Raw genomic sequence first — 204,403 nt, 5'->3', positions numbered from 1 at the left:
AGAGAGAGAGAGAGAGAGAGAGAGAGAGAGAGAGAATATCCCAAGCAGTCTCTGCACTGCCAGTGTGGAGCCTCATGAACTCATGAACTGTGAGAATATGTCCTGAGCCAAAACCCAAAGTCAGATGTTTAACCCACTGAGCCACCCAAGCGCCCCAATATGTTGTATTTTGATTTTCATTTGGTTTAATGTATTTTTTATTTCCTTTAAGACTTACTCTTTTACCTATGGATTTTTAGAAGTGTTTAATTTTCAAGCATTGAAAAATTTTCCTGCCATCTTTCCGTGTTTCTACTTTGATTCCATTGTGGTCAAAGAGGGCACTGTGTGTGATATCAAATTGTGTAAAATTGTTGAGGTTTGCTTTATGGTCCAAGATATGTTATATATTAGTATATGTTTTGTGAATACTTGAATAGAATGTTTATTCTGTATTTGGGTGGACTATTCTATAAATGTTGAATGGACATTTGTATTTGGCAGGATTATTGGGTTCTTCTATATTCTATTGATTTTCTGTCTAGTTCTATCAATTGTTGAGAGAAGTGTGTTGAGCTCTTCAATTATAATTGTGGATTTGTTTGTTTTTTTCAGTTCTATCAGCTTTTGCTTTACACATTTTGCAGCTCTGGGGTTGGTGCATAAACAATTAGGATTGCCATATGTCTTTCTGGTGAATTGACCCATTTATCATTTTTATTGTTTTTCTACTCTGATGTGAGATTCTGGATCTTATTTAAACCTTCTATATTTTTAATGGACTTTATGTTTTAGAGCAGTTTTTAGATTTACATAAAAATACAGTATACAGATACCCTCTTCCCCCTGCCCAGTTTTCCCTATTATTAATATCTTGTATTAGCATGGTGCATTTGATACCACTTGATGAGCCAAAGTTAATATATTTTATTATTAACGAAGTCCTTAGTTTACATTAGGATTCACTCCTTTTGTTGTATAGTCTATGTGTTTGGCAAATATACAATGACATTTATCTGCCATTAAAGTACCATGAAGAATATTTTCACTGCCCTAATAATTATCTGTGTTGAACTTCTTGATCTCTCCCTCACAACCTGAAACCCTGGTAATGATTGGTCCTTTTACTGTCTCCATAGTTTTGCCTTTTTTCAGGATGTCCTATGGTTGTAATCATATAGTAGGTAGCCTTATCAGAGTAGCTTCTTTCTCTTAGCAATATGCACGTAAGTTTCCTCCATGTCTTTTTATGATTTGATAGCTCATTTATTTTTGTCCCTAAATAATATTCCATTATCTGGATGTACTACAGTTTATTTATTCATCTGTTAAAGGTCATTTTGGTTGCTTTCAAGCTTTGGCAATTATGAATAAACCTGCTATAGACATTTGTGTGCAGAGTGTTATGTGAACATAAGTTTTCAACTCATTTAGGTAAATACCAAGTAGTGCAATTGCTGGATTGTATGGTAAGAACATGTTCAGTTTTGTACACTGCCTTCCACAGTGGCTGTACCATTTTGCATTTCTATCAACAATGAAAGTGTTTCTGTTCCTCCAGTCTTCACTAGTTTTTTTTATTTAGGCATTCTAGTTAGGTATATAGTAGTATCTTGTTTTAATTTGCTGTTCCCTAATGACCTATGATGTTGGGCATCTTTTTTTATAGTCTTATTTGCCATCTGGTTCTCTTCTTTGGTGAAATGTTCAGATATTTTCCTCATTTTTTAAATTGTGTTTTTCTTCTTTATTGTTGAGTTTGAAGAGGTCTTGGTATATTTTGGAAGGTAGTTTTTTATAGATATTGGTTTTGCAAAAGTTTTCTCACAATGTGTAGTTTGCTTTTTCATTCTTTTAACCGTGTCTTTTATAGAGCAGGGGTTTTAATTTCAATGAAGTCCAATTTATCAATTATTTCTTTCATGGATTGTGCCTTTTCTTAAAAATGTTACCACCAGGGGTGCCTGGTGGCTTAGTCGGTTGAGCATCTGAATTCGGCTTTGATCATGATCTCGTGGTTCATGGGTTTGAGCCCCGTGTCACACTCTGTGCTGACAGCTCAGAGCCTGGAGCCTGCTTCAGATTCTGTCTGTCTGTCTGTCTCTCTCTGCCCCTTCCCACCTCATGCTCTGTTTTTCTCTGTCTCTCAAAAATAAATAAACTTACATTTTTTTTTTTAAAACGTTACCACCAAACCCAAGCTCTTTTAGGTTTTCTCCTGTTTTATTTCCTAGGAATTTACAATATTGCATTCCACATTTGGGTCTATAATCTATTTTGAGTTAATTTTTGTGAAGGGTATAAGGTCTGTGTCTAAACTCATTTTTTGTCATGTGGATGTCCAGTTGTTCCGCACCATTTGTTGAAAAGACTATCTTTGCTTCATCAAATTGCCTTTGTTCATTTTTCAAAGATCAATTGACTCTATTTGTGTGGACCTATTTCTGGGTTCTCTATTCCATTCAATTGATCATTGTCTATTCTTTCACCAATACTACACGGTCTCAATTACTATACCTTTCTGGTAATGTAGCATTAATCTGATTCTTGTCTTCAGTGTTGTGTTGGGAATTCTGAATGTTTTGCCTTCCACATTTACTTTAGAATTCGTTTGTCAGTATCTACAAAATTACTAAACCTTCTGTTTTACTTATTTTCTCTGATACCATCCTATCACCTTTTTACTACCTAGTGGATATAGAAGTCCAGGCTTGTCACTAGAGCTTTATTGACACCTGCAGTTTGGTCTTTTTGTTACTGCTAGTTGCGGGTGAGAGCTTTGTTCTTCATTTGGTCTCCACTGGTACCGTTTTGGTATGTGACCTGGCTTCCAAGTTAGCTTCCTTTGACCCCATCCTGGCAGGAGTGCTAAGGTACCTTATTATAGCCTCATGAATTTGGAAGTATAAGCTCTCCATTCAGTCTTTGCTGGCATTGAAGAGGGTGGGGCCACACTTTTTTTCTGTGTTATTTGGCTGGGATAGCAGTACAGTTATTGTCTGGACATTTTTGCCTTTTGTAGGTTGACTTTTCCAATCAGGCTTTTCTTGGGGAATTTTTCCTCCTATGACTGCAGGAGTTTTCAGGTTTCTGGTTTATTGAGCTGTGAGTGTGGGCTTTATGAGGCGAAAAGAAATCAGGGGACCTTGCCACCATGTTGTTCCTTGAGTCCTGGGGTGCCTAGGTAGGCTCTTTCTTCTTTCTACCTTTCAGGGTCTTCTTATGTTTTACGTGTGATATCCAGGGTTTTTCTTCATACTTAGTGGGAGGAATAAGGAAATGTATGTCTATTCCATGTTCTCTTATAAATGGAATTCTCTCCCCCTGTATGTTCAAAATGCTACGTGATCATCAGTTGGCAGACAAAGATGAGCTACATTGTGGGGGGGTTGTATGTCATGGAGTTTCAAATAAATTGAAAATTAATAGAATAAAAAATTAATAGAATCCAATGTAGAATTTGGAAAGGAGAACTGATGTGGCCAAGCGGTATTTTGTAACTTTTTTGAGCTGCCATATTTAGTCCGTAGGGGCCCTAATGGGAAACCAGAAGGTCAGTTAAAGAGCTTTCAGAGTAACCAGTTCATGTAGACTTAAATTAGGATAGTGGAGGTGATAAAAAGGAGGGGAAAGTGAGCTCAAGTAATATTTTATCATTAATGACATCAACAAGCATGTATCATACATCTGTTATGACCAAGGTAATGATAGACATAATGGACATGAAAAGAAGAAGGCAGGGAGGTTTTTTGTTTTTTTTTTTTTTTCCAAAGAATTTTAAACTAGTAGAGAAAATATGTATGTAAGAATAATGGACACCTTGGTGATAGGTCAATAGATTGAATTGTGAGGTAAAAGAAAAAAAGGAAAAGTGATGCCAAGGGGAAAAAAAGAAGAATTATGGTGAAAGAGTAGTTTTTGAGAGAGAAATCAAGTTTTGGATATGTTGAGTTTGATGTCATGTGAGATATCCAAGTGGAGATACTCTGAAAGCAGCTACTTGATAAAAGCCTGAAATTTAAGTTAGATGTGATTATTAGAATTAAAGTATAGTTTTAATAAAATATTTTTTCCCTAAAAGCCGATTCTGTATAAGCCCTTGGTGTAAGAATTTTAAAATAGCCTAGATCTACACCATGATTCACTGGAACTTTAAACAGAGCCCTTCATGGGGTAGAAAGAACATGAATTTTGTAGCCAGAATCAACTTTTATTTAGACCTCAAGCATGACTCTAACCAACCTAAATTCATCTTAGAGCCTAAATTTTACCTGTCAAATGGGATTCCAATACTAAGTAATTAATGTTATACAGTTACCAATGTATTAAAATGCCTGACACATAGAAAGGACTTACAAATATTGATTCTCTCTCCATTTATTAACCTGAAATTTATACTGAGAGTAAATGCCATACTCAAAATTTGTGCTGTGCTTTTATGTGTTCTTCGATGCAGTTCCTGTTTTTTTGGCCCTTAATTGTAGTTTCAGACAAAGGCAAGAGTGGAAGATCTATTGGCTGTTCTTGATCTATGAATGCTCATTATGTGAAAATCCCAAAGTATAATTTAACAGTATCAATATTAAATAAATACTTTATTTTAAAAGTTAATTGAAAGCAATCTACACAGTATGCAGATATTTTTGGTCCATTTTGTTCAAATATTATGTGATTGGCATATAATACAGTCAACTTTTTGTCAAGGCTCCTGTTGGTTGGTAAAATACTGTGTACAACAAACGGAGAGATGGACTGGAGCTTGAGGAGGACCTGGGATCAAGGAGGGCTTTTATGAGATGAAGGGTGTTTGCACTGCCTTTATTCTCTTGAATTTGTCACCTCGCAATTCTCTTCAGTGCAGTGAATCAGGTTTTTATTCTTTGGTTCTTTGTGTTTGCCAAATGCTCTTGTTCTCTTATATTTCTGAACTTCCTTGGCAATGTAATTGGATTATGGCTAATGTGTATGCAAGTTATGAAAACAACACAAACTCCAGATCTTTAAAAATATACTATATCACCTCTTTCTCTCTTCCTCTTCTGTGATAACCTTGCAAGCCATTTGTTTAAAATGGCATTATATAAGATGAATGAGGGCCTCCAAACTGGAAAAGGGCCCAATCAGTGATTGATCCCTGAACATTGTTTATTTAATGAATAAGCCTTTACTGGGCTAAGCCACTGATATTTGAGGGTTTGCTTGTTACTGCACCTTATCCTAACTGTCCTTCACCAATACATAACCTCATGAACCCACTGCTATAGCTCTTGCCAAAATCACCACGGCTCTTCATTGCTCCTTTGTCTTCATCTTTCTTAATTTCTCAGGATTCGATATAGTTATCTACTCCCTCCCTGAACCATTTTTTTTCTCTTGATTTTCATGACGCCATACTTTCTAGTGTTTCCCCTCTCTCACTGGTATTCCTTCTCAGCTTCCATTGCCACCTTCTCCTTTTGTGATAGACCTGTTAACGTTGGAGCATCTCCAGGCTTGGTCCTCTGTTCTCTCTCCTTACATCATTATCCATCCCATGGCTTTAAATAGCAGCTATATGTCTATGACATTTACATTTATATGTTCTTTACCTCTGATTTATACCTTTTATGAGCTCTAGACTGGTATATTCAACTTCCTACTTGAGATCTCTATTTGGATATCTAATACGTATCTCAAAGTTAATATTGCAGAGTAAATCTCTGATGCCTATCTTCACAATTCGTTTCTTCTTAGTTTTTCCCACCTCAGGCAATGGCTGTACTATCCACTCATTTACCCAGACCAGAAACCTAGGGGTCATTAAGTTTTTTCCTTCCTCACATCACTTTACAGTCTAGGTCTCCACGCATTCCCATGTGTCTGACCACATCTGCTACTATCACTCTGTTACAGTCACCATTTTTTCTTACCTGGGATGATATGCTTCCTCCAAACTACTCTCATTGTTCCTTGTACTGGTTTATTTTTTTTTATTAAAAATTTTTTATAACATTTGTTTATTTTTGAGAAACAGAGAGAGAGCATGAGCAGGGGAGGAACAGAGAGAGAGGGAGACACAGAATCCAAAGCAGGTTCCAGGCTCCAGGATCTGAGCTGTCAGCACAGAGCCTGACACAGGGCTTGAACTCGCGAACCATGAGATCATGACCTGAACTAAAGTCAGACACTTAAGTGGCTGAGCCACCCAGGCGCCCCATCCTTTGACTGGTTTATAATCCATTTTTCATTCTGTAGCCAGACTACTCTTGTTTAAAGTATAAGTCAAATCATGCCAGTCTCTTATGATTCTACATTTATATCCTACTGTATTTAAAATATCATTTCCTTATGATTTTCAGGTCTCTGACCATTTGCTTCCTACTTACCTTTCCCACTTCATCTCCGATATAATTCCTTTACCCTCTATACTCCAACCACACATGTGGTCTTTTTTCTCAAACACACTCGGCTAGTGTTTCCTGTGCCTGGATTTCTTTTTTTAAGTTTATTTTTTTATTTTGAGAGTGACAGAGACAGCATGAGTGGGGGAGGAACAGACAGAGAGAGGGAGAGAGATAATCCCAAGCAGGCTCTGTGCTGCCCACACAGGGCCCGAAACAGGGCTCAGACCCACAAAACTGTGAGATCGTGACCTTAGCCGAAACCAAGAGTCAGATGCTTAAAGGAGCGAGCCAGGAGCCCCTGTGCCTGAATTTCTTTCATTCATCATCTCCCTGTGTGAGGCTCCTTGTGACTACTCATGTTTCGTGTTTCAGGCCCAAATTTCACCTTCTCAGAAACTATTCCCAGACTCATTCTTACTATGTTTTATAGTCTTCACAAGGCTTAGAGCTATCTGAAAAATTATCTTGTTCACTTAGCTATCAATAAATTTACTTTACCTATTTCGCCTTCCTGCCTTCCAAAGATATATAAGGTACATTGAGGGCAGGAAGTTTGCCTGCTTTTTTCACTCACGTACCTGAGTCCCTGGAATAGTGCTGGACACACACCTGGTACTCAATAAATTGATGAATTGATGAATAAGTGAAGGAAAGTTTGAATGAATGAATGAATGAATAAATGAGTGAATGAATAAATGTCATTATCCTTTGCAGAATGAGTTATCATTTTAACCTACGTGGTTCTGTGGGCTATATTTGGAGGCTTTGAGTCCTTGAAACTACTTTAAAATAATTGTTTTTCACTTATACATGCAATATTGTTGTTCCAGGAACACTGCATCAGGTTCTTAATAGCCTGCAAAAATATGGGGGGAAAGGGAAGCCTGGGCGGCTCTGTCGGTGAAGTGTCGTGATCTCGCGGTTTGTGAGTACGAGCCTGGCGTCGGGCTCTGGGCTGACAGCTCAGAGCCCGGAGCCCGTTTCCGATTCTGTGTCTCCCCTCTTTCTGTCCTTCCCATGCTCATGCTCTGTCTCTGTCTCTCAATAATAAATAAACGTCAATTTTTTTTTAATATGGAGAAAAAGAAGTACTTTCCTTCTTTGTGTCTTCTTTAATTTTCGGGCTGTGGTATCACCAGTTTTCTGACATTAGAAATCTCAGGGAATCTTATCTCTTAGCTCCTTACCAGCAGGGACCATTTGTCAGTACAACGCAAAGGGAGATGCTCTGTAACAGGCATAAGAGCCTTGTTCTCCTCAGGAGACTAATTTCTGAATTGTGCATGAAAGAATGTGAAATCACTCCAAACAAAGGAATACTGTTTACCTACAAATCTGTGGGCCCACAATTAAAGCTTCTTTTTAAGGGTTCTCCCCCTATGTGATTTTTATCCAATATTTACTAAAAACACAACAGTGCTTGGAAAATGAAAAGAAATCTGAATGGTTTTTCCCTTTTTCATAAGAAAATAGATCCTTATCATTTTGCCATTTCTTTGCAGAACCTTTTTTACTTTGAGAATGAAATACTCGGTGAGAGATGAAAAAGCTTAATAGAAATTGGGAAAAGGAAGTAAAACATTTTCTGGGATGAGTGATTTTATTGCTTCTATACACGATCATTTTTAGAATAATTTATACATTCCACTCCTCTGGACAGAATGCAGTGCTTTGACTCATACATATATATTTTTAAGTCTCTCTCTCTAACAAATGGCTTTGTTTGTTTGATGACCTTTGCTGAGAGCCTTTGATAATAAGGCTGAGAATTAAGACATCGCCAGACAGTGGTGCACAGATGGGCTTCAGCTGATACTCTAGAAAAATAATATCTTCATCCTCCAGCTATTTCCCCATAAATCTAGCCACCGTACTGTTTCACAAAAAGGAAAAAAAAACATGCTTTTTAATGCTACTGCTACTTTTTGCCATGATTAAAAGTTGTCTTACTCTTTCTGTCCTCCAAGTAACTGTATAAATAGAAAGCACAAAGTGGAAGTAACTGAAATCTCATAAAAAGGGCAATACTTTGTCCAGATCAAACATGCTGACATTTTTGAGGGTCACTTTACGTTTCTGGAAAGCTTCTTTCCGTTGTGTTGCCACAGGTCCAAAAATGAATTAGTGGCTGCATTGAGTCTCCTCAGGAAATTAAGTTTCTGTGTTTGTGCTATCTCTGGGGTCTGAGCAATAGGTTTCATTTTAGTTGGAAGGAAACTCTACTACCAGAAATAAGGTTCTGCCTACCATTTTTTCCTGGAGCTATTTCAGGTGATCAAAAATAACTAATAAACTAGGGAAGAAAATAAAACTATCTCAATTGCTCAAGGCTCTAAAGAAATTAGGGGAAATCTTGGAAAATCAGTCAGTAGGATTGAAAACAAATGTTTGGAGGTGTCTGCATAGCTCAGAGGTGTTGAGCATCTGACTCTTGATTTTGACTCAGGGCATGATCCCTGGGTCATGGGGTTGAACCATGTGTCAGGTTCTGCACTGAGTGTGGAGCCTGCTTAAGATATTCTCTCTCTCTCTCTCCCTCTCCCTCTCCCTCTCCCTCTCTCTCCCTCTCTCCCCCTCTCTCCCCCTCTCCTCCTCTCCCCCTCTCTGCCTCTCTCCCTCCTCCCCCGAAATAAATTTTAGGGGCACCTGGGTGACTTAGTGGGCTAAGCTTCCGACTTCAGCTCAGGTCATGATTTCACAACTCATGAATTTGAGCCCCGCTTGGGGAATCCCCAAATGGTGATCTCTATGATTGAGTGCAGAAGTTCTAGGAAAGACCCTTCTCCCCTTTTTCCAAATCCCCTCTACCTACCTACACCCTGAGTTCTGACACCTTTGTAACACGTGACAAGGCTTTTAATTCTGCTCTTAGATTTCAGGATTAAAATGTAAAACCATATTGACTTGGGTTCAAGTAAGGGTATAAAATAGTCTATGCTGATATCCAAGGAGATCAAAAGGGTAATGGATTTCACATATGTTTTGTGGCAAGTATATCATGGACATGTCAACATTCATTATCTCCCTGAAGATCTAAAATAACTGTGAATTAGCTAGCATTGCCTTATTTCCTCTGAGGATATTAAGACGAGAGGTTAAGTAACTTTTCTAAGATCACAGAGAGTCAGAATTGATGAAAAAAGAAATCAAAGTGGCTCCATCTGACTACAATGGCCCTAGCTCCTCAGCCTGTTGCCCTGTTGAGCATAGTTAGAAAATCAGGAATAGCTAGGGGAAGGGAAAGAGGAAAATCTGCTGAATTTAAGGGCTGCTTGGTATGCTTCGTAATGTTAAATAAAGGTGTATATTCACTGAAGCTCTATTTATATATGATAAGCAAATATGGAAGTATTTTGGAGTCTCAGAAACTGTGGGTTTGTGTTCCATTAATGAGTTACAGTTTATAAATTTTATCCATCTCTCAGGTTTTAGTACAACTTGTTACACAAAAGTTGGTTCCAAACATATTTTGACTTTTTATTTCTAGAAGAGTATAGTTCATGGTGTTAAACATTGTAAGTCCTTGATTTTTTTTACACCAATTGCTATTCTTACATTTGCATATGTTATTTCAGTATGTAATGTGTTTATATACATATATGTGTATATATATGTGTGTGCATACATACATGCATACACATATTTCTATTCTCTAAGTAATCAAAATAGAATGTTGTGGCATGTTTCTCTACTGGTATGTGTATCTCTGATCTCATAGACAAGGTTTCTACCTTTTGGCTCTATGCTTCTATACTTCTCTGTTCCCTTTGTGATCTCATCACATGTGTCCTTACTGGTTTAACATCAGTCCTCTGCAAAAATGTTATTTCGATGAACGCAAGGCCGAGACTATCTTGTTCACTGTCATATCATCAGCCCCTAGCGAAATGACTAAGTATATAGTAAGAGCTTAAGAAGTATTTAATGAATTGAATTGAAATTGAAATTCCGTATTCCCTTTGTAAAAGGCAACTGTCCTTGAAATGAGCAACACGCTAAACCATGTTATACTAAAACTATATATTCTCAGGCAAAATCCTAGAAGGCAATGTTGGACAAGAAAGTTATGTACAAATGGTATAAAGAGGCTTCAAACAGTAAGTTGCTGAAATTCTAGTTTTGCTTAGAGCTAGCTCCTATTTGTAATATTATCCATTCTCTTAGAAAATATTTTTGTTAGGCATTCTGTTCCATGTTAAAGATTGAAAGACAAATAGAATAGACTAATTAAGGGAATTAATTCTTAAGAAGGTCAGAAGGACTTTATGAAAATGCATATTAAGCCAGAGGTCTTAAAATTTTTGCTGATGTACCCTCAATGAGTATTTTGAAAAAAGTGTGCGTTCCTTTACATGTTTTAAAATCAGTATAAAAAATTCATTATATGTTTAAAAAGAAGTAAAGAGTGTAATTTCTGGCTTCTTTTAAATATTGTAATTTTAAAAATTAAAAATGCTACATAAATCTTTTACACTTTACATTTCAGTAGAATCTAAATACCATAGCACTTTAATATCCACAACCAGACATTTAATAATTTCATTATCAAGCTTTTCTTTAATCCTTAGAAACTTGATGTCCTATCTTTTATTCTTTAACCTTATTTACATTTCATTTTCCCTAGAGAATTTTATCCTAAAATAATATATTTCTAAACCCATATCTCCTTTACTAATTACTAAAGCATCTCATACTTCTCTGTAAGAAAACTCTGCTTATAAATTAAACATGTATTTTTATTTTCCACAACTCTAAGATTTTAAAAATAAATGTTTTTCCTGGAGGCACCTGAGTGGCTCAGTTGGTTAAGCATCCGATTTTGGCTCAGGTTGATCTAACAGTTCGGGACGTGGAACCCCACATCTGGCTGTGCGCTGTGCAGAGCCTGCTTCAGATCCTCTGTTTCCCTCTCTCTCTCTCTCTCTCTCTCTCTCAAAAATAAATAAACATTAAAAAATATATATTTCTCCTGGAAGTAGTTAGATTTGGAATTACTATTAGTAGACAATGTTTTATATCCTTTTGCTTTGATCAAAGCAACAAAAATATATAAAACATTTGACAAGTAATTATTAAGTGTATAGAGAAAAAATTTATTATAAATGCTCCTATTAATAAAAAAGGGACTACATGTTTCACATAGTTCATATGTCCAAAAATGATTCTTCCTCATTCTTATAATAACAGCGTCCAAAAACAATTTTATTTCTGTTTTCATTGATGGTAACACTGAGAAGTATTGTCTACATATTAGGAATTTTATCATAGACATGTCACATATTTTCTTAAACTTCTAAATTTCACATATTTTCTTAAACTTCTAAATTTTCAGCTAAAGATTGTTGTTTTATCATTACTTTTGATGCTATATCAGCTGATGATTCAGTTAGGTCTTACATATTTGATGAGAGGAAAGACGAGCCATTTGACTTTCAAAGGAAACCCTTTGAAACCCTTTCAGGAAACCCTGAATCATCCGCTTCCTCAATTTCTGGAAAGTATATCAAAAGAATTCATCAAAAATTATCAGCACCTTAATTTACATTTTATTCCTTAACTTAGGAATACCTTGTCTAACCTGACATACTCAGAAAAGGTTGGAAAATCCAAATATTATTAACTTCAGCATAATTTTGCTAATATAATATTTTTGTAAAATATTTTATCTTACAATTTTTGAATATGTTATTTTCAAAAGCCAGTTCTCATTGCCAAATTAATCAGATTAGAATTATTTCTTATAGAAGTGTGACTTCATTTTTTACTCTATATAAATACAGTAATGTGTTTCCTTGATTCAATGGTCTTGCTTCTGAATTCTAAGATAAACATCTGGATAAGGCCCGAACTTTGTCTTGAGCAGGTTGTACTCTACATGATATAAGGCCCTGTTGCTTTTAATATGTTTTACCAATGCTCCTTTTGTTTTTCATAGACCAGATTCTCCCACAGGGAAAATGCATGTAAAAGATTAGAAAGGGGAAATTTAAATGACAACCTAATGTTAGTGTTTTCCAAGCAGATTGATTATTTTTTTGTATTTATTTAAAAATTTTTTAATGTTTTTATTTATTTTTGAGACAGAGAGAGACAGAGCATGGGCAGGGGAGGGACAGAGAGAGAGGGAGACGCAGAATCCAACAGGTTCCAGGCTCTGAGCTGACAGCACAGAGCCTGACGCAGGGCTCAAACTCACAGACTGTGAGATCATGACCCGAGCTGAAGTCGGCCGCTCAACCGACTGAGCCACCCAGGCACCCCAGCAGATTGATTTTTACAAAAGGGAATATGAACTTAGAAATCTGAAGATTAGTTGTCCTAAAATTTGTTTACCCTTTACTCCTTGGAGAGTTTTCATGTAATTGTGTTTGCATCATTCTAGGTTAAATGACTTGCATAAAGTTACACAACTTAAAAGTGAATGAGTTGAGATTAGAACCCAGGTCTAACCCAGAAATTCAGGAACTGAGCTATTTTGCTCTACATTATGTTTTATGATCTCACAGAAAGAAATGAATGGTGTCTGTAGAGAAATCTGGGATGTAAGATTAGGAGATACTTTTCTCTCTCTCTACGCCCCTTTCCTATTTCTACTTTTTCTTTCTTCCTTCCCATCCCTACCATAAAGTGGAGGAAGGACCAGTGTAAAAGAGGAGTTTAAAAAATAGACACGGCATAAAGCCTAACTTCAAAGTCTTTTTCATACATATTAGTTTTAGGAAATAGCTTCTGAATTTGCATCAGTTCAAATTGTCTATATGCCTGAGTACAAGCCTTCTTGCATTTCTAGGACTGTGCATGACCTAGACGGAACATTATTGATCTAAGAGAAGAAGCAATGCTTGAGACCAAGTAAGATGTCAGCCACAGTCTTTTCTCTTTAGTCTATTAGGGCAAAGTTGGTTCAGAGGGTAGACTGTCCTCACTTTGGAGAGACCAATTCTGAGGGATGGTGGGTAAATTTTGATAGAAGGAGCAGAGATGGTAGTTGGGAGGGAGGGGACTCATGATTATTACACGATCAGACCTTAATAATTGGGAATATCAGAGAGGCACAGTCTGAAAAAGGAAGGATTAAATGGAATCCACAGTGGGACCTTGGAAACCAATACAAATGTACTGAACTAGAAAATGTCGTCGTAACCAGCTACATAGTGTATGGGACATCATGTGCCAAATTTTCTAGCCCATGCAAAACTGAGTGAAGCCTCCTAGTTAGATTTTAATTGTAATGTAAATGTGTTCATGGGGGAAGAAAGTGAAAGAAAACACAGCTAAGAAAATGTGGAAATGAAAAACTTCACCTTTATTAATCAAAAAATTTTATTTTGATCAACTTCCTGCCCTTAAAATTGGCTATTTCACCCCCTCCCCACCCACACTTTGGCATTATTTCCGGGGCTGATCAGTCAGCTACAGTTGCAAAGTGTCTACACTGTGTTATGTGCAAGCTGTTGTGCTTCCTGGTGTTTGGCCTCTAACTTCAAGCATTGAAGAAAGAAAGAGTACCTTCATCTTCTTCAGTATGTGACTGGAACAAGTTAGCCATCCTGCTTTTCATTACATAAGTCCTTAATTTCCTAAACAAACAAACCCCTCAACGTCTCCAGAAGTAACAGAGATGGTATTCATATGTCACTTACAAGTCCCATCACATCACCATCTCTCCCAAATCTCTTTCCAAAGCTGACTTTTTTCTGAATCCCATGCAAAGGAAAAAAGCCATAGGTAACAGAGGCATGTTGTTACTTTCATTTGTGTGCTTCGACATAGGTATGGTTTTGATAAATATCTAAATGAAAAGGTAGGAGGGATGATGTCATGAAAAGCTTATGCTTATGCCCATTGAGCATGTGACTTGGCTTGGGACTCTTGTCCTGCAGATTTCTGAGCAGAGTAGCACAAGAATATCTTCTATTTCTATTGCAACTTGGACAGCTGGAAAGGAAGCTAACAAAAGGATCCATCAGAACATGATTCTCAGTTTCACTTATTCAGAATTAAAAGTAAGTTGGGCAGTGGATTAGGAAAACAGCCTGTAATCAGATCAGTGACCCCGTGAGACCCTGTCATTAAAACTTTAGTGTTGAGCCTGCAAGCCTCTGTTCCTCTGATTAGGCAATTTACTCTATTTCCGCTCTTCTGTCTGCCAAAACATTTAGTCGCAAAATGCTTTCTAATTCTCTAGACTCATAAAATGGTGTTCTGAGGAAAAGGAAAGGAGAATGGATTATCTTATTTAGCTACCTATCATGATGCAATCAGAAAACAGGAGAGATTTATAGATAATATTATAAAGAGACAAAAGCAGCAGATTTCATTTAGATGTCCAGAAGGGCACAGAGTCCTGCTGAGTCCTGACAGCCCGACATGAGTGCCTTTGCTCCTCTTGTGTGTGGATCACAGGGATTACTTCCATCAGTTAGCAACATGGTGGAGGGGACAAACTGGGGCTGCATTTTCACTCAGTTGATTGTTGCTGAAGATCACATGCATGACGACATGCAGTGACTCAGTTTCCATATCTGCGTGGTATGAATAACAGTTCTTTCCATTATCTTACAAGTTTATTTTGATGCAGTAATTGCTGGGGAAGTGTTTTAAAATGTTTTATATGAATAAAAGATAGTTATCTAACTTATAAATTCTGACTTTGATCTTTAATTCAGGTCTAATTCTATTGGGGGTTATTATTAAATATGGTCATTATGTATTTATTTTATTTCTTATTTAAGGATGATACTGATTTAAAAATTACAGGGCAACATCTAATGGAGTCATTGAGGTATTTCTATTTATATCTTTTGTGAACATTCCAAGAGATTACAGCCTACTTCCCCTAGGGACGATTGGAGACACCAGAAAAGACTTTACTGTGCATCTCATCTCATTTCTAAATCAAGGTGGGAAGCCACAAATAGAAACACCAAACTATTATGGGCTATCGAATTTCTCAGATATGTTTCCTTCTCATCTGATTTAGATGTATAGCCAGGGTTCTGACCCCAGCTTGCTCCTAGTTCGAGCCTTAAGTGTAATAGATTTCCCAATCATTTGTCTTAATAATGCAAGTAAAACCCACTAACATCCTACTTGTTAATCTGATTAGATGCCAAGCCTTAGCTCCTCAGAGATGTCCCACTGCCTGTGAAGACTGAATACTAGCAAAAGAGATGAGGCCAGCTTGTAGAACACAGAGAACATCAATAAGGAGCAGGGGAGAAACACGGTTGAGAGATGACAAAGGAATCACTGTGTACAACACGTTTTCCTTTCCTCAGACTAAGGGCATTCTAAATTGTGTTGTATAAGCCTTAACCTTTCCCACAAAGGCGTCTGTAAGAATAAGTGTTTTTGCAACCCCATTCGTGGTGATTCTGTAAATCAAGAAAATATCTTCAACAACGGAAATGTCACATCTGCTTATGAACCATGTTTAACGGAGTTTGTTTTTCTTGCTTTTTAAATCAAAGAATTGGCTGCTGTCTCCCTTCACTTCAGACCCTGAATGCAACATTACAAGGTGAAATGTTAGGGATGTCAGTGGTAGCAACAGTGTTACTTTTTTAAAGTACAATGGAATATTTAATGTTTTGTGGCTGGCTCTGTGGGGTGAAGTTGTAACATGAACTAAAATGCCAACATAATGTGTTTTAAACTGAATACTGCATTATCATGGACATTTTAAGAATGTAATTGTTTTAACCAAGTCATAAATTGGGTTGCCACCAATTACTTCAAAAAAGATCAATGGGGGCAGGGGGATGAGAAGACAAGTGTGTGTCCTTAACAGTTTACCTAATGTGCTCTTGAATTTTGGGTAAAAATGGCATATCCCTCCAGTGCCATATTTTCTGTATTTGAGGAGGAAAATGTACTTGTAGACTTTCTCTTTTCATACAGCATATACGCTATGGAAGAAATGCTTACGATGTGAATATAGACACCAAAGTGATGACTTCCTTTTTAGTCCTGCTTATCTTTCTCCAGTACTAATAAGCCCACCCCCCCCAACATACACTCAGATGTTGTGAGAAGAAAATTATGAAGGAGAGAAAAAGAAAAGTATAAAATAGCTATGTTGAGGGGGCAGCATTACAATATATACAGATATATAGACAAAAGAAAAAAATGAGAAAATTTGGGGTAAGATATATCAGCAGTGGTATAGATTTGGGAACCCCCCCAACACCAGCCATTAAAAATAAAACAAAAAAACAGGACTAGCCTGACAACTTTATTTATCTTTTTTAAAACGTTTTATTCATTCATTTGGAGAGAGCACACGTGTAAGCAGGGGAAGGGGCAGAGAGAGGAGAGAGAGAATCCCAAGCAGGGTCTGTGATGTCAGCGCAGAGCCTGATGTGGGGTTCCATCTCACGAACAGGAAGACAATGACCTGAGCCAAAATCAAAAGTCGGACGCTTAACTGATTGAGCCACCCAGGTGCCCCCAGCCTAACAATTTTAAAAGCACATATTAAGTATCCACAAAAAAACATAATAGCAAGAATCCAAACTATAACTCTGTAGGCCAACTCACCAGGAGCAGTAAGTCACATTTGGTATTAGCAGCTGTGTACAAGGAAGAAGAGGAAATAAAAGTAACTTCTGATGACCTTTATAGCAGGAGAAGCTATGCATCTAACAAAATGAAATGCAGCTCAGAGTCCCAGTTAGCTGGGAAGTTCAGCGGGTCACATTCAGAAAAGTAGCCTAAACTAAGGGGGCAGGGTTCTCAGGCTTCATTTCAGAAATGAACATGGAAGGACTACAGAAAGGTTCGTTGGTATGGGTCAGACTAGATAAGTAAGCTCCCAAACTAACCAGCTGATGCTTTTTCCCAGTACTAAGCTCTACAATACAGAAATGCTGCTGAACTAGAATATGACCTGAGAAAGATAGGAGCAAAGGAAAGAAAATGTCCAGAAAAGATGCGGTAAGAGAGCAAAGGAGGCAGATCTCAAAAATACTCAAGACCATATTTTTGAATTTTTTACTATACTAATAAGAGTACAAAATCATAAATATTGGAAAGCTGTTCTTGTCTACCTTCTTCTATTATTAGTTAGGAAAACCTCTCTTGGTAAAATATAAGCAACATAAAAAGATTATAATAAAATTCCACCCCAAATTTAGAAAGGTAACAATGAGGGGCGCCTAGGTGGCTCATTAAGTTAAGCGTCCGACTTCGGCTCAGGTCATGATCTCGCGGTTTGTGAGTTTGAGCCCCACGTCGGGCTCTATGCTGACAGCTCAGAGCCTGGAGCCTGCTTCGGATTCTGTGTCTTCCTCTCTCTCTGCCCCTCCCCACTCATGCTCTCTCTCTCTCTCTCTCTCTCTCTCTCTCTCTCTCTGAAAAATAAACATTCAAAAATTTTAAAAAATGTGGTTATTAGAAAGGTAACAATGATCAGAATAAAACTCATACAAATATGCAGTGAGTTAAAATAATTTAAGAAGACAATGACGGCTATTAAAAGAATAAATCAACCAGATTCAGATAAACACAGAAAAGAGAAAAAGAGATATTTGAAGACAGGGAAGATTTCTAAAGTAAGTTGACATAACTCAGGAAAGAATTAAAAATATAAAGTCATTTAGGAGATAAGTTCAAAGTAGAACTCAAAAAGGAGCAAATACCTTGGATAATGCTCTGAAATAAATACAAAATGTAATATATAAGAATTTTAAAATAGGTGAAAAAATATTAATGAGTAAGTGTTATATATGGAAATTTGGTAAGAACATAAAACATGCATTACGTGACTCCTCCTATAAGAACCCCAACATTGGACAGAACTAAAAATTCCGTGAAACATTGAAGCCTTTCTATTGAAAAAAATGTACAATGTACTTAGGGAAAGCAATAACAACATAATTTGAGATATAATCTCAAAAAAATACATTGGCAGTCAGGCAAAATGCCCAAATCATTTGTAAGAGAAAGATAAGCATTTATCAGACATTTTGATATCATGTTGTGATGGAAGAAAATGGCAAACCATTTTTAAGATCATCAAAGGAAGGAAAATGGAAGCTAAGAATTGTATATCTGGCCAAACTAGCCTTCATATATAAAAACAACAGCTGATAAAAGAATTTAGGAAATACATGTCGATTCCATAAGACCTACCTTTAAAATCTAGACAATGAACTTCAGACTACCAAAGTGACTGGAAAGCATGTACATAAATTGTGATGGTGAGAGCCGAGTATATAATAACCTGTAAAACTAAGATATGGCTATAAGGGAGTCAGTATAGAATATAAAGGTACATGCAGTAAAAATATAGTCAACTATTAAAAATGAGAATAGGAACAGTACATAGAAAGTAGAATAGGCTCACTTATTGCTTTATAGAAATTAACAAAGTAAAAGGATATTGCTACAAATTAAATGCTTGAAAGAAGGGTTCCCAGTTAAATTTCAAATGGCTTAGACTAGTGAACCAATAAGAATACTAAAATAGAAGGGACTAAGGGTATTATATAAAGTCACATAACATTTGGAAGAAAATAGAAAACCTTTCTAGAATAATAAAAAATATCCTCCTTCCCCCTAAAAAGACAGCAAATAAAACAAATCACAAAGAAATACAACAAGACAGGATAGGACAAGTTGTCAGCAAACATAAAAGAGTCAAATAGGTATATTTATTTTTGAGAGAGAGAAAGAGAGAGAGAGAGAACGCATGAGTGAGGGAGACGCAGAGAGAGAGACACACAGAATCCAAAGCAGGTTCCAGGCTCCGAGCTGTCAGCACAGAGCCCAATGCAGGGCTTGAACCCACCAACTGTGAAATCATGACCTGAGCCAAAGTCAGATGCCCAACCCACTGAGCCACCCACGTGCCCCAAAAAACTGGTATATTCTGATACCAGATGAAGTATGTTTCAAACAGGGGCACAACCAAACACAAAAAGGCACATAATGATTACATAATGATAAAGGATTCAACTTATCAAAGAGACACAGTAATCCAAAATGCTTGTACACTAATAACAGTTTGAAAATATGTGATGGAGGAACACCAAATATCCCTCAGTGGACAAATACATATTTATCATAACTGCCATAGGCCATGTCAATACTTCTCTCCTAGTAACTGATAAGACAAGCAGAGTTTTAAAAGCCTACAGAAGACTTCAACATGCTCTTGACCAAATTGACCTAGTGCACCAATAGTGGAGATAAAAATAGATTATTGAAGTAGTCAATCCAAAAGACAAGAAATGAGAAAGAAATAAAGGACAGATGTGACAAAACCTGTAACAATCTGGTTGAGTCAAAACTAACCATATCAATAATATATTAAATGAAAATCTAAACACAGATTTATATGTTCAAGATTTGAAGACTGGATATAAAGCAAACTTCAACTTTACAATGTCTTTAAGAAAAACACTGTGAAGACATAGAATGGCTTAAATAAAATTGTGAGAAATATATACAATGCAAACACTAACCATAAGAAAGCTGGAGTGGCTGTATTAATTTGAGATAAAACATATTTCAAAACCAAGAATATTATAGAAGATACAGTGGGCCATTACAAGTTGATAAAAATGCCAGATTAAGATATTGATGTTTTTTAGATCTTCAATATTCTTCTGGAAATATATGTATGCATATACACATATTATATTCACACTTATATAGAGAAAATATGAATAATTTCCAATTCAATATTCAAAAATGTCCAAGAGTAGACACTGCACAAAAATAGATACAAAAATGGCCACTATTCATGTGAAAAGATGCTCACTCATCAGCGAAATGCAAATTACAATCATGAGTTAGCATTTCTCACTCTCTAGAATAGCTAAAATGTAAAGATTGATAGATTGTGCAGGTGAGAAATCTCACACGTTGCTGTTGGTAGTACAAAAGGCAAAACCATGCTGGAAAAAAAGGTTGTTCACTTTTGTAAGTTACAAATTCTCTTCGTTTGACCTAGCAATTCCCAGTTACTTGCTTAAGAGAAATGAAGACATATGTTTGTAAAAAAGACATGTGCTTCATTTTTCATAACAGAATTTTTCATCATAGTAAAACCAGAACCATCAATTGCATTGTCAAACTGGAGCCATCAGAGTGTCCATCAACAAGTGATAGAATATATAAATTGCTTTATATCCGTACGATGAAATAAACCTCTGCACTGAAAACGAAGTGAACTACTGATGTACTCAACAAATTGGATGGGTATCCTAGATATTCTTGTGAGTGGAAACAACCAGACATAAAAGATTATACTTTCATGTAATTTTTAAATCTTAAAAAATGTTTGTCTATTTTTGAGAGACACAGAGCTTGAGTGGGGGAGGGACAGAGAGAGAAGAAGACACAGAATCTGAAGCAGACTCCAGGCTCCGAGCTGTCCGCTCAAAGCAAGACACAGGACTTGAACTCACTAACCGCGAGATCATGACCTGAGCTGAAGTTGGAAGCTTAACTGACTGAGTCACCCAAACGCCCCTACTTTATAATTTCATTTAAATGAAATTCTTAAGCTAGCAAAATAAAACTAGTGTGTTATGTCACCAGAACTCAAGTGTCAACATGATAGAGGCTTTTTATTAGGCAAAAATGGACCCTGAGGATAATAACTGCTGTTACTTGGAAACACAGCAAATATGTTTATATACAAGAGTTTATAATATCAAAGATTATTTTGCTTATGATTTGGAGATTGCTAAGGAATAAACTTGTGAATTTTTGTGAAAAGAGAATCAAGCATTTATTCTGCCTTTCGATACCATCTGCACCAAGCAGTTGATAAGAGGAAGCTCCTTTTCATAGAAATATTCTCAAAAAAAAAAGGAAAAAGTTGTAGAATTAGAAAAACAATTACCATTTTGCAGCCCTTGCAGAAATAACAGATCTTGACGTTGAGCATCGATGACTGCTAGTATTGCATACAAGCAAACAGAAGACAGCCAGACATCATGTGCCTCATAGGGGACATGGACGCTGACGCATATGAAGTGTACTTGATAAAAATTATAAACCTAGATCTGTGTGACTTCTGTATCTAACTATACATTAAAAAATATAGATAACAGGGGCGCCTGGGTGGCGCAGTCGGTTAAGCGTCCGACTTCAGCCAGGTCACGATCTCACGGTCCGTGAGTTCGAGCCCCGCGTCAGGCTCTGGGCTGACGGCTCAGAGCCTGGAGCCTGTTTCAGATTCTGTGTCTCCCTCTCTCTCTGGCCCTCCCCCGCTCATGCTCTGTCTCTCTCTGTCCCAAAAATAAATAAACGTTGGAAAAAAAAAATTTAAAAAAAAAAAAAGACGGAATCTGAATCGCCAGGAAGGCTTACTAAAATACCATTTGGAAAAAAAATAAATAAAAATAAAAAATAAAAAATATAGATAACAGAGGAATAGTTAGCTGGTACTGCAGGAATGCTATCACCAAAGTTCAGCTTCTGGAAAAAAAATTTTATTTCATCCACATATAATTTGTAAGGATTCAGGGGCGGTAGGAAGAACCTATAAACTAAAATAGACTTTAGAGGCATTCTGATTAATTGCAGTGTATGGACTTTATTTGGATTCTGATTTGAACAAATATTTGTTAAAATTCTGTGAGACTATCAGGACCATCAGGAAATATAAACAGTGTGTGTTTGTTCATATTAAGGAATCTTATCAAATGTGTAATTATTCTAATGGTATTATGCTTATATTTTTGAAAGAGTTCTTATGTTTTACAGGAAAATACTGAAATAGTTATAGATGTAATATTTGGGATATGCTCCAGAGTTATCTGGTCAGTATGGTGTTGGATCTAGATGAAACCAGGTTGGCCATCAGCTGCTAATTATTGAAGCCTTGTTAACGGATAATTTGGGGGTATTTTTATATAACTTTATACAACTTCTGGATGTGGCTGAAACCTCCCACAGAAGCATATTTAAAAAAGAAAAACACAGTGTCACTCTATCCCCAAAATCAGGTGTGAATTTTAGTTAGTGAATCACTGAGCAGCCTGAAAGCAAAATGGTGGCCGATAATAGATTACACTATTATATATTGCGATCTAAGTGAACTGTACAATGGATACTTGATTTTATTCACTGAATTTCCTGGACTTTTAGCACTGACACAATTTACATTCTGTAGTTCTTATCTCCGGTTTATCATCCAGGGAGACCTGATCTTAATTTTTAAAATTGCCTTTGCACTTGCTGCTATTTCAGTGATCACAAAGGGCATCACATATGCCAAACTTAATTACTTCCTCACAGTAATCAATCTAGTAAATTTTGAACATCCTTTTCTTCTTGAAAGAATATCTTCTCCATTTTGTAAGAAGCTGTTCAATCTAACTTAATAGCTTCTCTTCTTTGTTGAACCTTGAAATATAAGCATTATCTGAGAGTTTACACAGGAGTACCACAGACTAAGCACTGCAAGACAATGGAAGCTAACCGAAGAAGTAGTTATAAAAAAGGGTAGTTGTAAAAATTCAAGATGACAAACCATCTATGTGGTTTTTACTTTTGGACCAGGAGGAAGGAGGTTTTGAGGAGTGCAGCGGGTTCTCACCACTGAGGTCCAAAATTTTTCAGACATTGAATGAATGTGGAATGAAAAGATAAAAAACAAAATAATTGGGGCACTGGGTGGCTCAGTCAGTTAAGCATCCATGTCTTAATTTAGGCTCAGGTCATGTCCTTACAATTTGTGAGATTGAGCCCCACATCGTCAAGCCCTGCATCATCAGGCTCTGTGCTGTTAGCTTGTGATTCTCTCTCTCTCCCTCTGCCCCTCTCCCACGCTCATGCCTGTGCACACTCTCTCTCTGTCTCTCAAAATAAACTTTAAAAATACAAAATAATTGGGGCGCCTGGGTGGCGCAGTCGGTTAAGTGTCCGACTTCAGCCAGGTCACGATCTCGCCGTCCGTGAGTTCGAGCCCCGCGTCGGGCTCTGGGCTGATGGCTCGGAGCCTGGAGCCTGTTTCTGATTCTGTGTCTCCCTCTCTCTCTGCCCCTCCCCCGTTCATGCTGTCTCTCTCTGTCCCAAAAATAAATAAACGTTGAAAAAAAAAATTTAAAAAAAAAATAAAAAAAAAAATAAAAAATAATTAATAGTACCATAGGTTGAAGAGTTATATAAATAGGAATACCCACTGGACTTTTTGTTGAGATGGGCCTCAAGTGGTTGAATAAATATCTGTTGAAATGAGTTGAACTACCATACCAAGATCACTATGAGTAGGATTGTGGGAATGGAGAGGTGATCACATTGGATTGAGGAATGATCAGGGGTGAAGAAGACACATTCAGCCAGTAGAGCGTGCAACTCTTGATCTCAGCACATTGTATGTGGAGCCTGCTTTCAATTATATATGACTAAAGCTGGAAAAAATGTTTAATGGAGCATCTAAGAAAGCATACTTTGTTCCTCCTCCTGCTTGGGCTGTAGGTGTGATGGTTGGAGCTCTAAAACCATCTTATAACTGTGAGGTAAACTTAAGATAGAAGCCAGCCACAAAGAATGGAGGATTATTTTATGTAAGAGAAAAATGAGCACCATCAGGTTTAAGTTACTATGTTGAGGGGTCTCTTTCACTATCAGTTGAGTGTAATTCCTGGTTAATACACCCACCACATTCTAAAGATTTTCTAAATCTTTTTTTTTTCCCCCTTAGACTGATTTCTTTCAGTTATTTAAACCTTTATGAGTAATTTACTGGCAATCAGCACTCCTAAGACTCTTCTCAGAAAGTCTTTGAATTTCTTGTTTTGTCTAATATAGAGTGACATAAAACTATTCATAAGTCTGTAACATAGGAAAAAGTAAGTAAAAGTATATGATGAGAATTTTTTTCATTATCATGGTATGGATAGTTATGTTATTTGCTACCCAGAAATACAAGAAACATTGTGTAACCCATAAAGACTAAGGGAAAAACTAATGCAACATTATTTAAGGCAATGGCATAAAAGTGTGCAATTTCACTAAACATATATTGAGTCTTGGAGACTGAATGGAGGCAGCATGAATTTGGTTCATGGTTATAAATCTTGTATTATTTCCTCTTAACTGAGGAGACCAGAATTGGAGGCAGATGTTCCTAAATATCTCTCCTCACTAAGCATTCAGAAAGATTTTTGCATGTGTAGATGTTGTTGTTTTGTTGTACTTTGAAGTTAATTAGTTTTTTTCTGTACTGAAGAGTAATAAAACTGCATTCTGAAAATACATAATTCAGATTTTTTTCATTAACTCAGACTAGCCAGCTCATGGATTAGATGGCATTTAAGATGTTTTATAAAATAAACTATTAGTTTTTACCCAAAAAATGAAAGAGAAAATGAAATGTAGAAGGATAGAGAGAAAGCAAGAAATCCCTAGGCACTAGAGATAATAAATATACATTTAGAAAAGAGTCTGTTTTATCAGTGGTAATGCCTGTTCAAAATTAGATCTGCCTCTTTGGGTTCAAACCACTTTTATAGGGTCATTGAGAAGTCAATGAACTCTGCTAATGATTTTCATGTCTTTAACAAGGATGACATGGCTCTATTTCTATTAGTGGTCATGCTTTTGGATTTGTATATTAAACATATGTTAATATCCCACTTGATGTAGGTCACTTAGGCTTCATTCTTTTAATTTGCGAGACAGTTCTCAAATAATCCTTTTAAACCTGGCTCAGCCAACGATTTTCTGAGAATTTTTTTGCTCTCTGGTAGGCAGCGTTGATGATGTTAGCATTCCCACGGAAGTGTCTTTTATTTTCCTGAAATTGAAAGGTTAAGATCTTTGGAAGGAAATCAGATGTATAAAGTAAGAGTTGAGTTGACAGCCAGAAAGTTGCAGTGGGGGAGAGGGGTTCAAATCTGCCTGAAAATTTGACAGGGAAGGGTTCTCCTAGAGAGTAAATATAGATAGACTTATTTTTTTCTTGCACCTTGTTTTTTGTTTCCACTTTCCTAAGTGGGAAGTTCTGTGTTTTTTTAGTTGCAAAGAATTGGGCTACAAAACTGAAGACTTATAGGTTAAAGTACATGATTGTGGTGTTTAGCTTTATTCTTTTTTAAATTAAAAAAAGTTTTTTCAACTGATTTTACTTATTTTGAGAGAAAGCACAGGAGGGGCAGAGAGAGAGGGAGAGAATCCCAAGCGGGCTCCACACTGTCAGCACGGAGCCCCCTGTGGGGCTCAAACTCACAAACCATGAGATCATAACCTGGGCCAAAATCAGGAGTCAGATGCTTAACCGACTGAGCTGCCCAGGAGCCTCCATTTAGCTTTATTCTTAATGGTCTGCATTTTGCAACATAGATTGTATGATCCAAATTTGCTTACTCAAGTTTTCTCAAGTATTGTGTCATGACTTGAACATTTACCACAGGGAAAGGCACGTAGCTTCAGCTGCCTTTCCCTAGCTTTCATGTAGCAATTTTTCAACAGCTGTTATCAGCAATGCAGCTTCTCAGATGCACATCTGAGTTTACAATTTAGGGACAAATCAGAAAGAGTTCTGAGGTATTTATCCTTAAGATGATGTGGTTAGTTATGCTTCCCTAGAGTCAAATTAAGCCTGAAAATAATCACTAAGCATAAAATACTCCCTTGAATCTGATATATTCCATCAAATAAACCCAAGTTGTTTTTGTCCGTCTCTGTATCAAGTAGGGGGAAAGCTGTGAGGAAGTCTAGATTTGGAGCTTTGGGTCCTGGATTCAAGTTCCTACTCTGCAAGTTGCCACTTGTATAACCATTGGAAAGCCATTCAAATCTCATGTTGTTCAAATTTCTTCATCCATACAAAAGGCTAATAATTACAATTACAATTCTTGGGTGTTTGTTGTGTGCCAGGCATTATGCACATTACATGGATTATTCAGTTAATTCTTTTTTTTTTTTTAATTTATTATTTTCTTTTTATTTATATATGAAATTTATTGTCAAATTGGTTTCCATACAACACCCAGTGCTCATCCCAAAAGGTGCCCTCCTCAATACCCATCACCCACCCTCTCCTCCCTCCCACCCCCCATCAACCCTCAGTTTGCTCTCAGTTCTCAACAGTCTCTTATGCTTTGGTTAATTCTCTTAACTGCCCTTTGAAGTAGACACTGTAATAATTTCCATTGCAAGTCAAGAAGGCTGTGACTAACAAGAGTTAAGGTAACTTCCCCTGAATCACAAAGATTGCAAGGGCTGGAGCTGGAATATGTCCCTGGGAGTTTATCCAATTTGTTTCCAGAAACAATGCTTGCTTTTAACTTATGTATCATGATGTAATTTGTTAAGATTTAAAGGCTATAGAAATGTAAAGTGGTAGCATTTTTATTATAAAAACTTGAACTGTGTAACTGTGAATTGTTTAGTAATGGAGATTGCTTGATATTGGCAGGAAGACCATGAACTGGGAGGCCTTTTGGGTATTCAATCTGTTTATATTCCTCATTTAGGAGGCCTGAGGCACAAAGATTGGATTAGTGCCCTATAGCTGACTCCACCCTGCAGTCTCTTATTCTTGAGAGTATCTTGTGGAATGTACAAAATTTGATCAAAACGTATGAAGTAGGCCTTTTTCTCAGCATAATTCCTATCTGAAAGGGAAAGATAGAATGATCAGATAAAGAGCATACTTCCTATATTCTTACTGTCCAAAAGACAGTTTGTAAATTGCTACTAAGAATATTAAGTTTTGTGTAACATTAACTTGAAAATTTAAAAATTGCTTTCTGAGTTACATCTTAAGCTTTGACTGCACATGCATTACAGTGATCTAATATCTATGTGCTAATTTTGTCATTAATTAGTATGCCCTTGGCATCTGGTACCATATGCTGCAATGTTCCAAAAAAGTTACCATAGCATAGCTTTATTACTGCAAATCATAACATTGGTGATGCATGATTTAGTAAGCACAGTGATATTTGACAGAGGCTTCAAATAATTATTATGGCATATTTAATATGCACTCATCAAAGCCTTCTGAATAGTCTCAGATATGGTAACCAATATAGATGTACAAAAAGGACATTAGAACCACAACAAATATTATCAATAATTTCAGTGAATAAGTATTTTCTATGTGATTTTTGAAGTTTATATCTGTATTTTCATAGAGCCTTATTAAAATGATGCCCTCAGAAATATAAGATCACTCCCAATCACAGAAATAAATGAAATATACGTTTCTAAAACCATTTAATTCCAATTTGGTACATCAATTACTTAGCATGTATTTAAACACATTTCATAAAAACATGTCAGGATATTAATTTCTTTTCCTCAAATACTCATTAGGCTTTTTGTTACACATATGTGTTTCCGTATGCCTTTGAGAGATAGCCACCCCTATATTCTTGTTTTTTCAGGTATGGATGTCTTCGGTTGAGATTAACTGGATATGGTTTCTCATTACAAAGTTAAAACGTTGTGAAGAGGCAAGAGTGAATGACGGCATTACATCACTAACCACCAACCACCATCTTTTGGACTGGTAAGTCATTTTGGTGCCTTGTTTCAGTGACTTGAACCTATTCCCTAACAGAGGTCACAAACCTACTGAATTTCTATATGTTGTACTTTATCCATCTTTTTAAATTTTCTGTTAGAATATGAACGTTGGCTTCTTTTGTGTGTTTCTGTAATCTAAGCAGAAGTAGAGCACACTATTCAATAACTTTTAAACATAAAATCTTTGAAACATATATATATATATTTATGTGTGTGTGTGTGTAAATGGTCTTAGGAAATATAATTGACCTTGATAACTTTATCATAGAAATGAATGAAATCCATTGAATCAATGAAGTCATGTTATACACCTCAGAATGACAAATTTGGGAACTGAATCTGGATCTGCTCTAATGGTACTCTTTGGACTGTGTCAAAGTTTTATGGTTCACTAAGGAGGGACGGGGAGCAGATAAAGATTATGGGAATAATTTTTTTTTTTTTTAGTGGCTAAGGGAACCAAAGTGTCTGAGATGATATCTCTTCGCTTACTGTCTGTCATTGGAACTCACTCTTTGAATATAAAGAATGGGAATAAGTTACCTCTGGCTCTTTATCAATAAATTGGGGTAGTCACCTGCCTTTCCTGCTACACACTAGTTTGTGGGAATCATAAAGGTTCAGTGTAATATCAACAAAAATTCTATTCTAATTCTATCAACAAAAATTTCTATCAACAAAAATTCTGTTTCTATAAATTTGTACATTGACTAAATGTACATGAAAATTATAAAATAATATCTATATATCATATATAGGTGCTACACACACACAACACAACACACACACAACAGTGACCCTTGATTTATGATAGAGACGTAACTGCAAAAGAGTGAGGATGGTTTATCTCAGGGAATAGTGCTATGCAAGTGTATATGAAAAAAGGCAAGGAGGAAATCCTCAATCCACTACTTGGAAACAATTAAGTGAAGTTCTAATTGTGAATTACATGTCTAAGTATGAATGGTAAACAATAAAGCTTCTTGAAGATAATAGAGGATTTTAAATGAAAGTTTATAAAATAGTATCTGAACATCATTAAAAATAAGCTATTAGTAATATTTCATTAAAATTAAAAAATTCTGTTTATCAAAAGACACTTTTAAGAGAGTGAAAAGTCAAGCCATTGAGTAGGGGAATATATTTGCATACATAAGAGTTGAAAACTTTATGTCCAATGTACATAAAGATCTAAAAATAAATAAAAGTGAGACAGATGGTCCAAAACAGAAAATGTATGAGAGGATTGGGCTACCTCTTCACAAAATAAGATCTATAAATAGCCAAAAAATGAAGATGCTCAACCTTATTATTCAGCAGGGAAATGTCACCTAAATATAATATCTACACATTAACCATAATGCTAAATTTAAAAATACTGATAATATCAAGACCTCACAATGGGACTATAAATTATTTAATAATTTTGAAATACTACTTTGTAGTGTTTACCCCATAACCTAAGAATTCCATTCCTAAGTATATTCCCAACGGAAATATGTGCATATGTACACCACAAAGCATGTATAAAAATATTGAGGGTTCAGAATGAAAACCTCCCAAATGCCCGTCAATAGTAGAATTGATGAAGTATGATATATTCATAACTTAGGATATTATATAACAATAAATATGAAATAATCAATGGTAAAGCAATAGTATAGATGAATTAAACAAATATTTTTGGGTGAAAGAAACAGCCAAAAATATGTATTGTATGCTTCCATTTATTTGAAGTTCAAAAATAGGCAAACTTAATCAAGACTATTAGAATTCAGGGTGCTGGTTATCTTTTGGGAGGAAGTAAGGGTAGCAATTGTAGAGTGGCATGAGGGAAGCTTCTGGTGTAGTATTAATGGTATTTTTCTTTACTTTTGTGGTAATTGCACTTGTATGTTCATTTTGTGATACTCCTTGAATTCTGCACATGTGATTTGGACATAATTCTGTGTATATTCTACTGTTTATTATAAACAATTATTTTTAATTTGTTTAAAGTTTTATTTGAATTCCAGTTAGTTGACATATAGTGTAATATTAGTTTCAAGAGTGCAATATAGTGATTCAACACTTCATATAACACTCTGTGCTCATCACAGCAAGTGCATTCCTTAATCCCCATCACCTATATCACCCCTCCCCCATCCACCTCTCTTATAGAGTTTGTTCTCTGTAGTTAGGAGTCTATTTCTTGTTTTTTTTTCCCCCTTTGCTTATTTGTTTTGTTTCTTAAATTCCATATATGAGTGAAATCAGACGACATTTGTCCTTGTTTGACTGACTTATTTCACTTAGCATTATACTCAGTAGCTCCATCCATGTAATTGCACATGGCAAGACTTCATTCTTTTTTATGTCTGAGTAATATTCCTGTGTGTGTGTGTGTGTGTGTGTGTGTGTGTGTGTGTGTGTGTGTACACATCACATCTTCTTTATCCATTCATCAGTCAGTGGACACTTGGGTTGTTTACATAATTTGGTGATTGTAGGTATTGCCACCACAAACATCAGGATGAATGTATTCTTTGAATTACTATTTTTGTATTCTTTGGGTAAATACCTGGTAGTGCAACTGCTGTATAGTAGGGTAGTTCTATTTCTAACTTTTTGAGAAACCTGTATACTGTTTTCCAGAGTGGATGCATGAGTTTGCTTCCCCACCAACAGTGCAAGAGGGTTCCCGTTTCTCCACATCCTCACCAACAGTTGTTTCTTGTGTTGATTTTAGCTATGCTGACAGTCATGAGGTGATACCTCATTGTGGTTTTTATTTAAATTTCCCTGATGAGTGATATTGAGCACCTTCCCATGTATCTGTTGGCCATTTGTATGTCTTCTTTGGAGAAATGTCTATTCATGTCTTTTGCCCATTTCTAATTGGGTTATTCATAAGGCTTATCAAGAGAAGAAGACTTGGGTACTATTTTCACAGACTACTCATAAACTCTTCGGCTTACGACCTTTTCTTGTTTTATATAATTTTCAACTAAGTCAAACTTTGATTTCTGTCTACATATTTCATAACCATGCCTTATATGAAATTAACCCTGTTGCTAGTATTTACTACTATCAGCCAATTCATGGAATCTCTGATATTTGTGACATAGAGAAGAAAGTAGATTTTCAAGGTTTCCTAGGAGGATTTTTGTTTAGCTGTATTTACGTGGCTTAGAGAAGAATATCATTTCTCTACTAAATCATCTACATGAGGTAATTGAGGTTCTAAATGCAATTAACCAGATTGCTAGATTTTTCAGTCCCAGAAATCCAATATACTTGGAGATTTGAGAGTGAGTTGAGAGCCTTATTTCTAAAAGCTTTATTAATTATGAGACTCATTCTTATGGGCTTGGCTGACTAGTTGGTATTGGGAAAGTGGCTGAAGGAAATGGCTTTTATTTACTTCTGATCCATCTATCCCTGAAATAGAATTAAGATATTTATATCTCCAGGCATCTGGAAATGATTTCTCTGAAGTAGCACCCAGGCAAAAATAAAATAAATGCTCTTTCTTTAACTTTTCCCTCTCACGTAAACAATCCAAATGCATACAGTTTATTGAAGGAGACTAAAGACAATATTTAAGTCATCAATTAATATATGGATAAATTTTGAATACCTGCAGCAACTATTTCTAGGCAAAATAAGATATATTGGTATATATTCCTAATGATCTGGTTAGAGATTTCTAATTTTACTTGGAAGAGTTTCAGGGTAAGTGATACTTTTTCACTTTTTTTAATATTCCACATTTGCTTCTAAGGCTGAGTGCAATTTTATATTTGCTGGATTTGTGGCAAGTACAGAAGTAATTATTAACTTAATATAGTTTGTGTAGCCCCCATTTTTGCTGCTTTATATTTCACCCTTCAATTCATTCCAGCTGCTAATTCATACTTTATATATTTCTTCACTCTGTGTTCTTTACCACAAAAGTGATATTTTTGAACAAAGAAATACAATGGCACACAATCCAGCTAGTGTACAATAATCTATGTTTCAGTGCTATATTAGAAATACATTCTTGTAAAAGTAGGGGCAGTGTCCTATTCTTAGTTAAAAAATGGAAACTCTCAGTATGTATACTTGTAAATATCTATTCAAGGACATGGGTTGAGCAAATTTTTGAATACTGCATTTGGAAGTTTTATTAAATAACAAGTTAGTATTGGTATGTGATACACATAGAAATAAAATATATGTAAATTATTATGGAAAAATATTTGATGAGGTCTTAGGAATATAAATGCAATTAATGAAGTTATATCACATTCCTGAAATAATTTTTTATTCAGTCATCTGACATATTGTCAATTATAAAGTATATGTAAAACAATGACTAAAGAAGATAAGATGTATGTTATAGGCCAATTCAACCGGGCTCTTTCCACCGCAATGATGATAATATTATAGTCTTAGTCCAGTGTTTGAATTTTTTAGCAAAAGTCTGGATAGGTTCTGTATCTTCAACTTATGACTCCTATTACTTGAAGGGATTTTAATCATTGCATAGATAAAAACATAACTTAAGGAAAAAAAGCAAAATCATGACTCTCAGGTAAATATAAAATAAACATGTCAAAGACTTTATTTAACTCATTAATTAGTGAAGGGAACTGGTAAGATGTTATGACTCGTTCAAAGAGCACTTAAGAAATTAAGGTATTATTAGGCAATTTATCAAAGAAAATTTAGGGTAAGATTGTTGAGTTGGGTAAAATACTCTCTGATGTCTAATAGGTCATAAATCTTTGGAGTTACATATTCTTGCAGAGAGAAATTATTTTCATTGTTATTGGATAGAAAATCTACAAATTAACAAGTAACTTCAATAAATTTTGGATTTTTAATTAATAATAAACAATGCAATGACCTGAGCACATTCTTGTAGACAATCCTTGGATGGTTTTGCCCCCTCAATATTGAAAGGATGTGTGTTTTAACTTATTTGCCTTCTATCCAAGTTTTGGACAATTTTTCTGACACAATATAGATATGCAACTTATGTTCATATAAAATGCAATTTGAAATTGACAAATAGTTTTCCCTACTTAAAACCATATTGCCAGAAGGGGCAAAATTATCCCCTAATTCAAGTGCCAGGCTACAGGTTATTAAATACCAAGAAGGAAGAAATGTGCTCACGAGAGGTGCAAAGAACTGTGGGTGTTTATACTTCAAGTAATGCGATGAAATTGACTGTAACTAATAGAGTGTGAAATAGTCTCCCAAGGAACATAATGAAGTCCTAAAGAAAATAGCTTAAAACAGGAGTGGACAGAGGTCTCGAAAATACAAGCAAGAAGGAAAATCACTGCTGCACTGGAAAGTGATTTTTAAGTCATTACAAAGTGTTGTGCCTCTAATTTTGTTATTTTTATTCATGACTGGTCGTGTGTCATTTTAGCATTGATTTACCTAATTTATATATACTCCAGAAAACAAAATAGAATCAGAGATTCCATTGCTTTTATTTTTTTTTTATTTTATTTATTTATTTTTAAAAAAAAAATTTTTTTTTTCAACGTTTATTTATTTTTGGTACAGAGAGAGACAGAGCATGAACGGGGGAGGGTCAGAGAGAGGGAGACACAGAATCGGAAACAGGCTCCAGGCTCTGAGCCATCAGCCCAGAGCCCAACGCGGGGCTCGAACTCACGGACCGCGAGATCGTGACCTGGCTGAAGTCGGACGCTTAACCGACTGTGCCACCCAGGCGCCCCTCCATTGCTTTTAAATATCAGTAAGGTACAGCAAATATTTGCTCCATAGATAGGTAGTGCTGTCTGGAAGTACGCATTATGGGGAAAGTTGCTAAGCTGGTTTCCTTAACAGATCCCAACACTGATTCTGCACATCATTGATATTCTAGTCAAGTTTCTTATTAAAATACTGGATGGCATAATGGTTTTGTGGTCTGGACAATTACTCCTGAGGGTCTTCACAAGAGCCTAAACTATCTCAGTAACCAACAAAGTTAGGTATAGGCTTATAAGCTTAATATTAGTGAAAATAGATGAACAGTGAATCATAGTTATAATAAATAGACATTCCCAAGGATTTAAGAGAGGGAGGAAAAGCATAAGATATATTTTTTTAACTTTTATTTTAGATAGAGTGAACTGGAGAGAGGCACAGAGGGAAAGAGAAACAATCTTAAGCAGGCTCTATCCTCAGTGCTGGGACATGGGCTCTGAGGCCACCACCCTGGTCATGACCTGAGCCTATATCAAGAGTGGGTTGCTCAACCAACTGAGCCACCCAGGCACCAAGAGATTCTTAACTATAGAGAATAAACTGAGGGCTGCTGGAGGGGAGGTGGGCTAAATGGGTGATGGGTATTAAGGAGGGCACTTGTGATACGCACTAGGTATTATATGTAAGCGATGAATTCTACTCCTAAAAGTAACGTTACACCATATGTTAACTAACTTGAATTTTAAATAACTCCTGGAAGAAAAAATGGCAAATTTCATATTTAGAGGTACATTTCTTTATGTTAATTATGTTTATTATTAGCACTTCACCAATATTCTCCTAAAAGGATGATTTCTGTCATACATCATTATTTTTTAAAAAATAAATGTAATCATCAGACCATTTCTTCATGCTAAAATTTAAGGACTCTTTTTCATTTTTACTAGCTTATCTCCCAACGTGGGTTTGATGGATATGAGCTATAATTTTTCTTACTTAGAATGATTAAAACATCAAAAGTTGAATGCAAACATCAGTAGTATCAATATTTTTATAGTCAGTGAATTTTCTGAGATTGTCTACATTTAATTCTATTTGACCACTGATGTTGCAATTTTGTAGTAATTTCAAGAAAGCTGGTTTTTATTGTTTTGGTTTCCATGTTTGATTTAGGCTGCTATTAACAGAAAAGTGTAGGCATTCCAATTTAAATGGTATTTAACCTCACTCATTTTTTTGTAGGTTTATTTATTTAATTTGAGAGAGATAGAGACAGAGTGAGCAGGGGAGGGGCAGAGAGAGGGAGGGAGAGAGAATCCCAAGCAGGCTCAGCACTGTCAGCACAGAGCCTGAAGCAAGGCTCGAACCCACGAACTGTGAGCTCATGACCTGAGCCAAACAAAATCAAGAGTTGAACACTTAACTGACTGAGCCACCCACATTCCCCAACCCCACTCATTTTTATTTAAGGGAATTTTTTTTTTATGCTACAAAGAAACCATTTGGGGAGGCACCTCTGTAACACATATTCCACTAATATTAGCATTCAGGACATATGGAAGTACTGTTTAGATTTTTTTTACTGTATAAGAAGAAGGATCCACTCTAAGAATATTTTGTTCCTAAAAATAATTATCATTTTAAAATAAAAACTAAAACAGTTACCTTGTTGTAATTTTTAAAGTTTGTGTTCAACAGAGATAAGCAGATGCTATTTACATTTTATGTGTCTATACAAACATTGACATTCCATGTGTTTATTTTTATTTTATTTGTTAAAGTATGAAATTCAATGTTTTAAGATTATGAAAAACAGGTGTGCTATTAACATTTACTAGTTTTTTCTATTTTCAACATACTTATAACTTACTATAATGACAAAACTATAGCTAAGCAACCTCGAAAATGTGTAATTATCACTAAGTGAAATATGACTAATTTCAGATGACTCACCAAAGAGATAAATAAATTGAGCCTGTCATGATGTCATATGTCTGTTAAAAGTGTTCTAAACTTGGCTGCATATACATTTTAACCAATTTCCAGGAAATTTTTATAATGAATGTTTGTGCATGTGTGTGCATGTGTCTGTGTGCAGATACTGGTTTTTCCAGGGAGCTGTTTGTGAAACATTTATGATTACAGGCATAGACCTTACTCTTGGCCATGAGAGGAAAAGCAGATTCTCAGCGATCCTTCTCTCCACAGCTCTTACTTGAGCGAGACGTGTTCATCTCTGGAATTTTTTCCCCAAGACCACCGTTGTTCTCTGGTGACTTCAATATTTCCCTCACTCATCTTTCTTCTTCTTACTTTCGTTTCCATTATCCACACAGCAGCAAGAGTGATAATTATAAAACACAAAGCATGCTGTGTAATTTTTCTAATTAAATCTTTCAAGGGCTTCTCACTGCACCAAGAACAGTCCCATAAATATTTACCACAGCCTCCTAAACTCCCAAACCATGATCTCTTCACACTCAGCTTTCTCTAACCTTCTCCCTCTTGTTCACTGTGCTCCAGACACACTGGCCACCTGCTGTTTATGGAATAATGGAATAAATAACGCCCTTTCCCACCGCAGTTTCTTTTTGGGCTGCCTCTGCCCCAAATGCTATTTCTGGCTTTCCAAAGTGGCTTCTCCTTATCCTTCCGACATCTCAAATATCATTTGTTCAAAGGCGCCTTCCCTGATCACCCTAACCGAGGTTGAGCTCTACCACTTATGCTCTATCACCTTATTTCATCTTCTTTATTTCTTTCATAGAACTTTCCCCAGCCTGTAAGTACTTTACTTATATCTGTTTACTTGCTTATTGTCTGTATCCCACAGTTGGACGTAAGTTTCGTGAGTGCAGGCACGCTGTGTCTCTTTTTTATTGCTAGAATCTCATTCCACTGAGGGTGGATGCTGTTTGTTGTAAGCAAAAAAGGGCTAGGAAAGAAGAGAGGAAGAAAGGAAGGAAGAGAAGAAGGAAGGTAGGTTCAGGCAGAAGAGAATAACTGGTGTTACTATTAGCTGTACTCTTTTAATTTTCAAATCAAGTTCAGTAAATCAGATAATTTCTTTCATTGGGTCAGGCTGAGTACTGTAAAAGTATTTTTTTTTATTTAGTGGTACATTTGGAGTCACAATATTCTTCTGTTCTAAATGTTAATTTTCTGAACACTAATACGTAGCTTGCCTTTATTTGGAGGCAAAGAAGTATCTATAGAGGGGGAAAATATCTCAGAACAGAGAGTGAATCTGCTTTATTTTTTAATGTGAATCCACAAATTTAAGTAATCACAAATAGAACTTTAAGAAACACCTTTGACAGACATAGATAATTAGTGACTATTAAATTTTACAGGGTTAATAGAAGTAGAGGTTGACATTCCCAGAGAGAGTTAGGGGTATGGCTTGGGGATGAAGTGGGTGGTCCAGGCCTCCTTGGCAGTGGTAGCTAGATGAGTAATGAACCCCAGCAACTAAGTAATCATCATTCCCTATAAAAACTATTGAAACAGATAAATTAGTTTTCATTTTCTACTCTCCTAAGATAGCATAGTTATTTTTTTAAATATGTAATATTGACAACCTTTTGGGCAAAGGGAAATATATGTTAGCCCTTTTTCCACTAGTGCTTTTCCAACCAAGACCTTTCACTTTACATATGCCCAGAGTTGAACGCAGATGTTTACACCATCATCCACTTGTTTGCTGTCTGTTTCCTATGGATGGGCAGAAAAGTCCCTTCAGTTTGGTTAGAGCTATTAATTCCAAGAAGGAGGAATTGGTATCCCGGTCATATCCTCTCTCCGTACAGAGGAACTTGCATGTGTGAAGGGGATCATAGCTGGGGTAATCGTTCCTTAGGCATCTAAGGATAATTTTTTTTAAAACTTCTTTGAAAGCCTAAATTTATTTACTTTATGCTCATGGATAGAAAATCAAACACACCTAGTATTTCAGATCTTCCTCGACTCATGATGGAGCTTATGTCCCTGTGAACCCATCATAAGTTGAAAATTTCCTTAGGTGAGAATACACTTAATACACCTCACCTACCAAACATCAGAGCTTAGCCAGCCTACTTCAAATGTGCACAGAATACTTACGTGAGCCTACAGTTGGGCACAATCACCTAACACAGAGTCTATTTTATAGAAGTGTTGAATATCTCATATGATTTACTGAATATTATATTGAAAGTGAAAAACAGAATGGTTGTCTGAGTAAGGGATGGTTGTAAGTGTACCATTTACGTTCATGATAGTGTGGTTGACTAGAGGCTGGGGCTTATTGCCACTGTCCAGCATCATGGGAGAGTACTGTACCACATATTGTGTATGGCTAGCCCGGGAAAAGGTAAAAATTCAAAGTACAGTTTCTACTGAATTTGTATTGCTTTCACACAATTGTAATGTTGAAAATTTCTAAGTCAAACCATCATAAGTTGGGGACTGTCTGTACTTGGATGACAAGTAATTTCTGAGCAATATTTTATCTAAATATCATGTGAATGCCGTATTTGGGGGATCTAGTTTAGTTAATCAAAATTGTAAAGTTATCATGTCTTCCTGAGCCACTAGAGAGATCTCTGTGTTACGCTTGTTAAAGTGATTCAGTAAACACCAAAAGTACTTTTCCTTTTTATTATATTAAGTCTTAAAATGCTCAATACATCTTTCTCCAACACAGTTAACTTCTTAGGAAAATATTCAACATGTGTAAACTATAGAAAGCAGAAAAGAGTGGCGGGTCTCTGCTTTTTTAGAATTTTTCTGCTTATTAAACTTTTGTCTAGAAGGAAGCTGTTTAGTGCTATTTGAAGAACTTTAGCAGTAATACATACCCTCTAAACTTCTAAAGCAAAGACATCCATGAGAAGAATAGGAGAAGCAATCCGATTTCATGTTTGGAGTGCTTTTAATATACCTAAGTTCTAGAGTCATCTTCTAATTGCAAGAAGTAGTATATTATCTGCCATGATTTGGCCAGCTAGTTGCCTAAGAGTTTATCATTAAGAAGCTGGGATGGTGTCACAATGTGTTAATAAGTAACATGTTTTGAGGCACCTGGGTGGCTCAGTCAGTTGTGTCTGACTCTTCATTTCAGCTCAGGTCATGATCTCAGAGTTTGTGGGATCGAGCCCTGCATAGGGCTCTGTGCTGACAGCATGGAGCCTGCTTGGGATTCTCTCTCTCCCTCTTTCTCTCTGCCCCTCCCTGGCTCATGCTCACTCTCTCAAAATTAATAAATAAGCTTAAAAATCAGTAGTATATTTCAGCTTGTTGACATCCAAGGAGTTCATTGATACTATTTTTCAATGTGTTATTTAGTCATAATTAGGTGAAGTTATCAGAACACTGATTCAGGAATCAAAAGATCCAACTCTGACACAAACTATACAATTTTAAACAAACCACCTTTCTGTGTCTCAGTTTTTTAATCTGAAAAATTAAAAACCTGGAGTTAACAGTCACTTAAGACATTCCCTTTCAGCTTTAAAAGAGAAATATTTCATTCATCTCTAACTACTCTCCTGAAATAGCCTTTACCTCATGAGCTATATACTGAAGCATTTAGGGTAAGGTATTATGATGTTAGCAACTAACTTGGCAATGATTCAAGAGAAGTGTGTGTGTGTGTGTGTGTGTGTGTGTCCATCATCCCATCCATCCATCCATCCATCCATCCATCCATCCATCCATCCAGAGACAAACAGAAACAAGCAAAAGCAAGTGAGGCAAAATATTAACAATTGGTGAACGTAAGTGGAGGGTACGCAAATGCATAATATCCTTGGAACTTTTTTAAAAGTTTGAAACTTTTCGAGAGAAAAAGCATGAGAAAAAATAACCCTGTTACAAACACAAGAAGCAGTAGCAAAACAGCATAAAAAAATGAAAATGCTTTGTTTGGGGATTAGTGCCAAATACTTCTCAATGCATGATCTGCTAAACCTTGAAAGGATGTGCATCTCTCTGCCTATGAGATCATGTCTATATGGTGAGTCTTACTCCCCTATGGCTATTTATATATGTGGTAGGGAAGAAAGAGGGCTAAGCATGAGAAAAAAGCCTGCTGGTGGCATGCCTGCCTTGTGCAGACAATATTTTGGCCAAAGAGTAGAGGGGACCAGCGTATGTGCTCTTGACTTTTAAATAAAGCATGGCTTCATTTGTAAACACAGCCCAACTAATGTTGTACAACCATATTAGCATCATCACTTCTTGAGAAGGTGTGAGAAAGAAGATAGGAATAAGAGAGCAGAGATCACCTTCTCATTGCATAGACTCAGGATGGGTGAAAAATCTTTTATGTTAGTGCAAAAGCAAGTGTATAGGTCTGATGGATATGCAGTGTATGTGAATATAACTGGAACATTGCTTAACTTAAATACTTTGTGGGGGGAGCACCTGGGTGGCTTAGTTGGTTAAGCATCTGACTTTGCCTCAGGTCATGATCTTATGGTTCATGGTTTCCAGCCCCGCAGCAGGCTCTGCACTGATGGCTCAGAGCCTGGAGCCTGCTTCAGATTCTGTCTCCCTCTCTCTCTGCCCCTCCCCTGCTTGCTCTGTGTGTGTCTCTCTCTCAAAAATAAATAAACACGGGTGCCTGGGTGGCTCTATCGGTTAAGCGTCTGACTTGGGCTCAGGTCATGATCTCATAGTTCCTGAGTTCAAGCACCACATCAGGCTCTGTGCTGTCAGCTCAGAGCCTGGAGTCTGCTTCAGATTCCGTGTCTCCCTCTCTCTCTGCTCCTTCCCCACTCACGCTCTGTCTCCCTCTGTCTCTCAAAAATGAATAAACGTTTAAAAAATAAATAAATAAACATTGAAAAAAACTTTGGGAATTTTCTACTTTCTACCCTAGCCTATTAGTTTATACTTTTAGTATAAAGTCAACTTTAAGTTTATATTTTTTGACTCAAGCTACTTCATAAGTGAAATTCCCATACTAGGTGACCCTTTGTCTTTTATCCTCATCTCTAGCTTCTTAATATATCAGATTAAAAATTGTTTCTAAAATACATTTCTCTGAAGTTCTGAGGATTTCTGTTTTTCTGCCTTTGTAAAATTTTGGGGAAAGGCTATTTTTCCCTCTGCTTTAATTCTGTTTGAAAAAAAGTCATTAGAAACAACTTTAACTGCACATTTTTTAATGAAGTCTCTTTGAAAGTATGTTGTTACTGAGATGGATAGACCAGTTACAGATTATAAATGGTTGATTACAAAAGTTCTATATTTCTAAAACTAGATAATATATAGGTCAAATATACAATTTTAACTACCCCAAACAAATTTTCAGAGGCAGTTTCTTATATCTTACTATAATGAAATCGTTAGTATTTTTGACTTCTCAAAGGAACCTTCCAGAAGTATTTAGGTTTCCCTAAATATGGAAAGATATCCAACACAGGGTGCAGGAAACTGTGATATGCTCTGGGTATGGTTAGCAGAGAGGTACTTAACATGTTGATGTTTCTGCAGTGAATTTTTCTGTATTTAAATATTGTGCCCTTAAGTTAATATTTCAAGAACTGAAAGAGAGGAAATAAATTATAACCAATACTAGGTCAGATATTGGTTCAAAAATCTGAATTTTCTGTATATAATGTGTTGAGGAATATTGTCAGCCAAAGTCTAAAAAGGGCACCAGAATAAAAACGATGACTTTTTTTTTTAAGAGCTGGAACATAATTCCAACAGTGGGAGATTCTACATTTGGGAAAGAATAATAATCAGGGACATAACCATCTAAAAGTATATGTTAGGGGCACCTGGGTGGCTCAGTCGGTTAAGCATCCGACTTCGGCTCAGGTCATGATCTTGCGGTCCATGAGTTCGAGCCCCACATTGGGCTCTGTGCGGACAGCTCAGAGCCTGGAGCCTGCTTCAGACTCTGTGTCTCCCTCTCTCTCTTTGCCCCTCCTGTGCTCACACTCTTTCTGTCTCTGCGAAATGGATAAACCTTAAAAAAAATTTAAAAATATTAAAAGTATATGTTAAAAACAATCTATGTTGAGGGGCACAATTATAGAATCAATGGACTAAGTTGTTATGAGTGTAGCTTGATAATGACCAACATAGAAATACATGCAAAATTTCATGCGTATGGGAGGCCCACTAAAGCTGCTGGTAGGATCTTTCAATGTGCAGGGTTAGAGAGGGACTGGCATTGGCTTCCTTAGTCTTAAACAGTACCAATCTGAGATGTTCTCTGAGATCTCTGAACCATGGGAAATCATAATGACCAAGGTAAATAATAGTCCAGGTGGATGATATTTTTTAACACATGATCTTGTTGTATATCCAACCGGTAACATTTGGAAGCAAGTTTTATTAGCTCAGTCTTTCATATAAGGACATTCAGACTCGGAGATGTTAAGATACTTATCCAAATTTATACATTAAGAAGGTATCAGGCCTAAAGTTCAGACCTACAGCTTCTAAGTCCAATTTCTGTGCTCTTCCTACTACATCAGGAGGGAGAATTACTACCCTACAGGTGTTTCATAGCACATGTGTTTTAGTTTTCAATTAGCTAGAACACTAAATTATCTAGAATGCTTCATTCCTTAATAATTCTGTTTGGTAATGATATTTTTTTTTCTTTGTAGCTAGTCAACTTTTGTTTGAAGGACATCATTTTAAGATATTATATTTGAAAATACTGAATATTTAACAGTGTTACATAAATGTTCTCCCAAGTCCAGCCATCTGAGGCACTGTCTACTAGGTGTGGAGGGGGAAAAAACTCAAAAGTTGGTGACAAGGGGTACCTCAATGGCTCAGTTGGTTAAGTGTCAACTCTTGATTTTGGCACAGGTCATGATCTAACAGTTCGTGAGATTGAGCCCCACATCAGGATCTAAGCTGACAGTGTGGAGCCTGCTTGGGATTCTCTGTCACCCTCTCTCTGCCTCTCCACTCCACTCTTTCTCTCTCTGCCTCTCCAAATAAATAAATAAACATTAAAAAAATTTTAAGTTGGTGACGAAAGAATTCAGTTGTACTTAGGAAACCATTCTATAACTTCTCTTTACCACTTTATTTCCCATTCCTATTCTGAAGAACTTTAATTCTGTTTTAGTTTTAATTTAAACCAATGTGTAAGAACTTCTTATACATTACTCCATATTCTCTTGGATGCACCTCTTACTATAGCCACTGCTGTGGTTCACAGTTCTTTGAAGATGTACTGTAACCTCACACAGGTCAAATCTGACAGTGTTTCACCTTGGGCAAGAGCTTCCTCTAGCTTCCTGCTACAAGGCTTTTTTGAGAACCCAGCTTAGAACTCCTGGAGGGATTTTAGGGACACTTATGGATGGACATCTGGGGGTGGGGTGTCAATGTCTGTGGGCTACACCTGATCAGTAGGGACAGAAGTTAATGGAAAAATAATCTCTCCTATTCTCTTCTGGGCTACAGGTTCTGACATTTCATAAACCTACTCAGAATGTCCTGCAAGATCAAATACCGGCATCCCAGCCTGGTCAGTAATGAAATAATGCCTCTTTTGATTCGTTGTTCTTGTTTTCCTGTTAAATTCTCCTCACCTCCAACTTCTTGGGATCAGCTTAGTTGCTCTGCAAGTCTTTGTGACTCTGCCTTTGAGGAAACTCAGGCTAATGAGACAAACATATAGAAAAATAGCTCAGTTTTCTCCAAATCTAGTGCACTATTTCAATTGTGCTGAATAGGAATCTAAAGAATTGGGAGACTGGGGCTAGTAATGAACCTTTAATGAGCCCTGGCACTCATTAGACATGGAATCCCAAGAAGAACTGGCTAAAGTTTCTGCCCAATAGGATCACAAGTTGGCAAGTTTCCTGGCCCAGTGGTAAGCATCTAGAGGGCAATAGAATGTGGATCAGAACTCTGTATTCCCTCCTGTCCCCCAGGCACCTGCTCCCTCCTTTGCCCCAAGCCTTCGAAGATTGAATTGTCTGACTCTGAATTTAATGGAAAACTCTGCCCTTGGAACTGCATCTCAGAGCCAAAAGCAAAGCTAGTAATGAGCCCCAGGTGGTATGTCTATTTGCTATTCTGCTTCTCAAGTTAACTATGGCCAAAGAATTTTATCTTGTGCTTTCATGACGTAGTGTTTTAAAACATAGATTTACTCTACAAATAAACTCTATATTTTTCTTCTAATTTTTCCTATGGTGTATTTAGATATAAAACTACTTACTTTTCCTATAAAGAATCCTAATGCAGTTCCAAACTTCCACTCTAATTACCAAAGTAATGTTCAAATTTCATTAAAAGCAGCAATTACAGTACATGCACTAAGGGATTATGCTCAATTCAGTTTTCAGATTTGCTTTAATTTTTACCTTTGCAAAGTATAATTCCCTTTATCAGAGATGATAATGACTGTTTCCAGTGTTCAGGTTGTTAGTAAAATATCAAATAGCAAATATTGAAAACAGTATTTTTTAAAAAGTTTTTTATTTAATCTAGATGTTTACTGGTAATGAAGATAAAATCTGGGTCATTAAGAAAAAGATTTTCTATAGTTAGTGATAAATGGCGAAGTGCATTATCAAACTAGTGTCATTTTAATGGACCAAATGACATATCTTTAAGAATATTTTAATATTCAAGCCTTTCCTACTCTTCAGGTGGACCTATGTGAGGTAGGTAAGAGTTACTTCAGAGTAAAATTGCTGATGAATCTATTTTTCATTTTTTCTGAGGGTTAAAACATCTAGAAGGTAGACTCTTTGATATACATTCCATATCTAGTTGAAAACTGGGCTTTATATGCTGGCCTTCGAAACAGAGAATAGAAATTTGCTAACTAATTCATTGGTAGCTTAATTGCATTTTCAATGTCACAAGCCTTAAAAATATAAGTATTTCTTTGATGATATATGCATACTTAAATTGCATGTGGATTTGTTTATTATCAGTAAGGACAAACAATAAATTGAAATATTTTAATATCTAGGATTATATTGTAATTTTTTTTGCACACTACATTTTTGCAGCCTGTCCTTAGGCTAAGTCAGCACTTTATTATCTTATCACTTGTCGATTTATCATTTTACTTACCCTAAATATTTTTGGGTTTCTAAATAGACATAGTCTTTGAATTTTCTTCATGGATTTTCTCATAGTGCTTCTTCCATGTTCACGTCCGCTATCCTTTGATCATTTTCTGTTCAGATCCATATATATTAAATAGACTTTAAGCCTAAGGGATGCATAATGTTAAACCACACAATATTTAAATTCTTATGGAAATTGCTCTCAAGTTCTTTAGATTTTACTGAACACAACACAACTAGCCCTTGATTCCATACTTATTACCCTAATATAATTTCAGTGATAGTTACATAGAGTGCTTATGAAACTAATATCACATATTCAATTTCCGAGTGGTCTCCTCACACAGAGAAAGGCACTAATCCACAGCTATCAGCTGCACCTGCAGGTGTGAAAAACACATTGCTTATAAAGTATATTGCTAAATCGAAAAGATTGTGTTCTGTAATCTAACTTATAGAGAAATAAAGAAAGTAGCATGGTCAGAGGCAGTATGCTCATCAACTGTTTCACTTTTCCCTTTAAATTTTCCAGTCCTTGAAGGTAGAACACTGTCAGTAGTAATAGTCAATGGGCTACGACCAGAAGTTATGCAAGTCATAGACAATCCTATAGTACAACTCAGATGGTGGAAACTCAGCCTGAGTGGACTTCAGGAGGACAGTTTTACTATAGAGTGGCTTGGAGAACCACCAAATTTTGTGTGAGAGGGAATTAACTTTTGATATAAATGTATAAACTTTTTATAGTTTTGTTATAAATTCCCCACTAAGTTTGGGAGTTGTTAGCTCAGAATAATCAAGCCTGTCCTGACAGATGCTGATATCGGAACCAAAGAGAGAGCTTTCTTAACAAAAACTTAAAATAGGGGGCAGCATGAAACTGATATCAAAACCCAAAAGAGATGGTGATCTTTACAATAGTAAAATATTTGGCAAAATGCACACCTGCAGGGTTTGAGGAAGCAGATGATATACCTAAATGCAAAGTAAACTGAAACACCGCCACCAATAATAACAACAAAAATGTGTGGCTTTAAGGAAAAAGAGGTTAAAATTTTTAGAATTTTGAGTAGTTGTACAGGGTTGTGTTTGGCAAGATATTACAAGGAGGTAATAGTTCAGGTTGACTGATCTCTAAGCAAAAATGAATGTGAATAAGTATAGTGCTCAAAATCTGGGTCTCTTGGGATTAAAGAGTCCACTGTTTCTGTGATAAAAATAAGATGAATAAGCCTTTGAGGAATAAATTCCAGTAAAATCTTTAAACTGGTTTAATTATCTCAGAGGAAAAAAAAAATCAGATTAAGGGCATGGAGCCAGTAAATACTTTCAATTAAATAAAATGACTTAGGGCAAAAATATGATTGGGGTCCACAAAAGCACACAGCCTCAAAATGTCCTTATTTAAACTCACAGAAATGTATGGGGACAAGAAAACAAAAATTGTAGTGAATCTAAAACTTATATTGGAAACACCAAGATTAGTTGTGGGGAGGTATCACATCTTAGAGCAAAAACATTGAGGCTAAAACTAAAAATCACTTAGTTTCTTTTTTTTCTTTTTAAAGTTTATTTCTTTTGAGAGAGAGAGAGTGTGCACAAGCAGAGGAGGGGCAGAGAGAGAGAGATGGAGAGAGAGAATCCCAAGCAAGCTCTATGCTGACAGCACAGAGACCAATACCGGGCTCAGTCTCATGAACCGTGAGATTGTGACCTGAACGGAAATCCAGAGTCAGATGCTTACCTGACTGAGCCACCCAGGTGCTCCTCACTCTTAGTTTCTTAACATTTTAAATTAAGGTGATGATTTGATTTACCCCCTCAGCCACTAAAATGACATAGTCTCCAACAGAGACTCCACATGTTCTCCACAGAGAACAATGGATCATAGTTGCTCTTTCTATTGATCATGATCAAAGACTAATTCTGGACTATTTTCTACTCTCATGACTTGGGGTGCCTTACAGTGCCATCTCAGTGGGGTTGCAGAATGCATATGAGATGTGCATATGTATGTGTGGAAAATGTAAAGGAACAAATGGAATAGTTGGTGAACATTACTGCCTCATACAGTATTACATTCCCAATTTATCAACAAATCAAATAGACTACATGACTGTCCCCCATTCTTCCTTCTTCTAATAAATAGTGATTTCCACACTTATTCTGTACAAGCTTTATTATTACATTGGAATATGGCAGGGTGTTAACTTGAACTTTTAGTTCAAAGATCTCCAAACCAAGCAAAGCCATACCTTGACCTGATATATTCACTAATGAATATGACTCAGAGATAAACCTTTGAATTGGATATACTGATAGGATAGAACATTAGGTTATCTCCCTTGAGGAGGGATTCCATGTGATTTGGCAAACAGAAGGGCAGACTAAGGCAGAGATAAAATGGCCACTGAATAAACCATTTCTTTCTCTCATTACCCATCCCACTCGCAGTGAGGCAGGGCCATAGGAATAATGTTAATCAAATGAGCTGAGAGCAGAAGTGACATGTGTCACTGAAAAACTGATCTCATAGGCAGGTCTAATCCTTTATTTTCTCTTTCACTGATCAAAGAGCTATATATTCAGATTCTCTGTCAGTCCACATTACTAAGAGGCCACATGGAAGGTGACTGCTGCCCAGATGCAAGGAGGACATTAGGAGACTAGAAATAAGAGGCAACTATTTGTTACTGCAAATTACCAGGCCTTTCTTGATTGAAACATGGATGATTGATTAATCACCCTAAACTAATATAAGAATGGCTAGAAGAACTGTGTTTTGTTGCATTATAGTTTTATCTTCCCCTTGAGATTTTTAGAAACAAATACAAGACCTTTAGAAGTACATTTTAAAGGCATGGAGTGTCTTTTAGAGATATATTCATCATCACTGCATTTAGTTCAGTCTAAATAACCTAATTCACATAAGCATTTTAAGTGTCCACAGTGTGAAAAAGAATTATTTTTCAAAGAACAAAAATTCCCCTTGATAGTAAAAACTGTAAGCATTTGTATAGCATTTAGAACATCACAGGCATTTTGAAAGCCTGTGATATAGGCTACATATAACTATTTGGGTATTCAAAATTCTATGAGTAGCTACTAGGTAAGTATCTTCATTTTACAGGTGAGAAATTGAATATACAGAGAGTCTAGGTAACTTGCCCAAGCTCACACAACTAGGCTTGGAACAGGCAGCTGTAGTCCATACTCTGTTTTAACCACTATGTACTACTGCCTCAAGCCAATATTGAGTCTCAGCTAATTGGAATGGAGGCATAAAACTTTTAAACTATTGACACACAGGTTAGTGCCTCTTTGAAACTAATTATTCAAAAAATATAATTTAAAAAAATCATCTAAAAGTGATGATTGGTTTATATTACAAAACATATTTTTAAAGAGAAAGATCCTCTTGCATCATTTAAAATGTGATTTCATTTATAGAAAATTCATACTTGAGATCAGGAAGAGAGGTCTTCCTGCATACCTGTGTGGAACATAGACATCACATTTATCACAGGGGATCAATGGGCTATGATCAATGGAGGTGATGATGAAAAGTAATATCATTGGCTATCTCATCTCTTTTTTTATTTTGCCAAGAATAGAAGTACAGTTTGGTATATTTATGTACAAAGATGATAATTTGTAATGATTGGGTATCTTTTCATTTTCATCTATAGATTATTCACCTGTGTTTTGTGGTCAACATTTGTGTTTAAAAATTGTGTTTTGAGGACATTAGTTAATTCATCATATTAATCCATGTGGCTATTTATATTTATGTAATGCTCTGAATTCTTTCTTTATATTTTTGGCACATGCACCTATGAAAAATTAGAGAAAATGTAGCTTGACAAAATATTCTAGGAATGATTTAAGATATAGATTTCTTAAAGATAATAGTTTACTGAGTAAACTTTGTTTTTCAAGGGCAAATGGAAGTAAACACAGTGTTGATCATTGTCATCATAAAGTATTGTCAAAGCAAAAGTTGCGCCAAAGTCCAACAGGCAAGGAAGACTTTATTCAAGGCTATTGTAATAGATTAGGGAAGCCAGGGCTCAGTCGAAGCTCAACTGGAGTTTTTAGGAGCTGATGTGGGGTGAGGGATCTGAGGCCATCTGTGTTTGCTAACTGGCTTCTGAATTAGAGAATCATTTGTATTTCCAAGAAAGGGGTCTGTGCAGATCACTGATTTAATAAGTGTTATCTTTTCACAGATTTTTGTGGAGAGGAAATATTCCTGGGGAAGAGAGGAATTAGAAAGTATCATAGAGGAGGTGTAAATGGGGAGAAAGAGATGACTAACGCAGATATGGTTATATTTTTTTCCCCATGCGATAATGCAAAGTCTAAACCAGCGTATAATCTTCAATATTCCTGTTGTATACCTACCCAGAAAAAGAAAGGATGGTTGCACTGTACTCTAGCATACTATGCTATAAGAATGATTTTCTTTAGGGAAGATCAAGAATGTAGATTTGAATATAGATTGTTGGCACTTGTGTCAACTTTTTATGATACGGATGTTTATTTTTTTTTATTTTTATTTTTTTTAATTTTTTTTCAACGTTTTTTATTTTATTTTTGGGACAGAGAGAGACAGAGCATGAACGGGGGAGGGGCAGAGAGAGAGGGAGACACAGAATCGGAAACAGGCTCCAGGCTCTGAGCCATCAGCCCAGAGCCTGACGCGGGGCTCGAACTCACGGACCGCGAGATCGTGACCTGGCTGAAGTCGGACGCTTAACCGACTGCGCCACCCAGGCGCCCCTATGATAGGGATGTTTAAACTCTCCTCTTTCTACTCGTTGAATAGAAATGACTGATATGCCTGAGCCTTCAAAATACTTCAACTATTGTATGCATTACAATGCAAATTTTATATAAAAATCCTACCTTCTTTCTAGGAAGCCTTTCTATTTTGCTAAAATGATCCCAACGGATTCTCTGTTGGGGCACTGGTTTTTATGGATTAGATTTAACAGAATATCTGTGCCAAAAAACCTTCATAGCTTCTTTGCCTGCCTTAGGAATCTTCCCTACCATATATAGAGAAGGACTAGGTATTTTCTTCCTAAGACCGGACCAACACAGGGATGTCCATTTTCACCACTTCTATTCAACATTGTACTAAAGGTTCTAGCCAGAACAATTAAGGAAAAAATAAGAAAAAGAAACAAGCATCCAGATTGAAAAGGAAAAAGAAACTATCTCCAGTCACTGACAACATACTCTTGAATTTGGAAATCCTAAGGAATCTACACCCCACCAACACTGTCAGAAATAATAAGTGAGTTAAACAAATTTGCAAGATATAAGATCAATACAAAAAATAAGTTATATTTCTATACAGTGACTATGAGCAATCAGAATATGAAATTAAGAAAACAATTCTATTTACAAAAATGTCAATAAGAATGATATCAAAACCAGATAGTCTCCCCTAAACAAGAGAATTATAAGCCAATATTCCTGATGGGCATGGATACGAAAATTCTCAATAAAATACTAGCAAACAGAATCCAGCAATATATTAAAAATTATTCACTATGATCAAGTGCAATCTCTTCCTGGGTTGCAAGGTGGTTTAAATGTTTGAAATCAATCAATATGATACACCACATTAATTAAAGGACAAGAACCATATGATCCTTTCAATAGATGCAGAAAAAGCATTTGACAAAGTACAATATCCATTCATGATTAAAATTGTAAACAAAGTAGGTTTGGAGGGAACATACCTCAACATAATAAATGTCATAGATGAAAATCCCACAACTAATTTCATCTTCAATTGAGGAAAAACTGAGAGCTTGTCCTCTGTGGTTAGAAATAAGACAAGGATGTTCACTTTTACCACCGTCATTTCACATAGTACTGGAAGTCCTAGCCACAGCAATCAGACAACAAAAAGAAATAAAAGGCATCCAAATTGGTAAAGAAGGAGTTAAACTTTCACTATTTGCAGATGATATGATCCTCTATATAGAAAGCCCAAAAGACTCTGCCAAAAAGTTGTTAGAACTGATATATGAATATAATAAAGTTGCAGGATAAAATATCAACATACAGATATCTGTTGCATTTCTATACACCAATAATGAAGCAGCAGAACGAGAAATTAAGGAATCAATCTCATTTAAAATTACACCAAAAAACCCCCAATAAGATGCCCATGAATAAACCTAACCAGAGGGGTAAAAGACCTGTACTCTGAAAACTATAAAACACCAATGAAAGAGATTGAAGAGGACACAAAAGAAATGGAGAGACATTCCATGTTCATGGATTTGAAGAACAAATATTGTTGAAACCTCTATACTACCCAAAGCAATCTATACATTTAATGCAATCCCTATCGGGGCGCCTGGGTGGCGCAGTTGGTTAAGCGTCCGACTTCAGCCAGGTCACGATCTTGCGGTCCGTGAGTTCGAGCCCCGCATCAGGCTCTGGGCTGATGGCTCAGAGCCTGGAGCCTGTTTCCGATTCTGTGTCTCCCTCTCTCTCTGCTCCTCCCCCGTTCATGCTCTGTCTCTCTCTGTCCCAAAAATAAATAAACATTGAAAAAAAAATTTAATGCAATCCCTATCAAAATACCAACAGCATTTTTCACAGAGCTAGAATTTCACAGAGCTAAAATTTTTATGGAACCACAAAGGCTTTGAATAGCCAGAGCAACCTTGAAAAAGAAAAGCAAAGCTGGAGACATCACAATTCTACACTTTTCAGTTGTATTACAAAGCTTTAGTGATCAAAACAGTCTGTACTGGCATAAAAATATAGATCAATGGAACAGAATAGAAAACCCATAAATGGACCCACAACTATATTGCCAACTAATCTTTGACCAGGCAGGAAAGAATATCCACTGGAAAAAGAAGACAGTTGCTTCAACAAGTGGTATTGGGAAAACTGTACCACTTTTATAAACCATGCACAAAAATAAATTCAAAATGGATCAAAGACCTAAATGTGAGACCTAAAACATAAAATCCTGAAGAAAAACCCATGCAGTAACCTCTTTGACATCAGACCTAGCAACTTCTTTACAGATATGTCTCCTGAGAAACAAAAGCAAAAATAAACTATTGGGACTTTATCAAAATAAAAAGCTTCTGTACCATGAAGGAAATAATCAACAAAATTAAAAGACTAAAAGAATGAGAGAAGATATCTGGTAAAGGGTTAGTTGCCAAAAAATATAAAGAACTTACAAAATTCAACATCCCAAAAATGAATAATCTAATTTAAAAAGGGGCAGAAGACATGAATAAACATTTTTCCAAAGAAGACATCCAGATGGCCAACAGACACATTAAAAGATGTTCAACATCAGTGATAATCAGGGAAATGCAAATTGAAACTACAGAGATATCACCTCACGCCTGTCAAAATGGCTCAAATCAACAACACAAAAACATGTGTTGGCAAGGATGTGGAGAGAGGAGAACCCTCTTACACTTTTGGTGGGAATGTAAACTGTGTGCAACCACACTGGAAAACAGTATGGATGTTACTCAGAAAGTTAAAAATAGAACTACCCTGAGGCATCTGGGTAGCTCAGTGAGTTAAGCATCTGACTTCTGATTTTAGCTCAGGTCATGATCTCAAGGTTCATGAGATCAAGCGTGAAACCTTCTTGGGATTCTCCCTCCATTTCTCTTTCTGCCCCTCCTCACTCACTCACTCTCAAAATAAATAAATAAACTTAAAAAAAATAGAACTACCCAATGATCCAGCAATTGCACTATTAGGTACTTATCTAAATGATACGAAAACACAGATTTGAAGGGATACATGTACCCAAATGTTTACAGCAGCATTATCTATGATAGCCAAATTATAGAAACAGCACACGTGTCCATTAACTGATGATTGGATTAAGAAGATGGTGTGTGTGTGTGTGTGTGTGTGTACACACACACACACACACACACACACACAAAATGGAACATTATTCATCCATAAAAAAGAATGAGATCTTGCCATTTGCAATGACAAGGAGCTAGAGAATATTATGTTAAGTGAAATAAGTCAGAGAAAGACAAATACCATATGATTTCGCTCATATTTAAGAAATAAAACAAATGATGGGGCGCCTGGGTGGCTCAGTCGGTTAAGTGCCTGACTTACACTCAGGTCATGATCTCACGGTTTGAGTTGGAACCCCGCATTGGGTTCTGTGCTGACAGCTGAGAGCCTGGAGCCTGCTTCAGATTCTGTCTCCTTCTCTCTCTGCCCCTCCCCTGCTTGCTCTCTCTTTCTCTCTCTCTCAAAAAAAGTGAATAAACATTTTTAAAAATTTAAAAAAAAAGAAATAAAACAAATGAGCAAAGGGAAAAAGAGAGAGAAGTAAACCAAGAAACAGACTCTTAACTATAGAGAACAAACTGATGGTTACCAGGGGGGAGGTGGATGAAATAGGGGATGGGGATTAAGGATTGCAGTTGTGATGAGCCCAGGGTGTTGTATGGAATTGTTTAATCTATGTTGTACACCTGATATTCATATTACACTTTATGTTAACTAACTGGAATTTTAATATAGACTTGAAAAATACTTAAAAATGGCTTTTACAAAAAGAATAAAATACTGAGGAATAAATTTAATAATAGTAGTAGAAAATGCACATTGAAAACTAGAAAATGTTGAAATTAAAGAGGTTCCAGATAAGTGGAAAGACACCCCATATTCATTGATAAGAAGACTTAGTATTATCAAAATGGCAATTCTAATTTGATCTGTAGGTTGAACATGTTCCCTATGAGAATTCTAGCCAACTTCTCTGCAGAAATTGACCAGTTAATCATCAAATTTGTATGAAAATGCAAATCATCAAGAAAAGGCAAAACAAACATACCATTAAATTCACCTGTTTTTATTTTGTCTCTGTAAAGATTTTTTTTTTTAATATAAGGAGCTAGTTTGTGCTAACCATCGTTAGGCATTTTGAAGTTTAGTACTTTTGAGTGACTTAACCAACAAAGTTAATTAAACATATTTTTAAGACATATTAAGTGTGTGTTTTACTAGCAACATAGTGGTAAGAAAGAAAATTGAACCAATTGACAGTTAATGCTAAGATACTCAGTAGTATTAACAACTGTTTTTAGTCCTTGTGGTGGGGAACACTGAAGTTGTATATGTAAAATTTGCATTCGTTATTATTTCTTTCTATAATGAATTGTGCATTTCATTGAATGTTCTTTTTTTTGTAAACTGGCATCTCCAAACAGATTATTTACTTTTTTTTAATGCTTATTTATTTTTGAGAGAGAGAGAGACAGAGCATGAGTGGGGGCAGGGGGGCAGAGAGAGAAGGAGACACAGAATCCTAAGCAGGCTCCAGGCTCTGAGCTGTCAGCATAGAGCTGGACGCGGGCTCCAACTCACAAACTGAGGTCATGACCTGACCCGAAGTCAGATGCTGAACCAACTGAGGTGCCCCAACCAAACATAATAATTTCACTGTCTGTTTTGTTCTTTATACCCGGGGATGAAAAAAGCAGGGGGCTTCTACAGAAATCAGTTAGAAATGTAAAATTACATGAACATGGATAGAATATTTTAGCAAATGAAAATTAAAAAAATATTTTTGCCATTAATATGTCATTATTTCACTGGATGCTAACAGATCTTAATGATTAACTCATAAAAAATAAGGAAATAGAATAGCTCAATCCATGTAACAAATATTTGTTTATTATCAGTCTATGTGGAAAGTGCTGACCTAGTAAATGTAAGAGGAAGAAAAGTCTCCATTGTTACTTCCAAGGAAATACTATTTAATCTGAGGAGACAGAAGACACACACATAAATAAGATGAAAATTTGACTGTATTTGGCAAGTGCCAAGTATATAATGACACTCTGACAGTTAAGAAAAGAGATGGATTACTAAGAATAGAAGTAGTTTACAAAATCTTCAAAGAGGTGAGGGTTTGAGCAAAATCTTGAAAGACAATATTGTTCATTTCTGTATATCAAAACTGAGGCTCACAGGGTTAAATGACTCACCTTAAACTCTAGTAAATGACAAATCTATATTTAGTACGAAGTTTGCAAACTCTGAGTCTGGCATAATCCTCTCTGATTTCCTACTGGCTGGAATTTTTGGCCAGTAGCTCATTAATGCATGTTCATGCACAATAAATAGCATTAAGCCAGAGGCTGTTGAAATACTATATTTGATCTGAAAGGAGAGACACTACCGCTAGGAGCTTATGCTAAAGCAAGATGAACCCTTTAGAGTGGAAGGCAGAATCCCAGCTAAAACCATGCTTCCCTACCTAATGCCAAGAAAAAACTTGGCATAGGCTTGAAGCTCCTTGCCTAGAGGACGTTTCTTCTGGGAACTCTATCTCTACTTTCCACAGGTAACTATAATTCTAAAGTGACATCAACATCTCCTAAACACACTATGCAGGAGCTATGGGTGATGGCTGTCTATGGGATTTTGGTGGGAACAAATCTCAGCCTTGTCAATCATTTGGAAATGTATACTGGAGACAGCTGCAGTGGTAGCAGAGGCTGTGAGAAGTCAATAACTATAAAATTTTACTGAGCGCCATAAAAGAAGACTGGACTAAAGAGACATTGCATGTTTCTTGATGGAAATGGGATCTTGTAAATATCCAAGTTAATCCCCCCACACACACAAATTAATTTATGAGTTAAAGACAATTGCAAATACAATGTCTTTTGGCATTTTTTTTTAATTTGGAAAAAAATTCTTTAAAATCCCAAGGAATAAAAGAATAGTGAAAATAACTACCAGCATTTAGAGAAAGGAGAATGAGAGATCCTTGTCTACTGGATATTAAAATATATATCAGTGCCATAGTAATTAAATCAGTATCATACTGCTCCCCAAATGAGAATAGTCCATAGGATATTGTTTGAATGAAAACACAAATTACAAAGCAGTGTGTGTGTGTGTGTGTGTTTAGCATATAAGCAGATTTTAAAGATTGATAACCACTGTGTTATTTCTGATCACCTCTGGGTAGTCAACTTTCAAGTGTTTTTTTTTTTCTTGTTTATACTTTTCTGTAATTTGTGAAATATTACAATAAACATGTATTATAAATAAAATATACCCTGTTTTCATTAAATTATAGACAAACAATTAAAGGAAAATACAAGCAAATATACATATAATTTTCCAGTAGGAAAAGTCTATGTTTGCATGACCCTATTATTCAAATAAGTTAAAATATGATAGAACTACAGCATTAAAAATTATTTATTATAAACCAAGTTAAAAGGCAAATCACAAATTAGAAAATATTTTGAACATATGTAACAAAGCATTAATATTAATACCCAGAGAGTACTTTTGTATATTTTAAAATTAGGAATACCAAGAAAAACAGGCAGAAAACATGGACAAAGAAGAAGAAATAGAAGAAATAGAAATGACCAATAAGGATATGAAAGGTGTATTTAACTTCACTAAATTTTAAAAATGCATACTATAGCAACAATGAAACACTATATTTCTAAGTATAGCATCCATTTTAATTAAAAGGAATGAAGATATCTAATAAATGGATACTTTACTGCTTATTGAAGGTGAATTTTTAAAAAATTCTGTATCATTGTTTGACAATAAATATCAAAACTTAAAAATGTGCTCATTCTTTAATCAAGCCATTTCACTTCTAACATTATATCCAAAATATATAGTGAGGAAAGATTTGTATATATAAATGTACACCATAGTATTATTTAATATTCTTACAATTTAGGAATGAACTAATGCACAACTACATGGGGTTATATAATAATATTAGACATGGGATGCCTGGTGGCTCAGTTGGTTAAAGGTGACTATCGGTTTTGGCTCAGGTCATGATCTCATAGTTTGCGAGTTTGAGCCCTGAAGTGGGCTCTGCACTGTCAGTGTGGAGTCTGCTTAGGATTCTGTCTCTGCCTCTCTCTCTCCCTCTCCCACTTTCTCTAACTCAAAATAAATAAATAAACTTTAAAAAAAATTTAAAAATTTAAAAAAAACATTATACTCATCCACATAAAAAATGTTATGCAACAAATAAAAATGATGCTGTAAATCAGAGATACTTATTTTAGCTTCTCTAGGAGTCACTGGATGGGCTTCAAAGGATTTGTGAATTCCACGATAGTTGATTTCAAGTTTGTATGTAGAAGTATATGTGTAGTTTTGGAGGTATAGGGCCATAGGGTCGGTTGCCTTTTCAAAACATTTTTTCAAACAGTTCTGTGGCCCATAGTTCAAGGAGCACTGGATGCAGTGTTCATAATTTATTGTCAATTAATGGCAGCAGTTTGTCATTATGTCATAGTTTTGTGTATGACATGCTTATATATGTATTCTCCTTTATACATTAAATGTTGTTGGTGGCTTATGATTTTTCATTTTGCTTATATATATTGCCTAATTTTTCCATAAAATACTATATTACTTTTTTCACAAATATTAGTATCAAAAAAATACTGTTACAAACTTTCATAAAAAGCTTTGATGTGCAAGATGACTAAGTGAACTGTTTTACTGTGGAGATAGGTCCCTTCCCCTAAATATTTCCTTGCCTTTGCATTAGCATATAAAGTTTAAAAATTTACATATGGCATTTCATACAGCCTTGACTAGAATTTGGTGATATTAGAAAGGCTTGTAAATGTCCTGTTCCAAATGATCTTTTGCTAGTTTCCATTTTTTTAATTTTTTAATTTTTTTAATATTTATTTGTTCTTGAGAGAGAGAGAGACAGAGTGCGAGCAGGGGAGAGATAGAGAGGGAGGGAGACAGGGAATCTGAAGCAGGCCCCGGGCTCTGAGCTGTCAGCACAGGGCCTGATGCGGGTATCGAACTCACAGTGAGATCAGGACGTTAGCCAAAGTCTGATGCTTAACTGACTGAGCCACCCAGGCGCCCCTGCTAGTCTCCATTTGTAACTGAAATTCCACTAGAATGATATTTTGATTAATGAGTTATTTCCAAAATCCCTTATTAAAATGCATATTATGAGGGAGGAAAGCAAGGGTTTCCACTATAACATTTGCATGAATCAGAGCCCATTTGCTCAGACTTTAAGGTGAACTTGAACACACCTCTATGAACAGGAAGGACCACCAAGCTATTGAAAGTCCTTTAAGTCACATGATCAGAATTTCCTAAAATTTTATTTATATTTTCTAAGGATATTGATATTAATGCTTTTCTAAAAATCAAAACAATATATATCCTTGCTTTTAAATAATAAACTTCAAATTCCTCCATGAAAAAGAGCTGTGTAATTTTATATGTTTGGTCCCTATGTTGATTTCCACATAATTTATATACTCCAAACTTCTATTAAGATTTATTGCCCTTATGCATCCAATTTTTCCAAATGCTTTTTTTACAAGGTTATGTTATCATCTGAAATGGACATTAATTTTACTATTTAAGCCCCTAGTGATCCACAAGAAGAAAAATCTATTGTTATAAGGCTCTGGTTGCTAGGGGAAAGATTTTTACCTTTTCTATTTAGTTGGCAACACTGGAATTTATTTAAAGTTGAGTCGTGATTTTCTTTTCACTTTCCCTTTTTTTCACTTGTTATTCTTTTATTCACTTGTTATTCTTTTATTTTAAAATAGAAAATTATCAGGGTGCCTGGGTGGTTCAGTTGGCTGAGTGTCAGATTCTTGATTTTAGCTCAGGTCATGATCTCACAGTTTGTGAGATCGATCCCCATGGCAGGCTTCGAGCTCACAGTCCAGAGCCTGCTTGGGATTCTCTCTCCCCGCCACACCACCCCCCTCTGCCTTCCCCTCCTCCATGTGTTCACTCTCTTTCTCACTCTCCCTCTCAAAAATAAACTAAAAACATAGGGAATTATCTGGTAGTGATATTTCTCTTCTTCATGCTCTAGAAGGAAGGCTGAATTTAGGAAAGGTCTACACTGAGTTCTGCAATAAAACAAAAATATTTTCATCAAGTATATACTTTATATTAAATTCTCAAATTTTAAAAATTTAGTTAATATTATTAGGAATAAACTTTTTAAGGTGTTTCCAGATTAATTTTGCTTTAAGAGAACTCTACATCCTACACCTGAAAAAAAATTAGCATGGTATATTAAACATAACAAATAACAACAAACCAAAACTTCCCCTGGGCCTCAAGGTTCATAGCTATATGAGAGGGTGGATAAGTCAGGAGTTGTAATATTCTCCCTCCACTTTTTTTTTTGGCACAGCTACCTTGGAGGATCTGATGAAAGTTATAGATCATTAAATACATAAGGGATTTCATGTACAAATAACCAAGACCAGCTTCATGGTGTGCAGCTTATGGAGTCCTATAGGACCCATGCGTTTGCTTTGCTTTTCTACTGTTACTGTCTTGAAATTCTTAATTTTTAAATACATGGCTCTACATTTTCATTGTGTCCTGGATCCCAGAAATTATGTAACTGATGCTTCTTGAATCTCTTGAATCTGGTTATGAAGCTTTGGTTTAGATGCTCTCTTTAAAAAAGAAAAAAAGAAACCCTCTTTAAGATGTGGCACTACTTCTAATATACTGTAAATCCTTATTGATGTCCATGATTGCTCGTGACCTGTGGAAAGAAGAGAACTGAATCTTTTTTAACCCTGTATGTGACTGTATGAAGGCATTTGGTCCATGACTCAAAGAAAGGCATTATGAAGACGGCTGGCTTCAGTTTAGACACTTCTATTTGATAATGATAATCTTTCAATTACTTTTATTGGTTTTCAATTAGAATTTCCCACATAGAATGCTACACTTCATGATAATTTATGTAGATAGCTGTCACTAAAATTAAAATAAGACTTATTTTTTCATAGAGCAAATTTAGATGATTAGCTATCCCTAAAACGATGTCGTTTCATTAATGCTAAGAATCAAATCCTAAGAAAGCATATTCTTTTTTTAAAAAAGAATAGTCTTGTGCTGTTTATGATTAAATGAACAATTTCCATTTTAAACATTTTTCTACTTACTTCCCACCATATGTGTCAACCTCAGAAAACTTGAAAAGGTATAGAAGTGTGATATGAAAGCAACTCTTTATTCAGAAATGTACTCCCTGATTGCAAATGGGATGTCAAAGCAAACTTTCTTTAAATTCTGCAAGAATGGGTGTTCAAAAGTGTGTAATTAATGTACCTGTGGTTTGAAGGGGTTTTTTATTTTAATTTTTTAACTTCTAAACCCCAGCTGAGTTAGTAATAGAATACAGAATTGCATACAAGAAATTGAATGCCAGTAATCTATTTGGTTAATAAAAATCTTTTGGGCGTAGCTGGGAAAAAAGAGCACAGGGTTGGCAAGTTTAGAAGGAGATCAGAGGGGTATGTTTCTGTTTGTCACTCTGTTGTGTTATGTGGGGCATTTAAATGAGCCTTAAGAAAAGATTTATATTCACAGTTTGATACCTAAACTGGAGTGGCTGTATTACTGGGGCTTGGCACTGTTGATATGGAAAGTGGTCTGACTATTGATGTTTTAGGAATAAGAGAAATTTTGAGTTTTTTTTTTTATCTTTCAGAAATCTGTTTCCTTGAAGTGTTTAATGTTTTGGAGTCATGTTTATCATGACAACATGGGAATTTTTAAATAGAAGAGTTATCTAAACTCCACGGTCCTAATTTTTTTCTTTTTTGTATTTTACTTTTTTAAAATTTAAACTTCAGCGATCTTTCATATTTCTACTTCCCCAGTGAACCCTCATTCTTGAATAAATGGCTTTCCAAACTTAAAAAGTTGTTTCTAAGACAACTAGGTAAACTAATTAAGTTAGTTTGTTATTTAGTTAACTTAAGCCTAATCCAAAACAGATATTTGACCTAGTTGTCCAACTCATGACAAAAACATCAGTGACAATAGCTATTTTAATGAAATGACAGTTCAAGTAAACTTACTAAACAAAATGATCATTTTAGTAGCCTGCATTAAGACAGTCTTAAGCTCAATGCATTGGCCTGCTAACAGGTCAGTTTAGCATCAAATTTTATTTTTTGATCTTCATACTAGGACTGAGATAAACTTGAGAACACCCTTGAGTTATATCTGTATTTTCACATATGAATAGATACTGTATCAATAGATAACTTTTAATGATTGACCATTTAACTCCATTCTGATAAAAATTCAGTTTTTACTGTTAAAGGGATTCTATGAACTCCCCTCCCCTGAGGCAGAATTAATAGACTTGCGATATTGTAATTCAGAAACACTAATGCTCACCACTTAGAGGGTTAGATTGTCTTATAATAGAAACCCATTATGGAAAATACTCCTAACTACCTTCAATTGTCTCTTTTTTGTTTAAGCAGAAGGATATAATTAAATGCAATATTTAAAAGTGTAAATATGCTGTGATTAGAGTACTCATTGTTCTCTATTTTCATCAGGTAAAAAGATAAATTATAGAAAATATTCTCACTTTTGAAGCATTGGCTTTCTCTAGTATATACATTTAGAGACACTGTGGCTTTAATATTTAATCCAGTTCTCCAAAAATATAAAGAGCTGGAAAATGGAGCTATTAGGTACAGTTGTGCAGCCTGTATACTACACAACTCAAATGATCATCATTCATGTAGCCCATGCTATAAATATGTTTCCATTGTGCAGTAAATAACCTGAAAAATATGCATAAACCTTGATTATATATACACCTTTTCTTGTCTTAGGTAGGAACATTTTCACTTTAAATTTTTTCATTAATAATTTAGTGTTTATTACAGTATTACATTGAGGGACTTTCCTTATGGAATTGGCTTATAAATGAACTTTTTAGCTTCAAACACTAAACCTATTCAGAGAGAGTTAAAACAGTGTCTCTCTATACTTCTTCTGGTGTAGGCAGTAGATAGCAGAGCTCAACCTCAATTTCAGATGACTTGATATCAAAGTTAGGGCATTAGGGCCCAAGCATATTACAGGGAAAAGGACTCAGGTTAAGTGGGATCCAATGGATAGATGCTGGACTGGGACTCAGATGTGGGCAGATTCAAGAACATATTCTATTGACGCAAGCAGTGAACACAGTAGAGGATTACAAGAAGGTGATAACTAAAGGGGAAAAGCTTTGAGGTAAATTGTTTACCACATAGTTTCAAAATAAAATTGATTTGGAAGCTTCAGGGTTCACCATATATCCTGTGCCACACACTCTACCGTACTTTTCATAAATTATCTCATTTAATTGGAATACTCACAAAAATGGTCTGATTGTCAGAAAACTTAAGGACTTGCCAAAGATAGTTAAAATACCAGATGAATCAGACCTTAAAGTATGTTATTTTCCCACTTTGACATAGTGCTAAATAAGACAGAGACTTCAAGCTCATAAAAAGCTCCAGGCATAGTTCAAGGATGATTAGCAAATGTTCATGATTGGTCTGTAATCACTTATGAACCCCTAGAGTTTGTATTAAAATGTTGGAACTAATCTTTCAAAATTAATTTATTTTTTATTTGTAGATCCATACTGTCCACTTGTAGAATAAAATTCTGGCAAGGTTTAGATCTTATCAGTGCACACTCATTCTTTTACCCAAAAAGTATTAATGATGTCTTAAATGATTGCTTTTCAGAGAAAATTTGGAGATTGTTAACATACAGCACAGTTAGTCTATTAAAATCTGTGGTACAATCAAAACACTATAAATTCAGAGGACTGATGTGAATCTCAGTGGCTCCATCCTCTCTCACCTTTGGGAAACTTCTAAAATTTGCTGATTTCACTCTGTTTGAAAGAAAGCAGTCTGATTTTGTAGGGTTAAATTTGATAAATTATTCTAACTTACTTAAGACTGAATTATATTATACAAGCTTGCTAATAATTCCAAATAGAGTAAAATGAAATAAGTAGAGATGTTAGAACTATAAACAAAAGATGCCAGGAGGGCTAATCAGAAAAGCAATATATCTATCATTTTTTATGGTATATGGTTACTGTTAGTACTGGCCTAATAATTTAGGAATATTTAGTTTACAGATATTAAAGTCCTGAAGCCATTTTCTTCACATCTCAGAAGCAGAACAGCTTATCTTATTGCTACATTTTGAAATACTTCTTTTTAGAATTCAACAGAAGGATGAGAATCTTTCATTGTTTTCCAAGTGCTTTTCCTATAGTAATAGACCTTGTTCATTCCTTAGTTATACCATTTATTCAACAAATATTTATCATTTATAAGTCATTGTGCAGTAGGATGTGGAATTCTCAAAACAACCTGGTAGACCCAGAAAAATCAAAATGATTTTGAAGAACAAAGTTGGAAAACTCACACTTTCCAACTTTAAAACTTAGTGCTAAACAACAGTAGTCAAGAGAGTTTGCTACTGCCATACGGATAGACATGTATCAATGGAATAGAAGTATGATTCCAGAAATAAACCCATATATCTTTGGGTTAAGTTATTTTTACTAAGATGCCAAGAGCATTCATCAATAAATTATAAATGGTGCTGGGACAGTGGATATTCACATGCAAAATGTAGTTGAATTCCTACCTCACACCATATAAAAAGATTAACTCAAAATGGAGCAAAACCTAAATTTAAGAATAGAACCTATAGAATTCTTAGAAGAAAGCATAGGAGTAAATCTTCATGACATTGTATAAGGCAATGGTTCCCAACATCTATTACCAAAAGCACAGATGACAAAACAAAAATAGGTAAGTTGGACTTTATCAAAATTAGAAATATTTGTGCTTCAAAGGATACTACCAAAAAAGTGGAAAACAATCCACAGATGGGAAAAAGATTTATAATTCATATATCTGACAAGGTAACTGTATCTAGAATATATAAAGAATGCTTATAACTCAGTAAGAGGACAAATAACTCACTTAAAAATTAGGCAAGGGATCTGGATAAATATTTCTCCAAAGAAGATACCCAAATAGCCAATAAACACATGAAAGGATGCTCATCATTTATCATTAGGGAAATGCAAATGAAAACCACAGTAAGATATTACTTAACCATTAGGATGGCTATGATCAAAAAGATATACACTATCTAGAATTCACAAAGATATAGAGAAATTGGAACCCTCATTCTTTGCTGGTAGAAAAGTAAAATGGCACAGCTACTTTGGAAAACAGTTGAACAGTTCTTCAAAATGTTAAACACAGAGTTGCAATATGACCCAGAAATTCCTCTTCTATGTATATACGAGAGAAATTAAAACATATGTTCATACAAAAATTTGTACACAAATGTTTTTAGCTTCTTCATAGTAGTAAAAGTGGAAACAATACTAGTATATATCCATTCACCATTGATAGGCATATACATATAAAATATAAGTGGGTGTATGTATGTATACACATATATATTAGACAGGCCTGTGCATATAAAAACATATATATGTGTATATACACACTTACAGCTATACTTTTAAAAGGTGAATTTTATGGTGTGTGGATTTTTTCTCACTAAATATGTTATATAGTATATGCACACACACATACATCTCAGTGAAGATATATGTGGGTGTGTGCATGTGTGTATGTACAGTTGCCCTGGCTGATGTTTGAGGGAAGAATAAAGAAGCTGAAGGAAGGAAGCACTCTTGAATCCATGTGTTATACTCAGTAAGATGACCCAATGACCCATAAGAAGATTATGTTCTTAACACCTACCAGAGGCCATACCGTTTACCAAGGTCATCATAAAAATAGTGGTGAGAGGGATACCAACATAACTAAGTTCAGTGGTGCCATTTTCCACAAGCCAGCTGGTAAGGATGACAAAAAAGATAGCTACAAACCTGGTCTTATTTACATCTGAGAACAATGGGGTCCTAACAACAGAGGCCAAGTGGTGGCTGCATCTTGAATTCCATAGCACACACCAAAAGGAGGCACAGCATGTGGTAAGCCACTTTGGTTCAGAAGACAACACATTCCATATCTAGGAATACTGTTCTGGCCCATTTATTGAGTGGCAGGGAGGGCTTCCAGCTTTGAGAGGTGACCAGAGCCAGAAAGTTTGCTGCATCAGATCCAGGTCACGGTGCAATCTGCCCTACCACTTGGGTCTTACCACCTGGCAGACATATGGTGTTGGAGCGTCAGTGGTTGGAAGAGATGAAATTAAGTATATGGCAAGCTGCAGTGGAATGACAACACAGGCCCTTTGGATTCTGTAGCAAAGCCACACCATCTGCAATAGATAATTACACACTCTTTCTGAAATAGCTTTTGGTGTGTTACTGGGTCCTGGTAGAGATGGAAAAATTGGTCATGGGACAGCAACTCATTATGCCTATTATGGGATGGGTTCTGTCAGATCTTTCAAGTTAAAATATTGTACAGGCCTTGCAACTATCCACTGTAAGATGGGAATGGCATATCCAGAAACAAGCTTACACAGGACCAAAGGGTATGAATAAGCCTCCCAGCAGATAACTCAGACCCTCAAATCTCTCTCAAATCTCACACCAGTCCATTTCTCCATCTGCATCTATTCCTATACGTGGTTTTGCAAGACAAATTGAAAGAAGAGAAAAAAGCCTGAGCCTGGTTTATAGATAGATCAGTTTAGTGCATAGGTAAGTGCAAGCCAAAAATGGATGGCAGTTGTTAGATTACTAACACTTTCAGAATTGACCCTGAAGGACAATGGAAACGGAAATATGCATTCCTGGCTATTGGCCAGTGGCCTAGATGTCTATTCAGAGATCTGGAAAAGAAAGGGCTGTGGGATTGGAGACAAGGAATTCTGGGGTAGAGACATACGATGTAAATGGACATAATAAGGTGGGGTTTTATATCACATATTAAGCCCATAAAAAAACATTTACCATGGAAGAGGCACTGAACAACCAAATAGACAAAATGACCCTGTCCTCATCATCAGCCATTTCAGACATAACACAATGAGTATATGAATGGAGTGGCTAGTACGGCAGAGATGGAGACCATATACGAATCTGACAGCATTGTCTCCCATGTGTTACTAACAATCTACCTACTTCTGCCACTAAATATACAATTCGAAGTAATACGGTCCAACACTAATGCTCCAGTATTATACTATTCCCTAGGCTGTCTAACTCAACAACTTGGGGGCAAATTGACTACACAATCTTCCTTCCATCCTTAAAGGGCTAGCAGTTTATCCTTTCAAGGATAGATACCTATTCTAGGTATGGGTGTATTTTTCCTGCCACAGTAGCATTGATAAGCCCCTGCCACAGGGGCTTATGGAATACCTGATATACAGGCATAGAATCCTATAAAATCATAGTATCCAAAAACGGGACCCATTTTACAGCAAAGGTGCAGAAATGAGCCTTAACTATCGCACCTGCCAATCAAACTGAACTTGTCAATTCAGAATTTGAATTTATCAAATAGTAAAAGCAACTATTTCTGGTAAGATTTTTCCCTTCATTTTATAGGTGACTCCAGAGAGTTTCTGGGGTCATTTAACTAGTTGAATTGGATTTGAATCCAGCTATTTCACATCAACGTTGATGATTTTTATACAATACCATATATGAGGTTCTCTCACAGTTATTGCCAAACACACTCATGTTAGTAAACTCTAATAGAAAAATATACTCTTAAGCAGGTGAAGATAGCCTAGGGATTCAGGTTAAAAAATACATGAATGACAAAGTTGAAACTCAATTTGCTATTTGTCGTTTTTAGCAGGCACATTCATAGTCCTACATCTTCTGTTCTTTGAGATATTTTTGTTGGTCTAATTTCCAAGTAGTTTATAAAGTTCCCTCTGAAATAATTACTGAATAGTTTTCCACGTTGTGGTGGTGTTGGTGAAGAACAGTTTATACCACTGCCTTTTAATAGAATCAAATGAATGACACGTGTAAGCAGTGAGTAATCCTAGCACATAGCACTCAAATGGTGTGCAGGCTGAGAAAAATATGTAGCTGAAACTAGTCTTAAAGGACTCCACAGCTAGGAAAAAAACATTCAGAATATTTGAGGTTGCACAGAATTTTCTGTTCAGGTTGGTTATTGGGTATTTAAGAACAGTTATTTAACAGATGTGAAAACAAAGTGTTGATGAGTAGAAGCTACTGTAGAAGAAAATGTATTAAAATGAAAGTTGTAGACGTTGTGAAAAATTAAATGATTTAAAGTCTTGCATATTTGCTATAGCTAGTGTTGTTATAATTACAACAATGAAGTTTGATGATCTGGAATTCTCTTCAAGTACAACTAGGATATTACATTAGATATATGGATGTTGCAACCTGCCAACTGGTTATCAGAAACATTGTTTGGCATGACAAACTCAACTTGACAGGCCATAAGTAGGCTGAATAGTCTCTCATTTTTCATAGTTCCCACTAAGTGGGGCATGTTTCATTTGTTCATTAATATTCTGTAACTCATCCATGAATTCATTTGAGTTTGCTTAGTTCAGTAATCTCTGGCATTTCAATGTGTTGTCATTTTAGTTTCTCTGATTTCTCTACCATTCAGTAGAAACAAATATATTCCATGAAACTAATGCATGATGTAAGCAGAACATTCTCTAAATTTGTAGTCTTTTCAATTAACACATTTTTGAACTGGGTAAGACAATTGCAGTAAATGTTTAATAACCTCCCAGTGTGGATATAAACACTTTGGTACACTCACTTAATGATGTACTTTTTTTTTCTTTTATTTTTTAAATTCCAGTATAATTAATGTGCATTGTTATATTAGTTTCATGGGTCCAATATAGTGATTCAACAATTCTATGCATTACTTAGTGCTCATCATGATAAGTGTACTCTTATTTCGCTTCACCTATTTCACCCATCCCCCTACCACCTTTGCTCTGCTAACCACCAATTTGTTTGGCACAGTTAAGAGTCTGTTATTTGGTTTGCCTCTTTTCATTGTTGTTTATTTGTTTCTTAAATTCCACATATGAGTAAAATCATATGGTATTTGTCTTTCTCTGACTGATTTTTTTCACTTAGCATTATACCCTGTAGATCCATCTATATTGTTGAATATGGTAAGATTTCATTCTTTTTTATGGCTGAATAATATTCTCTCTCTCTCTCTCTCTCTCTCTCTCTCTCTCTCTCTCTCACACACACACACACACACACACACACACACACTTCTTTATCCACTCATCAACTGATGGACATTGGGCTGCTTCCATATCTTGGCTATTGTAAATAATGCTACTATAAATGTAGGGCTGCATGTATCCCTTTTAATTAGCGTTTTTGTATTTTTTGGGTAAATACCTAGTACTTTTTGTATTTTTGGGGTATGATTGCTGGATCATAGGGTAATTCTAATTGTAACCTTTTGGGGAACCTCCATACCATTTTTCACAGTGGCTGCACCATTGTACATTCCCACCAACAGTACATGAGGGTTTCTTTTTCTCCACATCCTTGCCAACACTTGTTGTTTCCTGTATTTTTATTTTAGCCATTCTGACACGTGTAAGGTGAAATCTCATTGTGGCTTTGATTTGCATTTCCCTAATGATGAGTGATGTTAAGCATCTTTTTATGTGTCTGTTGGCTATCTGTATGTCTTCTTTGGAACAATGTCTGTTCATGTCTTCTGCTCATTTTTAATTGGATTATTTGTGGGTTTTTTGGTGTAGAGTTATAGAAATTTTTATGTATTTTAATATTAAACCCTTATTGAATATATCATTTGCAAATATCTTCCATTCAGTAGGCCATCATTTATTTATTTTTATTGCTTCTTTGCTGTGCAAAAGCTTTTTATTTTGATGTAGTCCCAATAGTTTATTTTTGCTTTTACTTCCCTTGCCTCAGGAGACATATTTAGAAAAACGTTTTATTGTGCCAGTACCATATTGTTTGATTGACTACAGCTTTGTAGTATATCTCAAAATCTGGGATTGTGGTACCTCCAGTTTCTCTCATTTTCAAAATTGTTTTGGCTATTTGGGGTCTTTTGTGTTTCCAGAAACTTTTAAGATTTTTTTTAGATCTGTGATAAATGTTGTTGGTATTTTGATAAGGGATTGCATTAAACCTGTAGATTTCTTTAGGCATTAAAGAATTTTAACGATAGACATTTTAACAATATTGGTTCCTCTAACACTTGAGCATGGAATATCTTTGTATTCACTTATTTCAATTTCTTTTAGAGTACAGGTCTTTCACCCCCTTGGTTAAGTTAGTTCCTGGGTATTTTATTATTTTTGATGCAATTGTAAATGGGATTATTTTCTTAATTTCTCTTTCTGCTGCTTCATTATTGTTTTATTGAAATGCAACAGATTTCTGTACACTGATTTTGTATCCTAAGACTCTACTGAGTACATTTATCAGTTCTAGCAGTTTTGGTGGAGTCTTTGGGGGTTTTCTATAAATAGTATCATGTCATCTGCAATTAGTGAAATTTTTATTTATTCCTTACCAGTTTGGATGTTCTTTATTTCTTTTTCTGGTCTTACTGCTGTGGCTAGAGAATCTAGTACTGTGTTGAATACAAGTGGCAAAAGTGGACATCCTTGACATTTTTCTGACCTTAGAGGAAAAGCTCTCAGTTTTTCCCCACTAAGTATGATATTCAGTGCGTGTTTTTCATCTATGCCCTTTATTATGTTAAGGTATGTTCTCTCTAAAACTACATTATTGAGGGTTTTTATCATGAATGGATGTTGTACTTTGTCAAATGCTTTTTTTTTTAATTTAATTTTTTATTAAAAAATTTTTTTAATGTTTATTCAGTTTTGAGAGACAGAAAGCATGAGCAGGAAAGGGGCAGAGAGAGGGAGACACAGAATCCAAAGCAGGCTCCAGGCTCTGAGCTGTCAGCACAGAGCCCGATGTGGGGCTTGACTGAGCCCCCAGTCGACTGAGCCGACTGAGCCACCCAGATGCCCCCTTTGTCAAATGCTTTTTTATACCTGTAGGGAAATGATCATATTATTTTTATCCTTTCTCTATTGATACAGTGTCTCACACTGATTAATTTGTGAATATTGAACCACTCTTGTATCCTAGGAATAAATCTCACTTGATTGTAGTGAATGATGTTTTTAATGTAGTGTTGAATTCAGTTTGCTAGTAATTTGTGGATTTTTACATTTATGTTCATCAGAGATATTGGCCTGTAGTTCTCTTTTTTTTTTGTGATGTCTTTATCTGACTTTAGTATCAGGGCAATACTGGCTTCATAGAATAAATTTAGAAGTTTTCCTTCTTTTTCTACTCTTTGGAATGTTTGGTAGAATTCACCTGTGAAGCCATCTGGTCCTAAACTTTTATTTGTTGACAACTTTTTTTTTTTATTTAAATAACTAGTTCAATGTCATTACTTGTAACTAGTATGTTCAAACTTTTATTTCTTCCTGATTCAGTTTTGGAAGGTTATGTATTTCTGGAATTTTACCCATTTCTTCTAGATTGTCCAATTTGTTGACATATAATTTTTAATGGTATTCTCTTATTACCCTCTGCCCTTTGTATTTCTGAGGTGTTAACTGTTATTTCTCCTCTTTCATTTCTGACTTTGTTAATTCAAGACTTTTTTTTAATGTGTCTGCTTGAAGGTTTATCAATTTTGTTGATCTTTTCAAAAACCAATTCCTGGTATCATTGATCTGTTCTATTATTTTTTTTACTGTCTATTTCATTTATTTATGCTTTAATTATTTCCTTCTTTTTACTGGGTTTAGGTTCTGTTTGCTCTTCTTTCTCTAGATCCTATAGGTGTAAGTTTAGGTTGTTTAGTTGGGATTTTTCTTGCTTCTTGATGTAGACCTGTACTGCTATAAACTTTCCTCTTTGAACAGCTTTTGCTGCATCCCAAAGATTTTGAACCATTGTGTTTTCATTTTCATTTTTCTCCTTATATTTTTTATTTCCTCTTTGATACATTTATTGTTTAGTAGCATGTTATTTAACCTCCATGTAATTGTGTTATTTTCATATTTTTTCTTGTGGCTATTTTTTAGTTTCATAGTGTTGTGGTTAAAGTAGAAGTATAATATGACTTCAGTCTTTTTGAATTTGTTGAGACTTGTTTTGTGGCCTTATTTGTGATCTGTTCTGGAGAATGTTTCATGTATTTTTTTTCTCTCTCTCTCTTCTTCTGGGATCCCTATAATGTGAATGATATTATGTTGATGGTGTCATTGAGTTTCCTAAGTCTATTCTTGTTTGTTTTTCTTTATCCTTCTCCTGTTCAACTAGATTCCTTTCCATTACTCTGTATTCCAGGTTGCTGATCTGTTCTTCTGTTTCCTCTATTCTTCTATTTATTTTCTCTAGTGTATTTTTAATTTCAGTTATTAGTTCTTCATCTATGATTGGTTCTTTTTTATATTTTCTATCTCTTTGTTGGGGGTCTCATTGCAATTCTCCACTCTTTTCTCAAGTCCAATGAGTATCTTTATGACTATTATTTTACATTTTCTATCAGGCATATTGCTTATCTCCATTTCATTTAGCTGTCTTGCTGTGATTTTGTCCTGTTCTTTCATTTGGGACACATTCCACTCTCTCTTCATTTTGTCTAACTTTTTATGTCTCTTCTATGTGTTAATAAAGTCAGCTACATTTCCTGCTCTTGAAAGTAGTGGCCTTATGAAAGAGAGGCTCTGGAGTGCCCTGCAGTGCAATATCCCCTGTTCACCAGAAACTGGTGCTTCAGGGATATCTCTTATGTGTGTTGCATGTACCCTATTTTGTGACTGAGCTGCCTTTGCCTTCAGTTCAGTTGTCTACAATGGCTGTTTGCCTATTTGTGGCAAGGTTTGGTCCCTGTGTTATTAATGGTCCCAGTGTTCTTAATAGTCTAGGGCCACCTTGGGCTTTAGTTTAGTCAGACCAGGTGTTTGCTAGGGATGCAGAAGCATCAAACTGCAGAGCACACAACCCCTGTGTTGTCTGCTGAGAGACTTTTGTAGGTGGGTGGGGCCTGTAGTCAGACCAGATGTCTGCCCCCAGTCCACAGCTGGGGCCACAGTGGAGCAAGTAGGTATGGTTATCTTTCTCCATCCCCAGTGCAGGAATCACTTTGGAATGGCCTTGGCCACTGTCAGGGATGCTTTCATAATGCTGTGCTTCTGTTGCTCATTTGGATGGACTCCTGCTGAGGGCAGGTGTGATGGGACAGGTCCACAGGAGAACACAGGAGCAGGCATGTGGTGTTAGCAAGGTTTGGGTTGGTCTGATGTGGGAGGGGACCTGTAGCAGTGTTAGAGAAATTCTGATGGTGGGTTTGAGGGGGCAGGTTTGTAGAGGAGCATGGGAGTGGGGCATACTGTTAGCAAGCTAGGTGGTGAATGTTTGCATTGGCTCATTCCCACAGGTGTCCCTGTATCTAGGCTGGGGAGTGGGGGGAGGGAAGTGGTGCCTGCCAGCTCTTTAGTCCTTGGACAACTCTGAACAAGTCTCCTAAAGATTCCTGCCCCTCCAGCACATGTTCTGAGATTAATACATAGATCTACCCATGCATCCCAAGCATTTTTCAAACTGCTGCTTGTATGTTGTATCTCAGCAGGGTTGTTTGTTGTTCTGCTTCTTTAAGGTCAGCGACTCAGTTTCCTGATGCCTTCCTGCTCTCTGAGAGTAGAGCCTCCTGATTTTTAAAGTTGTTTTGTGTTCAGACACACTGGTTGTAAAAACTCATGAGGGTAAGCCCCTGTGATTTGCAAAGCCAAATGTTGTGGGGATTCATCTTCCCAGTGCAGATCCCTGTGCCTGGGGTGCCTGGTATGCCTGATGTAGGGTCTACTCCTCTCTCTTCTCTGGGCTTGGGGTGGCCCTCCCTCCTGTGGTCAGTCTTGTGAGTCACTTGACTCCTGACTTCATCTCCACCCTTCCTACTGTTTATAATATGGCCTTTCTCTACAATCAATCATGGTGAGTCTGTTGTCAGTCTTTGGGAGGTTTTCTGGGTTATTTACACTAATGGGTATGTTATGTAGGTGCACCCTTGGGATAAGGTGAGTTTATAATCTTCTTACTCCACCCATTTTCCTGGAAGTCTGATACGCTTTTGAATTGAGTGTTTATAGAAAATTCAAATAATGTTACACAGAAAAATAAGCAGAATACAAAATTGTAGATACAATAATTTTTTTTCAGAAAAAAATAAAATTATTAGCAGGAAATACATTAAAATGTCAATAGTGGTTAATTTATTATTGCTGTATTTCTGCACTTGCCTGATATCTTTGGAGACCATGTACAGTTAATAAAGATAATTTTGCATAAACAAATACAGAAGTATTCATTCCAGAAAAATATAGAACGGAGGTAGTATCAATAGAAAAATTCTTTAATATGTCAAAAATATAACAAACTTCTAGTTAATTAAACAAAGCAGAGAGAAGCTATAACATATATATTATTTCTATGGCTACTCGACTTGCAAATAGTAAAGATTATTTATGCCTATTATGGGGAATAGATCAAACATTGAGCTATGAGGATTGCTCAGTCATATAGAGCATTGATTTAGAGGAAATTTACTTTTCAGTGGCACTATTACTTCTGATTCTGAACCCTGCCTCTTTGGGGCTAAACTGTAAGCAACAAATAGTTTTTCTATAATCTTGTGGGAGAGGAAAAGGAATTTTCCCTCTACCCTTCTAGGTTCTTGGCTGAGACAAACACTGTAGTAAAAAGATTAACAGGAGAAAAACAAACCAAAGTTTAATAACATGCATACTTCTTATACACATGGGAGATACCTAGAAAAACTGAGTAATTCCCTGAAATGGCCCAGGCCACCACATTAGATACCCTTTACAGCCAAAGAGAAAAGATATTGTGTGGAGGGGCAGTTATAGTAGGTTGTCAGGAAAAGCGCTGTAAACAAGGGTATGTGGTCATGATGCAGATTTAAGTTGCTACCTTCTCTATTGATAAGACTTTCTACAGATACAGAGTCTTATATCTAGATCTAGATATATAGAGTCTTCTTCCTGGTACGGAGAAGGAGACATACTTATTTGCCTTATTAATGTAAATGTTTCTTACAAAATGGTAACTTCTACTTACTTTTTAGAGCTTCTCCTGTGTATTCTATTTCTTAAAAATAGCGGAAGATAATCCTTATGCCAAAGAGGCATATTTTGAGGTGATGTATTCTGCTTCTCAACAACCTCATTCTAAAATCATTGGCATGCAGAATATTATGCAATGTTTTAATACCCCTCTTTGTGAAAGGACATAATAAACTAGAGGAAAAGACAATGACTAATTAGGACAAAAAGATATTCGAATATTTTAACATCTCATAAATGATACAGTTATCAACATTTCTATTGAATACATATAGGGTATGTTATAAAGCAAGTAGAATCCTTCCCCCCCCCCCCAGAATTATTTAAACCTTTACATTTCTTCCTACTCTGAGATGCAAATTGAAGACAATTATTATTCTGATGACTACAATAAATTACATCATATACTCCTTAATGTATGAATTCAAATAAAATGCATAAATATCTTTTGATGACACAATGTGGGAAGACAAATGATACACTTAATCCAACAGAAATAAAGTGCACCCCAAAACCTAATGAATGCTTTTGCTTTCTCAGCCATTAGTGAAAATAATTAGTGAGCAGGAAAATATACCGTCTTTCTCCTTGGGTTGGCTTTCAGATCCTCATAAAAGACTGAAGTCTCCCCAGGGTGATCAGACTCACAGTTTGAAGAACTCTGTCCCAGTTAGATAGAAAATCAGATAATTGCAAGAACAATTTGCAATCTCCAGGTGATTGAGAAAACAGAAGTAAACTGCAAGCTATATTATTATGTAAAGTGACAAAATATAATTACTGCATAGGAGGTCTTTGTTTCTTGAAACTGCATTCTTTAAAAAAGAAAAGGGTGAAGTGAATCACTCTCAGTTTGCTTTCAAATCTCTGCTCCTATATTTGGGTTTACCCTCTGTGATCAGACTGAAGTTGAGAAATAATGTTCACTTTTATGATCTAAATCAGGAGACACACTGAAAACATACATCAACACTTTGAATCAGTCAATCTGTTGGAAATTTGTATTCTACACTAGCAGGAGGACTTTGTATGTTGCTAGTAATTTTAATGAAAATTAAACATGGTCATGTTGGGGAGGAAGAATTTTCTATGCTCTTCAAGGTCCTGGCTGAACTAAGAATCAAATTGACATGAGACAGATTAACAGGAGAAAATAAAATTCAGCTTCATATGTAAAGGGAATCCAAACAGACATGAAATTCCAAAGGCAGGCAATCTGAGGCTTACCTAACATCCTGAGCTAAGGAGACGGTAGGGGTCTAAGGATTCAAAGGGGGAAGAAGACCATTAGCAGAAAGGTGAGAGAAAGCATCTGGAAAGCAAAGGTTGCCCTGTTATGTACATACATTTCTTAGGTAAGGAGGAATCTCTGTTGGTAGCTCTCCTTCTGGTATAGGCAGGCAGTTGAGGGAGAGATAGAATTTTTCCTGAATCTGCTGGGTTTTGATTGCTTTTAACTCAAAATAATTTCAATGCCAAAGTGGCCCATCTTGGGGTAGCCTACCCAACAGCCCCTATAGTTATCATGTAAACTGATCACATGAATTTTTGTAATACTTCTCGAGTATTCAATAACAAGTGGGTTAATCATAACGTTGAGTATTCTGACTCAAAATTTCACTTTTAGTTTGGAAATAAGCTGTTTTAGAACTAGGTTGTTCTGGTTCAGCTTGTCTTGTTACTTATTTAACTATTCCTGCCTTGTAGCTTTGGCCTAGATATTTTTACATATAAAAGAAGTTTGTATTGTATATGGAATTGAGTAATGACTTCCAAGAGGAATCTGAAGGAGACACCATTGGTGTTTTAGACTTGATATTTCCAAGTTTGTGTAATTACTATATTTGAATTTTGATTTGGAGCCCCACCACTGAAGTTTGTTTGCTGGGATCCAAAATGGCATATGTGACTTGAGGACTTTTGAAGTACATTGTTTAGGTTTGGTATGATAAGATTTTAGTCTTATCTAATTTCTTATCTCCTCTTACCTACTCTAAGAGGCACAGTTCATTAGCAAATGCAATTCCACTATTTGAAATTTTTAGTAATTTAACTAGAAAATAAAATGCGTTGTTTTAGAGGGTAACCTACAATACTTGTGGTAGAGTAATACTTTTCATTGAATAAATGATTTCTATACCTATATTCAGTGTGACTACTTAGGTGCAAAGTTAACAAACAAGCATTCCAATAAAATATAGACCTTCATCTTTAAACTGAGCAAATGCACAAAATATAATAATAGGTGGAGTGGGATGGCAAAAGAATACAGAATTGTAGAATTAAGTAATTCAAATAAAATGTAATGCTACCAGGTTGAAGTAAATAAGAAAAAATAATTTTCATGTTTTTTTTTTAAATTTTTTTTTCAACGTTTATTTATTTTTGGGACAGAGAGAGACAGAGCATGAACGGGGGAGGGGCAGAGAGAGAGGGAGACACAGAATTGGAAACAGGCTCCAGGCTCTGAGCCATCAGCCCAGAGCCCGACACGGGGCTCGAACTCACGGACCGCGAGATCGTGACCTGGCTGAAGTCGGACGCTTAACCGACTGCGCCACCCAGGCGCCCCTACACATGTGCATAATTTAAAGAATTAAAAGGCCCTGTAAGTCCTAAAACCACAAAGCTGCATTCACCCTGTGCCTCTCCTCACCCCAGGTTCCTGTGTAATGCCTGAAGTTCCGAAACCTCCCACAAAAGTCCACCAGAGTCGTAAGTCAAAGCCAAGCGGCAAGGGTCGTTTATTGCAGGTTCAAACCTGGTCCTCTGCGCACTCGTCGCCGGTGACTCAAGAGGCCTCGATCAGGGTTGGTACAGCGTTTTTATAGACAGAGACAAATAGCACAGGGGAGGTTTCAAATTATGAGGGGCCTGATTGGTTGATTTTAAAGTAAGGACATTTGTTGTTCTCTGATTGGGCGTCCTTTGTCTGTCCTTTGGCGGGAAGGCTTTGTCTGTTACTTGTGGCGGAGGAAAAAGGGGGAAGGGGGAAGGGGGTAGGGTAGGTGAGGAATGTGCTAAGCAAGCAAGTTTACAGAAGCGAGAAATGCCGGTTAGTTTATGTACAATCACTCATTCCATTACATATCAGACTACATTTAGGAAGGTTTACAACCCATTCTACTACACAGCGGGTTACATTCAGGAAAGGCCTCAACAATGCTCGTAGCAAACAGCAAGCAAAACAGACTTCTCAGCAATTGTATTTCTTATCAAAGATCCATAATAAGCAGAAAAGAGAACCTAGCTTTAAACTAAGGCAGGGCTGTCATTTGGATTGTTCCTTTCACCTGCTCTGCAGAGCCTGACATCTTTAACTGTATCTTTTTGTATTTACTTCTTTACACATAAATGAAATAGTTATGCTGCTATTTCTTGATTTTTCAAATGTAGGCAATATGCAATTTTAGTTGGAAGATGAGGATTTCTTTTTCTTGTATCTGAATCTCCCCCCGCTCTCCTTCCTTGTCTCCCAGTATAGTTATATTACAACTATTTGTCAAACCAATGTTTCCTGCTTACATTATTGTGACTTTGTAGATATTGTTCACATAAACCCTATAATATACTTTGATTACCTTTTCTTTCTTGTATAATTCTTTGCTTTTCTTAGTGTTAATGAATTCTTTTCCAACTGCCTACTTGTCTTTTAGAAGCTTTAGAGGCTTTTCTCAAATTTTGGGTGATTTGCTACTTGTTTATAATTAAGAGTAGGGCACTCAAATGGTAACTGGAAACCTTGTACAGAACCCAGTGCTTGCTAAGTTTCACATAAGGTGATGAGATATATCACCATATGTTTAGTTGGAAATGTATATTGGCTAAAGCATGGCTAGCTTCTGTAACAAATAGACTTTAAAATGTGTTAAGCCTCAAATGCAATTTTTTAAATTCACCTTTCTGGTTAATGGGTGATTTTTCTCTATATAGAGATTCAGAAACACAGACTCTCTTTATCTTGTGATACTATTCATCCCACAGTCTTGAAGTACCCAGATGGCAGAAAGGGAAAGAGAACTTTAGAGAGAGCACATTACTTTTTAAATCCTTGGCCTGGAAGTGATACTCATCATATCTACTCAAATTAGAGTAGCCAGAACTAGATCAATGCAAAGCAGGCTCTGTAGGGGCCCAGGGAAAGTTGCCCCAAGATGGGTCACTTTGTCATAAAGATGGTTTTGAGCTGCAAGCAATCAAGACCCTGCAGTCTCAAGAGAAGCTTTTGCCCCTCCCTCAACTACATAGAAGAATCTAAATTGGGGGTCTTTTCCAGAGTAAGGGTTATTGTCAGAGATAAATTTTATCTGAGTGACCCATCTGTATGGTAGGGCAAACATCTGATTACCAAATATCTTCTCTCTTTCTTATTGCCCTGTGGATTTCATTCCTTCCCTCTGAAGTCACAGACCCCTATCCCCTTCTTCTTTGTTCAGGATGACATACATACCTCATTTTGCCTGTCTTTGAAATTTCATGTCTGTGTAGATTCTCCATACATGTATTATTAAGTTTGATTTTCTCCTGTTAATCTGTGTCATGTTAATTTGATTCTTAATTCAGCCAAAGATCTTAAAAGGGGACAGGATGTTCTTGCTCCCTGGAAGCTTGGAAATCTAGTCTCAGGCTTGGCAACTGCTTCCGGATGACAAATCTAGGCTATAGGAAAAGCAGTATTTTTTTGTTTGTTTTAATTTTTCTTAAAGCTTACTTATTTTTGAGAGAGAGACAGAGCACAAGTGGGGGAGGGGCAGAGAGAGAGGGAGACAGAATCTGAAACAGACTCCAGGCTCTGGGCTGTCAGCACAGAGCCCTATGTGGGGCTTGAACCCACGGACTGTGAGATGGTGACTTGAGCCAAAGTTGGACGCTTAACCGACTGAGCCACCCAGGTGCCCCTAGAGGAGCAGAAGTATTACTTTTTTTTATTCAAAAATTTTTAATGTTTATTTATTTTTGAGAGAGGGAAAGAGTGTGAGCAGGGGAGGGCCAGAGAGAGAGGGAGACCAGAATCCAAAGCAGGTTTCAGGCTCTGAGCTGTCAGCAGAGAGTCCGACACGGGGCTTGAACTCACAAACTGTGAGATCACGACCTGAGCCAAAGTCAGGCACTTAACTGACTGAGCCACCCAGGTGCCCCAGAAGTGTTAATTTTGATGGCTACAGTTATCTCTGCCACAGAAACGTCCCTGAAAAATCAGTGTTAGAAATGTTTGCTCTAGGGCTTGCCTCGTGAATATAAACTAGGATTGCCACATTCTTTTAATTAATACCATAAAATATTGCTTCTTGAACTTTAAATGTGTATAAATACATGGCAAAATATAGATTCTGATTCCACAGGTACAGTGTAGGATCTCAGTTCCTGAATTTCTATCAGAATCCCAAATGATATCAATCCTGTGAGCCCATGGATCATACTTGGAGTAGCAAGGACAGAAAGTTGCAACACTCAGCCTCTGTCTATTCTGTTCATTTCTTAGTCCAGAGCCTTTTTTGATTCAGTTTCTCCAGAGAATGAACATCCTTTCTGATGCTAGTGTGTATAAGAATAATTTCCTTGTAGAAAGAGATGAGGAAGGGTCTCTAGTCATCTACTTGTTTTCTGTGCAGTTGTTCCTAGTGAATTTAACATCGCTACAAATTCAAAAGAGGTAGGTTGGTTTTGAAGAGTAATAGTGACTCAGGTATCAAATCTTCAAGGAATGAAAAAAAGTTACTCAAGTCATTTACACTGTGGGTCCTTAGAGAGGAAGAGAAGAGACTCTCTATGCAATCAGAACAAGCATATCTACCACATGTCTGGTTCCAGTGGTTAGAGAAGGTAAGGAGACAAACACCATTTGAACTAGCTGTGTGGGAAGGCTGGTTAGAACAAGAAAGTGATGGCAATACTCAGAGAAGAAAGTGAGGATATAGTAATTTCTACAGACCAAAGCAAAAAAAAAAAAAAAAAAAAAGTTTTAGTTATTGTGAAAGGGGAAAAGGTAGATAGAAAAGGGGTCTATAGAGCATTCTAAGAATTGAAATCTGGGGAATGAGGAATAACCTGGAGACCTGAGCTTCTGGTGATTGATATAAAAAGAGATGAATATTACAATTAGCTTAGTCCTGATGATTCCAAACAGATAGTAGTGGAGTTCAGGAAAAGGGGGGAAAGGGTTAGAGGTTGGGTCACATCAGGGCAAGTTCAAGTCCTCCTGACTGCCCCCCATTGATGAAGGTCTACAGAGGGAAGGTATAACTTTGTGTGTGTCAAGGAAGTTTACCAAGGGAAAATAAAATAACATACCTGGCAGGGAAGGAGAATTTAAGTAGGTATACAATACAGAAACAGCCCATTTTGTACTTTTACTGTACAAAGTATACATCTTTTGGCTTCTGCTTGATATATTTTCTGTACTCTAAACGTGGCTAATTGTTTTACGTAATACTGGTGAATGATTTTGAAAATAGCGTGACATTTATAAGAGATCTGTAATCCTGTATACAATATAAGCCGCGAGTCTTCCACAACTTAAATCATAGCTGATCCATCAGTGTATACTGTGAGTTGGTTATTAAAAAATAAATAAATCATAAATTCTGTGAGCAAAGTTAATAACAAACATAAAGGCTGTGGCAGGAGCCAGACCAGCCTCTCTTCTGATTAACTGAAGGAGATTGATTTAAAATTTATACTATCAAGCAAAAGGCAATTTCTGTATTATCCCCGGGCAGTTACACATTGGTGAGAAACACAGCCGTGTACCAAGTCTCTCCATTATACACACTTGCTTTCAAATTGTTAGTTCATTTCATCATCAATCATCCACTCTTTCATTCAGGAAACATGAGCTAGCAGCGCAGTTCATTTATGGAACACTATTTTCATACTTAGCAATGTGTGAAACTGAATTCTTCACGTTGTTAAATTCAGCCTTATTTAGCACATGGGAATTGTAGACACTTGTAGGGACAGACACCAAAGTGCTGAACAGGCAGGCAGAGGATGAATATAGAAATTACTCTTTAGAATCTTCTCTAAACACAAAGCTCTGAAATGATGATTTTTAACTGTTAACTGTCTTTTTGTTTTCTCCTAATGTAAATCTAGCTAAGATCAGAGTCCCTCAGCATTTAAGATATTGAAGTTGAGATATTGCCAAAGAAGTAATCTCTCCTTTCCTTTTTGTCATTGGTAACTACTTCTAAATTCAGTTTTCTAACAGGGGCTTCCAAAGCACACAGATAAATAAAATGAGAGTTTATGTAAATTCTGGAACCCTTAATATCTTGGGTAAAGGTAGACTATTTTAATTATGTAAATAGTTTCCATCATTTAGGGGCTCAACTCCTTCTAGGCAGCTTTTTAATCAAATGGCCCTAGCTTTTAAAACATTCCAAATAATTTGTGTACTTGTAAATTTAATCACTAGTGTGACAGAATTTGAAAATAAATATATTCAAGTCAAACTCGGTTATGTGCGGGGATGTTTCCAAAGAACCAACTGAGAGGATTTTTTTTTTCTTTTTAACAATCGCTTATGTTGAAGTTCTTTCCTGTGTTGCAATTTCTTTTCTTTGCACTGCTGATCTAATTGTCTGCTGACATATCCATTATCTTTTATAGTCATTTCAAATAGCAAAAGAATTAGTTGCATATGATTTTTACCACTTCTCTTGGACTTGCAACCAGTTCTCCCTGATTGCTTCATTTTAATAGCCTACATAATGCAATTCAAAAGCTCTAACACCACTTTGGGTGTAAGATGGCTGTGACCAATGGAAAAGGCAAGCTAAAAGACCTTGAAAGTGATGTTGTATATACAAAACAATAACAACAGCAAAACTTAATTTCCTTGGGAGAAAAAAAAGGAAAAAACAACAAAACCACCATGTCCAGAATATAGGAAGGCATTCTAAAAAGGGAAAAAAAAAAAAAAAAGCAAGAGATTTTTTTGGTTTCGTTCGGTTTTTATCGAGACTTATGCAGTTATTACAAAACGTCCAGTGTTCCTCTGTCAGTTATATAGGTGAGATTTTCAAATATTTTCAAGGGCCGAAAAATATTTTTATTAGTATGTCTTTCTATTTAAATAGAATTTTGTATCTGTAGTCATACCTTCTGTGATTCTAGTTGTAGAATCTAGAGACACTTCTCAGGTTACTAATCATATTTACCTAATCCTGCAACCTTTTTTTAAAAAATAGAGCAACCTCAATGGAATATGTCTTCCTGAAGCTGAAACAAATGTTTTTACTCTTTTTTTTAAATTTTTAAAATGCTTACTTATTTTTGAGAAAGAGAGAGACAGGGCGCAAGTGGGAGAGGGGCAGAGAGAGAGGGAGACACAGAATCAGAAGCAGGCTCCAGGCTCTGAGCTGTCAGCGCAGAGCCCAGGCAGGGTTCCAACTCTGGAACTGCGAGGTCATGACCTGAGCTGAAGTCTGAGGCTTAGCCGACTGAGTCACCCATGTGCCCCACAATATGATCTATTCTTGAAACAAGACTAGAAAATTTTCAGCCTGGATGACCAGGGGAAATGTAAGAAGAGTGTATTTTGGGGAGGAAAAGAAAGAGAATGAAAAAAAATCTGAAGAAATAATGTAGGAGAAAAGGTAAATGATTTTTTTCAGTATCATGATGAGTGGATGACAAAAAGTATCATGATGGGACATGGACGAAAGGCACTGATAGCACCTCATGCATTTCTCTAGGAGAGCAGTCCATCCACTCACATTTATTGTGAAACTAGTATTTGGCTACCTCTTTGTATCAATAGCAAGAGCTTCATTTCTAGGCTTTTCAGCTATTGCTTGGTGAAACAAAAAAAAAACATACAAACAAAATTCCTGAGGTAGGCAAGAGCAGAGCTTAATAATGCTGAAAATACAAAGATAGCAATGACTGGAGATCTAATTTAGGATGAGTTAATAAAAACACAACTAGGGGTTATTCAAATCAAAATCTAAAATGTAACCAGCAAAGAGGAGAGAAGATGAACTCTGAGAAGACCCATGAAATGAAAAAGAACACTTTAAGCTGTGTGACTTCTTAGAACAGAGCAGGATTAGCATGGGAAGTCTGTTGTCAAAGTTGAAATTCATCACTCATGTTCCACCAGCTAGGAATTCTTACAAGAAATTAAAGAACTTGACAGAAATAAAAAAGATTTAATGATAAGAAAGTGAAGGATTCATTGGACATTCTGATAACATCTAATGGCTTAATTAAGTAATTGGAAAAAGGGAACCTTCACTTCCCTGACAATCAATGAATTACCTGATATACTTAGGAAAAAAGTGGCAAATCTCTTCTAAGTCCACCTAAGAAACTCTTTTCAATTCCAACATCATTTTTAAGTCACAATAAGAATTTTTAATATGGTGGAATAGTATAATTTACCAGAAAACAAAACTTAGAAGCAACCTAAACCAGTTTATCAATCCAGTATTAATTAAATATCTGCTATATAACCAACTCTTTCCTTGGAATTATAAGATAACTAGATTATTTTTGGACGTTCCAAGAAAGTAGCAGAAGATCTATAATTTACTATAAAAGTGAGTGGAATATTTTGAAAGCTTTCCTCTGAAACAATCTTTTGGTTAAATATTAAATCTCAAAACTCAAAATGTAATTCTTTTTTTAAATAATTTTTAAAAATTTATTTGCTTATTTTGAGATAGAGAACACAAGCTGGGAGAGGGTCTGAGAGAGAGGGAGAGAGAATCCAAAGCAGGCTCTGAACTGTCAGCACAGAGCCTGATGCAGTGATCAAACTCACAAACTATGTGGTTATGACTTGAGCTGAAATTAAAAGTCAGATGCTTAACCAACTGAGCCACCCAGGTGCCCCTCAAATGTAATTCTTGAAAATCATTAAAAAGTCATATATAAAAATCATCATATTGAATCATTTCAGATAAATGTTATCATAGTTAAAGCCCTTACTATACTCATTGATTTTGTTGTGTGACACAAGTTCTAAAGAACTAAGAACTGATATTAGTAATAAATAGAAGCCCCATATATATCTTGAAAAAAGGTATTACATACAGTGGGCAATGTGATGATGCTGTCATTTAATGCCAGTGTTTAGAGACAGTTTTAGAGACCATACATTTAGGCGGTTGTCCTAATTAGAAAACTTTGAAAATAGTTCTGTCCAACACTCAATATTTCCCCTGTACAGTTGTAGGTAATCTACAATTTACCAAGTTGAAGAATATGGTGTTTAAATGTGCAGTCTGTGCTGTAATAATTTTACCTGGAATCCCAGTTTGCTCTTTTTTGTTTTCTCATTTGTTTCATTTATAGTATATGAATCACAAGAGAACTTTCCCCACAGTCTTATCATGATCACTAAATGAATAAAGTCTGTAGTTGAATGGTGAACCAAAAAAGCTCCGAGTAAACATTTAAATCTTATTATGTGAAGTAGGAAAGCCATGCTATACAGGTAAAGCGAATTTTGCAAAATTCCATATTGGCACTTGTAAATTCTTTGTAACGTGAAAAATAAGAGTTTTGAGTCTTCTCTGATTATCTGTCTTAGAATCCTGAGACTTCTGGTATACACTTCTTTGAATTTAGTCTTAAGACACCGCTGTGATCTCAGGTTCTTCTTCCATTGCCATCAAAGCAATGAAGAATTAAGTTACCATTTCCTACTCCACTTCCTTGTTCATCCTGTAATACTCAAGACAGTAGCACTGTCACTTGGGGGTGATTTAAACTTCAGGCCATTCAATCCCATGAGAATAAACATTTTTAGAACATTTAACTATCTCCTGTTAACAAATGTTCTTGAGAAAACACAGTGTCACATTTGAATAATTTGCATATATCAGGAAGGTGCCAAGTTAAAAAAAATTAAGCTGTTATTTTAAGCAAATAACAGCTGATGTGGGTCTTCGTCATATCCTCTACCCAAATACTTAACTGAATTGTTAAATTTTGTCAGTGATTCTGTTCATACGTGTGTTCAAATGCTATAGCAACTTCCATATATCCACTCACAAGCCATAATTCTTGTAAGACTATTTAGAAAGACTAAAATTAATCCATAATGACTGATTAGTCAACCTGGATCCTTATCTCTCCATTAAAAGTTGATAGGAATCTTTTATGTGATATTTGTAATGTTTCTTTTTTTTTTTGAAAGGCACAGTGAAGAAAAACAGAGTCCTTGCTAAACACAACAAGCTTATAAAAAAAGAACTTTTGTTTAACAAGCATGCTGTCACGTGTTGACTTGTAGTTTTGATAAATAAGAATCACCTATAATGAGAAGTTTCTATGTTGTCTGAAACCTGTTTGATGTTAGATTGAAGCTATATAAATCCCCTCTAAAATGCCCATAATGCATTGTAAAACAGTGTCACTCAAACATCTTAGCGTTTGCTAACATCAGGCAAACTTAGATTGGGGGGATTGTTTTAGCACAGAAAGTGCTTAGTTACAGAAAGTAACCCCAAAAATCAAATTTTAATTTACACATAATTAATTTGTACCTTAATGATAAGTAATATAGCATGGCATCAGCTGTTTCAGCAGTGTACTGGCTTAGTCTCATGACTATCATTAGACATTTAATAATGCTATATGTCTATGCATATAAAATCGAATCCCAATTTTTAATTTTTACTTGGTTTTACAAACTGGCTGTTCAGATACTTCTGTTCTCTTAGTTTACTTCTATCTGAGTCCACTCATCTAAAAGATCCAGTTGACCAGCTGGGCAAAGGAGAAAAACCTGAGGTTTATTCCTTTCGGTAATTTTGAAGACTTAACACAGTGGTTGTCAACATGTACTGTGCAGATCAGTCAACTGAGAATGCTTGTTAAGAATGTTAAAGATGCTTCCCATGTTCTTCAAGTGGGGCTTAGGAGTCTGCATATTAACACTCACCTATCAGGATGTTTTGATGCAGGCAGTTCCTGTGTGAACATGATGACACCAAGAGTGATTTGAGCTGGAGAGGGGAGTATAGGTACTTTGCACGGTGAACTGTCAACTAAGAGCAGAAAGCAGCTGTAGAGGCCAGAGACCGAGAGGAGACCTAAACTGTCTGAACTGGAGAAGACAACAGCCGGTAGACTCTGATCCAGACGGAAGCCAAGAGGAGGACCAGTGACCAGCAGAAGATGAAGAGGGAACCCGTTTCAAAAGAGGAGAAGTAAAAGGGCTGCTGAAGGAAACCTTAGCTGGGAAGGCAGGGCTTAAGAATGACAGGACAGTATTCACCAGCATTCCAGCATTTTATTTTTTCAGTCCTTAGAGTGGCGGGCAATTTTGGACATTGAATGTCCATCGCCTCCCCAAAAAGCAATGTTTTGTGTAAAATTTCATAGTTGATTTGTCTCTAAATTCTAACTGAATCAGGCTATTTCTCACAAGTAAATTATTCTATGTCTTTAACTTCATTTTTTCCTCCTCCTTTGTCTTTTACTTTTCCTCCCTCTGGGTGATTTCTTTGAGTATCCTTTCCAAAGGAGCTCCTGTTAGAACAGTCTTCAGCCACCTCCTTTATTGGTCAAATTTAGAGAAGGGGTCTTAGGCCCGGTCTTTCACACTGCTTCCCTCACGCTAGAGGTGCTTTGTGCCCCACTTGGCATCAGAGAGAGTACCGGTGAAGGACTGAGCCCCTCCCTGAACTGCTGTAATGTCTGAGCCATCCCTGCTCTCAGGGTATCATGAGCTTCTTGCTGGCTCTCAGTAGAGCTTCAAGTGAGCTCTTGTTCTATGTTTCACAAAGTGCATGTTGGCTCAGTTCTAGTTACTGGCAAGTACAACCTCACCTCTGACATGGTGTGCTTGATAACCATTCCTGAACAAGTCACAATGACATTTCCTCTAGAAACATATTGCTTTCACATCAGTAATGTATTCTTTAGACTAACCTTGTACAACAATTGCTGAAAGAACAGTTGCCAAATGAATTCTTTTCCTCTGAGTTCTTCTGAGGGGACCCTTTCAAATAACAGTATACAAGGAAATCATGTTTTACAACTCATGCTAGGGGGGCACCCGGGTGGCTCAGTCGGTTAAGCATCCGGCTTTTGATTTCTGCTCAGGTCATGATCTCACAGTTTGTGAGATTGAGCCCCACAGAGAGGACTCTGCACTGATAGTGTGGAGCCTGCTAGGGGTTTTCTCTCTCACCCTCTCCCTCCCCAACTCACCCTTGCTCTCTCACTCTCTTTCAAAATAAATTTAAAGAAAAGAAAAGAAAAGAATAAAATAAAACTCATCCTAATGTGGAATTCAGAGTAAGATAGACCCGTCTAGATCCTCACACACACAAAATTTTACTGAAATGTCAAAATAATCTCATTATATGTTTCTCCTATATGAAGTCCCCCCTGACAGATTACACAGGGCATTGCATTCCAGAGTGTCCATTACTCTGCTGCAGCTCGTTTGTTGATTGCACCAACTATGTGAGAGCACCAAATTATTTGTATCTGTGATTTATGTGGATTGATAGGAATCCAAAATACAAGCAAAGTGAGACTCAACGTCACAATGAGGTCAACATCAAAAAATAAAAGCGATTGTTCTCAGTTTGAGGAAAGTTATTTATAAATCTTTGCTGAATAGTGAAATACTTGGGTCATATTGTGAAGCATTAGCAGTGAAAATCTGTAACTGAACTATATAAATTACAAATTGATTTAGATGCACTAGGTCTAGCTCTAATGTCCAGCACACATGATGTGCTGAAGGTATGTAATGACCTATGCTCAGGTGCCATAGAGGGGGAATTTCACAAAACTGGCATTTGCTTTTATTAGATCTCACAGGGTCACAAAGCACTCATCTGATGTGTGCTCTTTTTTTTTTTTTCTGGTGTGGTAAATCTCTTTGGATTTATAATGGCTCATCGGAGAACATAGCAGCCTCTAAAATTTTGCTGCAAGGTGAGAAAATACCAGGCAGAGACAAGTTATTAAAAAGAAAGAATACATCACTTTGAACTTTAAACACTTGTTCTTAACACCTGATGCCTCTTATAGCAACAAATAACATGACAGATGTATGTGATTTATAATTTTTGTTTGTTCAGAAAAACAAAGTGATAAAATTGAGTTGATGGATAGAGTAGCCGTGAGACAGAGTCATTCTGTGTCTATGTAAGCTGTATATAATAAAAACTCTAAAATAATGTCCTCTATTTCTAAAACTCAGTTGCTGATGCTATTTATATTATTCAGTCATCTGGCAAGAAAATCTCTCAATACTCTGAAAACCTAAATCATTACAGTTGATGTTCAGGAAATTGAGAAATATGATTGCTGACTCAAAGAAATGTTTCAATTATATTTTTTTGGAATGTGAACAAAAGGGTGCTGTGGTAGATAGAAAAATGACCCTCCAAAGATATCCATGTCCTAATCCCTGGAACCTGCTAATAAGTTACCTTACACGGCAAAAGGGACTTTGCAGATAGGATAGTTAAGGATCTTGAGATGGGGAGATTATCCTTATTTATCTGAGTGTTCCTAGTGTGATCATAAGGGTCATTGTAAAGAAATGCGGGAGAGGCAGAATCAGACAAGATGTGACAACTGAACCTGAGGTTGGAGTGATTTTAATTGCTGGCTTTTTTGAAGATAGAGGGGGTCATAAGACAAAGAATGGAGGCAGCCTCCAGAAGCTTGAAAAGGCTGGGAAACTATTACTCCCCTACAGCCTCCAGAAAGAATTCAGCCTGGCTGATGCCTTAATCTTAGTCATTTCTATAAAAGCCATTTCAGACTTCTGAACTATAAAATAATTATTTTTGCACATTTTATTTTTATTGTTGTTGTTTGTTTTCATGATAAGTGTACTCTTTGATCCCTATCACCTATTTAACCCATTTTCCCACTCACCTCCCCTCTGGTAACCATCAGCTTGTTCTCTATAGTTAAGAGTCTGTTTCTTGGTTTGTCTCTCTCTCTCTCTCTCTCTCTCTCTCTCTCTCTCTCTCTCTCCTTTGCTCTTTTGTTTTGTTTCTTAAATTGTACATATGAGTGAAATTATATGGTATTTGTCTTTCTCTGACTAACTCATTTCATTTAACATTATACCCTCTAGCTCCATCTATGTTGTTGCAATTGGCAAGATTCCATTCTTTTATGTGGCTGTATACACTCACATGAGCGCGCGCGCACACACACACACACACATCCTACTTCTTTATCCATTCATCAATTGATGGACACTTGGTGTGCTTCCATAATTTGGCTATTGTAAATAATACTGCCTTAAACATAGGTGTGCATGTGTCCCTTTGAATTAGTGTTTTGTGTTTTTTGAGTAAATACCCAGTATGTAATTCATGGATCATAGGGTACTTCTACTTTTAACTATTTAAGGAAACTCCATACTGCTTTCCACAGTGGCTGCACCGATTTTCATTCACACTAACAGTGCACAAGGGTTCCTTTTTTCTCCACATTCTTGCTGACACTTGTTTCTTGTAGTGTTGATTTTAGTGATTCTGACAGGTGTGAGGTGATATCTCATTGTACTTTTTATTTGCATTTCCCTCCCTCATGATGACATGTTGATCATTTCTTCATGTGCCTGGTGGCCATTTGTATGTCTTCTTTGGAGAAATATTTATTCATCTCTTCTCCCATTTTTTAATTGGATTATTTATTTTTTGGGTATTGAGTTGTAAAACTTTTTTTTCAATATATGAAGTTTATTGTCAAATTGGTTTCCATACAACACCCAGTGCTCATCCCAAAAGGTGCCCTCCTCAATACCCATCACCCACCCTCTCCTCCCTCCCACCCCCCATCAGCCCTCAGTTTGTTCTCAGTTTTTCAGAGTCTCTTATGTTTTGGCTCTCTCCCACTCTAACCTCTTTTTTTTTTCCTTCCCCTCCCCCATGGGTTTCTGTTAAGTTTCTCAGGATCCACCTAACAGTGAACACATATGGTATCTGTCTTTCTATGTATGGCTTATTTCACCCAGCATAACACTCTCCATTTGCGTCCATGTTGCTACAAAGGGTCATACTTCATTCTTTCTGATTGACACGTAGTACTCCATTGTGTATATAAACCACAATTTCTTTATCCATTCATCAGTGGATGGACATTTAGGCTCTTTCCATAATTTGGCTATTGTTGAGAGTGCTGCTATAAACATTGGGGTACAAGTGTCCCTATGCATCAGTACTCCCGTATCCCTTGGGTAAATTCCTAGCAGTGCTATTGATGGGTCATAGGTAGGTCTATTTTTAATTTTTTGAGGAACCTCCACACTGTTTTCCAGAGTGGCTGCACCAATTTGCATTCCCACAAACAGTGCAAGAAGGTTCCCGTTTCTCCACATCCTCGCCAGCATCTATAGTCTCCTGATTTGTTCATTTTGGCCACTCTGACTGGCGTGAGGTGATACCTGAGTGTGGTTTTGATTTGTATTTCCCTTATGAGGAGCGACGTTGAGCATCTTTTCATGTGCCTGTTGGCCATCCGGATGTCTTCTTTAGAGAAGTGTCTATTCATGTTTTCTGCCCATTTCTTCACTGGCTTATTTGTTTTTTGGGTGTGGAGTTTGGTGAGTTCTTTATAGATTTTGGATACTAGCCCTTTGTCCGATATGTCATTTGCAAATATCTTTTCCCATTCCGTTGGTTGCCTTTTAGTTTTGTTGGTTGTTTCCTTTGCTGTGCAGAAGCTTTTTATCCTCATAAGGTCCCAGTAGTTCATTTTTGCTTTCAATTCCCTTGCCTTTGGGGATGTGTCAAGTAAGAAATTGCTACGGCTGAGGTCAGAGAGGTCTTTTCCTGCTTTCTCCTCTAGGGTTTTGATGGTTTCCTGTCTCGCATTCAGGTCCTTTATCCATTTTGAGTTTATTTTTGTGAATGGTGTGAGAAAGTGGTCTAGTTTCAACCTTCTGCATGTTGCTGTCCAGTTCTCCAAGCACCATTTGTTAAAGAGACTGTCTTTTTTCCATTGGATGTTCTTTCCTGCTTTGTCAAAGATTAGTTGGCCATACGTTTGTGGGTCTAGTTCTGGGGTTTCTATTCTATTCCATTGGTCTATGTGTCTGTTTTTGTGCCAATACCATGCTGTCCTGATGATTACAGCTTTGTAGTAGAGGCTAAAGTCTGGGATTGTGATGCCTCCTGCTATGGTCTTCTTCTTCAAAATTACTTTGGCTATTCGGGCCTTTTGTGGTTCCATATGAATTTTAGGATTGCTTGTTCTAGTTTCGAGAAGAATGCTGGTGCAATTTTGATTGGGATTGCATTGAATGTGTAGATAGCTTTGGGTAGTATTGACATTTTGACAATATTTATTCTTCCAATCCTTGAGCACGGAATGTTTTTCCATTTCTTTATATCTTCTTCAATTTCCTTCATAAGCTTTCTATAGTTTTCAGCATACAGATCTTTTACATCTTTGGTTAGATTTATTCCTAGGTATTTTATGCTCCTTGGTGCAATTGTGAAGGGCATCCGTTTCTTTATTTGTCTTTCTGTTGCTTCATTATTAGTGTAAGAATGCAACTGATTTCTGTACATTGATTTTGTATCCTGCAACTTTGCTAAATTCATGTATCAGTTCTAGCGGACTTCTGGTGGAATCTATCGGATTTTCCATGTATAATATCATGTCATCTGCAAAAAGGGAAAGCCTGGCTTCATCTTTGCCAATTTTGATGCCTTTGATTTCCTTTTGTTGTCTGACTGCTGATGCTAGAACTCCAACACTGTGTTAAATAACAGCGGTGAGAGTGGGCATCCCTGTTGTCTTCCTGATCTCAGGGAAAAAGCTCTCAGTTTTTCCCCATTGAGGATGATGTTAGCTGTGGGCTTTTCATAAATGGCTTTTATGATGTTTAAGTATGTTCCTTCTATCCTGACTTTCTCGATAGGCCTGGATTGCAATGTATTTTCCTCTCAGGACTGCCTTCGCTGCGTCCCAAAGCATTTGGATTGTTGTATTTTCATTTTCGTTTGTTTCCATACATTTTTTAATTACTTCCCTAATTGCCTGGTTGACCCATTCATTCTTTAGTAGGGTGTTCTTTAACCTCCATGCTTTTGGAGGTTTTCCAGACTTTTCCTGTGGTTGATTTCAAGCTTCATAGCATTGTGGTCTGAAAGTATGCATGGTATGATCTCAATTCTTGTATACTTATGAAGGGCTGTTTTGTGGCCCAGTATGTGATCTATCTTAGAGAATGTTCCATGTGCACTCGAGAAGAAAGTATATCTGTTGAGTTCTAAATATATCTGTCAAGTCCATCTGATCCAATGTATCATTCAGGGCCCTTGTGTCTTTATTGACCGTGTATCTAGATGATCTATCCATTTCTGTAAGTGGAGTGTAAAAGTCCCCTGCAATTACCACATTCTTATCAATAAGGTTGCTTATGTTTGTAAGTAATTGTTTTATATATTTGGGGGCTTCCGTATTCGGTGCGTAGACATTTATAATTGTTAGCTCTTCCTGATGGATAGACCCTTGATTCTTATATAATGCCCTTCTTCATCTCTTGTTACAGCCTTTAATTTAAAGTCTAGTTTGTCTGATATAAGTATGGCTACTCCAGCTTTCTTTTGACTTCCAGTGGCATGATAAATAGTTCTCCATCCCCTCACTCTCAATCTGAAGGTGTCCTCAAGTCTAAAATGAGTCTCTTGTAGACAGCAAATAGATGGGTCTTGTTTTTTTTTTATCCATTCTGGTACCCTATGTCTTTTGGTTGGCGCATTTAGTCCATTTACATTCAGTGTTATTATAGAAAGATATGGGTTTGGAGTCATTGTGATGTCCGTAGGTTTCATGCTTGTAGGGATGTCTCTGGTACTTTGTCTCACAGGATCCCCCTTAGGATCTCTTGTAGGGCTGGTTTAGTGGTGACGAATTCCTTCAGTTTTTGTTTGCTTGGGAAGACCTTTATCTCTCCTTCTATTCTAAATGACAGACTTGCTGGATAAAGAATTCTCGGCTGCATTTTTTTTTCTCTTCATCACATTGAAGATCTCCTGCCATTCCTTTCTGGCCTGCCAAGTTTCAGTAGAGAGATCAGTCACGAGTCTTATAGGTCTCCCTTTATATGTTAGAGCATGTTTATCTCTAGCTGCTTCAAAATTTTCTCTTTATCCTTGTATTTTGCCAGTTTCACTATGATATGTCATGCAGAAGATCAATTCAAGTTATTTCTGAAGGGAGTTCTCTGTGCCTCTTGGATATCAGTTCCTTTTTCCTTCCCCAGATCAGGAAAGTTCTCAGCTATGATTTCTTCAAGTACACCTTCAGCACCTTTCTCTCTCTCTTCCTCCTCTGGAATACCAATTATGCATAGATTATTTCTCTTTAGTGCATTACTTAGTTCTCTAATTTTCCCCTCATACTCCTGGATTTTTTTATCTCTCTTTTTCTCAGCTTCTTCTTTTTCCATAATTTTATCTTCTAGTTCACCTATTCTGTCCTCTGCCTCTTCAATCCGAACCGTAGTTGTCTCCATTTTATTTTGCAGCTCGTTGATAGCATTTTTTAGCTCCTCCTGGCTGTTCCTTAGTCTCTTGATCTCTGTAGCAAGAGATTTTCTGCTGTCCTTTATACTGTTTTCAAGCCCAGCAATTGATTTTATGACTATTATTCTAAATTCACTTTCTGTTATATTATTTAAATCCTTTTTGATCAGTTCGTTAGCTGTTGTTATTTCCTGGACGTTTTTCTGAGGGGAATTCTTCCGTTTGGATAGTCCCTGGTGTGGTGTGGGACTGGGGGGCACTTCCCCTGTGCTGTCTTGAATAACTTGCATTGGTGGGTGGGGCCGCAGTCAGACCTGATGTCTGCCCCCAGCCCCGCGCTGGGGCCACAGTCAGACTGGTGTGTGCCTTCTCTTCTCCTCTCGTAGGGGCGGGATTCACTGTGGGGTGGCGTGGCCCATCTGGGCTACTTGCACACTGCCAGGCTTGTGGTGCTGGGGATCTGGCGTATTAGCTGGGGTGGGTAGGCAAGGTGCACAGGGGCGGGAGGGGCAGGCTCAGCTAGCTTTTCCTTTGGAGATCCGCACTTGGAGGAGCCCTGTGGCACCTGGAGGGAGTCAGACCAGCCAGAGAGACAGATCCGCAGAAGCACAGCCTTGGGTGTTTGCGTGGTGCAAGCAAGTTCCCTGGGAGGAACTGGTTCCCTTTGGGATTTTGGCTGGGGGATGGGCGAGGAGATTGCGCTGGCGAGCGCCTTTGTTCCCCGCCAAACTGACCTCTGTCGTCCCGGGGCTCAGCAACTCTCCCTCCCTTTGTCCTCTATCCTTCCAGCTTTCTGAGCAGAGCTGTTAACTTGTGACCTCCCAGATGCTAAGTCCCGCTTGCTGTCGGAACACACTCCGTCCGACCCCTCCGCTTTTGCAAGCCAGACTCAGGGGCTCTGCGGTCGGTGGGCCCGCCCACCGGTGGGCCTCTGCCCCGGCTCCCTCCCGCCAGTCCGTGGAGTGCACACTGCCTCTCCGCCCTTCCTACCCTCTTCCGTGGGCCTCTCATCTGCGCTTGGCTCCGGAGACTCCGTTCTGCTAATCCTCTGGCGGTTTTCTGGGTTATTTAGGCAGGTGTAGGTGGAATCTAAGTGATCAGTAGGACGCACGGTGAGCCCAGTGTCCTCTTATGCCGCCATCTTCCCAGGATCCCTCTAAAACTTTTTTATATATTTTGTATACCAACCTTTTATTGCTTATGTAATTTGTAAATATCCTCTCCCATTCTGTAGGTTGCCTTTTAATTTTGTTAATTGTTTCCTTCACTGTACAGAAGCTTTTTATTTTGATGTAGTCCCAATAGATTATTTTTGCTTTTATTTCCCTTGCCTCAGTAGACATATCTAGAGAAATGTGGCTATGGCTGACACCAGAGAAATTATTGCCTATGTTCTCTTCTAGGATTTTTATGGTTTCAGTCTCACGTTCAGGTGTTTAATCCATTTTGAATTTGTTTTTGTTTATAGTGTAAGAAAGTGGGCTGCTTTCATTCTTTTGAATGCAATTGTTCAGGTTTCCAAGCACCATTTGTTGGATATTCTTTCCTCTTTTGTCAAAGATGAACTGACCACACAATTGTGAGTTTGGTTCTGAGTTTTCTGTTCTGTTCTATTGACTGTATGTGTGGGTTTTTTTGTGCCAGTACCATACTGTTTTGACCATTACAGCTTAGTAATATGATTTGTAGTCGGGGATTGTGACACCTCCCATTTTGTTTTTCTTTTTCAATATTGCTTGATTCCATACAAAATTTGTTTTGGTTCCATACAAATATTAGGATTATTTTTTCTAGCTCTGTGAAAAATGCTGATGATGTTTTGATAGGGATTGCATTACATCTGTAGATTGCTTTGTTGAATCCTAAATATAGACATTTAAACAATATTTGTTCTTCCTACCCATGAGCATGGAATGTCTGTCCATTTCTTTGTGTCATCTTCAACTTCTTTCATCTGTGTTTTATAGTTTTCAGAGCACATGTCTTTTACCTCTATGTTAAGTTTATTCCTAGGATTTTATTATTTTGGTGCAATTATAAATGGGATTTATTTTTTAATTTTGTCTTTTGCTGCTTCATTAATAGTGTATAGATGTAACGGATTTTTGCACATTAATTTTGTATCCTGAGACATACTGAATTCATTCATCAGTTCTAGTAGCTTTTTGGAAGAGGTTTTAGGGTTTCTATATATATTATCATGTCATTTGCAAGTAGTAAAAGTTTTACTTCTCTCTTGCTGATTTGGATGCCTTTTATTTTTGTTCTCTTATTGTTGGGCCTAGGATTTCCAGTAGTATGTTGAATACAAGTGGTGTGAGTGGACATCCTTGTCTTGTTCCTGACCTAAGGGGAAAAGCTCCCAGTTTTTCCTCATTGAGTATAATGTTTGCTATAGGTTTTTCATGTAATGCTTTTATTATGTTGAGGTAGGTCCCCTCTAAACCTACTTTGTTGAGGTTTTTATCATGAATGGATATTGTACTTTATCAAATGCTTTTTATGCATCTATGGAAATGATCATATGATTTTTATTCTTTCTCTTATTGATGTGATATATCATGTTGATTGATTTGTGAATATTGAACTATCTTGCATCCTGGGAATGAACTCCACTTGATTGTGGTGAATAGTTTTTTTAAATGTATTGTGGGATTCGGTTTGCTAGCATTTTGTTGAGTATTTTTGCATCTGTGTTCATCAGAAATATTGGCCTATTGGCCTGTGGGGTGTGTGTGTGTGTGTGTGTGTGTGTGTGTGTGTGTGTGTGCGCACGTGTGTGCATGTGCATGTGTGTGTGTGATATTTTTATCTGGCTTTATTATCAGGGTAATGCTGACCTCCTAGAATAAATTTGGAAGTCTTCCTACCTTTTGTATTTGTGGAATAATTTGAGAGGAGTAGGTATTAACTCTTCTTGAAATGTTTGGTAGGATTCATCTGTGAAGCCATCTGGTCCTAGACCATTGTTAGTTGGGAGTTTTTAAATTATTGATTCAATTTCACAGCTAGTAATCAGTCTGTTAAAATTTTCTGTTTCTTCCTGTTTGAGTTTTGGGAGATTACAACTTTCTAGGAATTTATCCATTTCTTCTAGGCTGTCCAGTTTGTTGGCATATAGTTTTCATAATCTCTTTCAAATGTTTGTATTTATGTGGTTTCAGTTGTTATTTCTCTTCTTTCATTTGTGGTTTTATTTATTTTAGTCCTCTCTCTCTTTTTTTTTTTTTTTTTTGGTATTATTAGAGGCTTATCAATTTTGTTGATCTTTTTAAATAACAAGCTTCTGGTTTCATTGATCTATTTTTGTTTATTTGTTTCTATTTTGTTTACCTATGCTCTAGTCTTTACTATTTTCTTCCTTCCACTGATTTGGGGTTTTGTTTGTTCTTTTTCTAGTTCGTTTAGGTGTAAGGTTAGGTTGTTTATTTGATATTTTTTGCTTCTTGAAGTGGACCTGTATTGCTATATATTTCCCTCTTTGAACAGCTTTTGCTGCATCCCAAAGATTTTTGGACTTTTCAGTTTTCATTTTTATTTGTCTCCATGTAATTTTTCATTTCCTCTTTGATTTCTTGGTTGACCCATTCATTGTTTAGTATTATTTTACTTAACCTCCATGTTTTTGTGTTCTTTCCAGGTTTTTTTCTTGTGGTTGATTTTTAGTTTCATAGCATTGTGGTCAGAAAAGATGTATGACTTTGATTCTTTTGAATTTGTTGAGACTTGTTTTGTGGCCTAGTGAGTGGTCTACTCTGGACAGTGTTTCATGTGCACTTGTAAAGAATGTTAATTCTGTTCTTTCTGGGTGGAATGTTCTGAATATATCTGTTAAATCCATCTGGTCCAGTGTGTCATTTAAAGCCACTGTTTCCTTAGAGATTTTCTGTTTAAATCATCTGCTCACTGATGTAAGTGGAGTGTTAAAGTATCCTACTAATATTGTATGACTGTCAGTTATTTTCTTTATGATTATTATTAACTACTTTATATATCTGGGTGTTTCTGTGTTGGGTGCATAAATATTTACAATTGTTATATCTTCTTGTCTGTGTCCTTTAGTATTATATAGTGTCCTTCTACATCTCCTGTTACAGTCTTTGTATAAAAGTATATTTTTTCGTTAAAACTTTTTTTAAGTTTATTTATTTTGAAAGAGAGAGAGAGAGAGAGAGAATGTGTGTATGAGTGGAGAGAGGAAGAGAGAGAGAGAGAGAGAGAGAGAGAGAGAGAGAGAGAGAGAGAGAATGAATCCCGAGCAGGCTCCACACTGTCAGCACAGAGCCTGACATGGGGCTCGATCCCATGAACTGTGGGATTATGACCTGAGTTGAAATCAAGAGTCAGATGCTCTACTGACTGAGCCACCCACGGGTCTCCAAAGTCTATTTTTTCTGACAGAAGTATTGATACCCTGGCTTTCTCATGACATCCATTGCATGATAAATATTTCTCCATTGCCTCACTTTCTATCTCCAGATGTCTTTAAGTCTGAAATGAGTCTCATGTAGGCAGCATATAGATAGGTTTTGTTCTTTTTATGCACTCTGTCACCCTATGTCTTTTCATTGGAACAATTTAGTCCATTTACATTCAAAGTAATTATTGATAGACATGTATATATTGCCATTTTGTTATTTGTTTTGTAGTTGTTTTTGTACTTTTTCTCTGATCCTTTCTTGTCTTTCTTTCATGGTTTATTGGCTTTCTTAAATGATATACTTGGATTCCTTTCTTTTTATTCTTTGTATATCTATTACTGGTTTTTCACTTGTGGTTACCGTTAGGTTTGTGCATAACATCTGCTGCATATAGCAGTTTATATCAAGTTGGTGGTTACTTAGTTTGAACACATTCTTGACTTCTCTCTCCCTCTCACTTTAGGTATATGGTGTCACATTTTACATCCTTTTATTTTGTGAATCCTTTGATTTTTATTGATATACATATTTTTACTGCTTTTGTCCTTCCCACCCTTTATATTCTTACTTTTGGTCTTTCCTTTCAACTCACAGAGTCTCCTATAATGTTTCTTGTAAGACTGGTTTAGTGATCATGAACTCTTTTAGTTTTTGTCTGAGAAACTTGCATCTTTCCAGTTCTGAATGATAGCCTTGCTGGATAGAGTATTCTTAGATGCAGGTTCTTTTTCTTTCAGAACTTTGAATGTATCATGCCAATCCCTTCTGGCCTGCAAAGTTACTGCTAGAATTAGCTGATGGCCTTATGGGGTTTCCCTCGTATGTAATCATTTTCTTTTCTCTTGCTGCTTTTAAAATTCTCACTTTATCACTTTTTTTTTTTTTTTTGGCCATTTTAATTACTATATTTTTTGGTGTGGACTTCCTTGGGATGATTTTGTTGGGAGATCTCTCTACCTCCCAGATCTGGATATATGTTTCCTTCCCCAGATTAGGAAAGTTTACAGCTATTAAATTTTTCTGCCCCTTTTTGTCTCTTCCTGTTCTGGGATCCCTATAATATGAATCTTATTATGCTTGGTGGAGTCGCTGAATTCTCTATTTTCATTTTACATAATTCTTTTTTCTCTCATTTGCTCAGCTTTATTACTTTCCATTACTCTGTTTTCTAAGTCATTATTCATTCCTCTGCTTCCTCTAACCTGCCATTTATTCCATCAAGTGTATTTTTAATTTTATTTATTGTGTTGCTCATCTCTGTTTTTTTATCTCTCTGTTAAGAATTCCACTGATGTCCTCCACTCTTTTTTCAAGTCTTGTGATATCTTTATGATCATTACTTTAAATTCTTTCTTGGACATATTACTTATATCTGTTTTGCTTAGGTTTCTTGCTATGGTTTTGTCCTGTTCTTTCATTTGCAACATGTTCCTCTGTCTCATCATTTTGTCTAACATTCTGTGTCTGTTTCATGTATTAAGAAAGTCACCTTCATCTCCTATTCTTGAAGGTAATGGCTTTATGAAGGAGAGATTCTGTAGTGTCCTGAAATGCCCTGTTGCCCTTTTCCCAGGACCTGGCACTTCAGAGAGTGTCTCCTATGCATGTTGCATGTGCCCTGCTGTTGTGTCCTGGCCACTTTTTCCTTCTATCCAGTTGTCTGCAGAGGCTCTTTGTCTGTTGTGGGAAGTATTTGGTTCCTGACCAGTGAGGTGTATTTTAACAAAGTTTGCACGGGTCTGCTTACGAAACGAGACCTGCTGCTGCTAGAACTAAGGTCCCACAAAACACAGGAGTCAGGACATAAGGTGTTGGTGAGGTTTGTGATGGTCTTTTCTGGGATGGAGCCCACAGCACCAGGCCTGAGGCAAGTGTGACTGGGAAAGGCAGATCCATCAAAGGGCATTAGAGGCTTGGTATAAGCAAGTTAGGTAATAAGTGTTGGGACTTTGCTGGTTCCCAAAGGTGGCTGTGTGTTTATGCTGGCGGTTGGGATAGAGAAATGGTGCCTGTCAGATCCTTTATTCATTGAAGGCTCTTCCTGTGATCCCTGCCTCTTCAGCCAAGCTCTGAGATGAGTAAATAACTCTCTCCCCTGTCTGCACCTGACATTTTTAAACTGCTGCTTCCAAGCTGTATCTCCATGGGCTGTTTGTTGTGATGTCTTTTTATTAAGGGTGGGAACTCTGCTTCTTAATACCATCTGGGCTTTCCCATAGCTAAGCCTGCTGATTTTTAAAATTCTAGGCTTTAAGTCCTTCTGGTTATAAGAACTCATGAAATTTTGCCACTTTCATTTTCAAAACCAAATATGGGGATTTTTCTTCCATGTGTGGGGTCCCCAGTGTGATAGTCCATCTTTCACCCTTCTCTCTGCTACTGGTTCCCTCCCTACAATGGAAGGTCACAATCTATTTCACTCCCAGTCCATGTCATTGCCCTTCCTACCTTCTCAACGTGGCCTCTTCTCTACCTTTAGTTATGGAGTTTATTCTACCAGTCTTTGGGTCATTTTCTGATTATTTACACTGATTTGAGTGTTATCTAGGTGTATCTGTGGGACGAGGGGAACTTAGGGTCCTCCTTCTCCACCAATTTTCCAACCTATTTTTGCACCATTTTAAGCCACTGAGTTGGTGGTAATTTGTTAAAACAGCATTAAGAAACTAATGCAGTCTGTTGCCTTATGGCCACTGTTGGCTATTTTACAAAGAATGTCTGTCTCTTATCTTTGTTATCACTGTCCTGAAGTGCATTGAAATGTGTGGGGAAATATACATTATGTACATTTGAATTTTCTAGTTTTGGCATATCAGATCTAAGCTTAGGCAATGTTCCTGCATTTCGTAATATGACGCTCAGTGAATGCTCAACATTACCAGAAGATGCCTTTGTTCCTACCTCTTGGATATTTTTACTTAAACAAGACAAATTTTTGTGGTAAACTATTGGCCTTATAGATCTATGACAACATTCCCCATATTTGACAATACAAAAACAAATAAAATCTATTTCAGATCATGTTTTCTGAAAAATAAACAAGTGTCTTTATTTAAAAAAATAACTCAAAAGTAATTTTTAAGAACACAAGGTATAACTATAAATGTGTATTTTCTATGGCTTAGCTAAACAGTAGATTGCAACTGCGAAATAGAATATTTTTTACTAAATGATTTTAAAAACTTTACAACACACGGCAATAAAGCAGATTCTTTTAAAAGTAATCAGATGAGTGTTCCCAAAGTATGCTAAGAAAAACCGTTCTAGGAAGCTCACGCTAAAATAAAAGGGGGGTTGTTTGGAATCAGTGCATACTATGGCTTTGCCCTCTTCAACTTCTATATTATGTCACTGCTAAGACCTGCCATAAACAATCATAGTCAAATTTAGGCTTTTCCCCTATTTAAATATGGTACCCATCAGGGGCACCTGGGTGGCTCAGTCAGGTCATTATCTCATGGTCTGGTCCATGAGTTTGAGCCCCACCTCAGGCTCTGTGCCCATAGCTCAGAGCCTGGAACCTGTTTCAGATTCTGTATCTCCCTCTCTCTGCCCCTCCCCTGTTCACTCTCTCTCTCTCAAAAATAAGTAAACGTTAAAAATTTTTTAAAAATATATGGGACCCATTCCTTAACTGCAAAGGAAATGTTGAGGCAAATGAATATCAAATTTATTCTATAAAACCAGTGGTATTATGATGTATTAATCAACTTTGACTTTGGGAAGACACTTAAAATTAATGTGATGGAGCCTAGTAATTTCTATTAGTTCTAGCCTTGTCCCCATCTGACAGGTATAAAAACTGAGGCTAGATATGTTACATAACCTGCCCTTAATTACCTTAAAGTGGTGGAAATAGAATCAATAGAAATAAACTAGTGTATGCTCTGCGTGTTAAGGTATCTTGCTTTTCAGATATTTTGAAATCTTTGTCATCCTAAAATTGTCAAATTATATAAGACATATTCATTTTATCTTAGAGCAAATGTTTCAGGGAGATCAGAGAAATGGCATATTGTGCTTCTGAAGGTTTACTTGTGCCCCCCATTACCCCAAAATAGCACTTTCTGGATAAGTTAGAGATGTGATGAATTTGTGGTGACATTGAACAAAAAATGAATAGCATATTGAACAGTAATAATTTATAGACTCTAAAAGAATTGACAATCTGATAACATCCTATGTGTACTGCAGAACTGAAGTATCTGTCTCGTTACAATTGAGTGATTTCTAAATTATTCCTTTAAGATAAAAATAAATTCTTATATCGGAATCTTTTGATTCTGTTAAATTTAATATTTAATTGCTCAAAAAGAATAGACAATAAGACTCCAGTACTATATGTCCCAGAAAAACAGCAACTTTTTAATATAATTAATTTACATCTTTTTCTTTAAGGGTATTAGAGTGATGCCCTGCTTGCAAAAGGCAACTGTGGACTAAAGCCTTGAATCTGTCTTCATTCAGGTCCTTCATATTAAGTTCAGGAATGGTTGGAATAGTTAACACTGTTTAACACCAGGTGACTTTATTTTTATACATATGCTTACAAAAATGCCATGTCTATATAGCTCAAGAAAATTTGTCATGTATAAGGTAAAACTTGTTAATCATAAATGACCATTTGTGTAACATATTATCATGGTTATAGTATGTAAATAAAGAAGATACTTTCCACAATGAGTTTTATGATACTTGTGGTACCACAGGCACAATTGCTGAAAGTGACCCTGAATGCTCACTTTGTGTTGCCTGCATATTAGCTAGCTATGACCATGGATTCCTTCAACCAAGTTTATTTTCCCATAGAACTGGTACTCCACCACCCCCCCCCAACAAAGGATAGGCCTTCAAATTTAAGATCTCCAGGTATTGAAACATGAGTGTTTCCAGAACAATTTTAAAAATAGATGGCCCCAGAATTTAGGAATGTGTTTATTCTCTCAATAATAGAGCTGATTTCCCAGGCTTGTCATATAAAAAAGAATGGAGGGCTCAATGCTTCAAGAGAATCAATGCTTCTGCACACCTCTCCGTGGGATGATGGGAGTATCAAGGGCTCCTAAAAAAAAATCACTTGTTGACCATGACCCTTTGTAGATTTTCTCAATGTATTCCTTAACCCATGTCATATAAAATTCATTTTGAATCCTGTTGTATAGCAGATAAAGACCAAGAAGGGATATGATTTGCATAGCAAGCCTCTTTATGATGTTTCAAAACTTAAATTACAGTTTCTATGTTGAGATATAATTATGCACTGACTTTTATATAAAAAGAAATCAAGGAAAAAAATGATAGTTCATCATTTTTGGCGTGAGGGGAAAAAAAGAAAGTGAAGACCAATACTTAAAAATAACACTGTCATTTTATTCATTGAAAAGTAACATAATATTAAATATTATGATGACTATAGATGCACAAAATTCACAAAATTTTATAATATGCTTCATTTTATTGAATAAAAGTATCCAATATTTTCCCAATATACAATTTATAATCATAGTTATTAAGCTTTATAAAATCCTCTTCATGATTCAGATAAATTATTCTAAACATTTTAGATTAAATCTATAATTCTGAATACACATTTTACAAAATTCAGATTTGTAAAGCACAGTACTCCAAATACCACCACACTATACATAAATGACCAGTGTAATGTGGTGTTTAACATGGTGACTGCACATTCAGTTTGCCTGGGACATTTCTGGTTTATGTCTATTGTCCTGTCATCCATATAGTATGTCCAGATTTTTAAATTTCTTAACCAAATATTTATAAAGAGTTGTATTTACAAATAGCATGGGTATGATAAAACTCAAAAATATTTTATTTCCAGTTTCTGCCACAGTCTCCTAATCTACCTCAAATTTTTGGTTAAGAACACTCAAAACTGCAGAAGGTGCATTTATGTATCTTTCAGTAAAGCATGACTTTTCATAATAATTACATGTCTCTTCTATATTCATTGACCTGCTGATTCTAGTTTTCTTTTATACTATGAAGAATTAAGTGATACATGTTAATGTCTTGACTCTATTAGTACAAGAACTTCAAATATAGTTAAGTTTTTCCAAAGTTTTTTTTAATTTTTAATGTCATCAAATGTTTCTATTATTCATTGAGCAGAAATACAGTCTTGGAACTTTATTTTGTTAAAAGTGAAACAAATAATATGTTATTGGAAATTTAGTTAAAATTTAACATGAATGACACAAATATTTTAACCAATTTTGGTAAAGCAAAGCTTTATGATAAAACAATATTCACACTAAATTAAGAAACCTACAGAGCAGAAATTTACTTGGAATTGGTTTGGGATTACACACATAAATTGTAATTATATCCAAACAAGATTGGTATTTCTGCCAATGGAAATAGAAGCTTGAAGTTGTCAAAGTTTATAATTTTGCCCATATGTATCTAAAGTAAAAATTTTATGGCAAAACCAATGTTGAATTGCACAGAAACAAAAACTCAGAATAATAGCACACATAGGTAGCCTTTGCTTTTCATTTTCTGTTACATTTCAGAAATGTTTGACTTGTAAAAATTTTCTAAGTCCATCTAAATGCACAAAAGTATTTTTTGTAAATATTTATGCTAATTTTTACTGCTTTGTATTAGAAATAAATGACATCTTTAATCTAAAAAATGAACTGATAGGAAATATCAGATTTCCTATCTGATAGGAAAGGATCTGATATAAAGGCTAGCTATCTGACAGCTATCTGATAGCTTTCCTATCTGATATAAAGCCTAGCTAACTGAGATGGATCGAAATAAAGCTTGCAAACAGGAAGACACTAAAATTTATCCCTATAAAAGCAAGAACAGAGTTAAACAAATGAAAGTGCAAGTTATTTACAATATTTAATATAGAAAATCTACATTTGTGCTTTGGAATATCTCAAACTGTGGAAACAATCTTTTGATAGTTCTACTTTTAATTGGATGAATTGATAGTCTGTGCCCTCTTACTTTACCTTCAATGTCTATCTTTAATCTTTTAAAATTTATATTTATTGAAAAATTTAAAGTAACCTTAGGTAAGAACAGCTAATTTCATGAGTTTTGTCTTGTGAAAATATTAAAGAAGAAACTCTGGTTGGAAACAAGAAGACCATAACTGAAAATATCCTGGGTTTAGTTAAACCTTATTTTGAGCTTATAAGAGACATAAGCATCTAGAGTGAATATTTTCATAATATACATTAATCTTCAGTAGAATCTAACAATTTCAAATTTGTTGACTATAAAAGGAAATTTTGAGGAAAATTGTAGTAAACTTTATAAAAATTAAAAACAAGACCATATTTGGAAAAAAAAACATTTCACAGAAGTCTTAGATACAGCTAAGAAACATACTAAAGTATGTGAATATATACAAAGAATAATTTATTAATTTTAAAATTTTTTGAGGCTTATTTTGAGAACAAGTATGAATGGAAGGAGGGTTAGAAAGAGAAGGAGAGAGAGAGAATCTCAAGCAGGCTCCATGCTGTCAGCACAGCACCAGATGTGGGGCTGGATGTGAACTGTGAGATCGTGACCTGAGCTGAAATCAAGAGTCAGATGCTTAACCAACTGAGCCACCCAGGCACCCCTATTATTTAAGGGTAAATAAAAAATAAGAATATAAATGAAACTATAACTTAAAACATATATGTATACATATTTTAGAAATATTAACTTTAAAATAATTTTTGATATAACTTAAAAAGGTCTACCAATATAAAACAAGTAGTCAATGAAAATATTTTATGAAATTATATTTAAAAAATTTTTACTAACTCCATTTACTGTAAAAAATTTTCCAGTTAGGAAGAATAAATTAGGTAATCATCCAATGTTGTATATTCTTCCGATTCTTTGCAATTATCCCCACCCCAAATTTGGTCATTGGCAGACCATACCACTGTTCCCTGTATTCTACTCCCCACTGATTTCAATTTCATTATAATTGATACATATTCTAATTCTTTCACCAATTATGTGGAAGTGATAAACTTTTCCACTATTTGAAATGTCTTTATATCATACATACTCTTGAATCATTGTTGAATTGGGCACAAAATTCTTACGTGACATATTTTTTCTTAGCACTTTTAAGATACAATTCCATTGTCTTTGAGCCTCTATCCTTGCTACTGAAAACTGTTGGTCCTTTTTAACTAGCTCAGCTCATTTTTTCTTTATAGTTGCCTTTTCTTCAGATTTTGTGGGGAGCAAGTCAACTTTTAACAAGGTGTCTATTTTTGTTCTCAAGTTAGTTAACATACAGTTCAGTCTTGGCTTCAGGAGAATCCTGTGATTCATCACTTACATATAACACATAGTGCTCATCCCAACAAGTGCCCTCCTTGGATTCAGTTGCCTTGGGAATAAGTGGTTGATTTCAATTTGATGAATCATGTCTTTACTATATTCTGGATGATCTCAGCCATTTTCAAGTATTGCTTCAGTGACATTCCCTCTATTTTCTTCTATTGGAAGTCCTCTTAATGAATATAGCCCACTCTACTGCCTGGTCAGTCTGTACCATCCTCAGACTGCTTCCTTCTTACACACTTTTACTGAAAAGACTAAAGTTGCCAAATACTCAGTTGACAAGTTTCTCTTGAATAAGGGTTTGCCAAATGGCAGTTTTGACCGAAGAGATGGTAAATGGAATTATGTTGTTAGCAATTCTGAGGAAGTTCTTTCATGATGAAAAGGGAGATCCAACTACTGTTTCTCCTTTCCTCTTCCTTCTTCTTAACACAAATTGAAATGCAATGAGAGGAGATTCAGCGGTCTTCATATGGACCTAAGTAAAAGGCTGACATAGAATCAGAGATGGTGTGTGTGACATACCTGAGGGACAAATCTATTGCTAATTAGCGACCTCCTCCAAATTTCCAATTATATAATAAACTCAGTTTCTTTAGAGTCTTCAGAAAGGATTTAGGTGGTGATACTTGTCTTGAGAGAAACATACCCAGGGCGAGGGTGAGGGAAACAAAACAAGGAGAGATACCAAAGTAATGCAATGCATTACCACCTGAGAACTTGTTCACCAAGGGAAATGCAGCAGGTTCTCAGTAAATGTATTCACTGGGCACATATTTTTTATGATGAAAGGAGGAACCTTACATCAATGTAGTTCACTGGGGAGATAATAGAAGGTCTCCTGCTTCCCATGAGATTACAGAAGCAGAGACATGGGGATAACTTGGTGGGATCTCTTGTATTTCCATGTCATGATGCCCAGTCCCTTGATGGCCATTCATTAAACTATATCCCATACTCTGTGGCATTGTATTTCATCCACCTCTAAAAGAGGAGAGGTGGTCCTGAAAGGTGGTTGTGGACAAGAGAGAAGACAGGAGATAATTGAGAGCATCTAACACAGTACTTTCATACTTAAAATTCCAATACTTAAAATTCCAATAATCTGAGATTCCTCATGCATCTTCCTTTATTTTCTATCCTAGAACTAGATGATATCATCATATGTTTATATTATTCATGTATCTATTATCTTTCACCTTCTAATAGATATACTAGTTTCTAAGCTCATGACGACAAGGGTTTTTGTCTTTTTTGTTTTTGTTAAGCTGCTATAATCAAGCACCCAGAACAATAATCTCTTGGTATACAATATACGAATTAATTGCAGCCATGATGCCTTGCCTTACTCCTTGGTTATTAATATGAAGGTGAACCAGGTTCATCTTTTGGTGTTTTGGACACCTTAAAGTCATTCCTATTAGACATTCCCCACATGGCAGGTGATAAGATTTGACCAAGTATTCTAATGGTTAAGAATATTAAATTTTTTTAACGGTTTTTTTTTTTTTTTTGAGAGAGAGAGCATGAACTGGGGTAGGGGCAGAGAGAGAGGGAGGCAGACACAGACTCTGAAACAAGCTCCAGGCTCCCAGCTGTCAGCACAAGGCCCGACGCGGGGCTCGAACTCATGAACTGTGAGATCATGACCTGAGCCGAACTTGGACGCTTAACCGACTGAGCCACCTAGGAGCCCCAAGAATATTAATTTTAGAGTCAGATTGCCTGGATTTAAATTCTAGCTCTTGTATAATCTTGTGAAAACATTTAAACCATTTTAACTTCCCTCTTCTGCCAAATAATTCTATAATATCTATTTCTTACGGTCATTTTAAGAAATATACACAAAATCCTATGTAAAGAATTTCAGGGGTGCCTGGGTGACTCGGTTGAGTGTCTGACTTCACCTCAGGTCATGATCTCACCATTTGTCAGTTCAAGCCCCACATAAGTCTCACTGCTGTCAGCACAGAGCCCACTTCAGATGCCTTTCACACACACACCACTCCACCACCACTGCTCACACTCTCTCAAAAATAAACATTTAAAAAAATTTTCGTGGCATAATCCTCTGATGGTGTTCTACTCAGGGTCTAGCCACAAAAGTGGAAAATACTCCAAATATTTAAAATGCAGTTTAATGTACATTTCTTGTTACACAGGTGATAGAAAAGCTGAGAAAATGAGTAGGAAGCTGTGATGAGACAGGTTGTAGCTACTATGGAGACATTAGGCACAAAGGGGTATGGTAATGTGCAATCTGAGGGGCCAGAGTCATGTGACTGGAAGCTAGCGCCTTGAAGGGAATGCAACCATTGCTTGATCAGGATAGGATGATGCACAAGGCCAAGATAGACAACAAATATTTTGCTTCCTCCCTTCTTTCCCCTTTCCATCCTCCCATGTGCAGAGCCCAGTTGTAAGCCAACTGACAAGGGATTTTTGAAAACACAGTTTATGGGATCAGATCACCAATTTCACAGAGCAAAAAGGAGAAGGGCAAGAAAGGGATAGGAGGGCAAATAGGACAATGTTCTGTTCCATCTTATCTATCATTATTAGAATCATCTTTGCCAATATGTCAGCCTTTCCCAGCTCAATTGTTCAATGAAATTCAAAGGACTTTTATTTAGGATTACCTATAAATTCCTTTCTAGACTATTGCGTTTGAGGGCAGAAATAATACTTATAATTCACATTACAAAATGCCTTGTTCATGAAAGATACTCAAGTATTCAAGTAATAAATGAGATTGATTTTATAAAGCCATATTAGAACTTTACAATCAAGCCTTGACTAGTTCACTTCTAATTTCATTTTATGGTTCCCTCTTACAATAAATCACAATTTTTATGCAAAGCAAATGAGTGCCCCATTTTCATTATCAGCTCTCTATACTAGAGAAATCATATGATCAAGGGTAATTGTCATTATAAAGAGTTTCTAACATTTTTTTCTTTATGCTGTATAATAGTTTTTATCAGTGAATGATTCATTGTATCTAAACATTGCTCTCTGTGTGTTTCTCAAAGACAATTAGTTTTGGCATTAGTGAGTCATATTTTCTTAATTTTATTAGAAATATCTGTGAATCTAAATTCTGTCCATTTAACAAACAGTAAGTTTTAAGAGTACTTCCTCTCAAAAGTTGTTTAATTCATGAAATTTCATATCACTTTTGTAAAAAGAATACCTTAATTTTATAAAGATACTTTGGAATCTTTTTTCTTGATAATTTCCTCAAACTAATGTATATTCAAATGAAATGCCATTTGTATGTAGGATATCCTATTATAAATCCTGTACCTTGCCAGCTATACATAGAAGTCAGATCTAGAAAAAGATACTTTTATTATCTTAATTTACTTTATTTCTAAAATTACTCTGCTTTTCAGAGTGAACAGTCCTAGGTACTTTAAAAGGTACTTTAAGTTTATCAACATAGTGCACACTCCCTCTGGCATTTAGACAGACTTTACCTTTCTCATTGCACAAATAGTGTTTAGAACTCTGAAGCTTTTCTGTGATGTACAAGATACAGAATTTAAAGAATAAAGAAGTAGGAAGAAATAAATGGCCCCAATTTCTCATAGTAAGTTGAATAGGATATTTCATTAGAATAGCTACAACTCCTATTCATGCATTTATTATAAACGACTCTCTCTCTAGTTTGTGTCTTTCTACTGAGATATTTATAGAACCTGATATGTTTTGAACATTTCCTGAAAATTGTCCCATATTTCAAAAAGTATTGGTAATTAGTGGTTTACAGTGCAATATATTTCATCATCCTTTCACTACTTCAATTACCATAGTTACATTCATAGGGTAAAGAATACGAAAATTGCCTAGTCCCAAGGCTAAGGCTGTGGGGATTGGGACTGTAGCTAGTAAAGCCATGGAGAAAAGAATCGAAGTTGAAAGCAAGGCAGGGTCATGGATATGAATTGGATTTAGAATTTATCTCTGCTAACCCACCCACACACACAAAAAAAGATAGGAGATAAAATCTAGAGAAGCAAAGGAATATATGTAGTTTAAAATCAAGAACATGCTTAGGAGCCAGAAAATCAATGACAATTATTGAAAGAGACTATAAGTGACTGTGTTGTAGGTCGATGTGATCGTGAGATTTTATTTTTTTAGTCTCTTTAAGCATGATTAAAATTCTCTCTGAAGCATTGTAGATACATATAAGTCTACAGAATGATAGTTGATATCTGCCTGAAATAATGAAAGCGTTGTTAAATTGCATGTATTTGGAATATGATGTTTTATGCAGATTCTGCCAATAAGAGGATCTGGATCTAGTTTATCCTGGTACTAGTTGACATTTAATCTAAATCCTGCTTTAAAAAGGTGATTTTTAAACTTTTTGAATGTATACTCTCAAGTGATGTAGAAATAGTGCAATAGAAATATAATGTGAGACACAAATGTGAACATATGTAATTTTAATTTTTCTGCTTGAATCTTGCTTTCTTATTGTTTGTTTTGTCATACAGATGTATTGCAAATATTTCTCCCTATTCTGTGAATTGATAGTTCCTTTTCTTGAAGGTATCCTTTTAATAGAAAAAGATTTTAATTTGATACAGACCCATTTATAATTTTTAAAGGTTTACTATTTTTTTGGTCTCCCAAAATTTTACAAAATTTTGTGTTTTCTTCATAAGTTTTATGGGTTTCTTTTCAAATAACTATGTTTTATTATTTTTTTCTGTAGTGTAAATATGGCCAATATTATTTTCCCAAATGGATATTAACTACTTATGGGTGGGTTTGTTGTTGAATCTTTCCATTGATCTATAGATCTACATTTTGCAAATATTAGCTTTATAGTAAGCCTTTAAATTAGGTGTTATTTTCCCACTACATACCACAATTTTTTTATTCATTCATTGATGGACATATGGGTTATTTCCACCTCTAAGCTATTGTGAATAATACTGCTATGGATTTTGGGTACAAGTTTCTGTAGGAACATGTGCTTTCATTTCTCCCAGACATACACCTAGGAGTAGAATTGCTGGATCATACAGTAACTGTTCAACATTTTTTAGAAACTGTTTTCCACAATGGCTACATGATTAATGTACTAGGGGTCTAACTTGTGCATATCCTCACCAAACACTTGTTAATTTGTTTTATGTTCCCATCCTAATGGAGGGGAAGAGCTATCTCTTCGTGGTTTTGATTCACATTTTATTAGTGACCACCGATGGCAAACATCTTTCATGTGCTTGTTGGTTATCTTAACTGGGGAAATGTCTATTCAAGTCCTTTCCCATTTTTTAGATTTGGCTGTTGGTCTTTTTGTTGAGTTATAAATGTTCTTTGCATATTCCGAATACCAACCCTTGATCTATGATTTGAAAATATTTTCTTTCATTTTATATGTTGCCTTTTTGCTTCCTTAATAATGTTCTTTAAGGCACATTTTTTTTTACAAAGCCCACATTATGCATATGGGTTTTTGTTGCTTTTGCTTTTGGAATTAAATCTAACAATCCATTGTCAAATAGGAGATCATGAATTACCTCTATGTTTTCTTCGAAGACTTTTAGCTCATACATTTAAGTCATTGATCCATTTTGAGTTGATCCAATTTCATTCCAATTTCATTCTTTTGCATGCAGTTGTCTAAATCTCTCTTTGTTCCCCACCAAGTGGTCTTGACTTTGTCAAAAAGTAATTGGCCATGGGTTTCTGGGTTCTTTCTGGATTCTCAATTCTATTCCCTTGCTTTATATATGTATCCATATGCCTGATATCAATCCATATTCTCATGGACCCATATTTTCATTGTCCTTGGATAAATACCTAGGAGTGTAATTGCCAGGTTAAATAATACATATACTTTTAAAGAAATGTGTCCTTTCCTCACCATGGTCAGTATCCTGCAGCTGGGTTTATTGACCCTCTGTACAAAATTGGGGTTTCTGGGGATCCTGGGTGGCTCATTGGTTAAGCGTCTGAATTCAAGTCAGATAATGATCTCATGGTTCATGAATTTGAGCCCCATGACAGGCTCTGTGCTGACAGCTCAGAGCCTGGAGCCTGCTTCAGATTCTGTGTCTCCCTCTCTCTCTCTCTGCTCCTCCCCTGCTCATTCTCTGTCTCTCAAAAATAAACAAACATTAAAAAAAATTGAGATTTCTGTTGGTGAGAAAGAAATGAAAAGTGGTTAGTCAATAAAATGTATCTGTCCCAGTGTATTTCACCAGATGCTGATACAATCTAAGTGATGAACTTTGAGCCATTCTGGAGAATCATTTTGCACCTGTTAAAGAATAAGAATTTCCTGTCCCCTTCGAGTTCCTCCCAGCTGTGCTAAGAATCAAATTGACATGAGACAGGAGAAAATAAAATTTTGTACAATCCATACATACTTTGAAATTCCAAAGAAGTCAGGCAAAATGAGGTATTAATAAATGTCATCCTAAACTAAGGAGAAGGAGGTAGGGGTTTGAGACTTCAAAGTGAAGGAATGCAATTCACAAGGCAATAATAAAGAAGAAAAGCAGATATTTGGTAGTTAGATTCTTGCCCTGCCATACAGATGCTTTGGTAGTAATTCTTATCCTGAAAAAGACCCCCAATGTAGACTCTTTGTGTAGTTAAGGGAGGGGCAAAAGTTTCTCTTGAGCTTGCAGGAACTCAATTGCTTTTAGCTCAAAATAAGCTTTATGCCAAAGTGACCCATCTTGGGGGTGATCTGTCCCCCACCCCTGTACTTTCCTTCTCTGAAATTTCCCCGAAGTTTTTAGACATTAAAAGTTGAGCTGGTAGGTGGTTACATCTCATTGAAGAGTCCTTTAGTCCTGAAAACCTGATTTTAGGAGGTGGTGATGCAGGTGTAATCTCAAAGTTAGACCTGTGGTTCAATTAAACAGGCATTAAATAAGGCATTTCTACAGAAAGAAAAGAGAAAACAATGGTTAGTGAGTGAATCAAATTAGAAGCCAGTTTTTTAGTTCTGAGAGTACCAGGCAGTTAAGAAGATTTCTAGATGTCAGGCTGGAATATTCTTCAGATAGACTGAGGACAGGTTGTGGCACTCTGACAGATCTTCCTAGTTGTAGTTCAAATATTGATCTTCCTGAATGACCCACAGATTAACAGCATTAAAATTATCTGTACATGAGTTATTGTGGTTATTTCTCAAAAGTTTCCATCAAGTTGTTTATATTCAATTTTCAGGGGCTTCAGGAAAAGGGCAGTCTTCATTCTCAAATGATTCTAAGTCAGAAAAGGTGGAACCAAAAAATAAATATTAGTTTGGAGAGTTGTAGCCAGGCATTGGTGGACATTAGAAGTAATCAGGATCTAGTCGAGTTTATAATGAAAAGAATTAAAATCTAATATTTACAAAGGTGTGTTATTGAAACTTTTTTTTGTCTATAATCACTCTCATTTTTAACAAAGATAGTCAAGTTAACATCAATTTGATTTAAAACAAATGTAGTTAAAAAATGACAACAACAACATAGCCCAATTATTTACAAGAGCATAGCAAGAATAGCAGCTGACCATAGAGGCTCTTTGCTGGAACTTCTTATAAGGAATCTCTACATTGAACTTTTAACAACTTCTTGATGCCAGAAGCCAAATGCTTGACATCAGACTTTACCTGCAAAACTTATAGATCTGACTGAATCTCTGTCTTTTCAAGATTTCCAAAAACTCTGCCAGGAAATGATGTTCTTTATTAACTTAGCCAGGCTGCTATGTAGCAAGGTACCAGGCTGATATTTCTTTAGAGGCTTCATAAAGTCAACCTTAGTTCCTTAAAGCTATCTGGTCATATCTGAGTCTATGCCTGTTTCTCTCATATATGACATTCTAAGAAGAGCCTTGGGAATATAATCAATGTTTCTAATTACGTCTTGTCATAAGGAGAACAGGCTTACTTGTAAACAATGCTTCTCATGTAATTTAGCATACCAAGTAAGCCCAATTTTTCATAAAAATATTTTTTGAAGCTTTTTAAATTTCTAGAAGCCCTCTGGAAAATTTCAGTTAGGTTATGGATGAAACACTTCACTTTAGAATTTGTTTTGGGGAAGTATGTAAAAAATAGATCAACATTTGATCTATTTGAACATTTGGTTAAATGATCCATTTGAACATTTGATTAAATATTGTTTCATGATGATTTGTGATCCTACTTAATTATCCATTTAACTAAAATGACAATAAAAGATATTAAAGGCAAATATAGAAGGTAACATAGTTGTGAGCAAAATTTTGCTTTTTTTTCAAATTTTAAGTTTTAAATTTTTTATTGAATTAACATACAGTGTTATTAATTTCAGATGTACAATGTAGTGATTCAACAATTATATATATTTGTCAGTGTTCATCAAGATAAGTGTACACCTCTCCTCTGGCAACCACCAGTTTGTCTTTTTCTTTGTTGTTCATTTGTTTTGTTTCATAAATTACACATATGAGTGAATCATACAATATTTGTCTTTCTCTTATTTAACTTGGCATTATACCCTCTAGGTTCATCTATCCATCCATGTTGTTGCAAATTACAAATTCTCATTCTTTTTCATAGGTGAGTAATATTTCATTATATATAATTTACATTTTTTGTATACATTCATTTATGGATGGACATTTCCCTAATCTGGGGAAAGAAACAGACATCCAGATCCAAGAAGCACAGAAGGTCCACCAAAAAATTAATCCAACAAGGTCATGCCAAGACAGATATTAAAATGGCAAAAAGTAGTGATAAAGAGAATTTCAAAAGCAGCAAAAAAAAAAAAACCAGTTACATACAAGGGAAATTCCATAAGGAGATCAGCTAATTTCTCAATAGAAATTTTGCAGACTAGATTGAGTGGCATGATATATTAAAACTAATGAAAGGAAAAAACCTGCAACCAAGAACTGTACCCAGCAAGATAATCTGTATCTCTTTGTGTTCTGAATTATATTTACTGACAAAACTTAAAGTTAGTTGCCACTAAAACAGCTTTACAAGAACAGGAAATGGACTTCTTTGAATGGAAAGAAAAGGCCATTACAGCAAGAGAAATTAAGAAAGCATTTTCATTTAAAATCGAAAGCAAACAAAAAACAACCAAAAAAACAAAGAACTAGGAATAAACTTAGCCAAGGAGGTAAAGACCTATACTCTGAAAAGTATAAAACATTGATGAAAGAAATTGAAGATGACACAAAGAAAAAGATATTCCATGCTCATGGACTGGAAGAACCAATATTTTAAAATGTCCATACTACCTAAAACAATGTACAGATTTAATGCAACCCCTACCAAAATACCAACACTTTTTCATAGAACTAGAACAAATTAAGCTTAAAATTTGTGGAAGCACAAAGACCCCAAACAGCCAAAGAAATCATGAGTAAGAACAAAGCTGGAGGTATTACAAACCCAGATTTCAAGATAGATACAAAACTGTGGTAGTCAAAACAGTATATTAGCACAAAAACAGACTCATAGATCAATGGGAAAAGCACAGAACCCATAAATAAACCCACTGTTACATGGTCAATTTAAGTATATTCTTATCTCCTTTGTCAATGGGGAAAAGATAGTCTCTTCAACAAATGGTGCTGAGAAAAATGGACAGCTACATGCAAGAGAATGAAACTGGACCACTGTCTTACACCATACAAAAATAAACACAAGGTGGATTAAGGACCTGAAATCATAAAACTCTTAGAAGAAAACAAGGCAGTAATTTCTTTGACATTGGCCACAGAAATATTTTTATAAATATGTCTCCTCAGGCAAGGGAAATGAAAATAAAATTAAACCATTGGGCTTATGCCAAAATTAAAAGCTTTTATTTTTCTTTAACATCTTTTTGTTGGTTTCAAGTTTTTTCAAATTCTAGTTAGTTAACATATAGTATAATATTTGTTTCAGGAGTAGAATTTAGTGGTTCGTCATTTACATATAACACCCAGTTCTGACCACAAGTGCCCTCCTTAATACTCATTTAGCCCATCCCTCACCTATCTCCTCTCTAGCAACCCTCAGTTTGTTCTCGATAGTTAAGAGCTCTCATGGTTTGCCTCTCTCTTGTTTTCCTTTCCCTATGTTCATCTGTTTTGTTTCTTAAATTCCACATATAAGGGAAATAAAATGGTATTTGTCTTTCTCTGACTTATTTCAGTTATTATACACTAGCTCCATCCATGCCATTGCAAGTAGCAAGATTTCATTCTTTTTGATGGCTGGATAATATTCCATGATAGATTAGATAGATGATAGATAGATAGATAGATAGATAGATAGATAGATAGATATAGATGTCCCACATCTTTATCCATTCATCAGTTGATAGACATTTGGATTGTTTCCATAATTTGGCTATAAATGCTGCTATAAACATGGGGGTGCATGTGCCCCTTTGAATCAGTATTTTTATATCGCTGGTTTGACTCAACTCAAGCTCAGTGAGGCCCTGGACTGGTCCACTAACAACACAGGGATCAAACCCTGCTCTGAACAGGCAAAGAATCATTGCAGATGAGTGGACTAAAGGCAGAAGCAGCTCAGCCACAACAGTAGGGCACATGGAACACACATAGGAGATACCCACAATGCCAGGTTCGGGTGAATAGGGGACATTGCATTGCAGCGCACTATAGAACCTCCTCTTCTTAAGGCCACTACTTTCAAGAGCAGGAGGTATAGTTGACTTTCCAAACATATAGAAACAGACACAGAAACAGACGTGACAAAATGAAGACATACAGGAATATGTCCCAAATGTAATAAGAGAACAAAATCACAGCAAGAGAGCTAAATGAATGATCAGTAATATGCCTGAGAAAATTTAAAGTAATGGTCATAAAGATACTCATCAGATTTAAGAGTGAAGGAAATCGGTGAGACTATTAACAAAGAAATAGAAAAAAAGAACCACTCAGAGATGAAGACCATAATAAGTGAAATTAAAAATACATTAGATGGAATAAATAGTAGGCCAGAGGAAGCAGAATAGATCAGTTATCTGTAAGGCTGAGGAATGGAGAGCAATCAAGCTGAACAGGAGAGAAAATTAAAAAATGAAAATAGACTAGAAAATTCACTGACACCATTAAGCATAATAACATTTGCATTATAGGAAACCAGAAGCAGAATATAAAGAAAAAGGGGCAGAAAATTTATTTGAATAAATAGCTGAAAACTTCCCAAATCTGGGAAAGGAAACAGAACTTCAGATCCAGGAGGACTAACAAGCCCAACAAAATCAACCCAAGGAGGTCCACTGCAAGCCACATAATAATTAAAATGGGAAAAGGTAGTGATAAAGAGAGAATTTTAAAAGCAGCAAGAGAAAAGAAGACAGTTATATACAAGGGAAACCCCATAAGGCCATGAGCTGATTTCTCAGCAGAAACATAGCAGGCCAGGAGAGAGTGGCATGATATATTACAAGTATAGAAAGAAAAAAACCTGCAGCTAGAAGACTCTACTCAGCAAGGCTGTCATTCATATAGAAGGAGAGATAGTTTTACTGATTTCGTGCTTCCTATTTTTCATACTCTCATATATTGTCTTCCTGCTCAAAGAATCGTCATTAACATTTCTTTTAAGGCTGGTTTAGGGGTGATGAATTTCTTGAACTTTTGTCTGTCTTAGAAACTAAGCATAACTATAAAAATCAGTCAAGGGATTCACAAGGGATAAAAATATGACACTATATACCTAAAATGTAGGGGAGGGGTAGTAAAGAATGGGTTCACTTAAGTGACTATCAACTTAATATAGACTGCTACATATAGAAGATGGGATATATAAACCTACTGGTAACCACAAATCAAAAACCAGTAATAGATATTCAAAGAATGAAGAGAAAGGAATATATCACCAAAGAAAGCCAGCAAAATACAAGAAAGAGAGCAAGAGAAGACAGGAACAGAAAAGAGCTACAAAAACAACCATAAAACAAGTAACATGGGCAATGAAGTGCAAACTTGTCAAATAATTACTTTGATGTAAGTAAACTAAATGCTCCAATCAAAAGACAAATGGTGACAGAGTGGATTAAAAAACAAGACCCAGTTTTGCTGCCTACAAGTGACTCATTTTAGACCAATAGACATACAGGTTGAAAGTGAAGGGATGGAAAAGCATTATTCATGCAAATGGAAATGAAAAGAAAGCTAAGGTAGCAATACTTATATCACACACATAAACTTTTGAGACAGAGAAAGCATGAAAGGGGGGGAGAGAGAGAGGGGGAGAGAGAGAGAGACAGACAGAGACAGAGAGAGAGACAGAGAGAGAGAGAGAATATGAATATCCTCAGCAGGCTCCACACTCAGCTCAGAGCCTGATGTAGGGCTCAGTCCCATGACTGTGAGATTATGACCTGAGCTGAAATCAAGTCAGATGCTCAACTAACTGAGCCACCCAAGTGCCCCTTGCACAAATAGACTTTAAAACAAAGACTATAACAAGAGAAAAAAAAGGACACTATATACTAATAAAAGGGACAATCAAACAAAATATAACTATTGTAAATATTTATACACCCAACATGCTGGCACCTAAATACATAAAGCAGCTAATAACAACATAAGGAAGTAATTGATAGTAATGCAGTAATAGTAAGGGATCTTAACATTCCACTTACATTAATGGGTGGATCATTCAAGCAGAAAATCAACAAGGAAACAGTGGCTCTGAATGACACATTTGGCCAGATAGATCTAACAGGTATATTCAGAACATTCCATCCTAAAACAGAATACAGATTCAAGTGCACATGGAACATTCTCAAGAATAGATCACATATTAGGCCACAAAACAAATCTCAACAAATTCAAAAAGATCAAAATCATACCATATATCTTTTCTGACCATAGGTAGAAAACTCTCAAGACTCCACCAAAAACTATTAGAATTGATAAATTCAGTAAGGTTACAGGATACAAAATCAATAGACAGAAATCTGTTGCATTTATGTACATCAATAATGAAGCAGCATAAAGAGAAAATATGAAAACAATCCCATTTACAATTGCACCAAAAAGAATAAAATACCTAGGAATAAACTTAAGCAAGGGAGTGAAAGACCTGTGCTTTGTAAACTATAAAATAGTGATGAAATAATTTGATGATGACACAAAGAAATGGAAAGACATTCCATGCTCATAGATTGGTAGAATAAGTATTGTTAAAATGTCTTTATTACCCAAAGAAATATAAAGATTTATTGCAATACCTACCAAAATACCAACATCATTTATCATTGAACTGGGCCAATAATCTTAAATCTGTATAGAACCATAAAAGATCCTGAATAGTCAAAGCAATCTTGAAAAACAAAACTGTAGGTATCACAATTCCAGACATCAAGTTATATTTATAAATATGTAGTAATCAAAACGATATGGTACTGGCATAAAAATAGACACATGGATCAATACAACAAAATAGAAAAACGGAAATTAACCCACTATTGTACAGCCAGTTAGTATTTGGACAGTCTCTTCGACAAATGGTGTTAGGAATCCTGGACAGCTTCATGCAGAAGAATGAAACTTGATCAGTTTCTTAGATTGCACACACAAATGAATTCAAAATGGATTAAACACCTAAATGTGAGATCTGAAACCATACAAATCCTAGAAAAGAGCGCAGGCAATAATTTCTCTAACATATCCATAGCAACTTTTTTTCTAGACAAGTCCCCTGAGACAAGAGAAAAAAGATCAAAAATAAACTATTGGGACTACACCAAAATAAAAAAGCTTCTGCACATCAAAGAAAACAATCAACAAAACTAAAAAGCAACCTACAGAATGGGAGAAGATATTTGCAAATGACATATTTGATAAAAGATTAATATCCCAAATATATATACTAATACTACTCAATCCATTTAAAAAATGGGCAGGGGACATGAACAGACATTTCTCCAAAGAAAATATACAGATGGCCAACAGACACATGAAAAGATGCTCAATATAACTTACCACCAGGGGAATGCAAATCAAAACTATAATGAAATATCACCTCACGCTTGTCAGAATGTCTAAAATCAACAACACAAAATCAACAGGTGTTGGTGAGGATGTGGAGAAAGGGGAACCCTCTTGCACTGTTGGTGGGAATGCAAACAGGTGCAGCCACTCTGGAAACCAGTGTGGAGGTTCCTAAAAAAGTTAAAAATAGAACTACCCTATGATCCAGCAATTGCACTACTAGGTATTTACCCAAAGAATACAAAAATACTAAATCAAAAGGATATATGCACCCCAATGAAAATAGGAGCATTATCTACAAGAACCAAATTATGGAAACAGCCCAAGTGTCCATTGGCTAATGAATGGATAAAGAAGATGTAGTGTATTTGTATACAGTGGAATATTAGTCATAGAAATGAATGAAACCTTGCCATTTGCAATAGCATGTATGGAGCTAGAGAGCCTTATGTTAAATGAAATGTCAGTCAGAGAAAGACAAATACCATCTGATTTCACTCCTATATGGAATTTAAACAAGAACAAAGGGAAAAGAGAGAGAGAGAGAGAGAGAGAGAGACAAACCTAGAAACAGAGTCTTAACTTTAGAGAATAAAGTGATACTTACCAGAGGGCAAGTAGGGGAGGGGAGGGGATGGGTGAAATAGGTGATGGGGATTAAAGAGTACACTTATCATGATGGGCACTAAATAATAGCACTGTTGAATCACTATATTGTACACATGAAATTAATATAATACTGTATGTTAAGTATACTGGAATTAAAATTAAAACCTTAATAAAAACGTCTCATTAGAGATATATAACAAACTGAAATGTCATATTGCAGTTTAGGTTAGTAACATTTAGAATAATGTTTATTGATGATTCTGAGCGTGTGTTTTCAAAATTAGCCCAGTGTCAATGTATTTTCCTTTGTTTCACTTCCACTTCTGAAATGAATGTTTTCTGAGGTTCTAAACATATGTGTTCGTTCAGGTTACTATACTGTTCTGTATTACAAGCAGGTAGTTTGCAATCCAGTAGGTCAGAAAATCCATTGCATGATTACACCACTATGGTAGGGAACTATCCTTTGGCTCACGATTCAGTAGTAATAAGCTCTCCTATATACTACCAAGTATTAATGTAGCCCTTCTTAGTTTCTAGAGCTGACCCTAGGGAAAAAGTGATGTGAGTGAAGTCTGTTTTCATTCTACATTTATTTTATTCCTTGAGTTATATTTTCTCTCTTCCCCTCCTGAAAACCTTTCTGGAGAACTACTCTGAGGAGCCTATCAACACTAATCACTTTAATTATTATTCTGCCAAAGGGAATTTACATTTAACAGAGGTTAAAGCAATAAAGCACCAGTGATAGAATTTTAGCATTTGAAAATTAGTTGGAGAAGAGTTCTTTGGAAAAAGGAGTGCAAAAAAGTGAAAGAGGATGCTTTTAGAATCCTGTCTTTAAGGAAATTCCCCCATTCTGACTAAGCCAGTTCACAATGATCCCTAAACAGGACCACTTAATTCAAATCTTAAAACAAAACAAAACAAAAACAAACAGAAAACAAAAGTTGATATATGCAGAATTAAATGGAGTGCACAGATAGAAGCTATTTCCATTTATCTATACAAGGTTTTGCATCACCAAAATTAGATCATAATATCTAGGTAAGCATTTGCATCTGATACAAGGTGGTTAGCTCTCAGGGTGACTGGGAGCTGGCTGTACATTAGATTTATGAAGACCAGAATACAAAATAGAGTTCAAATCGTAGTATACTGCTTTAATAGAATTCAGTTATACATCCTCTTTAACAAGGAAAGCCTAATAAATATCACTAATAATTTTATCTTAAAAAACCATTTGGAGATATCAATATTAAAGCTTTTGACATTAGAAGGCTACATGAAAAACTCGTTATTAGAAACCAGTCCTTTATTTTATATTTACTGGACTATCAATTTGTTAAAACATGAGTATCATAATACTAGAATTTGAGAATTTATAAATAATCTGGGATATATGTCACCCCGGGGGGGGGGGGATAACTTCTCTGTATACCAAATGTAGAAAAAAAATTAACTGAAAATGTATTGTTCTGATATTTCATTATTTCCCTTAAAAAAATGATAATCTGGGATTCCTTTGATTTATTTCAAAACACATGTGGATGGATCATGAGTAGAACACAGGCCCCAGTTATACAATATTCTGACAACATCCTGTTTATGATAGTCCAAATCGCAAGCAGCTTCAACACAAGTAAAATATACTGACATATATCAATGTAAATAAAATGTGTATAACAATATACATATTGTTATGTATAAAGCAGTAAACCAAAGAATAATAGTTACTGAATAAAGCATTTTTGCTGTTTTCTGTTCAGTATCCAAGATTGTCCAATATTTTGCTGATAGCAAAAAAAAAATACCATCAGGGATTTTTCAAGGTAAACTAATCTATATTAGATATGCATCATTCTTTTTTTTCCACGTTTTTTTTTTTTTAATTTTATTTTTGGGACAGAGAGAGACAGAGCATGAACGGGGGAGGGGCAGAGAGAGAGGGAGACACAGAATCGGAAACAGGCTCCAGGCTCTGAGCCATCAGCCCAGAGCCCGACGGGAGGCTCGAACTCACGGACCGCGAGATCGTGACCTGGCTGAAGTCGGACGCTTAACCTACTGCGCCACCCAGGCGCCCTGCATCATTCTTTTATTGACCTCTTTTCCCTATGAAAAGTGGTGACCTCTTAGGCGTATTTATCTGTTTGAAGAGTTATTATTTATATGTGCTAAAAGCAAAAGTTAAATGGTATCATACTGAATTCTTGGTGATGAATCTTAATTAAGACAATGGTCTTTACTGATGCCCAATAAAAAAGTAAATGTATAAGGGATCAATACCACTCAGACCTAGGTTTAGCAGTTTCTGGCAGGGATTTCAGGACTGACAAAAAGTCTATGAATACTAAAGAAATGACCCAAAGAAGAAGGGCCCTGCCAACTGTTTAAGACCTTATAGGGCTATTGTCTACAACATTGACATTAGCCTCATGTTCAGTTTGTATATGCAGTCTTTTTGTGCCAAGATGGGGAGTGTGGCTGAGAATATATGTACCTGTAAAAGGTCCACTTAGAGATAACAATTTTACAATGACTACAAAAATGAAAAGCAATGAGTAATAGAACAACATTGACTTAGGGAGAAAAATAGGATCACCCTGGTTCCTTTCACTTAATTGGATGGTTTATCAGATTATCTTGGCAAATAAAGAATCGGAGTCAATCTGCCAGGAAAGAAGCAGCATGCTGATAGCAGAATTATTCCAACCAGGATCCAAATACACTCTAAATGGAAAGGTTTCTCAGCTCAGCTGAACCTGCATACTTCCTGCCTACAGGAAGGAAACATACAGAGTAGAAACTGTCAAGTTGCCCTGACTAGTTACAATTTATATGTAGCTTGGTTATATTTAGCTAATATTATTATTCCTTGCACAAAGGATTCTTACTCACCTGAGAACAGTCTCCAAACTGGTATTTAGAAGTAACAGTTTTGAATTAATTGCCTGATATTTCTTAAGCACCATGGTGTAAAACCATCCGAAGGCTTTGACTTCAGCACTTATTCTCGGATTTACTCGGAGTCAAACTTGGAAAAGTCTCTATTTCTCAGTGCCTCAGTTTCCTCAACTGTCATATGCGAATAACTTATATTCCATTTCCTGAAGAAAAAATGTGATAAATTTAAAAATGCTTTTTAAACCATGGGATGATGTACAAATGTGAGGTTTTGTCATTGTTGTCATCATCATCTTGCAGGCATAAGTACTCTATTTATGCCACTCAGGGGCTGCAGAGTCTCCTGTTCCCTTATATTGCTGATAAACTTTCTTGCCAGGACTGTCACCTGTCATGCATGGAGATGGGAGAAATTCCATGTGTGTGGTAGGGGAGAACCTTTGTGGTCAGAATTAGTCAAGCACCAAATGCAGGGAGTCCTAAACTTCACAGCATCCTATGGAGTGTGAGATCCGTTCTATTACTAGAGGAAACACCCTCCCACCTGTCAGACTCCTCATATAGGGTAACTCTGAAGAAGGGATTTGCTCAGGGGGAAATAAGCAGGCTGTTTGACATAGACAGTCTCTATGAGAGGGTGCTGCTTGCTCACAGAGTGTCTGAGGAAGCCAGGCACCTTGTACCTTTGAGGGGAGGACAGCTGGGAAACAAAGTCTGTGGTTGTTACACGGCAGGTGGAGGGAGCCACTAATTCTGTGGAAGACTAGCTTGGTTCCTCCATTAGCTGAGATAATGAGAAGTGCCCTGAGATCTGGCTAGCTCATTGTTCAAGCATTACAGAGTGAATACCCAGAGTCTTTTACAAACAGCACTGATTCTGGTATGGTACTGACTCGCTACCCCCTTCTTCTTTGAGAAAGACCATTTTATTCCTTCTTAATTCCCAAAAATTGGACTGGCAGGAAAATTTCTCTGATTTCTGCATCATGCCTAACCATTTATAAGAGGTGTTTTGGCCTGTGCAGTGAATGCATGGGATCTGGGGCCAGTCTGTCAGGCCTCAAATCCCAGTTCAGCCTAGGAGTTCTAGAATCATCAGCATGTTAGTATCTGAGCCTCAGCTTAGTCGCGTGGAAAGCACAAACAACAAAAATACCTGTCCCAGGGGCACCCGGGTGGCTCAGTCGGTTAAGCGTCTGAGTCTTGATTTTGGCTCAGGTCACGATCTCATGGTTTGTGGGTTTGAGCCCTGCATTGGGCTCTTCACTGACAGCATGGGGCCTGTGTGGTATTCTCCCTTTCTGCTGCTTCTGCCATACTCTTTATCTGTCTGTCCCTGCTCTCTCAAAATAAATGAATAAACTTAAAAAAAATACCTGTCCCATAGATTCCTATAGATAGTAAAGAACTGAGACAAGCATGTCCTAGATATAAAATATTCAATAAAAGTTGATATTTCTTGGACCTTTAAGTTTGATTGCTAAGCATTAAAGGTCTTAGAAGCAACCCTTGCTGACTGAGGTAAGGAAAGGAAATTTATTGATCACATATATTGATCCCCTACACTGCTCCAGGCATTTAATCCTCAAATAATCTAAGGTTTAGAAATAGCCAAGGAAAACCAATGAATCACTGAAATACTAATTAGTAAAAATGTATTATGGACATACAGAAGAAGGCAGTTTGCAAACTGGGGACACTCAAACCAAAACATGGAATGAGGCTCAGGTGTATATTGTTATAAAGCACCTTATATAGTGAGAAAGCATGGTTTATTCCTCACGGTGATTGGTTGTAATATTAGAATTCTCTTGAATAATAGGAAATTGGTCAGTTGTTATCTCACATGAACCTTGGGAAAGTTTAAGTTTTGCTTGTGATTTTCAGAGGCATAAGCAAGAACTGACCCAGGTCAAGTTAGTCTTGCAAAATAAGCTAAATTAAGCTTTGTTTGTATGATTCAACTGGTTTTGTGTGTTCAGGGAATTTTCAAGGCTAGTCTTCATTTGTTTTTTATTTTAAAAAATCATAAGTTTTCTTTGTTTACAGATGAGAAAATTGAAACCCTGAGTAACTGTCTGAGGTCACGCAGCAGGTAGCCGATGGAGGAGGAGATCTCAGGACCATCTGACTCCATGACCTTGCTGCTTTCTCTGTATTATTCTATATCCAAATCTTTGTTCCTCCATTAGTTTTCTCTCTCACCCACTTCCCAATAAGAATGATTATAAAGCACACTTATACACGGTTCCCATGTACATGCCCAGAGGCACTCTCGGAGAGAGATAATTAGCTAGAAAAAGATGTGCATATCTTCCTTCTAATCTTCCATATAGCAACAAAGGAAAAGTTCTTAAAAAACACTCTTATTTCTTCCAGTGTTTAAACTCCATAGCAGATGCTCACAAAAAGATACCAACAGGCATCTCTCTACTCATTAACATGCATATACACATAAGTATAGTAGAAATGAGGTTGCGGGCAGACTGGCATATAAAGCAGAAGGTCATCATATTATGTGCAGTAAAGTTGCAAGGAAAATTATAGAACTCAAACTACATGGACACAAAAATGAGTTTTGAATCTAAAAATTAGTTTGAATCAGTTTGCTGCTTTAATTTTGAAAGAAAAAGAAAGCCAACCAATAACCATAGGATGTAGGAATAAAAATTGGTTACTGGGAGAGACTGTGGAGTTCTATGGAAAGTCGGGTAGAATAGAAGACATTGCTTACTAGTCTGAGAAGGTGCTAGAACAACAAAACTCCAGAAAACAAAATGAAGCAAACAAATGGAAAGGCTCACGTCTATGGCAAGATAGTTCCGGAGTTGGGATCTAGGTCTAAGTAGGGTAATATTTTAAGAAGAATGGAAATGGGGGCAAGGACACAATACTTCTGTCTAAGGAATGGTGTGTGAACCATGCTAGAGGCTCCATCCCAGCAGGACTCAGGGGCGGCTAGCCACAGGGCCAGTTAAGCAAGTGCTGCTGTAGGAATTCAGCATCTACAGTGACCAAAATGGAAATTAGCTGTCTTCATAACCAGCAGCATCCTTGGATGGCTGACATGACAGTCCATTGAGTACTACCTCCCAAGTCATACAGGATCCAGAAGATGATAGCCTGTAAGAAAATATAGGGACTTTCTCTGCCCTATATCATTAACCACTGAACCAAAGCAAAGGAGTCACTGTATAGGGCTGGCATTCCTGGGGCCCAGATATCAAATAAGGAATTAAAAAACAAAATTTTAGTGTTTATTTTTGAGAGAGAGAGAGAGTGGGGGAGGGGCAGAGAGAGAGGGAGGCAGAGAATCCAAAGCAGGCTCCCTGATGTCAGTGCAATGGGGCTCAAACTCATCAACCGTGAGATCGTGACCTGAGCCAAAGTCAGCCGCTCAACCAACTGAGCCACCCAGGCACCCCAGGAATTTTTTTTTTTTAATTTGCTTGTCCACTGACTTTATATCCAGGCTCTTGTAGCCTGAGAGACTAAATTTTACAAGCATGTGCATGCACACAGAATTGTTATAAACACACTCTATTTTGTTTACACTGCACCTGAGCCAAGGGTCAGAGAGGTCTTGCACTAAAACCTAGAAATTGGCCCATGGAGAGCTGATAATCCAGGCCTTCATCTGAGTTCATGGGCTACGGTTTCCTTTATAGTCCTGTGCATTTAATTTTCTTCAGCTAAAATCAGTATTCTGAGAAGGGATCCATAGGCTTCACCCAATTATCAAGGGGTAATGGCACTAAATAGGCAAATACTGCAGATGCAGTTCCAAACTTAGAACTCTAGACAGGGAAGGTAGGACAGGGTCCCTGACCACAGTGGACACATGCCATAGTAACATTATTCCTCCTTTAAAAGGCTGGTTGGTCCCACTATAAAAATATTCTCTATTCTTTTAAAAAATGTATATGCTATGTTTACTTTTATACCTTTTAAATGTCTTTTATGATATGAATATTCTATTTATTTCAAATAAAAACCTTTTAAAATTGCCACTTTTTATGCAATCCTATCCACTTATTAGATTTGTAAGAGCTCTCCAGAGATCACTGAAAGCACGCCATGATATTAATTTAAGCATCTACTCTTTTGCCACACATGTCAAAATAAGTCATATCAGGGAAAAATAATGTACATTTCTTACCTGATTATAATTTCCAGTGTCATATATCATCTTCAGTAAATACTAATTGCTACTAACTGGCATTTGATTGAAGCAGTAAAGAGGTGGATCCATTCTGTTTCGCTAATTGATTCAAGTTGGATGTTGGCCAAGTCTTATAACCTAAATGTCCAATAATAAGGGAATGATTCATTGAATCTCAGCACATCCATACGACAGAATAATGTGAAGCCATTAAAATTGTATTTCAGAAGAATACTTAGTAAAATTAGGATATGCTTATAATAAATTTGCTATCAGTACCTTGGAGAATAAAATCTAGATTCATCATCCTGGACTCTAAGGTCTTACATAATTGGGGCCCTGCATTAACTATCCTTCCCATCTTAAACACCTGTCTTCCTCAGTCATCACACTTCACACTGGTCTTTGTTCTATTTCTGTAACATTTCAAAGACTTTTCCACTGTCAAGACTTTGCATTAGCAGCTTCCACTGCCTTCCATATCTTCACCTGGACAATTCCCTGTCATTGAAAAGGGCCTTTCCTGACCCTGACTCAATGTTTAGTATATCAGCTAGTACTTCTCACTAGCTGATGGCCTTATTTTTAGTTTATTTTTCCTACACCTTCTTCTAGAATGCAAGCTCCTTGAAAACAGGGACTTTCTCTGTCTTGTTCATGGTTTTATTCTCAGTGCTTTGAAAAGTGCCCTTAGTAAATGTCCAACATACATATGCTGAATGAATAAGTCAATAATCTTTTATTTCAAAAGTAAAAATACTTATTTTAGGAATCTTTAAATAATGTAAAAAAAGAAAAAAGAGAATATAAATGACCAGTAACGACTTCCTCCAGATACAATTATCATATACATGCTGGTATATATTAAGGCACAGCTACATAAATACATGACAGTTGAGGTCATTGAATTTTATTCCTCTTTAGCTCTCCTCTTTTCCTTATTATGTACATTTTCCTCTCTTCTCCTTCTGTGAAACGAATTTCCCTGATAGACTTCCATATAACAGGTTAGTGATGATTTTAATTTCCTAGGAATCACTCTACAGAGCTAATCAGTGTATCTGTTTGCCCCCAAATAATGCTCTTCCAAAGAAGAATTTTTGATAGGCCTCCATATAACAGCTTAGTGATGATTTTAATTTCCTAGGAATCACTCTACAGAGCTTATCAGTGCATCTGTTTGCCCCCAAATAATGCTCTTCCAGAGAAGAATTTTTTGCACTCCTATTTTTCTGCACTTCTAAACTATGGAATAGAGTACAATGATGGGATAGTGAGGAGAGCTGCGGGACATACAGGAGACACAACCACTTTTTCCTTTGTGGTGGGTTGGGAAGACCTCAGGAGGAAGTGACTTCTCAGCTGAGACTTGAAACATGTCCAAATCAGCCACACTAAATTTGAGGCAGGAGACCTAGGAAATGGGAGAGGCATGTACTATATGCACAAAGGCCCTCAGGTCAGAAAACATTGAACTTTAGGAGGAAAAATGTTTCTCCATGTTACTAGGGCATAATGTGTTAGGGGGCTTTTGATGTTGGGGAAGTAGGCAGAATCCAGATGAGGAGGGCTCCTTCTTAAGCAGTTTATCTTGAGGGCAGTAAGAAGCCTTTAATTGCTTTCAGCACAGACATACTATCATACGTTTTATACTTTACAAAAGTCATCCACACTGCTCATGGAGAAATATGGAAAGAGAAAAAAATGTTACAACCTGTGTGCCTGTACAAACATATAATGAATACTTTTTCATACCTAGAGAGAGAAGACAAGAATGCCTATGCATGTTGTAGACTTACTTCAACCATCCAGGCATCAAGCAACAGAAAAAGGAAATAAGGGTAAGGTGTCCTTAGTGGCTGCTCCAAGGGTCCTTGGAGACCATTATCATGCTCAAAGTTATCTTTACTTGTTATTATACCATCACTAAACAAGGGTCACCATGATTTAGCTGGCATACTAGTTATAAGGGGGCCATAAATCTGGTCTTTCCTCTGGTATAACAGGACCATCTGTCGATTCCTTTTCTAGATGGTCATTGCATAGTCAGGAAGCATCAGCAGGATCTCTATCTGCACCTCTACCCTACTTTGCTCCAGAAATACAAGAACTAGTGATTTCTCCTGGTGACTGTTCCACACGCTGACCAGAGATAGTCTTCCTGCACATAAGACCAGTTGCAGATTGGCTGGCCTTCCCTTCCATCTGCTATTCTCCCCACCGTAAGTTTCAGAATTTACTTGGTATCTCTGGCATGTGGATGGTGCACTTCTCTCATTTGTGCTACTTATTTGCCTCTCTCTACCCCATTTTCCCAAATATTCCTTTAATCTTTTTGAAGATCGTGTTGGTAGAAGCAGGGTTTTAAAGGGATAGGTGAATAAATTAATGTGAATATAGAAGTCCATGTCATGTCTTAGAAGATTACATAGCTTTTCACAGTATGGAGAGAGATGGCCTATTATTTGGGGAACATTTTTAAGCCTTTGTAATCTACGAAATATTAAATATTTTTGGGCTCCTATTATGTGTGTATATATATATGTGTGTATATATATACACATTTATAATTAATGAGGGATATATATATATATATATATATATATTCATAATTGATGGGACTAAAGATAAGAAAAGCCATTCCTCAAAGAAACAAAGACATAAAAAAGCCAGTCCCTTTGGTGTGGTGCCCATTCCCTCACAGATACTCAAAGACTTCACTCTTGTCACCATTCTTACTTGTATTAGTTTCTTATTGCTGCTATAGCAAATTACTAAGAAATGCATGACTTCAAACAACACAAATTTTTTATTTTACAGTTCTAGAGGTCAGATATGTCAAAGACATCTAAGGACTAGAATCAAGGTGTCTTTAGCGGAGCTTTATTCCTTCTAGAGACTTCAGGGGAGAATCCATGCGTTGCCCTTTCTAGCTTCCAGGGATGGCCCATATTTCTTGGCTTGTGGTCGCATTGCTCTAGCTTCTGCTTCAATAATCACATCTCCGTCTGTGACTCTGACTCTCCTGTCTCTCTCTTATAAGGACTCTTATGACTACACTGAGCTCATCTGGAAACTCCAGGATAATCTCCTCATCTCAAGACACTTAATCACATGTTCAAGTCCCTTTTAACATGATAGATGACATATATACAGGTTCTGGGGAGTGAGGCATAGTCATCTTTGGGAAGGAGCATTATTCTGCCTACCACACTCCTGCATATTCAGTTCACAACGATTCTACTTGGTCTTTGATTTTTCTCATTTACCTTTATGCTTTTGTATTCTCACTTGAAAAAGTAATAAAAGTCATACATACTATCTAGGGTTGCTATGAAGAATAAATGCTTAGAGAGTCTGGCATATATCACATTTAAGAAGCTATTTTTCTTGGGCTGCCTGGGTGGCTCAGTTGGTTGGGAGACCGACTTTAGCTCAGGTCATGATCTCGCAGTTTGTGAGTTCGAGCCCCATGTCGGGCTCTGTGCTGACAGCTCAGAGCCCAGAGCCTGCTTCAGATTCTGTGTCTCCCCGTCTCTCTGCCCCTCCCCTGCTTACACTCTGTGTCTGTCTCTCAATAATAAATGTTTAAAAAAAATTTTTAAAAAAGAAACTACTCTTACTATGGGGAATAATTGAATTTTACAACCACTTTCATGAGGTTAACAATTCTACCATCCACATGTACTTATGGTAAGTAGTAGGACTTATGAGGCCATATATGAGAATTTAATAAGATATAATGCTTTAGTAATTGATTCTTGGAATGTATACACTCACTTTATGAACAATATCATCTTTGAATTACCCTTGAAGAACCATTAATATTTTAGGAAATATAGCAGAAAATTATAAACAGATTATTTGCCATGTTGGCTTCCTTTCCCATCTGTGACAAGGGAAAAACACGTACATTTGAGTATTTTGAGTCTTCTTCCTTCCTGTATGTCCAGGAAGATTGCATGTTTTTTGTTTTTTTGTTTGTTTACTTTTTCCCATTGAGCTTCTCCATCCCCACCCATATCTAGTGAATATCGCCTTTGCATAGGTATTTCTTTTTTTTTAATTTTTTTTTAACGTTTTATTTATTTTTGAGACAGAGAGAGACAGAGCATGAACGGGGGAGGGGCAGAGAGAGAGGGAGACACAGAATCGGAAGCAGGCTCCAGGCTCCGAGCCATCAGCCCAGAACCCGACGCGGGGCTCGAACTCACGGACCGCGAGATCCTGACCCGAGCTGAAGTCGGACGTTTAACCCACTGAGCCACCCAGGCGCCCCTGCATAGGTATTTCTTTAGGCTTTTGTGATGCAGTTTTAAGGTAACAAATAGAGGTGCACCAAAACAGAGCGCCATGAATTTAGGACAAGAGGAGAGACTGATCAACACATTGAGTATCATAAGAAAGGGTGTTGTGTACTCAAAAGAAAATAGGAAGTAGAGCAGCTTAAATAAAAAGAAGTGTGGCTTCAGAGTTATCATGGGGGAGGGAGATTTTGAAACAATCAGTCATAATTCTAGGGAAGGATACTGATAATGACAGAAGTAGAAAACATTTTAAAGATTTTCAGAGCAATGAGAATATTTTTTACCCTTTGACATTACTTGAGAGATGCCAGGAAATAGTGGTTTCTTTTCATTACTTTCAGTCACTAAGTTCTGGTTTTTTTTCAATCCAACTCCAGGCTTTGAATGGTCATGTGAGCCTTAGTTTTTGTTTGAATTCTATCTCACCCACTGGATATGTTACATTCCCTTCAAATTGCCTAAACACTTCCGTGTCAATCATACTTACTCAACGATTTACAGTTCATCTGTCTTCTGCCCCCAACAATCTTTGTCACTTCCAGTTCCTCTTCTAAGAAGGAACCGTCCCTTCTTCAGTTCAAGTTCACCTTTTCCACCCACTCTAACACTATCATTCTTATCTTCAATTTATAAATATGTCCTCAAAATATACAGTCCCACATACGCTATCAATGCTACATTCCTTATGAGCAAGTGCTCTCACTTTCTCCCTTTTACAAAAACTTTTTTAGAGACTCTACAAAAACTACTAGTTTTTTTTTCCTATTTTGCTATTAAACTCACTTTGATCTGATTTTTAATTTTAATAAGAGAGAAAAGGCACTTGTAATAAATCCAGTGACTGCTTTCTATTTAACTTCACTACTCCATAACTTAATAATATTGATCATGTTTTTCTCTCTGTACTATAATACCTTATTCCATTTTCCCTCTTCAGCTCATTGTAATTATTCTCCTCTGGATTTTCTCCTGCTCTATCCCTAACTGTGGGTAAATCCCATGGTTCTATCTTTGACCCTTAACCCACTAGACAGGCTTTTGTGTTTGATACTATCTGCTTCTACAGATTTTATTAATACCAGTGGACATTCCCAACTAAGCAAAATTTAAAAGGCCATGTAAAATTCATCTATAAAGTCTCTCATGTTCCCTGTGTCTTTCAATGAAAGCAGTGGCATTATTATTAATGGAAGTGCCTAAAGTTGAAAACTCACACATTCTTGCTATGCTTTACTGCAACCCCATATCATCTGGCTACAAAGCGCTCACTGAATATGCCTGTGTTAATTATGAAATTCCTCCCCTTCCTCCATTGCTCTATCAGTTCAGATTTCCTTTCCAAATTCTCTCAATTATTTTAAGTCACTGAACTGAGCCTTCTTGCAATAATTCTTACTCTCTGGTTTATCCTTTTCACAGACCTGCGCATGGCACTCCCTACATGAACACTTGTTTTAAATCTTGGCCAGAAAAGGATGATATATAAGTCCTTTACAATATGACCACAAACTCCTCTCAGTCACTCACCAAGCCGCATCTCATCTTTAACTCTGTTAACTAACTTTTAAAATGGTACACAGAGGGGCACCTGGATAGCTCATGCACTTAAGCATTTGACTTCGGCTCAGGGCATGATCTCATGGTTCATGAGTTCGAGCCCTGCATCCGGCTCTGTGTTGACAGCTCAGAGCCTGGAGTCCGCTTTGGATTCTGTGTCTCCCTCTCTCTCAGCCCCTTCCCTCCTCACACTCTGTCTCTCTCTCAAAAATAAATAAACATTAAAAAAAATTTAAATGGGGGCGCCTGGGTGGCGCAGTCGGTTAAGCGTCCGACTTCAGCCAGGTCACGATCTCGCGGTCCGTGAGTTCGAGTCCCGCGTCAGGCTCTGGGCTGATGGCTCGGAGCCTGGAGCCTGTTTCCGATTCTGTGTCTCCCTCTCTCTCTGACCCTCCCCCGTTCATGCTTTGTCTCTCTCTGTCCCAAAAATAAATTAAAAAAAAAAAAAAATTTAAATGGTACGCAGAGCTGAGGAGCACCACTGTCAGAACATCAGGAAGAAACTCTCTAAAGGCACACAACAACACAGTTTCAGGCAGTGTTCCATAGCTATAAATGCTGGAAAGAAGCTCTAATGGACAAAGCTCTTGAGCACAGACGGAGTAAGAGGCTAGTTGAATCTGTGGCACTCCAGAGGCAGGGTCGTAAACATTTGACAAGCACTAAAAATGGCTCAAGAAGGGCTAACCACTGGCAACACTACAGAGAAAAAAAGTTATTTGGCATCTTTATAGCTTCCATTTCCATTTCTGAAAACTTCTTCTCTATCACTTCCTCTTCTCTTCTCTCTCCCCCAACAGATATGCATAATGTCTTTCAACCCAGGGGCTTATGACCTGCTCAGGGACCCTTGTTATGAATGGCGTACGTACCAAGATATTTTCTGATCCTGAATTTTTTCCCCAAACTCATCTACCCTACTTTTCATTCACACAGAACAAGAGAACAATTTCTGTGGCAAATTACCCAACAGGGAGCTCTTTTTTTATTTTGTCTGTGGCAGATGGTATTTTCCAAAGATGGCTACATAGCATTTCTCATCTCATATGTTTTCTAGAACCTTGCCACTTTCCTGTCAAGAGGTGGAGGTTAATTCCCCTCCCTCCCCTCCCCTCCCCTCCTTAATTCTGAGCAGTCTTGTGACTCATGCGTTTCCAGGAGAGTGGCAGAAATTATGCTCTATTAATTTAAAGGCTGGCCTTAAAAGGGTGCGGCATCCATCTTGTTGGCTGAAATCCTCATCTTTGGGGCCATAGGCTTCAATGTGAATAGTCTAGTTGTCTAGAAGAAGCCCAAAGTAGCCATATAGAGAAACTACAGGGTAGTGCCCTGAAGTTACATGAAGAGAGAGAGAGACAAATACTTCCAGTGAATTTGTTCATTTGCTGTTCCAGGTCCAACCTTTGTCTTGACTATAATCACATGATATTTTCTGAGCCAAAAGTGTCCAACTGACCCAGAATTCCTGAGCCATAACACAGGTAAGAAGTCAAAAAAATTGCTTTAAACAACAAATTTTGTCCATTTCTCCAACCGTCTACTCCATATTCAGAGTAAATTCTTTTTCTGTCCAATTTAATTGAAGTTTTTTCCATTCTCTGACTTGGTTTAAGAACAAGCACTGTTGAGACATGACTTAATTATGCCCATACAATATGGGGCAGTATTTTCTGGGAAGTTCTGGAAAAGGAATTAAACGTTAGCATACTAAAAAATTCATTTTCTTCCACTAGATATCTTCTTCAGAAATGGTGCTAATCTGTAAAAAGCACATTGGGAGTGACAGAATAAAAAGAAAGAACCTGAGTCTTTCACATTGTTGATCGAATGAATTAGTCAAACCTGGAAATGCTTTGATATCTCTTGTATATAAGGGAATATATTCTGATTTAGTTAAGAAACCTGACTTTTCTGTTATTTGCTGCTTAAATCATCATGACTTTTTAAATACCTTAATATAAATGCATGTGGTAGTCAAGGATTATTACTATATCCCTTGCATTATGATTTAGGAATAAGAATGCTCAGAATAAGCCAGGAAAGAAAAACATTAAGAAGTTGGCAAAATAATCCAAAGCCAAAGCAGAGAATTGGTTATAAAAATTTACCAGGCTGCAAACTGACTGCACATATAATAAGCTAGTATCAGGATATCTGAAGGAAGGCAGTGTCTTTTCATTAAGAAAACTACCAGGAATCATCTAAGTGACATGGCTTTTCTGAGGGTCTGGGGTACTAGGGAGACTATTAGGATAAATTATAAAGCACACACAAAGGTAACATTCTCATCTTATGGAGCAACCTAAAACAGGGCCAAAGTGACAGATTTATGGTGAGCGAACTGAAGAAAACTAACTCGACACTTACCGCACGATGGGACTGTGTTCAGGCCATAAAAAGTGTATTATGCTAAGTGAAATCAGTCAGAGATAGACAAATACGATTTCACTGCTGTGTGGAATTTAAGAAACAAGACAGATGAAGATAGGAAAAGGGAAGAAAACATAAAATAAAAACAGAGGCAAACCATGAGAGACTCTTAAATACAGAGAAAAAAACTGAGGGCTACTGGAGGGGTATTGAGTGGAGGGATGGGCTAAATGGTTGATGGGCATTAAAGAGAGCACTTGTTGGGATGAGCACTGGGTGCCATATGTAAGTGATGAATCACGAATTCTACTCCTGAAACCAATACTACACTATATGTTAACTAACTTGAATCTAAATAAAAATAAATTAATTAGATTAATGAAATGAAAGAGCAATAAAGTGGCTTACTAGTACTGACCACATGAGTAGGCAATAATAACTAAGATACTGCTTATTTTGTATTAGGCATTACTGTAAGGACTTTACACTTACCAACTCCTTCAATTCCAGGAAAAGCCTTTGAAGCGTGTATATTAGTTCCTCCCTCACTTTCAGATAAGGAACAGGCCAAGAGAGGTTGAACAGCTTGCTCATGGTCATACAGTTAGTACAATTCTGAGATTTGAAACCCATGCACCCCGGCCCCAGAGCTTCTGTTTTTACCTCTGTGCTGTATTTTGAGGATGATTTACATGGTGAAGTTTGCAATAATTCATACTGCTTCCTTTAGGTTGGCTCAGGAGCTGGGATGAAATTAACCCTTCAGGCGGTAAATATCACTGATCAAACTATGAGATAAAAACTCCCCTGCAGTGGAAATGAAGACATGATGATATCCCAGGGGATTTTTCTCGCTTTACACAAATCCATTTTAAATATAAAATGCCTCATAAAAAGAGAATGACCATGTTGTAACAAGAATTTAGACACTGACATGTCTGAAGTATGATAAATAATCTATGGCAGAAATATATTTATGTAAGAAATATTTGGGGGCACAGTGTCATTTCTTTAGCTCCTGGAAACCTTACAGTGATAGCTTGCTCTGGCTAAAGCTAGCTCTGGCTAGCCTCTACCAAGGTACTTTCACTTAGGGTAGAATTTTAAGCTACTTTCAGACAGATAAATTGCCTACATCAGCATCTTTTTTTTTAAACCACTGGAGACTTTTTTTTTTTAATGTTTATTTATTTTTGAGAGAGACAGAGAGTGAGCAGGAGAAGGGCAGAGAGAGAGAGGTGGACAGAGGATCCGAAGAGGGCTCTGCACTGACAGCAGACAGCCAGAGGCGGGGCTCAAACCCACGAACCACATCATGACCTGAGCCGAAGTCAGATGCTCAACCTACTAACCCACCCAGGAGCTCCCTACAGCAGCATCTTCAAATACCTCCATGTGTGTAGGAGGGATTAAAAATGATGATTACTCATGTAAATAAATTGCTTGTCTTAGAAACTGATCCTGGAAAAGACTCCTAACAAGGTACAACTACTCAAAGAACAGAAAATGAGCACTGACAGAAAAGAGATATACATGGGTGGAAAGTATGAGAAGCCATAAAGATACTTATGAAAAAGGGAATCAAGTAGCAGCAAAAGCCAAGAAAAAATAACCTTGGCAACAGAAAGTTTAAACATTTAGAGCTAGGGAAAAAAAGGAGAAAATTCATACTAGCTGAAAACAACAGATGCCTTAGAGGCCTCATGCACTCACAAACATGCTCAGAATAGGATATCTATCCAATAATTTCAACAAAAGACAACAGAATCTTATGTTAAGGCTGAAGGATAAAATGCAAAAGTTCATTCTGAGTCACCAATTTTGGAAAAATTGTTATGAAATCGAATTTCTACCTTTTCTTTTCATTCTTTTAAAAAGAGAACTCTAGGGGCGCCTGGGTGGCGCAGTCGGTTAAGCGTCCGACTTCAGCCAGGTCACGATCTCGCGGTCCGTGAGTTCGAGCCCCGCGTCGGGCTCTGGGCTGATGGCTCAGAGCCTGGAGCCTGTTTCCGATTCTGTGTCTGCCTCTCTCTCTGCCCCTCCCCTGTTCATGCTCTGTCTCTCTCTGTCCCAAAAATAAATAAATGTTGAAAAAAAAAATGTTTAAAAAGAGAACTCTAGAGCTAGAACTTTGACCTTCAGCTGCATTGTCACTTTACATTCAAAATTACATAATTCCAGTAATCTTACTAAATTTTATGGACCACCAATTACATTATAAGAAATTTGCTCTTGGAGAGCCTTGGTGGCTCAGTCAGTTAAGTGTCTGACTTTGGCTCAGGTGATGATCTCCTGGTTTGTGAGTTCGAGTCCTGCATCAGACTCTGTGCGGACAGCTCAGAGCCTGGAGCCTGCTTTGGATTCTGTGTCTGCCTCTCTCTCTGCCCCTACCCTGCTTGAGCTCTCTTTCTCTCTCTCTCAAAAATAAATAAAAAACTTAAAAAAATTTTTAAAAATTGCTCTTAAATGACCCCTGGCCTTGGCTCAGGCCAGGATCCTCCTTGCTTTGGACAGCACAACACCCCACTGGGTATTTCTCTGGAATCTGATTGTCATTGCAAGGAAATATTCTCACTTTATGGCCAGAGAGAATCAGAGGGAAATTCCTGACACAAAAATGTATTGCACCAACCCAATACAAGAGGTTAAGGGGGAGAGGGAGGAATGCTTTTCTTCTGACATTGTCTCTGGTTTAAAAACTTCATGCATTTGTAGTATATGTTTGGGTGTTCAGAATCATCTAGAAAAGACCAGGAAAGCCTGAAATGATGGTAGAAGTAGGCCGGCTGGTCTATTTCTGTGCCTGCTAGAAGAGAAGTGCACATTCTTAGCCCTTGAAAAATATATATCTAGAGATTATAAATCATCTGCTTATCATAGCAGAAATTTGTTAAATAATATATCAGGAGATTAAAAAAAAAGAAAAAAATCGCTTGCAGAAAATTAGAATATTCCCCAAGATGCTAGCCAGCTGAGTGAAGCTTCTACTTGACATCGAATTCAGAGCTGTAAAAAGCAACACTTGAATTAAATGTTCTCTCTAGCTCAGAGGCATGAATCACCAGGGATGTACCCCGTTACTAATTACTGTGACCTCTGGATTCTGTTTAAGATTACAAGACCAAGCCTTGCCACTTGGCCACCACACTTGACTCTGTTTAAGATTAAAGGGAAGGAATGTGGAGGAGGCTTCATCACTACAACCAGGAGTGAAAGGACATGTGCATACAACCAAGCTGTGGACAACTAGTTCGCCATCTCGTCACAATACCAATGAGCCAACTTTTATATTCGATGCAGAAATACTGTCTTATTTATCTGATGTTTTACAGACACCGAGTTTCCACTTAGACAGTTGTCCAGGGCCCTGAATCACTTACTTTAATTATGCTAACACCAGTGAATGTGGTCAAGAAATTCCAAGTACCTGATCTAATAACACGATCCAAGTCTTTGCCATTTCATGGCCAATCTTAAGAGTTTCACTTTGAGCAGTTACTCTAAAAGTTTTCTCTTTTTTTCTGTCATGTAGCAGAAGTGTGCTATTGGATACATCACTGATTTTAATTTTTTTTCTTTAGGAAAAGCCAAAATAATACTTCATTCTGTCTTTAAATACATATTAGTGATGTGTAGCAAATGAGACAAAATTTATAAACTAAAAATGCCACACAAATGGTAGTTTGATGCTTTTTGTTCTGTTTGACTCTGTTGTCAGGAAAACCAGACATATGTGTTGTGAATACATTTTTTGATAAAAAAAACCAAGGTCCTTGTTGAGTAAGGTACAAGTTTATATTACAAGTGTGAGTCAGATGATCCCTCATAGGCATGTGGCAATTAAGCTGATTTTTTTTTTTGTTACATCCCTCTCGCTGAATTAGCCCTTTTATATAATGTCATGTATCCATCATTACAATATCATACAGAAAAGTTTCACTGCCCAAAACATTCTTTGTGCCGCATCTATTCATCCCTCCGTCCCTACTAACCCCTGGAAACCACTAATCTTTTTACTATCTTCATAGTTTTGCCATTCCCAGAATGTCATATAGTTGGAATCATACAGTATGTAACCTTTTCAAATTTGCTTCTTTCACTTAGTAATACTCATTGAAAGTTGCTTCGAGCGCGCGCGCGCGTGTGTGTGTGTGTGTGTGTGTGTGTGTTGACCTGATGGTTCATTTCTTTTTATCACTGAGTAATATTCCACTGTGTGGCTGTACCAATCTGTTTATACAATCACCTATTAAAAAATATCTTAGTTACTTTCCGTTTTTGGCAATGGTGATTAAAACTGCTGTAAACACTTATGTGCAGGTTATTGCATATAGGTAAGTTTTCAGCTTACTTGGGTAAATGTTTCGGAGTGAGATGCTAGATCATATGGTAAGATTATGGCTAGCTTAATAGGAAACTACCAAACTGTCTGGCAAAGCAGCTGTACCATTATGGACTCACACCATCAGTGAAGAAGAGTTCTTGCTACTCCACATCCTCACATCTGGTGGTGTGTTTTGGATTTTAGCTATCTTAATAGGTATGTAGTTATATGTGTTCTCATTTACAATTTCCTAATGATGTATAATGTTGAGCATCTTTTAATATGTTTGTTTGCCATCTTTAGATCTTTGTTGAGGTGTCTGACAGATCTTTTGCCCATTTTTAATTGGGGTATGTTTTCTTAATGTTGAATATTAGAAGTTCTTTATATATTTTGGATACAGGTTCTTTATCAGATGAATGTTTTACAAATATTTTCTACTAGTCTGTGGCTTATTTTTTTCATTATTTTCATAGCATCATTTGCAAAGCATTAGTTTTGAATTGTAATACATTCAATTTATCAATTCTTTTTCTTTCACAGATATTTATTTTGGTGCTAGTCTTTTGTTAATAATGCAAAATAATACCATTAATAATAATTAAATGATTGATTTCCTACAATGAACCAGGCATTTATGTAGTCAGACCTTTCTAGTCATCAATCTCCCTTATCTACACAGGTATACGTCAACAAAGGAAGGATTTGGACACTATGAATAAATATTGTGAATGGAGCTTGGAATAAACGAATAGTACCATTTTAGAAATAATCTAAGATATTATAGAACAAACTTTCTGAGAGTTTTTACCTTCCATTTAAAAATATGCCATTTCCTGTTTCAGCTTCAACATGACAAAAGCTTGGATGTCATCATTCCTGTCCTTAAACAAGAAAAAGCTTCATGAACTGAAGAACAATAACTTTTCTGGGACCAATCAGAAAACTGAGGTTGTAGGGCAAACTAACATCCCCAAATTTATAGAGACATAGCTATATAGAGAGTCACAGTTGAAATCTGCTTATCTGGAGCAGGAGCTGCTGAAGCCATAAAAGTGTTCCTAGTGCCTTATACAACACATCTGGCTTTCAATAAAATGTTTCAAGGCATTCCACAAAAATAGGGAAAATCAACAAAAGCAAAAGCTGGTCCTCTGAGTTGATAAATACAATTAATAAACCTGTAGCCAGACTAACCAAGAAAAAAATAGAGCAGATGCAAACTTCCAGTATCAGAAACAAAAGAGGATCCATCACTATAGATCTCCTAGACATTAAAAGGACAATGAAGGAATACTGCCAACAATCCTATGCCTACAAATCTGCTAGTTTAGTGAAAGGGACTAACTCCTTGAAAGATACAATCTACCGAAGCGGACACAGGGAGAAGCAGATAACCTAAATAGTTCTATTAGTATTAAAGATATTGGATCAATAATAAATACCCTTCCCAAAAGGAGAACACCAGGCCCAGATAGTTTCACTGTTGAAGTCTATCAGTACTTAAGAGATAATACCACATTTCATAATCTCTTCCAGAAAATTATATCAGAGGAAGCACTTCCTAACATTCAGTAGGCGATTATTACAATAACACCCAACCAGATAAAGACAAAAGACATTATAAGAAACAAAAATTACTGAGCAATGTCTGTCATGAATATAGATGCAAAAATCCCTAACAAAATATGGACAGATCAATTCTCTTTATTACTGGAATTATACCAGGTATGCAAGGCTGGTTCATCATTCAAAGACGTAACCCCTCACATTAATAGGCTAAAGAAGAAAAATCATATGATCACATCAATTGATACAGAAAAAGCATTTAATATTCAACACCTATTCATGTTAAAATGTCAACAAACTAGGAAAAGAGGGAAACCTCCTTAACATAATAATGAATATACACAAAAGCCCTACCTACAGGTGAGAGCAAACTTCATGGTGAGAGAGTAAGCAAAACTTTTCCCCTAAGGCTCAGAAATAGGCAAGGATGTCCTCTCTCACCACTTCCATCCTACATCAGCCTGAATGTTCTAGTTAGTGCAATAAGAAAAGCTATAAAAGGCATAGAGATTGGAAAAGGAGAAATAAAACCATCTTTATTTATGAATGACATGATTAGGTATCTATATAATTCCAAAGAAAAGACCAAAAAAATCTCTGAAGTAATAAGTCAGCACATCAAGATCACAAGACGCAAGGTTAACATTCAAAATTTAAGTCCTTTTCTATCTACCAGCACTGAGATTTTGAAGTTAAAAAAAAAATACCATTTAAAGGATCCTGAGAAACTTAACAGGAACCCATGGGGGAGGGGAAGGAAAAAAAAAAAAAAAAAGAGGTTAGAGTGGGAGAGAGCCAAAGCATAAGAGACTGTTGAGAACTGAGAGCAAACTGAGGGTTGATGGGGGGTGGGAGGGAGGAGAGCGTGGGTGATGGGTATTGAGGAGGGCACCTTTTGGGATGAGCACTGGGTGTTGTATGGAAACCAATTTGACAATAAATTTCATAAAAAAAAAAAAAAAAGGAGAAAAAAAATAAAAAAAATAAAATGGCAAAAAAATGAAATAAAGATATAAATCTAAAAATATGTGGATAAGATCTATATGGCAAAAACTAGGAAAAAACTGGTGAAAGAAATCATAGAATATCTAAATAAGTGGAGACATCGTCTGTAATTAAGGATTGGAGTACTCAATATTGTTATCAGTTCTTCCCAACTTGCTGTATAGATTCAATCTCAATCAAATCTCAATCAAAATATCAGCAAGGTATTTTTAAGATGTCAATAAACTGATTCTAAAGTTTATATGGATAGGCAGTTGAATTAGAATAGGAAAATACCAAAGAAGAAAATTAGAGTATTCGTACTATCTAATTTCAAGATTATATAAAGCTATCACAATTATACAGCATAGTTTTGTTAAAAGATTAAACACATAAATCAATGGAACAGGATTGAGGCCAAAAATACACATGTAGTCAGCTGATCTTTGACAAAAAAGCAAAAGCAATTCAATGGGAAAAATCTGTACCTTCAACAAATCGAACATATCTATGCAAAAACTGAACCTAGACAGAGAACTAATATTTTACAGAAATTAGCTCAAAATGGATCATTAACCTAAATATAAATTCAAAACCACAAAACTTGTAGAAGAAAACATTAAAGAAAATTTAGGTTACCTTCTTTTGGTGATAGTTCTTAGAATACCAAAAGCTGATCTATGAAAGAAAAAAGATTACAAGTTGAACTTTATTAAAATTTAAAACATCTGCTTTGGAAATAACAGTGTTAAGAAAATGAAAAAGATTAACCACAGATGGGAGAAAGTATTTATAAAACATATATCTGATAAAATTTTGTATCTAAAATTATACAATAACTCTTATAATTTAACAAGAAAAAAAACCAATTTTAAAAATAGACAAAATAAACTATCCAGACATAAAATCAAAGAGGAAACAGTGGCTTTCAATGACACATTAGACCAGATGGACCTAACAGATATATTTAGAATATTCAATCCAAACTTATAAAACTGAACACCCAAAAAACAAATAATCCAACTAAATATGGGCAAAGACAAGAACAGACATTTCTCCAAAGAGGACATACAGATGGCCAGATACATGAAAAGATGTTCAACATCACTCATCATCAGGGAAATGCAAATCAAAACCACAATGAGATATCATCCCACACCTGTCAAAGTGTTGGGGAAGATGTGGAGAAAAAGGAACCCTCTTGCCGTGTTTGTGAGAAAGCTAACTGGTGTAGCCACTGTGGAAAACAGTATAGAGGTTCCTCAAAAGTTAAAACTTTTCCTCAAAAGGTGAAAATAAAACTACCTTATGATCTAGTAATCACAATACTGGGAAATTACCCAGAGAATAAAAGAACAAAAATTCAAAAAGATACATGCATCCCTACATTCATAAAATTATTCATAATAGTCAAATTATAGTAGCAGCCCAGTGTCCACCAACTGATGAGTGAATAAAGAGGTTGTGGCATATATTCGGCTATAAAAAAAGAATGAAATCTTGCCATTTTCAATGACATGAATAGAGCTAGAGAGTGTAATGCTAAGAGAAATAAGCTAGTCAGAGAAAGACAAATGTATGTTTTTTCACTCATATGTAGAACTGAAGAACCAAAACAAACAAGCAAAGGGAAAAAATTAGAGTGAGGAAGAGAGAGACACAAACCAAGAAACAGACTCTTAACTGTAGAGAACAAACTGATGGCTACCAGAGGGGAAGGGGGGAGGGGTATGGGTGAAATAGATGAGGGGGATTAAGGAGTGCACTTGTGATGAGCACAGAGTGATGTATGAAGTGTTGAATACCTATATTGTACACTTGAAACTGATATAACACTGTATGGTAACTAACAGGAATTAAAATGAAAACTCCAAAAAAGTTAATGTGAAAAAAAATAAAGGCCATATAAGAAAACCCCAAAGCTAACATCCTACTCAGTAGTAAAAAACCGAGAGCTTTTCTCCTAAGGTCAGGAACAAGACAAGGATGTCTACTCGAACCACTTTTATTCAACACAGTACTGAAAGTCCTAGTCACGGCAATCAGACCAAAAAAAAGGCATCCAAATTGGTAAGAAAGAAATAAAACTTTGACTATTTGCAGACAACATGATACTATATAGAGAAAATCCTAAAGACTCCACCAAAAAAACTACCAGAACTGATAAATGAATTCAGTAAGGTCTCAGGATACAAAATCAATATACAGAAGTCTGTTGCATATCTATACACTAATACTGAAGTAGAAGAAAGAAAACTTAAGAAACATCTCCACTTATAATTACACCAAAAATAAAATACCTATGAATAAACTTAACCACAGGGGTGAACGACCTGCACTCTGAAAACTATAAGACACTGATGAAAGAAATTGAAGATGACACAAATGAAAAGATATTCCATGCTCATGGATTGGAAGACCAATGTTAACATGTCCACTCTACCCAAAACAATCTTCAAATTTAATGCCATCCCTACCAAAATACCAACAACATTTTTCATAGAACAAATAGTCCTAAAATCTGTGCAAGTACAAAATACCCTAAATACCATAAATAAGAATGAGATCTGGCCATTTGCAACAACACGGATACACCCACAGGATCTAACGCTAAATGAAAAAAGTCATGGGAAAATAAATGCCATCTGATTTCACTCACCTGTGGAATTTCAACAAACAAAAAAACAGACTTTTAACTATCGAGAGTAAACAGTGAAATTGGTAAAGGGGATTAAGAGTATATTTACCTTGATGAGCTCTGAGTTATGTACAGAATTGTTGAATCATATTGTACCTGACACTGATATAACACTGTATATTAATTGTATTTCAATAAAAATGAAGAAATAATGTTCCAAACAATATAACAACAATAAAAACACTGCCAAAAATAGTGCATATTTGGAAATAAAAATCATAGTGATATAGGCACTAGCCTATGTATTTGCAGCACCTATAAGTCAGTTATCCTGAGTGTTAACTAAATTGTGTTGGAAAGTTTATTATACCCTGTGTTGAATAATATAAGACTTTAAGCTACTTTCCAGGGGATTTTCAAATTCCTCTTAGTGATCTCTGACACTTTCCTAATAACGGTTTTAATACAGAAATATCTGTAGCAGTGACTACAGCGGTGATTTAGATTAGGGAAAGCTGAATAAGAGGTTTCTGATAAACTATAGTCATACCTTTGAAATATTGTGGGGTCAGTTCCACACCACCACAGTAAAGCATATAACACAATAACGTGAGTCAAATGAATTTTTAGGCTTGTCTCTGCACATAAAAGTTGTGTTTACAGGGGCACCTGGGTGGCTCAGGCGGTTGAGTGACCTACTCTTGATTTCATTTCAGGTCATGATCTCCCAGTTCCTGGGTTTGAGCCTGCATTGGACGCTGCACTCACAGTGTGGAGTCTGCTTCAGAGCCTCTGTCTCCCTTTCTCTGCCTGCCCCGCCCCAGGACAACTCGTGCTCACATGTGCTCTCTCAAACATACATTAATGTTAAGAATTTTTTTTAATAATGAAAAATATAAAATAAAGATAAAAAATACTTTATTATAGGGGTGCCTGGGTGGCTCAGTCAGGCATCCAATTGTTCATTTTGGCTCAGGTCATGATCTCAGGGTTCGTGGGTACAAGCCCCACATTGGGCTCCATGCTGACAGTGCAGGGCCTGCTTGGGATTCTCTCTCCTGCTCTTTGTTCCTCCCCCACTCCATCTCTTTGTCTCTCTCTCAAAATAAATAAACTTCAAAAAAATACTTTATTGCTAAAAAAATGGTAACCATCATCTGAGCTTTGAGCGTGTCACCATCTTTTTGCGGGGGAGGGTTTTGCCTCAGTGTTGATAGCCGCTGATTGATTAGGGTGGTGATTACTGAAGGTTGGGGTGGCAATGGAAATTTCTTAAAATAAAACAACAATGAAGTTTGCTACATCTATGGACTCTTCCTTTTCGAACAATTCCTCCGTAGCACGTGATGCTGTTTTATAGCATTCTACCCACAAAGGCAACTTTTTCAAGATTAGAGTTAGTCCTCTCAAATCCTGCCACTGCTTTATCAATTAAGTTCATGTAATCTAAATTCTTTGTTGTCAAACAGTCTTCACTGCACCTTCACCAGGAGTAGATTCTATCTCAAGAAGCCACTTTTTTTTTTTTTTGCTCATCCACAAGAGGCAATTCCTCATTCAAGTTTTATCATGAGTTTGCTGAAATACAGTCATACCTCCAGTCTCCAAAAAAACAAATGAGCAAAAGATCTAAAGAGACACCTTACCAAAGAAGATCTGCAGATAGCAAATTGGCTGATGAAAAGATGCCCGACATCACTTGCCATTAATAAGCTGCAAATTAAATGAAATACTATTGTACACCTATTAGAATAGCTCATTTTTTTAACCGACAGTATGAATTGCTGGGTGAGGATATGAAGCAACAAGAACTCTCATCTATCAATGCTGAAAATGAAAAATAGTACAGCCATTTGGAAGACAGCTTGGTAGTTTGTTACAAGTTAAACATAGACTTTCCATACAACCAAACAGCCACACTGCTGTTTATTTAGGCAATACCCGTAATAAAAATGCTTTCTAGGACAGGATTTGAATGGATTCTCCTATATCCAAATTAATACTAATTCCACATCATTTTCAAGGTAGACTTTTTATCACCAGCTTTTGTATCAGCAAGGGAGGTGCTAGTCCCGGCAACAGCCTTGAGTCTGATTTTAACATTGCCCAAATGGTGGTGATAGTCCTCTGTCTCAGCAAATGGAATGTTCATCTGTTTTTGAAGCAATCTACAGAATATTTATCTCTCAACTCACTCTATAAGAAAGACCTCCCAGGAGGCAGCATGAACTATTTCCATACTACCACAGTGAGATTTAATGACATTTTTAATGAATAACAATTTTTTTGTTTACACATAATAAAGTATTACCATTTACAGGGTTTCTGGTTTAGATTTACAAAAGTGCACTAAATTAGTGATGAGAAACGTAATTTATAATTGTTCTGTTACTATTTCTGAAACTATTTATGGTAGGGAAGGTTAGTGACTGCTGCTGGCACAGTGGTAACAGACAGCTAATGATTCTCTTGTCTTTTAGTGGAGTTAGGCTCTGGTTCACGTGCAAAAAAATACCTCAAGGCTGTGCTTTCAATGCTTAGCTCATTTATCTCTCATCAGTTAGGTAAATGAGATGCGGGAGTGGTTCCTAGTTTCTAAATAACTTTTTATACACTACTGAAAGCCTGAAAGGGTCCTAAAATGCTTTCTCTTGTTAATGAAATTTCAGTCATATAATCTGTTCCTTAGTCTAGAAGACTCATTTTTAAAGCCTCTAGGCAGGCTGCTGAATTTACACTGAGTATGCCAGTGTTCGTAAGCTTTTTTATATATATTTACTTGTTTATATACGGATAATTTTTAAATATACGTACCATCGTTACATAAAATGTTAACATTAGGGATATATAATGAAGGGTTTACTGAGACTCTCTTTACTGTCTTTGCAACTCTTAGGTAAATCTGAAACTATCTGAAAAGAAAACGTTTTTAAAAATATCACACATTAACACACTTTTGCTCCAAAAACATTACAACACATACTTGTTTAGCATGAATTTTGAAATGTATACTTGAAAAGAAATTGCCATAAAATGTCTCAAATGTAGTGAGAGCCCAAAGTTCCAACTGGTGCTATTTCTTTCTCACAACTGACTATCAATACTATGGTAGTTGAAGGCAGAAAATAAATATCATTGAGGTGAAAAACTCTATACTCTATAATCTACACTCTGATCTCCATTGTTTTTTTTTAAAAACTGGTTGCAGAATTAATTCTCAGAAAGGCAGAAGACAAATTCTTGTGTTTTCTCTTTTTGCTTGTCCTCAAACTTTCAGTGTTTCTTGTGCCACTGAAAAAAACTCTCCGCAAAGTAGAATTGTTTTTCTGTCCTTCACTTAGATAAGTTCTTAGGAACAAAGGAAATACCTATGATATATATCATAATAATAATAGTAATTATATATATGTGTGTGTGTGTGTGTGTGTATATATATATAAAACGGTGATTGACTATAAATGATTGAGCTGTACTTTCAGAAAAATGAAACTGTTCCCAATAAAGGACCCACCCCTGTTAGGAGGGGATTAATAATTTGGATTGCTACTGATGCCAAATGTTCTGTTTTCTGGAGGATATAATTGCACTTTATTTTCTTATTAAAAAATATTTAAACTAAGGATCCCATTAATTAAATGAAAACAACAGTAAGCTTTTTTTTATAGACTAATTAAATATATTTGAATGGTTATAGGTCTAAGACTGTACTGGGCTTTTAACCAAAGATGAATTCCAATTTGGTCTTTGTTATGGTTCCTTTGAGAATGTGTTATGCCATTGATTCACTTTAAAGTAAAATTCATAATTCCTAGTCAGATTTTATGACCCTTCCATCTTTGAATTAATTATAAATTTATAATTTATAATTATTTCTCCTCCTTTCCCCTTTCTTTTATTTCATCTATGATCTTCCTCCAGCACAGCAATAGTTTTTCTGTTTATTTCCTGACTCTGTAAATCTAGGTGGACAATCTTACTGACTTCCATATTAGATTCTGGTGCTCTAGAAATTCTTGTCTAGGCTATTGAGTTCCCATACCAGTCATCCTGTTACCTGCATGGGATTCTGAGGTTATCATGTTTACAATTTATTCTTTTTTGTCTCACCATTTCAATTATAGCAGGTACTGGCTAAATTAGCCTGACTTTTGTTACCTCCTTGCCTGAACACCATTCTCAAGAATAATTGCACTTCTAGACAGGGCTGAGCCCAGGAAGCCAGAGTTAGTGTTAAGGTGGATGGACTGGTATCCATAGACCTTGAAGTAAAAGAAACTAATGGCAGACAGGCAACTGTGGGCTCTTGGACCGAAGAGGACTTTCAGAAGTGACAAAATGAAATCAAAGTTGGAGGCACAAGATAAAAATCAAAAGCTTAGACACAGGGACAAAGGATTTACAATGACCTTCAGTGTCATTGATCAGAAAGGATCAGGAGTGCAAATGAAGCTGATTCACTGAGATTATCTGACAAAAGAAGCCTCTTGAAGGACACTTGCACCCTTCCATGGACCCTGGGAGAAGAGGGAAGATTGGCTTTGAAAATAATTATACTGAACACTGACCCTTCTAAAATACACATCGAGCTCTAATTATGGGCTTAATTCACACTCGCTTGGAAGTTCGAATTTTCCAAGAGCAGCAACAAATAAAAGCAATGAATGGAAGTAAAATCCGAGGACCAACAGTATCAAAAATATACAAGAGTATGTAGTACTTTTTATAGTTTTCCCTAGTAAAGTGTTAAAGAAAACAGAGTTACACTTCCAGAAGCATCCAGATTCTTTGAAAATATATCCTAATTAGAAAAAGAATGGTCAAACATGATAAATATAGAAGATAATTAGGCATCTAAAAATATGAAGTGCTTATATATTTAGTAAAATTTGCTATTATGCTCAGGCATATTAAGCCCTATTAAATGGTATCTTAAAGTTATTCACACATTTCAATAAGTGTGAAGAATTAAAGGATTTTTTTAAAAAAACACAGATAACAAAGATATTGAAATAGCACTGTTACTATAACAAAAGTGTTATAACAATAGTGTTATTGTCACTGTTATATAGTTTTGGAATTCAGAATTGGAAAATATCAATGTGAAATAGCAAAGTTTACTTCAATATTTTAAAGTCACGCAAGCTTCATTATGTAGCTATTAAAAGGCAATTTTTGTTCATATTGCTTTGACCATATCACCATAGGCCTTCCAAGGGGGTTATCCTGCCAAGAAACAAATTAAGCATTTATTAGAGGGTCACTAAGGCACCATTACAGGAGTAATAGCTCACTACAGGTTCTTGTCATTAGTTCATTCATTACCCTCTCCGTCCCTACAAGCTTTACAGAATCATGGATTTTTAATAGGTCTTGTGCTCTGTGGTGATCTCTGGACTGTTACTGTTCATAGGATGTTTCCTTTTTGATTCTGACAGCTTGTTGTGTACAAAATAATAAGTTGCCCTTACATGAATTTCTACAAAATGGTTTGAAAGATGCTATAAAACTGACAATTTGATGCAGAGTATAAATTAATGAATACTGACTCTTCATCATTTCTGCGATTCAGCTACCTCCCTTCTCATCATTTTCTAATTTCTAATGTTAGGTATATTATGTAGTTTAATAGTTAAACTCCAGTGAAATCTGAAAACAATGCCATTGATAGGCTTATGCTGTAAAGCATCTTCAGGTACTTCCAACACAGACACTGTCTACAATGGAACTCTCTGTCTCTATCCCTTGATATCAAGGTCATGTCACAGTGGTTCAGACAAGACCTTGGGACACTACAGTCCTGGCCCTAAAACAGAAGTTACAAAAACCCATATTCCAAATGCGTCCTTACGTTTCCTTTTCACTTTCCTGAAAAGAAATGTCATTGCCTTTGCCTTCACAAACAAGGCTGTGATTATGCAACCAATTTTTGGAGGAGAATGATGTCCTTATAATCAAGAATCTTTTCATACAGATATAATCAAATGAGGTAAAACTATAGTTTACATTTTCATTTTCTAAGGCATTAATAATATTGGGTGATAAGCAATGTCATTCTATATAAATATTATAATACATAAAAATGATGTTTTAGTGACTTCCTTTAAATTGCTTGGTATATGGGACTAGCTATAACGTAAAAGGAATTTGTGTGGATAGAATAATGAGTTTATTACTAAAATTTTCTTTCAGTGCAAGAAAACTCTTGCTGTGCACTGCATTTTAGAACATCACACATTGGAATGCCTGCAATATTGGTTGTATGTACTTATCAATTATACCTAAAATTTCTCTTTGAAAGTCTCTTTTTCAACTAGAAAAGTTAACAGCTATATCACAACTTTGATTCAAATAATGTACATGGTCGTCATAATTGCTGTTCAATCGGTTATGACTGGTTCTCCTTCCCTGCCCCCTTACAGTCGAGAATGGCCATGGGGACTGCTCTGGACAATAAAATGTGACCTGTGACTTGTGTCATTTCTGAACTAAAGCCTTTCTGGGCTGGGCCAGCACGTGTCTACTGTACTTGATCTTCTGTCTGCCAGCAACCAGCCATACCTCAAGAAATGGCTTCTTTGCCAGCCTTGATCTGAGTTTGACTAAGAGCAGAGTCGACAGTTGCCCAAAGAGGACATATGTGAGAAGGAATGAAAAATTAGCCTTTGTTGGTTTAAGTCCTTACGTAGTTTGAAGAAGTTTGCTCTGCATCCTATCCTGGTATCCTGACTGATACAAAAATGCATGCTGCCAAAAGTGGAAACCACTTAGAAGACTAATGCTTGCTGGATGTTGGAAAACATGGACTCTATTTACGTAGTGGTTGTAAAATTATTTTTTTAAAAGTTGTAAAATTGTTGCTCAGAGAACTAGAACCCAGGTCAACTTCGTTTTTAAAAATATTTTAATGTGGGGCGCCTGGGTGGCTCAGTCGGTTAAGTGCCCGACTTCGGCTCAGTTCATGTTCTCACGGCCTGTGAGTTCGAGCCCCGCGTCGGACTGTGCTGACAGCTCGGAGCCTGGAGCCCGTTTCGGGTTCTGTGTCTCCCTCTGTCTCCGCCCCTTCCCTGCTCATGCTCTGTCTCTCTCTGTCTCTGTCTCTCTCTCAAAAATAAATAAGCATTAAAATTAAAAAAAAATATTTTAATGTTTGCTTATTCTTGAGAGAGAGAGAGAGAGAGAGAGAGAGAGAGAGAGAGAGCACGTGTGGGGGAGGGGCAGAGAGGGAGAGAGCGGACACAGAATCGGAAGCAGGCTCCAGGTTCTGAGAGCCTGAGGCGGGGCTTGAACTTACCAGCGGTGAGATCATGACCTGAACCGACCTAGGCGCTTCACCGACTGAGCCACCCAGGTGCCCCAGAACCCAGGTCAATTCCTAGTGAGCTTGCAGCCCTCCTGAAGAGGTTGGAACACACTGTTAGGAGCATGTGTTGATGCTGCTGATTGTGTTTGGCCAGGTACAGTACAGGAGAAAGAGGAGATAAGAAAATAATTAGCCAGGTTGCGATAGTAACATAAGGACATAGAGAGAATTCACAAAAGCAGGGTCTTGTAGGGTTGGAACAGGTACTGCTTCTCAGCTACAAAGTAAATAAAGTAAAATAAAAGTGACAAAAATATTTAAAACACATCAAAGCAACATTGAGAATGTTATTGAATAGTGACTGTTATTTCAATTTGAAAATGGACGATTTCAAAATAAAAAATAGTGAAAACAATATGAGTATTAAAGGCTATTTGAAACTCAGCCCTATTACACAGATCAAATTACTGTTATAAGCAAATATTGGCAGCTTAAAATTTTTGTTTTTTTGGCAGTTTAAAACTTTTAATCCTATCTCTACTGGGGTCTACTGGATCCATTCAGTTGAACAAAATGGCTCAGGCAAAGGAGACCAAAGCTATAGTTTCCCACTGTATTAATTTCATTTTGCTACTATAACAAATTACCACAAACTTAGTGGTTTAAAACAACAACACAAATTTTGGGACTAAACCTTATTAGCAGGTAACTAAACCCTTACCAGCAGAACTATGTTCCTTCTGGAGGCTCCATGTGAGAATCTATATGTTGCTTTCTGCGGCTTCCCAAACTCCGCGGCTTACAGTTCCCTTCCATCTTCAAACCAACAATAATTACTTGAGACTTTTAGTTCACGTGGCTCTGACCTCTACTTCTGTCCTCCCATCCCCTTCTCTGACTGTGCCTCTCCTACCTCCCTCTTTCAGATTTATAAGGAGACCTGTGGTTACACTGGGTCCCTCTGGATAACGCAGGATGATATTTCAACCACAAGACCTTTAAAGAAATGACATCTGCAAAGTCCCTTTTGCTATCTAAGCTAACATAATCACAGATTCTGGGAACTGGAATGTGGACCTCTTTGGGGGAGTTATCATTCTGCCCATCACAGTTTGCTCTCTGGCCTCCAGAGATTGATGTTCATTTCACATGCAGAATGCATTATTCACCTATTGCAACATCTTCAAAAGTCTCAGCCTATTACAGAATCAACTCAGAGCCCCAAAAGTCTCATCTAAATCTAATCAGCTCAAAATCCCAAATCTCATCATCTAAATCACGTAACTCAGGTGTGGGTAAGACACTGGGTTTAATTTATCCACAAGAAAAATTCCTCCCCATCTTTAGATTTGTGAAACTAGAAAACAAGCTATGTGCTCCCAGAATGCAATGGTATGGCAGGCCTAGGACACCAGTTAGAGACATTCACTTTCAGAAAGGGAGATAATGGAAGTTGGGGGATAGGGGCGGAGTGGGGATGAATCACCAGCCCCAGAAATTCCAAACTTCCACCAAGCAACCTTGACTGGGTTTCAAGGCCTGGGAATAATCCTCTGTGGTTAGTGGCTGTGCCCTCACAGCCATCCTCCTACTTCATGAAGGGCAGCACAGTGGCTGAGTAATTTCACCAGTCTGACTCCTATCCTTCTGGGAGCCCGATACATTTTTTTTCCCATTACGTTTGCTTTTCTTCTCTTTCAGTCACGGCTAGCAGTGTTTCTGATGGTTTAAAATTCTTAAGAACTTTGTGGGTATCTTGTGCATGTTGTGGACATTAACTCTTTGGATAACAAATTTCTCCACAGTACTTTCCTAATCCTATCTGTATTCCTGGCTCCTGTTTGAGATGACTGGGGGCATCCATGAGTCACCCACCTAAGCACACGAAAGAACCCTCTATGTGACTGAATACTCCAACCTTTTGATTCTTTCAAGATGCTAACAGAAGGTTGTCTAGCCACACACTTGGCTTACTCTACAGAGATGTCCTGACAATGAATCTCCTAATTTTAACACCTTTTTTGATCTGAATAAATGGAGAATTTTGCAGATTATTAGGCCCTGGTTTCTTTTCCTCAGATAATCTCTTTCCTTCCAAATTTTACTATAGTCAGCAAGAAGGACGGAGCCATACCTTCAACACTTTGCTTCCAGATCTCCTTAACTAGTGTATCATTTGCAAGTTTTGCTTTCCATATAACTACAGAACACAATTTGGCTAAGCATTCTGCCACTATGTAACACTAAATAACAAGGATCTCCCTCCAGTGTTCAACGATATCTTCCTCATTGCCACGTGAGCTTTTCCCAGCAGCGCCTTTTAACATTATTTCTACCAACTGTCTTTTGGTGGCAATTTAAGTGTTGTCTAAAAGTGATACATATTTTCTTTGCCATGTTTTCACTTCCTTCTGAGTCCTCAAGCGGAATCAGTAAATAGACACTTCTGCTACCTGTCTGTTCAGGGTACTCGAAGCCTCGCCTATTAGGTTCCTCAAAATTCTTCCAGCCTCTGCCCATTGTCCAATTCCAAAGCCATGTTTACACTTTAGGTATTTGTTACAGCAGCACCTCTCTTCTGGTACCAAAACTGTCATTCATTTTCTATTACTACTGTTACAAATTACAAGTTACAAATAGCTTAAAACAACACATACCTTATCTTCCAACAAAGGTATCTTATAGTACTACCAGTCAGATATCTAGAATGGGTTTTACTGGGTGAAAAGCAAAGCGTCTGCAGGACTGTATCCCTTTCTCAAGGTTCAAGGGTAGAATCTATGCTTTGCCTTTCTTTACATTTAGAGTCTGCCCATATTTTGTCCACTTCCATCTCCCAAACCAGCAATGGCCAGCTGAGTCTTTTCAGCTTACTCTTCTTTCCTATTATCACATCTCCTTCTCTGACTCAGCTTCTCCTGCCATCCTCTTTCAACTATATGGACCCTTGTGATTACATTGAACCTGCCTAGATAATGCAGGATAATCCATCTCAAGGCTCTTAATCACATCTGCAAAATCCCTTTTTGTCCTGTAAAGTAATATGTACAAATTCTGGGAATTAGGACATGAACATTTTTAGAAGGGTTATTATTCCACCTACCATACTCGCCAAAATTTAATAGGCCCAGTTGACCCAAGGTTAAATGATGGGATAAAGAGGTCAAATGGATATAAAGTGATAAAATATAACAAGTCTAAGAAGTAGGTGTAGAAAAGAACTCTAATTGGGGTTGTTGGCCTATCATATGCCTTGATTCTCATTCTTAAATTCACTGTTCATATCCAGCAAATCAAAAAGGAAAAACTACCCAGAGGGCAAAGCCAGGCCATAATACACAGGGAGTCTTTCAGTGGAGGACAATCAGAGCCTAATTACGATACATCTCACAACCCAGTGGAAGAAACCTTGCAATATATATGAGGGGGGTTTTAGATTTTTTGTGAATAACTGTTGCTTCTTCCATTATTCTATCAAGTGGAATATTTATTATGAGTTTCCTTTTGATGCTTCATCATGGTATATTGGGTGTATTGGGAACAGATAATTTTTATTGTAATTTATAAATTTCTGGAACTATAGGAACGAATTGCAAATTCCAAATTGAAATCAGAATTCAGTTCCAAATTGAAGGCAGAAACAGCCAGTCAACATGCCCAGATCTCAGGCTTTTCACTAGATGCAGAGAGTAGGCGGGACTTTTGGTTTGTCCTTGTCTTCTGTAATGTGGAAAGAGGGATCAATTGTACATTTGGTGACCCAGGGGTCACCAAAAGGCAGACTGTTATAGTTTTAATATTTTCCTACAAACACTTCAGCTTCATTCCTTGGCACACTGATAGGATTGCATTTCCTCTCTACTTTGAAGTTGAGAATAGCCATATGGCTTGATTTGACCAAAAAAATGTGAGCGCCAGTGTCAGAGTCATTTCCAGTTGCAAGGTTTAAGAGTCTAGGTTATAATTCACCATTTACTCTCCTTCTTCTGAAATGGAAATGGTTTTCTAGTTAATGGCTGTTCTGTCAGTCTAGGTCCAGGAGTGAGGGTGGCTTGGAAAAGAGCTCCAGCTTGCTTCTAGTGAAGGACATGAGGTACAAGAATGAGCAGGAGGGGCGCCTGGGTGGCTTAGTCAGTTAAGCGTTCAACTTCAGCTCGGGTCATGATCTCATGGCTCATGAGATGAGTTCGAACTCCACCTCGGGATCTGTGCTGACAGCTCAGAGCCTGGATCCTGCTTCACATTCTGTGTCTCCCTCTCTCTCTGCCCCTCCCTTGCTCAGTCTCACTCTGTCTCTCAAAAATGAACAAACATTAAAAAAAAAAAAAAAAAAGAATGAGCAGGAAGTAAACCTTTGTGGTTTCATCTATTAAGACTCTTAGGAGTTTTTTGTTTGTTTCGTAACTGCAGCATAACTTAGCCCATTCTATTAGCACATATCAGTGAAAGGTATCATTTTTCACGTGGGAAAACAAAAAAAAACCCTGGCTTTTCTTTATTAATCATCTTACAAGGCTACTTTATTAAGAGCTAACTCAAGTTGATTTGAAATCTGATAATGAGGGGCGCCTGGGTGGCGCAGTCGGTTAAGCATCCGACTTCAGCCAGGTCACGATCTCGCGGTCCGTGAGTTCAAGCCCCGCGTCAGGCTCTGGGCTGATGGCTCAGAGCCTGGAGCCTGTTTCCGATTCTGTGTCTCCCTCTCTCTCTGCCCCTACCCCGTTCATGCTCTGTCTCTCTCTGTCCCAAAAATAAATAAAAGTTGAAAAAAAAAAATTTGAAATCTGATAATGAACTGAAAAAATTAGAATTTTTTCTATACATGCTTTACAAAACATGTTCCATAGGTTACAAATCTATTTTCCCAACCTGTGTTTACATAGCTGCCTTTTTCATATCCTGTTTTCTTACTGAGTCTGAGGCATCACTGTCTGTAGTAACACTTGTAAAATTTACCTAAATAGATTTGTAATAAATATTGACCTCATGGAATAATACATAATCAATATGTAATAACCTGGATGTATCCTATTTGATCAATAAATTATTTTTGATATACTTTTTATGTTAGAAAACAAATGGATTTTGTTTTCCCAATGAAATTGGCTTTTTTGTTGTTCTTTCAAATATACGTATAATGCTCATACTTCACAATCATTGACATTTCCCCACGCCTCTGATTTTGCTGAGAGCTGGAAATAAATCACCACTCTATTATTTTCTTAATAACTTCTTATTTGTTAAAAGACACTAACTGACAACATTACTGTGTTACCCATGGATTGAACCTGTACTTTAGAAACATGTGATTCAACTCTCCGGTTTTCCTCACCCCCCAACCCCTGGCAACCACCACTTTATTCTCTGCTTCTTTGGGTTCTATCTTAAATACCTCATGTCACTGAAATCATGAAATATATGAGGAACTTCTATTCAACAGGAATAAAGTTTCAACGATGCAAGACGATTAAGTTCTCTCCAGAGAAAAATGTGTGTATAGTTAACAATGTTGTATACTTGAAAATTTGGTAAGGGGGCAAATTTCATACTAAGAGATCTTGTTACAATAAAATATGTGATTCAACATGTTTAGTTTTTTATTTGTAAAGCTAATAATACTTTTGAGGTTAAGATAGTAATAATATTTTTAAGAAAACTCTTAGTTTTGGGGCATCTGGGTGGCTCAGTCAGTTGAGCACCCAACTTCAGCTCAGGTCATGATCTCATGGTTCACGGGTTCGAGCCCCATGTCTGGCTCTGTGCCAACAGCCACGAGCCTGGAGCCTATTTCAGATTCTCTCTCAATCTCTCTCTGCCCCGCCCCTGCTTGCTCCCTCTCTCTCTCAAATATAAATAAACATTAAAAAAATTTAAAAAAGGAAACCCTTAGGTTTGAATAGAGGTGACAAGATTTGTTATAGGAATTATCCGTACTCTACATTTTCTAATACATATTCTCAAATATGAAGCACATAACTTAGTATATTTAACATCAATCACTACTATTAGAGTATTACAAATGTTTATTATATTTTATTTCCAGAATATCTGACTATAGTCTCAAAATAGCTAGTAATTCATATGATTCCATAATCTGTCTTGATAGTATTTTTTAAAAGCATTATAACCTAATATTCCAGTCATTGTCTGTAGAACATAATACTGAACTTAAAAACTTTAAGAACAGTAATTTTTGAAAAGCAATAAATAGCATGTATTAATATTAGGAACATATGTGCCAAGTTCTTTTTACATAGAAATAATAAAGAGGGGGCACCTGGATGGCTCAGTTGGTTAAGCATCCGACTTCAGCTCAGGTCATGATCTCACAGTGCATGGGTTCGAGCCCCGCATCAGGCTCTATGTTGACAGCTCAGAGCCTGACGCCCGTTTAGGATTCTGTGTGTCTCTGTTTCTCTGCCTGTACCCCCCCCCCCACCTTGCACTCTGCCTATCTCTCAAAAATGAATAAATGTTAAAACAATTTTTTAAAGGAAAAAAAAAGAAATAATAAAGAGGAAAGAAAATCTGAATTGGTAGACAGTCTGAATTAAGAATAAAAAGTTAATTTCTTTAATCTAGTAACTCCAATTTGCCCAAATCGGTATTGATAGATTGGAAATAAACTTTAAGATGCAGATAGGGGATGCAAGAATAGTTTATAATTAGCATTTCAAATGATGGAATATAGATGGATCCTTCAAGTGTGCTTAAAAACAGTTTCCCTAAATCCACTGGATTCTTTTTTCTAGGGTTATTCTTTATTCTGATCGTTTTAAATGAATAAACTGCTTCAAGAGAATTAAACTCATTACAGCCCGTAAACTATTATTTTGGTTTTTAAATATTTTTTAAAATAAAAATTGTTTATATTGAAGGTATACAACACAAGAATTTGATATAAATATACACAGTGAAATGAAAACTACAGCCAGGCTAATTAACACATCTCACAGTTACCACTGGGTATGTGTGTGATGAGAGCACCCAGAATTTACTCTTGCAGCAAATATCCAGTATTCACTACAGTATTAGCTTTAGTCATCATGCTGTAGATATCCAGACTTATTCATCCTACATAACTGCCACTATGTACCCTTGACCAACGTTTTCCCATTTCCCCCACCTCGCTGTCCCTGGTAACTACCACTATACTCTGCTTCTGTGTGTTTTAGCAATCCCATTTCCGGGTGTATGCTCACCAAAAAGAAGATCAGTACCTAAAAGAGATATTTGCATTTGCATGTTAATTGCGACATTATTCATAATAACAGCAAGAATTAGAAATGTAAGTGTCCCTCAGTAGAATGCGTGGATAAAGAAAGTGCAAGATGCACGCACAAACACAAACACAAGATTGAATATTTTTCAGCCTTACAAAAAAAAAAAAAAAATCCTGCCGTTTGCAACAAAATGGGTGAACCTGGAAGACATGCTAAGTGACATAAGCCAGACACAGAAAGAAAACAAAACAACCCTGCATGATCCCACTTGTATGTGGAATCTAAATCCATTGAATTAACATCATCTTTTCATAAAGGTAATTTAAGCCACATCATCTGAATTACTAAGTATTTTAAATCAGCACTGCCTGAACGGTTGTTTTCATCCGAAGGAATGCAATCAGAGAAACTTACCCATAACCAGGAGATTGTAAAATTGCAGATTTCTACATTGATGATTAAAATATATTTGTATTAAAATTTTTATTATTTAAAATAATAAATTTTTAAACAATATTTAAATTGTGATCCAACCGTAAAGCTTACATGGAACAGTTTGTTTGATGTCATTCAAGACAATGAATATATAAGACATAAGGATGCCTCTAAATAATTGATTGTAAGAATATTGAGATTGAAGTTTTTCATGGAAACCGGTATATTCAAGTACAAAAGATCTGAACATTTTTTTTTTCAACATTTATTTTTTTGGGACAGAGAGAGACAGAGCATGAACGGGGGAGGGGCAGAGAGAGAGGGAGACACAGAATCGGAAACAGGCTCCAGGCTCTGAGCCATCAGCCCAGAGCCCGACGCAGGGCTCGAACTCACGGACCGCGAGATCGTGACCTGGCTGAAGTCGGACGCTTAACCGCCTGCGCCACCCAGGCGCCCCTGAACATTTTTTTAAGTAACCAACATGCTAATTTATGTATTCAAACTCTCACTTGGCATTATTAGAACAAATTTTTATGTAGGAAAGTAGATCTTTCACGATGCAAGATCTGTATTTGCAATTTTGATCTTGTTATAGGAACCTAGAAGTTCCTCAGTAGTAGAGTAGGACTTTATAAGGCAATGAGGTGAGAATTTAAAAAAACCCACAGTGGGTTTTTCATTGTTGTTTCAGCCTGATACTGAGCTTAAGTGAACACCCTATAAGCCCATCTCAGTACACTCTTCTCATCCACTTATCCTTACACAAGCAGTGACTCCATTAAAATAAGAACTATGCAGGGGTAGCTGGGTGGCTCAGTCATTTGGGTGTCCAACTCTTGGTTTTGGCTCAGGTCATGATCTCATGGCTTGTGAGGCAGCCCCGTGTCTGCTTGGGATTCTCTCTCTCCCTCTTTCTCTGCCCCTCCCCTGCTTGCATTCTCTAAGTAAATAAATAAAAACTTAATTTTTTAAAAAATAAGAACTTTGCAGATTCTAGGTTAATATTTCTAGAGAAATAAAATTTCATATACTGTATTTTAGTAACAGGGTTTAGTAGTTTTAAAAGTGACTTCAGTCCTTCATTTGTATAATTCAAGATTTAAATGGCGTACTTAATTTTTCAAGAAATTTTTGCTGCATTTTGTAAGGAAATTATGAACTACACATAAAATTGAATATATTTCATCTTTCTGTATGGCAACTTCCATATAGGAAATGAATATAGAACTCTTTTTTCCCCATTATGATCATAGATTACATTATGAAAGGGTCCATTTCTTAGAAAAATCATGTCACATAAAAACTGTTCTTACCCTACATGAGTTATGTTCAAAAAGTTCTTTATATTTATTGAAAATTCCAATTGTGTGTTCCAGGAAAAAGAGGCATATTTATGGTACTGGTAAACACGGGTGTCAGAACAGCTTTCTAAAACTTTTTCCTCAGATCATTAGTGTTTCCAGAATTATTAATATGTGTATCAGAGAAAAATAGAATTTCATGAGCAAATGCATTGATTGATGCTGAGGCTGAATGAATTAAACATTCTCTTACTATAGGATTCTTCAATGCCTTTAGTGTTACTGTGTATTAAAGTGCATTATAAGATACCGTGTTTCTGAAATGTATGTCACTATGAAACCTCTAGTGCTTTTTAAAAGTTCTCAGGACAGGGGTGCCTGGGTGGTTCAGTTGGTTAAAGCGTCAAACTCTTGATCTCAGCCCAGGTCATGATCTCACAATTCATGAGGTTGAGCCCTGTGCTGGGCTCTGTGCAAACAGTGTGGAGTCTGCTTGGGATGCTGGCCCTCTGCCCCTCCCCCACTACTGTGTGCATACCCGTGTGTGCCCTCGCTCTCAAAATGAATAAATAAACTTTAAAAAGAATAATAAATAAATCTCCCAGGGCATATAATTTCCTTTAAGGTAACAAACAGTGCTTATTAGGCCAAGCCCTGTTTGGACTACTTCATACATATTAACTTTTAAAAATTCTGTGTGTAATATAGAAAAAAAAAAAAAAAGTAAGATTTTGCTTAGTTGTTTCCAAATAAGCATGTCTGTTTTAATATACAACTAATATTTTCGATAGATTGTCATTCAGTGGACTTGTCTCAAATTTATCCTGTGTCTCTTTGAAACCCCTGGCATGTGACCATACCCCTTTGCAAAGCCCAGTTTGCAGAATGCACAAAACATGGTCTTGCTTGGTCTCTACTGTAACTTTATAAAGCAGGAAGGCGAGGCCCAGAAAGGTTCACCACCTCCAGGCTTAGGAACCTATAAAGGGAAGGGCTGAAATTTGAGTTTAGGATCTGGTGGGCAGTGATAACAGATGCATCCGATGTCTGTGGATGGTAAACCATAACATTCCCTTGGAAGTCAGCTTCTGCTTTCTACCTCTTTCAAGTGCTCCTTGTTTGCATTTTTTCTCCTCTGCTTTCTGTCTGCTTTGTGTTTCATCTTTACTCTTATTCTAAGAGTTACCTTTCTTCTCTTTTTCTCTATGGCTCCTTATTACTCCTCGGCCTTTTACTGAAAATGAGTGTTAAAACATTCACTCCGTTGTCTAGTCACTAGTAAAGACTATTGGTTGATAATTTCTCTCTCTCTTACTGGATTTTATTAAAAGCTACAAAGATGTCTGTTCCCTTGAGTTGATATTTAAAAACATTCATTGTGTCACATATTATATATAAACTTCCTTTACTTGGTAATTTTATTTGCAAAATCAGGAGCCAATTTAAATATTCCTAACATCTCTCTCAGGCAAATTAAGTATTTCTTATTCATCTAAAAAAATCATATCTGAGATAAATATAGTGTGACTTCATAGCCTATTTTTCTGTTGCATAAATGGCAATGCAATTTTGAACTAAATCACATATAAAACTATATTTTAATATTTTCTTCATTTAAGAAGAGACTATAATAATTAAAACTAAGTCACGGGTAATTGAACCATGATGACTAGCTAATGACCTTATCTTATGCCACTAATCATTTTGTATATAAAATACAAACTCCAAGTCATTAACTTATGCATGGAAGCTTTAACATTCGTCTTAAGTTTTATTTTCATGGAGTCAACAGTAGAACAGGTATCAGGACTTACACCACATTCGTATATTTGGATTTCAGGCTTCCTCCCAAAGTGAGTTACTTATACCATGCAAAACAAGTCACTGACATGGAGCTAGAAGTCTCTGATAAATCAAACAAAGTGATGTGCCTTAAAAAAATAGCATAGTCTTCTAATCTCTATGCCGTAGTAATACTGTGCAGTCTATAATCATTCGCAATATTACATGTTTACTGTTGGACAAATGGGAATGAACATATTTAATTTGGGACTTAATGCGAACTTAATACCAAAACATCATGCCTGCTATTTGGACTTTTCCTGGTTTGGGAGGATATAGGATTTTTTTAATGTTTGCATTTCTTATGATCTTTATTTTCAATGGCAGAGATATGTTTTCCCATATGTGTCTTCCTGGAAGATGATAACTATATTAGTCAATGTAAGTAAGGATTAATACCAGTTTTCATTGAGGGCATATGTGATGTCAAGACTGTATGAGTGACTTTAATACCTTATATCTCAGTAATTCCTTTCAGATGTGAGCTGCGTATAAATACTACCATTCTGCGGAAGACACGGAGGCTCTGTGACAGGGACACTGTGCTCAGGGACAGTACTGACTCATTAAATGCTCACAAAGATCAGTAAGTGGAAGAGTTAGGATTCAGATTTTCATTTTCTAGTACATGACACCAAAACAATTCCTTTTATATGCCAATAACTAGACGGAATTAAATAACTTTCCTAGCAAGGGATATTTGAGAAGAGTTTACAAAGTATGCTTTTTTCAAGACTAAATCATTAAGGTTATTTGAAGAGGTGGCAAAGAGGAAAAATAAGTTGGAGGTGTAATTGATTAAGGAATATTTGAGGGACTACAACTTGTCAAAGATTCAGGGAGACAGGAGTACAAAGTGCATAGCATGTAATTTCAAGTAAAAGAAGGGAAAGATAAAAAAAAATCTCTTCTTTAGGGAAGACTGGAGTGAGCCTTGCTTGTGTGCTCTGATAAGAAATTGGATACAAACTTGGGAAAGTGAGGAAACAGGAAAAGCTTCCTGCTCCCCAAAAAGGTGTAACTGTTTGCAGTGGTTGTGTTAGATTGTTTAGAGGCAGACAAGAGGCAGGGAAATAGTTCTTTTACGCAGCAGCATAAGGAATTGCAGGATTCAAGGCACATCCATCAGCAGCAGAGAAGTGACAGAATTCCCTAAGGGACTTTCAGTCTGTACTACTAAAGAAAACATGCATCTAATTTAAATTAGAAATATTTATGTGCCCTCTGTTGTGACAGTATTTTGACAGCCAGTCTTAGGTGAGGAAGCTATCTGAGGGGATGGGTTAGAAAATTTGAGGGAGACAATGGAAGAAGTCTAATAAGGGTTCCTGCAAGTCATGAACACATAGAACAAATTGACAGCATCTAGTAGCATCATAGAAAGTACCACAGGTAAGTTATAAACTACATCTAAAAACAGAAGGAGTTTTCCCCCTGATGGCGCCATGTCAAATTTTGGTTCAGACACAAGTGAAGTTGGAACCGAGTTGGAAGGTAGCTGAGAAAATAATGACCATAACAACAAAGTGTGAAACTCTGCAAACTCAAAAGTAAACAAGACTTGACTTGATGATGCCACCAGTTACCCCTTTGTGACAAACAATAAAAGAAAAATCAATATGTGAATGCTTGGCTTTACAGTAGTTTGAACTATCTGATTTAGTGTCTTGAAAATAACCCACAGAGGTCAGCACTGTCAAAACATTAGAGAAAAAAATTTAGAAGCCTTATATACTCATGCTTTCTATTTACAAATTTCTTTCTCCTGAACGGAGATGGAGAACGAGGGGGGAAGGAGAAGAATTGTCAAAAGGGGTAAGGACAGCAACTATCATAAAAGTCAAAATCCACTTCCTTAAGTTTATTTATTCATCAAAAAAAAACACATATAATTATGCCTTCTCACCTGGAAAATCACCCATCTTTGGCCAATAGGTCTATTTACATCTATTGCTATGTTTCTATTATTATTTCTATTTTTAAATATTATTTCAACTAAACTAGTATTTTTGGCTCCTTTTCACATAATCTTTATAAAAGTCTTAATGTTGAATACAAGCAGCTAATCAAAATGTTGATGAAGCAAAGAGATTAACCTAGCACCTGGATGTTAAAAGCAAATGGGATAATAAATAAAGATATAGGTACTTTAAAGTCAAACATATTAAAATTTGTGAAGTTATTTGAATCAAATGGAACTTCCTTGTGAATAAAACATTAGAGCTACCACCCTAAGAATTATAAATATATCAAAAATTGCATTTTCTCTATTTTTCTACTTGTATTTTTTTTAACAGAAAAGTGACTTAGTTTGGGTCTTTTTCTAAACTGCTACCTTTGTGGAGTTCCTTCAAGGCAAACTTTTCACAGTATTATATCAAACTCATGTTTTTATTTAAATAGCATGGTATAGCATGAAGTTATGGAGTGATTAGGCCATGGTCCAAGTTCTCTGGAAAATGATTTACTCCACTCCCCAATCACTGTGGAAAGAAACAAAGGACTCTGTGAACCAAATATTAGGAACTGATATGGATGTAGCTGAAGTGTGCCTTAGGCAACATGTTATGAATGATCGTAAGGTTTTTGTTCATTTATTTCTTTTCATTTTTTTGCAAATATAGTTTTTAAACATAAGAAAACTTGACTGTAATAGGAACTGAAGTAATTGAAGCTATCATGGATACTCAATCCCCTCTCATGACTTACTTTGAAATATATTCAGAAAAATACATAGTTCTCTCGGGGAAAAGATCAGGTACAGTATCAGCATAAGGGCATAAGATAAAAGGAATTTTTACATCTTTGTTATCTCGAATTGATGGTAACTATACCACAAAGTCAATTGTTACATACGTTTATTTTCTTAGGATTCAACATCACTAATGAAAAAGTCACCATTTGCTAAATGTACGTACTACTTACGGTTATTTGATTACTGTTAAAGAAAATGTAATTCTTGACATTTCTGCGATGTTTACAGTGCAACTTAACAGGTTACTCTTGTACACATGTACATACACACATGCACACAAAACTTCCCTAGCTCAGTCCGCTTGAGGCCTTGCAAACAGCAACACTGCAAAACAGTAAGAACACCTAATGTGAGATCTCCTATTACCATCTCCACCTAAAGGAACCAGGTGCCTCCATCCTGGCTTGGCATAGGAAAAGTACAAAATGAGCCTGGAACTCTACTTGTTCCAGAAAGCAAAGAAGCAAAGCAGTGAGAGGGACTTTGTCCAAAATATGCCGGGAGAAGACCTCCCCATTTGGTCGGGATACAGTAATGGGAACCGGATTTACTCTCCCACTTGATAAAACTAATAAATGAGCAATAAAGTATACGAAGCAATGGTTTTTAAGACATCAGATAACATAGGGCAGTAATCCCTGAAACATGAGGAACAAGCAAGGTGGAGACGTTGATTGTCCCTCCTGAGAGCTTGGGCAGAGTTTCAAGGTCACAGTGAAGAGAAGGGGAACTCAAGTCAAAGCCCTGTGGAATGCTGCAGGTGAAGGAGATAGAGCTTTCAGGCTTGGGGCGGCGGTGGGGGGGCGCGCCCCCCAAATGTCTGTAGCTCCTAGGACAGAGTATTAGAAGCGAGAGAGCTGTGCAAAGACAAACTGGAGAACTGCAGAAGGTCCTGCCAGTTATTTCATCTGCGTGCCGAGTGAGAAGACTACCTGGGCTGGGAAATAAAAAAGAGAGAGAGAAAAAAAAAAAAAAGGAGCTTCAGTGAGCTGTGGGGCAACTTGAAGCAGCCTAATACATAAGAAATTGCAATCTCTGAAGGAGGAGAAGCAGCAGAGAAATATTTGAAGTGATAATGGCTGAAATTTTTCCTAATTTAATAAAAACAATTAACTTCCAAATCCTAGCAACGTATGAAAATCTAAGCCCAATAAGCATAAAGGAAATATACCAAGATGCGTAATTGCTCAAAAACAGTGATAAAGATAAAATCTTAAGAGCAGCCAGAGAAAAAGACACATTATTAGGGAGGGACAGAGATAATAGCAGGCTTTTCAATGGAAATAACGTAAGAAGCGATAATTGAGCAATATATTTAAAGTAGATTCATTAAAACCTGTCAACCTACAATTCCATACCAAGTAGAAAAATCTCTCAAAAACTGAACGCAAAAGACTTGTTTAAAACTGCAAAAACTCAAAGAACTAATCCCTATAGATGCACATTCTAGAAATGATGAAGGAAGCTGTTCAATCAGAAGGAAGATGATACCAGATGGAAATCTGCATATGCACAAAGGAATCAAGATGCTGCCAGTGGCAATCAATGGGATTTTTTTCATATTACTTAACTATCTTTAAAAGACAACTGTCGTTTCTGGGGGTCCCAGGAAACACCCCCAGTCTTGATGATCTGTTATAAGTACTTACAGGACTCCAAAATCTGCTATACTTACGGCTACAGTTATTTAGAGCGAAACAATACAGTTTAAAATCTACCAAGGAGAAAAGGTGCGTTGAAGAAGTCCAGGAGAAACCAGGCACAAGCTTCCAGGTGTCCTTCCCAGAAAACTTCCATGATGTGCTTCATTCTCCTGACAATATGTGGGAACATATGTGAAATGTCCTCGATCAGGGAATCTCATCTGAACCTTGGTGTCCAGGATTTTAATTAGTGGTCCGTTTTGCTAGTCAGAAACATTTTGCTGTTTCAGACCTCTGTACAAATATGATCTTCAGGAAGGTTTATCAATAGGAGCTAGCAATCATTCCGTGTGTGAAACACGCCTCTTTCAAAATCCAAACCCAACCAAGTGCTTTGCCTCTCATCTAGTTCCAAGAGTTGGTAATGATAGCAGTTTTAGTTGCCTGTGCAAAGTTAGAGGAGGCTCCTGCTCAGGTGCTTCCAAATAATCTCACAGTGTGGGCAGATACCCGGTATCTGCTGGGCTCTGTTAGTCACTTGGGTCACCATTGCATTCAAGTCAGTCCTAGGTTATTCTTCACTTTCTGATATTATCATTCGTTAGCAAAGGTAGTGTATTTTCACATTCAGAAGCTGCTAAATCCAAACCCTTCTACTCATAGGATGACAGTAAGCTTGTGAATTCAAAAAAAAACCCCTGTGAATACAGTAAATGCAAAGTGGAATCATTCACACATGAAGGCAAACTGTGGTTGACTCCTTTCTAAGCTTCAGATGGAGGAAAAAAAGTATTTGCAAATTCAATCACGAATAGCATTCTCCTTTAGACTGATGTATATTTTGCAATGTTGAAACCATATCAAGGACTGATGATGCTGTAAGCGGTACTGTTTTATCAAGTCTTGGTAATCTACCATGATCTCCATGAACCATTTTTGTCATGGGCCACTCATAGACTATTGTACGTATGTTGATATTAGCACTCCAACTTCTTTTATTTTTAATTTTGTTAATGTTTATTTATATTTGAGAGAGAAAGAGAGAGTGAGCACACACACAAGAGGGGGAGGGGCAGAGAGATTGGGAGACACAGAATCTGAAGCAGGCTCCAGGCTCTGAGAGCTGTCAGCACAGAGCCTGATGCGGGGCTCAAACTCAGGAGCTGTGAGATCATGACCTGAGCCAAAGTCAGACGCCCAACTGACTGAGTCACCCAGGTGCCCCTAGCACTCTATCTTCTAATGTGTCACTTACATTAGTATTTTAGTTCCTAGAGCTGTTATAAAAACAGCACCATAAACTGTGGTGCTTTATACATGTTTTTGGTCTTACTGTTCTGCAGGCTTGAGGTCCAAAATTAGGGTGTTGCATCTGTGGCTCGTTCAAGCCTTTAGATCCAGCTTCCAACTTGCAGGACATACAGAGGACAGAGGAACATACTGAGCTGTATCATGAGTGTGCAATCAGCAACATATAGTCTGTGGGGATTAATGGCTTGGATTAACTTACATAAAATATAAAAAACCAAGGATGGATGGAGAAAGAGTTGTACATTCATTTTTTTAACACGTGCCTTATAATTAAAAAAATTAAAAACATCACCGGTGAATACACAGGTCTTGGCATATTCTTCAATTTTTCTGTTTAAAATGTTGATAGTAAATGAAAAAGTAAAATAGGCTATGAAAATTTTATAGTATATAAAAGACTCAGGGCTCTCCATCACTACTGTTGGAATAATCTTGAATACTCTGGAGAATTAGTGTCAATTAAATTCTTTATTCACCTAAAATCTAAAATAGCATAAGAGAAATGCGCTTAAGTCAGTTATGCTGATATATACACTTTTGAGGTAGAGAATTCTACAAATAACATTGTTAAGAATCCCCTGTTTCTAAGACAACTTAAGCCTGATGAAAGTTAGCTATTTAATATTAATGAATTATTTTCTTGTCAGGTACAATATAACAGGCAAATTTTGATTCTTGAACCATTCCATCTATCTGTTATTCTATTTTTATGCCCTAGTTGCCTGCTCTGGGTACCCTATACCCTCCGCCTTTCCTACAGCAGCAAAGGCACATGACTGGGGTTTAAAACTGATGTGAATCCCTATTCCAACCTCAAGGTAAGAAACTTAACCTCAAAAACAGGTGAGACAGTTATGTGTTATGTTCTTTCATTAGCTCATCAAGAAATTGAGTAGGTGTGAAAAGAATAATGCTTTGGAAAGAAAAAGATATATAATCTCTTAAAGTGAGAAATTAAAAAAAAAATCTTGCCAACTGATTTTAATATCATTGCAGTAACTGATGTTCTTTCTTTAGAATCAGGTCACTCTCTACGCCCAAGAGCTCTCGTTAGAGAAATGGACCCCTGGATCCACCCTGGCTTAACTTTGCATCTGGCTGTCCTCCATCAATGCTCAGATAAAATAAACTCTCTTTAGTAATGTCAGCATTAAGTTGGCTGCAATTGATATAATTGGATTTATACTGTTTTTCATTTTTGACCAATACTTCTGAAGAGTTGCATTCTTACCTTATACAGCTTGTGCCTTTTTCTTGAGAATAAGAAATTTCAGGGTGAACTTCACAGAATTTGATATTCTAAAGTTATCTGTCTGTTCCTTTTGACAATGATGAACAATGGAAAAAAAGAAAAACTTCAAGTTCATAAATGACATTGAACCTAAGATTTGGAGAGTTACAGAGACATGTTTTGATTTAAAAATCGAGCAGAACATGTCAGATGAGAGAAAATGAGAATATACACATGCCAAAATGTCATTTTCATAAAATACCTGTTTGAAAGATATTTCATTTTAAGCAGGAGATTAAGTAAGCCTATAAAGAAATAACTAAGGCTAATTTAAAACACTCAAGATCTTTCTTTGTGTGAATTTACATTGTAGATTCCAAAGATCATGATCACTCCTGTACCATAATAACTATGTGTTTATGATATAGACTGAAAATAGATCAATAAAAGGAAACATCAAAAATATCACACATTAATCATACAGTTACAAGTCTATGTTAGAAATATATGACCATTGCATAAATCATATCTATTATGCAATGGTCATGTAGACTGTATTCAAGTTCATACAAAGCTTTGGAGCTTCCTAAAACAAAATAGAAGAGGTCTGATAGAGCAAGTATAAACTCTCCTAACTTAAGCTAAACTTGACACAAAAATGACACTTAGGGCTTTGTGTCATTTTTAATTAGTCACATACATTTGGTAGAACGTGCTTTTTGGCACATGGTTGTCAGATTTAGCTAAGATTATAAGCAACTTAAAGGTTAATTATCAATTTTCCTTAAGATGTATTGGCAAGTTTTATATCATTTTTAATCAGCTAATTCCCTTAATTCTGTTTCAGATCAGTTTATTTCTATCTATATTACCACTAATTTATTGCTAACTACCCTGATGCTTCATCTTTATTAATAAAAAAATGTTATGTAACTGCCTTTTCCATCTGAAGTCTTGCCTTTTCTGATCCCTACTTTGCCCTTAGGCCAAAACAATCCATGTAGTGTACACATTTTATCTGACCAACTCTTGCTTACAACTCTAAATCAACAGTTGCCCTTGGAAGAACATACACTCTTAAAATTTCTGGAAGACTTTCACGACTTGGTTCCTTCTCACTCTGCCAACACCATCTCTTACTGCTAACTTTGCCCTTTGTATGACCCAGACATGCTGAACCGATTGCAAACTATCTTTTCTCAAGGGCCTTTGCATAAATGTAGTCATCTGGCCCACACATAACAATCCACACCCAATGGTACCTACTCTCCTTCACTAACTCAAAAAGTATTTACTGATCTCTTCTAGGCTCAAAAGTCATCTGACTTCAGAGTTTTATCAACCTTCTTCCACCTCCCCAAGGCTCATTTAGCCAAAAGACTTACTTTAAGAACTACGCCTAAGTGTGCAATGGTGGGCTTCAGAAACTGATTAGGTCATGATATTCAGGAATGAGAACTAGGATCGTCTGAAGGAAGTTGAGGCTCTAATGGAATTTAAGCAATAATCCAGCAGAAAGGAATGTCAGGTCAAATTGGAATCTTGGCAGCAGTTAATGGTGGAAATGCAGGCAGGTTCCTATCCATATGTAGCAAAATCCTGTACCCTTGGGCAAGGTAGATGGTAGAGTCTTAGCCTTGGTTTAGGACTGTCCAGCTGAGGTCTGGAAGTCTGGGGTAAGGGATGAGTTTAGATCTAATGAGTAGACTCTTGGCCAAAGAAGAATAAAAAGAAAAGCACCATCTCTCAGTAGTCTACTAAGTGTTTATACACCTTTCAAATGTATCATTTCCTTCCATCTTTACAAAATCACAACATGAGAAGCTAAGAAAACTATCCAAGGCCATTTAGCCAGCAAACTAGCAAAACCAGTTTTAATAACAAAGGCTGATTACGAAGACTGATTTTCACCACACAAGATTATCTCTCAACAGAAGCCTCATCAGAAGAAGAAAGAATGGACAGAAACTAGAAGCAATAAGGAACTGTTTTGTGGGGGTCTCAACCTATTGGTTGTAGTGCTGTCAGCTAGAAATGCCTGGGGGCACTCACCTGGGCCCTGGTGAGCTTCCCACAGATACCTTCCCTTTCCAAATCAATGTTAAGACTGCACACACCCTTGTGGTTCTTATTATGATTGCAAAATGCCCTTCAGCAACAACCATCAGGAAACAAACAAACAAACAAAATAAAGACCTGGAAATTACATAGCATACCTGGGGCCACACAGGGAGTTCATGGATGGAGAGACAGGGGGTACATGTGACAGTGAGGACCTGCATGCCTGGCGGTTCCACATTTCTCCAGGGTGGGGGCCTAGGGTTTCAAGGGCTTACTCTTTATTGGTGAATTTAAAAAATAAAGAGTAGGAATTTAAAGCATAGGAAGAAGAAAGACAAGTGACCCAAATGGTAAGTTATCAAAATCCACCAAGATTTCTAAAACAGAAGGGCCTCAGTACAGGAAGTTGGTCTGGTTCTTTAGTTAAGTGGCTGGGCAATGTGTTTATTCAAGATCGGCATCTTTGAAATGGATGCCCAGGCAATCAAAGGCTTAAGTCAGGCACTTTTATCACAAAAAAAAGAAAACAAAAACAAAAACAAAAACCTGTCTAAGGGCCTTACACTACAGAAATCTGTAACTTGTTCCTGAAGTCACTAGTAGGAGAAGCAGCAAATCCATTTATAGAAGAACCCAATATCAGTAATTGTGTCCACCAGATCACTTCTGTGGTTTTTAATCCTATTTTCCACCAGAAAGTATTATTTTTTCTTCGATATCCCTTTTGTATATGCTTCTTCTCACAAGATAAGTTATGCTATTGGGATAGGAGTAAGCCTAAAGTAGTTAACATAGGTGTTACTAGTCACAATGAAAAAGTAAAATCAGAAAGGAAAAAAAAAAAAGAGTCTTCACCAGTTATCTTATTTAGAGTCTATGCATGTATGTGTCTGTCATATGTAGGTCTCTGCAATGTGTGCTCAACAGGGTCTTAAACGTCCTCTGCATTTATTTCATGTTCCTGTTTTCTATAGAAAAAACTGGCCATATCAATTAAAAACATTTTTAAGACATATGTTGCTATTCGTAGGTTGTCTTCCTCAGACTATATCACCATTTAGTCATGTCTCTCTCCTAACATAGCCCCAGAGGTTTGTGATCATCTTCTATAGCATGACGACCAGAGGTTTCATGGACCAGAACCTCTCCTGGAGTTGAGTGTTAGACAAACTTATGACCGCTCCAAGAAATCAAGTCTTCATTCCTGACACAGGTAAATATTACCTTGTATGTAAAGAGGATCTTTGCAGTTGTGATTAAATTAAGATTATCCTGTATATCTGGATCACAAATATCATGAGAGAGACAGAAAGAGATGTAACATCCACACGAAAGAGAAGGTGATGTACAGGTGGAGCAGAAAGATTTGAAGATGCTGCCTCTGAAGACCAGAATGATGTGGCTACAAACCAATGAATCCCAGCCGGCCCCAGAAGCTGGGTGAGATTGAGTCTCATCAATCAATGAACAGATTCTCCCGAGAGTCTCTGGATAAGGTGCAGCCTTTGTGCCAAGGGACACCTGGATGTCATCCCACTGATAACAATTTTGGACTTTTATGCTTCAGAATTGTGAAAAACTGTATTTTTGTTGTTTTAAGCTACTAAGGTTGTGGCAATTTGTTTCAGCAGCCACAGAAAACTAATCCATTTATGTTTTTACTTCACTCTTTGCATGATTTAATATGTTACTTAATTATCTATCTGATTTAGCAAAAACAACACTGGCTTTGTGGGATTGTTCAACAGCCATTTTCTCTGTAGGAAAAGCCTGTTTCCCCTGCCCATTTCCTTCAAACTCTCCTTTTGCCACATGTTTGGGTTAAGGCAGTATTCTCATCTCAACATAACAGTTTTTCTTTAAGAATGGATGGACTTTGGGGTGCCTGGGTGGCTCAGTTTGTTAAGCATCTAACTTCAGCTCAGGTCATGATCTCATGGGTTCATGAGTTTGAGCTCCGCATGGGGCACTGCACTGACAGTGCAGAGCCTGCTTGGGATTCTCTCTCTCTCTCCCTCTCTCAAATAAAGTTAAAAAAAATGAATGGATAGACTTTCCATTCTTTCTTGTATGTAATATAGCATGTTGACACATTAAGTATGTTATTCTAAGTCATTTAAACAATACTATGGTTTCAAAGCTAATTTTCAAAAAATCCTCAAGTTGTAAAGAATTTGCTTTCCTTAATTTTTTAAAATCCTATGTAATTTAATTTATAAAATATCTTCTCAATACATTAAGTGCTTAGAACAAAACAAATAGGTGAACATTGAAAAATAATCTTGTGCGGTTTGGTTTATTTTTGTTGTTGCTTTGTGGGGTGGGAAAGTCCATCCCCTGAGAGCTAAAACTATGAATTTCCAATCACACCTCACTTTTTAAATAAAAATCTCAGCTATATATTCCCACAATGTTATATAAAGTCATAAATTTTATTTCTCTTTGCATTTGAACACATGGTAAGAGAGTCCATATTTAATAGTGTAAAGCTAGGAATTGGCTGACACCTATATGCGTTAGAATTTCCATTTCCCTCCCTTCTCTCTATATTTTTAAATATAAAGCAAAGTGGACAAAGAACAATAAAACAAGCAAACATGTTGTCTATGCCCTACTGTAGATAAAAAAGGAGATGCTTCTATAACTCAGTCACAGTCAGGTGATGTCACTGTGTAATAGCAAAGAAGAGTCATTAGTGCAAATGTAGGAAATCTCTATTCAAGGATATCATTTATTAAGGAATAAAGTGTGGATTGAATGAAAACTAAGGATTTTCTCTATACTTATGTCCCAAGCCCCTATGTGTTCTTTTCAATTCTCCCAGCAGCACAAAATTTTCATCACTAAACATATGCCCTGTTATCCTTTCCTATTTTCCCTCTGTGAGACTGAGATACTGTAAGATTCAAAGGTCAATTTCAATATTTTTGAGAAGATCTTAAGGTTTTTAAAAGTTATATTCAAAATTAAAATAAGACATATAGAGCCTTCATTTTGTTTATTCCTGGTAATTACCCAGATTTTTGAGATATTCCTAAAAGTGTTTCTAATTTCCCTTTGACATTCTTTTATTTGGAAAAAAATTCAAATAATCTTTCTAATCCTTCCCAATTTTAAGTAGAGCCTCCTATTTAAGTGAAGAGGAAGAAAAATATATATATTATCTAGATAATCACCTCAAATGTCCATTTCATTTGTCTTGGCAAAACCAATTAATATTAACTTACAGCACATAATTCTTAAAATGGTAGTATTCTATGGCTTTCGATGGAGGCTTAAGCAGCAGTTATATTTATTACTCTGCTAAATTCCCCAGGTAGTCTAAAGGAAGAATTCGGTGCTATGTTTGATTTGCAGCCAAGCCATTCAGCAAAAAATTCTCTTCCAACATTCTCTACGAACATGTAAGCAAAGTAAAGTAAATGTCTTTTAAGGTTATTATCAACAAAAGTGTCCTCATCCAATGCATTAGCAACAATAATAAAAACAAAGTACACTCTGACCAAAGGCACAGAGCCATGAGCCTTTTCCAGAAGCTCTTTTCATAAATCAATTCATGATGTCTTTACTATGGAGTATCCAATTAACTGTAAATAAAACTTCAGACATGCTTAAAAATTGTTTCTTTCCCCAAGAAATGATGGTTGGACACAGTTTCCCGCTGGCAATTATTACTGGCTTTTAGTATTTACTACAAAAGGCCTGACCATGGTTAAAAGGTTTAATTTTTATGTTCCAGTGGTCACAAAGTCAAAAACACGGATTTATCTACAATGGCAAAGATAGTTATAAATTGTATTACTGGTGACAGCAATTTTTCCTTGGATACCTTAGGCTGAATGCAACTTTATTGCTGCTTCTAGGAGGGACTTACAGGCAATTTCCATTTTACAGTCACTGTGAGTTAAATTCACAATCCCAAGGAGCAGTCACTGCAGATTGGTGCATAATTTAAAGAAAGAAGTGTAACCTATGGATTGTATTATCCCCCTGCACTTGCCTCTATGTTCAGGCTGCTTAATCTTCTGCCAGCACTAGCCAATCAATATGTCTGGCCTGTCGGGGTCAGATTGACAAGGTGCCTGCTGTGCCAATTTTTATATTGCGTTCACTATTATCTTCACATAATGTTTTTACATTTCCCTGGTGGGGGCACTGTCAGAATCAAAATGCAGCTGAAGTAAACAGTTTGTATGGAATCATTTTGTAAACGAGAAATCACTAGAGACCCTCAAACAGAGTATACAAATGGCATGATATCCACTCTTTTCCCAGAAAATATCAAGGTTTGAAAAGTTTCTAAGAATGGTTTTCAGACATCAGATTAATAAATGAGCATATCCTGGCCATATCGTAAAGAACAAAGTGGCATTTGTGTAAAAAGGTTTATAAACTTATGTTTATAAATTTGTTAGACTGTTAATGTACAGAACAAAACTATTATGCTTTCCTTTCAGGCTGGATAGGTGACAATATCAGAGAGTAAATAACTGAAAGGCTCTGGGTTGCACAGACACTTAAATTTGTTATGATAGTATTACTGTTACTAGGAAAATCTCATCCATCCTCTTAAAGCATATATTGGAAGGCACAGGATCATCTCAGCGTAAAAAGAACATGTAATATATGCTTATATTACGTAAAATTGTGCCAGAATTTTTTTTTTAATTTTTTTTTTATGTTTATTTTTGAGACAGAGACAGAGCATGAACGGGGGAGGGTCAGAGAGAGGGAGACACAGAATTGGAAACAGGCTCCAGGCTCTGAGCTGTCAGCACAGAGCCCGACACGGGGCTCGAACTCACGGACCGCGAGATCACGACCTGAGCTGAAGTCGGCCGCTTAACCGACTGAGCCACCCAGGCGCCCCATAGAATATTTAAGCTACTTATTCAAGACTAGACTGCTACTAAGAGTTTAACCAGTAATGTCATGGATGCTGGTAAATATCAGAACTGGGACCAGAACCCAGAAACAGGTGTCTGATGATTAATGTTCCATAAATGATTGTGGACTGAGTGAATAAAGGTCATTCAAAATACATAATTGAAGTCACACACAAAAAAATCCACTTATACGGAAGCCTACTTAATTTGTGTCCTTGGTTTTAACCATTGCTTTTGTCAGGTAGGAAGGATTTAAAAACACAGACCTCTATTTGAAGAATGACCTAAGATAGTTAACTTGGCAGTTAACCTAAACTTGTTTCCCATCTTTATTGTTGTATTCAAACCAAATATAAAGATACCAGGCAAATAATTTACTCAACCAGACATTAGTTCACTTCATTTTCCCTGACATTTGGTACAAATGACATTTATAAATGTATTATATGTGATCTGCTTCTGTAATTTAATTCAATATTTGTGTCATGTATGGTGTTAAAAGCAGATAACAAACAGATGTGCAAACATATGAATGGTGGGAAAATATTGAGAAAAAACATGTTTATAAAATTCAAAATTAAAAGCTTTAATTGAAAGTTCAACAGATGCCCCAATCTGTTCACACAGCTTTGTTCTTTTTACTTCCCTTGGATTTTCAAAATATTACTTTTAATCTCTATGAGATCTTTATTTTTTGACAGATGCAAATTTTCTGTGTAGGTATAATTTTACAGAGTGCATTTGAATACATAGTGCACTTGAAAAATATGCACCCTATGCTTTTGTGCATATTAACTTACTCCTTTACCCCACAGTGGCGAATGCTTGCTAAAAATTTCAGCTTTGCAGATGCAAGAGCCAGATTGCTTGGGTGCAAACCCCAGTTCCATCGCCACATCTTGTGACCTTAGGCAAATCTTTAAATTCCCCTTTTCCACAGCCTCTTCATCTAAAAAAAAAAAAAAAAAAATGGATCTAATGCTTGTAGCTTGCACTTAGGTCATTCAATTGTACAGACAATTAAGTGAACTATCATAGGCCATTTATTTGAAACAGTGCCTGACATTTAGTAAATGCTCCATATTGGTAATTATTATAATTATGAATCCAGTGTTTACCTTTCATAACCTTTACCAATTTTAAAATGTGGGTTTTATTTCCTTTAATCAATTTCCTAACACCAAACTGAGCTGCATATCTGTTCTTTTTTTTTTTTTTTGCATATCTGTTCTTTTGAGCATTAGAATTTAATTTTCCACTTACCCATTTAATATTTATGTAATGTCTAATGTGTACTAACTCTTCTGCTGGATAGTTGTATAGAAATTAATAAGTTTTCTGTTTCAAAGGGCTCACAATCTGTATGAAATAGGGAAATAAAATGGTCAATTCTAGTAGAGTTCAGTGAGACTAAATTGAGGTAAAATGAGGAAATATCAAGGTAGATAAGTTCAAACAGTTTAACAGATAACTATGGGAATTTTTAAAATGCATATTTTTTCAAAATCAAAGGACATTTTATTAGCCAAGTGCCTGTTGCCTACAGTTCAAGTTAGAGTATCATACATTTGGCATTTAGTATTTATTCTTATGAACATACTATATTTCCTATTGTCAAAAATACATCTATCAAAAACATCTTTATCTTCCAAATTTGCTTAACAGAAGCTTAAATAAAAGTGTCCTCAATACCCATCTTCCTTACTTGCCTACCCATACTGATCACACACACATGCACACATACATCCCACAAACACATGTCCCTTATGCACACACACTGCTCAGAACTTTCCATGCCCCTACTTCAATAAATGCAGACAATAAGGATTTGATCTAATCTGCCTAACCCAAAATGGAAAATATATTTAAAAATCTATGTGATAAATCTATTTTAAAATGCCATAGAAATACCAAAACAGAACAAAGAGAAAAGAATAAATAGAAGGATGCTGATCAACTTATGAATGTTAGAAGTCACACTTATATGGACAATAACTTAATAACTAGAATGTCCAACAAATACTCATTGTGTAAAAACCTACAATTACTAACTCTTCCCTTAAGATCAGGATCGATTACAAGGATGTCTTCTCTCATCATTCTATAGAACATTTAACCTGATGGCCTCCCCAGTGATATAAAGCAATAAAACAGAAGAACATACAATTGGGAAGGAACTAGTAAAACTACCTATTCACAAATGATACAATTGTTTAAAATTTTAAGGAACATAGGGGCACCTGGGTGGCTCAGTCAGTCAAGAGTCCAATTCTTGGTTTTGGCTCAGGTCTTGATCTCATGGTTTGGGAGTTCACCTGATGGTGCAGGGCCTGTTCTGGATTCTCTCTCTCCCTCTCTCTCTGTCCTATCCCAGCTCTGTCTCCTCAAAATAAATAAATAAACTTTAAAAACATTTTAAAAAATCTTAAGGAACATGGAAACTTTGAGAATAAATAAATGATCTTGGCAAAGTACACAATTTAAGTACAAAGATCAATCACATTCTTCCTATATTAGCATTACATGATTAGAAAAATGAGGAAAAATTAAAATATTGAAATAAAATAGGAGTAAACTTAATAAGAGATATGTAAAACATCCACATTAAAAACTAAAATCAATGAAATAGAAAATGTATTCCTGAGAAAAACTAAAGTTCTAAATAAATGAATACATATTTATCATTAAAATATTCAGAATTAAAATGTCCATTCTTCCCAATGTGATCTACAGATTCGGGTAACTCAGGTCATAATCCCAGCATGGTTTTCAATATAAATGGATAAAGTGACTCTAAAATTTATATAGATATGCAAAGGACCTAAAATATTCTTTTTCTTTTCAAATTTATATTTAAATTTGCATTAAATACAGTGCAGTATTGGTTGCATAAGTAGAATTCAGTGATTTATCACTTACATACAACAACCACTGCTCATAACAAGTGCACTCCTTAATGCCCTTCATCCATCTAGCCCATCCCACAACCACCTCCCTCCACCAAACCACAGATTGTTCTCTATTATTATTTTCAAAAACATCTTTATGCTTGTGATTTTATAAGCATCTAAGATTACTTTCTTTAGACAAATTGTAAGTGGTATTTATAGGTATAAGGCTATGTAAGATTCTCATAATTTTCACAACTATGTCAAATACTTTGAAAGAATTATTTTTATAATGCAGGTTTTAATAATAATATTTTTAATCTTTTCCTACAGGTTTATCAATACTGAAATTTGATATTTAAAAACTATTTTTCAATAGAAAAGAGCAATGAAACTAAAAGCCACTTTTCTGAAAAGACAAAATTGATAAACTTTTAGATAGACTCATCAAGAAAAAGAGAGAAGACTCAAAATTAGAAATGAAAGAGAAGTAACAGCTGATACCACAGAAATAGGAAGGATTATGAGAGACTACTATGAAAACTATGTACCAGTAAATTGGACACCTAGGAGGAACAAATTCCTAGAAACACACAATCTCCCAAAACAGAATCTAGAAGAAATAGAAAAACTGAACAGACCAATTACTAGTAGCAAGATTGTATCAGTAATGAAAACTCCCAACAGACCGAAGTCCACAACTAAATGGACTCACAGGTTAGTTCAACCAAACATTTAAAGAAGAGTTAATACCTACTCCCCTAAAACTATTCCAAAAAAAGGGGAAGAAGAAAAGTTTCTGAATACATCCTGTGAGGCATTACTCTCATACTAAACCAGACACTACAAAAAAATAAAGCTACAGGCCAATATTCCTGATGAACATATTTTCAAGAATCCTCAACAAAATATTAGCAAACCACATTCCACAATACATTCGAAGGATCATTTACCACCATCAAGTGAAATTTATTCCAGAAATGCAAGGGTGGTCCAGTAGGCACAAATCAATGTGATACAGCACATTAACAAAATGAAGTATAAAATCATACAATCTCAATAGATACAGAAGCAGCATCTGATGAAAATCAACAGCCATTCATGATAAAAAAAACAAAAACAAAAACAAACAAACAAAACCTCTCAACAAAGTAGGTTGAGAGGGGACATACGTCAACATAATAAAGCCCATATATGAAGAACCTACAGCTAATATCATACTCAATGGTAAAAAACTGGAAGTTTTTCCTTATAGATTAGGAAGATGACAAGGATGTCCACTTTCACCACTTTTATTCAACACAGTACTGGAAGTCCTAGCCATAGTTATCACACAAGAAATAAAAGACATCCAAATTGTTAAGGAAGTAAAACTGTCACTATTTGCACGACGAGATGACATGATTCTATACATAGAAAACCCTAAAGACTCCACCAAAAAAACTTTTAGAATAAATGAATTCAGTAAAGTTGCAGGATACAAAATTAACATACAAAAATCAGTTCCATTTCTATACAATAATAACAAAGTAGCAGCAAGAGAAAAAAACACAATTTCATTCATAATTGCATCAGAAAGAATAAAATACATAGGAATTTATGTATTTAACCAAGATGGTGAGAGACCTGTGTTCCAGAAACTATAAAACACTGATTGGAAAAAAAAAAACAAAAACAAAAAATAACAACTACTGATGAAAGAGACTGAAGACGGCACAAGCAAATGGAAAGGAATTCCATCCTCATTAACTGGAATTAATATTGTTAAAATGTCCATACTACGCAAAGCAAGCTACAGATACACTCCCTATCGAAGTACCAGCAGCATTTTTCAGAGAACAAATAATCTAAAATGTGTATGGAACCACAGAAGACCCAAATAGCAAAAGTCATCTTGAGAAAGAAGAACAAAGCTAGGTATCACAATTGTAGATTTCAGATGAACAGGAGAAAAAAATTGTAAGTACCAAAGTTCCATAAAATTATGAGACAAAGGCAGTCAAGCAACTGTGACACACACTCTTTTGCACTAAAAAGAAGAGAGTAGGAGTCTGGGGCTTCAAAGGGTAGGAAAACAATTCATTGGAAGATGAAAAGAGCACAGGGCACCTGGGTGGCTCAGCTGGTTGTGTCTGACTTCCGCTCAGGTCATGATCTCCTGGTTTCTTGAGTTCGAGCCCCACATCAGGCTCTGGCTGACAGCTGAGAGCCTAGAGCCTACTTCGGATTTGTGTCCCCCTCTCTCTCTGCCCGTCCCCTGCTTGCACTCGGTCATGTTCTCTCTCTCAAATTTAAATAAACATTTAAAAAAAGAAGAAAAGAGCAAATGTTTAGTCAACAAATGTTTGCTATGCCACACAGGTATTTCTGATATAAAAAGTTATCTCTGGTAAAAGCTCCTTTTCTGGTACAGCACCCCTCCCCCCATCTAAATTCTTTTAGGCACTTAAGAAGATGAAAAAGCTTTCCCCAAGTATGCCTGGTCTTAACTGCCTTCAGCCTCAAAACAACCCACATGCCGGGGCGCCTGGGTGGCGCAGTCGGTTAAGCGTCCGACTTCAGCCAGGTCGCGATCTCGCGGTCGGTGAGTTCGAGCCCCGCGTCGGGCTCTGGGCTGATGGCTCAGAGCCTGGAGCCTGTTTCCGATTCTGTGTCTCCCTCTCTCTCTGCCCCTCCCCCATTCATACTCTGTGTCTCTCTGTTCCAAAAATAAATAAACATTGAAAAAAAAATTTTTAATAAAAAAAACAACCCACATGCCAAAGTGACACTTTTGGGTAATGTATTCCCTTCCTCTCATCACACGCTTTCTAAAGTATTCTGTTTTACCTATATCTCTCCTTTATAACATTAAGTTGGTTTTTGTGCATGGCCTAATCTGAAAACTAGCATTTTGTTCAATCAGTGAATTCAGCCCATTTATATATATTAAATTGAAAATATCATTGATATTTTCATTCCATTATATTGATTTATTTTTATATTTTTAAGATTTTGAGAGAGAGAGAGAGAGGGAGAGAGAGATTGTGAGTGTGTGCGTGCACAAGAGGGGGAAGGAAGAGAGAGAGAGAATCCCAAGCAGGTTCCGCACTGTCAGTGCAGAGCCCCACATTGGGCTTTGGTGCTGACAGCTCATACTTCTTCAGATTCTGTCTCCCTCTCTCTCTGCCATTCCCCTGCTCACACTCTCCATCAAAAATAAGTAAACATTAAAAAAATTTTTTTAAATACTTTTTTCCAATATGCCTCTGAGGGTTCTGTTTCCTTATTTTTAAAGCAAACTCATAAGGGTTTGCTCAGATGGTTCTACGTGGAAAATTAAATTATGTTTCACTGTCCTAAGAATACTACTACAGAATCAAGGTCAGTGAAATCACTTTGTTAAACCTGAACTCTGAACTTCCTGCCAACGTCAGGAAACATAAAGCATAATGCGAGCCTGAAAAGAGCATTCTAGATCAGGGTCTCTGCAATCTTACTACCACCTCCCTTACAGATGATGGAAATGGGCATTACCTCTCCTAGTCTCCCTGCTCAATGCAAACTACATTTGTGGAGTCCTTAGCAGCACTAGGACCCTTTACAACACTGGTGACTCCTGCAGTCTGTCAACAACTGTGCCCACAAACAGGTATCACTTCAGTCAATGAAAATTTGTAACAAGAAAGATCTGTGGTTGTGGAGATAAATATAGCAGCTAACGAACATCAAAAATCTAAAAGGATGGTGGAATGCTATAAGCAGCTTAGTACATATTTATTCAGCAAAGGGACAGACATTTATTCAGCAGACAAAGGGACCGAGCTTAGACTTGGCAGGCTTTTTCCGTAGAAACCTCATGGGCTCTTCCCTTCCACTATCCCCTAAATAAAAGAGAAGAGCAGGGCTTCTGAGAATGGTGGTCAATCTTTAAAATTGGAAACCTCCTTTTTTTTTTTAGATATAAACCATCTCCCTTCTTTACATCATGATGAACTTGTAGTTAATCAGAACAGACATATATAGAGAAAATTATATATAGTGAAATTATTTTTCACTGGTATTGATAATGTGGATTAATTCTTTGAAGAATTGCTATTGTAAGGAATTACATGGAATAATCCATCTGCCAATAAAAATTCACAGCACAAACAAGAATACAGGAATATCTGTGATGATATGTGTTAGTGAAAAACATCACCAATGTGTCAATTGATAGGCTCACTGATTTTCCACATCAACACTCAGATCTTCCCTCATTTATTTAAAAATTCTGTCAGATTTAGTAGTCTCTTACACAAGGAGTTTATTACCCTGCTGTCTCACCAGGAGAGCCCAGAATGGAGAAAATAAAGTTTATGTTTTTGTATTTCTACATCTTCCACAACTGCTTAACAGAAGCTTAAATAAAGGTATCCTTGACATCCATCTCCCTTATTTGCTTACCCATACTGATAACACACACCTACATGCACACATCCCACAAACACATGTCCCTTATGCATACACACTGCTCAGAACTTTCCATGCTCCTACTTCAGTAAATATACAGCTAATGAGGACTTGATCTAATCTGCCTACTCCAAACTGGAAAATATATTTAAAACTCCATGTGATTAAATCTATTTTAAAATGCCACAGAAATGTCAAAACAGAAAAAAGAGAAAAGAATAAATAGAAGGATGCTGATCAATTGATGAATGTTAGGAGTCACATTTATGTAGACAATAACTTAATAACTAGAATGATGGCCTACCCAGTGAAACAAAGCAATAAAATAGAAGAAAATATAGTTGGAAAGGAACAAGCAAAACTACCAGATCACAAATAACACAATTGCTTAAAATCTTAAGGAACATAGAAAAAAGCTTTTAGAATTAATAAGTGAGTGGCAAGGTACACAATTTAAGGACAAAGATCAATCTCATTCTTCCTGTATTAGCGTCAATATACTCTCACTCCTAGGTAAGATGAGAAAAATGAGAAAAAATTATTAAATATTACAATGACATTGATCTTCATAAAAGATATGCAAAACATCCACATTAAAAAACTAAAATCAATGAAATAGAAAATGTATTCCTGAGAAAGATTAAAGTTCTAGATAAATTAATAAATATATATATTTATCACTAAAACAGTCACCATTAAAAAAATGTCCATCCTTCCCAATGTGATCTACAGATTCAGGGTAACCCAAGTCATAATCCCATCAAGTTTTTCAATATAAATGGACAAAGCGACTCTAACATTTACATAGTCATGGAAAGGACCTAAAATATTTTTTTTCTTTTCAAATTTTTATGTAAATTCCAGGTAACACACAGTTCAATATTGTTTTCAGGAGTAGAATTTAGTCATTCATCACTTACATACAACACCCACTGCTCATAACAAATGCCCTCCTTAATACCCATCACTCATCTAGCCCATCCCCCATCCACCTCCTTCCATCAACCCTCAGTGTGTTATCTATCTTTAAGAGTCTTTTGTGTTTGTCTTCCTCTCTCTTTCCCCCTCCCATATATTCATCTGTTTTGTTTCTTAAATTTCACATGAGTGAAATCATATGGTATCTGTCTTTCTATGATTTCTTTCTCTTAGCATAATACACTCTAGTTCCATTCATGTCATTGCAAATGGCAAGATTTCATTCCTTTTTCTGGCCGAGTAATATTCCACTGTGTGTATATGTATATATATACCACATCTTTTCTCTTTAAAAATTTTAAAAATATTTTTGAATTTTAAATTAAATTTGAATTTTAAAATATTTTTGAGAGCGAGAGACACAAAGCGCAAGTGAGGGAAGTGCATAGAGAGAGGGAGACACAGATTCCGAGGCAGGCTCTAGGTTGTGAGCTGTCAGCACAGAGCCCAACACAGGGCTCGAACTCATGAACCATGAGAACATGACCTAAGATGAAGTCAGATGCTTAACTGACTGAGCCACCCAGCACCACTACAATATGTCTTCCTTATCCATTCATCAGGCTATGGACATTTGGCCTCTTCCCACAGTTTGGCTATTGCTGATAATGCTGCTATAAATATTAGGGTGCATGTACCCCTTCAAATCTGTATTTTTGTAGCCTTAATACCTTGTAGTGCAATTGCTGGATAATAGGGTAGTTCTATTTTTAATTTTTTGAAGAACCTCCATCCTGTTTTTCAGAGTGGCTGCACCAGTTTGCATTCCCATCAACAATGCAAGAGTGTTCCTTTCTCTGCACATCCTTGCCAACACCTGTTGTTTATTGTGTTGTTAATTTCAGCCATCCTGACAAGTGTGAGGTGGTATCTCATCATGGTTTTGATTTGTATTTCCCTGATGATGAGTGATGCTGAGCATCCTTTCATTTGTCTATTAGCCATCTGGATGTCTCCTTTGGAAAAATGTCTATTATGTCCCCTGCTCATTTCTTAACTGTATTTTTTTTTTGAGACAGAGAAAGAGAGAGAGTGCAAGCAGGGGATAGGGGCAGAAGGAGAGAGAGAGAGAGAGAGAGAGAATCTGAAACAGGACTGCTGAGTGCTCCACACTCAGCACCAAAGCCTGATGCAGGGCTAGATTCCACAACCCTGGGATCATGAGTTAAGCTAAACTTAGGAGTCTAATGCTCAACTGATTGAGCCACCCAACTGCACCTGGATTATTTGTTTTTTGGGTGTTGAGTTTGATAAGTTCTTTATAGATTTTGGATACTCTTTATCTGGTATGTCATTTGCAAATATCTTCTCCCATTCCATAGGCTTCCTTTTAGTTTTGTTGATTGTTTCCTTTGCTGTGCAGAAGCTTTGTATCTTGCTGAAGTCCCAAAAGTTCATTTTCAATTTTGTTTCCCTAGAGGAGAACACAGGCAGCAACTTCTTTGACCTTGGCTGAAGCAACTTCTTACTAAACATATTGCTGGAGGCAAGGGAAATAAAATATTCTTTAAAGAGAATAGGGGTGCCAGTGTGGCTCAGTCAGTTGAGCATCTGACTTGATTTTGGGTCAGGTAATGATCCTAGGATAATGGAATCAAGCCCCATGTTGGGCTTGATTCTCTCGTTCCGTCTGCCCCTCTCTCCCGCTCACACACAGTCTTTCTCTCTAAAAAAAAAAAAAAAAATCAATAATAATAAAAAGAAAAGAAAAAGAAGAACAGACTTTGTTCCGTGTGGCCTTCTGCTCATGCAGCAAACTGGGAATCTAACCAACTTGAGCAAGAGGTGAACCCTGGTAGGAGAAGTGGCCTGAGTGATTTCTGGTGGAGGCTGGAGGATGGTTCCTAGGTGAGATGTTTAGTTTAGAGCCACAGGGAACTGAGCTTTTTGAGCTCTTTGCTCCTCGTAAAATTGGAGTAAAGCACCCCCTACAACGTTCTCATGAGTTAGGAGTTACCACTACTCAATGCACTTAACTTGGCATGTAAGTACTCAATAAATCTTAAGTGCCATGTCCTCCATGCTCCCATCACCCCATTTAGTTAGAAGATCCTAATAAATACAATGTGTAAAGAATAAAAAAGAACAAAGCTGGATATCAAATATACAGTAATATTATAACAATCTAAATAATGTAATATGCAGTAAACTAAACAAATAGTGTAGGAATAGACTCACACATATACGGTCAGTTCACTTTTTTTGAAAAGTGTCACAGCAACTCAATGTGAAAATACAAATTTCTTAACAAGTGGTGCTAGAAAACTTGGATATCCATTTAGAAAATAAAACATGAGAAATAAGCCACATGCCCACCTCATGTCACACATAAGAGTTAGTATGATGTGGCCATTTACCTAAATGTAAAAGCTGGATATATAAAGCTTCTAGAAGACAGGAAAATAAAGTCATAAATTAGAAGTAAATATTTGAAATAACCATAAAGACACAATTGATAGATTAAGTTATATAAATGTCAAATACTTCCTGTTATCAAAATGTACTATTACAAAAATAAGGAGACAAGGCAGGAACTGCAGGGGGTAATGTAAAATATATATCTGGTGAAGAACTCTTATCATATACGCAATGAAATTTTCTCAGTTCAGTAATTAAATGACAAAATATCCAATAAGGAAGTGATCAAAAGAGGTGAATGTGCACTTCCCAAAGTAAGATAAGTGAAGGACCGATAATCACATAAACATGAATCAAATTAGGAACATGTGAATTAAAACAATAACGAGATACCACTACACAAACACTAGAAGGGCGAGAAAGATGACAATGGACATCAAAAGTTGGTAAGCATGTGACACAAATGTAACTCTCCTGTATTGCTGAGGAGCACTTTCCAAGAGAAGCAACCTTACAACTAACATTACTTAGCACTCTCCCAAATAGACATCCAAAAGAAATAGACAGATGTCCACAAAAAAGACTGATATGTGAATGTTCATAAAAACTTTACCCATAATATTACAATATTCTCAAACTTAACATTACACAAATGTCCACCCACAGCAGAATGGATAGCTAATTGTGCTATATTTATACAACGGAATATTAATCATAAAAATTAGCAAACCCACTGATCCATAAAACAAAATGGGTGATTCTAGAAGGCTTTATGATGTGTGAAATAGTTGGGGACAAAGAGAGCATAAGGTATGCTTTCATTCAGATGAATTTCTACAATGGATAAAAATCTGAAGCAAATTTTTAAAAATGGTCATCTCTAAGAGATGTTTGTCAGGGACAGGAAACAGAATCTTGAGAGGTGATGAAAATCTCTATATCTGGATAAGAGTTAGTATGATCCATTTGTGAAAAATATGAAATTAAACACTGGAGATATGTATTTTAAGGTACTTAAATTTTATTCCAAAGAAAATATGCAAGCAAATACTGAACTCTAATTAGTAGGCATGCTTTCAGTTTTGTTATGAATTCTGAAATGCTTTCTGTATATTTCAGCAAATATATAAATATATTGTGGATAATGGAAGCTAGATTTATTACTACTCACAAAGAGAATTACACAGAGAGAAAACCGGAAGACTAGATTACACCATGTGCTCCATGACCCATGGATTAGAATTGGTAGTGTTTCTAAATAGGATCATGAGAAAAAAGAAAAAGTGACTATATATGAGTATGCAATTTTTTTAATTCCTGGTTTTGTCTGAATTTACCCCAAAAGAGTGAACCAGCAGAAACAATGACCACATCGAGGACCAAGATCGTAGTTGCTAAAAATTATTATTTAAGGAATAGGCTCCTTGAATATATGGCTGATTCCAGGACTGGGCCCAAGAACACAAGTTAGGCCTGGAAGATCTTGTGTTATCAGAAAATAAGAAAGTGTTCCAAGAATGACGGGTACATAAAAACAGACATAAGGATTAGCTTAGTGGGAATTCCACAGGCCTAAACTAGGATATTTTGAACATTAAAATAAATAATGAGAGGAATTAATTATAACTCACTGCATAAAACAAAAATCTATGAGCTCACGTTGTCAAGAAAAAATGAGCGAATAAATAAATGGAGGAAAGGGGAAACCCTTTCAGCCAGATGCTAATTAAAATATATAGCTGGAATGATGACGTTATAACGTTGATTAAAGGAGGCTAGAAACTCTTGGGTGAAAATTTAATGAAGACAGAATATTTAACATAGTCTCAACATTTCTCTAAAAACTATTATTAATTACAAATGGGGAAAATGACTCACTTATAAAGAAAACTGGTAGATCCATCATAACCAAAGTTAATATAACTATCCAGACAAACCTACATCATATGCCTCCTGATACAAGGCACTGAGAATGACATTAGCTATGTGCTTTCCATGCCCAAAGTGCATAGTTTGAATCTATACTGTATGTGAGAGAAGAGGGACCGTAAAAAAGCAAGTGGGACAGCATGTTAGCAACTGGCTGTTTTAGATAAAGATTACAGATCCTCCTCTGTTTACAATGGGGTTACAACCCAATTAACCCATCATAAGCTGAAGATATAAAAAGTAAAAACACACAAACACACAAAAAACCCATTAACTATACCTAACCTACTGCACATCAAAGCTTAGTCTAGCGTACCTTAACAGTGCTCAGAAGGGGTGTCTGGGTGGCTCAGTCGGTTAAATGTCTGATTTAGGTGATGATCTTGCAATTTGTGGGTTCAAGCTCTGTGTCGGGCTCTGTGCTGACAGCTCAGGGCCTGGAGCCTGCTTTGGCTTCTGTGTCTCCCTCTTTCTGCCCCACCCCCACTCGCACACTCTCTCTTGCGGTCTCTCAAAAATAGACAAGCATTAAAAAAAAAAAAAAAAAAGAGTGCTCAGAACACTGACATTAGCCTACAGTTGAGCCAAAGCATCTAACAAAGTGTATTTTATAATAAAGTATTGAATTTTTTTTAATTTTTTTTTTCAACGTTTATTTATTTTTGGGACAGAGAGAGACAGAGCATGAACGAGGGAGGGGCAGAGAGAGAGAGAGAGACACAGAATCGGAAGCAGGCTCCAGGCTCTGAGCCATCAGCCCAGAGCCTGACGCGGGGCTCGAACTCACAGACCGCGATATCGTGACCTGGCTGAAGTCGGACACTTAACCGACTGCGCCACCCAGGCGCCCCTGAATATTTCATGTAATTTATAATATTGTACTGAAAGTGAAAACCAGAATGGTTGTATGGATACAGAACAGTTGCAGGGTCGGTTGTTCACCCTGTGATTGCGTGGATGTCTGTAAACAGTGGCTGCTCCCTTATCACTATGGTCCCTCACATCACCAGCCCAGGAAAAGATCCAAATTCAGAATTTAAAGTACACTTCCTACTGAATTCCAACTGAATCTTCCTACTGAAGATCCAAATTCAGAATTTAAAGTACACTTCCTAAGTTTTTATGGAACTTAGGTTCTGTAAGGGTAAGACCCCCCCTCCCCCCCCAAAAAAGGCAATGAACTATACAATTTCAGATGGGGATAATTTCAATGAGAGGGAGGAAAAGGAGACATAAAAGAATAATCAATATTCTTGAAAGAATAATACTCTCTAACTGGGTTGATATCCCTTGTTTTAAGGATAATTTGGTCTTTACATCTTAATGCCAAATATGCATAGTTTCTATCTGATAAATAAAACTTAATTGAATTAAATGACAAAAGGTAATGTGCCTTAATATTCTAGGAAATCATTAACAGCACTTTGAATGAAGCAGGAAATCTTGTCAGGGTACCATTCTTAAAAAAATTTTTAAAGTCTGCATCCACAATGGATGCTGTACCATAGGCAAGTACTGTTTCCTACCTAATTTACTTCCTTGTGTATTATCCTAGAAAATGTATGATTTTACAGAAATCATACATTCCACAATGAAAATTTGTGCAGAAACTTTGGGAAAAAAAATTATTTGTTCCAGGCCAACTCCAAGTGGTCTAGGACCCTACTTAAATCAGATCTCATTGTTTCCTCTAAATGGATAGCTCAAATGACTGTGTAAGAGTCTAGTAGTGGAAGATAGATTACCGTCGGTTTAACTTGCCATCTGCTGGTTAGAATATAATAAAGGGAAATGGAAGCAGAGACATATAAATATGTGTATAAATAGGTGGTTAGGTATAGTCATGGAATATTGAAATAAAATACATAAATATAAATGAAATCAGGGTCTTTTTATGTGCACATAGATTAGATCAGTTTTATCTTCCAAATTCCTACAGACTAAAAATAACAATATCTACATCGGACTGAAGAACAATTTTCAAGCAGAAACTCTCAAATTAAATCCTCTCTCGTACATAAGTGACATTACTACCATCCCCCTAATGAAATACTGTTGCAAATAATATCTTCCCGCCCACTTTATTTTCCTCCTAGGAAAAAAACTCAACACTATGAAAGTTGCAGGGGGTAAGAGATGGTGTTCTTAATAGGTACTGAACTTTTTTAATAAGTTAAATGATACGCAGTTTAAGTTGAGGCCCAAGTATATTAAGTGATGAATAAATTATCAAGTAAAAGGTGGAAATGTCGTATATTACATTTATGAAAACCAGTGGCTAGGATGATTTTTCTACCTTGTCAACATCATGCATCTGGAAACTATGCCAATTTAACATTTTTTATTGATTCTAAATTCTATTATCCTTCCCTTTATTACATTTTGGATATTGGAGGAGGGCAGATCTACTGGTCTATGTACCTACCTACCTGTCTACCTACCTACCTACCTACCTACACGCATGCGCGCGCGCGCGCGCACACACACACACACACACACACACACAAACACACAACACATTCTGTTGTATAAAAAATAAGAAGACATTAAAAGGGAAAAGTCATTTATGTTTTAGTTGTGGGTCATTTACATCTCCGTGCATGAAGAGAAGTTGAACAATGCTATCTGGAGAGAATAGTGTCCTACAATACAGCAATCAGATTAAAAAAAAAAAAAAAGGTATAAGTAAATTATAACTAAATCATAGCTATTCTAATATGCACTTTTTGTAATTCTGTAAGTGTATGCTGGTAAAATTATTTCAAAGGGTCACAGACTTTTGTATAAACTATTTGGGGTTTAGAAATTTTATTCCAGAGGCGTCTGGGTGGCTCAGTTGGTTAAGCATCCCACTTTGGCTCATTTCATGATCCAGAGGTTCACGAATTCGAGCCCTGCAACCGGCTCTGTGTGGACAGCTCAGAGCCTGGAGCCTGCTTCAGATTCTGTGACTCTTTTTCTCTGCCCCTCCCCCATTCACACTCTGTCTCTGTCTCTGTCTCTCTCTCTCAAAAGTAAACATTAATTTTTTTTAAATTTATTCCATATAGAACAGAAAATGCAGATTCAGATATAATTTGGGAATAAATCATTGTTCTATAAAAACAATAAACTTTATTGCATTGTTGACTTAAAACACTTCATTTGTACCTAAAAAAAAAAAAAAAAAATCCTTCTGTACTAAAGGACAGCAGAAGGAAGGTTAAATCTTTAAATCCAGTTAGAATACAAAAGAATACATTTCAATATGTTATCAACATTTCTCAGCTTCTCCTTGAGGCTGTTTTTTTATAGCCCATTGTTTAAATTTTCAAATTTTTTTTGAGTAAAAAAATATTTTAATTGCAAATGGATTTACATGGTTTGAAATATAATCTAAGTTTAATTTGGACTTGGAAAATTAAAAAAAAAGTCCTTGTTTCTTATGTATTAATTGTGCTGTCATTATAGTAAATGTGATTTTTGATTGATGTACGTATTGCCAATTCGAGAAAATTTTTTTGTTAGGTTGGGGGAAAGAAAGGAGGTGGGAGCCTCTTCTGGCAAAGCGAACTTCAGAGTTCTCTTGGACACAAATAGTTTGCCCAGGTGACCGTGTCTTAATAAGTAAAGTGGATTAGATTCACCATGCCCGCTCGTTCCATCTTTGCTTTCCTTCAAAGAGTTGTGACAGACAGTATATGGCCGGTGGGGGATTGTTCGTATCCTCCCGTTGGTGATATATGTCAGTGTATCTTGTTCCTGTTCCCTGGCTTGACAGGAATTCTGCATCAGGGTTGAAAATGGTTGGAAACCTAGCCCATTTATGCCTGTCAGCCTCATTGACAGGCAGACACTGCAGCTGCCCCTTCAGTGTCACCTAGCTCAGTTTCTAGGCACACAAGAGGGGGGTTTTCTTTTCCAATGAACAAAGGGAAGCCCATGACACAAAACTGTGCCACCTTACCTATTGCCATTCCATTCTGGTTTGTTGCTTGAACAGATGGTCTCTCCAGCCACTCCCAGCTTGGATCAGCACTTAACTAGTAGGTAAATGTAAATTAATCCTTTTGATTCGAGAATACTGAGCATTTTACTATACACAGTGTGTATACATACTCAATGGTTAAAGGAGTCCTCCCAAACTTACCCCATTATTAGACCCCTGTCTTAGCTTGGGCTGCTGTAACGGGGTGGCTTAAACAAAGAGACACTTACTTCTCAAAGTTCGGGAAGCTGGGAAGGCCACGATCAAGGTACGTGCTGATTCAGTTCCTAGTGAGAGCCCTTTACCTGGTTTGCAGGTGATAGCTCTACTCCTTTTCTTTGTGAAGATACTAACCCCATTCTCACGACCGCGTCTAAACATAATTACCTTCCAAAGCCCCACCTCATATCATCATTTTGGGAATTAGTGTTCAACATACAAATTTGGGAGAGACAATAAATATTCAGTCCATAACATTCACACCTTTTAACTTATTAAAATAGGTGATCTTAAACTTATTTTAAACTATTCATATTTTGAAATTGACATTAGTATTTAACATACCTATCTTGTGTAAGGATATTAATTATTGGGTCACGGCAGTTCAGTTCTGTTTTTGTAAAATGAGCTGTTTGCTTACTATTTGTATTCAGTAGCATAACCAGCATTCTTTAAAATACTCAGTTATGGGGCGCCTGGGTGGCGCAGTCGGTTAAGCGTCCGACTTCAGCCAGGTCACGATCTCGCGGTCCGTGAGTTCGAGCCCCGCGTCGGGCTCTGGGCTGATGGCTCGGAGCCTGGAGCCTGTTTCCGATTCTGTGTCTCCCTCTCTCTCTGCCCCTCCCCCGTTCATGCTCTGTCTCTCTCTGTCCCAAAAATAAATAAACGTTGAAAAAAAAAATTAAAAAAAAAATAATAAAATACTCAGTTATGAATGTGGCAGAGTTGATTATTCTCCAGTTTTTATCAGCTTTGCAATGTGTATCTTACAATATAGCTTTTGTTATAATAAATTTTCATGTTGTTTACATGTCAATTTCCATTATACTTGGAGCTACTTGAAGACAAACAACTTATTAATCTTTGACCACCTGATTTACAACAATTTGTGGAACATAGTAGGCACCCAGTTAATGTTTACAGAGTGTTGAGTGAATATAAAAATTATCAAATATGTAATGTGTGAAAAAGTGAAGCATGGAATTTATCATAGCTTTATCATAATTATGTAAACTATAATCACAGTTCTACAAAATTTATGTTAACATTTGGAGGAAGCCTGAAAGAACAGCCAGAAAATGTGAACAGCGTGAGTTGTTGGAGATGATAAGAATGATTTTGCTTGTGTTTTTGACTTCCATTCATAGGATTAATATATTATTTGGGCAACAAGCAATATATAAGAGAAATGCTAGATATGAATGTTACGTGAGCTATAAGGAGCTCCGTGTCTGTGTTATTTAACCGTTTCTATTCCCTCAAGATCAGCTGAGTATAATTTTTCCCATGATTGCCCTAGCCAATGAAATTGTAACTACCTAACAGAGATATGAATACTCTATTTATAATAAATATTTATAGTGACAGGCAATGGGTTTTAAAATATCATGATTTCCTGAGTATGTACGTAATTGTTAAATTTAGAAGTTCTATAATGTTTATCTATAAAGATACATGTATTGTGTAGTTGGCAATGTGGTAGCTTAACGATAATTATCTTTAGATCTATCCATTGCATGATTTTACCTTAATGTAACATATGAAAATAAATTTTAAAAACTGTATACATTTTTAGATTTAACATAATCCTAACATATAATATTGCATTGTTGTGCAATAAACAAGGAATAAGAATTCAGTAAATCAAACAACTACAAAAATACTACCATGATTGAGAGGTTTTACTTGGCCTGCTGAGCATGACAACTATTCTATTTTGAGAGATACACTAGGGTAAGAGGAATATAGAACAGGTGAAGAAATCAGTGGATACAAAGTTATAATTCAGCAATGACATGCTACCCATGGGTCCTAAAATTAAATCACATTGTGTGGCAACTTTCCTTCAAGAATTCTATTTTTTAACTCAATTAGTATTACATTTAAGGAGAGTGAAACTACTAATTTGCATGTAGAGAAGCACGATTAATGACATACACTAATATTTTACAAAATATTAAGATCTAGTATAATAACATATGTCATTCTAACCCTTCAGCTCTTCTGGTGATAAGTACAGTGCTACATTTATTTTTGAGGTAAGAAATATGCTATTTGGAGGACATTCTATTAACATAACTCTAAAAGTAGAAGAAAGTATTAAATAAACCTTTTCATCCAAATATTCATATTTATGGTTATCTTTCTTCCTCACATATCTTCTAATGATTTTTTATTTACTATTACAGGATATATATTTTTAGTGTTAAAAATTTAATAATGTACATTTAATATGTTACATTAATTATATAATATTAATATATAACATTCATTATGTAACATATAAGAAATGTATAGTACTCAAAATTATAGCTAATTGATGCCCATTTATAAATTTTTGGTTCTTTAATGAAGTTAATTTATTAAATAATTATGGCAAAAGAGAAACATTGTCTTCTTTACTCTTTTCCAGCTCCACTGATAATTTCAAAATCCTATTGACCTTCTCTAAAGTCACAATTACTTCAGTAATCACAAGAACAATTACAGTTTAAGGATGATTTTGATCAATTGCCTGATAAATGAATAGGAGATTACAATAGGGGAGTATATGCATGTTGATAAATTCTCCCAGCCTCCATCCCTAGCTCCCACCTCACAGAGATCATGAAGGCATCCACACTGGCACCACAGGATGTGCTTGGAGTGATTTCGTGGCTCCGCCCCAATAGCGGCTATCATTGTGCACAGGGATTACCATGCCACTGAGAATAACAAAAACTTAAAGCAATTGGCATGTTCAGCCCACGCAGTAGTGAATGAACATTTGTGATTACTCACTGGAATTCAGAAACAAAATATAATGGAAAATTTAACTTCTATGTGTAAAAAAAAATATTTACATGAGACAAAACAGTATGTGATGCATAGAAATACACTAAAATAAAATGTTACCCTAATTACCTTTTTCTTCTATGATCTTAGCATTGTTTGAATTTCATGTTGATTTCTTGAAATACATATTTGTCTGCTAATCAATGACTAAGTAGATAGTCAATATTAGTTCGTTCAATTTTATTTTGAGTACCAAGTATTGATCCAGCTATTGTAAGGTCCATAAGGGGAATGAAAAAATATCAAGAAACAGACAAGCCTTGCCCTTATGGACCTTACAATAAACCAGAAGTAAATAGAAATTAGACGAATCCTATATATCAGGGTTTGATTTGTTCTATGAAGACTGTGAAATAGGAAAAGGACATAAAGAGTGACCATAGTGTACAATTTTATGAAAAATAATCAGGAAAGATCGCTTTGATAAGGTGATATAAACAGAAGCCTGAAAACATGACATTAACCAAGTAAGTCTCTAGGGGAAGAAAAATAGCAATAAATCCATTGTGACTTGAGCAGTACAAGTGGGAATTGGTATAGGAGGTGTGGTCAAGGACTAAGTGACTTCTGATTTTGTAGGTCAGGATAAAACATTGAATTCTACTCTAAATGAGAAATCATGAGATTTACATTGCTGTAGAGAAATTACAAGAAGGGATAAAATTGTAGCATGGAGACAAGTTAGTGGTCTCATCCAGTAGTTCAAGAAAGATACGAAAATAGCTTAAACCAGATTGATAACAATGTTTGACATGCCTATTAGATAGGCCACTGGAGAGGCTGAATAGGCAATTAGCTTTGTTGCTGAAAATTCTAGAGTTTGTAACAGAGGCCCATGCCAGAGATGTAAATTTGGAAAATTTTAGAAAAGAGACAGTGTGTTAATTTGAGTTGGCACAAAAGAATATTTGCAGTAATTTGGTTATAAGGAACTTCTGAAAAAGGAGGTAGCAGTAAGAAAGCAGGCAGAGTGAGACAGAGGAGGGAGAAAATTGAAAATAAATGTTCATTAGTTACAGTGATTTGCAAGTACTGGGAATCTGATTCCACAAGAACCTCTAGAGATGTACACAAATTTTCTAGAAATTTCTACCAGAATGGTAAAAGGTTGGGGAATTAATCTCTTGGCTCCTATTCTCCATCACTGTTTGAGAGTTGTTTGTAGGAGTTTTAAGTCACCCTAGATATCCCAGCTACTCTTTCTGTGGGTCAGATATACTCCTGAAGATCTGGGGGAGAAAACAGCACTTAAGTGAGATGGCACACTGTCACTGTAAGGATTCTGAGCTTTCATGGAACTATCCGCAATAGGCATATCTGAAATCAGAGGTGGCCTGAAGAAACGGGACACAAGACACATGAGACATCCACTACGAATATTAGATAAATCTAGGTCATACGAGGGGATCAGAAAATAAGGACTGAACAGAATTAGAGAAGAAGCAGGTGGATATCCCCAATATTTGGAGTTTGGGAATGTATGGAAGAACCAGTAAAAAGGACTAAAAAGGAACCATCAGTTAACTGATGAGAGAGAACCAAGAATGGATGGTATCTTGAAAGCCAAGTAAAAGAAACAAATTAAGAAAGGGTTAGTTTTTCGGGAACCCTCTTGCACTGTTGGTGGGAATGCAAATTGGTGCAGCCACTCTGGAAAAGAGTGTGGAGGTTCCTCAGAAAATTAAAAATAGACCTACCCTATGACCCAGCAATAGCACTGCTAGGAATTTACCCAAGGGATACAGGAGTACTGATGCATAGGGGCACTTGTACCCCAATGTTTATAGCAGCACTCTCAACAATAGCCAAATTATGGAAAGAACCTAAATGTGCATCCACTGATGAATGGATAAAGAAATTGTGGTTTATATACACAATGGAGTACTACGTGGCAATGAGAAAGAACGAAATATGGCCCTTTGTAGCAACGTGGATGGAACTGGAGAGTGTGATGCTAAGTGAAATAAGCCATACAGAGAAAGACAGATACCATATGTGTTCACTCTTATGTGGATCCTGAGAAATTTAACAGGAACCCACGGGGGAGGGGAAGGAAAAAAAAAAAAAAGAGGTTAGAGTGGGAGAGAGCCAAAGCATAAGAGACTCTTAAAAACTGAGAACAAACGAGGGTTGATGGGGGTGTGGGAGGGTGGGGAGGGTGGGTGATGGGTATTGAGGAGGGCACCTTTTGGGATGAGCACTGGGTGTTGTATGGAAACCAATTTGACAATAAATTTCATATATTGAAAGAAAAAAAAGAAAGGGTTAGTTTTTAAGAATCAAATACAGCTGATAGGTAAACTAAGGGTTGAGCATTCATTACTGGATTTGTGATTAATGGTACTGAAAATGTGGCCCACGGTCCTGATTTGGAATAAGTTTAACTGAGAATAGAAAAATAGAATGCGAACAAGAAAGGAAACAAAAAATTCTTTCAAGGGGTTTTAGTAAAAAGGTGAGGAGTTGGTGGTACCTTGAAGAGATGTGGCTTCAACAACATTTTGTTAATATCTTTCTACGTCACTTGTAATGTAGCTAATGCACTGAAACTCATTGTACAGATGAGAACTGAATCTTGTGACTAGAAGAACCCAACCCTGGTTGAGATGTGTTGCTTGTACATGGCTTGTCTGGCAAAATAGGATATACTTCAGAATAGATATTCAGGATGGTATTCCCTCCATTCATCATTAAGTGTTTTTTTCTTTCTCCTTCTCCTTCCTTTTCCTTATCTCAAATATAGATATTCTTTTCTTTCACCACTTACCCTAACACCACTCACCAGTCTCAAAAGAAAAGGGCAATTGTGTAAGTAAAAGATGTTGTATAGCATGCTTTTCCTTTATATTTTAAGGTAGGCATATGTGTAAACGACCTGAAATTTGGGGGCCCCAATCACAATGTATTTAAGCAAAAATCAAACCAATCCAAACACAGCACAATTTTCAGTCAATAGCCTGTGGTAAAAAATGTGAAGTGAGATCAGTGCAAATAATTCTCTCAGTAGACTATATAAGAACACTTATGAGGTGAAGTGCCTTTACTATTCCAAACCTGTGGTCAAATGATACAACGGGTTAAGGAAAGCAATTAAACAACATGGTCTTTGTTAAAACATTTAAACAGTTTAAATTTATCAAGTGGGACAGTTATATCTCTATGAATATTACATATTTCTGTCAATGGTGCCAAGAATTTGCTTGGTAATATTTCAACTTAAAAGTCAAGGGCTCAAATCAGTAAAATGCTATTAATGAACTAAGACCATGTCACGTGTTTACATAATTACATTGTTTAATAATATTTAAAGCCCACCGGAAGGAATTATCACATGGTGGTTATTAATGCAGACACTGGGGGTTCTAGTCTTGATTAGAAATAATTTTCTTCCTCAGGAAAATAAATACTATTATCACATGAAATATAAAAAAAAAATACATAGCATTGATAAACAAAATAAAGTAGTCTTACCTGTTTTTATCTTTGTAACTCAGACTACATTTAAAAGATGTCAACACAAATGCATGTTATTTGTTGACTCAGCCCTTATGCTGTTTGCAAAATAGGAAATTAACATATTACTTGAAGATTAAAGCTTAAATATCAAACCGCTAAAGTATACAAAGATATTTCACTGATCTTGTACAAGTTAAAGACACAATTCCCTGTTCACTAGAGTTTATGTTAAGCAATGGCCACATCTAATTTCAAATTTGTACTAAATTAAACATTTACTAATTATGTAAATGGTGCTATGAAAGTAGAATTTGGATGAAATTTAAAACTAGAATTATTCATAAATTATTCATAAATATGAGAAGAAACATTAAGAGATTTAACAAAATTTTACTTGCTACCTCACCTTTGTAAACTACATCTTTCCTTTTTAAATTAATTTCAGTTTACTTTGTTATTTGGACCTAAATTCAAACTGAAAGAAACGTATATCCAATAATGTGTATGTTTGCAATTAGCCCTGGAGTTTACTTTCAATGTAATCTCCAGTCTCAGAAGATGTTGGAATGCCACTCTTTCTTCCTTAAGTTCTTAAGGTACTTAACCTATAATTAAACCCATAATTAACCTAGATTCTATCTATAGTTGTCTAGAGCTATGTTGTTGAATAGGTAGTCACCAGTCCCTTGTGGTTATGAATACCTGAGATGTGCTGTAACTATAAAATACACATTGGATTTCTAACATCTTGCAAGAAAAAATATATATTAAGTATCTCGCTAAAAATTGGATCCTTATTACATGTTGAAATATTTTAGATATATTGGTTAAAATATATATTATTAAATTTGAGTTTACCTGTTTCTTTGTATTATTATGGCCATTAGGAAATTCGAATTTTACAAATATATGAACTCTGGCAGGCTGAAATCTAAGATAAACACAAAGATCCCAGCCTCTGATACACATACACTTTCCAGTTATTCAATAAAGAAATACTCTAGATGTTGCTATGAAGGGAGTTTACAGTGGTAACTAAGACTACAAGTCTGCTGGGGCGCCTGGGTGGCTCAGTTGGTTAAGCGTCCAACTTCAGCTCAGGTCATGATCTCACAGTTCGTGAGTTCAAACCCCGCGTCAGGCTCTGTGCTAACTGCACAGAGCCTTGAGCCCACTTCGAGTTCTGTGTCTCTTCCTCTCTCTCTGCCCCTCCCCTGCCTCTGCTCACACTCTCTCCCTTGCTCTCAAAAACAAATAAACATTAAAAAAAAAGACTACAAGTCTGCTGACCTTGTGATGGGAATCTGCTTGACCTACTACATGAGCCCCTAATTTCCTTCACCTGGTCACAGAAGGGGACGTAAATCTTCTTTGGCCAGGAAAAAAGCAAACATCCTTGTTGTGAAATGCCCATGGGGGTGTTTACCTCAAGGTGCTACTTTACCTCAAGGTGCTATAACAAAACACCATAGATTAGGTGGCTTAAAGAACAGTTTTTCACCATTCTGGAAGTCTAAGCTGGATTTAGGGTGCACGGTAGGGTTCTGGTGAGAACTTCCCAGCTTGCACACAGCAAACCTTTCTGCTGTGTTCACTTCTTTTTATAAGGCCACCCATCCTACCCAGATTAGGATCTGACCCTTATGGCCTCATTTGACATTAATTACTTCCTAAAAGACCTTTCTTCAAAACAGCCACATTGGAGGTTAGAGCTTCAACATTCAACAGTTCAGTCTATAGCAGGGGCCACGTGGCAAGGAACTGCCTACAGTAGCTAAAAGGCATCCCAGCTTATGGCTAGCAGGACAATAACCTTCATCCTGCAACTTCAAGGGAAGAAACCAGTGACTTGGGAAAAGGATCCTGATCCCCAAATGGAACCACAACCACAGCTGACTCCTTGATTTTAACCATCAGACCCTGAGCAAAGTATCTAGTCTCACCGGGTCCAGATTTCTTACCCACAGGAATTACAGAATAAATCAATATTTTAGGCAGAGTTTGTGGTACATATGCATTAGTAGAAAATAATACATTCAGCTCATATTTTGGCTTGTGTTATATTTTATTCAATAGTAGTTATCCAACAGTTATGATTCTGGATCTGACCTGGTTAGAAAGCTGTACAATTTTTCAACGATTTCCTAAACTTGAAGTTGACTGAAAATGGAGTAGTTTCTTTCCCACCACAGAGTCTGGCTTGAATATTTTCTTCTTTCCTACCTCCTTCCTTCATCAAATATTTATTGAATGCATAATATCTGCCAGATGTGAAATGGTGACTGGGGACGGCAAGTTAAACAAATGTCATTAGGGGAGCCTGGGTGACTCAGTTGTTTCAGTGTGGGACTTCAGCTTGGGTCGTGACCTCACAGTTTTTGTGTTCAACCCCTGCATCAGGCTCTGTGCTGACAGCTGGGAGCCTGGAGACTGCTTCAGATTCTGTCTCCTCTCTCTGCCCCTCCACTGCTCACACTCTGTCTCTTCGTCTCGCAAAAATATACATTAAAAAAAATTTTTTAGGGGCGCCTGGGTGGCGCAGTCGGTTAAGCGTCCGACTTCAGCCAGGTCACGATCTCGCGGTCCGTGAGTTCGAGCCCCGCGTCAGGCTCTGGGCTGATGGCTCGGAGCCTGGAGCCTGTTTCCGATTCTGTGTCTCCCTCTCTCTCTCTGCCCCTCCCCTGTTCATGCTCTGTCTCTCTCTGTCCCAAAAATAAATAAACGTTGAAAAAAAAATTAAAAAAAAAATTTTTTTTAAATCATCTTGTACTCATGGAAATCAGTGTATGAAATCTGTTTGAATGGCATAAAATTAATATTTGCTTTGAAATTCATATTTTAAAATGTTTGATTAGCTAACTTTTATTCCTAAACTCAAAATCAGTTCATTTATAGAAATTCTATTTAGCCAACCACAGCATATTAAAATGGCAAAAAAGAATACAATTAATAGAGAAACCTTAAGCACAGCAGCCTATAATTTTTACAGATTTCTAATATTGATAGTCCGTTGGACAATAAAAAACTTTCAGGGTTTTAGGTGCATGAAAACTAGCCTTGAAGAAGCTATCTTTCTCCAAACTGCCTTACCAGTAAATTTCCTAAAATTATTCCAAGAGCTATGGAAAATGTCTCTGAAATTATCTGCTTGTGCCAAAAGTCATGAGAAGAAAGAAATCAGCACTAGCAGTTTTCTCCATTAATCTGTCAAATGAATGCTGAGATGTCAGAATCAAGTGATAAATACCGAAGGACATGTGCTTCAATTCATTCCTTCTAAGAGAGAAGGTGAGCAGCCTGAAAGTCCGTTCACCTTTTCCCTGAATTAAAATGAGAGCTAAATAGTGAAATCTTAAGTTGTTGCTATTTATAGGTCCCCACTCACTATATTAGCATTTTTGTCTTCTAATTTTCATATTTTAGAAAATTTTTTTCATGAAAAATATTGAAGAAACTCATCTTTGGGTTAAGATACTCTAAGGAGTACTTAAACCGAGGAGCATTCCCAAGCTGGTTTATGTTATGTCTCTAATACCACAAGCCCCGTGACTATCTGTCAAACTATCACAACGGTTACCTCATTCTACTCTGCCAAGATGGGGAATTATCCACTTGGTCAACTAACTGCCTTTCCTAACCCTCATCAAGTTTGTAGAAATAGAAGGGATTACATATGTTGAAAGTGACCATAGGGTATAATGAAAAAGGTATGAGGAAAAGTAGGCATTGCTAAAGTGAAAGATCAAATCCACAAAATCCCATCTGCAGAATTAATATTAAAAGACAAATTGCTCAAAAACAAAAAATGAGAACAAAACTCAGGATGGTAGGATGACGGGCTTACATGAGAAGGGACATGCATAGTCTACACATTGATATAAACACAAAACAAAGGTCTAAAGAAAAGGGTTGGCAAGGTGTTCTTGAGAAAGGACCCCGAAGAGCAAGAATTTTCCATTGCCTACCAATATTGCTGGACAGAGTAGATCTCTTCACAAGCTGGTGAATCACAGCATCATTGTTCAGCTTCAATATTCCCTGGATGTTTCTCGTGGATATTTGCTTCCATCTTTCCCTCAGACCAAGCACA

General features: G+C 36.4%; 1 long non-coding RNA gene across 3 annotated transcripts; it reads left to right on the top strand.

Moving 5' to 3' along the window:
• Nucleotides 1-10,164: 10,164 nt before the first annotated feature.
• Nucleotides 10,165-139,501, top strand: LOC121028396 (uncharacterized). 3 transcript variants are annotated; one of them, XR_005789212.1, is made up of 7 exons: nucleotides 10,165-10,459; nucleotides 15,836-15,885; nucleotides 17,209-17,300; nucleotides 27,719-27,843; nucleotides 129,544-129,734; nucleotides 134,771-134,857; nucleotides 138,859-139,501. It is a non-coding gene; the product is annotated as an uncharacterized LOC121028396 (long non-coding RNA). The 3 variants fall into 3 exon arrangements; XR_005789213.1 differs by lacking the exon at nucleotides 17,209-17,300; XR_005789214.1 differs by lacking the exons at nucleotides 15,836-15,885; nucleotides 17,209-17,300.
• Nucleotides 139,502-204,403: the final 64,902 nt, after the last annotated feature.

Source organism: Herpailurus yagouaroundi, unplaced genomic scaffold (genome assembly GCF_014898765.1).
Source record: "Herpailurus yagouaroundi ecotype Mexico unplaced genomic scaffold, PumYag 100, whole genome shotgun sequence".
NCBI classification, from domain to species: Eukaryota; Metazoa; Chordata; class Mammalia; order Carnivora; family Felidae; genus Herpailurus; species Herpailurus yagouaroundi.
Note: the sequence above shows the minus strand (reverse complement) of the source record. Positions and strands in the feature narration are given on the sequence as shown.